General features: G+C 42.2%; 2 protein-coding genes across 6 annotated transcripts; one reads left to right on the top strand and one right to left on the bottom strand.

Moving 5' to 3' along the window:
* Nucleotides 1–18,855: 18,855 nt before the first annotated feature.
* On the bottom strand, nt 18,856–115,208 carry pacsin3 (protein kinase C and casein kinase substrate in neurons 3). Of its 5 annotated transcripts, none has more exons than XM_060940924.1 (12): nt 114,865–115,207; nt 114,598–114,772; nt 85,974–86,040; nt 54,021–54,121; nt 49,289–49,445; nt 48,290–48,525; nt 48,034–48,189; nt 45,491–45,666; nt 44,610–44,730; nt 39,592–39,719; nt 36,078–36,253; nt 18,856–20,096 (listed from the first exon to the last, which is right to left on the bottom strand). In XM_060940924.1, the coding sequence occupies exons 4-12, from the start codon at nt 54,072–54,074 to the stop codon at nt 19,981–19,983; spliced, it is 1,320 nt and encodes a 439-aa protein (XP_060796907.1). In that variant the 5' UTR covers nt 54,075–54,121; nt 85,974–86,040; nt 114,598–114,772; nt 114,865–115,207; the 3' UTR covers nt 18,856–19,980. The 5 variants fall into 5 exon arrangements, with proteins under 5 accessions (XP_060796907.1, XP_060796908.1, XP_060796906.1 ...); XM_060940925.1 differs by having other exon boundaries at nt 114,598–114,712; XM_060940927.1 differs by having other exon boundaries at nt 19,987–20,096; nt 36,151–36,253; nt 114,598–115,208.
* A 4,828-nt stretch (nt 115,209–120,036) lies between these two features.
* On the top strand, nt 120,037–287,975 carry csnk1g1 (casein kinase 1, gamma 1). Its single transcript, XM_060940932.1, has 13 exons — nt 120,037–120,234; nt 160,390–160,720; nt 174,323–174,363; nt 180,305–180,374; nt 249,286–249,437; nt 259,375–259,609; nt 261,373–261,458; nt 261,556–261,640; nt 261,730–261,878; nt 267,667–267,774; nt 270,517–270,624; nt 277,518–277,624; nt 283,261–287,975. The coding sequence occupies exons 2-13, from the start codon at nt 160,540–160,542 to the stop codon at nt 283,313–283,315; spliced, it is 1,377 nt and encodes a 458-aa protein (XP_060796915.1). The 5' UTR covers nt 120,037–120,234; nt 160,390–160,539; the 3' UTR covers nt 283,316–287,975.
* Nucleotides 287,976–288,358: the final 383 nt, after the last annotated feature.

Raw genomic sequence — 288,358 nt, 5'->3', positions numbered from 1 at the left:
ATTGGAATAAAATACGGGTGGCAAAGAAAACATTGACGTTGAGGAACAATTGCTGACGGATCAAGAGACGGAGCATTCGACTGAGCAGTCGACAATACTCCAGATAAAAGAATTACTCTGAACATTTTGCATGAAATTCGCTCATTTGAAATTACCGAAATTTTATTTAATGGTAGTTGTATTTTTATTTATGTGCTAGGAACGTGTATTGTCTGAAAAGATGGCTATTGCTGTACAAACAGATGAACCAGTTAAGAGTTGAGCTCTGTTTCGTCGTAATTTTCTCCACTGGAATCACTCTCATAATCCATTGTTTCATCTTCATGATATTCTGGTTCGAATTGAAACAGTAAAGCCATACTAAAACGCAAACTTAGTAGAGATTTTCTACCAAAAACACACCGAGGCGACTGAAGCTGTTCCAAGTGACCACTACCTGACATCAGAGGTGGGGACTTGAGACTTGGGGACTTGGACTCGAGTCGACTCGAGTCACTGTTTTCATGACTTGTGACTTGACTTGACAAAACAGGAAAATACTTGAGACTTGACTCGGACTTGGAAGTTTAAGACTCGGGACTTGACTTGACTTGACTTGACACACGATGACTTGAGTGACTTGAGTGTTATTTCCATCGTGTTTTTATTGTGAAAATAAAATGTAATATGCACATACTTCAGTAATTTTGATTGCACTGCCGTTGCGTTGTCACCGCCCTGTCCATCAGGCACGCTCTCTGCGTGGGCTATATATACCATGCCCCATGCCACGATGTGTTCACAGATTTCACATCATATCATCATGTCAGCCATCCCAAGAGTCATCACTTTCGGCTTCAAGGGCTACTGCCTAGAAGGTAAACGACGAATGGCGCAGTGCAAGATTTGCAACGTGACGATTTCTGACAGCCAGACCACGACCTCCAATTTCGTCCGGCATTTGAAGATCCATTCTGCCCAGTAAGTTTATTAATGTGTTGTTATTTGGTGATAGCAGCTAAACTCCTCGTTAGCCAATGTTAGCCATGAGAGTGAGCGGTAGGAGGATTTTAGCCGTTGCAGATGTAGCTAGGGATTCAGCTTATTATTGTGAAATTCTTATGTGAATGCTGGTAAGCAATGTAGTTACGTCAAGTTTAATGATATTGTATATCAGTAGTAGTAAGTTGATTGTGCACTTTGCAGTCGTGATGCTGAATAACATAAGCAGCTTCCTACCCTGTTGTTCTGTTTCAGGGTTAAGCTAATGGTCAGCTTGTGAACATGCACACGTTCATGAGCAGTACAAATTCGTGTAAGTGTGTTCGTGTACATTAGCCAGACTGTCCATAGGGCATAGAGGCAGGGGAGTTTATCATAGCCGTTTGAAATAGCAGTGCAGCAACCTGCACATTTTTTTCGTCACACTACCCGATCAAAAAAGAAAAGAAAACTCCGTCCCACTGCCTATCATGCACTATTGAAAAAAGCGCCACGATTTGGATTCCCCGGCATGCCACTCGCTGTTTGAATACAGGCTAGCAGCAATACTAAACTCTGCAAAATAGGCTGACTGTGCGCGGGAGTCTCGGTTCCCGCTGTAACACAGTGTTACGAAAATAAATTGTGCAGTCATCCAAACCATGAATTTACATTTAGTATATCAGGCTACCAGGCCGCCAAAACAATGGTTTGAATGACTACAATTTAGAGAGCACAACTCTGTAACTGAACAGGTGCATTGGATATTTCCCAGTGAGGTAATTTAAAAAGTCTCTGGGTAATTGTTCAAGGAAAGATGAATCCCGCGCACTGTCCTTTCCGTATTGTTCCCAAAACGTTGCACTTGTGGTAAGGAGGACAGTGCGTTAGCCACGACCGAAACGTTGTGAGCAAAGTTCCTGTGGAAGGGAATGCGCGGGATGCATATTTCATTTAACATTTATTTTCGTAACAATCTATTATAGCGGGAACCAAGACTCCCGCGCCAAAGTCGTTCTATATGTCCCCGCTCCGCACAGGCTGAGGCAGCCTCGGAGAGGGAGAGAGCGCTTTAGCACACACCTCTGTAGCTTGTCATATGGGGTAAGATGATGTCACTTTTGCACGGGCGAACAGGTCTTCTTTTTGAGACCTGAATTATGTCTGACACATTTCTCTATCCTTTGGGTTTTTTTTTTTTACTGGCACAAACATACATCGAAGTCACTTCAGGTTTCTCCACGTGTATCTTATTAATAATAATCATCTCATCTGACGTGATTAGAGATTGGAGGAGCTCATGCCCCTGTTAACCCAAGGTGTCGTCCGGTCCTACCCTCTTTTAACTACGCACATAACAGAATGCCAATTCTCTGCATGAGTATAGGCTACCATAATGGGGTGGTTTTTTTTATTAATTTTTGCATTTACTATTTATATGTATTTATTTATATATTGTTTAGTTTTATTTTATTGTGAAAAATGAGACAGACAGCTCCCTGAATTTTTCATCTTCCTTTGCTGTTCTTAAACTTCAGGGTGTACAATTGCATTAAACATAGTGTGTACGGCGTTAGACACGGTGTTCGACTTCAGCCCCAAAATTTCATTTCGGTGCATCCCTAATAATTAATTAGATGGCCTGTTACTGGATCAAGTAAAGGTGTTAGTAGCGGCTGCTGTTATTCCCATCACTGATCAGAAATAAATAAAATATAAAAATTAATGAATGAGGCAGTAGTGTGTAGACCTGCAATTTGTGATGCAAGGCATCATGGAATCTGTTGTGCAGGCGAGAGTGAACTATGAAACATAATACTTATAACAAGTTAAAGCAGTAAAAAAAAGAAAAAAAACAGGAAGGTCAATCAACTAGGCTTAAGTTGTGAATAGGAATACATGGTAGAGTGTTTACACTATGGACCTGGCATCGATACCACTGACTTTATCATAGCAAGCCAAGAAGTTCAAAATACATTACTCCTTCAAAATGACTCCTATCGTAATATGTTTTTATAACACTTTGTCTGTTTATTTTTCTTGTTGGCTGATGACAATGTGAGAAACTTAGTTGGCTTTCAATCTTGCAATCAATTTTGCCATCAATAAATAACTTTGTGACATTATTACTGTTTTGTTTTATTCCATGATGTATTTTACAGAACATGAGTATTTAAAATGCAAATATTTAACAGGTTGGGCACATGTGCCAGGGATGTTTACTGACATTTACTTATGTATTGCCTTTTCAATGTATTAAATTCATATTCTGCTGCTAAAATTACGCCAATACGCCTAAGGTGACTTGACTTGGACTTGACGTATAGGACTTGACTTGACTTGACTTGACTTGACATAGCCTGTGACTTCACTTGACTTGACTTGCCCAAGACAAAAAAGACTTGGGACTTACTTGGGACTTGAAGGTTAAGACTTGAGACTTACTTGAGACTTGCACATGTGTGACTTGGTCCCATCTCTGCCTGACATCATCGCATACGTCATTACCACAGGAAGCCCATCCAGTATTTAAAAAAAAAACATGCATTTTTCTCTAAAACTATTTGGTCTTCGAAAAAAAGTGAAAGTTAGATTTTTGAAATCTGCGACTAATTTTACATAAAATAATTTTGAAAATCGATCTGCTGGAGGATCCCTTTAAATGTTACAGACAAAAAAAGGTTTGTATCTGAGCAGCCTATTACACAAGAGACCAGTTTTCAGATTAAAAAAGAAACCATAATGAAGGCTGCTGGGTTTTGGTGCAAAATGAAGAAGCGAGTGTGACAGTCAAAGTGTCCAGAAGAACTGTGGCTGGTTCTGGAAGATCTCATCTCATCTCATTATCTCTAGCCGCTTTATCCTGTTCTACAGGGTCACAGGCAAGCTGGAGCCTATCCCAGCTGACTACGGGCGAAAGGCAGGGTACACCCTGGACAAGTCGCCAGGTCATCACAGGGCTGACACATAGACACAGACAACCATTCACACCTACGGTCAATTTAGAGTCACCAGTTAACCTAACCTGCATGTCTTTGGACTGTGGGGGAAACCGGAGCACCCGGAGGAAACCCACGCGGACACGGGGAGAACATGCAAACTCCACACAGAAAGGCCCTCGCCGGCCACGGGGCTCGAACCCGGACCTTCTTGCTGTGAGGCGACAGCGCTAACCACTACACCACCGTGCCGCCACAAGTCAAAGTTGTCCAGTCAAATTTTTACTTAAGCTAAAGTACTGAAGCACTTGCTTTTAAAAATACTTAAGTATTAAAAGTACATTTTTCTGTCAACACATTGTTGTATTATTGCCACAACGCTTACAAAACCTAATGGCGTTACCAAAGACAGAAATGTGAATTCACAAAATGAATGCATGCTGTGCCATCATGGTGGTTTAACGTTAAGCTAGCTAGTCAGTGAAACTCCACCTGACATGCTAACAAACTTTTCAAACTCAAAATCATATTGGGTAGCTAATGCTACTAGAAAAGAAAGATTTCTACATTCTGTTTATTTAGCAAGATTATGCTAAAACATATTTCTGAAAGGACTTCAGATACGGGGCGGCATGGTGGTGTAGTGGTTAGCGCTGTCGCCTCACAGCAAGAAGGTCCTGGGTTCGAGCCCTGGGGCCGGCGAGGGCCTTTCTGTGTGGAGTTTGCATGTTCTCCCCGTGTCCACGTGGGTTTCCTCTGGGTGCTCCGGTTTCCCCCACAGTCCAAAGACATGCAGGTTAGGTTAACTGGTGACTCTAAATTGACCGTAGGTGTGAATGTGAGTGTGAATGGTTGTCTGTGTCTATGTGTCAGCCCTGTGATGACCTTGCTACTTGTCCAGGGTGTACCCTGCCTTTCGCCCGTAGTCAGCTGGGATAGGCTCCAGCTTGCCTGCGACCCTGTAGAACAGGATAAAGCGGCTAGAGATAATGAGATGAGACTTCAGATACCGTAAGTTAATGTTATTCATGTTAGCGTAACTCTGTTTTTACATGCTAACTAACAATGTCCAAGTTAACTAGCTATGTGTTAACATTAGCCGTGGACAAGGCTACGGCAACTTGGCGGGCAAATCCATAGAAAGTCATTTGACTAATCAGACTGCATAGCTATTGCAACATTACTGCTAGCTCTAAAAGCACAGACAACTTTGTTGCAAGCTTTCTCTTGGAATAAAAGTCAAGTCAAGTTTATTTGTATAGCGCTTTTAACAATAAACATTATCGCAAAGCAGCTTTACAGAATTTGAACGACTTAAAACATGAGCTAATTTTATCCCTAATCTATCCCCAATGAGCAAGCCTGTGGCGACGGTGGCAAGGAAAAACTCCCTCAGACGACATGAGGAAGAAACCTAGAGAGGAACCAGACTCAAAAGGGAACCCATCCTCATCTGGGCAACAACAGACAACATGACTATAACATTAACGGTTTTAACATGAAGTCGGTTTCGTTGATGTTATAAACTCTTCATTGATGGAAACTTGAGTGCTAAACTGTTCATGACATCTGCAGTCCTAAAGTTAGCAAGTCAACTGTAGTCCTCAGCCATAAAAGCATTACTGTAAGTGTCCAGAGCGTTCTCCAGGTGTGACTTTCAACTGTCCACATGGGGCCGTCCTCCACAGGAGCGATGCGATGAGACTCCAACCAGACACAGGGCACCAGGATGGATCAGGCAGGTCCGAGGAGCAGAAGAGGTGAGCATCTCGATCCCAGGACTGACTTGTAACTCAGAGGGACAGATTTTTTTTTTTTGGGGGGGGGGGGGGAGAACACAGGTTGTTAGGTATGCCCAATGTCACCTGAATAAGTAGGAACAGTATACATATTGCACTGAGTACAAGCAGGGACTCCGGCAACTAACTATGACAGCATAACTAAAAGGGGAGAGCCAGAAGGTAACGCAGGCATGAGGGAGCCCCGGGACATAAAGCAGCAGCCGCTACACTGTCAACAAACTCGAGTGAGCAAGCGAGTGGGGGACTGACAGCATCCATACATCCCAGTTTACCAAAACACTCTATGTCTGAGGACCCTCCAGATATAGACCTTTACCTCATAAACACCATTAACAAAAGGCTTGACTAAACAAATATGTTTTCAGCCTAGACTTAAACACTGAGACTGTGTCTGATTCCTGAACACCACTTGGAGGGCTGTTCCATCACTGTGGGGCTTTGTAAGAAAAGGCTCTGCCCCCTGATGTAGCCTTCACAATATGAGGAACCAGCAGATAGCCTGCACCTTTTGATCTAAGTAGGCGTGGTGGGTCATAGAGGAGCAGAAGTTCGCTCAGGTACTGTGGTGCGAGATCATTCAGTGCTTTAAAGGTCAATAGTAGTATTTTATAATCAATACAAAATTTGATTGGGAGCCAATGCAGTGTGGATAAGACAGGGGTGATGTGGTCATACAGTATTTTCTAGTTCTAGTAAAGACTCTTGCTGCTGCATTTTGAACTAACTGGAGCTTGTTTATGCACTTATTGGAACGTCCAGACAGTAAGTAAGGCATTACAATAATACAACCTGGAGGTAACAAAAACATGAACTAGTTTTTCCGCGTCATGTAATGACATTAAATTTCTTATCTTAGCAATATTTCTGAGATGAAAGAAAGCTTCCAAAGGGCATCCAGACTTTCCCCTACAGAAGCTACACTGACCTTCTCTAAAGCCTGGATACGCGCTTCTAACACTGTAATCTTCTCTGTCAGGGAGCTACTGTAACTAATCTGCACTTATCACAAATAAAGCTATCACTAGCGACGGAGAAAGAATGACTAAACATCCTGCACTCAGCACACTGAACAGGCTGAAGGTGTGCCATGATGAAAGGATTCACATACCTTAATTGAAGATCTGTTGATATTAAAGCAGGTCCGATGTGGATGGCCTCCGCTTATAGTCTTTACGCAGGAGGAGAAAAAAAAAGCTTCCGGTCTCGGCATTCTTCTGAAAAAAGAGGGAAAAAATGGAAAAAGGAAAGCAAAAGTGGAAAGTACAAAAAGGAAAGCGAAAGTACAATAAAAAAAATGAAGAGGATACTGGAAAATTATTTGTAGAAAAAAATTAAAAAGATTAGTAATTAACGCCAACACTCATGGAAAAAAGACTCTGTGAATAAAACATTTATATACCTCAATATGCTTCCACAGGTCAGGCGAAAATTACACATGATGTGGTTCGTTTTCAGCAAACATTTAAAATGAAACGAATCTTTATTCCTTTCAGAAAACTGAAACATGGGTTCGAGGTATGGCCACGGGTGTGTGTGCATTCCCCAGAAGAACCACCTCCTTCCATTCTGCCATCAACTGATTGTGTTCAAATAATGCTGCTGAGAAATCATTGATCTTGATTTTATACAGTCTATGGATGTGACGTGACCCTAGTGATTACTGATCAGCTGTCTCATGCCCCTTTTCCACCAAAGCAGTTCCAGGGCTGGTTCGGGGCCGGTGCTTAGTTTGGAACCGGGTTTTCTGTTTCCACTGACAAAGAACTGGCTCTGGGGCCAGAAAAACCGGTTCCAGGCTAGCACCAACTCTCTGCTGGGCCAGAGGAAAGAACTACTTACGTCAGCGGGGGGGCGGAGTTGTTAAAACCAACAACAATAACAAGACCGCGAAAGATCGCCATTTTTAAGCGACGAGAAGCAGCAGCTGTACAAACACGAAGTCATCCATTATTATTATTGTTGTTGTTGTTGCTGCTGCTTCTTCCGTGTTGTTTTTGCTTCGATATTCGCTTCGATATTTATGCAAACGTAGCAACGTAACTGACGTATACAGCGACGTAATGATGTATACAACGACGTAACTGACGTATACAGCGATGTAATGACGTGGCTTCCCTTAGCACCGCGAGCTATGGAAAAGCAAACTGGTTCTCAGCTGGCTCGCAAGTTGAACGAGTTGTGAACCAGCACCAGCACTGGCTCCGAGCCAGGCCTGGAACTGATTTGGTGGAAAAGGGGTATCAGTGTCACCTGCGAAAAAAACAATCACGTTTTAGAAGAGAAAAGAAAAAAACCATCCACTTTCAAAGGTGCTTCATAGTAATAAGTAACAAGGACCTTGACAGATATGTAGTGGAGTAAAAAGTATGATATTTGCCTTTCAAATGTAGTGAAGTTAAAGTCATAAGTTTCCAAAAAAAAAAAATAAGTAAAGTACAGATACTCAAAAAGTGTACTTAAGTACAGTACTCAAGTAAATGTACTTCGTTACTGTCCACCTCTGTGTAAGCCCAATACTGCCATGACATTCATGTCCATGATGAGTGTATGTAAACTTCTGACACAAACTGACATGTTCCTCAAACTATAAAAGTATGCCAGGCATACAGCTAATACTGTCACGAGGTATATTGTATCTCAACACGAAGGCGTTGCCTGCTGATGCTTAACTGCATTCAAGTGTGAACAAGTTGAATAGATTACAGTAATCTCTGAAGGGCAGAAACGTGGCTGTATTTGAAATGGAGTTTGTGTTGTAATGTAACTGAATTGTCTTGGCCAGGCCTAAGGGTCCCATCTGCATCTCATCATTGCTGAGGAGTGTGCTCCCATCACCCAATCAAGCATCCAGCCAGAGCAGGTCATGATATATTTTTTACCATATTAACATGCCATTGTGCGTCATGCCTGATGTAAAGACTCTCGTCTCTGCGAGCCTACCACACAGATTTAATACTTGTCATTTTTAGGGCATACCTAACAACGTGTTTTCTTTCTCTCCCCCCCCATCTGTCCCTCTGAGTTACATGTTGATCCTGGGATTGAGATGCTGGCCTCTTCTGCCCCTCGGACCTGCTTGATCCATCCTGGTGCCCTGTGTCTGGTCGGAGTTTTATCGCCCCACTCCTGTGAAGGACGGCCCCATGAGGACAGTTGAGGGTTATACCTGTTAAAACTGTTAATATTATAGTCAGGCTGTCTGTTGTTGCCCAAATGAGGATGGGTTCCCTTTTGAGTCTGGTTCCTCTCGAGGTTTCTTCCTCATGTCGTCTGAGGGAGTTTTTCCTTGCCACCGTCGCCACAGGCTTGCTCATTGGGGATAGATTAGGGATAAAATTAGCTCATGTTTTAAGTCGTTCAAATTCTGTAAAGCTGCTTTGCGACAATGTTTATTGTTAAAAGCGCTGTACAAATAAACTTGATTTGATTTGATTTGTCGTCTTGAGTGACGTTTAACAGAGAACAGTGTAATTAGAGTAAATAATAGATGATGTTAAGAAACCGTGGACACAAGTGCTTGCACAACACACACAAAGAGAAGTGCAATTATGAGTATTTACCATTTGTAGTGAATGTTATACATTATGTGTTCGGTCCACAGGCGCACGTGTAGGCATGTACAGACTGATAAGAGTCTGATAGTGGGGATCTCTGTGGGGATTTGTGTTCATTCAGCAACAAGAACGTTAGTGAGGTCAGGCACTGATGTAGGGTGAGGAGGTCTGGGGTGCCATCAATGTTACAGTTGCTTGGTTCCAAAGGTGTTCCTTGAGGTTAAGGTAGGGATGGTCCACTCCATCTTTGGCCAACGATGTCTTCATGGAGCTTGCTTTATGCACAGGGGCATTGCCGTGCTGGAACAGGTTTGAGCTGCTTAGTTCCAGTGAAGGGAAAATGTTATGCTACAAAATACAAAGACATTCTATCCTTGACTTGCAAGTGACATCAAAGCAAAATAGAAAACCGGATGTCGGCCATGTTGGTGGATATACACCAACATGGCAGACCTGCCTGATCCATCCTGGTGCCCTATGTCTGGCTGGAGTTTCATCATATCACTCCTTTGGAGGATGGCCACATATGGATAGTTGAAAGTCACACTTTCACACTGGAGGATGCTCTGGACACTTGCATTAATGCTTTTATGGCTGAGGACTACAGTTGACTTGCTAACTTTAGGACTGCAGTTGTCATGAACAGTTTTGCACTCAAGTTTCCATCAATGAACAGTTTATAACATCAACGAAACAGACTTCACGTTAAAACTGTTAAAAACGTTATAATCACATTGTTATCATCCGAATGAGGATGGGTTCCCTTTTGAGTCTGGTTCCTCTCGAGGTTTCTTCCTCATGTCGTCTGAGGGAGTTTTTCCTTGCCACCGGTGCCACAGGCTTGCTCATTGGGGATAGATTAGGGATAAAATTAGCTCATGTTTAAACTCATTAAAATTCTGTAAAGTTGCTTTGCGACAATGTCGATTGTTAAAAATGCTATAAAAATAGACTTGATATACAAATGCGGGGTCAAGCGACATTCCATACAAAACATAGTCACGCGTGCGCAACTCTTTTTGTTTTTTCACTGCTTTAAGCGTTCTTTTAGCTATGCCATATCGTTGTGCTGTATGTGGTTGTGGTCACAACAGTACTCGTGACTGTGGCACGTTCCAATTTTTTAGAATTCCGTCCGTGATTGGGAAAGAGGGTGAGGAAACTCTGAGGCTTAATATGGAGAGGAGACGAGGGGATCAGGACACTTCATCCAATGAACATTTCGTCCAATAGTTAAGACATTTCATCCAAAGCCTTTTTCACATGCACTGTCAATTATTTTATATTTCAGGTATTCCGGTGTTCGCGAACAAAGCCCCCATGAGAGCACTGCTTAGCGCCTAAAGATTTAATATGATCCAGCCGGCTTTAATAATTAATAACTCGGCCAACAGAGCTCACAGCGAAGGTAAATTTTATAGGCACCTCCCTCTAAGCCTCCCCCTTCAAAAGAGCATGGTCTCGGGTTGGTAGGACTGTACCTTGGCCCAGGATTTACGAACGAAGACCCTGCGAGAGTGCTGCTCCACACCTGAAGATTTAATATGATCCAGACGGAAACATAGACATGCAAGTGAGCAGCCTGCAATGACAAAGGAGTTAACTCATCCCAGGGTCAGCAAGTGGCACAGGCCGACGTGGCCTTACAGTAGTACGCTCCTTAGTGTCGAAGCTGCTTCGGTCAAATTCCATTGAGAATTCCTCCTTTTTTCGAACAAACAAATACTTGAAATATAAAATAATTGATACTACGTATGAAAAAGGCTTTGGATGAAATGGTCATTGGATGAAATGACCTGTATTTGTACTTGATGGTCGGTAGAAGCGTCTTATCTTCAGAAAAGCCTGACTTTTTTTAAATAATATGGGTCAAAACCACACATATCTATCTTCTCTTTGTATTTAATCTTCACTTAATCGTTCAAATCATGGTAATACTGAGAAAATTCAGCATTGTTTACAGACACGCTTTCAGCGGCTGCCATCCTAGTTGCTTTGTATATCCACCATCATGGCGGACGCTCATGACGTAGCACATTTTGATCACGTGGTTGCAAGTCATCTATTTATCCTCTCATGGACCAAAAGCAACTCTAAGGAGAGTCGTTGAGGTCGCATGGATCGTTGACGCTCTCGGTCATCCTGTAGGTGTTAGGGTAGTATCTCACTGGGCTGCGACAGCCTGCGACTCGTTGGAGACACAACAATTGCGATAAAACATGCGAATTAGCGACAATTTTCACTCGGAATCACACTGAATTGATATTCGCATGTTTTATCGCAATTGTTGTCTCCAACTAGTCGCAGGCTGTCGCAGTCCAGTGAGATACTACCCATACACTTGCACTAAAGGTGATGATACACGGGGCAACTTTTTGGGCAATGTTGCTGGCAACGGGCAACTATGTGAGACTCAGGGCAACTAACAATGGGCAACAACAGTTAGCAACGGCAGTTTACAGTTAGCTAAAAAAAAATCGATGTCTTAATTTTTGCTGTGACCATTTAATCAAGCTGTCTGTTGTTTTTTAGAGCTTTGGTGAGGTAAATTCCTCCATATAGAATATTAAAATAACTTACCGGCGTAAAAACAGATGAGGAGTCTCTCCATCTCTTCACTCCACTGACACTGAGCGGCCGCCATATTTGTTTGAAATTTCTGATCCGAACCTCACCGGAGGTCACATGACTCGATACTCGCGTTCTGATTGGCTTATCTCAAAAAGTTGCCAGAGATTATCAAAACCATTCAGAAAGAAACAATGTTGCCCAATCTCAATAGAAAAGAGTCAAAACGCAATTGCCCAGCAACATTGCTCGGCAACATTGCCCAAAAAGTTGCCCCGTGTGTCATCACCATTACTGTACTGTCTCACGGAAACTGACTTGAGAAGGGTTTGTGACGGCTTTGCGACACCAGCGATGCGGCTATTTTGAGAGAAATTTTGTCGCGCGAATTTTTGGAACATGTTCAAAATTTCAGCGACGAAGGAGCGACACTTTGCGACTCATGTGAGGAAATTGAGAAGCCCCGTGAATGTTTCAAGACACTTCTGAAACTCTCTCACGAATGACGTTCGCAATTTGTCGCAAGCTGTCGCAGCCCAGTGAGATACTGGCTTCAGGGTCACTGGAAGCCAGGTGTGAATGGTTTTAGCAGCCTAGAGGGTCGTTAGGGTGATCTGTGGGCCTCTAGGCTGCCAACACTGCTCACTCCTGGCCTCCGGTGACCCTAACAACTTACAGGATGGCTGAGAGCGTCAACGATCCATGTGACCTCAACGAATCTCCTTAGGGTTGCTTTTGGATAAATACCTGAAATGCCTCACTAGTCAGACAGAACTGAAGAAGCCTTTTGGATGAAAGGTGAAACATCTTCAAGGATTTCGAGCAAGTCCAGTTGTCTTCTTTAGCACCTACGGGATACAATTCTGTGCTTCCAACATTGTGGCAATAGTTTGACCCGATAGAGTAGCTTTGCTTTATTACAGCTCCTGGATTCTTCCTTCCCTGCTCACAGGATATAAATTTATGACCGTGTCAGCTCTTTGCCAACAAATTGCTTCTAGAAAACCTAATTTTAATGTTTTGCTTTGACTGACTGTGCTTCTGTTCTCATTACTGTTCTTAGTGCTACAAGGGAGAAAGATGGATGAAGATGTAGAATGCGATCGTTGTTCTCACAGAGTGCTGGGGAAGCATGTTGTTAAAGTAAATCCTGAAATATATAAAATCTATAATGAGCTATGAATAATGAAATGCACGGCCCTGATGCTCTGTGTGATTGTTTAATTCCATTTCCAGAAGTAACAAAACCCTTGTGAGAAAAAAATCTGGCTCTGAATACAACTATTGCATTTGATTATAGGGTTCATTCTCTCTCTCTCTCTCTCTCTCTCTCTCTCTCTATTTGTGTGTGTGTGTGTGTGTGTGTGTGTGTGTGTATAATTAGGATCATTAAAAGTAATTGAAGGCTTGGCTGATATGACTTTAATAAATATAAAATTCTAGTGTTTTCCACTGATACATTTAACAGCAAATTCTCATCTCATCTCATTATCTCAAGCCGCTTTATCCTTCTACAGGGTCGCAGGCAAGCTGGAGCCTATCCCAGCTGACTACGGGCGAAAGGCAGGGTACACCCTGGACAAGTCGCCAGGTCATCACAGGGCTGACACATAGATACAGACAACCATTCACACTCACATTCACACCTACGGTCAATTTAGAGTCGCCAGTTAACCTAACCTGCATGTCTTTTGGACTGTGGGGGAAACCGGAGCACCCGGAGGAAACCCACGCGGACACGGGGAGAACATGCAAACTCCACACAGAAAGGCCCTCGCCGGCCCCGGGGCTCGAACCCAGGACCTTCTTGCTGTGAGGCGACAGCGCTAACCACTACACCACCGTGCCGCCCCCGCAAATTTATAATTAATACTTTAATAATTACTTAATAAATATGCTTACAACACAGTCATATTAATATATAAACAAAAACCACGAATAGTTTTTAAAAAGGTAAAAAAAAAAGTTACATTTGTTGCACTGAAAAAAATGGTCAAATTGCACTTTGCTTCATCGCCACAAGGGGGCGCAAATGAACGTTTATGTTATTTAAAGGGAAGGTTATTACATTTATGTAATCTCATCTCATCTCATTATCTCTAGCCGCTTTATCCTGTTCTACAGGGTCACAGGCAAGCGGGAGCCTATCCCAGCTGACTACGGGCGAAAGGCGGGGTACACCCTGGACAAGTCGCCAGGTCATCACAGGGCTGACACATAGACACAGACAACCATTCACACCTACGGTCAATTTAGAGTCACCAGTTAACCTAACCTGCATGTCTTTGGACTGTGGGGGAAACCGGAGCACCCGGAGGAAACCCACGCGGACACGGGGAGAACATGCAAACTCCGCACAGAAAGGCCCTCGCCGGCCACGGGGCTCGAACCCAGAACCTTCTTGCTGTGAGGCGACAGTGCTAACCACTACACCACCGTGCCACCCACATTTATGTAATGAATTGCTAAATTAAAAGAACATTTTTCTGGTGTTTTATCACCAGTAAAGACCATCATGTACACTACATGGCCAAAAGTTTGTGGACGACTCACCATCACACCTTTTGCTATTATAATAACCTTCACTCTTCTAAGAAGGTTTTCCACTAAATTTTGGAGCGTGGCTATTTGTGTTCATTCAGAAACAAAGGCATGAGTGAGGTCAGGCACTGATGTAGGGTGAGGAGGTCTGGGGTGCAGTCAGTGTTCCAGTATGTCCCAAAGGTATTCAGTGGGGTCGAGCTCTTCTATTCAACCTTGGCAAACCATGTCTTTGTGGACCTCACTTTGTGCACAGGACCACCATCACCAACAAACGTTTAGGGAAGAACTATATATGCTTGTGATGGTCAGGTGTCCATAAATCCTTGATGTAGTATTATAGTGTAGCTATATTATTCCCCGGTCACTGTAGCATAGCTGCCTGCTGCTCTGGGTATGTGTGTGCATGTGTGCGTTCACTGCTTCAGATGGGTTAAATGCAGAGGAGGAATTTTGCCGTGATTGCACGTACATGTGACACAATAAAGGTTTTTCTTTTCTTCTCTAACTCATGGCTCATCTAAGTCAGGAGATCAAAGTCAAATAATAGCGTTGAAATGTTCTGATTTCTAAAATTTATCCAATAAGCAATTCATGAATAGATACAGTGGTGCTCGAAAGTTTGTGAATCCTTTAGAATTTTCTATATTTCTGCATAAATAGGACCTAAAACATCATCAGATTTTCACACGAGTCCTAAAAGTAGATAAAGAGAACCCAGATGAGACAAAAATATTTATACTTGGTCATTTATTTATTGAGGAAAATGATTCAATATTACATATCCATGAGTGGCAAAAGTATGTGAACCTCTAGGATTAGCAGTTAATTTGAAGGTGAAATTAGAATCAGGTGTTTTCAATCAATGGGATGACAATCAGGTGTGAGTGGGCACCCTGTTTTATTTAAAGAACAGGGATCTATCAAAGTCTGAGCTTCACAACACATGTGAAGTCTGATCTTCACTTCACAACTTCTAAGCAACTGAAGGCCTCTCTCACATTGGCTAATGTTCATGAGTCGACCATCAGGAGAACACTGAACAACAATGGTGTGCATGGCAGGGTTGCAAGGAGAAAGCCACGGCTCTCCAAAAAGAACATTGCTGCTCGTCTGCAGTTTGCTAAAGATCACGTGGACAAGCCAGAAGGCTATTGGAAAAATGTTTTGTGGACGGATGAGACCAAAATAGAACATTTTGGTTTAAATGAGAAGTGTTATGTTTGGAGAAAGGAAAACACTGCATTCCAGCATAAGGACCTTATCCCACCTGTGAAACATGGTGATGGTAGTATCATGGTTTGGGCCCGTTTTGCTGCATCTGGGCCAGGACGGCTTGCCATCATTGATGGAACAATGAATTCTGAATTATACCAGCGAATTCTAAAGGAAAATGTCACGACATCTGTCCATGAACTGAATCTCAAGAGAAGGTGGGTCATGCAGCAAAACAACGACCCTAAGCACACAAGTCGTTCTACCAAAGAATGGTTAAAACAGAATAAAGTGAATGTTTTGGAATGGCCAAGTCAAAGTCCTGACCTTAATCCAATCAAAATGTTGTGGAAGGACCTGAAGCGAGCAGTTCATGTGAGGAAACCCACCAACATCCCAGAGTTAAAGCTGTTCTGTACAGAGGAGCGGGCTAAAATTCCTCCAAGCCGGTGTGCAGGACTGATCAACAGTTACCGCAAATGTTTAGTTGCAGTTATTGCTGCACAAGGGGGTCACACCAGATACTGAAAGCAAAGGTTCACATACTTTTGCCACTCACAGATATGTAATATTGGATCGTTTTCTTCAATAAATAAATGACCAAGTATAATATTTTTGTCTCATTTGTTTAATTGGGTTCTCTTTATCTACTTTTAGGACTTGTGTGAAAATCTGATGATGTTTTAGGTCATAGTTATGCAGAAATATAGAAAATTCTAAAGGATTCACAAACTTTCAAGCACCACTGTATGCAGATGAAGCGGTATATTAAGTTTTCCTTATACCATAGCACTGTTGAAGTCTTGACTCTAATATTCAATAATGGCCGCTTACACAGTAGTTCCTGCTACAAGGCAAACGATCACTAGTAATGGTAACAGCTATTTTACAGAGAGCGGTACACACCATAACGGATGCTCCACATAACCTAAGGCTAACCATAAATGTTATTTAACAAACAAAAACATATTGTTGACACGGTGATTACGTTACAGGCAGTTAGGAGATGCTCTTATCCAGAGTGACATACAGCATACCCAGAGAAACTTGGGGAGCAGTTGCCTTGCTCAAAGGCACTTCAGCAATTCCTGCTGGTCCAGGGAATCAAACCATCAACCCTTTAGCCCTAAAGCTGCTTCTCGAACCATTAGGCCATGCTTCCCTATGTGATGCTTGGATACCTTTATTTAAACATTTATGGAAGGGGTCTCCAGTGTAAAAGTCAGTATGTTTACTCAGACGCAGGAAGCTGCGTTTACCACCCCAAACTTCTTCAAGAGAGAAAAGAGAGGCTAGTGAGGGAATGACTGTTTATAGCTGCTATAACATTAGTGATAACAGGAACTAACTTGTCTCACAGACATCCTACAATATTAAATGTAACTATAAACAGTGCAGGTTTTTCTTGAATAAATTAAAAATTGTAATTGTTGGCAAAAAGCGGTAGTACTAGAGGAATAAAACACTTCCAGAAATGCTGTTATAGAAAAATAACTTTGAGGCTTTGAGGTGTTAACAGTAACTCTGTTGGTTCACATCACCCCATACCATTGTTGATCATTTTCCTACAACCGAACTCCCCCAAATGCCTTATTACAGTATTTATTTAGCAGTTGTACCCACATATAGTGGCTTTATTGATATTTGCTTTGATAGAACTCTCTCAAGGGCGGCACGGTGGTGTAGTGGTTAGCGCTGTCGCCTCACAGCAAGAAGGTTCTGGGTTCGAGCCCCGTGGCCGGCGAGGGCCTTTCTGTGTGGAGTTTGCATGTTCTCCCCGTGTCCGCGTGGGTTTCCTCCGGGTGCTCCGGTTTCCCCCACAGTCCAAAGACATGCAGGTTAGGTTAACTGGTGACTCTAAATTGAGCGTAGGTGTGAATGTGAGTGTGAATGGTTGTCTGTGTCTATGTGTCAGCCCTGTGATGACCTGGCGACTTGTCCAGGGTGTACCCCGCCTTTCACCCGTAGTCAGCTGGGATAGGCTCCAGCTTGCCTGCGACCCTGTAGAAGGATAAAGCGGCGAGAGATAATGAGATGAGATGAGAACTCTCTCAGTAGGTAGCTATACAGATATATGGGGATATTATGTTGAGGTTAAATAGTACAGGGTATATATATTATACAGACACGAGTGTTTTACTGGGAAATACGCCAATCGTATTTTTCATACGAGCTCCACCCGGGATATGGAGAACCAAAACCGTGACATGTGTCACTCGTAAAGAAATCAATGAATTCTTTTGATAAATTTGTTTGTGAATGTGTCAATATAATAAAAAGAAAAATCACATGTTGGCTTGACGATATTAAGTTTATCTTCTCGTGTTGAAAAACTCGCATTTTTCATCCAAAATCCATCATGGATCTGAGGGACATATTTAAATAATATTGGCTGGCGTTGAGTGATATATCAGATATATTCCATTCAGCTAGCATGATACTGAATGAATTGGAGATGAGTAGCTGAATGGAATATATCTGATATACCATGAAAAAAAGCCGGCCAATATTATTATTATTATTATTATACATACACATTCCTTTCGGGTGTTCAATGCATCTTTCCCTTTCAAAATTCTCTCAAAATCTTCAAACAAATCTGGCAGCCATGTTTATTTACAAATTGTCATAGCCGCTCGCTAGCGCAGAAAGTTTACATCTCTGATGTGTGACGTAATGTCTTGACAACCGTGCAATATTGTAAACCATATTCAACGCTCATTCTCCATTGGGTAGAGTGACGTAATACATGTAGGATAAGCAATACGCTAACAATATTGCATGCTATCAAACCAAATGAATGAAACCCGCTAGAAGGGAATAGAACACCTTTTTATTCCTCTAAGAAGTGTCCTGTATGTATAATAAGTCCCCATATTTCACTCCGATGATGTCACTCCTAGTGATTTCCTGCTGACTGGATGCACATTGTTAAAATGACGAACCAGTTCAAAATTCTATTGATTAACTTGTGTATTTTTTTTTTTGTGTCCATATAACAAAGAACATTACACGGTGGTGCGAAGATATGAAGTTTATCTTCGTGTTGAAAAAGATATCACGCGTTTGCGTCGCTCACTCGTGATATACACTCAGCACTCGAAGATAAACATATCTTCGCACCACAGTGTAATATCCTCCATGTAGATTATAATATCCAATGATACACATATGAATGGATATTGAATCGATAAAGCTTTGGATCCAAATAGCATAAAATATCCAGTGGTGGGAACGAAATTAAACCATGCACAGTGACGAGACAAACACAAAACCTGAATAACCAGCTCATCTGTTTATTTGGATTTTTTTTTTTTTACACTGATTAGTTTGACACAGTAGTTGAAGGTTTACAGTTATGCATCAGTCATGGATGTGGAAACCAGGTATATAATTCTTATATCTTCTGACACTCATACAGTCTGTACAGACAAGAAAACACACATATGCACACAAATACATGCGCTGCTCAGATAACCTCAACAAAGTCATTGGTCTGAGTCTTCAACGTTGCTTTTAATTAAAAACAGAAAATAAAATTTAAAACATAACTAAAAGAAAACTAGTCGATTTAAGCATCCTCTGCTTCAAAAATATAAATTCCGTGAGGACATTTCAGAATTAAATGGTCTTCTAGAACTCATTTTGATCCTTACATTTCTTGCATTGTACAAATCCAGATTATTCTGCAAAACCAAGCGTTCACACTTAAAGAAAGATTAGAAAATTGCCAATGCTTTGAGGAATCCTATAGCGAGTTATAGCTATGTTCAGCAATAGTTCTGCCTGCGTGTCCTCAAGTACTAAATCTGTTAAAGAAAAAATATATATTTATTACACACACATGTACGGTACACAGCAACATACATTTGTGAGGAAAAACAAGGTCAACTTGATCTGGTTGTTGAAATAAATACTTGGATTGATTTCTGATGATCTATCTGAAATTCACAAGTACAGGACAGAAGTATCAGAGTAAAACCGATCTCCCGCAACTTCCCATAGTGTAGATGCAGCCCTATGATACCTCGGGAAAAGTAAATATATATTTTTTTTATCCCTTTAGAAATGCATAAAGTCTGTAATGAGCATGGTGAGGGTACTGTAACTCTTCAGCTCTGCTTTACATCAGTCGTGTGAATCTTCCAGAAAAGGCACTGTACCTGTAAAAGTCTCTCACTCTCAGCCATGGGTTAGGCCATGGTACCGAGATCCTAAATTCTCTAGTCTGTCAACAAAGTATACAAGATGCGAGATTTTTATTTTTTGGTGGTGGTATAAATGTAGCGATGGCTGGCAGGGCCTCCAGAGCGTCGCGTGATCCCTGCTGGAACAGTTCAGTGTGATCAGTTCAGTGATGGTATGGCCTTCTCGTGGAAGGTGGTGGGCCTTGATGGGACATCAGGAACCAATGACCTGGACATAATTAGCAGGGTAGAGGCCCACCTCACCGCTGTCCAGCTGCCCTTTGCACCAGCCCTGCTCATCCTCTTCTCCCAACTTCATCAACTCTTCACCTGCCAATCAATCACAAACTGCGTTAAACTCATGCATGAGTCATAATCTTGACACTACTAGAGCTATCGTTTTCAATCAGTGAGAGCTAGACAAGTCAACTTGGACTCCATGGAAAAGCTGACACCCAGAATCCACTTTAAAATGTCTAGTGCAGGAGTATTCGACTAAAATTTGTGATATAATATTCTTTCCTGGTGGCACGGTCGTGAAGTAGTTAGCATGGTCACCTCACAGCAAGAAGGTTCTAGGTACAAAACTCTGGCCAACTGGGGCCTTCATGTGTGGAGTCTGCATGTTCTTCCTGTGCCTGGGTGGGTTTCCTCTGGGTTCTCCAGATTCCTCCCAGTCCAAAGACATGCAGATTAGATCAACTGGCTATTTAAAATTTCCCATAGGCATGAATGCGAGTGTGAATGGTTGTTCATCTCTGTGTGTTAGCCCTGTGATAGACTGGAGATCAGCCCATGGTGTACCCTGCCTCTCCAGCTTCCCCTGTGACCCTGACAGGTAAGTGGTATAGATAAGGGATGGATGGATGGAATATTCTTTCCTTATAACAGTCTGCAAAAGTGACTAACGTAACTGAATGGAGACAACGGTTGCTTTTTCGGGATGAATCATTAGGCTTGGTTTACAGCAGAGGGGAACCGTCAGGGCCTTCTCGGCCTTCAGAGAAGGCTCAAACATAGCATTTCGAAGGTTATATTTGATTCCTTTCATACTTTAATTGCTTTCATACTTTCATTATCATGATTCTCTTCTAATTCGGACTCATTTTCTGTCAAATTTGCTTCAGAAATGAAAGGGTTACTGTCCTGAAAACATTAAAATGGTTATCCAATGAGTTTTTCTGTTTGTTGTCTCTAGGCAGAGAAGAGTTTAGAGTTGCTCACATTGGTTAGGACTTCATTGCTGAAACAGAAGGCCATAGCACTGTATATTTATGTAGGAAGTGACCGATGAATTAACCAAATCAGATTTTGATTTACAGTTAGGTTCATATATATTTGGACACTGACACAAATTTTGTTTGTTTTTTTTACCTGTTTACTGAAACACATTCAAGTTATAGTTATATAATGGACAAAGTCCAGACTTTCAGCTTTCATTTGAGGGTATCCACATTAAAATTGGATGAAGGGTTTAGGAGTTTCAGCTCCTTAACATGTGCCACCCTGTTTTTAAAGGGACAAAAAGTAATTGGACAATTGACTCAAAGGCTATTTCATGGGCAGCTGTGGGCAATTCCTTCGTTATGCCATTCTCAATTAAGCAGATAAAAGGCCTGGAGTTGATTTGAGGTGTGGTGCTTGCATTTGGAAGATTTTGCTGCGAAGAAAACATGCGGTCAAAGGAGCTCTCCATGCAGGTGAAACAAGCCATCCTTAAGCTGCGAAAACAGAAAAAAAACCCATCTGAGAAATTGCTACAATATTAGGAGTGGCAAAATCTACAGTTTGGTACATCCTGAGAAAGAAAGAAAGCACTGGTGAACTTATCAATGCAAAAAGACCTGGACGCCCACAGAAGACAACAGTGGTGGATGATCGCAGAATAATTTCCATGGTGAAGAGAAACCCCTTCAGAACGCCAGGAGGTAGGCGTATCAATATCCAAATCTACCATAAAGAGAAGACTGAATGAAGGTAAATACAGAGGGTTCACTGCACGGTGCAAGCCTCAAGAATAAAAAGGCTAGATTGGACTTTGGTAAAAAACATCTAAAAAAGCCAGCACAGTTCTGGAAGAACATTCTTTGGACAGATGAACCCAAGATCAACCTCTACCAGAATGATGGAAAGAAAAAAGTATGGCGAAGGCGTGGTACAGCTCATGATCCAAAGCATACCACATCATCTGTAAAACACGGCGGAGGCAGTGAGATGGCTTGGGCATGCATGGCTGCCAGTGGCACTGGGTCACTAGTGTTTATTGATGATGTGACACAGGACAGAAGCAGCCGGATGAATTCTGAGGTATTCAGAGACATATTGTGTGCTCAAATCCAGCCAAACTGATTGGTCGGCGTTTCATAATACAGATGGCCAATGACCCAAAACATAAAGCCAAAGCAACCCAGGAGTTTATTAAAGCAAAGAAGTGGAATATTCTTGAATGGCCAAGTCAGTCACCTGATCTCAACCCAACTGAGCATGCATTTCACTTGTTAAAGACTAAACTTCAGACAGAAAGGCCCGCAAACAAACAGCAACTGAAAACCGCTGCAGTAAAGGCCTGGCAGAGCATTAAAAAGGAGGAAACACAGCGTCTGGTGATGTCCATGAGTTCAAGACTTCAGGCAGTCATTGCCAACAAAGGGTTTTCAACCAAGTATTAGAAATGAACATTTTATTCACAATTATTTAATTTGTCCAATTACTTTTGAGCCCCTGAAATGAAGGGATTGGGTTTAAAAAATGCTTTAGTTCCTCACATTTGTATGCAATCATTTTGTTCAACCCACTGAATTAAAGCTGAAAGTCTGAACTTCAACTGCATCTGAATTGTTTTGTTCAAAACTCATTGTGGTAATGTACAGAACCAAAATTAGAAAAATGTTGTCTCTGTCCAAATATTTATGGACCCAACTGTACAGTGGGAGGGACCAAACATTTATCGCCCTCAGCCTTCTCAAAGGCCAACGCTAGTTTAACTGCGAGTTGGCGCCGTCAGCGCAGCAGTGAAGTTGCCTTCCAGCCGGTGTATCGTTCATGAGTAGTGTTAGCGAATGCTCATAAAGTGGTCAAGCCAGTGTTATCAAGAGCAAGTAGCACAGGCTAATGACCGAGAAACTAAGATTTCCGTCTCCAGACTCTTGCTGCATGCTCGCTACGGTATTTTTCACTCAGACTTAAGTATTAATTTCCCTGTGTAATTTACTTAGTTACTTTTAAAATCAGCATCGACAACTACACACAATGGAGCAACCTGGCAGCCTGCCGCTAATCCCTTACAAAATTCTTTGCCCTGTTGATTTTTCGTGTGTCTGGCTAAGTTTTGGCTGAGCTCAAGTCCCAGCTCTAATAGTAATGGTTCGCCATTGGTTTATAGCTATAAATAAGCCCATTTGAAGATATTATTTTGTTTGTAGTGGCACATCACGTTACCAAATCTGACTAGTGCTACAGACTTTGAACCGATGAGACACATCTGTTTTGAATTTGATATGTTCAGAATAAATCAAGCCATGCTGTCAGTTTGCTAATCAGACCAGACAGGGTAAATAAAATGCCCAATCTCTGAAAGCTGTGAAGACTCCCCTTTCTGACCGAATGTCTCTAGCCCAGTAGCTAGTCTCTGGTCCGATGAACTGCCTTCAGCGAAATAATGTGACTGGCCATCACAAGAGAATCTTCTACAGAAACAGTGTTGGTTCATGTTTGGAAAACTATAGTCAGTGAATGATGGGAAGGGTTTTTTTTTTTCATATGTTTCAACAGTTCTGCTATAGGGCGACACAGTGGTGTAGTGGTTAACACAGTCGCCTCATAGTAAGAAGGTTCTGGGTTCAAGCCCAGTGGCTGACGGGGGTGGCCTTTCTGTGTGGAGTTTGCATGTTCTCCCAGTGCCTGCGTAGGTGCTCCAATTAATATGACATGTGGATCAATAAGGTCCACATGGACCCCAACCTGGCAACAGTGCTGGAGAAGGGAGAAGAACATGATGATATCGATGTCAGTTTTGCTACAATACCGAGTTCAGTTTACTCAAATCCTTTGCTAGGACCACCTCTCTAGTGCTCTCGAGTCTAGCATCAACCATTTGTATGGTTGTTACAAGCTATAGAACAGAATGTGCTTCAAAGCACTCTTCAGAACTTGACTGATAACAACTGATGGATTCTTCACTCCTGGGCGGTTTTTTGCTTAATAGAAAAATGGTTACAATTACACACACACACTCGTGTGTATATATAAAAATAACTTGACTCAATTTTAATGGCGATAATTTTTTTTATCGCGAGATTAACGCTCTGTGACATGATGCCACGCCCCGCGCAGCCAGAGTCCTCTGCCCTCCCCCGAAGAGCCACGGTGCTCGGCTTAGGTTTCGTTTTCCCATCGGCGGCTCCAGCCCCACTTTGCAGTGGCTGTGACAAGACGTGTTATGCTCTGCAATAAAAAAAAAAAAAAAACATTGGTACAACCAGTGTTCGAACTATGCCGATATTTTTTGGGGGGGGGCCCTTTTTTTCCCTTTGGGGGGTGCTTGCGCTTGTCTCAGAGCGCGGATCTCCATCGCGCGCTCACTTTGGATATGCAAATGCTTCCCGTTACACACGATTGCTGTCAATAAACATCATTTTGCCAATATTTTAGAGACCCCCCAACATTTCCTAAATCATGTTTTCAAGGGATCTCATGTCTGTTTCAGGGGATCTCGGATCCCCCGAGTACCCCCGTAGTTCGAACGGTGAGCAAGCCCATTCACTTTTTTATGCTGATAAGAGAATTACAATGTTTTTTCATGTGACAAAAATGTGCAATTAAATTGCGATTAATCGCGAGTTAACTATGACAGTCGCGACATTAATCGCGATTAAATATTTTAATCGCTTGACAGCACTTATATATATATATATATATATATATATATATATATATATATATATATATATATATATATATATATATGTATGGTCAAGTCAAAGTCTGAACCATTACATCTATGAATATTAAATTGTAATAAACTAAATTCAAAGGGCACTCAGCAAGTGCAGACCTCCACCATGGACAATATTCAACTCCCCTATGATATTTCAAATCTGCAACTCTAACCACTTTATGTCTGGATAGATTTCCAAAAGTATTAGAATTATGCACCTACACGTATATCCCAGAGGATTACTGGTACCCGTGAACATGGACTGTGAAATGAAGTCATTATATTTCTACGTTGGTTGTGTTACTATTGAACTTAACTGCCATCTACTGGATTTTAAGTTGTGTGGCATTGTTCAGCACAGGCCTCCAAAGAGGCCAAACATCATATCCTGCAACCTTCGTGAAAGCGAAACTAGATTTGTGGATCTGCCCCATGATTCTGATCCACTCTAAAATGTAGTGGGTTCTTCCTTGGTCCGTGCCACACCCTTTCACTAAGTTTCATGGAAATTGGGTGGGTCGGTTTTGCGCAATCCTGCTTAGACAAACAAACCGCACGGAAAACATAACCTCCTTGGTGGAGATAATAAAATCAGTTGAAAGTAGAGTTGTGGAAAATATGTTCCCTGATGAACAGTAGGTTTCCTGTTTTTTAATCACTACCTTCGGTATCAGCCAATAACTTATTTTATTTTTATGAACATGTTTGGATTTTCCTCAGCTTTTTCTTAGTCTTGGGCAATTCCCCCGCACCAGCCAGCTCTCTCCAGTCATACAACAGCTTCCAACTCTGGACAGAGAAGGGCAACATGTGTTCCCTCCAAGACACGTCAAGCTGCCAACCTGCTGCTCATACTGCATCATTTGGGAGTGTGGGGGTGGGGAACGGAGTGTAACACACTAGGAGGAAAATACTATCTGCCCCCTTGCACATGTTAAATAAGCTCATAGATTGCCATGACTGGTCAGTGTCACTGCAATTGATGGAGGAGAGCGGGCATGAAAACCTTCCCACCCAGACAGTACAGCCAAATTTGCTGTCTTGGACTTCTTGCCACACATGGCTGTGGTATCATCGGGATATGAACTCAGGTATTTCCAGACCATAGGATGAACACTTTTCTGTTGCACCACCTGGGAGCCTGCTCAGGGCTTCTTTACATGGATTTGTATTTGTTTGCCTCAGCAAATTTACAAAATGAGGTTAACTGAACAGCAAGTGACCAAAGAGTTGGCCTAGTGGTTAGCGTGTCTGCCTCTCAACTGGGAGATCGTGAGTTCTACTTGCGGTCGGGTCACACCAAAGACTATCAAAAAAATAGTATCTATTGCCATTTGGTGAGGTATGCTACAATACAGATGTGAGTAGGGAATCAAACTCTCGCGGTTATCAGAGGACTGGCCCCACACTGTAACCCTAGCTACTGTATGTAATACTGTAGGTGAGGGGCCGAGGGCTATAGAAACGGAGATCGGTGTTGCCCGATGTGCCTTGATGGCATGGGAAAGACTTTTTGAACAGCAAGTGCTAAATGAAATTGGTGGCCGAGTGGGGGACTTTTCACTGCTTTGGCCATTGGTTGATTATTAAATTGATATTAGTTCTTGTTTACAGAAGGTGTCCATATTTGGAAAAATAATACTGCAGTGTATTCCAAATGATAGTTATTTTTGCCCCAATTACAACACCCTTTAAGGCAGACGTGTTCAACCTTTTAACCAATGTGTCCTACTTCCCATGACCAGAAGGTCTGCATTACATTACAGGCATTTAGCAGATGCCACTTCTTATCCAGAGTGACGTACAACATACCCAGAGCAGCCTGGGGAGTAGTTGTGGTTAGGTGCCTTGCTCAAGGGCACTTCAGACATTCCTGCTGGTCCAGGGAATCGAACCAGCGACCTTTTGGTCCCAAAACTGCTTCTCTAACCTTTAGGCCAGGCTTCCCCAGAGGTTCATCAAGAGGTTCTAGAGAACTAGAGGTTCATCAGGGCTGGAATTCCAACATCCCAGACTGGGACCCAAGAAAAATGTTGCAGAAGTTGAAGAATATTGGAGTGTGGTTGGACTAGTTTGATATGCTTATTGTTTCCTGTAGTGTCACTGTTTAATTCTGGTCAGGGTCATCGTGTTTGATACTTTGGGCAAGAGAAGCAAACGAGTTCATTAGAATAATAGCCTGGTCCAAACAAATCCAACTGTCATAGTGGGCTGGATTGGGCAAACCTTCCACAGAAGCATCCAGGTGTGGGTTTACAAATAACTCCTTGATGAATCCCATACGATCCAAGAATACAGCTGAGTAGTTGAAAATTTAGAGCCTCATAATGGTTCTTTGAGAGTACTAGGATTTGAACTAACAATACTTAACACCTGAATTGCTACTGCCCATGCACGTTTAACAGGCCCGAGAAATTCATCTTTGCAATGAACCAGTTATTACGTTTATTTGAATACCAGTTGGGTGGAATCCAATAAGACTGTAAAGCCACCAGCAGATGGCAGAGATGACTTCAGAGTAGAGGTGCTTGCTTATTAATTACATTGTGAATCATGACACTGCAGTGACGTGGCTAAAAGGGGTGATGTCTACACTGGATCCTCTGCAGAATATGACACTCCAAGCCAATCAAAATATTTTAAAATGCTTAGGAATTCCCTGTTATGGTAGGCCAGAAAGAAGAAAGCTTACCAAAAAAATCTCTTTTTTTTGTTAAACCCACAAGGAAAAGATGAACCATCAGAATACATTATATACCAGATTGAAGGCATGCAACTGTTTCATCTTCTCATTCACCTATCAATCTAGTTAACAGACCAGATAAAAATTTTGTAATTTTCCAGTTTCCCTGTCTTATGGCTGCTGAAAAAGAAAAGAAGATCTCACAACAATGCAAGCTGTAATGAATGATACATGTCACAGCAGAGTAGATTCAAGGAAAAAAAAAAATACAAGAAACCTCTCACTTGTTGCCCATCATAACTACACTGTAAAGAGAAACTTACAATCTAAAATCAAAAAGTAATCAGTGTTTTAGGTGTGTGTATACGATGCGTATGATGCACCATCTCTGATAAACTCATCCTTTTGAATGGTACCCTGCCTTTCAGATTTTTCAAGTGTACAGTGGTGCTTGAAAGTTTGTGAACCCTTTAGATTTTTCAATATTTCTGCGTAAATGACCAAAAACATCATCAGATTTTCACACAAGTCCTAAAAGTAGATAAAGAGAACCCAGTTAAACAAATGAGACAAAAATATTATACTTGGTCATTTATTTATTGAGGAAAATGATCCAATATTACATATCTGTGAGTGGCAAAAGTATGTGAACCTTTGCTTTCAGTATCTGGTGTGACCCCCTTGTGCAGCAATAACTGGGTAACTGTTGATCAGTCCTGCACACCGGCTTGGAGGAATTTTAGCCCGTTCCTCCGTACAGAACAGCTCCAACTCTGGGATGTTGGTGGGTTTCCTCACATGAACTGCTCGCTTCAGGTCCTTCCACAACATTTCGATTGGATTAAGGTCAGGACTTTGACTTGGCCATTCCAAAACAGTAACTTTATTCTTCTTTAACCATTCTTTGGTAGAACGACTTGTGTGCTTAGGGTCGTTGTCTTGCTGCATGACCCACCTTCTCTTGAGATTCAGTTCATGGACAGATGTCCAGACATTTTCATTTAGAATTCGCTGGTATAATTCAGAATTCATTGTTCCATCAATGATGGCAAGCCATCCTGGCCCAGATGCAGCAAAACAGGCCCAAACCATGATACTACCACCACCATGTTTCACAGATGGCATAAGGTTCTTATGCTGGAATGCAGTGTTTTCCTTTCTCCAAACATAAACGCTTCTCATTTAAACCAAAAAGTTCTATTTTGGTCTCATCCGTCCACAAAACATTTTTCCAATAGCCTTCTGGTTTGTCCACGTGATCTTTAGCAAACTGCAGACGAGCAGCAATGTTCTTTTTGGAGAGCCGTGGCTTTCTCCTTGCAACCCTGCCATGCACACCATTGATGTTCAGTGTTCTCCTGATGGTGGACTCATGAACATTAACATTAGCCAATGTGAGAAAGGCCTTCAGTTGCTTAGAAGTTGCCCTGGGGTCCTTTGTGACCTTGCTGATTACTACACACCTTGCTCTTGGAGTGATCTTTGTTGGTTGACCACTCCTGGGGAGGGTAACAATGGCCTTGAATTTCCTCCATTTGTACACAATCTGTCTGACTGTGGCTTGGTGGAGTCCAAACTCTTTAGAGATGGTTTTGTAACCTTTTCCAGCCTGATGAACATCAACAACGCTTTTTCTGAGGTCGTCAGAAATCTCCTTTTTTCGTGCCATGATACACTTCCACAAACGTGTTGTGAAGATCAGACTTTGATAGATCCCTGTTCTTTAAATACAACCCCAATTCCAAAAAAGCTGGGACAAAGTACAAATTGTAAATAAAAACGGAATGCAATGATGTGGAAGTTTCAAAATTCCATATTTTATTCAGAATAGAACAGATGACATATCAAATGTTTAAACTGAGAAAATGTATCATTTAAAGAGAAAAATTAGGGGATTTTAAATTTCATGACAACACCACATCTCAAAAAAGTTGGGACAAGGTCATGTTTACCACTGTGAGACATCCCCTTTTCTCTTTACAACAGTCTGTAAACGTCTGGGGACTGAGGAGACAAGTTGCTCAAGTTTAGGGATAGGAATGTTAACCCATTCTTGTCTAATGTAGGATTCTAGTTGCTCAACTGTCTTGGATCTTTTCTGTCGTATCTTCCGTTTTATGATGCGCCAAATGTTTTATATGGGTGAAAGATCTGGACTGCAGGCTGGCCAGTTCAGTACCCGGACCCTTCTTCTACGCAGCCATGATGCTGTAATTGATGCAGTATGTGGTTTGGCATTGTCATGTTGGAAAATGCAAGGTCTTCCCTGAAAGAGACGTCGTCTGGATGGGAGCATATGTTGCTCTAGAACCTGGATATACCTTTCAGCATTGATGGTGTCTTTCCAGATGTGTAAGCTGCCTATGCCACACGTACTAATGCAACCCCATACCATCAGAGATGCAGGCTTCTGAACTGAGCGCTGATAACAACTTGGGTCGTCCTTCTCCTCTTTAGTCCGAATGACACGGCGTCCCTGATTTCCATAAAGAACTTCAAATTTTGATTCGTCTGACCACAGAACAGTTTTCCACTTTGCCACAGTCCATTTTAAATGAGCCTTGGCCCAGAGAAGACGTCTGCGCTTCTGGATCATGTTTAGATATGGCTTCTTCTTTGAACTATAGAGTTTTAGCTGGCAACGGCGGATGGCACGGTGAATTGTGTTCACAGATAATGTTCTCTGGAAATATTCCTGAGCCCATTTTGTGATTTCCAATACAGAAGCACGCCTGTATGTGATGCAGTGCCATCTAAGGGCCCGAAGATCACGGGCACCCGATATGGTTTCCCGGTCTTGACCCTTACGCACAGAGATTCTTCCAGATTCTCTGAATCTTTTGATGATATTATGCACTGTAGATGATGATATGTTCAAACTCTGCAATTTTACACTGTCGAACTCCTTTCTGATATTCATCTCATCTCATTATCTCTAGCCGCTTTATCCTTCTACAGGGTCGCAGGCAAGCTGGAGCCTATCCCAGCTGACTATGGGCGAAAGGCGGGGTACACCCTGGACAAGTCGCCAGGTCATCACAGGGCTGACACATAGACACAGACAACCATTCACACTCACATTCACACCTACGGTCAATTTAGAGTCACCAGTTAACCTAACCTGCATGTCTTTGGACTGTGGGGGAAACCGGAGCACCCAGAGGAAACCCACGCGGACACGGGGAGAAAATGCAAACTCCACACAGAAAGGCCCTCGCCGGCCCCGGGGCTCGAACCCAGGACCTTCTTGCTGTGAGGCGACAGCACTAACCACTACACCACCGTGCCGCCCCTTTCTGATATTGCTCCACTATTTGTCGGCGCAGAATTAGGGGGATTGGTGATCCTCTTCCCATCTTTACTTCTGAGAACTGCTGCCACTCCAAGATGCTCTTTTTATACCCAGTCATGTTAATGACCTATTGCCAGTTGACCTAATGAGTTGCAATTTGGTCCTCCAGCTGTTCCTTTTTTGTACCTTTAACTTTTCCAGCCTCTTATTGCCCCTGTCCCAACTTTTTTGAGATGTGTTGCTGTCATGAAATTTCAAATGAGCCAATATTTGGCATGAAATTTCAAAATGTCTCACTTTCGACATTTGATATGTTGTCTATGTTCTATTGTGAATACAATATCAGTTTTTGAGATTTGTAAATTATTGCATTCCATTTTTATTTATAATTTGTACTTTGTCCCAACTTTTTTGGAATCGGGGTTGTAAAACAGGGTGCCCACTCACACCTGATTGTCATCCCATTGATTGAAAACACCTGATTCTATTTTCACCTTCAAATTAACTGCTAATCCTAGAGGTTCATATACTTTTGCCACTCACAGATATGTAATACTGGATCATTTTCCTCAATAAATAAATGACCAAGTATAATATTTTGGTCTCATTTGTTTAACTGGGTTCTCTTTATCTACTTTTAGGACTTGTGTGAAAATCTGATGATGTTTTAGGTCATATTTATACAGAAATATAGAAAATTCTCAAGAGTTCACACACTTTCAAGCACCACTGTAGGTCATAAAAATAAATTTTCCCTGACACCTAATTATTTTTCATTTAGTGGACCGAAAGCTACTGAATTCGAATTACAGACTTCCAATTTTAGTAGTTTTTTTTTTTAAACAGAAGAATTAATGTATTTAGAGCCACATGGCACTAAATTCTCCACTGGTGGGCTTTCCCCATTCACACAAGGTACTGTAGGATACAAATTTGAAACAGGAGAGAAAAATGGAGGATGCAAATGAAATGTAAAAGACTGATTACAGTAACGGAAAGCGATAAGAAAGGACGTTATGTTGTGAAGGAAAGGACACACAGGACCAAACAAACATAGATATCAGGGGTCAGCGAGCACCTCGGTGTGATCAGTTGTTTGTTTAGCAACAAAATGATGGAACGGTCAGTGCACGGTCAAAGGTAAACCTGCGCATGCGCACACGGACTTCCTCTGTCTGCTTGACTGCGCGACGCAAGCGATTTCATGTACATTATTTGCTCAGGAATCCCCTCAAATGAATAACTTCCCAGCCACAGAATGGCCTGATATTTTGAGATATTACAGGAATAAACATATCACAATGACCAAATTTCAGAGGGAACTAAATTTCACTGATTTTATGAAATCGAAAGGCCGTCTAGCTTTAAAGGTGACACATTATACCCCTTTTCCATAACTGACCCAGTTCCCTGAGGTCTTAATGAAATGTCTGTGATATACGTTGGTTAAAATACCACAAAGATAAAGCACCACAGCTCCCTTCTCATGCTGTCTAAACAGCCCTGTTCAAAACGGCTGATTTGAGGAACAACCTGTTCCTTTAAATGATAATGAGCCACTGCTCACCCCACCCCCCTCTTCTACCAGCCAATGAGGAAGCATGTTCGTCATGAATATTCATTCGCAAAGACAGTTCTCAAACCATGAATGGAGAGCCCAAGATGAGGGGGTGGGATTATTCTAATGAGTTCCGCTTGTGACATAGAAAGAGGAGCCAAATCTGAACAGCTTGTCGAAGCACATGTTTTCCGAAATAGGCAGCACAAAAGAAACTGACGGAGTTGTCTTATTTAAGAGTTTATGGGCTGGCAGGCTCAGAGTTTTTCATAATATGTCCCATTTAAAAGTTGATATTCCTAAATTCGTAAACCATATAACATAGCTTGTATGAGCTAGTGAGAGAAATCTGCCATGCTACTTTCATTGGTCGTAGTCAGAAAGGTAATTATACTGTTTTCAAATTCATTCTGAAAACCAATACATTCAAAATTACACCATGCATAAATAGAGTTGTGCTGTGATTACTCAGTGGGATTACACATCAGCCAATGGTGAGACAATAAAAGGACACACAAGGATTCCCTCATTTATCAACCTTAGGAATCTGGGGTGGGTTTCCCGAAAACCTCTTAAGGCTAAGAGCGTCTTTAACTACCTCTTAAGGTAATGTGGTTTTCCCGAACAATGTCGTAACCAAAGTAGTACTTTAGTTTGTTCTTAACTTCTGATGAACCTAGAGCACTCTTTCACAACAAAGAGCATTTGCTTGCAGCCGAATACACAGACTGCGCATGCGCCTCCGAGGGACTCTCACAGTCAACGGGCGGAGACTGACGTCGAATCTGCTGCTGGTGTTCAATTATTTTTCCTGCACATTGCAAGTACATCGAGTTAATGATTAAATAAATATACGGACAACTTTATGAATATAATTCACCATGTCATGGAATGACGTATGGATATCGTAATGTCAACACTGATATCACCACGTTTTAATCAAATTTAACTCCATTAGGCAAGTGATTATCTAATTTAGTGTCATAAATGAGAAATTTCTTCACCTGTAACATTGTGTTCGTGTTATGTTTTATATATATTTATTATTTTTTTAATTTTTTTTTTTTTACACCACATTACAGTGGGGCAAAAAAGTATTTAGTCAGTCATCAATTGTGCAAGTTCTCCCACTTAAAAAGATGAGAGAGGCCTGTAATTTTCATCATAGGTGCACTTCAACTATGAGAGACAGAATGAGAAAAAAAAAATCCAGAAAATCACATTGTCTGATTTTTAAAGAATTTATTTGCAAATTATGGTGGAAAATAAGTATTTGGTCAATAACAAAAGTTCATCTCAATACTTTGTCATATACCCTTTGTTGGCAATGACAGAGGTCAAACGTTTTCTGTAAGTCTTCACAAAGTTTTCACACACTGTTGCTGGTATTTTGGCCCATTCCTCCATGCAGATCTCCTCTAGAGCAGTGATGTTTTGGGGCTGTCGCTGGGCAACACAGACTTTCAACTCCCTCCAAAGATTTTCTATGGGGTTGAGATCTGGAGACTGGCTAGGCCACTCCAGGACCTTGAAATGCTTCTTACGAAGCCACTCCTTCGTTGCCCGGGCAGTGTGTTTGGGATCATTGTCATGCTGAAAGACCCAGCCACGTTTCATCTTCAATGCCCTTGCTGATGGAAGGAGGTTTTCACTCAAAATCTCACGATACATGGCCCCATTCATTCTTTCCTTTACACGGATCAGTCGTCCTGGTCCCTTTGCAGAAACACAGCCCCAAAGCATGATGTTTCCACCCCCATGCTTCACAGTAGGTATGGTGTTCTTTGGATGCAACTCAGCATTCTTTCTCCTCCAAACATGACAAGTTGAGTTTTTACCAAAAAGTTCTATTTTGGTTTCATCTGACCATATGACATTCTCCCAATCCTCTTCTGGATCATCCAAATGCTCTCTAGCAAACTTCAGATGGGCCTGGACATGTACTGGCTTAAGCAGGGGGACATGTCTGGCATTGCAGGATTTGAGTCCCTGGCGGCGTAGTGTGTTACTGATGGTAGCCTTTGTTACTTTGGTCCCAGCTCTCTGCAGGTCATTCACTAGGTCCCCCCGTGTGGTTCTGGGATTTTTGCTCACCGTTCTTGTGATCATTTTGACCCCACGGGGTGAGATCTTGAGTGGAGCCCCAGATCGAGGGAGATTATCAGTGGTCTCGTATGTCTTCCATTTTCTAATAATTGCTCCCACAGTTGATTTCTTCACACCAAGCTGCTTACCTATTGCAGATTCAGTCTTCCCAGCCTGGTGCAGGCCTACAATTTTGTTTCTGGTGTCCTTTGACAGCTCTTTGGTCTTGGCCATAGTGGAGTTTGGAGTGTGACTGTTTGAGGTTGTGGACAGGTACTGATAACGAGTTCAAACAGGTGCCATTAATACAGGTAACGAGTGGAGGACAGAGGAGCCTCTTAAAGAAGTTGTTACAGGTCTGTGAGAGCCAGAAATCTTGCTTGTTTGTAGGTGACCAAATACTTATTTTACCGAGGAATTTACCAATTAATTCATTAAAAATCCTACAATGTGATTTCCTGGATTCTTTCCCCCCATTCTGTCTCTCATAGTTGAAGTGTACCTATGATGAAAATTACAGGCCTCTCTCATTTTTTCAGTGGGAGAACTTGCACAATTGGTGGCTGACTAAATACTTTTTTGCCCCACTGTATATATGTAATGCTTAACGACAATCCAGTATATTAACACTTTATTAACACATTGTTTTTTCGTAAAAAACGAATGCCATGTGACCTCATTGACTTAGCAACTATAGTACGAATACCTTTAGCAACTACTAATGCCTATACTGAGGACATGCATTGCAAAGACACTCTTCACAAATACCCCTTTTCCACCAAATCAGTTCCAGGGCTGGTTCAGGGCCAGTGCTGGTTCACAACTCTGTCAACTTGCGAACCAGCTGAGAACCAGTTTGCTTTTCCATAGCTCAGGGTGCTAAGGGGAGCCACGTCATTACGTCGCTGTATACGTCAGTTACCTTGCTGCGTTTGCATAAACCTTGGCGCGTTTGCATAAACCTTGGCGCGAACATCGAAGCAACAATAATGGATGACTGCTGCTTTACTGCATCCATGATATCTTGTCACTTATTTAAAAATGGCGCCCTCTCAGGGTCTTGCTATTGTTTTTGGTCTTAACAACTCCGCCCCCCCGCCCCCCCCCCACTGATGTAAGCAGTTCTTTCCTCTAGCCCAGCAAAGAGCTGGTGCTACCCTGGAACCGGTTTTTCTGGCCCAGAGCCAGTTCTTTGTCAGTGGAAACAGAAAACCCGTTTCCAAACTAAGCACTGGCCCTGAACCAGCCCTGGAACTGATTTGGTGGAAAAGGGGTAAAAATTGCTCTTAAGACGCCTTCTTATGAGTGAGTTTGGGAAAACCATGTACAGAAACAACGTCTGTTGCTTAAGAGCGTCTTTAAACTCACTCTTTAGCCCTAAAGTACAACATTGGTCAGGGGTAGGTTTCCCAATAATCAGAGATGCTTTCCTAAACTAATGCAACATTAGCTGTAGGAAAACCTGAATTAAAATATCCTTTTAGGTCATTTTGGTAAGAATCAGAACAAAAGTGCTCATGCTCAGATTAGTCCAGCTCTGTTCCACGTGTCTCTTCAGTCAGAATGATCAACTGATTACAAACAGTAGCTGTTTACTGTTCATTGTTGATCTTCTGGTTTGAGAGAAGGACTAACGTGAAGCCAGGGCATCGAGACGAATCTCACCACTACACACGTTATAATCATGCTCAAACACAGCAGGTCACCATGGTGTGTGGGTGTGTGCACCATTAATAAGCATTAGTAGGGATTAATACCTGCTTTAAAGCTCAACTCATCAGATTCTTGGCCAGTGTAATCATACAGTGTTCTAACGCGCACACCCGCTACCTTCTCCTCCTCCTCCTCTTCTTCAAGCTCAACTCCATTCGCTGCTATGTACTTCTTCGGACTCTCTTCATCAGACCAGTCCGAGGAGTAATCTTTGGCAGCTCTGTGATAGTCAGGAGACAAAAAAAAAGTGGTTATAGAAGTGACATATTTTAATCAGATATTTAAACTGATTCAATATTGTGTTATTTAACAAAGACAACCCTTGGAGATTTTTATTTAACATTTATGGAAGGAGTATCCAGTGTCAGCGCTTTGTAAAATTTTCTATCACTGGATAGTCTTCAGAACAGAGAGCTTTGTATTTTTTTCTACTGAACTTCAGAAGAGGGGGGACAAAAAAAAAAAAAAGAGGCTGGTGAGGGAATGACTGTTTATAGCTGCTATAGTGTAAGTGATAACAGGAATTCACTTGTTTCATAGATGTACCACAACATTACATGTAACTGTAAATGAATAATAATCTAGTATACCATGCACCGAGAGGCTCTGGTTGAAATTATGGATTCTCTGAGGCAACTGGCATAGTACTATTTTGTGACGGGTGTAGCTCCGAAGAAAAGGGTACTATGCCAGTCACAGAAATTCCCGGTGCCTCTCAGTGCAAGGTATATTAGATTTTTATTCTATCCACATTCACTGGATATGAGCAATCGCATGCTCCGATTGGCTACTCTACTACTAGGATATCAGCTCATGTACCATGACTAGAGAAAAACAAAATGGCAGCTTTGTTAGTAAGTATATAAAAGAAACAGAGATAGCTAAAAGAATATAGTTCCCCCCCCCCCAATATCTCCTGTTCCACACTCCAGCCCAGTCGGTGGCGGTAATGCACATTTAAACTGGTTTGCCAACTGCCAAAAAAAGAATAGAAAATGGCAAACCATGTTACTGAACCAACCGAGGACGAAATAAAAACTACTCAAAAACAAAACCCAAGATAAATAAATAAGCAACAAATTATGGAATAAACGTTTTTGATGGTAAGAACACATCTTTTTTTATTTTTCAAGAATTATTATTATCGCATTTTTCACAACTTGCTACTGTCAGTCATTTTACCGGTTTGTTTACATTCTAAGCGGAAATGATTTTGTCAGACGTTTTTGTATAAAGTTCGTATTTATCGAATTTGCAAAAAATAAAAATGCTCTGTTTCTCAAAATCCAGTGAATGTGGATAGAATAATACAGTTATTCCACTCAGCCTCGTCGTACATGGCTTATTAGCTCATGTACAACTCGATTTTGTGGAATAACTTTTTTTTTTTGCGGCCCGGTTTCCATCAAATCCTGCGCTCTGATTGGCTGGCGACCCCGGTTACGGACTTCTGGCAACTCGCTCGTTCACAGCAACAACAAACATAGTAGCAATTTTTGTCAACATTTATTTTCACATTTCTCAGGAGAATAGCATTAATTTTACATCATGGATAGCGATAACGACAGTCTTCACAGCGAAAGCGAGTTTTACTACCCTGAGGAAGAAGGAATAAAAGAAAACATTTCAGGAGAAAGCTAAAAACCTCTAACTGTTGCTAACGCCGAGCAAAAAGATGGTTGAATCCTGAATGACTCAATTTTGTATAAATAGGGGACTACATAGGCGGCAAAATGTAGTTTTTTTCCTGCCATGGAAGTGCACTTGTATACCGAGGAGGAAGCAATTTGCATGACAGCCATGAATGAGGATTCAAAATGGCGGCTCGCCTTGGCTCGGTTTTCCCTTTCGGGCGTTCTCGTTTTCTGTTAGAATTTGGTAAAGAAAAATATAATTATTTACCAGCTTAAGGTCGGTCCGTATGGTGAAATACCGTGACCTTGGCCTTGAATACTGACCTCGGCCCAGAGACCTCGGTCAGTACTTTCAAGACCTCGGTCACAGTATTTCACGATACGGACCTCCCAGCTGGTAAATAACATATATATATATATATATATATATATATATATATATATATATATATATATATATATATCTCCCTCATCAAAAAATTCCAAACTCTTCATAATTCACTTCAACAAGACTGCAGTATTCCTTAAAGATCCATACGTTTGTTTTTGTTTTTTTGTATTCTCACTATCAGCTGATTCTATAAAATCCTCATCATCTATGAGACTGAATCTCGGCATAAACTCATTGGAGCCAGCCATGTTTGTTGTTTACGTCAGAGCAACCTTCGACCTGTGCATGTGCACTATACCATGCTATCACCTGCCTCGCTCAGCACGATCATGATGCGTAGATCTACACACATACAAATGCTCGCGGAGCCACAGCTGAGACTCGAGTCGGCCGTATAGCTTGAAATTCTGACATTAGTTCATGGTATATCCAGGATATACTATGACTGACTCACAACATATCCAATTTTTTTTTTTTTTTAATTTTGGACGTCATGAGATGCGTTGCTTAATCAATGGTGGAACTATTTTGTGTCATGTGAGCCATCCTTGGCCAATCCCTGCACGGTAATTTTCTGATGAGGGATATAAAATGTACTGCACCGTATCTTTGTTGGCAAATAGCTGTGGTATAAGAAGAATAAATTGTCACTTTGTGACATGCTGTTATCGGAAAATAATGAACTTTAGGATAGTGACAGCACCCCAACAAGCCTATCTGTGATAATTTACCTATAACAGCATGTTCCAAAGTGTGTTATTGCTTACTTGTAACATTCGAAGCTTTTCAATAATAACCAAGATGCTAAATAGTTATTAAAAAACCTACCAACAGCAGCACATATGTTTCCCTTTTGTAAACAAACCAGCTGTAGAATGTAGCTGATGTTTTAAAGCTGTTAGATCAAGTCCCAGTATGTACCCTGTTAAATGCTGGAGCAAAAACATCTGTTCTGTTGCCCCCTGATAAACAGATGGCTATAAAGGGCGTGCTGATATACGACCAACTTGACTTGATGTACACTAGAGAGTAGTCCTTTCCTTGGATATTAACTTCATTTAGACGGAGTCAATATACTGCCACACCAATCCACACACACATATTGTGTTGAATAAGCCCAAGTAATGATCTTGCATACAACTACCATCAGGACAAAGTCTCCAGAGGGAACAACTGTTACCAAGATAAGAAAATGGATAGCAAAAAGAGCCAACACCTCTCTAGCTGAAAGGTTAATTCATAATAAATGACTCTAGGATATAAATAAACCTTTCAGGAGTACTACAGGTCAATTTGGTGTCTCTCAAATCCTGCACCAAGAGAGGAAAATGAGGAACACTTGCCGCAACTATCTATTTTCCCATGAGAACAAGCAGCTCAAATAACAAGCCATATTTTCTTTCTATCCAGTTATCCCAGCACTCTCTTGAGCAAGCTACCAAATACATCGAAAACATTCCGAGATGATCGTCAAGGAAAAGGGGTTACATCAAGACAAACAAAAGCAGGAAAACTATAAATTGTGGGTGTTACCGGATGGTATCTTGTGGAGTCTGAGGTACTTCATCAGGAGCAGAGACGATATTGGTCAAAGTGACATCATCAATTTGGCTGTTCCTCTCTTTGCGGCTGATGGTGCGGTTGGCTTCTGGAGACCATTCCTGATAAAGTGTAAAGTACACAAAAAGCAATACTGTGAACATCTCGCATGCATAATTCCACAAATATAAATAACAACTCCAGAAGGTGTCAGTCCATTTAACTCAGCATGAAAGTAGAATCAATCCTAACATGACACATGGCAAACACTGTGTCAGACTTCCTGGCGTGGCACATGCTAGGTCACTCTGGTGCTGCACAAAGAGCTTCAGTGTTCAGGAAAAGAAACGAGGATGCCATGAGGACGAAGTGAGAGTCTACTTTACCTGTAGGTTGCACCATGCTTGCTGTCTGTTCAAGAAGCCCCAATGGCTTGATTAAGCATTAACCAAAGAATAATATTTAGGTCTGTGGTAGTGATGGAAGAGTAAATATGTCCTCGGCAGGGTGGCTTGAGGGTGGTGCAGATAAATCAAAGTTGGAATGGAGTATGGAAAAGGGAGTGCTGGCACAGAGTGAAGGATCCCGCATTCCACAAGTCATCCGTGGGCCATGGAAACAACAGAGCATTCAGCATCAGCCCATTAGGATTCACGAAGCCCAGAGCTCATGGTTCGGATGGCTCAGTGAAGGACAACTTGCATACAGATGCACTGTGGTGCTTCTACAGGAAATGTCACATCAAATCTCTGGGCTAAGAGAATGTGGGTTCTTTGGTTTGCAGATGAAAAAATACTGCACTGAGTTATAGTTGATAAACACTACAAAACAAATGGCTTTTACAGAGTGGAAATGCTAAACTAAAGTTGGTTCATTATTGTAACTCCAAATGGTGCCAGTTGCCACGTTATCTAAAACTGGGGCCGGTTTACTAGTATACCCAAAACTGTCGGAAGAGATCACTCTTGCACATCAGACTTCTGACATTTCAGAACCCATGTCAAACTGAAGTTATTTCAATACTATACCAGGGTTTCCCGCAGCGCTTTATAGTTAGGGCGGCCGCCTTGACAACAACTGCCCCCCGCCTTGACTACGTCCCCCCCCCGGGGAAAAAAAAAAAAAATCTGCCGCATCCATAGACAATTAAAATACGGCCGCATTGCGATGAGGCCGAATAGCAGCATCTGCTGGTTAAATATGTTACTGCACCATCTATCATCTGTTGCTACACCAACATTATTATTTTTTTTAGGCTAATTATCCAGCAACTGGATATCATACAACCTGTCGTCGTCGTGGGAAGGACATGTGGAGGTAAGACAATTATTCATCTAAACTAAACATATGTGTCAGAAAACAGAATCCAGGGACACATGTCGGCCCGGGGGCATTTTGAGTTATTGACAGATTCAGAAAGTACAGTTTCTAAGCTTTCCAATGATGCCTTCCATGTGGAGATCTGACAATATTTGAAGAATGTGTGGCCTTTTGAAAGTGTATACTTCTTAAAACAGAAAAGGGAGAAAATCGCCCTCAAAGTTTTCCATCTCAGCTACTCTGGGTGCAGGGCGGGCACATAATGGTGCTCATTTGCATGACATTAAGGAAAGCCCTACCCCCTACGAGCTAGCACGATACTACTTTCATGTAAACAAAGATCACCACGTCAATTTTCCTTCCATGCAAAGTATGCCCAAAACAATTATGAAGTACAAAAATAAGTCCTAAAGTATACTTTAACGTTTTGTGGTTGAAAAATTACTCACACCGTAAGAAAGAAAGATAGCACGATGATGACACAACTAACACAACACTAGTTTCATGTAAAGCCTTGGTCACAACCGGCCGTACCGTGCTCCTACGGCCGGTCTACACGCAAAAAACGCAAGAAACGCACGGAGAGCACGCATGAAACGCACGAGAGCGCGCGTGTGATGTGCTGATTTTCGAGCTGCAGACCGGCCGCAGAGGTTCTTTGTCATGTCAAACAAACTCTACGGGCGCTTACCTTTTTTTCAGGTTGCAAGACAAACTTACGGCCAATGCGCGTCTTTCTCCGTGAACAAAAAAAAAAAAAACGCAGCAATTTGGGAAACGCCAAAAATCGCACGGCCAAAAAAATCGTACGTTCGGTTGTGACCTAGGCTTAACCAAACCACAACACTCCGTTACATGCAAAAATAAGCACACAGCCTTAGATTAATAAACTTACCCCATCAGAAAGAGAAACGGCACCTTGCACACACCAATGCCTCCGATGGAATGTAATCCTAGAACGGTCCATGTATCATCCGATCATACAAGTATTCCATTCAATCTGGAAAACGAGGTTGCGGGGTTTTTTTGCTAGAAATGGTTATCTCCGATGTAAATACCGTGTGTCTGTTTGCTTCGTGGTGTTTCAGCTCCTCTGCACTCTGTTTAGTAACTCATTCCATAGTGAAACTACATGCCTGTATGCAGTTAAGTAGCCATGCGCTCAACTCGTATCATACAGCTGATTCGCGAAAAAACAAAACAAAAGACTTAAATAATCATGTGAATGGCCCATATGGTAATTTACCCACACCCCCCAGCAGACTACAGTCCTGACAAAAACGAGACAATTTGCAACAAAAAAAATGTATGCTTTTCCAACAAAACAATCTATTATCTGAAATACTGATTGCATTCTTCAAGATCTCAACTTGCACATGATGGAAAAAAACAAAAATCACAAATTTCGAAAAAAAAAAATGCTTCTTTTGCGATTATCTCGGATTTGTTTCGGCCGACATGTGTCCCTGGATTCGGTGAGGGGTCACATATTTAGAGTGTCCCATCAACTGCTTGCCCGTGCATTCTTTTAGATAGGCTCTGCAATTCCTTCGTTTAGTTTCTTATCAGGCTACCGCTGTGTTTACGCGTGGCTTTCTGCCATGTTTGACAATTGCACGTGGTTTTCTCTAGTGTACAGTAATGGATGGGAAAAAGCAGTCAAAAAGATCAGGATACTTTGTTCAGAAAAGCCGGCCGACTTCACCATCTGCGCCGCCTCCTCTAATCTAATGTTCATTCCCTCTATGTGTAGATCAAGACCGATCTCAGAAATAGGCTGCAGGGTGACAGCCTTACAGCCTGCATGAGGATCAGCATAAACGGTCCACTAGTGGGAGTGTTCAATTACCACAGGGCCCTTGAACTTTTCTTTGCCAAACCAAGGAGGATGGCCTGTAGTGACATTACTTGCCGACTGTGCCATAAGTAGTCAGAACGACTACCTGAACACAACTATCTGAAGTTGTGTCAGACAAGAAGTGTTTTTGCACGTTGTGCAATTGTATGCTGTCCCTTGCACTTAGTTACTGCTTTATTTATTTATAAAGAGTAAATAAGATGTTTCCCCTTATGATCCTGTAAACGCCTACCTCCACCCCAATCACAAACAAGACTCAACAGTGCCCCTTCAGAGTTTACAGACAACTATGTGAAGTTGTATCACACTAAAATACTTGCACATGTTGTGTGATTGTATGTTGTTATCTTGTTATTGTTTATCTTGTTATTGCACTTTGTTATTGCACTTTAACTGTTTTGTTTATTTATAAAGAGTTCAGTAAATAAAAGAAGGCTGTTGCCCTTAAAGAAGTTGTTGGCCCTGTGATCCAGATTTCTCGCCAACGTCACCCAAACAGGACACCGCCCGCCCAACACCCCCCCCCCCCCCCGGCTCGACGGTCACCACCGCCACTGCCCCCCGGGCAACGCCCTCTCCCCCCTGATCACCACCTTGACTAACTGATTTTCTGCAGGAAACCCTGCTATACTGTAAAACTGGGGCCAGCTCACAGTTCACCATTTATATCAAACCAGGGTTATTTCTGTACTGTATGTCAACTTGAATATTTATTTTCTCTTGAGTATTTCTATACTGTATATCAATGACTGGGGACCAGTTTACTGTTGTATCTTAATCTGGGGCCACCTCAAACCTGGACCTCAAACTGGGGCCACTTCAAAACCTCAAACTGGGGTCAGTTGACTGTTGTACCTCAAACTGAGGCCACCTTAAAACTATACCTCAAACTGGGGACAGTTGCCTGTTGGACCCCAAACAGGGGTCAGTTTAAAGCTGTACCTCAAACTGGGGCCACATTTCTGTTGTACCTCAAAATTGGCCCAGTTCAATGTTGTACCTCAGATTGGGGCAAGTTCAAAACTATACCTCAAACTGGGGGACAGTTGAATGGTGTACTTCAAGCTGAGGCTACCTCAAAACTATACCTCTAACTGGGGCCAGTTGACTGGTGTACCTCAAAACTGGCCCAGTTCACCGTTGTACCTCAAATTGGGGCAAGTTCAAAACTATACCTCAAATTGGGGGACAGTTAACTGGTGTACCTCAAGCCAAGGCTACCTCAAAATTATACCTCAAACTGGGGCCAGTTGACTGTTGTACCTCAAACTGAGGCCACCTTAAAACTATACCTCAAACTGGGGCCAGTTGACTGTTGTACCTCAAACTGAGACCACCTTAAAACTATACCTCAAACTGGGGCCAGTTGACTGTTGTACCTCAAACTGAGGCCACCTTAAAACTATACCTCAAACTGGGGACAGTTGACTGTTGTACCTCAAACTGAGGCCACCTTAAAACTATACCTCAAACTGGGGGACAGGTAACTGGTGTACTTCAATCAGAGGCCACCTTAAAACTATACCTCAAACTGGGGCCAGTTGACTGGTATACCTCAAACTGGAGTCAGTTGACTGGTGTACCCCAAACTGGACCCACCTTTCTGTTGTACCTCAAAATTGGCCCAGTTCACTGTTGTACCTCAGACTGGGGCAAGTTCAAAACTATACCTCAAACTGGGGCCAGTTCACTATTGTTGTCATCAGATTAGGACCAGTTCAAAACTATACCTCAGATTGAGGAAAGTTTACTGAGGCCAAATTAATATTGTATTTCAAATGTTGCATTTCACGTGTTTAGTTTAATACAACCTGGGGCCAGTTCAAAACTTTACCTCAAACTGGGGCCAGTTCATGCTCATTCCAGGTCCATGTGTGTTCCTCCACCACCGCAGGTCCTCTGTGTCACTGGCTGCATTAATGGTCTGGCTCAAATCTCGGTACAAGTCCTTAAACCTGAGTGAAGAATTTGCACAGTATTTTTTATTTATTTATTTATCAGAACAGTCGGTTACAACAATGAACAGAGAATATCTTTATTAATCTTATTCACCTTCTTCATTCTTAGGAATTTATTGTGAGGGCATATGCATACATGGTGCCTGAGAAAGCATGTAAATTTGGTGGAATGAAGCTAACACACCTTAACCAAACACCCTGGATCAGAAGGGAGATTCCTGAATACAAATTACACAGAACTAACATCTTGGGAGCAGCTAGATAATTATAGGGGGAATGTGAGGAAAAAACAATGGCATTGCTTTAAAAAGCAATGGGAGAATTCGTGGACGTTTTTGTCGATGACAACTTTCAGGAACAATCCAATACTAAACAGGCAAACAACAGCTTAAAGCAAGCATGGTTTCAAATGCTAGCTTTGCCTCAACCTTTGTTCTAAAAGACTCTCTGGTTAATGGACAACATGATGTTTGACATTCTTTCAAAGGTAAACAACGATAACGGAGTTCAGAGTCAAAGAAAACTAGAACTAATAGTTAACATTTTGATGTATTTGCCAATACATGACTGAACTATTAAATAGCCTTGAGTGTTCTAAAGCCTGACTACACAAGTCAGGATTGCGAAAGGCAGATATGGATTTTTATGGATCTGAGGGCAGGGATATTCCGTTTGAGGTTAAATATTGAACACGCATTTCCAAAATTCACTGAACTTTAACCATTAATGACTTCTTTCAACAAGACGGCACACTCGCCTTTCACTGCTGGAGAGGTCCAGGTGCTGATGGATGTCCAGCATCACCTCCTTAAAGAAGCACAGCCGCTTCTTCTCAGCATCTTGGGTTATCTCGAACATCTGCTCCATGTCTTCCATGTACCGTGGGTTACAGCGGTTCAGCTCATCCAGAGCTTTCTCATAGCGCTCCTTTGCCTAAGGCATGACACACAAAAGCAGCCTTTCATCTCAGGACCATGTGACAATAAAAAAAAAAAAAAAACATGGATTATGCCACACCTTTAAACAGAATTCTAATGGAACAAATTAAACAAAAAGATTTATCTTTCTTACATGTCAGAGTGGCGATGGGAAAAGAAAAAATTAGTTTGTGGACATTTGATTCTGTGAATTTAGGCCCGTCAACATTTCTGTCACAGGCCCAAAGGTTTGGCTGCTACGCAAATAATGCCTAGAGCTCATATCCCTCATGAGGTCCTATCCATGAGAAAGATACATGTACACAGAAGCACATAGAAGCTTCTGAAAAAAAATAACAGATGTTTAGAGTTTTGCATTTAGGAAAAAATCCTGTTTCTGAAGAAGTTAGCTCTGCTTTGGCTAAAGGTCTGAAAGTTAATATATGCTTTCAGCAATGCATTAGTGCAATGAGGGGGAATTTTTTTTTTTTTTTATAAATAGTTGGCACTGAACTTATGAGAACTTGTTACTCTGCCAGCTGCTGGCATAGGTGGAGTTTGTTGGTTTGTTAAGACTTAATTTTCTTTCACGTTTAAGTATTCAACTTGGCTTGGGTCCATAGTTGTTGTGAGCGAGTATTTCTTGCCGCATTTCACTCGAACACCTGAACAAACTCTCACCAAGTACTGTGAGCTGTGTTAATGAAGGGATAAACTGGACTTCACGAATGGGTTTTTAGAACCTCAGGATAAAAGCGCGTTCATATTATCATGTCTCTTTACAGGTGTATCTTTGCTTCCAGGAAATACGAGGGTGTTGGTTTGAGTTCTGGCTTGATTTGTTTGTGCGATTCCCTGAAGCAATTCCATTTGCAGCCTAAACTGAGCTCACTATTGAGTCCATCAGCTATTTTTAATATACTGCAGTGAAATGGAATGATACTTTATGTCATAAGGGTAAGCAATAATGCAGCTTTTATATAACTCCATAAGTCTCTCCTAAAAATGGACTATAATTTAGTTTCCTCCAACTCCAAACATGTTCTTTCGAATAAATGGATCAACTATATTTTACTTACAAAACATGCCACTCGCCAAGTGGCTGGATGTTTCTATCTTAACCTACAATAACGACTGTTTGATTGAAACATGTAAGAGCAAGGAATTCAAATCTGAGATTCTGAGAAGTCTCAAGACATCTTACAAAGCTTGTAAAGACATCCTATACCGTATCTTGTTTATTGATCCAAAATGAAAAGGACAGACACGTTATTACCGGACATGTGTCCATAGTGCAGTTACTGACAGAGCAGATCCAAAATAGCACAAAGGCCTTGCACCATCCATCACCAACCAAGCCCGTCTTGTCTTGACGAAACAGAAACTGGCATTTTGATCTCCACCCATTGTGGTTCCCATGAACACAGACACCAGTCATTCATCACACCATAAAGATACATTATGACTAACTCCACTGAGCATTCCTTACTTCATCACATTACAGCATTATCATCCTGGAAGCAGCATGAGAAGTTGGACTGAATAGTCTAAACACGGCGATGCATTCATTCAGTAACTGGTCAGGGTCATGAAGGATCCAATCCAATAACATCCCAGGAATTCTGAGTACAGACATAGTCATCATCATCATCTTTTTACATCTTTTTCCAACCTCTATGTGAAGTCGATGTGGTTAGATTGAGCTGTTAGGGTTAAGGGCCTTGCCCAAGGCCCCAACAAAGGCAGTCGAGGCTCAAGGCCTCTGCATGCTCTTGCGACAAGGCTTTCACAGATAGCTTTTCGCAGACAGTTGTAATTTATCGTTGAGCGGGGAGTAATAGGCGTGCGTGATGTTATTCACCGCCACAACGCAAGGGGGCGCGAAGTCGCGAAATCGCTAGGAGTAGTTGGTGGGTGTGGTTAGTGGAGTGTTTATCCTCCGGTTACTTATAATGACTAGAACTGGAGTCGTATAGATGTACGTACTTCCTCACTTCCTCGATCAACCACTCTTCGTGCTGCTCCATCCTCGCTCGTGTTTTTAAAAATGGCGGTCGTGAAAACAAACCAAACCGGGAAAGTAGGGAAGCGGAAGTGCGTGTACAGCGAATGTAGAGTGGACCAATCAGAGCCCTCTTGTCTGCGACGCTGTCTGCGAGGCTGTCTGCGGTGGTCACAATTTTTGGGAGGTGCGCGCAGAGCGTCTGCGAAGGGGGGGGGCTTCGCAGACGCCATCTGTGACGCCATCTGCGAGGACTGGGTTGTCAGCATAAATTGGCCTTCAAACCCCCAACCCTATCAGTAACCGAGAGCTTTTGTGATCCCTAGATGAGCCAAAGATAAACACAGCAATTTAGGAGCTAACGTTGTTTGGTTTTGTTACCTTTTCTGCCTCCTGGGTGCACTTCTCCACCCGATCGGTGAACTTGCGCACCTCCTCTGGGGACTTGGTGGGGTCAGCCTTGGCATGTGTCTCACGCGTCATTGCTGTCCGTTCCTCCTTACGGGCTTGATGGTAACTCTTTTTAAAGGCCTCTACCTACCAAAATGCAACAGAACACTCATCAGCTCATTTAATCTCTATGCTAAAAATAGAACCGTTTCTGAGCCATGATTTAAGGTAATTTAAGATAACTCACTTCCTTAAGTTTGCGGACCCAGGGTTTTTGGGCCTTTCGGAATCCCTCGTCTGCGTCTTTGGTCTCCTTGAAGCCTCCGATCATCTGCTTATGATAGGCGTCCTTCTGCCAGGAGCGGACCTTCTCGCTGTCATGCGTAACCAGCTTTTCTTTCAGCTCCATGTGGATCTCACTCAGCTTGTCTGCTGCATTCATGAACGCATGCCAAGCCTTCTCTACGGTGCCATACTGTGGACCTAGAAAAGGAAACTCTTGTTCTTTTATTAAACTAAAACAATGAAAATATAAACTTTTGCCAGCCCGTCAACAATGTCTATGTAAAAAGGTTATCTGATTCTGAATAACAATTTCTTTATATATCAAATCACTGGGAAGATCTAAAAGAGACGCCACCATGACATAATTCATGGTTTGTAATAGAGTACTTATAGAACATAGGGTTGCATATTCTGGCATACTAAGTTTTCTTTTTCTAAAGTAGTACACACTCCTCTAAAAGAAATCTACATTGAAATCTCTAAGCAAATGTGTCTGGAATGTGGCATTCTCCATTTAAAAAACAAATATGCGTCAGGGAAGTGATATAGAAGTGGATCCTAGATCCTAGATGAGACTTCTAGATATGGTTCACTGCTCCTAAGAGGCCGCATAGGCAAAATTAGTGTGCTGAAGCTTGCATAGGTAGATAATTCTGTCTTACACTCTCTCTCTCTCTCTCTCACCCCCACAATAGTACCCTTAAAGCACTGTCGGTTAAACACCATCATAAATGCCACATTAACAGATTTATGATGGTCTAAACATTGCTAAAGAAAGACTTGGCCATGTTGAGCAAGCTAGCATGACGCATCTGCATGCCTGGTAACTAAATCTGGGAATCAACAAGTGAAAATAGAGTGGTCATGTCAATCAAGAGAAATCTGTTTGAGCAACAGGTTATTTCAAGAAGACAGGGGAGATCCCCTATGGCCTTGGACTAAATCCCAATGTCCTGATCACCTTTCTCTACAACACCCCTCCACTTTTTGGCCCAGTCGTTCAGTTGCTGGGAATAGGCCTTCTCAATCTTGGCACGCTCCTGGAAACAGCTGACCAGTTCGTTGCAGAGTTTGTGGCCGTCGTCAACCCGCTTCACTGTCCTCTTGTAGTTCCCCGGCTGAGCAACACATAAAACACAACGTAAGGCGGTGTAGAATAAGAACAGGTTTACACAGTATTGCGATACTAAAGAGTCACATTTATTATTAGTTTTATTCTATCCACATTCACTGGATATGAGCAAATCGCACGCTCTGATTGGCTACTCTACTCCTAGGATATCAGCTCATATACTGTGAGTAGTGAAAAACAAAATGGCAGAGCGTGTTGCTGAACCAACTGAGGATGAAGTAAAAACTACTCAAAAACAAAACCCCCAAAAACTGTAATCAAGTATTTTAAAGAAACAGAAATAGCTAAAAGAATATAGTTTCCCCTCCCCAATATCGCCTGTTCCACACTCCAGCCCAGTCAGTGGCGGTAACACACCTTTAAGTTGGTTTGCCAACCGCCCAAAAAAAAAAAAAAATCTGAAGAAGAAAACCCCCAAAATACACACACACACACACACACACACACACACACAAAAAGGCAGCAACAGAATATGGAATAAAAGTATTTGATGGTAAGAATGTTTTTTTTTTCCCCAAGATTTGCTGAACCAACCAAGGATAAAATAAAAACTCTACTTGAAAACAAAACCCCAAAAACTGTAATCAAGTATTTTAAAGAAACAGCTAAAAGAATATAGTTTCCCCTCCCCAATATCGCCTGTTCCATACTCCAGCCAAGTCAGTGATGGTAACGCAACTTTAAGTTGGTTTGCCAACCGCCCAAAAAAAAAAAAAAAAAAGGCAGCAACAAAATATGGAATAAAAGTATTTGATGGTAAGAACGTTTTTTTTTTTTCCAAGAATTGCTGAACCATCTCATCTCATCATCTCTAGCTGCTTTATCCTGTTCTACAGGGTCGCAGGCAAGCTGGAGCCTATCCCAGCTGACTACGGGCGAAAGGCGGGGTACACCCTGGACAAGTCGCCAGGTCATCACAGGGCTGACACATAGACACAGACAACCATTCACACTCACATTCACACTTACACTCAATTTAGAGTCACCAGTTAACCTAACCTGCATGTCTTTGGACTGTGGGGGAAACCGGAGGAAACCCACATGGACACGGGGAGAACATGCAAACTCCGCACAGAAAGGCCCTCGCCGGCCACGGGGCTCGAACCCGGACCTTCTTGCTGTGAGGCGACAGTGCTAACCACTACACCACCGTGCCGCCCATTGCTGAACCAACCAAGGATAGAATAAAAACTACTTGAAAACAAAACCCCAAAAACTGTAATCAAGTATTTTAAAGAAACAGAAACAGCTAAAAGAATATAGTTTCCCCTCCCCAATATCGCCTGTTCCACACTCCAGCCCAGTCAGTGGCGGTAACACACCTTTAAGTTGGTTTGCCAACCGCCCAAAAAAAAAAAAAATCTGAAGAAGAAAACCCCCAAAATACACACACACACACACACACACACACACACAAAAAGGCAGCAACAGAATATGGAATAAAAGTATTTGATGGTAAGAATGTTTTTTTTTTCCCCAAGATTTGCTGAACCAACCAAGGATAAAATAAAAACTCTACTTGAAAACAAAACCCCAAAAACTGTAATCAAGTATTTTAAAGAAACAGCTAAAAGAATATAGTTTCCCCTCCCCAATATTGCCTGTTCCATACTCCAGCCAAGTCAGTGACGGTAACGCAACTTTAAGTTGGTTTGCCAACCGCCCAAAAAAAAAAAAAAGGCAGCAACAAAATATGGAATAAAAGTATTTGATGGTAAGAACGTTTTTTTTTTTTCCAAGAATTGCTGAACCATCTCATCTCATCATCTCTAGCTGCTTTATCCTGTTCTACAGGGTCGCAGGCAAGCTGGAGCCTATCCCAGCTGACTACGGGCGAAAGGCGGGGTACACCCTGGACAAGTCGCCAGGTCATCACAGGGCTGACACATAGACACAGACAAACATTCACACTCACATTCACACTTACGCTCAATTTAGAGTCACCAGTTAACCTAACCTGCATGTCTTTGGACTGTGGGGGAAACCGGAGGACCCGGAGGAAACCCACATGGACACGGGGAGAACATGCAAACTCCACACAGAAAGGCCCTCGCCGGCCACGGGGCTCGAACCCGGACCTTCTTGCTGTGAGGCGACAGTGCTAACCACTACACCACCGTGCCGCCCATTGCTGAACCAACCAAGGATAGAATAAAAACTACTTGAAAACAAAACCCCAAAAACTGTAATCAAGTATTTTAAAGAAACAGAAACAGCTAAAAGAATATAGTTTCCCCTCCCCAATATCGCCTGTTCCACACTCCAGCCCAGTCAGTGGCGGTAACACACCTTTAAGTTGGTTTGCCAACCGCCCAAAAAAAAAAAAAATCTGAAGAAGAAAACCCCCAAAATACACACACACACACAAAAAGGCAGCAACAGAATATGGAATAAAAGTATTTGATGGTAAGAATGTTTTTTTTTTCCCCAAGATTTGCTGAACCAACCAAGGATAAAATAAAAACTCTACTTGAAAACAAAACCCCAAAAACTGTAATCAAGTATTTTAAAGAAACAGCTAAAAGAATATAGTTTCCCCTCCCCAATATTGCCTGTTCCATACTCCAGCCAAGTCAGTGACGGTAACGCAACTTTAAGTTGGTTTGCCAACCGCCCAAAAAAAAAAAAAAGGCAGCAACAAAATATGGAATAAAAGTATTTGATGGTAAGAACGTTTTTTTTTTTTCCAAGAATTGCTGAACCATCTCATCTCATCATCTCTAGCTGCTTTATCCTGTTCTACAGGGTCGCAGGCAAGCTGGAGCCTATCCCAGCTGACTACGGGCGAAAGGCGGGGTACACCCTGGACAAGTCGCCAGGTCATCACAGGGCTGACACATAGACACAGACAACCATTCACACTCACATTCACACTTACGCTCAATTTAGAGTCACCAGTTAACCTAACCTGCATGTCTTTGGACTGTGGGGGAAACCGGAGGACCCGGAGGAAACCCACATGGACACGGGGAGAACATGCAAACTCCGCACAGAAAGGCCCTCGCCGGCCACGGGGCTCGAACCCGGACCTTCTTGCTGTGAGGCGACAGTGCTAACCACTACACCACCGTGCCGCCCATTGCTGAACCAACCAAGGATAGAATAAAAACTACTTGAAAACAAAACCCCAAAAACTGTAATCAAGTATTTTAAAGAAACAGAAACAGCTAAAAGAATATAGTTTCCCCTCCCCAATATCGCCTGTTCCACACTCCAGCCCAGTCAGTGGCGGTAACGCAACTTTAAGTTGGTTTGCCAACTGCCAAAAAATTAAAAAACCCTGAAGAAGAAAACCTCCAAAATACATACATACAAAAAAAAGCAGCAACAAAATATAGAATAAAAGTATTTGATGGTAAGAATGGATATATTTTTATTTTTCAAGAATTATATCATTTTTCACAAATTGCTCCTGTCATTTTGCCGCTTTGTTTACATTCTAAGTGGAAATTATTTTGTCGGATGTTTTGTAGAAGTTTTTATTTATCGAATTTGTAAAAAATAAGTGCTCGGTTTCTCAAAATCCAGTGAATGCGGACAGAATAAAACAGTTATTCCACTCAATCTCGTCGTACATGGTTTATAGCCAACTCAATGCTATGCGCCTCATCAGCTATCAGCTCATATACGACTTGATTTCGTGGAATAACTTAAATATTAATAAATCTATCAGAGTTATATGAGCGGTGTTCGTCATCAACTTGGTAGTGGATCTTTTTGCACTGAGCCAAGCCAAGCAGCTTGTGCAGACACTGAGCTCCTCTCATCTCATCTCATCATCCTGTTCTACAGGGTCGCAGGCAAGCTGGAGCCTATCCCAGCTGATTACGGGCGAAAGGCGGGGTACACCCTGGACAAGTCGCCAGGTCATCACAGGGCTGACACATAGACACAGACAACCATTCACACTCACATTCACACCTACGCTCAATTTAGAGTCACCAGTTAACCTAACCTGCATGTCTTTGGACTGTGGGGGAAACCGGAGCACCCGGAGGAAACCCACGCGGACACGGGGAGAACATGCAAACTCCGCACAGAAAGGCCCTCGCCGGCCACAGGGCTTGAACCCGGACCTTCTTGCTGTGAGGCGACAGCGCTAACCACTACACCACCGTGCCGCCACTGAGCTCCTTATTTCTCATATAAAATGTCCTAGAGCCTTTATTCGGATGCGTTTCCAAACAAGGTACATAATTTTTTATTCCCATCCCCACAAGCGCTTGGGCAGCAGCCACCTCTGCTATGCAGCGACTTTACAGAGCTGAGCCTCGGTGGCAGTTGTTAACTCTCTTCCAGGCGAGTGCAGACTTGACTGAGTGTTCTTATACAGGAGGTGGAGGAGGGGCAGCGGAGCAGATCACCTCTTCGGGAGGCCACGGATTACATTTTTGAGACTGTCTCACACAATCCTTCTCGTTAAACTGTCAAAACAGGCTGGAAGACTAGAAACCTTCAGTGCAGAATAATCCACTACTTTCTATGTTGATTTTACGTAGAATATTATTATATATAAATAAATTGTGTGTTCTGGAAAAGAAAAAAAAAAAAGGCTTCTCACCTCCCAAAAACTGTCAGAGCTCCCGATGGCTTGCAGGTCCCCGTTCGAAGACATTTTAGGGTCTCCCTTGCAGCACGGAATGATTGCGGCTTTCTGTCAAACTGAGAGAGAGCGCGAAGCAGGAAAAACACTTGAACACAGCAGCAATAACATAACACACCACGCATGCTTAACATGAGGAAGGCAGATGAAGTAGCAAAAGATTGAAATAATGTTTATTTGCAACACAAACTCGTTCAACCAGCCACTGCCTTGGCACTTTGCCCCATAACACATGCAACAACAGAGACCTCGGGTTCAACGGTCCCTATATTTGTGATGTATTACACCAGGTTCCCGATCATATATGCCAAAGGCCATTGTGGACGCAGGTTTTAATTCCAACCAAGGGAAAATTAGATTAGACATATCTGCATTACAGCAACAACAACATTTCCCCAATCCCATCATTGACTATTCATGACTCGATACTGCAAATACCGAAAGATTTGCGATAAAGTAAAACAGACGATAAAGAATCGAGCAGACTCACCAATAAGTAGAACTTTGTCTTGTTCTAATGTGACAAGAGCTACAGAGGCTCAGCTTGGGCGCGGCAGTGTGGCTAAAGATAACGGAACCCTGTCTACCAGCTCGTCTCCCCTCCACCCCGCAAGCGCCACTACTCAACACTGCAGTTGTACGAACTGTAATACCCGTTCATATCCCCATCTGACACACTTCCATCACTCACGAAGCCAAAGGAAACTCCCGACTGTGACATCGCTCATGCTCCTGAAATAACCAGTGTTTATTAAAACAACAACAACTGTTGGCAAGAGCACCTTGGGCTCCATCTGTCAATAAAATGCTGGGTTCTGAGCAAACTGAGGTTTTGATTCCACAAACAGAATGAAAACGTTAAGCCTGGTGACCCTTTCCTGTAAATCCTAGTATTTACAGTAGCTCCAGGCCAGGCCTGGGATCTCTAGCTGTTCCCATTGTTCAAGCCAGGGTTATTCTGGCTTGCTTCCTTATAGACAGGCAGAGCAAGTAAGCAGAAAGAAAAGACGAAGATTCATTAAGAGCATCTGCTTCCAATCCATGCCAAACACAAACAGTGCTAATGGAACGTTTACACCCTCGAGGGGTTCGGTGACCTAACCGAGAGTCTTTAAAAGAGTTTGCTGTGGAATTGAAAGACGGAGCACTCTGCCAAACTTGCTTAATGCTTACCAACCCTACCAAACGTTTGACATTTCTTTTTCCAAACCGGTCACGTTTTCACAAACTTGAAAGCTAAAAAAAAAAAATCTGCTTTCAATAAGACCCAACTTAACCTCCTGCAATGGACATGACAAGCTGCAGCACAATTCCTCCAGACCGGTTTGTTTTTTTTGCACCTCGGAATACGAGAGCAGGCCGAGTCCTCGGAGGAGGATAATATTACTGATAAAAGTCTGACGGAGGCAGAAAAATGCAGGCTGTTTTCTTAAAAAGGAGTTCAGATTACTTCCCCTAAACTTCCTGTACACATGGGGCAGAATTTGGGGGGGGGGGGGGGGGACAATGGAAAGGCCACTCCTAATAGAGGCATTTCCCACAGGCATGCTCAAAAAGGAACATGCATGAAAGCCTCACTTGAGTCATGCACGATAATTTAAGACTTAACTAAATAAATAAATATCGCACGGTCGACCTTGCTGAAAACAAGGCTTGGAGATGGTGAACTCCAAGAAGGACTTTCGGTTGAAAGAGCAGCTAAGAGGCACAGGTTATGAAAGAGTGCCTCCATTTTTCAGAGACTTGAAAGAAAGAGCTGGTCCCACCCACGCACATGGAGCATCTCTGACAGGCTGTGAATACTGAGGGCAGCAGCTGTCTCATGCTGGACTCCGGAAATAACCAAAGCCCCTGAGATCCAACAGAACTGGCGAGAGAATACAGCACACACCATTACAAGCTTAATCTCCTTCGGATCCGAGATTGGATTTAAACAGCTGCATGCACATGCAAGTGAAGAACTCCATGAACTCAATGGAAAAACCTTGTGTTTGTGTTTGCGGTGCACTCTGGAATACAAAAGCCTAAAATCTCAGGGCTGTTTTAAATAAGCGTCAGGAAAATAGACCATGTAAGTAGGAAGAATTGGACGAATTCTTTGAGAGACGTGCTGCACAAAAACCCAAGGGACATAAATCTGTTCTCACAGTAATCAGAGGGAACAACAGATCTGGAAGGATGATGATGATGATGATGATGGGTCCCCTTCTATAAAAGCAGAGGTTCTAGCAACTGACGAGATGACAGAGTTGCGCGCGCGCACACAAAAATAACACCGTACAGTGCCAAACCGTTACTATTAGAGCTGGGACTTGAGCTCGGTCAAAATTTAGCCAGACACACCAAAAAAGCAACAGGGCAAAGGATTTTGTAAGGGATTAGCGGCAGGCTGCCAGGTCACTCCGTTTTGTGAAGCTGTCGATGTTGATTTTAAAAGTAACTCAGTAAATTACACAGGGAAATGAATACTTAAGTCTGAGTGAAAAATACTGTAGCGAGCGTGCAGCGTGGAAGAAGAGTCTGGAGACGGAAATCTAATACCCTGTCCACACTAGGGATTTTGTACCGATACGAAACTACTTTCGTACCGCAACACCTGTCCACACTAGCAACTATACCGGTACTGTAGTGGTATAACTGTATCGGTACGAAACCCACAAATGTATGGGTTTCGTACTGGTACAGTATCGGTACTGTAGCGCTTCGCTGTAGTATGGACGGATGAAGCGGCTCTGTATCGATACAAATATAATGCGCATGCGCAAAGTCACACACCTCAATCGATGTCTTCGCTGAATAAAATAGTGAAGAACGGAGATTCGTTTGTTTCTTTCTCAACTGCCTCGCGCGTTTTATACGATTCGACTGAATAAATGACCACCAGAAATACAGACTGTACATTGACAACAAAAAGCACACACACGCTGTTTCATCCGTACGGAAGCCGAGAGAGGCCCTTCATATAATCCTTTTTTTTTTTATTCACCTTGTTATCCCGAGATAACGACATAATTAATTCAGGATCTCGAGAAAACAACACAACTAATTCGAGATCTCGAGAAAACAAAATTATTTCATGATCTCGAGTAAACAGCTGAGAAATGGTTCATTCAGGTACACCAAGAGACTTGTGATATGCTGACTTTGGGGCTATTTCTCATTCTGTATAGACGCAACTTTGGTCATTAGAACGTCTGGAATAATCGATCACCTAATAAGGCAATATTTTGATCAGGGGTTGACACAGGGAGAGATTGCATTAAGTCTTTTAATAAGGGATAATTTCAAAATTAGTCCGCGGCACCTCCTCAGAAGACTGGCCCGGCTTCGTCTCTACCGACGGAGATACGGTGATCCAGCTGAGATCACGAAATAATTGTTTTGTTTTCTCGAGATCTCGAAATAACGGATGCCATATATTCTCGGAAGGAAGTTACTCGGTAACCACGGAAACATTTCGCGCACGCGCATTTCAACTACCGTGAAAGAAAACCGCAAACATTTCTCGCTAGTGTGGACAGATGCACTAACTGTACCGGTATACTTTGTTTCGATACAGTTATACCACTTTCGTACCGGTATAAGTGTGAACACAGCATTAGTTTCTCAGTCGTTAGCCTTTGCTGCTTGCTCTCGATAGCACTGGCTTGACCGCTTTATTAGCATTCGCTAACACTACTGATGAACGACTTGCAGTTAAGCTCGCGCTGGCCTTTGAGGAAGGCTGAGGATGATAAATTTTTGGTTCCTCCCACTATAAATCAAAATCTATTTGGTTAATTCATCCGCCACTTCCTACATAAACATACTCTGCCATGGCCTTCTGTCCCAGCAGTGAAGTCTTAACCAATGAGTGAGTAGCTCGAAAGTCTTCTCAGCCTAGAGACAACAAACAAACAAAAAATCTCATTGGAGAACTCGATTTTAATGTTTTCAGGACAGTAACCCTTTCATTACTGAAGCAACTTTGATAAAAAATGAGGCCAAATTAGAATTGGAGGAGAATAAATTATAATGAGGGGCGGCACGGTGGTGTAGTGGTTAGCGCTGTCGCCTCACAGCAAGAAGGTCCGGGTTCGAGCCCCGTGGCCGGCGAGGGCCTTTCTGTGTGGAGTTTGCATGTTCTCCCCGTGTCCGCGTGGGTTTCCTGCGGGTGCTCCGGTTTCCCCCACAGTCCAAAGACATGCAGGTTAGGTTAACTGGTGACTCTAAATTGAGCGTAGGTGTGAATGTGAGTGTGAATGGTTGTCTGTGTCTATGTGTCAGCCCTGTGATGACCTGGCGACTTGTCCAGGGTGTACCCCGCCTTTCGCCCGTAGTCAGCTGGGATAGGCTCCAGCTTGCCTGCGACCCTGTAGAAGGATAAAGCGGCTAGAGATAATGAGATGAGATAAATTATAATGAAATTATGAAAGAATGAAAAATGAAATATAATATTTGAAATGCTGAAATGTCTGGGCAGTCTCTGAAGGCCTAGAAGGCCCCAACGGTTCCCCTCTGGTACAGTAAACCCACAGAAGAAAAAAATGGGAGAAACAACATCAGGAAACTTGAGCAAATTTTAAACCGACCTAGTGAGAAGGTACAAAACTGGTCTTAAAGTGCATATTCTGGACCAATTTCGTGTTTTTTTTTTTATATGAAAGTATGTCCCTTTACACAGTCATCCAGAAGGGTAATTTTGCACAAGGCCATCTGTCTACAGAAGAAAAAAATTAAATAAAACGCGTCTGGAAAAATCCCAAGGGAGTCTGGAGCCAGATGCGTGACGTTACCAGTGGAAGCGCCAGCAGGCTGCACGAGCTTTGCACGGTTTCAGTGCACAGCCTGTGTACACCAAGCGCTCCCATTTCTCTCTCATTGTCCGGTCTTTTGGGAAACGATGAGTACTAATCCCATCAAGATTGGTGTTGCTACACCCTCCTACGATACATCTGTTAACCATTTTAATAATTACGCGATAACGTTGAAGAAATTTGCAGAAAACCACCAGGTCGTTTTCTCAAACAAACCAGCGCTGGCGTAGGATTCAGAAGGAGGCGTCCCGCACGCGACGTCACGAAAATCAATGTTTGACGGGAAATCCAAACGCCAAGTTTTTTCAGAGACGGACCAATTCACCTCAAAAGACTTGATTTCAACTGAATTTTTCTGGTATTGCGCAAGGTAAAAAAAAAAAAAATTGCACAAAATTCAGAATGTGACAGATATTTGACCAAAGTTAAATATAAAATAGGAGAATCACATTGACCTCGCTCCTGAATTTACCAGTGATACGCACTTTAAACAAAATGTTTATAAATGTACCAAATGTTCAATTCCCAATTACTGATCAAGCAATGATTAAGTGTCTGAAATTACTGAATGGAGTGAGTGAGTCATGACTGCATGTATCGCCTGGCTCAAAATTCATCGGTGACACATTACTCATAGATCAAGTTCAAGTTCATCAAAAACGATTTTCACTCATGAACAGCTTTCAAGTCATTTTTGGCAGAAAAACAGGAACACCTACTAATTATTTAACCAGCCATTATTAACGCTGCTTTCCTTTTAACATTGGGAGGACACGCTGTACTTTTGGCACCTTGATGCATACAATTAATGCGTTGTACTAAACAGCAATTGTTCTTATTCAGGATTCACAGCTGCGTAGTAAATCAAAATGCGGACAGATGATCATTCATAAACAAATCCTTTCGGAAAATGGAGATGCCATGGAATGGAATATTATGATGTAGAAATGTAATAAATACATTGAAAGAGAATCAACTCAATTCGGAGCCAAAAACGATCATGATTCCTACTTCTTCAAGAACGATACAGCAGCCCTACGGCGACATAATGGGCACGAATGCGGAAATTCAAGAGGTGGAACATGAAATCTAAGAAGGGAGCACTGAGGCCTGTTGTATTTCACACATCACTGCCTTTCAGTCTTCCAGTTGATCATACCACAATAAAATGTCTAAGGAAAGGTCAGTAATTCCACGGCTGTGCAAGAGCTATCTGATCAAATGAAAGAACACACCCAACACAAAAATGTTAGGCATTTTCGCTTCAACTCGAAATTAAACAAACAATGTTAATTCTCAAGTTCCTACTTACCAGCACTGTCCAAAATCAGTGTAAGGAAAATAGATACAGTGCTCAGCGTAAATGAGTACACCCCCTTTGAAAAGTAACATTTTAAACAATATCTCAATGAACACAAACAATTTCCAAAATGTTGAAAAAAGACAAAAGTTTAATATAACACCTGTTTAACTTATAACGTGAAGTCAAGTCAAAGAGTCCCATATACATTTTCATACGTACGTTGGGGAGTGCCTGTTCGAGAGCACACTCTGTCTAGGCCGTCGGCATAGTGAGATAGGGTGGCCAGTTCCTTTCCTCGTCGCCCAGTGTTTCCACCAGGTCCCCATTCACTGCTGGGTGGACAGGAGGCGAGCCCCAGATCACCGTCCGAGGCGAGGCTCGAACCGGGGACCGTTCGCTTAGTGGTCAAGCGCTCTAACCACTTGGCCACTTCGCCTCTATAACGTGAAAGTAAGGTTAATAATATAACTTAGATTACACATTTTTCAGTTTTACTCAAATTAGGGTGGTGCAAAAATGAGTACACCCCACAACAAAAACTACTACATCGAGTACATTGTATAGCCTCCATGATTTCTAATGACGGCACCAAGTCTTCTAGGCATGGAATGAACAAGTTGGCGACATCAATCTTTTTTCATTCTTCAACAACGACCTCTTTTAGTGACTGGATGCTGGATGGAGAGTGATGCTCAACTTGTCTCTTCAGAATTCCCCATAGGTGTTCGATTGGGTTCAGATCAGGAGACATACTTGGCCACTGAATCGCTTTCACCTTGGTCTTCTTCAGAAATCCAACAGTGGCCTTAGATGTGTGTTTAGTCATGTTGGAAAAGTGCATGACGACCAAGGGCACGGAGTGATGGTAGCATCTTCTCTTTCAGTATAGAGCAATACGTCTGTGAATTCATGATGCCATCAATGAAATGCAACTCCCTGACACCAGCAGCACTCATGCAGCCCCACATAAGGACACTGCCACCACCATGTTTCACTGTAGGCACCATGCATTTTTCTTTGTATTCCTCACCTTTGTGATGCCATACGGTTTTGAAGCCATCAGTTCCAAAAACATTTATCTTGGTCTCATCACTCCAGAGTATAGAGTCCCAGTAGTCTTCATCTTTGTCAGCATGGGCCCTGGCAAACTCTAGGTGGGCTTTTTTGTGCCTGGGCTTCAGGAGAGGCTTCTTTCGTGGACGGCATCCATGCATGCCATTCCTCTGCAGTGTACGCCGTATTGTGTTACGGGAAATAGTCACCCCAGTTTGGCTTTCTACTTCTTTAGATAACTGCAGTGAACTCGCATGCCGATTTTCTTCAACCCTTCTCATCAGAAGACGCTCCTGTCGAGGTGTTAACTTCCGTGGACGACCTGGACGTCTCTGTGAGATGGTTGCAGTTCCATCTTTCTTAAATTTTTGTACCACTTTTGCTACAGTATTCTGACTGATAAGTAAAGTTTTGCTAATCTTCTTGTAGCCTTCACCTTTGTGGTGTCAAGAAATTATTTTCTTTGGGGAATTCTGAAGAGACAAGTTGAGCATCACTCTCCATCCAGCATCCAGTCACTAAAAGAGGTCATTGTTGAAGAATGGAAAAAGATTGATGTCGCCAACTTGTTCATTCCATGCCTAGAAGACTTGGTGCGGTCATTAAAAATCATGGAGGCCATACAAAGTACTAGATGTAGTAGTTTTTGTTGTGGGGTGTACTCATTTTTGCGCCACTCTAATTTGAGTAAAACTGAAAAATGTGTAATCTAAGTTATATTATTAACCTTACTTTCACGTTATAAGTTAAACAGATGTTATATTAAACTTTGTCTTTTTTCAACATTTTGGAAATTGTGTTCATTGAGATATTGTTTAAAATGTTACTTTTCAAAGGGGGTGCACTCATTTACGCTGAGCACTGTACTAATATATAGGCAGTGCCTGAAAGAGGAGCAAAAATATTTGCAAGGGCACAAACTCTACCTGAATAGAATAATAATATTATAGCACCGTACATCGAATTGTGTTGTGTCGTGTATTTCGCGTCAATAAATCACTGCATTGTCTTGTGACAGTGAGACCATTAATGAGCTACACATCGCAGTTACAAATACATATTTATTCCTTTCTTCGACACGGCATGCCATGTGCCAGAACCAACACCATGACATTTATTATTTTGTGACTCTGCTGGGTGCCTGGTGGACAGCAGTGAACCAGCGCTGTCACTTTATGTCATTACTGTAGAGTTACCATCGCATATCAAACTTGATATGTCAAACAGTTGTCTGGTTACAACCGTCACATCCACACATGCAGCGCCATTAGGACTAATTACCATGCACCTGTTCCTGATTAGAGTGCAATCACAGCGCATACATATAAGGACTCTCAGTAACACACAGATTTTGTGAAGTATACACTCTGTACCCTGCATCTAACATTACCAAGCCTTGTATTTTGTATTGCTTTTCTGGTTTTGACCCTGTTTGCATTTTTGGACTGTAAATATTGTATTCCCTCTGATATCCTGTCCATGCCTCACTCAACCACTGCCTGTTTTTCGACTCTGCCTTTGTCTATGTTTTGGATCTGTTTGCTAGTGTGCCTTCAATAAAACTCTTCCTGCAATTACATTTATTGCCCTTACATGGCAGAAACCATCAATTATCCAACAAGATGGTGGACTAATAAAACTGTTTTAACTAGTTTTATCAGAAACTGTTGTGAATATTTTCCATAAATGTGTTGATAAATAATCTCGTTATTTTTTAAAAAGCACGTTAAAAAGAAGCGCGAGATTAAAACCCATCTATCTTATGTAAATAAAGATACAAATTTCATCGTCCGGTGGTCAAGTATTTATAAGATACGTTGCCTTGCACTTATGATCAGGTTCCCTGTGATGGTACACAGATGTCGTACGGTCACGAAAACCATCAAAAATCAGGTTGATGCGTTACTATGTTCTCTTAAGTCTGGAGCTTTTCTAAAAGTCGAAGGTGTTGTCTGAATGCTTGCCAAACACCTTCCACAGGTTATTTTAATTGACTTGAATAATTGTTTAAAAACAGACATTTTGGCAAGAGTCCATCTCAGATGCAACACATTAGGACGTGCTATCAAAGCTTGAAAAATGTGTAAATCAACAGCTACATCCATCCATTACCTGTAACCGCTTATCCTGTGCAGAGTCACGGGCAAGCTGGAGCCTATCCCAGCTGACTATGGGCGAGAGGCGGGGTACACCCTGGACAAGTCGCCAGGTCATTGCAGGGCTGACACAGAGACAAACCACCATTCACACTCACATTCACACCTAGGGTCAATTTAGAGCCACCAATTAGCCTAACCTGCATGCTTTTGGACTGTGGGGGAAACCGGAGCACCCGGAGGAAACCCACACAGACTTGGGAGACCAGCACAGTAACTCCACACAGAAAGGCCCCTGTCGGCTACTGGACTCGAGCCCAGAACCTTGTTGCTGTGAGGCAACAGTGCTAATCACTACACCACTGTGCCGCCCCATCAACAGCTACATAAACCTGCAGTCAAAAGAAGAATTTTATCAAAATAGATGTTTGGCTGTGGTGGCACGGTGGTGTAGTGGTTAGCACTGTTGCCTCACAGCAAGAAGGTCCTGGGTTTGAGCCCAGTGGCCAGCGAGGAATATTTCTTTCTGTGTGGAGTTTACATGTTCTCCTCATATCTGTGTGGGTTTCCTCCAGGTGCTCCGGTTTCCTCCACAGTCCAAAGACATGCAGGTTAGGCTAATTGGTGGCTCTAAATTGACCGTAGGTGTGAATGCGAGTGTGAATGGTTGTTTGTGTCAGCCCTGCAATGATCTAGTGACCTGTCCAGGGTGTACCCCGCCTCTCTGGGAAAGGCTCCAGCTTGCCTGCAACCCTGTAGAACAGGATAAGCGGCTACAGATAATGGATGGATGTTTGGCTATACAAATATTTAACCTATACTGAACTGCAAAAATGATTAAAACCCTAAAAATATAGAACTGCAAGAAAGTTCAGAAAACACTAACTTCCCATACAGTATATATCCATCAACACTGTGATGGAATCAAGAATTTACCCATGGTTAGCAATCTTAGCTTATATTCTATATTAGCAAAAGGTATAATACTGTACATTTGAGGAATACAAATAGAGTAGACCAATACTGAAATGCTTAACTTAGCAGTCATTCAGATTTCTGACCACATTCTAGATAGATGCTTAGCAGACACCCGTTCTACTCCAGCTGCTAACCAATAGCTAGATCAGCTACGCTAACATCAGGCCAACTATGTATCAGTAAGAACGGCCCCGTAATCAACGGTGAAATCTAATACATCGGCTAAATCCATCAGCTGGCTAATCTACCTAATGTACTGTTCGACTGCCATTTTAAAATGCTGGGTAAAGGTTACACTAATGTTGATTAATGGAACCGGTTAATTTCATTCAAATGTCAGGTTTACTCTGGGGGAAAAAAAAAAAAAAAAAAGTTATCAGCATAGAAAAAGCTGTACGTTATGTCTGTATTTACAACTCCGATTCCAAAAAAGTTGGGACAAAAGTACAAATTGTAAATAAAAATTGAATGCAACGATGTGGAAGTTTCAAAATTCCATATTTTATTCAGAATAGAACATAGATGACATACGGTATCAAAATGTTGAAACTGAGAAAATGTATCATTTAAAGAGAAAAATTAGGTGATTTTAAATTTCATGACAACAACACATCTCAAAAAAGTTGGGACAAGGCCATGTTTACCACTGTGAGACATCCCCTTTTCTCTTTACAACAGTCTGTAAACGTCTGGGGACTGAGGAGACAAGTTGCTCAAGTTTAGGGATAGGAATGTTAACCCATTCTTGTCTAATGTAGGATTCTAGTTGCTCAACTGTCTTAGGTCTTTTTTATCGTATCTTCTGTTTTATGATGCGCCAAATGTTTTCTATGGGTGAAAGATCTGGACTGCAGGCTGGCCAGTTCAGTACCCGGACCCTTCTTCTACGCAGGCATGATGCTGTAATTGATGCAGTACATGGTTTGGCATTGTCATGTTGGAAAATGCAAGGTCTTCCCTGAAAGAGACGTCGTCTGGATGGGAGCATATGTTGCTCTAGAACCTGGATATACCTTTCAGCATTGATGGTGTCTTTCCAGATGTGTAAGCTGCCCATGCCACACGCACTAATGCAACCCCATACCATCAGAGATGCAGGCTTCTGAACTGAGCGCTGATAACAACTTGGGTCGTCCTTCTCCTCTTTAGTCCGAATGACACGGCGTCCCTGATTTCCATAAAGAACTTCAAATTTTGATTCGTCTGACCACAGAACAGTTTTCCACTTTGTCACAGTCCATTTTAAATGAGCCTTGGCCCAGAGAAGACATCTGCGCTTCTGGATCATGTTTAGATACGGCTTCTTTGAACTATAGAGTTTTAGCTGGCAACGGCGAATGGCACGGTGAATTGTGTTCACAGATAATGTTCTCTGGAAATATTCCTGAGCCCATTTTGTGATTTCCAATACAGAAGCATGCCTGTATGTGATGCAGTGCCGTCTAAGGGCCCGAAGATCACGGGCACCCAGTATGGTTTTCCGGCCTTGACCCTTACGCACAGAGATTCTTCCAGATTCTCTGAATCTTTTGATGATATTATGCACTGTAGATGATGATATGTTCAAACTCTTTGCCATTTTACACTGTCGAACTCCTTTCTGATATTGCTGCACTATTTGTCAGTGCAGAATTAGGGGGATTGGTGATCCTCTTCCCATCTTTACTTCTGAGAGCCGCTGCCACTCCAAGATGCTCTTTTTACACCCAGTCATGTTAATGACCTATTGCCAATTGACCTAATGAGTTGCAATTTGGTCCTCCAGCTGTTCCTTTTTTGTACCTTTAACTTTTCCAGCCTCTTATTGCCCCTGTCCCAACTTTTTTGAGATGTGTTGCTGTCATGAAATTTCAAAATGTCTCACTTTCAACATTTGATATGTTGTCTATGTTCTTTTGTGAATACAATATCAGTTTTTGAGATTTGTAAATTATTGCATTCCGTTTTTATTTACAATTTGTACTTTGTCCCAACTTTTTTGGAATCGGGGTTGTATATAATATTTTCAGGTCTTACTAAAAAAGGATCAATATTATATGACTAAATGACTAAAGGAAAGAAGCCCTAAACATTTCGTTAGTACTGTGTATACTGTCTATAATGGTGAGAAAAGATTAACTGGGTTACATTTCTACTGCTGTTAATTCACAACAGATAATATGGGACAATGAGACAACCATTAAGTACACTTTAACAATTATTAAAAGGTGCTCACCGCAAAGCTGAATTCTGGGCGAAATGTTCTGTTTCTAGTGCCGTTGGAGTTTTAGAATGTTTCGCTGCTGCACACACACTGTATATCCTGTGGGTAAATGTTTCGCTGAGATAAAACATGTTCCATGTTTTACGATTTCGGAGATTGCCGAAGCAAGTGAGCAACAATATGACGTGAGCATCGTGGGGCATGTCTGATCTACTTTTAACCAAAACAAGTCGGTGTGGGCAAACACATTGGACTCTGCCCTCCCGCCAGCAGAAAAGAAAAGGAAAGCCTGCCTAGTGAGTGTAACTGCAAGATAGAGCAAGGTTAGACGGCATCATTTTTCTGGACAGATAACTAAACCATTCTAGCTAGCGCTTAGCTATCATCGCCTTAGAATGCATGGGCTCGACTCCATGGTAGTGAGTACGGAGTTATACACCTAATGTTTTGATCTTACAGAAAAAGAAACGTAGCAGGAACAGAGAAAATATAGATTCGTCTTTTGTTTCACAGATCTATTCGCGAACGTCAACCACAAATTACATCCCTGCGACTCGAAACTTTCCAGAGTCACGATGTTTTCCACGCGTCGCCATCTTGGTGTGACGCAGTACCATAGTTCTGCTAATTACTTAAAGCTCCTCGCGTTCAGCTGTTTTCTGTTTCCGTAGGGCCGTACTGTTCACCTCAAGAGGTAGGAAAACGTCCCAAAATGGACAAAAGCGACCCTCAGGGCATCGAAATGATCACATTTCGTCTGCGTGATATTGTTCTTGTGGGACATAGGAAAATGCCATGCACAATAAAATTTTTTTTTTTTGAAAATTTCAGATGACTTCGCAGTCAGCACCTTTAAAACATACAAAGGAAATCCTTGAACTCTTTTGCTGAGTACTTAACACAAAATAGTCATTAATATTGTATGTTGTTACTTATTTCTTAATTCTGCATTTATGTTTTTCTTTTCTTCAGATTAAAAAAAAAAAAAGGGAGACCCTTTGGGCCCAAAAGATCGCTGGTCCGATTCCTGGGACCGGCAGGAAAAAAATGTGAGGGGAGTTTAGCGAATGAGCAGTACTCTCTCCTCCTTCTGTATCATGGCTGAAGTGCCCTTGAGCAAGGCACTTAACCCCCAACTGCTCCCTGAGTGCTGTACCATAGCTGCCCACTGCTCTGGGTGTGTGTGTGTGTGTGCGCGTGTGTGTGTGTGTGTGTGTGTGTGTGTGTGTGTGTGTGTGTGTGTGTGTGTGTTCACTGCTTCAGATGGGTTAAATGCAGAGGAGGAATTTCCCTGTGATTGGGTGTGTGACAAAAAGATTTCTTAAAAAAAAAACCTATACTTCTGTTCATGTTTTCTGCAGGTCTCGATATCTGTAAATACATACAACCCCGATTCCAAAAAAGTTGGGACAAAGTACAAATTGTAAATAAAAACGGAATGCAATAATTTACAAATCTCAAAAACCGATATTGTATTCACAATAGAACATAGACAACATATCAAATGTCGAAAGTGAGACATTTTGAAATTTCATGCCAAATATTGGCTCATTTGAAATGTCATGACAGCAACACATCTCAGAAAAGTTGGGACAGGGGCAATAAGAGTCTGGAAAAGTTAAAGGTACAAAAAAGGAACAGCTGGAGGACCAAATTGCAACTCGTTAGGTCAATTGGCAATAGGTCATTAACATGACTGGGTATAAAAAGAGCATCTTGGAGTGGCAGCGGCTCTCAGAAGTAAAGATGGGAAGAGGATCATCAATCCCCCTAAGGCCAAAAAAAAAAAAAAGTGTGTGTTTCCGGTTACCCGACCGACCCTAATCCGTACCGCCCGACCCTAAACTTTTTTTTTCATTTTTTTCCCCAGTCGCGACTTTTACATATAACCCAACCGCGTGAACCGGAAGTTTTTGTCACTCACTGGGAAAATCAGGGCTTTCCACAAGCGCCGGCTGCCGGCCATACAGCCGACTACACAATTAAGTCCAGCCGGCTACTTTAATGACTATTTTTGTAGCCCACAGGCTCTAAATATTAATTTTCGATTTTAATAAAATTAAATGTTTATCTAACGGACTGACAATAATGTCAAACTGAACCGCACTCATTTAAGTTGTGATTCGCGCTGTTTGTACCGATAATAACCACAAATTCCCCGCAGACTCGTTGATCAGGGGAGAGTAACTCATCCGCGGCCCCGACATGCAGTGTGTGCGCGCGCACTCGGCGGAGGCAGTAGTGTGTCGGAGGGAACAGAAGCAGAGAGAACGCTTATTGTGTCTTTCACCTAGAGACATGATTCAAACTTTAAAACGGAGACAAAATTCTCCTGTGTGGATCTGGCATTCAACTTTTTTGCTAGGTTCTATACTTTTTGATTAGTCACAGATCAAACACCATGAGCACATCTGGAGAAATTCCGGCTTTATAATGGGTGTCTATTGCGTTACACACCAGCGGCGCTCAGGAGTTTAGAGTGTAGGCAGCTTGAAAAAAAAAAAAAGCTCTAACTTTCTCATTTAAACTGTTTTCTCAGCCACAATTTTCACTCTACACACACAATTTTCTCAAAAGTTGTAGTCACACATTGTGTGAATCAAGACAAGTGTCTCCCTGAGCGATAGGATTTACAGTTTCTGAATGAGAAGGCTGAAAGTAAGGAGAGGACAGCCGCGCTGCCCCATAGACTCACATTATAAACGTGGCAGCGCTTTTACTGCAAAATCAGAAAAGTCACTTGTTTTTAACTCACTCTAGTGTCCACATTTTTTACACTAGGGACAAAAAAATTACATTAAATGTATTTATGGGAGCCTTGTAGCACTAAATGTGAAAGAATTTTGTGAATAGCTCCTTTCGTTTCCATGTAAATCAGTGTTGTTCGAGGAGAGGGAACTCTGAGAAAAAGCGCTCTTTGCTTGTTATATTGTGTCTTTTCCCTGCACCGTTACCAAGGCGACGAGCTGCACTCAGGGAGCAGAGAGGGGCGGGGCTGCTCTCTCTCTCTCTCATGGTGTATTGAGCTGTTATATTTACAGAAAAATTCATGTTAAAAGGTGTCTCATGCTGCATCAGATTCATCAGAAGGTGGTAACTCGGGTGACCTGCAAAGAAATTAATTATATTTTGTGAAATTATTCCTGTCTAAATATAGGTTATGGCAGCCATCTTGAAAAAAAAATTTCAAAAAAAAAAAAAAAAAAGCCTGCCTACCGACCCTAGTTTTGAAATCTACGTAACCGGAAACACTTTTTTTTTTTTTTTTGGCCCAATTCTGCACCGACAAATAGTGGAGCAATATCAGAAAGGAGTTCGACAGTGTAAAATTGCAGAGTTTGAACATATCATCATCTACAGTGCATAATATCATCAAAAGATTCAGAGAATCTGGAAGAATCTCTGTGCGTAAGGGTCAAGGCCGGAAAACCATACTGGGTGCCCGTGATCTTCGGGCCCTTAGACGGCACTGCATCACATACAGGCATGCTTCTGTATTGGAAATCACAAAATGGGCTCAGGAATATTTCCAGAGAACATTATCTGTGAACACAATTCACCGTGCCATCCGCCGTTGCCAGCTAAAACTCTATAGCTCAAAGAAGAAGCCGTATCTAAACATGATCTAGAAGCGCAGACGTCTTCTCTGGACCAAGGCTCATTTAAAATGGACTGTGGCAAAGTGGAAAACTGTTCTGTGGTCAGACGAATCAAAATTTGAAGTTCTTTATGGAAATCAGGGACGCCATGTCATTCGGACTAAAGAGGAGATGGACGACCCAAGTTGTTATCAGCGCTCAGTTCAGAAGCCTGCATCTCTGATGGTATGGGGTTGCATTAGTGCGTGTAGCATGGGCAGCTTACACATCTGGAAAGACACCATCAATGCTGAAAGGTATATCCAGGTTCTAGAGCAACATATGCTCCCATCCAGACGATGTCTCTTTCAGGGAAGACCTTGCATTTTCCAACATGACAATGCCAAACCACATACTGCATCAATTACAGCATCATGGCTGCGTAGAAGAAGGGTCCGGGTACTGAACTGGCCAGCCTGCAGTCCAGATCTTTCACCCATAGAAAACATTTGGCGCATCATAAAACGGAAGATACGACAAAAAAGACCTAAGACAGCTGAGCAACTAGAATCCTACATTAGACAAGAACGGGTTAACATTCCTATCCCTAAACTTGAGCAACTTGTCTCCTCAGTCCCCAGACGTTTACAGACTGTTGTAAAGAGAAAGGGGGATGTCTCACAGTGGTAAACATGGCCTTGTCCCAACTTTTTTGAGATGTGTTGTTGTCATGAAATTTAAAATCACCTAATTTTTCTCTTTAAATGATACATTTTCTCAGTTTAAACATTTGATATGTCATCTATGTTCTATTCTGAATAAAATATGGAATTTTGAAACTTCCACATCATTACATTCTGTTTTTATTTACAATTTGTACTTTGTCCCAACTTTTTTGGAATCGGGGCTGTACAAGAGTATCTTACATTAGTTAGTCTGCACTGCCTTGAAAGGTCGCATGACCAGAAACACAAACACACTGTCCCTGGCACTAATCTCCAGACAATTTACACCGGATATGCGACAGTACGCTTCATTTTGTCAACAAAACGAATGGTTTACACACACACACACACACACACACACACACACACACACACACACAAGCAATATCAATGAAACATGGAGGATGGGGACAGACAAGGCTGGGTTCGCTATAATGGTATCACACAGCTTAATGAAAATGTGACAGACAGCAGGATAGTAAACAATAAGTCTCACTGCTGTGCAAACACTTTGCTATGCAACTGCAGGTCACTGCTATAGAGGTTTGAACTTGGAATTTGCACTTCAATTTAAAGTGCACATCACGGGTAAATTCAGGCGCAAGATCAAATATCGGTCACATTTCGCGCAATTTTTTTACCTTGCGCAATACCAGAAAAATTCAGTTGAAATCAAGCCATTTGAGGTGAATTGGTCCGCCTCTAAAAAAAATTGCCGTTTGGATTTCCCAGCAAACATTGATTTTCGTGACATCGCGTGCGGGACGCCTCCCTCTGAATCCTACGTCAGCGCTGGTTTGTTTATGAGAAAACGACCTGGTGGTTTTCTGCAAATTTCTTCAATGTTATCGCGTAATTATTAAAATGGTTAACAGATGTATCGTAGGAGGGTGTAGCAACACCAATCATGATAGGATTAGTACTCATCGTTTCCCAAAAGACCAGACAATGAGAGAGAAATGGGAGCGCTTGGTCTACACAGGCTGTGCACTGAAACCGTGTAAAGCTCGCGCAGCCTGCTGGCGCTTCCGCAGGTGACGTCACGAATCTGGCTCCAGACTCCATTGGGATTTTTCCAGATGCATTTTATTTTATTTTTTTCTGCTGTAGACAGATGGCCTTGTGCAAAATTACCCTTCTGGATGAGTGTGTAAAGGGAAATACTTTCATTTAAAAAAAAATGAAATTGGTCCAGGATATGCACTTTAAGCATGCAAGTCAAAAAATATATTAAAAAAAAAAAAATCATCCATCTGATGGAGTCTGAATTTAAACACTTTAAAACGTTAGCACATAGACCTCTTGCACTGACGTTACATTTGTGTTAGCAACCATCGCTACCCTATACCTGGGGGGCAAGCAAACTTTGTTCACATACTGAAGCCAAGTGAAAATGTCTGCCGTCTGTTGCCGGAAGAAAACTACAGCTAAAAAAAGCTCTACTACCGTATTACTTGGAAAATCTTAGAAAGAAGTGAAGGATAGATATACGCGGAAATTAGAGTTTATTAGCGGTCATGATCTGTACAAAATTCCTCAAAACGACTAGAGTGACGGTGCACATTTGTGGCCTAGCGTTAACATTAGCTACATGTTGGAATATACCTTCTTTTTCTCCCCGAAGAGTCCTGACACGGAAGAACAGTTTAAAAAAAAAAAAAAAACTACAAAAGCAAGAAAACCTGTGTAAAGACTTTTTCCTGACATCAGCTTTTGTGAACAGAGTGCTGCGAAAGCCAAAAGCATTTCCTCTCAAAGGACTGCGACCTGAACTGTGGGCTAGATGGTATTCCCTCCCAGCCCTCCATGACTCAGCAACTCCACGGACATCTAGTTACACAGCTATCTGCACTCTATCATTTATACAGTGATGTTTATTATTGTTAAAACAATATCTCAAGTGTTATTTGTAAAATAAACTAAATATCTTGCTCTAGACTTTCAAACAATGTAAGATTTTATTTTAATTTTATCTAATATTGGATAATTACAAACGCGAACAGAATCAGCACGTTCTAGTTGTAGCTACAGTCATATAGTAACTCTACGGTTAATGTTCAGTTCCCTCTTCATTTATTCTCTATTCAAAAGGCTCAACTGTTACCCCTTCACCACCAAATCAGTTCCAGGGCTGGTTCGGGGCCAGTGCTGGTTCACAACTCGCTCAACTTGCGAGCCAGCTGAGAACCAGTTTGCTTTTCCATAGCTCGCGGTGCCAAGGGAAGCCACGTCATTACGTCACTGTATACGTCAGTTACGTCGCTGTGTGTGTCAGTTACATCGCTACGTTTGCATAAACCTTGGCACGAATATCAAAGCAAAAACACGGAAGCAGCAGCAGCAACAACAATAATAATAATGGATGACTTCGCGTTTGTACAGCTGCTGCTTCTCGTCACTTAAAAGTGGCGATCTTTCGTGGTCTTTTTGTTGTTGGTCTTAACAACTCCGCCCCCCCGCTGATGTAAGCGGTTCTTTCCTCTGGCCCAGCAAAGAGTTGGTGCTAGCCTGGAACCGGTTTTTCTGGCCCCAGAGCCAGTTCTTTGTCAGTGGAAACAGAAAACCCGGTTCCAAACTAAGCACTGGCCCCAAACCAGCCCTGGAACTGCTTTGGTGGAAAAGGGGCATGAGTCACACAGGTTGATCAGTGTGTAACAGACAGTTTTATTCAATAATTTTATTCAAAATAGATTAGTTTTCCTGTCTTAGTCGATTTATTTCCATTTCACATGCATGCAGCTGTTGTAAAGTTCAGTGTGTTTGTGCGCAAAACTCTCTCGAACTGTAGGTTCATTACTACACTCTGGCTCCATGGGGACATTTTGCAAACGACTGGGCTCCTCTGATAATAGAAACAAAGCTTCAGTGCTCTCTGTTCTTAATTGTTTCTGTTCTTTCAGGATATATCGCACATGTCGCTCCTTATTGTTGTTGTTTGTTTTTTGTTTTTTTTACTGAGTTATGTCCGAGTCGTTTGAAATCAATCTGGGTTTTCCGTGTCGAATAAGGAAGCGGCTTCACCTGTAAGAAAATCAAACACTTTCATGAAGGAGCTGACTCTAATGTGAGCAGAAAAAAATTAAACGAGATTCTCAAGCAAACTCTTCCATCCTCACTTCCGACTTTCTTTTTTTTTTTAAATACAATCGCGAATTTCTCGAGAGTTTTCAGGCTTAGCTCCTCTCGTCGTATTCTCTTTAACCACTCATTTCTTCGTTGTTCTTGAAGCAGTCGCTTCTCTTCGTTAACAGTTTTCTTGATAGCAGAGAGACGGTAATATCTTTTATCTATTTCTCAATTTGAACAGCCAAAAACGAACCATATTGAAAACAGATTAAGCTCTGCTTACACAAAAGATGGTGTCCGTTTGACCCCCAGGTGTACTCATCATGTGATGTGTGAAGTCATGCGCAAGGGATCTATAGATTGCGCCAAAAAAAAAAAAAAATGCTTAAACACCCAGCTGGGGGATTTGCTTCAAGCTTATCCAAGCATAAGATCAAATGTCACATTGGTCTTAAAGAAAACCTCAACCTTAAAACGCATTAAATATGTTTATGTTGAATATTTGTGGTGTGGTTGGGAATTGTGGTGCTAATTTGTGGTTGGTGCTGTATTGATGTTATTCCCGTGGGATGTTAGTTAGAGGTTGCGTGCCGTGTAGACATCACAGGGGACGTTGTTATTGCTAGTTACAACACAGTTACAACGGAGTTTAAGAGAAGAAAACATTTTAACAGTCTCAGGCGTATGGGATAGCAGTCAGGTTTTACTGTTCGCCATTAAAAAAAATTAAGTTAAAATAGCTTCTCGTGTCGTATTTTATATATATGAGAAAACTAAACTAAAGTCGAAGTAGTGGAGAGGTTCGTTTCCAAATGTTGGACTCAAAGCAGACTGCATCCGAAGAGCGTGATGGCATCGACAGCGGTATTAGAATGAAAGCTGAAGGACTGCAAGCTGATCCGTTTGAGCAGAGTGTACTGATGAGGTGGTGAGGGATTTGGACAGACTGAAGGATTAAAGTGCCGCTGCACCGCTCTCTAGGTAGAGGGCTAAACCACATGGTCACCACGATTATCCGGCTGTCAGACTGCACTGTGAAACAACCAAAGAAAAGCAAAAATAGTCGAAGATGTCAATGGAAAAAAAAAAAGTTAACTTTATTTTGAATTGGAAGCTGCTGATGGACATGATAACCTAGCCTGGGCCCGCCCATCCTAAGTGTGACGCAACACGAGGGCCTGTTGCGAACTTAGTCTGGCAAGGCAAGTTATCTCCAGCTCTTCCAAGCTCCCGAAAAATCGGGAGCCAATCAACTTTGAGCATCTCCAACGGCCCTGGGTAGAGGCGTGTTCAAGGCACTGACGTAGTAGAACTGCGACCGGAAGCCATAGATTGTTTACAGAATCTATGCCGGAAGCGCTTCATTCACTAGAAACATTACGAACATGGAGCAGCGGCAAGCCTTTGACACAGCGGTAGATGCTGTATTGAAAGCATTCAACAGGAAGTTCTCATTGAAAACGGAGCAAAGAGCAGCCCTGGAGGTATTTATCTTCTTCCTGTTACTCAAGCAGTTTCCGTCGCATCACATACGTCAGAGGAAAGAGTGATGTGATTGGTTTAAGCTTTGTCACAGCCTTTTCTGGCTTCGACCAGTAGCAAACTGAGGCATTTCAGGGAGGCGGGTCAACTACGCGCTTTGGGAAACAGTTGGACTTAATATCTTTGCCAGACCAAATGCTTGCAGAGCTTTGAAGTCGCATTAGCCAGACTAATGATAACCCTGAAAAGGCATTAATACACCGTTAAATATAGCTAAAAATGCACTTTTTCGGATGTTTTCAGTGGCATCCAATAATAAACAGTTAACTGATGTTAAGCGTATACTTGTCTAAATGTTCGCCGAGTTGAACACACAACGATGGAGTACATTTCATATTCATGGACTGAAAAGCAGGCCCCATTTACCTTGTCAGAAACGAAGACGTGTTTCAAGCAGGAAAACTGAGAGGAGACGAGCGTTTACTAATGTGAGATGGAAAGGGGCGGGGCTTCAAAGGTGCCAAATGTCACTGAACTGTCAGTCATTCATTCCAGATTTGTGTGTTCATTCGATTTTTTTTCCCCACATCCGTGAGCCTATTGGCACACAATTGAGATAGAACCAAAATGGCTTTCGCGAAGACAGATCCACTCTGGACCATATCCTTGCTCTGTGCAAGATCTTGGAAGAGGTGAACAGGAACAATCTGTCTGCATTGGTCACCTTCATCAACTTCAAGAAGGCTTTCGATTTCACTAACAACAAAAATGCTTGGAATCTTGAAAGCCTACGACATTCCGCCTCGCTTTCTTTCTTTCTGAAATCAAGGCCATGTACGTAAACACCCGTGCCAAGGTGATAATGCCAGACGGAGATTCTGACAAATATGAAATCGATTCAGGAATATTACATGGTGACACGTTAGCCACGTGGCAATATCTGGGCTTGCAGTAATTTCTTTGAACTGTTCTTTTTCTGTGGCAGAATGATTGTACAGCATACATCTTTAATTAAAAAAAAAAGGTCAAATTTATACATACAGGGTCAAAAATTTACATATGCTCACTTAGATTATTAATTCAGAGGTGTTGAAATTTCCCCCCTCCTTGAACTGCCACCTTATTGTGGTGGAGGGGTTTGTGTGCTTGAATGATCCTAGGAGCTATGTTGTCGGGGGCATTATGCCCCTGTCAGGGTTTCCCAAGGCAGACAGGTCCTAGGTGACAGGCCAGACTAAGAGCAGTTCACCAAAACCCCTATGGAGAGAAATCCGAGGACCGTGACGTCGCCCGGGATGACGCAGCCGGGGCCCCACCCTGGAGCCAGGCCCGGGGTTGGGGCTCGTATGCGAGCGCTTGGTGGCCGGGCCTTTGCCCATGGGGCCCGGCCGGGCTCAGCCCGAAGAGGTGACGTGGGCCCGACCTCCTGTGGGTTCACCACCCACAGAGGTAGCAGTAGGGGACTGGTGCAATGTGGATTGGGTGGCAGTCGAAGGCAGGGGCCTCGACGACCTGATCCCCGGACACAGCGGCTGGCTGTTGGGACATGGAATGTCACTTCGCTGGGGGGGAAAGAGCCTGAGCTTGTGCGGGAGGTTGAGAGGTACCGGCTAGAGATAGTCGGGCTCACCTCCACGCACAGCTTGGGCTCTGGAACCCAGCTCCTCGAGAGGGGCTGGACTCTCCACTTCTCTGGAGTTGCCGGTGGTGAGCGGCGGCGGGCTGGTGTGGGCTTGCTTATAGCTCCCCAGCTCAGCCGCCATGTGTTGGAGTTTACCCCAGTGAACGAGAGGGTCGCCTCGCTGCGCCTTCGGATTGGGGAGAGGGCTCTTGCTGTTGTTTGTGCCTATGGCCCAAATAGCAGTATAGAGTATCCGGCCTTCTTGGAGTCCCTGGGAGAGGTACTGAGGAGTGCTCAGACTGGGGACTCCATTGTGTTACTGGGGGACTTCAATGCTCACGTGGGAGATGACAGTGACACCTGGAGGGGCGTGGTTGGGAGGAACGGCCTCCCCGATCTGAACCCGAGTGGTGTTTTGTTATTGGACTTCTGTGCTAGTCACGGTTTGTCCATAACGAACACCATGTTCGAGCATAGGGGTGTCCATAAGTGCACGTGGCACCAGGACACCTTAGGTCGGAGGTCAATGATAGACTTTGTAGTCGTTTCATCTGATCTCCGGCCCTATGTCTTGGACACTCGGGTGAAGAGAGGGGCTGAGCTGTCAACTGATCACCACCTGGTGGTGAGTTGGATCCGCTGGCGGAGGAGGAAGCTGGACAGACCTGGCAGGCCCAAACGTATGGTGAGGGTCTGCTGGGAACGTCTGGCCGAGCACTCTGTCGGGGAGGTCTTTAACTCCCACCTCCGGGAGAGCTTTTCCCAGCTTCCGAGGGAGGCGGGGGACATTGAGTCTGAGTGGACCATGTTCTCTACCTCCATTGTGGATGCAGCTGTTCGGAGCTGTGGCCGCAAGGTCTCCGGTGCCTGTCGTGGCGGCAATCCCCGAACCCGGTGGTGGACACCAGAAGTAAGGGATGCCATCAAGCTGAAGAAGGAGTCCTATCGGGCCATGTTAACCTCCAGGACTCCCGAGGCAGCTGACGGGTATCGGCAGGCCAGGCGTGCTGCAGCTCGGGCAGTTGCGGAAGCAAAAACTCGGAACTGGGAGGAGTTCGGGGAGGCCATGGAGAAGGACTATCGGTCGGCCTCGAAGAAATTCTGGCAAACCGTCCGGCGCCTCAGGAGGGGGAAGCAGTACTCTGCCAACACTGTTTACAGTGCGGGTGGGGAGCTGTTGACCTCGACTGGGGACATTGTCGGGCGGTGGAAGGAATACTTTGAGGATCTCCTCAATCCCACCGTCATGTCTTCCACTGAGGAGACTGAGGCTGATGACTCAGAGGTGGACTCGTCCATTACCCAAGCCGAAGTCACTGAGGTGGTTTGCAAGCTCCTCGGTGGCAAGGCACCGGGGGTGGATGAGATCCGCCCTGAGTATCTCAAGTCTCTGGATGTTGTGGGGCTGTCTTGGTTGACACGCCTCTGCAACATCGCATGGCGGTCAGGGACAGTGCCTCTGGAGTGGCAGACTGGGGTGGTGGTCCCTCTTTTTAAGAAAGGGGACCGGAGAGTGTGCCCCAATCACACTTCTCAGCCTCCCAGGGAAGGTTTACTCCAGGGTACTGGAGAGGAGAATTCGACCAATAGTCGAACCTCGGATCCAGGAGGAACAATGCGGTTTTCGTCCTGGTCGCGGAACACTGGACCAGCTCTATACCCTTCATAGGGTGCTCGAGGGTTCATGGGAGTTTGCCCAACCAGTCCACATGTGCTTTGTGGATCTGGAGAAGGCATTCGACCGTGTCCCCCGTAGTATTCTGTGGGGGGTGCTTCGGGAGTATGGGGTTCGGGGCTCTTTGCTAAGGGCTGTCCGGTCCCTGTACGAACGGAGCAGGAGTCTGGTTCGCATTGCCGGCAGTAAGTCAGACCTGTTCCCAGTGCATGTTGGACTCCGGCAGGGCTGCCCTTTGTCACCGGTTCTGTTCATAATTTTTATGGACAGAATTTCTAGGCGCAGCCAGGGGCCAGAAGGAATCCTGTTTGGGAACCACAGGATTTCATCTCTGCTTTTTGCGGATGATGTTGTCCTGTTGGCTTCTTCAAACCAGGACCTTCAGCATGCACTGGGGCGGTTTGCAGTCGAGTGTGAAGCGGCTGGGATGAGAATCAGCACCTCCAAGTCCGAGGCCATGGTTCTCGACCGGAAAAGGGTGGCTTGCCCTCTCCAGGTTGGTGGAGAAGTTCTGCCTCAAGTGGAGGAGTTTAAGTATCTCGGGATCTTGTTCACGAGTGAGGGAAGGATGGAGCGTGAGATCGACAGGCGGATCGGTGCAGCCTCCGCAGTGATGCGGTCGCTTTACCGGTCCGTTGTGGTGAAGAAGGAGCTGAGCCAAAAGGCGAAGCTCTCAATTTACCGGTCGATCTACGTTCCGACTCTCACCTATGGTCATGAGCTTTGGGTAATGACCGAAAGGACAAGATCGCGGATACAAGCGGCCGAAATGAGTTTCCTTCGCAGGGTGGCTGGGCGCTCCCTTAGAGATAGGGTGAGAAGCACAGTCACTCGGGAGGAGCTCGGAGTAGAGCCGCTGCTGCTCCACATCGAGAGGAATCAGCTGAGGTGGCTCGGGCATCTTTTTCGGATGCCTCCTGGACGCCTCCCTGGGGAGGTGTTCCAGGCATGTCCCCCCGGGAGGAGGCCCCGGGGAAGACCCAGGACACGCTGGAGGGACTATGTCTCTCGGCTGGCCTGGGAACGCCTCGGTGTTCTTCCCGAGGAGCTGGCCGAGGTGTCTGGGGAAAGGGAAGTTTGGGCTTCCCTGCTTAGACTGCTGCCTCCGCGACCCGGTCCCGGATAAAGCGGAAGAAGACGAGACGAGTGTTGAAATTTCCAAAATGTCTCTTATCTTGCCAAGGCCGAGGTCTCTTAACTTCCTGTTAGTGATCATGATTGACAACAGCTGGTAGTTTCTCTGTGCCTTCATAAAAAGGGTTTGTTTACAGCACTCATTGGATTGACCAACACACAGTAAAATGGGAAAGTCCAAGGAGCTCAGTGCAGATCTGAGAAAGAGGATCGCAGATGTACACAAATCTGGAAGGTCTCTTGGAGCAATTTCTAAACAACTGAAAATTCCAAAATCAGTTCAAACAATTGTATCCAAGTTATTGTGAAGTGTAGTCACTTTCCCAAGCCACTTTGCTTCAAGAAAACCCAAAGTGTCACCCTCAGCTGAAAGGAAATTGGTTTGGATGGTCAGGAACAACCTGGGAACCACCATGGCACAGCCCTGCCATGAACTGGAAGCTGATGGATCACTATTTACAGTTCAGATTACCATGGACCAAGAGGCTGCTATCCAAGAAATAACCTGCTGCTCCAAAATTGACGCCTTCAAGCTTAACTAAAGTTTGAAGCTGACCACACAGACAAAGAAAAAGCCTTCTGGAGGAAAGCTGTATGGTCAGATGAGACAAAGATTGAGTTGTTTGGCCACAATGACCACCATGTATAGAGGGACACTGTACCAGCTGGTGGTGGTGGTAGGCTCATCATGCTCTGGGGCTGTTTTGCTGCCAGTGGAACTGGTTCATTCCACAAAGTGGATGGAATAATGAAGGAGGACTATCTCAGAATTCTTCAGCATAAACCATCAGAAACTTGAACACAACTTGGGACTTACAACAGGACAATGAACCCAAATACGCATTGGAGCTGGTTGTGGAGGATAAAGCAGGCTAACATTAAGCTTAAAACAAGTTCTGACTCCAACCTTGTTGAAAATATATGGACTGTGCTTATAAATTGAGTCCATGCAAAGAAAAAAAAAAATTGAACTCTACCAATTCTACCATGAAGAGTCGTGAAATATCCAACCAGAATTCTGCCAGAAGCTTGTTCATGGTAAACAAAAATGTTTGGTCAAGGTGAATCTTGCAAAGAGACATTTTACCCAAATATTAGGTGTGCTGTATGTATATTTTTGACTCTGGGTTGATTTCAGAAAACCTAAAGAAAATTAAAACTCGTGCACCATAATCTAGTGGGTTTTTTTTAAAAAAGATGTATGCTGTACATTCTGCCACAGAAAAAGAACAGTTCAAAGAAATTACTGAAAGCCCAAATATTGCCATGACATTCATATCCAAGATGACATTCATGTCACTGTATGTAAACTTCTGACCACAACTGTACATGTGCATGCTCCGTAGGGTACTTAACATCAGCTGGAGAGACCATATCACCAATTCGGAGCTGTATGATGACATCCCTCGTATCTCGGACAGGACTGGCTACAGGAGGCTCGGCCTTGTTGGCCATTGCTATCACCACCTTGACATTCCCGAAAGTCAGCTGGTGCTGTGGTACCCAACCCATGGTCATTTGATTAGGGGCCGCCCTCCAGCCACCTATCTAGACACACTAATGAGGGACACTGGGGGTCAAAGTCTCTCTGAACGAACATCATGCATTAACAAATCGTGATGATTGGGCCACCAGGCGTATAGCTTGGCCGAGGCTGCATTGATGATGAGATCTTATTAAAAAAAAAAAAAAAAAAAAAAAAGTGTTAAAATGCAGAGTTCCTGCACAAAAGAAAGAAAACAAACAAAATTTTGTGGGTTTGCTTTGAAGATCACACTGGGGCAGCCATAGCCTGAAGGTTAGAGAAGCAGCCTTGGGCTCAGAGGGTCGCCGGTTCGATTCCCTGGATGAATGAACAGCACCTTTCCCCTCCCTAAAGTACCCTTGGGCAGGGCACCTCACCCCTAAAGGCCAATTTATGCTGACAACCCAGTCCTCGCAGATGGCGTCTGCGAAGCCCCCCCCCTTCGCAGACGCTCTGCGCGCACCTCCCAAAAATTGTGACCACCGCAGACAGCCTCGCAGACAGCGTCGCAGACAAGAGGGCTCCGATTGGTCCATTCTACATCCGCTGTACACGCACTTCCGCTTCCCTACTTTCCCGGTTTGGTTTGTTTTCACGACCGCCATTTTTAAAAACACGAGCGAAGATGGAGCAGCATGAAGAGCGGTTGATCGAGGAAGTACTGTACGTACATCTATACGACTCCAGTTCTAGTCATTATAAGTAACCGGAGGATAAACACTCCACTAACCACACCCACCAACTACTCCTAGCGATTTCGCGACTTCGCGCCCCCTTGCGTCGTAGCGGTGAATAACATCGCGCACGCCTATTACTCCCCGCTCAACGATAAATTACAACCGTCTGCGAAAAGCTATCTGCGAAAGCCTTGTCGCAAGAGCATGCAGAGGCCTTAACTGCTCCCTGGGCACTGTAGCATATCCAGAGCAGTGGGCAGCTACGTGTGTGTGTTCACTGCTTCAGCTGGATTAAATGCAGAGGATGAATTTCGCTGTGCTTGAGTGCACATGTGACAAATAAAGGCTTCTTCTACTTACATGTTAATTATAACAACAATTAATATGGAAGTCATTCAGGGTGGATTTTTCCCAAGATCTGTCCTCGTCCCTGCCCATCCGGTTTCTTTGGCCCATATTAATTTCACAATTCATTTAAACTTAAAGTCACAGCATCAACACTGACCTTAAGAGATACCAAACACTCCCATAACATCCACAATCTGCAACACGTGTTGTTAAAAGGGGCTCTTAGGAACAAACCGGGGGCCACATCCCTGTTCCTGGAGGATGTTTACACTGCATCGGTCATTGACTCTTGTTTGGGCCTTCATGCCAAATGAGTACTCAAAGCTGTCGGGTTCAATCAGAGGAACGTTTGTTGGTGTTGTATGTCGGCAAAAGGGGTGGTGGGGGTAGAGAAGAGGTAGTGAGTGTGAGTATAGAAACTGGACGTTACAAGCTATATATCCTGTCAAACTTTTTATGACATTACTTTGCACACGGTGTTCATTTTAAAAGCACAAGAAAGGTGTGGAGTAGGAGCCGGGGTGAAACTGGAGAGCTAATGGCAGCACATTCGGAATCCATTAGCCAACCTGTCAGATGTGGCTTTGAGAACATGATTTGTGGCATGTGGTACTTGTTTGCATGCCTCGCTTTCTCTCTCACACACACACACACACACACACACACATACCTACACTCACACCCTCAGAGCGAGAAAACACACCGATTAATTCCTGCACGAACTTCAGTATACCTGAAGTAAACAAACGTTTATCCTAGTGCGTAGACCAACTCAGCATATCCGTAACACTCGTACAATGATGTACTCTTGTTTAGGACATGTCCATGCAGTTACCAAAACACTGAGAACAATGGCTTCCATTTCAACATAAGGCCACGGAAACGGAGGGAGGGAGGGGTGAAATATTCACATAAGCCCTGCTGGAAACTTGGAGTCATTAATCTGATTAATGTATACAAGGTGACTGAGTGCTGCAGCGGTTATTGTTTCAAAAACTTGTCTCCATTCACGGGACACGGGAACATTTCAATGAGCGGCTTTCCGCTTTTTGTTGTTGTTGTTGTTTTTCCACTCGTGGAAATAAGAACTTACGAACCTATTGATTATCCATTCAATACCTGGCAATGCTTCTTTGTACAGATCTACCAGAACAACAATTGTAAAATCTGCAGTGACAGTAATCTGTACACAAGCTTATTTAGAACTAGGGATGCACTGATACCATTTTATCATTCACCAATACTGAAAGGTGTAACCTGCTTAGTATTAATCAATCAAATCAAATCAAATCAGGGATGTTGTGGATGTCCACATGCTTATAAAGAATGAAGCCATTAACGTAAAATGATTTTATTTTATTAGCTTCACCAGATAACATCTTTTATTCTATCCACATTCATTGGATATGAGCAATTGTGCACTCTGATTGGCTACTCTACTATTAGGATATATCAGCTCATATACCATGAGTAGACAAAAACAAAATGGCGGAGCGCATCAAGTCATATAGATCACTTTGTCATCAAGTATTTAAAAGAAACAGAAATAGCTAAAAGAACATAGTCCCCTCCCCCCAATTATCTCCTGTTCCACACTCCAGCCCAGTTGGTGGCACCAAACCACCAAAAACCCTAAACAAGAAGAAGAAAATGGCAAACAATGTTACTGAACCAACCGAGGATGAAATAAAACCTCTGTTTGAAAACAAACCCCCCAAAAATACAAAAGCACAACAAAATATGGAATGAAAAGTATATTATATATTACACGTTACTTACCAGCTGGGAGGTCTGTATCGTGAAATACCGTGACTGAGGTCTTGAAAGTACCAGTATTCAAGGCCGAGGTCACGGTATATTACCATAAGGACCGACCTTAAGCTGGTAAATAATATATTTATTTTTTTCTTTATCAAATTCTAACAGAAAACGAGAGCGCCTGAAAGGGAAAACCGAGCCGCTATTTTGAATCCTCATTCACGGCTGTAATGCAAATTGCTTCCTCCTCGGTATACAAGTGCACTTCCATGGCAGGAAAAAAAACTACATTTTGCCGCCTATGTAGTCCCCTATTTATACAAATAGGAGTCATTCAGGATTCAGCCATGTTTTTGCTCGGCGTTAGCAACAGTTAGAGGTTTTTAGCTTTCTCCTGAAATGTTTTCTTTTATTTCTTCTTCCTCAGGGTAGTAAAACTCGCTTTCACTGTGAAGACTGTCGTTATCGCTATCCATGCTGTAAAATTAATGCTATTCTCCTGAGAAATGCTGGCAAAAATGTATAAGATTTTTGATAAAAATCTTATAAATAAATCTTATAAAATAGATAAATGTTGACAAAAATTGCTACTATATTTGTTGGTGTTGTGAATGAGCAAGTCGCCAGAGGTCCGTAACCGGGGTCCATACCGTAGGATACGGACCCGCTCGCCAGCCAATCAGAGCACAGGATTTGATGGAAACCGGACCGCGAAAAAAATAAAATAATTCATGGTAAGAACGTATCTTTATTTTTCAAGAATTATCATTATCGTATTTTTTCACAAATTGCTCCTGTCATTTCGCCAGTTTGTTTACATTCTAAGCGGAAATGATTTTGTCGGACGTTTTGTATAAAAGTTTTTACTTATCAAATTTGTAAAAAAAAAAAATCTGTTTCTCAAAACCCAGTGAATGTGGATAGAATAAAACAGTTATTCCACTGCATCTTGTCGTACATGGATTATAGACAACTCGGTGCTACGTGCCTCATCAGCTATCAGCTCATGTCCGACTCAATTTCATGGAATAACTTAAATATTAGGAAACAATGTAAGGCAGGGTAACCACAACAGCCTTGGTAGGCCAATTACTGCGGGCCTGTAAAATAACAAAGAAAAAAAAATATTTAAATCAATAGCAGCAGATTAAAGGCTACGCAAGGTATTGCACTTGAGGCAAATAGTCTTAAAGGTTCTTGGGTTTTCATGGTCGTAAATAGCTTGCAATGATCTAAAATAGTAACGTAGTTAGCGAATAATGCAAGTGACGCGTGTTCGCTAGCTATGTTAGTTACTTTGGATCAAGTAGAGCTGTGGGTTTTGTTTCACCTCAGAAAAGCATAAATGTAATTTTGTAGTATTTTTGTAACTTCAGAAACCCTCGTTGTGAATCAGAGATAGCAGCTGATTGCCAAGAACATCGTACCGTTATTGTTACAGCATTCTGGTGACATTTGTTCTCATCTAGCCAGCGTTTGCTGATGGCAAGAAACTCCTTGTACCGAGTTGCTGTAGTTCCTCCTTTTGGTATTTTCTCAGAGCACAATGCTTTATTTCGCTTGCCGTTGGATATTAACATTGGACCATTTATTATAAAAAGGAGTACAATATCATACAGACTCCTGATACCAGTATCGGTACTGATGCATCCTTATTTAAGACCATAACCAACAATCTCAGACAGCCACTGAATATTTAAAATGTCAGCCGAATACAGAAAATGTCAACTGGGGGGGGAGCAGATTACAAAATCAATACCGGTCAATGTCCAGCTTGTGAAATTTGTCAGCTCCTAATGAAGAGACGTGAAGCTATACAAAGAACATTCAAATCAAACAACGCAACAAACACATTTGCACATCGTTATCACCCAGCAAGCATTAGAAACTTACCCAAGATGTGATGAAATGTTAGGGGTTAGTAATGCCTCTGTCCAGGTACGCTGCCTGTACAGTGGCCCTGCAAGAGACGGGAGACGTCAGAGCTGTTAGAGAGACCGAACAGGAGAGGCAGGAGCTCGTCATGCTGTGTTAAATGAGGTAGCAAGTTAATATAAGCCCCGACACCCAAAGGTGGCACATTCCAAGCCGGAAAGTCAAATGCCACACTTAGAAAGGTTAGAAAAGCCATCATAGCGCAGTGGAAAACTATGCACCATGACACAGTTACTATTCCACCAAGCATTAGCTGGTCATTTCCTTAATTTAAACCCGTTGAAGCTTATGCTAAAGGCTAATACCATATGACAGGGCTTGGGACTCCTCTTTACCATGTCTGGAAAACCATTAAGTAATTTTGTATCATTACACTATGACTAAACTGCTGATATTGAGAACATTCTGGATATTAATGTAATAAAGGAAACAGAATGAATCAGAGGCACAACAATAAAAATATATTAAAATATCCACCATTTCTGATTTAAAAGTACCATCAGTGTCTGAATATTTGAATATTCTAAGGCAAACATTTTATTATTATATCCACATTCGCTACTCTACTACCAGCTCATATACCATGAGTAGAGGGGGGAAAAAAATGGTGGCGCGTGTTGCTGAACCAACCGAGGACGAAATAAAAACTCTACTCGAAAACAAAACCCCAAAAAATACAGGAAAAAAAGCAACAAAACATGGAATGAAAGTATTTGATCATAAGAGCATTTTTTTTTCAATAATAATTAGTATTATCATCATCGCATTTTTCACAAATCGCTACTGTCATTTTGCCAGTTTGTTTACATTCTAAGCGGAAATTACTTTGTCGGACGTTTTGTATGAAGCTTTTATTTATCGAATTTGCAAAAAATAAAAATGCACCATTTTTCAAAATCCAGTGAATGTGGATAGAATAAAACAGTTATTCCACTCAATCTTGTCGTACATGGCTTATAGACAACTTGGTGCAACGAGCCTCATCAAATATCAGCTCATGTACGACTCGATTTCGTAGAGTAACTTAAATATTACAATAATCGAAGACATTTCTAGGATACACAATGCACGTCATAATATATAGGTTCATTAATACACTACCAGGAAACACACTGACAATTTTTTGCATAAAAAACTGCGGGGGGGGGGGGGGGGGGGGGGTGATGTTTTGAATTTAAAACAAAATTTTAAAATATTTATTAAAATTTAAATATTAAATACAAAACATGAACATTAATTCAGCTGATCATGGTTTGAGAAAAAATATTCTTCAAAATAAAGCAAATTAAAAAAAAAAAAAAAAAACTATTGTAAAAAGATACATCGCAATACCTGGACTATCTCCGAAAAGTGTCCCGTGACATAATTTAATCATATCTATATTATAATCTTATAACCAGACTGGTTTCTGAAACCATTTTAAAGTATATCTGGAGTGGCTACAAATCCATAAACTCTGAAATAAGACACCATTTCAGGAAACATGACTTTCACAAAGCCATTCAGATTTGGCTCCTGTTCCTAGGTCACAAGTGGAGCTCATTAGAATAATCCCGCCCCCTTGTTTGAGTATCTCCACTCACGGTTTGAGAACTGCCTTTTGTAAATGAATAATCACAAGGTCTTGCATCACACTGCACTATTTGTTTTCATCCCCCTCCAAACACATGCCCATAGTTGAAACATAGACTTAAGAGAAATCCACTGGAACCACAGTTTTTATACACACTGAATGTAACTTCCAATTAGTTTTGGTGTATCACAAGACCAAAAAAAAAAAAAACAACAACAAAAAAAACACATACTTGATTTAACCCTTTTGGGTCGAGAACTTCACCAGCGAAGCTCGACAGGTTTAGAATGAGTAGGTCATGTATTTAGATAAATAGCTTCGTGAGTTTTTTTTAATCATACAAGCATGATAAACATACTGACAGAAACTTTATACTTTACACTTTTCTATGTGCCCACTGCCAAATAATATTATAGTTTTTAAAATACCTAAATTAGACTAAACATAAAACTTGTCACCTTCCTCAGTCACACCGGATTCGGAGCACCGAGTGCCCACTTACGCATTCATAAAAGATTATCATGCTGTTACCATGTGAATAATCACTTTCACTCTTTCGGTTTCGATTGATTTCTCTTTCGCAGTGGGATTGCACACCGTAAACAGGATAAAATCTGTCAGACATAGTTTAGGCTATTTGGAGGTAAAACTCATTGTAAGATGGCTCGTGAATTTTATGCGCGTCGGATGATTCAGGACAGCGATTCAAGTCATGATTCAGGACAGCGATTTAATTTCAGGACAGCGATTCAATTCAACCTTGAGAACTGTGACACTGATGAGTGGTGCCATTTTTTTTTTAAACTTCGACTCAGTCCAGCCAAAGATCAACTCGAGTAAGTGTAAATATTTCTTCTATTTATTATGAGCAGATCGGTTGATATGTGTGTGCTGTAGTGCATACACAGGAAAAATGACTGAGCAATTTTTCCAGAGTTAAAAGTATTTTCCTCAAAAATAGTTAGTTTTGCTCCATTTTGAGTTTAAAGAGTAAAATTTGGAGTTGGAGTGGGAGCAAAATTACAGAGTAGCTGTATAATAGAGTAGGTTGTGGCTCTGAACTGAGTAAAATAATACAAGAGTTAATTTCAAGACACACTGAACAGAGTCAAATACCAAAATAAAGTCAAATACCAGATAAATGAAGTTGTTGTGAACAGGATAAAGCGGCTAGAGATAAATGAGATGAAAGAGGGGATGAAGCTGTTGTAAAAAGCAGTTTTAGAACGGTGTTGGAATGTGTGGAAAAAACATGACCTTACCCATTGTTATTTGACCTGATGGGATTAAGAGTTGGCAGTGGGAGGGGTTTTCACTCTTCTCATTGAATGGAATGGAAATTTTTACCCTTCTCATTGAATACCCCTCCCACTACCAACCCTTTATCCCAAAAACAACAGGACATACATTTTTTGATGGCCAGTTAATTGTCCAAATCCATGAAGCAGATTTAAGTTTTTGTGCTTGATAGGTTCTTAAAGGAACAGTCCACCATATTTCCATAATGAAATATGCTCTTATCTGAATTGAGACGAGCTGCTCCGTACCTATCTGAGCTTTGCGCAACCTCCCAGTCAGTCAGACGTGCTGTCACTCCTGTTAGCAATGTAGCTAGGCTCAGTATGGCCAACGGTATTTTTGGGGGCTGTAGTTAGATGCGACCAAACTCTTCCGCGTTTTTCCTGTTTACATAGGTTTATATGACCAGTGATATGAAACAAGTTCAGTTACACAAATTGAAACGTAGCGATTTTCTATGCTATGGAAAGTCCGCACTATGACAGGCGTACTAACACCTTCTGCGCGCTTCGGCAGCGCATTGATATCTGAGCTCCATATCAATGCGCTGCCGAAGCGCGCAGAAGGTGTTAGTACGTCTGTCATTATAGTGCGGACTTTCCATAGCATAGAAAATCGCTACGTTTCAATTTGTGTAACTGAACTTGTTTCATATCACTGGTCATATAAACCTATGTAAACAGGAAAAACGCGGAAGAGTTTGGTCGCATCTAACTACAGCCCCCAAAAATACCGTTGGCCATACTGAGCCTAGCTACATTGCTAACAGGAGCGACAGCGCGTCTGACTGCGTCTGACTGACTGGGAGGTCGCGCAAAGCTCAGACAGGTACGGAGCAGCTCGTCTCAATTAAGATAAGAGCATATTTCATTATGGAAATACGGTGGACTGTTCCTTTAAGACTGAACAGAAGGGGTGTTCACACGGCAACTTTTACTCCGGTGTAGCACCGGGGCTGCCCCGGTAGAGCGTTCACACGGTACAAAGTTATACTGGTGTAGCCCCTGAAAGCTGCTTAAACCGGTGCAAATCTAACCCTGCTCGGGAGGTGGTTTAAGAAATTTACTCCAGAGTAAATGCTAGTTTGCGAGGCAGCACCGATATAAAATGGGACGTCTAAATGCTACAGGAGTAGACTCGCTATGCGTGAGGAGAGTTGATTACATACAGGCATTGCATAATTTGCATCCTGGTATTTTGCGCTTCCAAAATGGCGAATATCAACAAACAACAGAACTGCGTGTCTTCCAGTGTTGCCAGATTGGGCGGTTTTAAGTGCATTTTGGCGGATTTGAACATATTTTGGGCTGGAAAACGTCAGCAGTATCTGGCAACACTGGTGTCTTCATCCACGTTGTTTTCCTGGCACTTGGTGATGCCATGACAACCAGGAAAAGGAAGTACATTTTCACGCATGCGCATATTTCATTTCCGCATTATTACTATCGTATAGCACGGTCGCAAAAACTGCCGTGTGAACACAAGTGGGGCTGCACCGGTGCTAACACGCTTCTCTCTAGTCAGCAGGTTTGTGACGCGTGAACGCTCCACAAAATTTACACCGGTGTAGGATATATCGCAACAAAATACATCGGTGCAGCATCGATGCAAATATGTGCCGTGCAAACACCCCTAGAATCACCTCAAGTGATCAAAACAGTTCGTCACAATGGGTAAGGTCATGTTTTTTCACACATTCCAACACAGTTCTAAAACTGCTTTTTACAACATCTTCATTTATCTGTTATTTTTTAAGTACAATTATGATATGCATACTACATAGATATTATTGTAGCTGAACTTGTGCTGAATACAAAAATAAAAGTCATATGACTTTGAAAATACTGCTTAGATATGTTGAAATTGACAACAAATTCAGAGCATGCCAAAATCATTAGAGTGCCAGAAAATACCCTCAGACCCCAGAGGGTTCATAATGAAGGTACACATGGTAAAAGTGGAAGCTTATGTGAAGAAACTTAACAGGTTGAAACATAGACGTCATAGAAGTAGCGTCCCACTTAAAACACTGCTGAATGCAAATATTATACTAGGGAGTGTATTAGAAACAACAAAAACCATTAGGCAACACTCCATCATCAATACAACAGCTTTATAGCTACTATTTTTAATGGTTATAATATATATGCACTGACTGAAGATTATGGTCGCATTAAAATATATACCAGTTATGTCACTGAACTGTCAGTCATTCATTCAAGATTTGTGTGTTGATTAGATTTTTTTTCCCCCACATCCGTGAGCCTATTGGCACACAATTGAGATAGAACCAAAATGGCTTTCGCGAAGACAGATCCACTCTGGACCATATCCTTGCTCTGTGCAGGATCTTGGAAGAGGTGAACAGGAACAATCTGTCTGCATTGGTCACCTTCATCAACTTCAAGAAGGCTTTCGATTTCACTAACAACAAAAATGCTTGGAATCTTGAAAGCCTACGACATTCCACCTCGCTTTCTTTCTTTCTGAAATTGAGGCCATGTACGTAAACACCCGTGCCAAGGTGATAATGCCAGACGGAGATTCTGACAAATATGAAATCGATTCAGGAATATTACATGGCGACACGTTAGCCACGTGGCAATATTTGGGCTTGCAGTAATTTCTTTGAACTGTTCTTTTTCTGTGGCAGAATGATTGTACAGCATACATCTTTAATTAAAAAAAAGGTCAAAATTATACATACAGAGTCAAAAATTTACATATGCTCACTTAGATTATTAATTCAGAGGTGCTGAAACTTCCAAAATGTCTCTTATCTTGCCAAGGCCGAGGTCTCTTAACTTCCTGTTAGTGATCATGATTGACTATAGCTGGTAGCTTCTCTGTGTCTTCATAAAAAGGGTTTGTTTACAGCACTCATTGGATTGTCCAACACACAGTAAAATGGGAAAGTCCAAGGAGCTCAGTACAGATCTGAGAAAGAGGATCGCAGATATACACAACTCCAGAATGTCTCTTGGAGCCATTTCTAAACAACTGCAAATTCCAAGATCAGTTCAAACAATTGTATCCAAGTTATTGTGAGGTGTAGTCACTTTCCCAAGCCACTTTGCTTCAAGAAAACCCAAACAGTCACCCTCAGCTGAAAGGAAATTCGTTTGGATGGTCTGGAACAACCTGGGAACCACCATGGCACAGCCCTGCCATGAACTGGAAGCTGATGGATCACTGTCTACAGTTCAGATCATCATGGACCAAGAGGCTGCAATCCAAGAAATAACCTGCTGCTCCAAAATTGACACCTTCAAGCTTAACACAAGTTTGAAGCTGACCACACAGACAAAGAAAAAGCCTTCTGGAGGATAGCTGTATGGTCAGATGAGACAAAGATTGAGTTGTTTGGCCACAATGACCACCATGTACAGAGGGACACTGTACCAGGTGGTGGTGGTGGTGGTAGGATCATCATGCTCTGGAGCTGTTTTGCTACCAGTGGAACTGGTTCATTCCACAAAGTGGATGGAATAATGAAGGAGGAGGACTACCTCAGAATTCTTCAGCATAAACCGTCAGAAACGAACCAAAACGCATATCAGAGCTGGTTGTGGAGGATAAAGCAGGCTAACATTAAGCTTAAAACAAGTTCTGACTTCAACCCTGTTGAAAATATATGGGGCGTGCTTATAAGTCGAGTCCATACCAAGAGACATTTTACCCAAATATTAGGTGTGCTGTATGCATATTTTTGACCCAGTATGTATAATTTTGACCCTGTGTTGATTTCAGAAAACCCAAAGAAAATTAAAAACTTGTGCACCAAATGCTAGTCGTTTTTTTTTTTAAATTAAAGATGTATGCTGTACATTCTGCCACAGAAAAGGAACCGTTCAAAGAAATTACCGAAAGCCCAAATATTGCCATACCGTATGACATATCACTGTATATAAACTTCTGACCACAACTGTACATACACACGTATATAAAACAGACGAAAAGGAAAAGAGTAACATGAAGCACTTGTTTCCAATCTGATGCAACAGAGTTCTTGTGACATCATTCATGACATTTCCCACATTCCTGCTCAGGTTCGGACATGCTTCTCTGATTCACAGGCTCTCAGTTTGTCGGAGCAGTAGCATGTTTCTCCTGAGCATACTCGACTTTATAGAGTACACTTTGTACGATTATTCACGTGCATGAGCCGTACAGTGGTAGAACAGCAAAGTTTTTAGTTGAGGGTTGGGCCCAATGAAGTAACACCCATCATATAATTGAGGTTTGACAACCTAAAAGCAAACCTTAGTGCGATAAAGGTATCGAAGGTTTGCAAAAGTTACGCTGAAACAGTTGCTTTCTGAATAATAAAACATTCAGGAGGCGTGCCGTTATAACATAAAACTAACGACGGAGTGGCATGACAAGGCTGAAGGCTAAGCAGCGTTACTGTTACCACCCATAAACAAAGTTGTTTATTTTCTGAGAACAGCACATCCTGAAGTCCATCCTTCATCCTAAAGCTAATAGAGCTATCGCTAGTGACGGAGGAAGAATGACTAAACATCCTGCACTCAGCACACTGAACAGGCTGAAGGTGTGCCATGATGAAAAGATTCACATCCATGCCTGTGTTACCTTCTGGCTCTCTCCTTTTAGTTATGCTGTCATAGATAGTTGCCGGAGTCCCTGCTTGTACTCGGTGCAATATGTATACTGCTCCTACTTATTCAGGTGACATTGGGCATACCTAACCACCTGTGTTTTCTTTCCTTCCCCCCCACCCCAAATCTGTCCCTCTGAGTTACATGCAGTCAACAGGAAATCTTTTGGTGGAGAGGGTGGAGACCTCGACTGGCTATCGTAGCCTGCAGGGAATCGGCCGTCAGACATTCTGTCGCATGTCCCAGACCCGGTGAAATGTAACTGAATTGTCTTGGCCAGCCCTAAGGGTCCCATCTGCATCTCATCATTGCTGAGGAGTGTGCTCCCATCACCCAATCAAGCATCCAGCCAGAGCAGGTCATGATATATTTTACCATATTAACATGCCATTGTTGTGTGTTATGCCTGATGTAAAGACTCTCGTCTCTGCGAGCCTACCACACAGATTTAATACTTGTCATTTTTAGGGCATACCTAACAACCTGTGTTTTCTTTCTCTCTCTCTCTCCCCCCCAATCTGTCCCTCTGAGTTACATGTTGGTCCTGGGATTGAGATGCTGGCCTCTTCTGCCCCTCGGACCTGCTTGATCCATCCTGGTGCCCTGTGTCTGGTCGGAGTTTTATCGCACCGCTCCTGTGAAGGACGGCCCCATGAGGACAGTTGAGGGTTATACCTGTTAAAACTGTTAATATTATAGTCAGGCTGTCTGTTGTTGCCCAAATGAGGATGGGTTCCCTTTTGAGTCTGGTTCCTCTCGAGGTTTCTTCCTCATGTCGTCTGAGGGAGTTTTTCCTTGCCACCGTCGCCACAGGCTTGCTCATTGGGGATAGATTAGGGATAAAATTAGCTCATGTTTTAAGTCGTTCAAATTCTGTAAAGCTGCTTTGCGACAATGTTTATTGTTAAAAGCGCTATACAAATAAACTTGATTTGATTTGAAGTGTTTTATTCCATTTTGACCACAGCAAGGATTTCGAGCTACGTTTAACGTGGTCCATGAAACAAATTACTTCCTGTTATCACTTGCGTTATAACAGCTATAAAACACTTGTTCCCTCAACAGTGTCGTTTTTTTCTCTCTTCATAATAGGAGATTCTCCCATATCAGAAAACTCAGCTGATTCCGAATGTCACAAAACATGGACACTGGAGACTCCTTTCATAAAAATGGCATGAAAATCTCCTTCCAGGAAGTTTCACAATATGAACGATTATATATTTTTCGTTGGTGAATACCAACATATTTTTCTATCGATTACGTTCATTATGTCTTATATTAAATATAGTTAGTTTTTTTTTCTTTTTTATCAGACATCTAGTTCTTCTAGTTCTTTATCAGACATCTAGTTCTTCAGGTAAACAAACCCAAGAACTAGATGTCTGATAAAAAAGAAAAAAAAAAACTAACCAACATATTTTTATTTAACAATTATTTGCTGACGACGAAGTGAACATCGGTGATTATTATACATACGGGCCACTTTTTCCATGGAATAAAAACATGTATTCTATTCCCTTCTAGCGGGTTTACTGATGCCATGCAATAGTAACGACGGTGTAAATACATATCGCTTATCCTCCATGTATTACTGTACGCCACTCTCCCCAATGGAGAATGAGCGTACAATATTGTTATAATATTGCATGTTGTCAAGACAACATGACATCACATGCAAAGATCCAATGACAAAACTTTTCTGTTGCGCATGCGCACAATCATTTCTTTGTCAGCCGGGACAGAGAGAAGAAGGGGTTAATTCAGTGCTCAGTTTAAGCACTAAATAAATAAACCAAAACTAAAGACACACTGAACACCCGAAAGGCTACCAAAACGTCATTATATAGTCTTCACGCATATTTACAAGAGAAAAACATACCAACGGACACCGAAAAGCTGGAAAAGAGACACGTCGGAGATGTAAAACTTCTGCGCTAGTGACTGACCGTGACAGTTTGTTCACAAACATGGCTGCGAGGTTTGCTTCATTAAAAGTTGAAGATTTAAAGAGAAAGATGCGCTGAACACTTGAAAGGCTACCAAAACTTCACTGGATATTCTTCACACGTTTAATCTTCTGCATGAAATATATGGGAAAGACTGGAAAAGAGAGCAATTGCGGAAATCTAAAGTTCTACTTAGAGGTGAGGAAAAGTGATGGAGACTTTTACAAGAGGACTTCACTTGTGGACTTCAAAACAAAAGGGCTTTGCTGAGTGAACAACTGCAATGTAACAATCAACTACGACCAAAAGTAACTTTGAACTTGAACTGTCAGCCTAGATACAAGTTGGGTTGTTGTTCAGGCTTTTTGGACTTGTACCATGCCTCAGTCACAACCGGCCGTATGTGCTCCTACGGCCGGTCTACGTGCAAAAAACGCAAGAAACGCACGGAGGGTGCGCGTGTGACGTGCTGATTTTCGAGCCGTAGACTGGCCGCAGAGGTTCTTTGTCATGTCAAACAAACTCTACGGGCGCTTACGTTTTTTTCAGGTTGCAAGACAAACTTACGGCCAACGTGCGTCTTTTTCCATGAACAAAAAAAAAAAAAAGCAGCGATTTGGGAAACGCCAAAAATCGCACGGCCAAAAAAAATCATACATCCGGTTGTGACCTAGGCTTTTATTGTTAGAACTTTGACTTTGTACAGTACATTGGATTGATGGAACATTGAATTACATTCGATCAGAATCAGCATTCAATATTGGTAAGTTACACCCCTGTTCTTCACTTTTTGTAAAATCTATAATTGTTCCATTAAATGTATAATAATAATAATAATAATAATAATAATAATAATAATATTGACTGCTTTTTTGTTCGTGGTATATCAGATATATTCCATTCAGCCAGCATGATATTGGGCAAGTCGCAGATGAGGAGCTGAATGGAATATATCTAATATACCACGAACAAAAAGGCAGCCATTATTATTACTACTACTACTACTACTACATATACATTCAACGCGTCTTTTTCAAAATTCTCTCAAAATCTTCTGTATTTAATGAAGCAAACCTGGTGGCCATGTTTGTTTACAAATTGTCACATTCGCTCGCTACCACATTAGTTTTACGTCTCTGACGTGTGACATCATGCTGTCTTGGCAACCATGCAATATCGTAAGCCGTATTCAACGCTCACTCCCCATTGGGTAGAGTGATGTAATACAGGTAGGACAAGTGATATGCTAACAATATTGCATGCTATTGAACCAAATGAATGAAACCTGCTAGAAGGGACTAGAATACATGTTTTTATTCCATCGAAAAAGCATCCTGTATGTATAATAATCACCGATATTCACCGAGCCCAAGGTAGATAATTGTTTTAGTATAAATACACAGGTGATTATTTTAAAAAATTGTATTAAAAATAATTCATTTCAGATTTCAAAAGCGGCATGCAAACGTAATAACGGCACGGCGCAGACTTGTCACTTATCTGTTCTCATCTCATCATCTCTAGCCGCTTTATCCTTCTACAGGGTCGCAGGCAAGCTGGAGCCTATCCCAGCTGACTACGGGCGAAAGGCGGGGTACACCCTGGACAAGTCGCCAGGTCATCACAGGGCTGACACATAGACACAGACAACCATTCACACTCACATTCACACCTACGGTCAATTTAGAGTCACCAGTTAACCTAACCTGCATGTCTTTGGACTGTGGGGGAAACCGGAGCACCCGGAGGAAACCCACGCGGACACGGGGAGAACATGCAAACTCCGCACAGAAAGGCTCTCGCCGGCCACGGGGCTCAAACCCAGAACCTTCTTGCTGTGAGGCGACAGCGCTAACCACTACACCACCGTGCCGCCCACTTATCTGTTCTGAGTCACATAAAATACTTTGTTTTGAAATAGATAAAATAAATCACAATCCCACCTTACCTTTGAATAGTTTTAGACCAAACTTTAAAGCATCTTTAGTGCTTTTAGGAAGAGCATTTTCTTTCGTAATTTGTAATTCCTCACTTGACAAGCGATTGGCCGCCATTTTGCCGAGTCGCTCGAGGTGATTATCGAGAAATAGTCGGAATTTCTCGACCAATCAGCGTGCACAATTTTCTATAAATCATCTGTATATTTATACCAAATCTGATTATTATTCAGCTTAGATTATTTGAATAATCTTGGCCATACAAGTCTTTGTGAATGAACTGTTACTATAGCAACAATAGCTTATTAGCATAAGTGCGTTAATATAAACATCAGATACCCCTTTTCCATCAAATCAGTTCCAGGGCTGGTTCGGGGCCAGTGCTGGTGCTGGTTCACAACTCGTTCAACTTGCGAGCCAGCTGAGAACCAGCTTGCTTTTCCATCGCTCGCGGTGCTAAGAGAAGACACGTCATTATGTCGCTGTATGTGTCAGTTACATCGTTGTATACGTCATTATATTGCTGTTTACGTCAGTTACGTCGCTACGTTTGCATAAACCTTGGCGCGAATATCAAAGCAAAAACAACGCGGAAGAAGCAGCAGCAACAACAACAATAATAAATGACTTTGCGTTTGTACAGCTGCTGCTTCTCGTCGCTTAAAAATGGCGATCTTTCACGGTCTTGCTATTGTTGTTGGTCTTAACAACCCCGCCCCCCCTGCTGATGTAAGCGGTTCTTTCCTCTGGCCCAGCAGAGAGTTGGTGCTAGCCTGGAACCGGTTTTTCTGGCCCCAGAACCAGTTCCTTGTCAGTGGAAACAGAAAACCCGGTTCCAAACTAAGCACTGGCCCCGAACCAGCCCTGGAACTGCTTTGGTGGAAAAGGGGCAATAATCGAGAATTCAACTGACATATTTTGACTTTCAATCAACTACTTATTACAAAGCATGACAATAGAGAGTCATGATAATCAGAAATGTGTATTATGATGTAATTTATCAGCATTACGATGTTATATAGTCATATCTCCATTTCCAAGCTGTTGCTAGCAGAAGCCAGAGAGCTCATGCTTGTGTCTCTGGTGTACACTGTGCTGATGGCAGGACATTGGGCGTGGAACAAAAGCCCGTTTGTTTTTGACATGCCTAAAATGGGACTCAAAGGCCACTGAGCTTTCGAGAGAAGGGTATACCGAGTGGTTCCAGAGGCCAAACACTGAGCTCTTTGACATTTGTGGCTGCTCCATGGATAACAAGTAGATACGAAAAAATGGTGGGTATGGAGAATACAGTAGCAAACTCTGCAATTTGTCTTCGAGTTGCACAACAAATGAATCAAAGTCACTCCATAGAATACACATCGAATACTTTAGGGGAAGAGCAGCTCGGGTTGGGCAATACGATATTATTATACATACAGGACACTTTTTCGATGGAATAAAAACATGTGTTCTATTCCCTTCTAGTGGGTTTCATTCATTTGGTTCGATAGCGTGCAATATTATCATATCACTTATCCTACAGTACGTGCATTACGTCACTCTACCCAATGGAGAATGAGCGTTGAATATGGTTTACGATATTGCATGGTTGTCAAGACAACATGACGTCACAGATCGGAGATGTAAACCTTCCGCGCTAGCAAGCGGCTGTGACAATTTGCAAACAAACATGGCCGCCAGGTTTGCTTCATTAAGTACGGAAGATATTGAGAGAATTTTGAAAGAGAAAGATGCATCAAATATCCAAAAGGACTGTACATGTATAATAAAAATAATAATAATAATATTGGCTGGCTTTTTTTCATGGTCTATCAGATATATGCCATTCAGCTACTCATCTCCGACTCGTTCAGTATCATGCTAGCTGAATGGAATATATCTGATATACCACGAAATAAAGCCAGCCAATATTATTTAAATATTGATCCATGTTGTTTTCTGAGATGGCAAACTGAATGAAAGCAGCAGATTTGATGATGTTTGGATTTTGATCTTTAAAATTATGAGTTTTTGTTGATATTTTCCCTCCTTTTCAATGTTAAAATAAGTCAAAGTGGGCATGTTTGTCATTTTAATGGTGTTGGGCGTGGTACTTATAAAATGAAACACTGGCGTAATTTAGAACAATGATAAAATCTAGTATTCTCAAAATAACTATTATTACCAGCATACGTAATGTCGACACGCGTATATTGAAGGTTTTACAACGGCTTCGAACACGGCTCAGCCAATCAGCTTTTAGAACCCCAAAAAAACTTTTATAAAACCTATTTGTGAAGACGTTAAATAAATAACGAGACCGTCAGTGACGGTGTGGCTCACTCCGGCCCCGTCTCGTCCAGAAGGAATGATCTAAAGTGGGCCACCTTGCGCAATAAATGTTGCAAGCTACGGTATATACTCTATACACAAGCTATATACACCCTAGGAATACCTACTTATTTGCTGTAACGAATCCAAAACGGCAAGGAATTGACCGAGAAGAAGCGATTTTTGGTGAACTGCTCATTAAGGCTTAGTCAGTCCATAACCTCATTAACAATTGTAATTAAGCAAATCTGGGTAGAAGTTATATGTACCCTAGGTGCCCCTACATCCATACCAGAAAGAATCAGTGAAGAATTGAGGCAGAAGAAGCGATGTGTGTGGAAACTGCTTGTTGGGGCTTAATTACGCCATATCTTCATTATTAGTTGCAATTATGCAAATTTGAGTAGAAGCTATATGCACCCCAGGCAGACCTACCTTCCTGCCAAAAAGAATAAAAATCGGTGAAGAAGAGCAGGAGAAGAAGCAATTTTCATGAAATGTGGACGACGCCGGACAACACATGATGGGATCGCCTGTTGGCCGGATGAACTAATAACTGAACTTTTTTTTTTTATTGCAACACCATTGTTTGCTGGCAGTTTGTTAGTAAACCTAAAATATTCTGATACATATCATATAGTCCAGAAATGTCTTCAGTTCTCATGATATTTTTTGTCCCATCACCCACCCAATAAGCAGCTATGATCATCTTGAATTAAGCAAAAAAATGTCCCACAGGTTATTGTTTCACTTTGATCAGATGATCTTCATCTCCGTTTAGCAGAACATCATCTGTTTCCTGTTAATCAACTTGGATCTGAATGCTTTAAGCTCTCCACTGAATAATCCCAATCAGCTCCACACCCTTTCTATTACTGGACAAATGGTAATGTGAGCTCGAACCGAAAACTAGGGTTGACTATCGTTTGAATTTTATCGATTCTGATTCTGCTTTTCGACTCCAAAATGGTTAAGAGATCAGATGCTTAGATCATAAAATTATCTAAGCGTTAACTGAACATTCTCACTGTTGTGACGTTAGCCATGCATGCTAGCCTGTATGTAAACGAATCGATACGCTGTAATGTTGATGCGTGACATAGTTACATAGACAGGTCCTTGCAAATAGCTACATAGCCAAAGTTCTTATAGAAATGTAACCTTTGTTTGCAAAAATAAAGGGTTATCATGTTTGGGAACTGATAATCAAAAAATCCTTCCCACGCCATGTGGCGCAAAGGGCGTCATCGATCTCAGTTTCCGTAGCCCTCGGCCTCTCGCCTATTATATAGCTAGGGTTACAGCGGGGGGCTAGTCCTCTTGTAACCGCAAAAGTTTGACTCCCCACTCGCATCTGTATTGCAGCGTGCCTTGCCAGACGGCAGTAGGTACCATTTTTATGATGGTCTTTGGTATGACCCGACCGTGAGTAGAACTCGCGATCTCCCGATCGAGAGGCGGACACGCTACCCACTAGGCCAACTCGTGGTTAGGGAACTGATAAGCAGAACTGAAATTAACTGATTTATTATTATATTATTACTACTACAGGTACCCAGTACTTGGCATTTTTGGATTTGGTTCTAATTTGGGACAGAGTTTCGATTCCCAAACCTTTTCAAACCTAATGGAAAACTGGTAGCTGCTATAATTGTATGTACTGCAGGGTTTCCCCTAAAGCATCATAGCCTAGCTAGCATGCTATGCTTAATTTATTGACCGATACGCTTAGTGACATGCCGCTACCCATTAAACTGCCGCCGTGACGCTTACAATTCAGGCCTACCAGGGATCGCGTTAACGCAGAAATCGTGCATTTTTATGCACAAAAATGCATGTTCAGAATTTTAATGCGTCCCAGGATGCACGGCTCCTACTTGAACTGTTCCCGATTGCGTTGGCAAATCTGTTAGATTATGTTGTTCCACAAACAAAGCAAAATGAAAAGGTCACAGCATCATGGTCGCATTTACGTGACATCATCACAAATGCATATATCTGGATATGGGCTTTGGACATATTTTATTACAGTACACTGCTTGTGAGATGCAAGTGGGTACTGTATTTGGGGTTTTTTTTCTGTTTTTATGGTGGGAATTCAGTAAAATATAGCCTTTTCCCCAACCTGTACTGGTAAAAATCAGCTCGAGATGTCACCAGAAGCCATGAAATTAACCCTTATATTTGGACCCCCCTAGTTTACGCTCTTTGCACCTCACTGCGCTGGGGGGGCGCACTACTCTTTCTGGGGTTTTTTAGGGCAGGGCTTTTCAAAGTGTGGGGCGCGCCTCCCCTAGGGGGCGCCAGAGTTCTTCGGGGGGCACAACATGAGGAAAAATAAACCAGAATAAGTTACAATTGTGGACATTTAGCAAACTTCAGCTAGCCTTTACCACAGACAAAATGGATCGATTTTTAGTACCTAAAGCTACAGTGAGTGAGGAGACAGAGTCTGGGCCAAGCAACAAAAGAAGGAAGTATGACCACGATTATTTAAAGTTTGGATTTTCATGGACTGGATCTGAAGATGCTCCACTGCCACAGTGTGTTGTCCGCCAAGAGGTGCTAGCTAACGATGCTACGAGATGTTTAAAATGTGTAAAACAAGTGGAGGAGTTTAAGTATCTCGGGATCTTGTTCACGAGTGAGGGAAGGATGGAGCGCGAGATCGACAGGCGGATTGGTGCAGCCTCCGCAGTGATGTGGTCGCTTTACCGGTCCATCGTGGTGAAGAAGGAGCTGAGCCAAAAGGCGAAGCTCTCAATTTACCAGTCGATCTACGTTCCGACTCTCACCTATGGTCATGAGCTTTGGGTAATGACCGAAAGAACAAGATCGCGGATACAAGCGGCCAAAATGAGTTTCCTTCGTAGGGTGGCTGGGCGCTCCCTTAGAGATAGGGTGAGACGCACAGTCACTCGGGAGGAGCTCGGAGTAGAGCCGCTGCTCCTCCACATCGAGAGGAATCAGCTGAGATGGCTCGGGCATCTTTTTCGGATGCCTCCTGGATGCCTCCCTGGGGAGGTGTTCCAGGCATGTCCCCCCGGGAGGAGGCCCCGGGGAAGACCCAGGACACGCTGGAGGGACTATGTCTCTCGGCTGGCCTGGGAATGCCTCGGTGTTCTTCCCAAGGAGCTGGCCGAGGTGTCTGGGGAAAGGGAAGTTTGGGCTTCCCTGCTTAGACTGCTGCCTCCGCGACCCGGTCCCGGATAAAGCGGAAGACGACGAGACGAGACAAGATGGTTTTTAAAAAAAAAAAAAAAAGCACAGATGTTTTAAATGTGTAAAAAAAAAGATGTTTTCAAAAAGTGCAGATGTTTAAAATGTGCAAAAGAAAAAAAAATTGTGTACAACACCCTTTTTTTTTTTTAAATACGAATGGAACATCAAGTATAGCAACAACAAAAATTGTAAGGGGGGGGCGCTGTTGTTTATTTGCGCTCTGGGGGGGGCTGACTCTCCCACACTTTGAAAACCCTTGTTTTAGGGGAAACCCTGGACTGTATAACAACGACCTAATGTAGATAACCAACAAGCTTATGGGCTGAAGGAAGAAGTTTACACCATAATCTATATTAGGAGAAGAAATTCTGAAGAATTTCACCAAAGTTGCTCTTCCAGGAAACAACTAAGTGTACATGGAAAACATCAACCGGAACAACAGTAGCAAGAAACGCCTATAAAAGACAAGAACTCGAGCAGGTACAGTCCAAGGGCAGGGTTTGCTTTACCTTGAAAGGTTACACTAGAAAAAAAAAAAAATAGTGTCCAGAATAAACCTGTACTTTATTCGTTAATGCTGAGGAATTTCAGATCACCACTTTCATTTCACACACACACACACACACACGCTAGTAATATGGAATTTGCTATAAAGTGGAATTGAATTTAGCGCTTTTGAATTTTCCAGGAAGAAAAATAGGACAAGATGATGATCGAAAATAACATCCACTCAGTGTGTGCTTCAACATAATTTTCTGATGTACATAGTTCGTTTTTTTTTTTTTCAGTAAATGTTGGAGGTGTTGTGTTTGCTGCGTTAAAAGGAGCCAAATACAAGCTAAAACAGCAGAGTGGAATTTCCTGTTACTCCATTCAACCTGCTATTCTTGAATGCATCTCTCATTAAGAAAGAATTGTACTTGAACTTGACCTACTTCACAGGTCTCAGAAAAATCACCAGGTGCCATCCATGTTATAACACCACAGAATCTTGGGAGTTTGAATCAAGTTTCCTTCAATAATGTCCAAATAGAAAACGCCACCAATATCAAACACATCTGTGGTTTACTATTACTGGCACCCCTGCGTTTAATACTTTCTACAATCTCCCTTTGACAGCAAAACAGCACCGAGTCTCTCCTGTAACATTTTATAAGGTTGGAGATACAGAGCAGGGCATCAGAGACCGTTCCTCTTTATACAACCTCTCCAGATCGTCCAGCGTCCAAGGCCCTCTCGTCTTCAGCTTTTCAATAGGGTTCAGGTCAGGGGACACATGCCCCTTTTCCACCAAAGCAGTTCCAGGGCTGGTTCGGGGCCAGTGCTTAGTTTGGAACCGGGTTTTCTGTTTCCACTGACAAAGAACTGGCTCTGGGGCCAGAAAAACCGGTTCCAGGCTAGCGCCAACTCTCTGCTGGGCCAGAGGAAAGAACCGCTTACGTCAGCGGGGGGACGGAGTTGTTAAGACCAACAACAATAACAAGACCGTGAAAGATCGCCATTTTTAAGCGATGAGAAGCAGCAGCTGTACAAACGTGAAGTCATCCATTATTATTATTTTTTAAAGATTTTTTTGGGCTTTTTTTCACCTTTTTTTTATTGGATAGGACAGTGTAGAGACAGGAAATGAGCAGGAGAGAGAGACGGGGAGGGATTGGGAAATGACCTCGGGCCAGAATCAAACCTGGGTCCCCGGATTTATAGTATGGCACCTTATCCACCTGAGCCACGACACCCCCTATTATTATTGTTGTTGCTGCTGCTTCTTCCATGTTGTTTTTGCTTCGATATTCGCACCAAGGTTTATGCAAACGTAGCGACGTAACTGATGTATACAGCGACGTAACTGACATGTCTCCCCTTAGCACCGTGAGCTATGGAAAAGCAAACTGGTTCTCAGCTGGCTCGCAAGTTGAACGAGTTGTGAACCAGCACCAGCCCCAAACCTAGCCTGGGCCTGCCCATCCTAAGTGTGACGCAACACGAGGGCCTGTTGCGAGCTTAGTCTGGCAAGGCAAGCTATCTCCAGCTCTTCCAAGCTCCCGAAAAATCGGGAGCCAATCAACTTTGAGCATCTCCAACGGCCCTGGGTAGAGGCGTGTTCAAGGCAGTGACATAGTAGAACTGCGACCGGAAACCATAGACTGTTTACAGAATCTATGCTGGAAGCGCTTCATTCACTAGAAACATTACGAACATGGAGCAGTGGCAAGCCTTTGACACAGCGGTAGATGCTGTATTGAAAGCATTCAACAGGAAGTTCTCATTGAAAGTGGAGCAAAGAGCAGCCCTGGAGGTATTTATCTTCTTCCTGTTACTCAAGCAGTTTCTGTCACGTCACATACATCAGAGGAAAGAGTGATGTGATTGGTTTAAGCTTCGTCACAGCCTTTTCTGGCTTCGACCAGTAGCAAACGGAGGCATTTCAGGGAGGCGGGTCAACCATGCGCTTTGGGAAACGGTTGGACTTAATATCTTTGCCAGACCAAATGCTCGCAGAGCTTTGAAGTCACGTTAGCCAGACTACCCCAAACCAGCCCTGGAACTGATTTGGTGGAAAAGGGGTAACAGATGGCCAGGGCAGAAGCTTGATTCTGTGCTCAGTGAACCATTTGTGTGTTCAATTGGACATTGGATCATCGTCCTGCTGGAAGATCCAATGACGAACCAGTTTTAGTTTCCTGGCAGAGGCAGCTAGATTCTGATTTAAAATGTCCTGGTATTTCATGGAGTCCGTGATGCCATGGACCCTAACAAGGTTTCCAGGGCTTCTGGAGGAAAAACAGACCCAAAACATCACAGAATTTCCACCATATTTTACAGTTGGGATCGGGTTCTTTTCATTATAGCCATCCTTCTTTTTACAACAAACCCACCTCGAGTGTTTATTGCCACAAAACCTCCATTTTAGTTTCATCAGACCAGAGAACATGGTTCCAGTCAAAGTTTTAGTAGCGTTTTGGAAACTTCAGGTGATTACATTTGTGCTTAACTGAGAAAAAAAAAAGCCTTTTCTCTCCTGGCAGATCTTCCAAATAATCTGTTGGCATGAAGGTGGAATCTGATTTTGGTTTTGGAGACTTGGAAAGTCTAAGATTTTACTTTTTCTTGTAATTCACCAACACTGATCCTTGGGGGATTTTTTTTTGCCTCTCTTACCCTCCTCCTCACTGTACATGGGGGCAAAATAAACTTGGCTCCTCTTCCAGGCAAGTTTGTAACAGTTCTATTTGATGTCCACTTTTTTTTTTTTAAAGATTATTGTTCTAACAGTAGAAACGGACATTTTCAGGCAAGTAGCCATTTTTAAAATCACCATTCCCTGACTTATGAAGGTCAACACACTTCTCCCTCATTTGGTTTGTGTTCTCTTATCTTTCCCATGTTGATGGATGACTAAGGGACCTTGGCCTCTGTGTCGCCTCATATTTGTTCCCCAGTTAATCAGGAAGTCATGCATTACAGTTTGAAAGTTCCTACACACTCCAATCAAGTCAAAAGTGTATAATTTAAATGGGAACCGTACTTCAGTTACATTACGTTCACTATTATTTCCAGGGGTGCCAATAATAGTGACGTGTTTTTGTTGAAAATATATTTCTTGATGTGGGATTTGGTTCTCTCTGAATATATGATTTCAATTAAAGGTTGGATTTCTCATTTTTTCAGTGCGAGATGAAGCGACTTCACCAAAAGGTGGATTTTTTTTTCTAAACACAACTGTACAAGGGGTGTCAATAATTGTGGAGAACACTGTACATGACTAAATGTTTGATTTGGGTCCTATGAAACTGGAGTATCCAGTTTCAGTGGCACTTTTGAAAATTTCAGTTAACGTGTTTCACCTCAGAAGGTTTGAATTACTTGGGCGGTTGTTACGGCTTTCTTTGTAACATGTTTTGAAAAGAACCTGTTTCCGTGGAAGGTGAGTTTTAAACAAATTATTCTGAGACAGGCGAACAACGACGACGCTTGGATCCTAAGTAGTGACTAAAAACCTGACAAGGAGTGCTGTTATCGGAAAATAATCCACCCTGAAGTTGATTGTCCTATAACAGCCCATCCTAAAGTGTTCGATGCCACTTAAACCACAACCATGACAACGACTGCAATTTTTTAAAAATTAAAACACTATAAACTTTATCCGTTTATAGTTACGTTTAAGGTTGAACATCCATGAAACAAGTTCCTGTTCTCATTTATATTATAGCAAATCTAAAGTAGTCATTCCTTAAGTTCTGTTGAAGCTAATAGGACTCGGCTTGTTGGAAGTCGTCTGTCCTGAAGACTTTCCTATGGTGGAAAAACGCCAAGAGCATCTTTATCTTGGTGCATCTTAAGTCCTGACACTGGAAAACCCTTCCAGAAATAAACGTTTATACATGTATTCTTTGCTACATAACACCATGTGTTTGAGAATATATGGATTGAACAATCAATAAAACAACCATCAGTATCAAGAATTCAGCAGCACTATGGTATACACCAATCAGCAATAACATTATGACCACTGACAGGTGAAGTGAATAACATTGATTATCTCATTACAATAGCACCAGTCAAGGGATGGGATATATTAGGCAGCAAGAGAACAATCAGCTCTTGAAGTTGATGTGGTGGAAGCAGGAAAAATGGGCAAACGTAAGCATCTGAGCAACTTTGACAAGGGCCACCTTTCTGTTTTAGCCAGCATGAACTTTTTCACCAGTTTGTGCTACAGTAGCTCTTCTGTGGGATTGGACCATATGGGCTAGCCTTCGTGACCCATGTTAATCAATGAACCTTCGATACCCATGACCCTGTCGCCGGTTCACTGGCTGTCCTTCCTTGGATCACTTTTGGTAGCTACTAACCACTGCATGCCGGGAACACCCCCACAAGATATGCCATTTTGGAGATGCTCAGACCCAGTCATCTAACCATCACAATGTGGCCCTTGTCAAAAGGTCAAAGTCGCTCAGATCCTTAAGCTTGCCCATTTTTCCCGCTTCCAACACATTAACTTCAAGATTACAGATATACTGCTACCGAATATATCCCACCCCTTGACAGATGCCATTGTGATGAGATAATCAATGTTATTCACTTGACCTGTCAGTGGTTTTAATGTTCTTGCTGATCAGTGTAGAACTTATTCTCTACCCAGCAGTGTTTAGCAGCAGGTTTAGGGGTGTTCTTGCCTCAAACACTTGCCATATGTAAACCAATGACTGGAACTCTTTTGACTAACACTCATGACAGGCCTTCACCATGCCAAAAGATGACTGCCTGATTTATGCTTTTCTCATTTTCATACCCTGGTGAAACAGGAAGTGAATAATAGCCACTGAAGGATTTCAACAGTAGACACTTGTCACATTGGGCCTCGTTTATCAACCTGGGTACAAAGGGAATTATTCATAAATCATTTGTATGAGCATTTGAATAAGACATTTGGTATTCATGAGAATCCTGTAAATTTTGAAAAACGTTCGTATCCTACTCATGCTCCATATATACTTTTATATATGGCATATACTGTCAAAGTTCTAAATAGCTTATTTGGAGTCTTTATAAAAAAAAAAAACAAAACTTCATGTTAGTTCGTTAGGATACCCGATCATGTTTGACCACCAAAGTCCAGTTTATTTGACTAGTGAGGTCACCGTGTACTGCACTTGGGGATAGTTCAGTGTACTGTTCCCTGACCTGCTTTAAAAGGTGGACTCGGGCATGGTTCATCTGGACTCATGTACGGTACGTGTCTGGTGTGATCACCAGCCATGCTGAAGCATGGAACTGGAATGCTACGACGTGCACTTACTTGGGTTAATAATGGGTCAGGTTCTTACTTTATTAATGAACAGGTATTGTAGTCGGTGAGTAAAGCTATGAATTCCTTCAACATCAGCGTTTTATATTCTTGGAATTAGAGAACATTAAAAAGTAAAGAAAACAAGCCAACACAAACCCATAAATTAAGAAGAATAAAAGAAATGCTGCCATACAAAGAAAGGCTGGGATGGTTGATCTGTGCATAGCTACAGTGTCTTGAAAAAGTATTCATCCCCTTGGCGTTTGTCCTGTTTTGTCATATTATAAGCTGGAATTAAAAGGGATTTTGGGGGGGGTTAGCGAGCCTAGTAAACTAGACCCACCCGCCTAGCGGCCAAAAATATTTTTGCCTACGAGTGGGTCTAGCCTCGCACCATATCAACAAAACACCCCGGGCATCAAATCGTGCTCGCCAATCACAACGCAAGGTTTTTGTTTGGATTCTTTGTGCGGGCTTTTGCAGGAGTGATGACAAAGCTGCATGACGCTGGAGAAAGAACAACAGGAAAGATGGCTATGGCTAGTGAACAGCGCACGTTTGACTCGGCTTTGGAATCAGTTTTAGAAGAATTAGACTTGGACTTTTCGTTGAAACATGAACAGGAAGAGGCTCTCCGCTCATTCCTTTTCAAGAAGGACGTTTTCGCTGTTTTGCCGACCGGCTATGGCAAAAGTCTGATCTACCAGCTGGCTCCGCTCGTAGCCAAAAGGAAGTTTGTGCAGTACGAAGAATTAATAAACAGCTTTGAAACATTACTTTTTGTTGTTTCTTATTTTCCCGTTATTTTAAATTTAAGGGAAATTATTTCACCAAACACCACTAAATAAAAATAAAAACTCTCAAAAACAGTTTAAGCAAACCCTTGGAAAAAAAAAGTGTATGTTAAGTATGTGGTACAGACTCCAAACTTGTAGTCATTATCTCCAAACTTCTTAATATCTAGAACCTGTTTATTAATTAATATGCATTTTGAAAAATTATTTATTTCAAGGCCTCCCCCACTGCTTTCTGTCGCTCTGACTATGTCACAGTTGCGCTGATTGGTCAGAGCGTTGGCCTATATGCACAGAGACAGTTTGAAAGACAGCGGGTTGTTCCTACCCACCCTCTTCGGAAATGTCTACGACCGAGGCCAGACTAAATATTCACATTTAGTCTGGCTTGCCAGGCTAGGGGTTAGCACCATTTGATTTACACAACATGTCTACCACTTTAAAGGTGCAAATTTTTTTTTATTGTGACACAATAATTAAAATGAAAAAACAGAAATCTGGAGTGTGCATAGGTATTCACCCCCCCAGTCAATACTTTGTAAAGCCAGCTTTTGCTGCAAGTCTCTTGGGGTATGTCTCTATTAGCTTAGCATATCTAGCCACTGGGATCATTGCCCATTCCTCAAAGCAAAACTGCTCCAACTCAAAGATATGGCCCTTTTCCACTACCCTTTTTCAGCTCACTTCAGCTCACTTCAGCTCACTTCAGCCCGACACGGCTCGCGTTTCGACTACCAAAAACCAGCACGACTCAGCTCGTTTCAGCCCTGCTTAGCCCCTAAAACTCGCACCGTTTTGGAGTGGGGCTGAAGCGAGCCAAACCGTGCCGACTGAGGTTGGGGGCGTGAGCAGACACTCCCCTGTGCACTGATTGGTGAGGAGGCGTGTCCTCACATGCCCACACACGCCCCGCGAGCAGGCTGGGATCTGTAAACACCGCAAACCCGGAAGGAGAATAATTATGAATTACGAGAATTTCTGAAGCCTTATGCGCCTCACCTCATCTATACGCTCTTGCCAGTATCTGTTGGCGTTGTCGGTGACAACAAGCCACAGCACCAAGACCAGCAACACTAACGACTCCATGTCCTCCATGTTTATTGTTTACTATTCGGGTCGTGAGACTACCGCTGAAAAGCTCACTGAATCAGTGACATACAGAGCATCGTGGACGAGTTCGCGGAGCGCAAGGCTTGCCGTATGCCCTTCAAATAATGCGCGCAGTAGGCTATTGATGTTTTATTATGAGCCATGTACAGTATGTCGCCTAATGTTTTTTTGTTTCTGAGTTACATGTTCGTTTGAAGGACTTAATGTACAAAATAACATAGTTGCACCCCGTAGTGTTGAAATTGGTAAACACAGTGCATTCAGTGAGGTTTGCACCGCCCTCCTTTTATTTCTGACTCTTCCTGTCACCACTCTGAGCGCTCATTCGTATGCCCTTCAAATAATGTGCGCAGTATAGGCTATTGATGTTTTATTATGAGCCATGTACAGTATCCTAATGTTTTTTGTTTCTGAGTTACATGTTCGTTTGAAGGACTTGATGTACTAAATAACATAGTTGCACCCGGTAGTGTTGAAATTGGTAAACACCGCAGTTGCGGACATTTTGTAGCCTAAAATGATGTTATGATAAGCTTTAATAAAGGGCCCGGTCATTTGCCCCGCCCCCGGCCCGGCTCTGACTTGTTCCGCCACTGTCACTGATGTCACTGTTTGCGCTGCTTAACGACATCACGTGACGTCCACCCACTTTCGCTAACTCCACCCAATGTGTCCACCCACTTCCAGCCAGCACGGTTCAGCGCGGTTGTAGTCGAAATGCAACTCCAACAGCCCCGCTCGGCTCGACTCAGCTCGACTTGGCACGGCACGGCTCAGCCGCGTTTGTAGTGGAAAAGCGGCATTAGATGGGTTGCGTTGGCCACAGATTCTCAATTGGATTGAGGTCTGGGCTTTGATTAGGCCATTCCAAGACATTTAAATGTTTCCCTTTAAACCACTCCAGCGTAGCTTTAGCAGTATGTTTAGGGTCATTGTCCTGCTGGAACGTGAACCTTCATCCCAGTCTCAAACCTCTGGCCGACTCAGACAGGTTTTCCTCCAGAATTGCCCTGTATTTTGCGCCATCTATCTTTCTTTCAATCCTGACCAGCTTTCCTGTCCCTGCAGATGAAAAATATCCCCACAGCTTGATGCTGCCACCACCATGCTTCACTGTAGGAATGGTGTTCTCAGGGTGTTGGGTTTGCACCACACATGGCATTTCCCATGATGGCCAAAAAATTCAAACTTAGTCTCATCTGAACACAGAATTTTCTTCCATGTGTTTGGGGAATCTGCCACATGCTGTTGGGCAAACTCCAAACGGGTTTTCTTATTTTTTTCTTTAAGCAATGGCTTTTTTCTGGACACTTCCATAAAGCCCCGCTCTGTGGAGAGTATGGCTTGAAGTGGTCCTATGGACAGAGACTCCCATATCTATTGTGGATCTTTGCAGCTCCACAGGCATGTAAGGGAGTCAAAATAACTTCCATTTCAATCCGCATCATTCGTCTCAAGACAAAATAAGGTTCACTTCTGTTTTTCGGGCTTTACCCTGATTTCGTGCTCCCAGCTTTCTGTGCACTTGAACTTTTATGGGGTTTTGTGGGAATCATCTACTTAATTAACAGTAGGAGATATTGTATCTTATTTATTTTTATACCATGCCAGACAAATAAGACTACAATAGTGCTGCACAATGGGTATATCCAGTGACTGTTTAAAAAAAATAAAAAAAATATCATGGACCCCACAACATTAGTAAAAAGTGAAACCACAGGTCTAGTGCCCCTGCTGGCGGGCTGCAGTATAATACTTAGCACCACCCATCCCCATTTGCGTCAGAGTATTTTCTAAATCACTCCCCCCTCTAAACAGTTTTTCCATCTAGTGCCTAATTCGAACAGTTAGTTTTCCTTAAGCTGATATCTGCACAATTTTTTTTATTTTCTGCTAGCAATTAGTTTTTAAAAACATTATTTAAATAATACTGGCTGGCTTTTTTTTCATAGTATATCATATATTCCCTTCAGCTAGCATGATATTGAACTTGTTTTCAACTTGTTCAATATCATGCTAGCTGAATGGAATATATCTGATATACCATGAAAAAACACCAGCCATTATTATTATACTGTACATACACACTCTTTTCCAGTTTTTCAATGTCCATTGGTATGTTTTTCTCTTGTAAACAGGCATGAAGAATATCTAATGAAATTTCAGTAGCCTTTCGGGTGTTCAACACGTCTGTCTCTTTCCCCGCGAACAAAGAAATGCTTTGTGCATGCGCAGCAGAAAACTCTCATCAAATATACGCATCAGCTCCGGCATGTGGCGTCATGTTGTCTTGACAACCGAGCAATATCAAACCATATTCAGCGCTCATTCTCCATTGGGTAGAGTGACACTGTAATACATGCAGGATAAGCGATATGCTAACAATATTGCATGCTATCAAACCAAATGAATGAAACCTGCTAGAAGGGAATAGAACACGTTTTTCATCTCATCTCATCTCATTATCTCTAACCTCTTTATCCTGTTCTACAAGGTCGCAGGCAAGCTGGAGCCTATCCCAGCTGACTACGGGCAAAAGGCGGGGTACACCCTGGACAAGTCGCCAGGTCATCACAGGGCTGACACATAGACACAGACAACCACTCACACTCACATTCACACCTACGGTCAATTTAGAGTCACCAGTTAACCTAACCTGCATTTGGACTGTGGGGGAAACCGGAGCACCCGGAGGAAACCCACACGGACACGGGGAGAACATGCAAACTCCACACAGAAAGGCCCTCACCGGCCACGGGGCTCGAACCCGGACCTTCTTGCTGTGAGGCGACATCGCTAACCACTACACCACCGTGCCGCCCACACATGTTTTTATTCTATCAAAAAAGTGTCCTGTATGTAGAATAATCTACTATATCGTAAGAAGACACGGGTACACTCAGGAATTTAGTGACTGACAACCTTGGTGATGAGCTGGATCTTGGTATTGAGAGAAGGGGGCAGGTCTACTGAATGAGTTAGGTTCTAGGTACACCTATGCTTTGTATAAAACACCTCAATAATAATAATAATAATAATAATAAAAAAAAGGCCCAAACTGATTGAAATTTCAAAACGGGTTAAAAGAAGAAAAAAAAGCGTACCATGCAAACGATTTAACCTGATTAAATGAATTAATTTCAAATGTTAAAATACATGGACATGTAAATATAGGTTTTGATTCTCGTCTCTACTGACAGAGGTTCAGACTCTGGCTCCAACATGGTGGAGGAATTTTGGCTTCGTTTCTATAGAACAGTAGGGGATGGATGGATGGATGGAGCCTCACTGTCCAGTACGTGTGTGGTTGTTTGTTTTTTAAATATATATCATGAGGTAGATCATATTAGGAAGAATGCATTGCTTCACATTACCTCAGCACCCATGTTTGCACACACAGATACATCATCTCAACAAAATTATTAAAAAGTTGCATGCACTGTGATTCAGCAAAAACACCCAATTCTACACATCTGGACCGGCTAGGATTGTAAAGACACCATTTAGTGATTTAGGTAGAAAGATTTGCACATTGCAGCTTTCAGACTCGGTATATTGCACAAGCCTTTAAACGAGTTTATTATGCACGAGTGCTTATTGATGCAGCAGTGAATAAGGGTGAACATGTGCAGCCTGATTGACGTGATGAGGAATTCATAATGCAGAATAATACATGTCAGGAGATTTAAAAAAAACAAAAAACAAAACAGGACTGACTGACACTCTCTCTCTCTCTCTCTGTTTTCTTCATTCTGGTGCAAGCAGAAAAGTGCTGCGCCATTGAATTGAATTGAATTGAAGAGAAGAGAAATGAAGTGTGCATGAAACTGCGACATTGCAGAGGTGGTTATGAGGGAAAGCTGCAGTTCTCATCAATCAATCAATCAATCAATCAATCAATGATCTAAATGGCTGGGAGACCAAGATGAAGATACTGAAAATACTGAATATTAATTCAAACTGACTACTTACTTGGAAGGTCCCAGTCAGGGAAACGCTGAGCTCCAGATCAGATCAGATCAGATCAGATCAGATCAGATCAGATCAGGAAGGAAGGAAAGCCAACCGTGGATTGCTTTATTACAGTCTACAGGAAAGCAATGAATATTTTAAAAAAGAATAATAATCCGTTTCGATTAATCACAATCTGCAAAAGAAAGAAAAAGGGGAAAAAACCCCAGTGAGGATTCTAAGAGCGTTCAGGGGCCTTGCCTTTCTGCCATGGTAACAAAACTCAACTGGAAATGATGAGATCCAGGACACAGAATCATCCACACTGGGAAAACTCCACTCCACTCCACTCCACTCCACTCGTGAGACTCTCTCTCTCTCACACACACACGTAGAGCAAAAGAAATAGTCAGTATAAAGCCTGATCGGACTTGCAGTCTTCTCCGCAGTCTCCTCTGATGTAATTAGACGACGTGGCTCAGCATTATCCCCATTGATCCAATTACACACACACACAGCTTTGTTTCTTTGTTTCTTTTTAATTGACGGCGGCGCTACATCTATCCAGAGAAGCGCATGCTCTGTTTTTCCTCTCCACTATCAACAAACTCGCAGTGAATCAGCAGGCAGACTCACAGATCTTACACAAACAAACACACAATACTGCTCATTAGCAACAGGCAACTCCACCATTAAAGTCTAACAGCGTCCTCTAGAGGTCAACTCAACACTGGGGGGGGGGCGGCACAACCGCACGCTGAGAATATTCGACTCAGCTCTTGAATCAGAGTCGACTCTTTCGGATCCCTAAACGCCTCAACGAAATGACACATCACGAGCACGCACTGGGATTGGGATGTGAGTCATGACTCGTGAGTCATGAGTGATGAGTCATTTAATTGATTCGATTCTTTCGTGTCGAACTTTTGAATCGTTTGATTCACTCAAGATTCATCTCATCTCATTATCTGTAGCCGCTTTATCCTGTTCTACAGGGTCGCAGGCAAGCTGGAGCCTATCCCAGCTGACTACGGGCGAAAGGCGGGGTACACCCTGGACAAGTCGCCAGGTCATCACAGGGCTGACACATAGACACAGACAACCATTCACACTCACACCTACGGTCAATTTAGAGTCACCAGTTAACCTAACCTGCATGTCTTTGGACTGTGGGGGAAACCGGAGCACCCGGAGGAAACCCACGCGGACACGGGGAGAACATGCAAACTCCGCACAGAAAGGCCCTCGCCGGCCACGGGGCTCGAACCCGGACCTTCTTGCTGTGAGGCGACAGCGCTAACCACTACACCACCGTGCCGCCACTCAAGATTCAAAGATTTTTATTGTCACTTCACTGTATATTCAGGACATATGCACTACCGTTCAAAAGTTTGGGGTCACCCAGACAATTTTGTGTTTTCCATGACACTTTTATTTGCCACCATAAGTTGTAAAATGAATAGAAAATATAGTCGAGACATTTTTCTGGCCATTTTGAGCATTTAATCGACCCCACAAATGTGATGCTCCAGAAACTCAATCTGCTCAAAGGAAGGTCAGTTTTATAGCTTCTCTAAAGAGCTCAACTGTTTTCAGCTGTGCTAACATGATTGTACAAGGGTTTTCTAATCATCCATTAGCCTTCTGAGGCAATGAGCAAACACATTGTACCATTAGAACACTGGAGTGAGAGTTGCTGGAAATGGGCCTCTATACACCTATGGAGATATTGCACCAAAAACCAGACATTTGCAGCTAGAATAGTCATTTACCACATTAGCAATGTATGGAGTGGATTTCTGATTAGTTTAAAGTGATCTTCATTGAAAAGAACAGTGCTTTTCTTTCAAAAATAAGGACATTTCAAAGTGACCCCAAACTTTTGAACAGTAGTGTAGGAGAATCGAAATGCCGTTTCTCTCTCACCTTACTTGTTTCTCATCTCATCTCATTATCTGTAGCCGCTTTATCCTGTTCTACAGGGTCGCAGGCAAGCTGGAGCCTATCCCAGCTGACTACAGGCGAAAGGCGGGGTACACCCTGGACAAGTCGCCAGGTCATCACAGGGCTGACACATAGACACAGACAACCATTCACACTCACATTCACACCTACGCTCAATTTAGAGTCACCAGTTAACCTAACCTGCATGTCTTTGGACTGTGGGGGAAACCGGAGCACCCGGAGGAAACCCATGCGGACACGGGGAGAACATGCAAACTCCGCACAGAAAGGCCCTCGCCGGCCACGGGGCTCGAACCCGGACCTTCTTGCTGTGAGGCGACAGCGCTAACCACTACACCACCGTGCCGCCCCCACCTTACTTGTAAAATCAGATAAATATTTATATAAAGAAAAAATATATATATAATATAGGTAAAAATACACTCTAAAATCAAACGATGTACAAAATAGCAGTAGTACAAATACAGTACAATATCTTGTGCTTAGAAGAGGAGCTTATGAGGTGTATATGAGCAGTAGTGCAAATGACCAATAGCAGCAGATACAACAGTAATGCAGATGATTGTAGTGTGATGTGCAAACAGATAACAACAAGGTACTTCCTCTGTTTTGGTACATTTTATTTCTCTTTTATGACTGTCAAATTCTTTGTATTATCTTGATTCTTTGAATTATTTATATGTTTTATATATTTCATTTTGGCGGCATGGTGGTGTAGTGGTTAGCGCTGTCGCCTCACAGCAAGAAGGTCCTGGGTTCGAGCCCCGGGGCCGGCGAGGGCCTTTCTGTGTGGAGTTTGCATGTTGTCCGCGTGGGTTTCCTCCGGGTGCTCCGGTTTCCCCCACAGTCCAAAGACATGCAGGTTAGGTTAACTGGTGACTCTAAATTGAGCGTAGGTGTGAATGTGAGTGTGAATGGTTGTCTGTGTCTATGTGTCAGCCCTGTGATGACCTGGCGACTTGTCCAGGGTGTACCCTGCCTCTCGCCCGTAGTCATCTGGGATAGGCTCCAGCTTGCCTGCGACCCTGTAGAACAGGATAAAGCGGCTAGAGATAATGAGAGGAGATGAGATATATTTCATTTTCTTGTATCTCTGTGCACTTTGAATCTCCTTAATGCTTTTGTACGTATATCTACTTCCTCTGTGTGCTTCACCTTTTATTGTATCCTTGTGCATTTTATTGCATTAGTTTTCATCAGGAAATGTTTTAGCGCTTGATTGTACAGCACTTGTGTTCTCTATAAATAAAACTGTATTATTATTATTATTATTAGTAGTAGTAGTAGTATTGTTTAATCATCCTCATCATCATCACAAGGTATAAGTCTCTACTGTCCTTTAAAGATAAAACAGCATTATATTTGGCATCCAGATCAGATTATTTGCTCTTAACAAATGTTTTAAGGTGGGTTAATTTGGATTTGTTTGTTTGTTTGGTAGAAACAAGTGCAACAGCACCATCAAGAAGTAAAGACATGCTTCTGGGGCTGCTTTCTTTAAAGCCCAGACTGTAGCTTCATCAGTACATTTCAGCCCACCTCGTCTTTAATACATCATCAGTGGTGACTGAGAAGGAATACAGTCACTGTTGTAATAAACACAAACAATGTGCATTATTTACTCCATCCTCCCCCCAGAAAATACCTTTGAAAGAGAAACTAAAAGTATATTGGCTAAGCACGCATTGTCCACTCAAAGTACAAATTACACAGAAGGACAGATGATCAAAACATAATTTCAGTATTTTTTTTTAACATTTTGAACAAAAGGGTGACAAGCTTTGTTTTTCATTTGTTATTTGCAGGAAACGTGACAGGAACAAAGTAGAGCATTGTGGACTTGAAATACGTTAAAAAAAATCATGAGCTCATCTGCCTTTTAAGTGTGTGTGTGTGTGTGTGTGTTTCTCATGATGCCATTGGTATAATGATATAAAGCATTGCTCAAGTTTATTGCCCTCTCATCTATCATCCCTCTGCAGCAGTCTACAGTAGAGTCACATGTTATTACCACCACTTTGTTTTGTTATTATCACCACTTTGTCACCACTTTTTGGTTATGATAGTAGCCTACTGTAGTGAGGATCACATTTATACTCCAGTCTAATCATAGAATAAAACTTTATAACATGGTGTCATTGATAGCTTCATGAGACAAGTACGAATTTCTCATCTCATCTCATTATCTCTAGCCGCTTTATCCTGTTCTACAGGGTCGCAGGCAAGCTGGAGCCTATCCCAGCTGACTACGGGCAAAAGGCGGGGTACACCCTGGACAAGTCGCCAGGTCATCAAAGGGCTGACACATAGACACAGACAACCATTCGCACTCACATTCACACCTACGGTCAATTTAGAGTCACCAGTTAACCTAACCTGCATGTCTTTGGACTGTGGGGGAAACCGGAGCACCCGGAGGAAACCCACGCGGACACGGGGAGAACATGCAAACTCCGCACAGAAAGGCCCTCGCCGGCCACGGGGCTCGAACCCGGACCTTCTTGCTGTGAGGCGACAGCGCTAACCACTACACCACCGTGCTGCCACAAGTACGAATTTGTCAAACATACTTATTTAAACAAATCACTCATGAAGAATCGATTTCTTGACGATTCACCCATCAAACAATGGCAAGTGCTGCTGAGGTCCAGATACATGATTTGACTTTTGGACGTTACAGTTTGAGTTAACAATGTTTAAAATTGAAAGGTAGGTAAAAAAATAATATATTTGATTTTAGGTTTAGGGTTCTAACTTTAGGGTTCTCTCCACGGTAGTCCAAGGAATATACAAATTTCTTTATACTGTATGTCACAAAAACAAACAAACAAACAAACAAACAAACAAACCCAATTGTGGAGGATTAATATATTGACTAGTTCTCCAACAGAGGGCGCTGTTTATTTATTATCAATAACACATTATTATTATTATTATTATTATTATTATTATTATATAAATTATATTACAATGAACAATTATAATAATATAGTTTTATATTTGTTATAATTTATATAATACACTATTAATAAAATGTTAATAATATTAATTATAATACAATAATTTTGTATCAAAATAAAATTTTAATTTCTTAAATAAATATTGTAAAAATATGACTTATTAAAATAATAAGTTATATAACACATTATAATAAATAAATTATATTATATTGTATTTCAATAATAATAATAATAATAATAGGAAGAGGAACGTTGATGATGAAAATATAATTAATAGTAATAGCTTTACTATTATAATTATTAATGTTTTATTATTGTTCTTATTATTATCATTATCATTAACAGCATACATGCAATTAGTATACACCGTTAAATCCTTGCTCGATATTTAAGTATTTATCAGATGTAAATTGTGTCGTGATAAATAAATGAATTTCAGTCGTTAAAGAAGAAGCATGAATTAAATTATGTTCATATTATTATAGCTTGAGACTTTTATTTTGAATTCCGGTGCGGCTCGCTGACCGGAAGTCGGTCTGGTTAGCCCTGGTTCACGTTACTTGGAGAACACTAAAGAAAAGGAGGAAAAGTAGCCGCTACCTAGAAGGATATAAGTTGTTTTTTTTTTAAATTCAGGATATTCCACCTAAAGAAAACCCCGAAACCTGAGAAGGCGATTAAAGGAGTAATTTATCCGTCCGACATCACCAGCTCTAATCCAGAGGCTGTGGAAGTAAGTCATTAGAGCGCCGCTGACTGACGAGCTGCTAGGTTGCTAGCTAGCAAGCTAACAGTTGGCTAGCACTGGCTAGCTTGCTAAAGAGCTCCTGAGTGACAAGTGTGTTATTTATCTGTGTTTATCAGCGGTGAAGAAGTGCGAGTCAGAGGTTAACGAACTGCTGGTTCATCTCCGGACTGGACCTGACGGGACTAATAAGATGTCAGCTAACGTTAACATGAACACTAACAGGAACATTTCTGCGAATGCGTCCGTTACACTTCGACAGCAGGAAGCTGAATTATTTCTGTTGAATTTATTAATATTTATTGTGACGAATATAAAGTCGTGGTATTATTTTCGTGACTCGGTCTTTCTCCGAGTTATATGGGTGGAAAGATTAATATCTCCCGGCTTGTGCGTTTCTTGTATTATAGCTTGTACAAACCGAGTTCCAAATTGCACCGCGCTCCCTAGATAGGCGCACTATAAAGACTACGAGATAATGGTTTAAACGCCCTATGTAGGGGACTCCGTGTTCAGATCCGAGCGGTTTGGAATTCGGCCACTGAGCTGCTCATACAACAGACTGCATTGCCATTCAGAAGGGCTTTTGTCCTGGGGGGACTTGAGCATGATAGTGTGTGTGTGTGTGTGTATTGGACACCTTTTTATTTGATTACAAGAACATTACTGACTGAGTGAGCATTTTTAAGAAAAAAAAATGAATAGAAAGCAAGTGATGAGTGAATTTGACAGGTTGCAAGAAATCCTCTTCATCCTCAAACCTTGGTGAAGAAGAAGCCTTTATTTGTCACATTCACACTTCAAGCACAGTGAAATTCATCCTCTGTATTTAACCCATCTGAAGCAGTGAACACACGCTACAGCGCCCGGGGAGCAGTCAGGGGTTCGGTACCTTGCTCAAGGGCACTTCAGCCCAAGGCCGCCCCACGTTAAAGTGCATGTCACGGGTAAATTCAGGCGCAGGATCAATGTCTCATCTCATCTCATTATCTCTAGCCGCTTTATCCTGTTCTACAGGGTCGCGGGCAAGCTGGAGCCTATCCCAGTTGACTACGGGCGAAAGGCGGGGTACACCCTGGACAAGTCGCCAGGTCATCACAGGGCTGACACATAGACACAGACAACCATTCACACTCACATTCACACCTACGGTCAATTTAGAGTCACCAGTTAACCTAACCTGCATGTCTTTGGACTGTGGGGGAAACCGGAGCACCCGGAGGAAACCCACGCGGACACGGGGAGAACATGCAAACTCCACACAGAAGGGCCCTCGCCGGCCACGGGGCTCGAACCCAGACCTTCTTGCTGTGAGGCGACAGCGCTAACCACTACACCACCGTGCCGCCCCAGGATCAATGTAATCCTCCTATTTTATATTAAACTTTGGTCAAATATCTGTCACATTCTGCATTCTCTGCAATTTTTTTTTTACCTTGCGCAATACCAGAAAAATTCAGTTGAAATCGAGCCATTTGAGGCGAATTGGTCCGCCTCTGAAAAAACTTGGCGTTTGGATTTCCCGGCAAACATTGATTTTCGTGACGTCGCGTGCGGGACGCCGCCCTCTGAATCCTACATCAGTGCTGGTTTGTTTGAGAAAACGACCTGGTGGTTTTCTGCAAATTTCTTCAACGTTATCGCGCAATTATTAAAATGGTTAACAGATGTATCGTAGGAGGGTGTAGCAACACCAATCATTATAGGATTAGTACTCATCGTTTCCCAAAAGACCAGACAATGAGAGAGAAATGGGAGCGCTTGGTCTACACAGGCTGTGCACTGAAACCGTGTAAGCTCACGCAGCCTGCTGGCGCTTCCGCAGGTGACGTCACGAATCTGGCTCCAGACTCCCTTGGGATTTTTCCAGATGCGTTTTGTTATTTAATTTTTTTCTGCTGTAGACAGATGGCCTTGTGCCAAATTGCTCTAATGGATGAGTGTGTAAAGGGACATTCATATAAAAAACCCCCCGAAATTGGTCCAGAATATGCCCTTTAACCTAACTGCATGTCTTTGAACTGTGGGGGAAACCGGAGCACCTGGAGGAAACCCACGCAGACAACATGCAAACTCCGCAGAGAAAGGCCCCCGCTGCCCGCTGGGCTCGAACCCAGAACCTTCTTGCTGCGAGGCGACCGTGCTAACCACTTACACCACCGTGCCGCCCTAATCTGAGGTGTGTTCAGTGTTAAATCAGCCTCCATCATGGCAGATCTTCCTTGCAGAGAGGGTCTCTGTAGGACTCCATCCGGGATGCCGGGCTTCCTCCTGAGATAATCCGTCCTGTAAAGGTTAATGACTTCAGGTCAGCGTTTTAATGGCTGCACTGAGAAGTGCAGGAATTTCTCACGTGTGCATCAGGAAGTATATTTTTGCCCATCCAGAGACATCCCTTATTATATATTTATTATAGAAAGGAAGCCTTAATGGTTAGGGAAGAAATTCTGGGACCGAAAGGTTGTCGGTTCGATTCCCTGGCCCAGCAGGAATGGCTGAAGTGCCCTTAAGCAAGGCACCAAACCCCCAACTGCTCCCCAGGCTGCTCTGGGTATGTTGTACGTCGCTCTGGATAAGAGCGTCTGCTAAATCCCTGTAATGTAATGAAACGTAATGTATCCCTTAACAGTTTCTTTTGTGGACTGTAAAACCCATCCTGTTTCTCAGATGTTACTCGGTAAACCTGGGATAATGAACTTTTTGACCAAACCGGCTCTCGGATTTCATGAGTCAGCACATTCACAGTTTTAACGACGTACTCGAGCCAGCGCTCTTGCTTAGTGCCACTCCTGAGACACTGATAACGTGTTATATCTCATGTGTGAACATGTATAATATAAAAGTCAAGGTTTCATACGGTAACAAAACAAGCTCCGGATTTTGTTGTTTTCATCGCCGGATGAAGCATAACAGGGCGATAAGCATAACTACGCCTGCAACCGTGGATTATTTTTGTTTTCGAACGTTCTGCCAAATAATGGCGCGGACGTTCGGATTTTCTCCAAGCTCAAGAGCGAATTGATTTTAACGGTTTGTTGAATACAAATCATAGGAAAGGTTCTTTTGTGGAACATCGGCGTATTGCGTTTAAAGGCAGGGGAGGTATTTATTTTAAAAAGCATTTGTTATATTTTGAAATTCTGTTTACATCCATTATTTGTGGCAGTCGCAGAGCTGTAAAAAAAAAAAAAAAATAATCATTTTATTCAGTCCGAACAGCGGTCTCAAAAGTAGCCGGTCACCAGCGGCAAATTGCCGGCTATGGCTTGTTATGCCGCCGGCTATTGTCAGTCGAGTCACAAAATTTGATATTAAATATTTCTGACAGCAAAAAAAGTTGTGAACGTAAATTACATCCACTGTCATGTATGTCTGTTGCCGCATCAACTGTGTTTACAACCTCGACACGAGTGCAGCCATTACTGCCACCTGTGTTGCCAGATTGGGCGGTTTCCCGCCCAATTTGGGCGGTTTTAAGTGCATTTTGGCGGGTTTTGAACATATTTTGGGCTGTAAAACGTCAGCAGTATCTGGCAACATATTTTTTTACTTAATACAAGAAGTTAATGGATGCCAACGTTTTTGCCAAAATGGTATTTTATTTTCCATTGTTTAGGCAGCTTCAGCATCATACTGTGAGATTCTGTTCAAATTGTTTTTTTTCTTCTATGAAGCCTGAGCCATTTATTTTATTAGTTTATAATTATTGTTTAATTTAGTCTTCAGGAGAGACTGCCTGCACACAGTACTAGTATTAATAGTTTTTTTTTCTTACATGAAAGCTGAGGCATTTATATTATATTTGAAGGTAACTTCATGTTGTGCTGTGAGGTTCTCTGCACTTTAACTTTTGAACCAACAGGAGCATTTGGATAAGTAAAGCCTATTTTTCTGCATTTTTGTAGTCCTGGTAATCTTTTATATTGGTAAAGTTGTTTATAGGACCATTTCTCAGTGTCTGTTTTTTAATCAGTAGTTTTTCAGTAATAACTTGATATTTAACATATCACTCAATTTTAAACAACCCCTGCGCCTCCCCCATAGTCTCCAAAATTTCTGTGGGAAACACTGTTGTGCGTAACAACGCTAATCAAGCTTAAGCTAGACGACCCGCCTCAAATACCCGTCCCGGGTAAATGTTATCCCAATTTTAGATGGCCTGTTCCAAACCATCCCGCCCCATGAAAAATTCGTACTTGCATGCATATATATCCCTGCACGCTTTGCGTGCATTATGTCTGCCGCTGGCAGACATTTTACCATTTTGCACCCTGCTGTAAATTATTTGTACCCTGCTATTCTCCCAAACTTTGAAGCCCCTGTCCGAATGAAATGATCAGATGGCCAACCTGCCTGTCTACCTGCGTGCACTCTGGAGTCTTCCATAAGGTTAGACAGACATATTCAAAAAGCTCGAGAGCTAGTCGACAGCTTGTTAGCGAGTTCTGACAATAGCCATAATTGTTGTTTATGTTTATTATGCTCACTCGTATGTTGGGTGTTTTTCTGGCATATGTATGAGACACGAGGTTGTTGGATATGACCACGATGTGCTGCACTCCTCCCCGCAACGTGCGCTCTCATAAACTTGTCCTCCAGCAGTAGTCAGGCAATGCGCGTTCATGTGTTTTAGAAAGAGGGCTGAAGGGTAACAGAACAAATCGTCGTAACATTCCTCCATCTCATCCTGTGCTCTGTATCTTTTTCTGTCCCACCAACCGTCCTCATGTCCTCCTTCACCACTTCCAAAAATCTCATCTTTAGTTTTCCTCGTTTCCTTCTACCTGGCAACTCTTCCATCTCCAGCATTCCTTTCCCAGTGTACCCTGGATCTCTCCTCTGTACCTGTCCAAACCGTCTCAATCTCGCCTCTCTGACTTTGTCTCCAAGCCGTCCTACATGCGCCGTCCCTCTAATATACTCGTTTCTAATCCTGTCCAGCTTTGTCACTCCCAATGAAGATCTCAACATCTTCAGCTCCGCTCCCTCCAGGTCTGTCGTTTTGTCAGTGCCACTGTCTCCAAAGCAGACACCATCGCTGCTCTTACTACTGTCTTTGTACACTTTTTCTTTTTTTTCTATTCGCACGTTTCTTTCAAATTTGCCTTTCTCCTCCTTTCACATCAGTATCATAGTTTCCACTGGTACCCTGCTGGGAAATGGTTCCACTGGCGGTCGTTGTTAACCCGGGCCTCGAGCGATCCGGTATGAAAGTCCTCTTCATCATCCGCATAGTTGATTTGCCATGAGTTTCAGGGCCCGGTCCCACCACACCGATAACTATAACTCCGACTCTGACGATACCTCTGCCTGAATTTATTTCCAGTCTGGAACAGTCACACCACAGCTATAATCCCTGACTATAATATCGGTTAGTCCTGACACTCAGGGAAATAAACTCATGCAGTTTAAGCCTCGGTCACAACCGGCCGTACGTGCTCCGACGGCCGGTCTACGTGCAAAAAACGTGAGAAACGCCCGGAGGGTGCGCGTGAAATGCACGGAGGGCGCACGTGTGACGTGCTGATTTTCAAGCCGTAGACTGGCCGCAGAGGTTCTTTGTCATGTCAAACAAACTGTACGGGCGCTTACGTTTTTTTCAGGTTGCAAGACAAACTTACGGCCAACGTGCGTCTTTCTCCACGAACAAAAAAAGCGCAGCGATTTGGGAAACGCCAAAAATCGCACGGCCAAAAAATCGTATGTCCGGTTGTGACCTAGGCTTTAGGAATAGTCATGGAAGTTTTTTCCAAGTAGTAGCACGTTATTCCGGGTCATACTGTACAGCTTGGACTTGCCGATTTCATACGGATGATGCATCACGTATAAAAAAAAAATGAAGAAATCTGAAATAATTAAATGTTTGGACTGCTGAAGTTCATAATTAAGATATCTTATCTGAATTTATATGTTTATTAATTTACTATTGATATTTCACGGAAAACCACATATCCGTGAATAAAAAATCTGTGCTTTGTATTTTTTTTTGTGGGGGGGGGATGGGGAAAACTACGAAGCAGATTCTCTTCAGGGTTGTTTTACAATCAGGGTACAAAGTTTGTGTCAGTTACCCCTTTTCCACCAAATCAGTTCCAGGGCTGGTTCGGGGCCAGTGCTGGTTCACAACTCGTTCAACTTGCGAGCCAGCTGAGAACCAGTTTGCTTTTCCATAGCTCGCGGTGCTAAGGGAAGCCACGTCATTACGTTGCTGTATACGTCATTACATCGCTGTATACGTCAGTTACGTCGCTACGTTTGCATAAACCTTGGCGCGAATATTGAAGCAAAAACAACACGGAAGAAGCAGCAGCAGCAACAACAACAATAATAATAATGGATGACTTCGCGTTTGTACAGCTGCGGCTTCTCGTCGCTTAAAAATGGCGATCTTTCATGGTCTTGCTATTGTTGCTGGTCTTAACAACTCCGCCCCCCCGCTGACGTAAGCGGTTCTTTCCTCTGGCCCAGCAGAGAGTTGGTGCTAGCCTGGAACCGGTTTTTCTGGCCCCAGAGCCAGTTCTTTGTCAGTGGAAACAGAAAACCCGGTTCCAAACTAAGCACTGGCCCCGAACCAGCCCTGGAACTGCTTTGGTGGAAAAGGGGCAACAGGGGTCCAAAATTCAAATTGATTCAAACTGGTTCTTGTACCAGTTTTTAAGTGAAGGACAAGTTAAAGAACAGATTTCAGGTAATTTTTTGACATGTGTATGGTAGTTTTGTGTAATCTACAGGGATGGCAATTTTCCGCTGAACGGCGGAAATCCGCCGTTTTGAATTTCAATTTTATCATTTTTGTGGAACGTCTAAATCCGTAGAGAAAAGTTTTAGGGGGGGTTAGGTACCTAACTTTTATTGCTGCTACCGAGATTAGTGTCAAATCGTATCGAAACCACATGTCTCGCGAACAACGGAAGCTTCTATATTGAGTGTAACAATGAACAAGAGGGCTCTGATTGGTCCACTCTACATCCGCTGTACACGCACTTCCGCTTCCCTACTTTCCCGGTTTGGTTTGTTTTCACGACCGACATTTTTAAAAACACGAGCGAAGATGGAGCAGCATGAAGAGCGGTTGATTTGAGGAAGTACGGACATCTATACGACTCCAGTTCTAGTCATTATAAAAAAAAAAAGTTCTAGTCATTATAAGTAACCGGAGGATAAACACTCCACTAACCACACCCACCAACTACTCCTAGTGACTTCACGCCCCCTTGCGTTGTCTCATCTCATCTCATTATCTCTAGCCGCTTTATCCTTCTACAGGGTCGCAGGCAAGCTGGAGCCTATCCCAGCTGACTACGGGTGAAAGGCGGGGTACACCCTGGACAAGTCGCCAGGTCATCACAGGGCTGACACATAGACACAGACAACCATTCACACTCACACCTACGGTCAATTTAGAGTCACCAGTTAACCTAACCTGCATGTCTTTGGACTGTGGGGGAAACCGGAGCACCCGGAGGAAACCCACGCGGACACGGGGAGAACATGCAAACTCCACACAGAAAGGCCCTCGCCGGCCATGGGGCTCGAACCCAGGACCTTCTTGCTGTGAGGCGACAGCGCTAACCACTACACCACCGTGCCGCCCTCCCTTGCGTTGTGCCGGTGAATAACTTTTTAGATACTTACTTATTTTTATCATGTATTTTTCACACAATATACATGTAAAATGGCTAGAAAATAGGTAGAAGAGGCTAAAAAGGCTCCGCCCCCCTGAAACCCCCGTTCAGAGTTTCAGCTGAAATAAAATTTTCCTGTTGCCATCCTTGGCTATAAGATGGGAGAAACAAATGAAGTGATTCTTGGAGAGGACTTTTTTTTTTTTTAACAATTCAGAATCCACGACTTCCATAGTGCTTTTAAATATAAGGCTGTAAGCTTTGTGTTAGTTGTCTCTAACGCTACGTTCACACTGCAAGGCTTAATGCTCAATTCTGATTTTTTTGTGAAATCCGATTTTTTTGTGAGGTCGTTCACATTAACAAATATATGCGACTTGTATGTGATCCTCAGTATGAACGAAAAGCGACCTAAAAGTGTTCCGCATGCGCATTGCAGGATACGACGACGTCACACGCAGTGAGCGTGGCCAGTGTTTACGGAAGTAAAACCGCCCGGTTGCGGTATGACCCATCCAATCTAGCTTGAATAGCTGTATCCCCCCCAAATGGAAATCAGCTCCCTAACCTCTGCGTCCTTCCATTGAGAAGATTCAGAACCTTCACAGCCCGAAGCGTCCCTCGCATTGATGTCATGCGCAGGGGCGCAGATACGTTTTTTGAACTGGGAGGGACAAAAAACTGGGGGGGGACAAAGCTGCCAGCAAACCAACCCCAACCCCGATATGCCTGTCAAACTTGTTGTTAGTAACCATAGCAACCAAGCTCGAGCTCGCAACCTGCGCAGTCCGCGCAGCTCAACCAACCGAATATCAGTCTTTGTTTTGTTTTATGTGAGTTGCTGCAACTATGTATACACTGCTGTGCACCTCAATAAACCGAATGGTAATTAGTCTTTTGATTTTTCCGTGAGGTTTGCCTTATGCAAAGAAAGACAGCATAGACGTTTTTTCCTCCCTATAAGTGGGGGGGACCGAGCGAGGTGAATTTAAATCTGGGTGGGACGAGTCCCACCCTCTATCTGCGCCCGTGATTATGCGCCATGTTGTTGTAACTTTTTTTGAGAGACCCGCCGCCTACTTCAGCGCAGAATAGTGACGTTTGTGGCTTGTTGATGACGTGTAAGTCAGATGAATGCGACCTGGCGGTTCAGACTGAAGTCGCATATGAAAAGAGCGGATAGGAATCGGAATTAGGACCACATATCCAAACGGCCTGGGTCGGATTTGAAAAAATCGGATCTGTGTCGTTCATATTGTCAATAAAAGATCGGATACAGGTCACATATGGGCGAAAAGATCGGATTTGAGTCACTTGAGCCTGCAGTGTGAACGTAGCTTATGTCCCAATATCTTGACCACATTTTAGGATGAAAATAATCATTTTAGATATGTTATTTTATATTGAAAAATTAGCTGTCTCGGAGAGGACATTTTTTTTGACATAATTCCATACTAATTTGATCAAAATAGTCTGACAACTTACTGGCATTCAACATTAAAACTTAACTATGTTTCCAATGATATGGAACCAAATATGTGTTTTATGGTATAAAGAATGATTTAAGTGCATCCCTTTTGGAGCTACCTGTGGTCAAAAAAGCACTTTTTCTAAATGACATGAGTAATTTTGCTAAATATGACACACATTGCCATACATTCACCAAAAATAACGTTATCACCAAATTTTTTTTTTTGCATGGTAAATAGAGCTATCACAGGGCTACAATAAACAACCAAGTTTATTTAGTCAAGCCTTTTGATATTGAAGATAATAAGTGTTAAATGTGATTTTTAGCTTGCGTACCCTGATTGTAAAACAACCCTTAAAGTACTGCAGGCAGCATTGGATCGGCATCTGAGACGAGAGAAATATCCAGGATCAATCCTGAAAGATGTAAATCCTCGTGTCGTGTCGCCGTGTCATGATGAAAGATGCTTTAGAAACCGATTCAAACGTGCAAGATATACCCTGTCCACACTAGGGATTTTGTACCGATACGATACTACTTTCGTACCGCAACACCTGTCCACACTAGCAACTATACCGGTACTGTAGCGGTATAACTGTATCGGTACGAAACCCACAAATGTATGGGTTTCGTACCGGTACAGTATCGGTACTGTAGCGCTTCGCTGTAGTGTGGACAGATGAAGCGGTTCTGTATCGATACAAATATAATGCGCATGCGCAAAGTCACACACCTCAATCGATGTCTTCGCTGAATAAAATAGTGAAGAACGAAGATTTGTTTTCTTTGTTTCTTTCTCAGTGCGTTTTATATGATTCGACTGAATAAATGACCACCAGAAATACAGACTGTACACTGACGACAAAAAGCACACACACGTTGTTTCATCCGCCATATTCTCGGAAGGAAGTTACTCGGTAACCACGGAAACATTTCGTGCACGCGCATTTTAACTACCGTGAAAGAAAACCACACAGATGCACTAAACTGTACCGGTATACTTTGTATCGATACAGTTATACCACTTTCGTACCGGTATATATGTGAACACAGCAATAGTCTCGCGCCCTGATTGGTTCAGAAAACGTGAATGACAAATGTGAACTTGAATGGCTTCTGAAGTATGAATTTGGCCCTATATATTATAAACAAGTAATCGTATGGTTCCTCGTAAAATTGAAGATCGATTTCACAAGTGATTTCGAAGTTTTGAAATTTTCAAAACTTCGAAATCACTCGTGAAATTGATCTTCAATTTTACTCGGCCCTATACGATTATCTAGACTAAAAACTAGCTACACATAGTTGGTTAATGGGAGCTGCTTGCTGTGGACAGACAGCTCAGTCTCTCTGTTTTGAGCAATTCCAGCGTTATGGACGTGACACTTGAACTCAAAATGGCAACAAATGACCCAGTGCATGTTTTATTGTCTCCCAGTATTTAAACAGGTGTTGCATATTTTAAGGCTGTACCATACTGGAGAAGTGATAGAACAAGAACAATTCCCATAGTACATCTGGGGCATGCCAGAAAACGCCAATAAAAGATGCGTTATGGATGTGACAGAAAAAGTATCACTTTTCTTGGGTGACTGTACATTTTTATCAAACTCTGTGAAATTGTAAACCTAATGTCGAAATGGAGATATCCGTTTGATAGAGGGGTCCAAGGTGAATATTAAAAAATCTTTGTTTAAAATATTTTGTATTTCATGCAGAGTTTCGGAAGGAAAAGTCAGCGTTATGGATGTGACGAAATTCCGTTATGGATGTGACGCGTCTGAAATAGACATGGCGTATGTTTAGAAAATCAGCAATTTAACCACCATAACCCTTTGAAAAACTCTCTAAATATCAGCTAAAACTATCAAAGTTCTTAAATAATATTTAGGATGGCTATTGTTTTGCGGATTTTAGCATACATTTCTGTGGCTTGTGGCAATAATATAGAATTGTACATGATCAAAGTTGATTTTAGCTTGGGTTTTACATTATAAGAAAGAAAGACTTACATATTAAGGCGAAGGGAACAATTCTTGTGACAAACTGGTTCAACTTATTCACATCTGTAAAATACAGGCCTGGGACGAAGGTTCATGTTCCAGCAGGACAATGACCCTAAACATACTGCTAAAGCTCCACTGGAGTGGTTTAAAGGGAAACATTTAAATTTCTTGGAATGGCCTAAGCCAGGGCTTTTCAAAGTGTGGGGCGCGCCCCCCTGGGGGTGCCAGAGTTCTTCGGGGGGGCGCAACGTGAGAGACAAAATGGATCGGTTTTTAGTACCTAAAGCTACAGTGAGTGAGGAGACAAAGTCTGGGCCAAGCAAAAAAACAGAGCCTCCAGGATGTTGCGATTTGCAACTTCAGCGCAAATTCAACCAATCCCCGCGAATTCAGGGCGGTGTTGCAATTATATCCAATCACCGCAACTTTCCCGCAAATTTGACCAATCGTTGGTGTCGTCTTGAGGTGACGTCGACAAACTACCTTCCGCCTTACTTCCGTGTGTTCAAGAGAAGCAGCATGCGCGTCGTGTTGCCAGATTGGACGATTTCAAGTGCATTTTGGCGGGTTTTGAACATATTTTGGACTGGAAAACGTCAGCAGTATCTGGCAACACTGAAAGTGTGTTATGTTTACAGTGAAGGACTGTGTGCACTTTATTTTATTTTTTTTACTTAATACAAGAAATTAATGGATGCCAACATTTTTGCCAAAATGGTATTTTATTTTCCATTGTTTAGGCAGCTTCAGTATCATACTGTGAGATTCTGTTCAAATTGTTTTTATTCTTCTATGAAGCCTGAGCCATTTATTTTATTAGTTTATAATTATTGTTTAATTTAGTCTTCAGGAGAGACTGCCTGCACACAGTACTAGTATTAATAGTTTTTTTTCTTACATGAAAGCTGAGGCATTTATATTATATTTTAAGGTAACTTCATGTTGTGCTGTGAGGTTCTCTGCACTTTAACTTTTGAACCAACAGGAGCATTTGGATAAGTAAAGCCTATTTTTCTGCATTTTTGTAGTCCTGGTAATCTTTTATATTGGTAAAGAGCAATTCCAGCGTTATGGACGTGACACTTGAACTCAAAATGGCAACAAATGACCCAGTGCATGTTTTATTGTCTCCCAGTATTTAAACAGGTGTTGCATATTTTAAGGCTGTACCATACTGGAGAAGTGATAGAACAAGAACAATTCCCATAGTACATCTAGGGCATGCCAGGAAATGCCAATAAAAGATGCGTTATGGATGTGACAGAAAAAGTGTCACTTTTCTTGGGTGACTGTACATTTTTATCAAACTCTGTGAAATTGTAAACCTAATGTCGAAATGGAGATATCCATTTGATAGAGGGGTCCAAGGTGAATATTAAAAAATCTTTGTTTAAAATATTTTGTATTTCATGCAGAGTTTCGGAAGGAAAAGTCAGCGTTATGGATGTGACGAAATTCCGTTATGGATGTGACGCATCTGAAATGGACATGGCATATGTTTAGAAAATCAGCAATTTAACCACCATAACCCTTTGAAAAACTCTCTAAATATCAGCTAAAACTATCAAAGCTCTTAAATAATATTTAGGATGGCTATTGTTTTGCTGTTTTGTGGATTTTAGCATACATTTCTGTGGCTTGTGGCAATAATATAGAATTGTACATGATCAAAGTTGATTTTAGCTTGGGTTTTACATTATAAGAAAGAAAGACTGACAGTGACATATCAGGTGATCAAAATGTGACAAATTGGTTCAACTTATTCACATCTGTAAAATACAGGCCTAGGTGATATCTCTGGGAGTGGTTTTGATGTATTACATGTTGCTTTATTTTTGCATGGTGAGGTTGACATTTACATGGAATTGCCCTATACAGTCAAACTTGGTTTACTAGTCGCTGTGTTAACGTTAGTCACCGAACACTGCGACGTTTCCACTCGTGTAAGCTGCGGTGTTTTGCCAGGCGAATTCGTGCTTGTGTTCACGCCGTTATTTGTGTGAAGTTTTGACGCAGTTTTCTTTATTCGGTTCCGTATTTGCAATTCTATGGAGTTATTTAGCTATCAGGAAATTTGACTGAAACTCGTAACTTGGAATTTTGGAGCCTCCGCGTGGTCGGAGAACACCCCTTCGACTCGGAATTCCGACTTGAAAAGTCAGCGCGGTGTCTTCGATCACGGGTTCAGCAAGTGAAAAGGGTTCAAATCAAAACGGCTGCTCACAGCATCAACGGTAAACAAACGAGTTTGTTCTGTAGGCACGTAACGATTCACTCAGTTCATGATTCGAGTCACAATATCGGGTTCATGATTCGCAACGTTCCCAAGATATTTTAGTCAGTGTATTTATTTTCCTGTTATCAACTTAAATATTTTTGTTAAATGATGGATATTTAAATTTCTTAACAACCAAAAATAATCATTTACCTACGTTTGTGAAGGTTGGAGTAAAATATTAACTCGATTGTAGCAGCGGCTACAATTCTCGACAGTCCATAATTATCGACACCTTTTCAGATTTACCAATAAAAAAACAATTTTACAAAGGCCGGTTTCAGTTACAAGAGTTATTGGTTAATTAATCAACCCGAGGACCCGCCTCACACTTTGATCTTGTCGTCTGATGGCGCAGCTCGTTACCCGAGATGGAATTTTTTTAGCACGATCGCATCTCCTATAACCCGGGACAGAACAGTACCGTCACGTATTTTAATGTGGCGTCTTAGACTTGCCTTCCGGGTTTTTATATGCTGTTCCGTCCCGTGTATAACGAGTGTTCCGTACCGCAGTACCATTTTTGTGACGTTTATTTACATAATGTATAATTTTTTTTTTTGTTCCAGTTTCACAGAGACATCCGTCACGTCCACTATTTTATTCATCGGTACTTACATTAGTCATCCCGCCTTTAGGCCAAGAAAAAATAATTGTTTGTTTCCTATTACATCTTGAAAAAAAATAGGGTAGGTAGGTAGGTCTTTTTATTTTATTTTATTTTTTTATCACACAAAATACCGGGTAGGTAGTTTTTTTTTTTTTTTTTTAAATAAATTTTAGGTGTGGCATTATTTGTCACCTTTGTTGCCTCTACTTTTGCGTCCTCGTGTACTTTTAGTATTTTTGTTTTGATAGCTAACATTTTTTGAAACTCCGGCTTCCGTTTATATTCAAATGTCAATGCCCGCAAGCCAAAATTGCTGAGCAGGCTTTCCAACGTGACTTCCATCGTGATATTGATACCGCCGTTAGCCTGGGCGCTGTGTGTATACTGTTTGCATGACTCGTCCAGCGGAGGATGATAATGTTCGTAGAGTTCTTTTACAGTTGAAAACTTATAAAATGAACTTATTGTCTTACAATCTTCCGTGTGGTCGCAACCGATCACGGTAATCGAGAACACTTCGTTGGCCGCCATGATGCCTAGCGTTGTGTACAACACAAGCCGGAGTTTCCCGGAAAGAGGTCATGACGTCAGATTGAGGCCGTGAGAAATCAATGAGTGTTTCTTGTCCGATATATGCGTTTTAGAATTAGTCACTTGTCAGATCGACAATACTATGCAAATCGTAATGCAGTTTTTTTTTTTCAAAATTTATTGTTGGTCGGCGAAAATACATTTTTTTTAAACATCTAACAAAAAAGTCTAGGGTCGGGGCATTTTTTAAACGGTCGGTCGGGTAACCGGAAACAAACAATTATTTTTTCTTGGCCTTATAGATGAACACGTCCCGTCACGTACGATAAATAAAGTTAGAAGAAAAACAAAACGTATTGTTGAGTTGTTTTGTTGTCAAAAAATATAACTACTATTTATTCATCTATTTTACAACTTCTTGCCTCTTCCTCTACCTTTTCGTTTCTTCAGCTGACATTGTACACATTTCAAGTTCTTATCTTTTTTTGATCTGGGCTTCTGTTTTATGACCCACGTTTTCACAATCAGTATGAAACCACATTTTACTCGACATGGCGCTCGTTCCGCCGCACGGGGTTTCTTTGTGACGTCGCGCCGAGGTATATTCCGTAATTGGAGTTCCGGGCTTTTAGATCAATTTGGATCGAAAATATCGTGAATATGACGTTAATACTGTACAGTGTGACGGGATATAATAATACTGGAGAATCAAAGAATACATGACAGTGATATGTGTGAGTACAAGATGTTAAGTATGAACCCCCTGAATATTTAGAAAACGTAACATTCTTGTAATGTACCGTCCCGTTCCGGTTCATACTTTCCGTACCGGGTTATGGGAGACATCAGCAATTTGAAGAAAACCCGGACGTTATCATTGCAGGTAAGCATGGTGGAAAGATCATGGACATGGTTTTACTGATCAAATTCACCGATATTTCATGATCTCCTTGTCGAAACCTACGTTGTTTCTGGCTCTTTCATTCGACAGTCGCCATTTTATATCTAAACGCAGTGTTTCCCACAGACCAGGTAGCAATTTGTGGTGCTCCACTGTGCCGATGAGGGAATCGTGCGCGGTGGTGTCGTGGCGGTCGGTGGAGTCGGTCATTGGGGCGTATGCAAAGTGTTTACAGCGGGCGGTGTTCAAACACACAGTATTTTTCTTCAGAGTCACCTGCTGGGACTATTTTAAAGCTACAAGAAGCGTTTGAGATTATTCAGTTCAATCTAAATTCTTTTAAGTTCTTTAAGAGAAGACAGCTAAAACAATTTTTACCAGAACCCTGCCTGGTTTCATTCCTCGACCCGACTTTACATTACAGGGCAGGCCATTAGTTTGCTGGGCTTGATGTTGGTGGAAAACCTGTCTTTTTAAATTTATGAAAATTACTCACCAAAATTGAAGTTAAAGTTTAGTTTTTTGCCTTTTTGGTGGCAATCTTTCAATCATTCTTTAGTTGACATTCAAGGAATAAATTGCAAAAAACAAGCTGGAGGTTCAATACTCATCTGGGTTAAAGCAGCAAACATTGAGAGTCAATGAAATTATAATAGTCAAATAAATACGAAGTTATTATTAGCCTATGGGCATCCTACAGTAGCCTATCTCAACTACCGCATTTTATCTTTGTTTACTGCGTTTCCAACGTTATAGGCTGACAACGTTGTGGATGTTCAATATTGATAACGTTATAAGGCTAGCAGTTCATAAGGCTACCTTTTCTGAGTTACATACTGGGCAGCAGGGCTCGACATTAACGGTTGTCCGCTTGTCCGGGACAAGTGATCCTTTATGTCGGACAAGTTCATCGTCTCAGTTACTTGTCCGATCGGACAAGTGCCAAAATACGCCGATATTCGGGTTATATATCAAATTTAGCAGTTTATTCACATGATTTCCGAAGCATCTCACTCGACGTATTGTTTTGATGAATCACCGGATGTTTCTCTTCGGAAAGAGCGATGTACGCATGTGCAATATTCCGCTCGCGAAACCAGCCAATACTGCTTCGTGTATTTGAGGTGAAAAGTAAGCGGTCGTTTACCAGACCCTCCAGGATTTTGCGATGTTGCGATTTGCAACTTCAACCAATCCCCGCGAATTCAGGGCGGTGTTGCAATTATATCCAATCACCGCAACTTTCCCGCAAATTTGACCAATCGTTGGCGTCGTCTTGAGGTGACGTCGACAAACTACCTTCCGCCTTACTTCCGTGTTTCCGTTCAAGAGAAGCAGCGTGCGCAAGTCAGTGTTTATGTAGGCTTAAATTCTGTTACTGAAAGTGTGTTATGTTTACAGCGAAGGACTGCGTGCACTTTCTTTTTTACTTAATACAAGAAATTAATGGATGCCAATGTTTTTGCCAAAATGATATTTTATTTTCCATTGTTTAGGCAGCTTCAGCATCATACTGTGAGATTCTGTTCAAATTGTTTTTTTTTCTTCTATGAAGCCTGAGCCATTTATTTTATTAGTTTATAATTATTGTTTAATTTAGTCTTCAGGAGAGACTGCCTGCACACAGTACTAGTATTAATAGCTTTTTTTCTTACCTGAAAGCTGAGGCATTTATTAGGGTGCATCAGTTGCCCCCTAAAAACGAAAAGTTCCTCCGATCATGATGCATTTTTGTTTTTATGTTCCTTTTGGTAAGAAAACGCACTGGGTGAAATATTTTGACAAAATTCAAAAGTTTAATGGTGGCACCAGGAGCTCAAAGTTATGGAAAAAGCTGCTATTTTATGACTTTTATGACAAAATTTCGATCACTTTTCATGAAACATTATGGCACCTTATAGAGTATACCAAATATCTTAGATACTCATTTTTAGTACATATTCTAAATATATTCTCAAGCACAGTTTGAGTTTTAGCTGTTCATTGAATCATTGTTCAACTATTTTTAAACAATACAAATGTATTATGAATCACATTAATGCTTCTCAATCCCTCGCAAAGGTTCTTAACATGATCTCTGGCTCACAAGAAATCAATAAATGGAGTCCAACATTGTGATTCAAACCTTACGCGAAAACATAAAATAAGCGGTTTTTGGCAAAAAATGAACCTCATGGTGCCACCATTAGACTTTTGAATATGGTCCAAAAATTTTACAGGATGTCTTTATTGGTGAAAAGGAACACCCAAACAAAAATGCATCTGGTTTTATGAAAGTGAGGGCAACCGATGCACCCTAGCATTTATATTATATTTTAAGGTAACTTCATGTTGTGCTGTGAGGTTCTCTGCACTTTAACTTTTGAACCAACAGGTGCATTTGGATAAGTAAAGCCTATTTTTCTGCATTTTTGTCGTCCTGGTAATCTTTTATATTGGTAAAGTTGTTTATAGGACCATTTCTCAGTGTCTTTGTTTTTTTTAATCAATAGTTTTTCAGTAATAACTTAATATTTAACGTATCACTCAGTTTTAATCACAAAAAGAGAAAATCGCAACAATTTCTCGCAACTTTCACTTCCTCCCGCAATGTAATCGCAACAAAAACCTAAACACCGCAACTTTCATCGCAACCATTAAATACCATACAGGAGCCACAATGAATAATTAGACAACAACAATTAATCAGTGGAGGATATATATATATGTTAGTGCTGTCAAAGTTAACGCGATGTTAACGCGATAATAATGCGTTAACGCGATCTCAATTTATCGCGATTAAAAAAATAGTGCCGTTAACGCAAATTCTAATTTGGCCCTGCGAGTCACCCGTAGTTCCTGTTGAGGCTTGTCACGCGCTGCTTCAATAAGAGTACTTGTGAGTGATGGAGAAAGGCATAGACATATAAACATCCTCGCCGCCATATTGGAAGTGGCAAAGTGGAGATTCTTCACCCGTCTCTGGTATAGCGTCTAGACAGTAACCGAGAATAAAGATGCCTCATTCATGTGCTGCGTTTAACTGTACCAACAGGTTTACCGTCCAAACGAGATCACATGGGATTACCTTTCACAGGTGAGACTGGAAAAATACTTTTCATTACTGTTCCTTCAGTTTCCCAGCTCATCTCCACCGGGTAGATGTAGAGTTATAAGCAGTGAGAATTATGGCCCTTTTCCACTACCCTTTTTCAGCTCACTTCAGCCCGACACTGCTCGCGTTTCGACTACCAAAAACCAGCACGACTCAGCTCACTTCAGCCCTGCTTAGCCCCTAAAACTCGCACCGTTTTGAAGTGGGGTTGAAGCGAGCCAAGCCGTGCCGAGTGAGGCTGGGGGCGTGAGCAGACACTCCCCTGTGCACTGATTGGTGAGGAGGAGTGTCCTTACATGCCCACACACGCCCCGCGAGCACGCTGGGATCTGTAAACACCGCAAACCCGGAAGGAGAAGAATTACGAATTACGAGAATTTCTGAAGCCTTATGCGCCTCGCCTCATCTATACGCTCTTGCCAGTATCTGTTGGCGTTGTCGGTGACAACAAGCCACAGCACCAAGACCAGCAACACTAACGACTCCATGTCCTCCATGTTTATTGTTTACTATTCGGGTCGTGAGACTACCGCTTAAAAGGTCACTGATGTCACTGTTTGCGCTGCTTAACGACATCACGTGACGTCCACCCACTTTCGCTAACTCCACCCAATGTGTCCACCCACTTCCAGCCAGCACGGTTCAGCGCGGTTGTAGTCGAAATGCAACTCCAACAGCCCCACTCAGCTCGACTCGGCTCGACTCAGCCGCATTGGTAGTGGAAAAGCGGCATTAGATAATACAGTGGCACACTATGATGAACGTTTTTGAACGTATGATGGATGTTTTTTTTTTGTCATCTGTTTTTTTCTTCTTTTATGGCAAATACTTCTCTTCAAAAGAAACTAATGAAGAGTAAACTAAAACTTTTTTTATTTTCACAGTGATATGCACTTTATTTTTCATCCCTTGGTTTTCTCATCTAATATGGAAGTTATGGATGTCAGTGGCTGTGACAAGACGTGTTATGCTCTGCAATAAAAAAAAAAAAACACATTGGTACAAAGCAAGCCCATTCACTTTTTTATGCTGATAAGAGAATTACAATGGTTTTTCATGTGACAAAAATGTGCGATTAAATTGCGATTAATCGCGAGTTAACTATGACAGTCGCGACATTAATCGCGATTAAATATTTTAATCGCTTGACAGCACTAATATATATTCAAAGTTAATAATTTAAAAATGAAAATATACTGTATAATTTTAATTTTCTGGTTTTCAATTTCTCATAAATAAATTAATGATTGATGGAGTCCAATTTTTTTCTGCAGTGAATAGATTGTGTTAAGGTAATTCTGGTGAAATTAGTTTATTACAAATAGTTTTTTTTTTTTTTTCCTTCTTCTCAAATTTTTCTTCGGACAAGTCAACAAAGCATTCGGACAAGTAAATTTCCTTTCAACTTGCCCGACAGGACAAGTGGTTTCAAAAGTTAATGTAGAGCCCTGCGCAGGTGTGTTTGAGCACAGTACATCATACTAACCTTTGGTAGACTCCAGATATCGTTGACCGTCTTCTCTGTGCTAAATATCACGCAGCGTTGGGTTTTCCTCTTGATAGCCCTCGAGCTGTGTGCGTGGAGAGGAGGAGGAGTGGGCGAATCAGCTACCAGTGTGTGTGCGTATCAGTGATGCAGTGATGGTTTATCTACTTCGCCAATAAAGCTAATAAAGATGTTTCTTAAAATATTCAGATTTTATGCTTCAGATAGCATCAACTAGGCATCCCCGCGAGTATAACATTTTATTTAGGCTAGTGGGAAATCCTTATTTATTGTGAATGTCAAGCCATTATTAATAACTTGCATGAACGCTGAAGCGGGATAAACGGGATAATGCAATAAGGCCGTTTCCTTGCGTCAAGCTGCTGCTGTATGCATCAAAATTGGTTTATAGCCTGACTCAGGGATGTCCGTTTCATGAAGCCAAGAAGGCTATGATAAAGCTCATCACGAGCACGACGTAGGCTACCTTTTAAAATAAGGGGTCGGAAGGCGAATCGGGAAGGCTGCGTTATTTTTAATTAGCCTAGCAGGCCTACTTGCAGTCTGGGTATATGCGCACCGGCAGGCCTGTGTACACGCCTCTCCGTCTCTCTGTCTCTGTGTGCGCGCGTGAACGAGAAGAAAGAGCACTATGAATGAACGGAACGATACGCAACGGAATTTTTTATTTTATTTTTTTCAAAATCGCGAGTCTGTGTGGCGATAGGAATCCATTGTGTGGCGCTGCGCAACACAATGGTCTATGTATGGGAAACCCTGAAACGCGCGTTTGAGAAGTCACGTGAGGTGTCGATAATAGTGATCACTTTCACCGGTGTCCACCATTATCGACACCCTGTGGAATTAAGTGACCTTTACTACGGTTATGGATCGATCTTTGTGTAACATTGTTGAAGTAGATTAAGTGCTTTAAATAAATAAAGTGCTGTGATTTATAATTGTTTTTTCTGATTCATAACAGAACGGAATGTTTATAGAGTATTTGGAGTCCGATTGCAATAAATAGAATTAGACCAGAATTAAATTCCTCGCACATAAAAAAAATGACATGCTTGAAATATTCAGATTTTTCTTTTCCATTCAGAAAATATATATATATATATATATATATATATATATATATATATATATATATATATATATATATATATATTTTTTTTTTTGCAGTTTGTTGTAAATATCTCATCTCATTATCTGTAGCCGCTTTATCCTGTTCTACAGGGTCGCAGGCAAGTTGGAGCCTATCCCAGCTGACTACGGGCGAAAGGCGGGGTACACCCTGGACAAGTCGCCAGGTCATCACAGGGCTGACACATAGACACAGACAACCATTCACACTCACACCTACGGTCAATTTATGGCCCTTTTCCACTACCCTTTTTCAGCTCGCTTCAGCCCGACATGGCTTGCGTTTCAACTACCGAAGAGCAGCACGACTCAGCTCGCTTCAGCCCTGCTCAGCCCCCAAAACTCGCATGGTTTTGAAGTGGGGCTGAAGCGAGCCAAACCAAGCTGAGTGAGGCTAGGGGCGTGAGGAGACACTCCCCTGTGCACTGATTGGTGAGGAGGAGTGTCCTCACACGCCCCGCGAGCACGCTGGGATCTGTAAACACCGTAAACCCGGAAGAAGGAGAATTACGAATTACGAGAATTTCTGAAGCCTTATGCGCCTCGCCTCATCTATACGCTCTTGCCAGTATCTGTTGGCGTTGTCAGTGACAACAAGCCACAGCACCAAGACCAGCAACACTAACGACTCCATGTCCTCCATGTTTATTGTTTACTATCCGGGTTGTGAGACTACCGCTTAAAAGATCACTGATGTCACTGTTTGCGCCGCCTAACGACATCACGTGACGTCCACCCACTTTCGCTAACTCCACCCAATGTGTCCACCCACTTCCAGCCAGCACGGTTCAGCGCGGTTGTAGTCGAAATGCAACTCCAACAGCCCCACTCAGCTCGACTCAGCACGGCACGGCTCAGCCCAACTCAGCCGCTTTGGTAGTGGAAAAGCGGCATTAGAGTCACCAGTTAACCTAACCTGCATGTCTTTGGACTGTGGGGGAAACCGGAGCACCCGGAGGAAACCCACGCGGACACGGGGAGAACATGCAAACTCCACACAGAAAGGCCCTCGCCGGCCACGGGGCTCGAACCCGGACCTTCTTGCTGTGAGGCGACAGCGCTAACCACTACACCACCGTGCCACCCTGTTGTAAATCTCTACCACATATTACAATATTAGGAGACATTTTATATTTTGGTTGGAGGAATGACATGCGACCTTTGACCTGGATTTTCATGTGGTTACGAAGTCAATTGTCTGACGTTTATTGGTAAATTACAAAACTAGAAATTAATACAAACAATGAATGATTAAGAAAATGCGATCTACGAAAATACTTAAAGTGGAACAAAAGGATTTTCAGATGCCGGTTAAACGTTATCAGTTCGTTTGTTTACAGACATTAGAATTACTTCCTCATTTACGTAAAACACCGACATTCATATATTTTTATATAAAATATATTTTGTACTAAATATAAGTCTATGTAAAACAAATTTTAATTCAAAACCATGTTGTAGCGCTTTTGATGTGTGGGTGGAGCACAGAGGACGACAGGACACGCTTCGAGGCAGAGAAGGCTATTTATTTACACAAACTTTTCAGTCTACTGTGGCGTAAGCCCATACACACACACACACACACACACACACACACTCTGCATCTGGTCCCGGGTTGCGCTCCCTCTGCTCTCTCTCTGCCTCCTTAAATAGGGAGCGGTACTGGGAAAACACACACAAAACACAGGTTAACTACCGTCAGGTGTAGCGATTCTGCCACTCACCTTCCCTGGCTCCGCCCTCCTGTCACAGATCAGCGCTTGACCACGCCCCCGCTGCCACACGTTTTGTTAAATTAACACCACATCATAATTTAAAAAAAAAAAAAATAATAATATATATATATATATATATATATATATATATATATATATATATATATATATTAAAAAAAAATCATCTGGATGTCTAATTGTGAAACGGTGTTGGTAACTGCGGACAAAGGTGTCAATACTTGTGGAACGGTGTCACGTGATCTGATACGCTAAGTAATCGGGAATCGACACTCCCCCTAGGACTAGGCTGCCGTCCTAGTCGCTTTGTATATCCACCATCATGGTGGACGCTCGTGACGTAGCACGTTTTGATCACGTGGTTGCAAATCATCTGTCATGGAGAGGCTTAGCTGTGTGTCTGTACAAATATTTGAATTGTGCCAGTTTGGTTGGTATAAACCTATATTAAGTTCACTTTGAGAAGTCGGTAACTAACGGGTTTTTCTAGAAAAATTTAGTATGAGGGCGCTCACCATGGCGAGGGAGCGAAGCGACTGGGGGGGGGGATGGTGCCGGTTGTCCATCCCCCTCCTCCACCGTGCGAAGCCTTTGAAAAATTAAGGCTACAATGGGACGTTCTGAGGCTATCTGAGAGGGAAATTGTAACAAATTGTCAAGATTGAAAAAGAAAGAAGTAATCTTCTTCTGCCCCGGACAGTCTTTGGCTTTCTTCCGTTTTGTGCCGCGGGATGACATCTTTAAATGCCCAAGTGTCAACAAAAACAACTCGCGAACTACTTCTGTCAAAAGCTCCCGCGTCGGTGGGTGAAAGGTCATTCAGTCTCGAGAAATCTCGCTCTACAAGTCAGCTGACCTTGTATGTAACCCATGTCAAATCTCGCGAGGGCAGCCGCGACAAGTAAACAACTAAACAGCATGGCGCCTCAGTCTGGAAAACGCCAATTCGGATCGTTTTTGCACCGTCTGGCGGTGTATCTACTATGATTGGAATATTTTTGGAGCAATTATAACGTATTTGATCATCAGACACATTATCACGTGGCGTTGCTGGGATGTTTTCACGGAGAAAAGATCGTTTTGAGAAAGATTGCATGTTGTGCAGTAGCATATAAGTGCATGGCCTAAGTGTGACTTGGGGTTCAATCGGCATTTCGGTAAGAGGGCGCAGCGCCCCTGTTCCCCGGTTTAGACGAAAGCCTGACTAAGAACAAAAATACAGACTAAGCAGGGATGAGCGTTTTCGGCGGATTTCCGCTTTTTCTGAGTAAAAATCGACCTTTTTATATTATGCCAAATCCGTTGAGAATTTTTTTTTCATTTCCTGAGGGGGGTTGGGGTATGTTCCTTCGTGATACTCAAGCATAATTCATTCCTACGACGATGTTACATATTTACATTTTCGCCATCTTTAGTCTCGCTAAGTCTCACGGTAGAATACGTGTTATCTACAAGGTCAAAAGATCGCTGGCGAGAGCATGATAGCCAATCATAACAGTTCTTACAAAAGTACCCACATCCGTTCTGTTTTATCGAAACTTGCACGTGTTCATCGTCGCTGCTCTTCAAAAATACGTTTCTCTTTCGTATCGGCTTTTTTACTCAAAATGCCGAATACAATTGACAAGCGAGATGAAACGAAGGTACGTGAAATCGATGCCGGTATAAAAAAACAAAGGGAGGACTGACAAGCTTTTGTCTTTGGCCAAAAGGCTGAAGAAGTCGTCGAAATGATCAAATGAAAATGAGAAGTGACTGTGAACTATAAATAATTGTATAAAGTGTACATAGGCATTATCCCATAAACTTAGCATTCGTTTGATTTAATACATTGAACATGTATATGATGGATAGTCAGTAAATCTGAATTAATGCTGACAGTTTTGAAAACTTAAATATTTCAAAAGACGTTTTGAAGAAACCATAAGCAACTAATGAGGACAGGGAGAAAAGGTCAGTCACCCTAAAATGTTATTTAATATATGAACATTTTGATAATTAATAAAACTTAAGTTTAATGTGAATTTAGTTTGTCGTTTTTGTTGATCATGAATTATAACCATACCCTTGAATGTAGAATGTGATTTTATTTTGAATTCAAACAATACTCCTATTGATTTGAAACATATTTTCAACAGACAACAGATTTTTTTTTTTTTATCTACTACAGCTCAGATTGCAGGAAAAGTGGTTTGTAATAGCCTGGGAAATCCCATGCTGCTTTGCACAATCGTTCCGATCTGAAAAGACAGCATGGAAACTATGGTCTAAAGGCTCGCCTGAGTTAGGGAGCCAATCAGAGAGTGAGGAGGGGTGGAAAGACGGTGACACGTACTACTCGACAAACGGAAGCTTGTAGTTTATTTGGGACTGTTTACGGATCACATTTAACATGGCGGCGAGCGATACGAACCAGACTAACCAAACCAGCTTCTCTCATATTTGTCTTGCACAAACGGCAGTAATCGTTCGGTGCCATTGTTTTCCTATTTTTGTTTTGCCTTCTCTTTCTCTTTCCTTCTCTTCTTCGCCTCTTCGTCGCTCTAACTATGTCACCGGGTACAACTGCCATGATTGGCCATGGGCTACGTATACGCCAAATGATAGACATTCGCAATGTCCAATAAACAGCCGTTGACAATCGTAAACCACACCTCCCCTACGAGAAATTCAATAGGCGGATTCCAGACCATATTTCACTTGTGATATGGTCTGGTGTTAACCAGACTAGGTTTGTAAGGCCTTATTTTTCAAAATTTTCCTGGGGGGGTATCCCTCCCAGACTAGGGATGGCGAAAACTAAAAAAAAATCTTGACCGACCACCGAGCCTCATTAGCCGGTTAAAGTCGGTTAACCTATGAGTTTAAACAGGGATGCAAACGGCGTGCCTTTTGGCGGATGCCGCCTTTTTCACGGCTGAATCGTGCAGATCCGATTTTTTTTTTAAGGGGGGGCGTTGGAGTGTCTGAATAATTTCATCAGAGTAAATTCTGTATTAAAATTACTAAATAAGCAAATTCCGTTACAGTCCATGAAACAGAGGAAGTATAAGTATGAGAAGAAAACAGTAAATCAGAAAGCTGCGCATGTTTTTGCGGAAGCTGCGCAAACGTGCGCAGCTTTCTGATTTACTGTTTTCTTCTCATACTTCCTATGTTTCATGGACTGTAACGGCATTTGCTTATTTAGTAATTTTAATACAGAATTTACTCTGATGAAATTATTCAGACACTCCAACGCCCCCCCTAAAAAAAAAAAATCGGATCTGCACGATTCAGCCGTGAAAAAGGCGGCATCCGAAACATACTTTCAGAATGCACTGGCCAAGGCAGGACTAAACTCGATGTGCCTTCTAATAATAATTAAAAAATAAAAACAGAATAGTAATTTGTAAGCTAAAAAGCCTGTGTCTACACTTTTCTCTCGCCGAGTGGCAGCTGTCTTCAACTAGGGCGGGAGGGCGGGACATGACTGAATGGGTGTTTCTGATTTGTCAGCTGTCGTCCTTACACCGCATGGCACGCCCCAAGCGTTTACAACACAGAGTTCCAGGTTCTCCGCTCCAAAATCGGCAGCTTCAAAACGATTGATTTTTTTTTTAACCGACAACCAAAAAAAAATTAACCGGTTGACGTTGATTCGGTCAACCATCGGTCAAATGGTCATCAGTTAACATCCCTATCCCAGCCACCCCTTCTCATCCCTGCTAAGTGAAGGAAAAAGTGAAAAATACTTCTTTGAATTGATTTTTCAGGGAAAAAAAAAGTGGAGAATATTTTTCAGAACCCAGAGGAAACGCTGTTCATTTTGAATATCAGAGTTTCAAACGTGTTAAATATTTGTTGGAAGAAAAAGGGAATATGTGGTTGATCAGATTTTAGGACTTGTATTACGTATAACGAATTTTCTCATGAAAACATGATTTGACTGTTGATACTAGTAAACTCAGTTTAAACATGATTCTGATGAGTAGGCCGAGTTGTGTAGAGCGAGCAGGATCGATTCACGGAGCTTTAACCTTATGAAATCTCATGAGGATGTTGGCACCGATGGGGATTATAACGACAGGATTAAATTATCACGTGGCGTATACGAGCGCAGTGATGATGCTGCAACAGTGACCTCAGTTCCAGCGGTCTCAAAAGTAGCCGGTCACCGGCGGCAAATCGCCGGCTATGGCTTGTTATGCTGCTGGCTATTGTCAGTCGAGTCACAAAATTTAATATTAAATATTTCTGACAGCAAAAAAAGTTGTGAACGTAAATTACATCCACTATGTCATGTATGTCCGTTGCCGCGTCAACTGTGTTTACATCCTCGACATGAGTGCAGCCATTACTGCCGCCTGTGTTGCCAGATTGGGCGGTTTCCCGCCCAATTTGGGCGGTTTTAAGTGCATTTTGGCGGGTTTTGAACATATTTTGGGCTGTAAAACGTCAGCAGTATCTGGCAACATATTTTTTTACTTAATACAAGAAATTAATGGATGCCAACGTTTTTGCCAAAATGGTATTTTATTTTCCATTGTTTCGGCAGCTTCAGCATCATACTGTGAGATTCTGTTCAAATTGTTTTTTTTCTTCTATGAAGCCTGAGCCATTTATTTTATTAGTTTATAATTATTGTTTAATTTAGTCTTCAGGAGAGACTGCCTGCACACAGTACTAGTATTAATAGTTTTTTTTCTTACATGAAAGCTGAGGCATTTATATTATATTTTAAGGGAACTTCATGTTGTGCTGTGAGGTTCTCTGCACTTTAACTTTTGAACCAACAGGAGCATTTGGATAAGTAAAGCCTATTTTTCTGCATTTTTGTAGTCCTGGTAATCTTTTATATTGGTAAAGTTGTTTATAGGACCATTTCTCAGTGTCTGTTTTTTTAATCAATAGTTTTTCAGTAATAACTTAATATTTAACATATCACTCAATTTTAAACAACCCCCGCGCCTCCCCCATGGCTTGCCCCCATAGTCTCCAAAATTTCTGTGGGAAACACTAGCGTGCGTAACAACGCTAATCAAGCTTAAGCTAGACGACCCGCCTCAAACACCCGTCCCGGGTAAATGTTATCCCAATTTTAGATGGCCTGTTCCAAACCATCCCGCCCCATGAAAAATTCGTACTTGCATATCTCTCTCTCTCTCTCTCTCTCTCTCTCTCTCTATATATATATATATATATATATATATATATATATATATATATATATATGAGTGATTCCACGCTTATGGGTACTGAAATGGGGACATGAACTTATTCACCTAAAACCATTTCTTTTTTTACCATCAGGTCACAAAACATGTAATCTTTAATGAATGATGTGTTAAAAGATAACTTTAATTTTCTGAGATGTAATAAAAACATATTTATATGCCAAAGTCAAGCCTATGAGTTCCAAAATGATGTCTGTTCCATTACTTCTGTTACGATTGTCCATCTCGCGTCTGTTACAAATTAATTACAATCTAGCTATATACCATGTTAATCTTATTGAAAGAATGTGTATGTTTATTCTACTACACATGTTTATTAATTATATTTGCTAAAACATCACCTTCCTATGTTTCAAAAAGTAATTCTACATTGTTAAAATTGAGAATATATATGTCCACAACACTTCTGTTACGTTCTGACTTTGGCATAAAAATATGTTTTTATTACATCTCAGAAAATTAAAGTTATCTTTTAACATATCATTCATTAAAGATTATATGTTTTGTGACCTGATGGTAAAAAAAGAAATGGTTTTAGGTGAATCTTTAAAAATAAGTTCATGTCCCCATTTCAGTACCCATAAGCGTGGAATCACTCGTGTGTGTGTGTGTGTGTATATATATATATATATATATATATATATATATATATATATATATATATATATGTGCTGTCAAAAATGTCGCGTTATTAACGTGTTAACTTGACTCAATTTTAACGGCGATAATTTTTTTATCGCGAGATTAACGCTCTGTGACATGATGCCACGCCCCGCACAGTCAGAGTCCTCTGCCCTCCCCCGAAGAGCCACGGTGCTCCGATCGTTTTCCCATCGGCGGCTCCAGCCCCACTTTGCAGTGGCTGTGACAAGACGTGTTATGCTCTGCAATTAAAAAAAAAAAAACATTGGTACAACCAGTGTTCGAACTATGCCGATATTTTCGGGGGGTCCCTTTTTTTTTCCCTTGGGGGGGTGCTTGCGCTTGTCTCGGAGCGCGGATCTCCAATCGCGTGCTCACTTCGGATATGCAAATGCTTCCCGTTACACATGATTGCTATGTCAATAAACATCATTTTGCCAATATTTTAGAGACCCCCCAACATTTCCCAAATCATGTTTTCAAGGGATCTCATGTCTGTTTCAGGGGATCTCGGATCCCCCGTGTACCCCCGTAGTTCGAACGGTGAGCAAGCCCATTCACTTTTTTATGCTGATAAGAGAATTACAATGGTTTTTCATGTGACAAAAATGTGCGATTTAAATTGCGATTAATCGCGAGTTAACTATGACAGTCGCGACATTAATCGCAATTAAATATTTTAATCACTTGACAGCACTAATATATATATCTATCCCTGCACGCTTTGCGTGCATTATGTCTGCCGCTGGTAGACATTTTACCATTTTGCACCCTGCTGTAAATTATTTGTACCCTGCTATTCTCCCAAACTTTGAAGCCCCTGCAGTTCGGGTGAGAGTGCGGAGTCTGGTTTGATTCAGAAAATCCACAATCGAATTGTGTCGGATGTATGAAAACACACCTGAGTCAATCATGTGGAACCTTTGTACACATTTACGTAAATTCAGTGAGATTTTTATTTTCCCCCCCACTCCCAGTGTATGTCCACATGCTGAATTTGGTTACTTTATTTATATATATATTGGGATGTATGGGTAGTGGTTAAACTGGGTCGATTAAACAGGTTTATCTTGATAACACGTGCGTCTGGAGTTCTTTATTTTGCAGTGTGTCGTATAGCCTAACTCATTTCAACGTTATTAGTTTCCTTTGTTTCACTGGCTGCACGTCAATCTCGTTAAAATCTCCGAACTGACAAACCGATGTTGGTAAGCTTTGAAACAAGACCATTCGTTTTATTTATGCCAGGAATTCTGGAGCTGTTCTGTCCAATAGAGCTGGAAAATCGGCTCGGTTCCACCAGCAAAATCTGACTGATCTAGAACCAAGAAACGTTTAAAGCTTGGCGGCGTTGTGGTGACATCGCTGCGCCCGTAAGTCAAACGAGTTCACTGGAGTTGAAAGAAAAACTCCTCATCAGAGAATGTATCAACGGTTTTCCTGACAGTTTAAGCAAATTAAATTAGAGTCACGTTGCAGCTGTAAAGCTTCCTTTAAGCAGCTTTACTCAGAATGAGTGTCTATTAGTCAGTCCCTGCCTGTGTCCGAAATCGCTCCCTACTCACTATACAGTATATAGGGCACTATGTAGTGAGCTCGCCATTTTGTAGTGCTGTCTGAAACCTTAATGAGGATTATTACACCCTGTATAGTGCACTCAAAGTATCCCACAATGCATCACGAAAAGTAGTGGACAACCGATGGCCACTAACTAAAGCAATATGGGTCTGTCTCAGAAACTGGGTGCTGTGGGGGTCCCCCGCTAAATATACTCAGTCAGTAAACTCTACACTTTTGAATGGTGATGTTGGTTTTAATTTGAAATAAAATGATGAAAGAAATAATACAGATAAAACTAAATCTTTGATGTGAATACTCTATTCAGAATTTGGCAAAAATTCTGCAAATTTGTAGAAAAACGGCAGCTTGATCTGGGACATGATAAACGGTTGACTACATCGCATTCCATTAAAAAGGTTGTAGTCCACTGAAAAGTCTACAGTTATCACTGATTGTATTATAAGTTGTAACTTTATACACCTAAGGATCGGTGCGCACACAGAATAATCATAACCGTAATAAAACATCATGCAAAATATTTGATCACCGTCGTAACTCCATTTTCCGCAAACCCAAAACCAATACGATCGTGTGTTTTGATCTAAACGGAAAGCCTCAGGGTCGAGGTCACTACCTCACCAAAAGTAGGAACTTAAAATCACTACGCCGTATAAACATTTAGTTATAAATCTGCGATTTTGTTTTTTAAAGGCGTCGTGTGGTAATTTCAGCAATCAGGCTATATCATGTGTCAAAATGTTGGGTTTGGTGGGTTATTCAAGCCTCTCGGTTTCCCGCGATCCGAGTGTCACGATGCGCCCGCTACAAGCATTTAAAGTTGACGCGCACAGCCAAATTTAGGCAGCCAGCCGTTAACTAGGTCAACTTATGTGTGACGTCATACCAGTAACCTCCCTTGGGTGATGCTGGCCTGTCGCCATGTTTTCTCTATAGCGTGCGTTTACCAGAGTTGTTTACATTGCGGATTTTGTGGATTTATTCAGTTTGTGGATAGTTTTGAACACTCAAAACACTATGAAATGATGTATTAATATTCTGTGATACAAAATGCCTAATCGGTGTAGGGCAATTCCATGTAAATGTCAACCTCACCATGCAAAAATAAAGCAACATGTAATACATCAAAACCACTCCCAGAGATCTCACCTAGGCCTGTATTTTACAGATGTGAATAAGTTGAACCAATTTGTAACCAACCTAATATGTCACTGTCAGTCTTTCTTTCTTATAATGTAAACCCCAAGCTAAAATCAACTTTGATCATGTACAATTCTATATTATTGCCACAAGCCACAGAAATGTATGCTAAAATCCACAAAACAGCAAAACAATAGCCATCCTAAATATTATTTAAGAACTTTGATAGTTTTAGCTGATATTTAGAGAGTTTTTCAAAGGGTTATGGTGGTTAAATTGCTGATTTTCTAAACATACGCCATGTCTATTTCAGACGCGTCACATCCGTAACGGAATTTCGTCACATCCATAACGCTGACTTTTCCTTCCGAAACTCTGCATGAAATACAAAATATTTTAAACAAAGATTTTTTAATATTCACCTTGGACCCCTCTATCAAATGGATATCTCCATTTTGACATTAGGTTTACGATTTCACAGAGTTTGATAAAAATGTACAGTCACCCAAGAAAAGTGATACTTTTTCTGTCACATCCATAACGCATCTTTTATTGGCATTTTCTGGCATGCCCTAGATGTACTATGGGAATTGTTCTTGTTCTATCACTTCTCCAGTATGGTACAGCCTTAAAATATGCACCACCTGTTTAAATACTGGGAGACAATAAAACATGCACTGGGTCATTTGTTGCCATTTTAAGTTCAAGTGTCACGTCCATAACGCTGGAATTGCTCTGTATTGCGTTTGGCTGTAACAACGAACACTGAACACTATTTGTGACTGTTGTTATCAATGGATCTGATTTCAAGGTCATGGCTAGGTATTGACAGAAAAATTTTTTTTTTTTTAAAAACACGTTTTAAGTGTTTCTATGTATCAATCATTAATTGTACAAAATGATTTTCATACATTTGCATTTGTCATATCTTTCTTTGTCATATGAAGTGTTGTCTTGATAACACATGTGGCACATAATTTTAGCAAATGGATGACAGAAGATTAATTGAAAGATTTATGCCACAGAGCTGCCTTTAACTAATAATTATCACTTATTACTGACGATTGTACGTTTACTAAACAATGCAATACAAAGCTCAATACTCCCAGCCTATAACGTACTGAATATCAAGTTAAAATCAACCGCAATAAAAGGAAAATGATGAAAACTGGAATATCAAGGGGTCTACTGTATCAGAAGGCCCACTGCATTTCGCGAGATCGCAAGCTGTCAAGTTGCTAGAATTCAATCTTTCTAGCTCTACTTTCACCCCCTACAGCTATCAGTATTACACATAATCATAGATTAATCACACAGCATTCTAATTCAAGTGAAAATGGTCTTTAAAAATACACACAAGTAGTGATTTAGTCAGAGAAACCAACCAAAACAAGTCTTCAAGTCGCCGGTCTTCTTCATTCTCGTCTTCGTTTCTGTCGTCGTCAGAACTGTCCTCATTTTCTTCTGAAGATGAGCGCTCAGGTTCAAATCTGTAATGCTGGATACCACCAGGACATTCAGCTGTCAAAATCTCTACTTGTGGGCCATTTTCTTCTTCTGTATCGGTAAAATCAAAGCTAATTTCCTCAGCATCGCTCCTATTTTCTGGTGTGTCCGTCATTGCAACTGCACTGAGTGGTTACTGGTATGACGTCACGCAGCTGTTCCATTGACCGAGAGGGGGCGCTGCGAACACGGGAAATTTCAAGTGATGGGCATGACCAAATAAGGACCGATTACAACCGCGGGAAGCTTTTGAAAAATCGACGGTCAATTTATTTCAAATCTCGAAAGCATTCTGGTGCAGAATAATGCGACTTTTATCGCCACTGCGTGACGCCTTTAAAACGAAAGCTGAACGTTAGATATAGAATACGTTTCTTACAGAATATGTTACGATGGTAGCTGGTCTTGTATGAATTTCTGAGCTATAAAATGAGTCGTGGTCTATTTTTTACCGTAGCGTGTTATTTGTGTGCGGGGAAGGACACACATTAACAATTTGCATGTGTAGAATGGAATTTTCCACTCCAACAGTTAGAAGTTGATCGTGCTGCCATTTGCGGTCTTTCTGCTACGCGGGTGATCTGTTCGGACGTTATCACTGAAAAGGGGAGTTTTGACAGTTTTATTTTGTTTTAGTCTTGCAGTATAAGGCAATAGAATGTTTCTTTTTCATCTTACTTTCATATTTCGTAGTGTTTGCGTATTTTTGGCCAATATTTTGCAACCATGGTCAACTTAGATCGAACTTTTGATAGAATCTATGGCCAGACATTTTGCCTCGCGCTCCGTCCGGTGCGGTAGCGATGTCCCGTTGCTCGCGCGCCGCAGCAGAGACCCGCGTGACCTTCAGCCGGTACAGTCGCTGTTCTTTTACCACCGCCGTTATTCTCATCTTTCCGGTGTGTTCTTGATTTTTCCATTGTGTCCTATTTCGCCATATCAAATACCCAAAATGTATCATATTATTCATATTTAAGTGAATAATCAATTCAGTCAACATAACTTGGCATTTTTAACCCAAGCAATCAAAAAGAGGAAACTTATTCAATATTTTCACTCATCTGTGAAGGAGGGGCTTTAATTCTTCATGCTGTAGTTATTTTATATGGAAATCAATTTTACAAAAGCATTTGAATTGTAATCAAAAAAGTTTTCCCACAGTGGAGGCCAGATAAAGCAAGACACTATCTTTATTCTTATTAAACATTACAAAAGAAACATTGAGAGTTCGGTAAATGCAAAAAAAAAAAGTAAAATTAGAAAATTTATTTTTTGACCATAATGTCCCAAATGAGAGACCAGTTTCTGAGACGGACCCATATGTGTTGATTAAGTAATGTTTATGTGCCTTTTTGATGCTAAGAAATGTGAGAAATGTTAATTTTTAGCTCACCTGGTTTAAGCCCAAAGGTCCGGTGGGTTTATGTCATGGGCTGCTGAGGTCAGCGTAAAGAGGTCGGGTTGGTTTCCTGCAGCAGAACTTGAAAAATGTGACACGTAATCTCTTGAAACTTGGTATATAGTTGATATATAGGGCGGGGGATAGAGATGACTCTTGCCCCTTTTCCACCAAAGCAGTTCCAGGGCTGGTTCGGGGCCAGTGCTTAGTTTGGAACCGGGTTTTCTGTTTCCACTGACAAAGAACTGGCTCTGGGGCCAGAAAAACCGGTTCCAGGCTAGCACCAACTCTCTGCTGGGCCAGAGGAAAGAGGGCAATTCCATGTAAATGTCAACCTCACCATGCAAAAATAAAGCAACATGTAATACATCAAAACCACTCCCGGAGATATCACCTAGGCCTGTATTTTACAGATGTGAATAAGTTGAACCAGTTTGTCACAAGAATTGTTCCCTTCGCCTTAATATGTAAGTCTTTCTTTCTTATAATGTAAAACCCAAGCTAAAATCAACTTTGATCATGTACAATTCTATATTATTGCCACAAGCCACAGAAATGTATGCTAAAATCCACAAAACAGCAAAACAATAGCCATCCTAAATATTATTTAAGAACTTTGATAGTTTTAGCTGATATTTAGAGAGTTTTTCAAAGGGTTATGGTGGTTAAATTGCTGATTTTCTAAACATATGTCATGTCTATTTCAGACGCGTCACATCCATAACGGAATTTCGTCACATCCATAACGCTGACTTTTCCTTCCGAAACTCTGCATGAAATACAAAATATTTTAAACAAATATTTTTTAATATTCACCTTGGACCCCTCTATCAAATGGATATCTCCATTTCGACATTAGGTTTACAATTTCACAGAGTTTGATAAAAATGTACAGTCACCCAAGAAAAGTGATACTTTTTCTGTCACATCCATAACGCATCTTTTATTGGCATTTTCTGGCATGCCCTAGATGTACTATGGGAATTGTTCTTGTTCTATCACTTCTCCAGTATGGTACAGCCTTAAAATATGCACCACCTGTTTAAATACTGGGAGACAATAAAACATGCACTCGGTCATTTGTTGCCATTTTGAGTTCAAGTGTCACGTCCATAACGCTGGAATTGCTCATGAACCGCTTACGTCAGCGGGGGGGCGGAGTTGTTAAGACCAACAACAATAACAAGACCGCGAAAGATCGCCATTTTTAAAGGGGAACAGAGGGCAATATATAGAGTAAATATAACAATAAAACACACATTAACGAACCTTATTCAAGACTTACAAAAGTTTTTTGTTCTAAGGTTGGAAAGTTATAGTGTTTTGAAAGTAGCTCGAGCAAACTATTTCCGCAGTTTGAACAGCCCGCCATGATATCAATTTTATCCAATCAGAATGCACGTTCATTTTCTCTGCGTAACACTCATGACGTATGTATGTGCCCAGTTGTGTTGGCTCATTGAGGGTGGGAATAGCACGTGTGAAATACCTGTTTCTGCCTCTTGCGACGATTTCGCAAGTCCACGGGTGGCGCCTATCTCATTGCAGCAAATAAATTCTGCTGGACTCGTGAGCAACTCCACGTTACATTTTCCGCACGAGCACCACGCCGTGTCGCCTGCACGCAGACGCTCTGCCCCACGCTCGCCATGCCCATGGTCAGCATCAGTCTCATCCTCGCCGTCATCCGAGCTTTCTTCTCTTATTTCATCACCGGAGTCGAGAGTACCTCTCCTAGGTTCAAACTGGTACCCTTCTAAGCCATAGCCTGCTTGCAGTGTGTCTTGCGGGATCTCTTCGTATGATTCGACAGAGCTGTCGCTTTCACTTGATGCGCCCGACGCCATGATTACACGCTTCTCTCCTAGTGCAGTGGGTAGCGCTGACATCACGGTCTTTTAAAAATGGCGACTCTTGTGCCGTTTAGCGTATAAAGTATTATATTTACAATTACCAAGATATTTCGTTGTTTTCTAGTATATAAATTTGATAGAATACTTAAGAATACGTTACTTTGTCACATCAGCAACTGTATGTATTATATTTGGTACCCCTTTAAGCGACGAGAAGCAGCAGCTGTACAAACGCGAAGTCATTTATTATTATTGTTGTTGTTGTTGCCACTGCTGTTTCTTCCGTGTTGTTTTTGCTTTGATATTCGCGCCAAGGTTTATATAAACGTAGCGACGTAACTGACGTACACAGCGACGTAATGACGTGGCTCCGCTTAGCACCGCGAGCTATGGAAAAGCAAACTGGTTCTCAGCTGGCTCGCAAGTTGAACGAGTTGTGAACCAGCACCAGCACTGGCCCCGAACCAGCCCTGGAACTGATTTGGTGGGAAAGGGGTATCAGTCTTCTTGTTTTCTTATTAAACTGAGCTCATTGTACTTGAGATGACGGCTTTTTTTTTTTTTAAAGTAAAGGGTCGTCTCATACCAAATATTGACTGTGTTCCATTTATTATGGATTACTGCTTATATAGTATTTCATTTTTTCATGTTGAAACATTTCGCTTCATTATTTTTTTTTTTTTAAGTCATTGCTTTACACGTGCCTAAGGCTTTTGCACAGTACTGTAAACGCAGGCTGGTTCTCTGAAAAAACTCCAGCACCGTCCGTGGAAAAGCGAGCTTTGTGTCCAGTACTCACTTTCTCTCTCTCTCTCTCTCTCTCTCTCTCTCTCTCTCTCTCTCTCTCTCTCTCCGTGTCCCTGTGTACAGTGAGACGCCCTTGTAGCTGTTTTGTAGTCACGCACCACACTGGGTTTTATGTAACCAGAGCTCCGTAACGCTGCCCTCCACAGAACACACTCACACTCTGATTCTCTGTGCCAGCGATGGAATTGAGCATCTTCACCATATAGGCTATACTATGATGAGATCACATCGCACAGCTGCTCAGACAGTTCATCACGGACTCTAAGATTATTATTATTTTTATCTGCAGATGTTGTCGGTAAACGGTTTTATCTCATTATCTGTAGCCGCTTTATCCTGTTCTACAGGGTCACAGGCAAGCTGGAGCCTATCCCAGCTGACTACGGGCGAAAGGCGGGGTACACCCTGGACAAGTCGCCAGGTCATCACAGGGCTGACACATATGCCGCTTTTCCACTACAAACGCGGCTGAGTCGGGCTGAGCCGTGCCGTACTGAGTCGAGCTGAGTGGGGCTGTTGGAGTTGCATTTCGACTACAACCGCGCTGAACCGTGCTGGCTGGAAGTGGGTGGACACATTGGGTGGAGTTAGCGAAAGTGGGTGGACGTCAGGTGATGTCGTTAAGCAGCGCAAACAGTGACATCAGTGAGCTTTTAAGCGGTAGTCTCACGACCCGAATAGTAAACAATAAACATGGAGGACATGGAGTGTTGCTGGTCTTGGTGCTGTGGCTTGTTGTCACCGACAACGCGGACAGATACTGGCAAGAGCGTATAGATGAGGCGAGGCGCATAAGGCTTCAGAAATTCTCGTGATTCGTAATTCTTCTCCTTCCGGGTTTGCGGTGTTTACAGATCCCAGCGTGCTCGCGGGGCGTGTGTGGGCATGTGAGGACACTCCTCCTCACCAATCAGTGCACAGGGGAGTGTCTGCTCACGCCCCCAGCCTCACTTGGCTCGGTTTGGCTCGCTTCAGCCTCACTCCAAAACCGTGCGAGTTTTAGGGGCTAAGCAGGGCTGAAGCGAGCTGAGTCGTGCTGGTTTTTGGTAGTCGAAATGCGAGCCGTGTCGGGCTGAAGTGAGCTGAAGTGAGCTGAAAAAGGGTAGTGGAAAAGGGCCAATAGACACAGACAACCATTCACACTCACATTCACACCTACGCTCAATTTAGAGTCACCAGTTAACCTAACCTGCATGTCTTTGGACTGTGGGGGAAACCGGAGCACCCGGAGGAAACCCACGCGGACACGGGGAGAACATGCAAACTCCACACAGAAAGGCCCTCGCCGGCCACGGGGCTCGAACCCGGACCTTCTTGCTGTGAGGTGACAGCGCTAACCACTACACCACCGTGCCGCACAAAATGGTTTTATATTATGTATAAAATAAATGTTAATGGTTTTTCTTCTCGGTTTGTTTGTATTATACAGTACTGTGCAAAAGTCTTAGGCACCCAGTTTTATGAAGTTTTTATCTGAGCAGCAGTTTCCATAAGAGAGCACTTTTCAGATTAAAAAGAAAACATAATGAAGGCTGCTGGGTTTTGCGGCAAAATGAAGACACGAGTTTGACAGTCAATGTGTCCAGAAGAACTGCAGCTGGTTCTGTGAGATGCTCCGTAAAACCTACAGCTCATTTCCGCATAAAACTGCACTCATTGGACCTGAGACGACTAACACCAAATATTGACTTTGTTTCATTATTATGGCTTACTGATTACTGTTTATCGTATTTTTATCCCCCGCTGGCTGAAAAGCCCGAACGGGGATTATGTTGTTGTGGCGATTTTCGTCCATCCGTCTCGGGAAGGGTGCTTACGTTCTGAAATCAACTCCAAAAAAAAAATCACAATTTGTGGAGGAATTTCACCAAACTTGGCAAAAGGCTTTGTTATATGACGGTTATACACAGATTGAAATTTCGTTTAATTTGGGCAAATTTTCCCAGAGTTATGCCCTTGATTATTAACAAACTTGTATTTTGGCAATTTCATCAAGGCGTGCTTGCTTTCTGAAATCAACTTCCCTCACAATTTTTATCCCCCGCTGGCTGAAAGGCCCGAACGGGGATTATGTTATGGCGATTTTCGTCCATCCGTCCCCGGAAGGGCGCTCACCTTCTGAAATCAACTCCAAAAAAATCACAATTTTTGGAGGAATTTCACAAAACTTGTCAGAAGGCCTTGTTATATGTCGGTAGTACGCATATTGTAATTTCATTCAATTCGGTCGCATTTTACCGGAGTTACAGCCCTTGATTAACAACCTTGTACTTCCACAATTTCATGAAGGTGTGCTCGCCTTCTGACATCAACTCCTGTCACGATTTTTGGACGAATTTCTCGAAGCTCGGTAAAAGGCCTTGTTATATGACAGTAATACGCATATTGCGATTTAATTTCGTTTGTGAAAATTTTCCCAGAGTTTTGACCCTTGATTAAATAACTTGTACTTTGACAATTTCATGAGGGTGTACATTCTTCTGAAATCAACTCCTCTCACAATTTGTGGAGGAATTTCACCAAACTTGGCAAAAGGCTTTGTTATATGACAGTTATACGCAGATTGAAATTTTGTTTAATTTGGGCAAATTTTCCCAGAGTTATGCCCTTGATTATTAACAAACTTGTACTTTGGCAATTTCATCAAGGTGTGCTTGCTTTCTGAAATCAACTTCCCTCACAATTTTTATCTCCCGCTGGCTGAAAGGCTCGAACGGGGATTATGTCGTGGTGACGTCCGTATGTCCGTCCCAGGAAGGGCGCTCACGTTCTGAAATCAACTCCTCCCACAATTTTTGGAGGAATTTCACGAAACTTGACAGGATTCTTTGTTATATGTCGGTACTACGCATATTGCAATTTCGTTCAATTCAGTCGCATTTTACCAGAGTTCTGGCATCGCTGCCAGCGGGGGATATTGTACTCTCAGAGCACTCTTGTTTTTAATGTTGAAACATTTCATTACTTTTTTTTTTTAAACCATTTTTGGTCTACAACATTTCTTTACGTGTGCCTAAGACTTTTGCACAGGACTGTATATTAGTCATAAGGTAATGGCTTACATTTTTAACTGAATCAACTCCACTAGATTTTTACCTTATTTCTTTTGTGTGTGTCCCAGTGTTGTTGTCTACAGGTGCCTTGTTTTCAACCTGGTAGTAGTGACTGCCACGGGGCAGTCGTCGTCCCATGAGCTTTGTGCCAGCCTGACGTGAGTGCTGTGGGCCCGGGCCTGTTTTCTCTGGATCAGTGCGCGTTCAGCACTGCAGTGATGGATCACCCCAGAGATAAAGAAGGCGAGAGGCCGGCGAGGAGCAGCAAAGTGGCCCAGGGACGTAGCGGGCACTCGCGGCCTTCCAGCTCCTCCACATCCTCCGGCGTCCTCATGGTGGGACCAAACTTCCGAGTGGGCAAGAAGATCGGCTGTGGAAATTTCGGGGAACTCAAACTCGGTAAGAGGGCGGAATGTCGAAATCATATGAAATGGGGAAAGGACCCGGTGTGCTTTCTTTTCCTGATCGATAAGTGTTCTGAAATTGTAGCGGACTCGGGTTTGAATGAGTCTTGGGAGTTCAGAAATAAGTAGCCGATATTATTTTAGCTGGAGCTGTTGGTTTTACACGCTAATACAGTTGCTGTCATGAAAGACGTGACATAAATCTCTCTCTGTACATCACTCGTGATGAAACTGATGAATTGTTTGGATAAATTTGAGGACTTTTTTGTTTGTGAATGTGTCGATATAATAAAAAGAAACTCACATGTTGGCTTGAAAATATGAAGTTTATCTTCTCGTGTTGAAAAACTCGCATTTTTCATACGAAATACATCACGGATCTGAAGGACATAAGTAAATAATATTGGCTGGTGTTGAGTGGTATATCAGATATATTCCGTTCAGGTAGCATGATGATGAAGAGTCGAAGATGAGTAGCTGAATGGAATATATCTGATATACCATGAAAAAAGCCAGCCAATAGGGCTGCACAATTAATCGAATTTAATCGAAAATCGCGATTTTGGCTGCCACAATTAAATTAAATGAAAATCGCGATTTATTTCCATTTAAAATGCGAGCTCTGCTGCATATCTGATCAAGCACTTTTTGACCAGTACTCCGCCAACCCATTAGGGGGCGAACCGACGCATGTAAAGGCCCAGTCACACAGCCGATCACGCATAAATCACGTATAAATCACGTATAAAGTTGGTTTGTGTGTGATTGTCAGTGGAGAAATTGACCATTTTTTGGGGGTGTGCGTGGTCGAAAATCACCGATTAATTGCGCATGAACTACGAACAAATCACTTACAATCACTTACAAATCACGCACATCAGCGCATAGGGTCAAAAGAGGGACAATTTCTGGTTTTTATTGACGAACACTCCACGCATAAACTGCGTATGAACCACGTATAAGCACGCATGAACCGCACACTAGCACTGATGAACGACGCATAGAGCGCGCATGGATCACTGGATCAGTGGATATCAGTGAAATGTACGTGTTACTACAGCGAGACATGCGTGATATGTGCGTTATTCGTCAGTGAAAAGTCATCGACGTGCACGGTAGCGGTAAATTTCTTGCGATCAACCACTCAACGGTCCACACATATGTCGCGCATTGTCCGCGTCAGAACTGCGGCAAAGGACGCACGAATTACGTTAAACGGCGCACAATTGCGCATACTTGTGCGTGATCAGTATTTTTGAGCAGCTCAAAACCTGGAATCGCGCACAAACCCGATTCGTCGAACATCCACTGACAACTACTGATGCTCCACGTCAAAAAAACTTATGAATTACGCACAGCACTGATGAATCGCGCACGACTCGAAATTTATGCCCAATTCATGCGTAAATCGTAAGTTTTGGCTGTGTGACTGGGCCTTAAGGTTTCATTACTCCGCCTAAATAAGCAAGCAAGCCAAGTGCGCAGAGCTTCAGTGCAGCGGTATCTTCTTCAAGGGGTGATAGCGTGAGAGTAGGTAACAGATTGAGGTGAGAGAGAAAAGCTAACTATGTCGGAACAACAGAGTCAATCTGTGTCTGAAGAAGCAGGGGGAGGTGAGGAGGAGTTCGTCCCTCGAAAGGGCTCAAGTTCTGTTGTTTGGACGTATTTTGGATTCAGCCTCTGTATAATGCTATGTAATTGTTGCAATTGAGTTTTCAGTTCCTTCATCCTTTGGTCATTTCTTGGATAAATTTTAATTTTTGTCATTTGGAAATCAGAATTTCTCTTTTAAATTTCATTCTGCACTGAAAGCTGTTCATATTGTTTGTTTGAACTAAAATAGTGAAATAAAATTTAAGTGATTTCCCTAACATCAAGAATAATCGTGATTAATAATCGCGATTACAATTTTGATCAAGATAATCGTGATTATCATTTTTTCCATAATCGTGCAGCCCTGCCAGCCAATATCATTATTCATACACATTCCTTTCAGGTGTTCAACGTATCTTTCTTTTTCAAAATTCTCTCAAAATCTTCCGTATTTAATGTAGTAAACCTGGCAGTCATGTCTGTTTACAAATCGTCAAAGTCGCTCGCCAGCGCGGAAGTTTTACGTCTCCAACGTGTTATGTCATGTTGTCTTGACAACCATGCAATATTGTAAACCATATTCAGCGCTCGTTCTCCATTGGCTAGAGTGATGTAATACATGTAGGATAAGCGATATGATGATAATACTGCATGCCATCGATAAACCCACGAGAAGGGAATAGAACGTACGTTTTTGTTCCATCGAAAAAGTGTCCTGTATGTATAATATATACATGTTATTTACCAGCTGGGAGGTCCGTATGGTGAAATACCGTGACCGAGGTCTTGAAAGTACTGACCGAGGTCTCTGGGCCGAGGTCAGTATTCAAGGCCGAGGTCACGGTATTTCACCATACGGACCGACCTTAAGCTGGTAAATAATATATTTATTTTTTTCTTTACCAAATTCTAACAGAAAACGAGAGCGCCCGAAAGGGAAAACCGAGCCGAGCCGCCATTTTGAATCCTCATTCACGGCTGTAATGCAAACTGCTTCCTCCTCAGTATACAAGTGCACTTCCATGGCAGGAAAAAAAATACATTTTGCTGCCTATGTAGTCCCCTATTTATACAAAATTGAGTCATTCAGGATTCAGCCATGTTTTTGCTCAGCGTTAGCAACAGTTAGAGGTTTTTAGCTTTCTCCTGAAATGTTTTCTTTTATTTCTTCTTCCTCAGGGTAGTAAAACTCGCTTTCGCTGTGAAGACTGTCGTTATCTAGTCTGGTTAACACCAGACCATATCACAAGTGAAATATGGTCTGGAATCTGCCTATTGAATTTCTCGTAGGGGAGGTGTGGTTTACGATGGTCAACGGCCGTTTATTGGACGTTGCGAATGTCTATCATTTGGCGTATACGTAGCCCATGGCCAATCATGGCAGTCCTACCCGGTGACGTAGTTAGAGCGACGAAGAGGCGAAGAAGAAAAGGAAAGAGAAAGAGAAGGCAAAACAAAAATAGGAAAACAATGGCACCGAACGATTACTGCCGTTTGTGCAAGACAAATATGAGAGAAGCTGGTTTGGTTAGTCTGGTTCGTATCGCTCGCCGCCATGTTAAATGTGATCCGTAAACAGTCCCAAATAAACTACAAGCTTCCGTTTGTCGAGTAGTACGCGTCACCGTCTTTCCACCCCTCCCCACTCTCTGATTGGCTCCCTAACTCAGGCGAGCCTTTAGACCATAGTTTCCATGCTGTCTTTTCAGATCGGAATGATTGTGCAAAGCAGCATGGGATTTCCCAGGCTAGTCGTTATCGCTATCCATGCTGTAAAATTAATGCTATTCTCCTGAGAAATGCTGGCAAATATTTATAAGATTTTTGATAATCTTATAAATAAATCTTATAAAAAAGATAAATGTTGACAAAAATTGCTACTATGTTTGTTGTTGTTGTGAACAAGCGAGTCGCCAGAGGTCTGTAACCGGGGTCCGTGGGATACGGACCCACTCGCCAGCCAATCAGAGCGCAGGATTTGATGGAAACCGGACTGTGAAAAAAATAAATGAAGTTTTTCTTCTCGTGTTGAAAAAATGTATCACTCGTTCGCTTCACTCAGTCGTGAATGGATCTATTCACCACTCAAAGATAAACTTCATATCTTTGCACCACTGTGTAATAGGGTGCATCAGTTGCTTGCTAAAAATGAAAAGTTCCTCCGATCATGATGCATTTTTGTTTTTATGTTCCTTTTGGTAAGAAAACACACTGGGTGAAATATTTTGACAAAATTCAAAAGTTTAATGGTGGCACCAGGAACTCAAAGTTATGGAAAAAGCTGCGATTTTATGACTTTGATGACAAAATTTGTTTAACTGGGTTCTCTTTATCTACTTTAAGGACTTGTGTGAAAATCTGATGATGTTTTGGGTCATATTTATGCAAAAATTCTAAAGGGTTCACAAACTTTCAAGCACCACTGTAACTTTGTTAATCATCAAGGGCTGTAACTCTGGTAAAATGTGTCCGAATTTAACAAAATTACAATATGCGGACTAGCGACATATATCAAAGAATCCTGCCAAGTTTCATGAAATTCCTCCAAAAAATTGTGAGAGGAGTTGATTTCAGAAGGTGAGCACCCTTCCTGGGACAGACGGACGGACGGAAATCGCCACGACATAATCCCTGTTTCCTTTCCATAATCCGCGTGTCCTTCCTCCAACCAAAATATAAACTGTCTCCTGATATTGTAATATGTGGTAGATATTTACAACAACCTGCAAAAAATATATATTTTCTGAATGGAAAAGAAAAATCTGAATATTTCAAGCATGTCATTTTTTTATATGTGAGGAATTTAATTCTGGTCTAATTCTATTTATTGCAATCGGACTCCAAATACTCTGTAAACATTCCGTTCTGTTATGAATCAGAAAAAACAATTATTATAAATCACAGCACTTTATTTTTTGAAAGCACTTCATCTACTTCAACAATGTTACACAAAGATCGATCCATAACCGTAGTAAAGGTCACTTAATTCCACAGGGTGTCAATAATGGTGGACACCAGTGAAAGTGATCACTATTATCGACACCTCGCGTGACTTCTCAAACGCGCGTTTAGATACAAAATAGCGACTGTCAAATGAAAGAGTCAGAAACGACGTAGGTTTCGACAAGGAGATCATAAAATGTCGGTGAATTTGAGAAGTAAAACCATGTCCATGCTTAGCTGCGATGATAACGTCCGGGTTTTCCTCAAATTGCTGATCGTGCGTAAAAAAAAAAAAAATCCTATCTTAGGCAACGAGCTGTGTCATCAGATGACAAGATCAAAAGGCGAGGGAGGTCTTCCGGTTGATTGATTGATTAATACCAATACCAGTAATAACTGTAGTAACTGAAACTCACCTCTAAAATTGTTTTTTTTTTATTGGTAAATCTGAAAAGGTGTCGGTAATTATGGACTGTCGATAATTGTAGCCACCGCTCTAATGTAAATAAATGCACTTGCTTTTCTGCCAGTTTAATGTATCCTGATCCAGACCATGTATCATAGAAACCTCACTAAGGACCTTATGATATGCTGTGCGTCCTTTCCCCTTCTGTGAATTAGCATTTCTGCCGAGCAGACTTTCGCCGTGTGTGTCGTCCCGTTCACTGCTGTACACTGGGATTTTTGTGTTTTAATTATTATTTTTTTTCTCTGCCTGTCTGATAAGGCCCCGGTCACACTGCCCGAACTTTGCTGGAGCGTTCCTGGAGCGGTGAAAAAAATTCATCACCACTCGTAACCGTTCACCACCGTTTAACAAAAGTTGGCCCCCGTTAAAGCAACGCCGTATACGCTCGGCCACCGCTGATGTTTCTCGAGGGGCCCTCCTACCGCTCCGAACGTTTTGAGATGCACAAAATATTGCGAGCGGTGAGGAGGGGGCAATTTTCCGCCCCGGCAAAGTTCACCCCCGCTCCACCAACGCCCAGTCAAAGTTTGGCACCGCTAGACGCAAGTTTGTGGACGCTTGGGTCCGCTAGGCCAACGCAGAAATCTTGAACGCTGGACCACCGCTGCTTCGCCAGCGTTGCCCGGGCGGCGATTAAACGTTGCACAAACTTCGGTGGAGCGGTTGTAAGCGTTTTACGAGCGGACACGGGGTTGCTGGAACGGTGTCGGGCGTTGAAGCAGCTATCCATGGCGGCGATGAACTTTGGTTTGGCGTTGGTATAGAGGTGTCGGAGCGGGACCAGAATTTGGCTATAAATACGGGGAGAAATGGACCAGGAGCTCATTTGGAATCGAGCTGCCGTTGAGTTCAGACCTCATCTATATCGAATTTGCTCAAAGTTGCAGTAAAACTGTATCACCATGGATGCTGAGAGACTTGCTATGATTGGTGCACTAGTCCAGCAGCAGAATCAGAACCTCCTCAGATTGCAACAAGCTGTTGACAGAAGGAGAAGAGAGAGAAGAAGGACAGACAGAGTTGTGTGGGTCAGACAGTGGATACTGAGAAGGCCTGAACATGGACTGTATGACAAGCTGATGGTGGAGCTTCCATCAAAAATCTATCAGAACTTGTATCAAAATGATCCGTTCAGCTCCGTAGTCACAAGCGGTATGCCGCTAAACCAACTTTATACCCCTGCCGAGCCAAAGCCCGCATGCGCAGAACACCGCTATACCAACGCTCGCGTCACCGCTAAACCAACGCTCGCTACCGCTAAAGCAACGCCGGCTTCAGCGGTGCACCGCTAAGCCAACGCCCGTGTTTTCGATTTTTTTTTCCCCATTTTGTGCGCGGTGACGAGCGTTGTCGAAATTCGGCCCCCCCTCCCTACCGTTCAAGGAACGCTCCAGCAAAGTTCGGGCGGTGTGACCGGGGCCTAAAGATTTTCTCGTTAGCAACATTTATCACCTCTGAACACTGCAGTAGTCGCAGTGTGCACGTAACCGAGCTATGACTCGACATTTTCCAGATTTTTCTACTCCGGTACAAAATTTCACACATTGTAACCGTTTCCTGTCGCTTCAGTATGTTTACTTTATTCATTCGAGCGTTTATCGAGGCACATGTACACCGCTGAAACATTTCGGATGCATGAGAGAATTTAAAGCGATAAAATGATTGTGTATCTCATCCTGTAATTGAATTATGAGCCCTTCTGTTGGAGAAAGGGGCGAGATAACTGAAACCCGTTACCATGAGAACATAATAGACATGATTATGAAGGTCCTCTGTGCAAAATCGTTCCCTGATGGGGGGGGTTTTGGCCACTTCTCCAGTAATAGTGTTTTAACGTATCCAGCGCGAGGTGTATTTCTTAGAGTGCATTTTCAGACCGTTTTAAACTGCCTGCTGGTTTTATTTCTTTAATGGAAAAGTAATAAGAAACACATTCAGTCCAGCATTCCCTGAGTACAGAGCCGAGTTCTTCTCGTGTTCGTTCTCGTCATCACATTCATCATTTATAGTTTAGCGTAACAGTTAAAATGACTCGGTAGTAGTGACGCTAAGATGCTCGTGGCACTCTGTTGAAAAATCGAAGCCGATGTTGCATCCACGTAATGGTGTATAATGGAACTCTGGCACAAGTTAAATGGAAGCAAGATACAATAGAGGGATTGGGAATCAGAGATGAATATATTATATGAGACATGGAAATTGTTTGGCTGGAGTTAAAGGCCATTAACAGGGTTCAATAGCTGGGTGATTATTCCTGATACGGAGGATGACGGAGTCTCAGCTGCTGCCTAACTGTCTGTATGGACCGCATCAGTGAGTGTGTGGGGCTTTCTCAGGGTAAATACTTTTGTCATTTGGACATTTTTGTCCTGATTTAGCTCGACATCATACTAGGGATGTTAACCGATGACCGTTTGACCAGTGGTTGACCGAATCAACGTCAACCGGTTAATTTTTTTTTTTGGTTGTCGGTTAAAAAAAATTCAATCGTTTTGAAGCTGCCGATTTTGCAGCGGAGAACCTGGAATTCTGTGTTGTAAACGCTTGGGGCGTGCCATGCGGTGTAAGGACGACAGCTGACAAATCAGAAACACCCATTCAGTCATGTCCCGCCCTCCCGCCCCAGTTGAAGACAGCTGCCACTCGGCGAAAGAAAAGTGTAGACACGGGCTTTTTAGCGGATGCAAACGGCGCGCCTTTTGGCGGATGCCGCCTTTTTCACGGCTGAATCGCGCAGATCCGTTTTTTTTTTTTTTAGGGGGGCGTTGGAGTGTCTGATTATAATTTCAAAGTAAATTCTGTATTAAAATTACTAAATAAGCAAATGCCGTTACAGTTCATGAAACATAGGAAGTATGAGAAGAAAGCAGTAAATCCAAAAGCTGCGCACATTTGCGCAGCTTCCGCGAAAACGTGCGCAGCTTTCTGATTTACTGTTTTCTTCTCATACTTATACTTCCTATGTTTCATGGACTGTAACGGTATTTGCTTATTTAGGGTGTTTTCACACTTGGTCCCTTTCAGCCATCTAACCGCACTCAGATCGATGACTCAGCATTTTTTGCGCATATGTGAACACTCCAACCGTACCCAGACCCCTTTAAAGCGAACCGAACTGAGACCACCTCAGGAGGTGGTCTCAGTACGGTTCGCTAAAAATCAACGGTACGGTTCGCCTAATCTGCGCATTGTGAACAAAAAGCGCACCGGGTTCACTTCGCCTTTTTCACTGTAGTTTAACCTTCTTCGTTTGCCGTAGTTGGTCACGTGACTGTAGCAGGGAAACTCAACTTCCTTTTGGAACTTACCACAGCCGCTGGAATAAATTTATTTTCCTTAATCCGCACTATTTTGATCAAAGAATACAGCAGGGCAAGCATGGCAGCAGACATTTTGATTCAAGAGAAAATTACCCAGAATTCTGTGCGCTGGGGGTCTGAGGGCTCTAGAGGACCTGGTGTGAACAGAAAGAGGACTGAGGCCCCACCAAAGCTTAACTGGACCAGAAAGAGAACCCAGTCCTCTTTGTAATAAATTCACAGTGTGAACACAAAAAGAACGGAGTTCTTTTTCTGTTGGTCCACTTTTTGGTCCACTTAAAGAGGACTGAGTCTGGTTCCTTTAAAGGGGACCAGGTGTGAAAACACCCTTAGTAATTTTAATACAGAATTTACTCTGATGAAATTATTCAGACACTCCAACGCCCCCCCTAAAAAAAATCGGATCTGCACGATTCAGCCGTGAAAAAGGCGGCATCCGCCAAACGGCGCCGTTTGCATCCCTGTTTAAACTCATAGGCTAACCGACTTTAACCGGCTAATGAGGCTCGGTGGTCGGTCAAGATTTTTTTTAGTTTTCACCATCCCTACATCATACGGGTCAAAGCAAACGTATTTTGGCTCGGGGTTTGAATGCACGGTCCTAGGCGTGCGCCAATATTTATCATGATACCACGTGATACATGCGATAGTATCATGGTTTGGTAGCCTGTTTTAGGATTAGGTCTTGTTTTAAAGAGCAGTGTGGCTAATGTAAGGAATAAAATGTGACATGGTGTGCTGTTACAGGAAAATAAACAATTAGTTTCCGTTAAAACAGAGAGGTTGATAATTTTCGTTATCGCAGTACTTTTCTGAAGTGTTTTATTCCTCTTACACTTCAGCAGCTCGGCGACAATTACAATTTCAAATTTATTAATGAGCGTTGTGTACTTTTTATCCCCCGCTGGCTGAAAGGCCCAAACAGGGATTATGTCGTGGCGATTTCCGTCCGTCCATCCTTCCCAGGAAGGGTGCTCACCTTCTGAAATCAACTCCTCTCACAATTTTTTGGAGGAATTTCATGAAACTTGGCAGGATTCTTTGATATATGTCGCTAGTCCACATATTGTAATTTTGTTAAATTCGGACACATTTTACCAGAGTTACAGCCCTTGATGATTAACAAAGTTACAGTGGTGCTTGAAAGTTTGTGAACCCTTTAGAATTTTCTGTATTTCTGCATAAATATGACCTAAAACAACATCAGATTTTCACACAAGTCCTAAAAGTAGATAAAGAGAACCCAGTTAAACAAATGAGACAAAATATTATACTTGGTCGTTTATTTATTGAGGAAAATGATCCAATATTACATATCTGTGAGTGGCAAAAGTATGTGAACCTCTAGGATTAGCAGTTCATTTGAAAGTGAAATTCGAGTCAGGTGTTTTCAATCAATGGGATGACAATCAGGTGTGAGTGGGCGCCCTGTTTTATTTAAAGAACAGGGATCTATCAAAGTCTGATCTTCACAACACATGTTTGTGGAAGTGTATCATGGCACGAACAAAGGAGATTTCTGAGGACCTCAGAAAAAGCGTTGTTGATGCTCATCAGGCTGGAAAAGGTTACAAAACCATCTCTAAAGAGTTTGGACTCCACCAATCCACAGTCAGACAGATTGTGTAGAAATGGAGGAAATTCAAGACCATTGTTACCCTCCCCAGGAGTGGTCGACCAACAAAGATCACTCCAAGAGCAAGGCGTGTAATAGTCAGCGAGGTCACAAAGGACCCCAGGGTAACTTCTAAGCAACTGAAGGCCTCGCTCACATTGGCTAATGTTCATGAGTCCATCATCAGGAGAACACTGAACAACAATGGTGTGCATGGCAGGGTTGCAAGGAGAAAGCCACTGCTCTCCAAAAAGAACATTGCTGCTCGTCTGCAGTTTGCTAAAGATCACATGGACAAGCCAGAAGGCTATTGGAAAAATGTTTTGTGGACGGATGAGACCAAAATAGAACTTTTTGGTTTAAACGAGAAGCGTTCTGTTTGGAGAAAGGAAAACACCGCATTCCAGCATAAGAACCTTATCCCATCTGTGAAACATGGTGGTGGTAGTATCATGGTTTGGGCCTGTTTTGCTGCATCTGGGCCAGGACAGCTTGCTGTCATTGATGGAGCAATGAATTCTGAATTATACCAGCGAATTCTAAAGGAAAATGTCAGGACATCTGTCCATGAACTGAATCTCAAGAGAAGGTGGGTCATGCAGCAAGACAACAACCCTAAGCACACAAGTCGTTCTACCAAAGAATGGTTAAAGAAGAATAAAGTTACTGTTTTGGAATGGCCAAGTCAAAGTCCTGACCTTAATCCAATCGAAATGTTGTGGAAGGACCTGAAGCGAGCAGTTCATGTGAGGAAACCCACCAACATCCCAGAGTTGAAGCTGTTCTGTACGGAGGAACGGGCTAAAATTCCTCCAAGCTGGTGTGCAGGACTGATCAACAGTTACCGCAAACGTTTAGTTGCAGTTATTGCTGCACAAGGGGGTCACACCAGATACTGAAAGCAAAGCTTCACATACTTTTGCCACTCACAGATATGTAATATTGTATCATTTTCCCCAATAAATAAATGACCAAGTATAATATTTTTGTCTCATTTGTTTGACTGGGTTCTGTTTATCTACTTTTAGGACTTGGGTGAAAATCTGATGATGTTTTGGGTCATATTTATACAGAAATATAGAAAATTCTAAAGGATTCACAAACTTTCAAGCACCACTGTATAATTTGACAATTTCATGAGTGTTTTTTCCTTCTGAAATCAACTCCTCTCACAATTTGTGGAGGAATTTCACCAAACTTGGCAAAAGGCTTTGTTATATGACAGTTATACGCAGATTGAAATTTCATTTAATTTGGGCAAATTTTCCCAGAGTTATGTCCTTGATTATTAACAAACTTGTATTTTGGCAATTTCATCAAGGTGTGCTCGCTTTCTGAAATCAACTTCCCTCGCAATTTTTATCCCCCGCTGGCTGAAAGGCCCGAACGGGGATTTTGTCGTGATGACGTCCGTCTGTCCGTCCCAGGAAGGGCGCTCACGTTCTGAAATCAATTCCTCTCACAATTTTTGGAGGAATTTCACGAAACTTGACAGGATTCTTTGTTATATGTCGGTAGTACGCATATTGCAATTTCATTCAATTCAGTCGCATTTTACCAGAGTTATGGCATCGCTGCCAGCGGGGGATATTGTGCTCTCAGAGCACTCTTGAGTTTTATAGGAACTATAAACAATAAGTACGTAACAATTCATCCAGTTTATGATTCAATTCATGAGATTGGGTTCATGATTCAATTTTCCCCATGATATTTAAAAAAAAAATTTACATGAAAATTTTGTTACCAAAAAATGTAACCCATTTCCCCTGTTCTTTGTCAATTTAAAGGAGAACTGAAGGGAATTTTTTATTATCAAAAGTCTATTTTTCTCATTTTATTAAATATCGGAATGCATTTTTGATAGCTATTGTGTCGCTGCTATAGCAAGTTATGAGTGTTTGAAATATGCTCTGTAATATATCAGTCCATATGTCAAAGCGACGGCCGTAAACGAGATTCGTTGAGACCTGTGCGAGACATCGTAGGACGGAAGTAAAATGTACAGCGGAAATCAAAGCGACCAACATCTGCCAACGTTGTCAAAAGACGTGCGCGCCCTCTTTCGAATGCTGACGTAATCAAGCCGGAAGTTTTCCCTGCGTCAGAAATCGCTCCCTACTCGCTATATAGTAGGGACGCCGTTTTGTAGTGCCGTCCGAAACCTTAGTGAGGATTATGTGGGAAATGCGCTCAGTATAATATGGATTTATCACAAAAATACACGCATGTATTTATTATTTTGAAAACCCACCAGCCGCCTGATCTGGCACGTTTTAATTGTGCGACAGTAATGACGTAAATACCAGCGCGACGGACTCGTCCTTATCCTGTCGTCTTTCCAGCTCTTCTCTACTCCACGTTGGTTCGGAGTCGTATGGAATAATCTCCATCACTGATGAAGCTGGCAAATCTCGAAATTAATCTAAATTGGAATGATATGGCGATCTGGCCGCTGTGTAAACAGTTTTCAAAATGGCGGCGCTGACACTTCACGTTTGAAGTCTCGCACAAGTCTCGTGAAGGTCGCCGCGGATAAGCGACGCCCGCCGTGGACCAAATTAACTACATTCAACATGGCTAAAAACCGAAAAGGCCAATAAGTGTAATATAATATGCCAATATGAGTCACGATATAAGGTTAATAAAACCGAAAACGTAATTGACTAACACGTTAATTAAGAAATAAAGCAAGTTTAAAAATGACTTCAGTTCCCCTTTAAATATTCCTTTTGGCTAAATTTAAAAAAAAACAAAAAAACCTTTTATTTCATTTTCTTAATAACCAACAATAATTTACCCACATGTGTAAATGTTGGACTAAAACATAATAGCCTATTTAACTAAAATGTTCCTTTTATTAAAAATGAAAAGTTAATAACACACAGGCCTTTTCTTAATAAAGTTTTATGAACATGTTTTACTACATCCATTTGCTCCTCTTTTTTTAGCTGTCAGAAGTCTGGAAAAAGAGAGCTCTGATTTCTTTTTGAATGTATTTGTCGGTTATAATCAGTCAATCACACAACAGCTCTTTTTCATTTTAGATCCCTGTGTTTTTTTTCATGGCATTAGAGCTGAGTTACTTCCGCCGTGGGTGAAGTCACGTGTATTACTGTTATTGTACGTTATAAAGACAGCCCTCTGCTGTCTAAACAGTGCAATTACAACTAGGAAAAACTAAGCGATTATGCAGCTTGATGATAATTGCAGTTCATTTTATTTTATAGATTCAAATTGTCAAATTCGTGTCCTGATTTATCGTCATATGATGATAGTTGTTCCCTTAGCCTCGCCTTTTTTGCTTTTTGATTGACATTAATAAGAAAAAAACAAAACCGTTTGAGTGCAAGCTCCTCTGTCCTGATGACTTTCCCATCGTGGAAAACTTGCTATTAATCAGCGCTGACACTGGAGGCTTCTTCCATAAATGTTAAATCAACACTTTCAGACCAGTCAGATTTGAAAATTCAGGACTTTTTTTTTTTTAAACTCAACTTTTGGCATGCAAATATGACCTCATATCAGAACAACAAAGAACGTACCTTTTGAAAATGTTCTGTTTTAAGAGACAGACTTTTGTGTTGGTTGGTGTACAGCTCAGGACTGGTGATGGTATTAAAGTATCCACAATAACTTTTTTTTTTGTTTTTGTTTCAGGAAAGAACCTCTACACAAACGAGTATGTTGCTATCAAATTGGTACGTATAATTTCAGTTCCTAACTTTCCCATCTTGAATCGAAGTTCTGAATAATTTGTGTACGGTGTGACTGTGGCCATGAGAATAAGGCCCACTTTACACGGGGACGGTCTGAAACAAAAACGCAAAAGTCCGTTTTCGTTCTCACTTTTTTCCGCGTCTACACGACCGTTTTCAAGGAGGAAATCTGCGTCTATACGGTGACGCGTAAATGTGTGGAATTCAATTGGATGTGCATGCCAGGTGGTGCTGTGAAAGACCTCCGCTATGTCTGCACGCATGCGCGACGTCTTCCGTCTTGTCTGATCTGCACATCTGCGCCGCGAAAACTTTGACTACTCTGGCTATGGTAAGTAAAAAAGTAAGAGCATACTATACCCGCCTCTGTTCATTAACGGTATACGTGTAGATTCGGTATAGATGTTCGAAGGACTCCTGGACGTTTATTAAAGCTGCCAGAGCAGCTTGAAGGTCCGTTGGATCGATGTAATCAGACATGCTCTTACTTTTTTACTTACTTTCTTACTTCCCGGGCTGGCATGTACAGTATATGACACATGTATCAGGGTTTTTTCTAGAAAAATTTAGTATGAGGGCGCTCACCATGGCGAGGGAGCGAAGCAGGGGGGGATGGTGCCGGTTATCCCCTCCTGCCGTGCAAAGCCTTTGAAAAATGCTCCAATGGGACATTCTGAGGCTATCTGAGAGGGAAATTGTAACAAATTGTCTGTCAACATTGAAAAAGAAAGACGTAATCTTCTTCTGCCCTGGACAGTCTTTGGCTTTCTTCCGCTTCGTGCCGCGGGATGACATCTTTAAATGCCCAAGTGTCAACAAAAACAACTCGCGAACTACTTCTGTCAAAAGCTCCCGCGCCGGTGGGTGAAAGGTCATTCAGTCTCGAGAAATCTCGCTCTACAAGTCAGCTGACCTTGTATGTAACCCATGTCAAATCTCGCGAGAGCAGCCGCGACAAGTAAACAAGTAAACAACATGGCGCCTCAGTCTGGAAAACGCCAATTCGGATTGTTTTTGCACCGTCTGGCGGTGTATCTACTATGATTGGAATATTTTTGGAGCAATTATAACGTATTTGATGATCAGACACATTGTCACGTAGTGTTGCTGGGATGTTTTCACGGAGTCGGTAAGGGGGCGCACGCCGAGAGTAAGAGGGCGCAGCGCCCCTGTTCCCCCATTTAGATGAAAGCCTGTGTATGACGTAAACGCGTACCCGACGTGAGCAGATCCGAGCAGAGTTTCGCGTATTGGGTAGTTTAGACGGATATGCAACGGGGGCTGTTTTTAACTCATCCACTCTGGAAGGCGTTTTCAATTTTTTCCGTTTTTCAGCCTCGGAAACGCCGTCCCCGTGTAGACGAAAGGCACTTCCGATAAAATATTTAGTCGTTTTTACCCGACAGCGTCCTCGTGTAAACGGGCCTTAAGAGAGCCGAGGCTGAGAACGCTCTGCCCAGCTGCGTCGAATTAAATCACTGGATGCTGTTTCTTTCCATTTCCAGCCAAAATCCAGGGCCACGGTGGTGATCTCTGATTCTGGCTCATAAAACCCACTACTGCAGCACTAAATGTTTATACTCTAACCTACGGTGTCTTGCAAAAGTTTTCATCCCCCTTGGTGTTTGTCCTGTTTTGTTGCATTACAAGCTGGAATTAAAATGGATTTACACAACATGCCGACCACTTTAAAGGTACAAATTGTTGTTTTGTTGTGACACAAACAATAATGAAGATGAAAAAACAGAAATCTGGAGTGTGCAAAGGTATTCACCCCCTTTCATATGAAACCCCTAAATAAGAGCCGGTCCAACCAGTTCACTTCATAAGTCACAGATTAAAATCCATCTGTGTGCAATCAAAGTGTCACATGATCTGTCAGGTGATGTCTGTAGAAATCAGCCTGTTCTGGAAGGACCCTGAGTCTGGAACACTACTAAGCAAGCAACATGAAAACCAAGGAGCCTCCAAACAGGTCAGAGACAAAGTTGTGGAGAAGTATAGATCAGGGTTGGGTTATAAAAAATATCCCAAACTTTGAATATCCCACAGAGCGCCATTAAATCCATTATAGCAAAATGGAAAGAATATGGCACCACTACAAACCTGACAAGAGAAGGCTGCCCACCAAAACTCACAGACCGGGCAAGGAGGGCATTAATCAGAGATGCAACAAAGACACCAAAGATAACACTGAAGGAGCTGCAAAGATCCACAGCAGAGATGGAAGTATCTGTCCAGAGGACCACTGTAAGCCGTACACTCCACAGAGCGGGGCTTTATGGAAGTGTGGCCAGAAAAAAGCCACTGCTAAAGAAAACACGATTGGAGTTTGCCCAACAGCACGTGGCAGACTCCCCAAACACATGGAAGAAGATTCTCTGGTCAAATGAGACTAAAATAGATCTTTTTGGCCATCATGGGAAATGCCATGTGTGGTGCAAAGCCAACACCATTCCTACAGTGAAGCATGGTGGTGGCAGCATTATGCTGTGGGGATATTTTTCATCTGCAGGGACAGGAAAGCTGGTCAGGACTGAAAGAAAGATGGATGGCACTAAATACAGGGCAATTCTGGAGTTACCTTTTTGAATCGGCCAGAGGTTTGAGACTGGGACGAAGGTTCACGTTCCAGCAGGACAATGACCCTAAACATACTGCTAAAGCTCCACTGGAGTGGTTTAAAGGGAAACATTTAAATTTCTTGGAATGGCCTAAGCCAGGGCTTTTCAAAGTGTGGGGCGCGCCCCCCTGGGGGGTGCCAGAGTTCTTCGGGGGGGCGCAACGTGAGAGACAAAATGGATCGGTTTTTAGTACCTAAAGCTACAGTGAGTGAGGAGACAAAGTCTGGGCCAAGCAAAAAAACAGAGCCTCCAGGATGTTGCGATTTGCAACTTCAGCGCAAATTCAACCAATCCCCGCGAATTCAGGGCGGTGTTGCAATTATATCCAATCACCGCAACTTTCCCGCAAATTTGACCAATCGTTGGTGACGTCGACAGACTACCTTCCGCCTTACTTCCGTGTGTTCAAGAGAAGCAGCATGCGCGTCGTGTTGCCAGATTGGACGGTTTCAAGTGCATTTTGGCGGGTTTTGAACATAATTTGGACTGGAAAACATCAGCAGTATCTGGCAACACTGAAAGTGTGTTATGTTTACAGTGAAGGACTGTGTGCACTTTATTTATTTTTTTACTTAATACAAGAAGTTAATGGATGCCAACATTTTTGCCAAAATGGTATTTTATTTTCCATTGTTTAGGCAGCTTCAGCATCATACTGTGAGATTCTGTTCAAATTGTTTTTTTCTTCTCTGAAGCCTGAGCCATTTATTTTATTAGTTTATAATTATTGTTTAATTTAGTCTTCAGGAGAGACTGCCTGCACACAGTACTAGTATTAATAGTTTTTTTTTTCTTCCATGAAAGCTGAGGCATTTCTATTATATTTTAAGGTAACTTCATGTTGTGCTGTGAGGTTCTCTGCACTTTAACTTTTGAACCAACAGGTGCATTTGGATAAGTAAAGCCTATTTTTCTGCATTTTTGTAGTCCTGGTAATCTTTTATATTGGTAAAGTTGTTTATAGGACCATTTCTCAGTGTCTGTTTTTTTAATCAATAGTTTTTCAGTAATAACTTAATATTTAACATATCACTCAATTTTAATCACAAAAAGAGAAAATCGCAACAATTTCTCGCAACTTTCACTTCCTCCCGCAATGTAATTGCAACAAAAACCTAAAAAACACCGCAACTTTCATCGCAATTTTTTTGGAAAACCCCCCGCAGCATCAGACATTTTAGCCCGCAACAATCACAAAAAAGGCCCGCGGAATCCTGGGGGACTGGAAAAAGAAGGAAGTATGACCACGATTATTTAAAGTTTGGATTTTCATGGACTGGATCTGAAGATGCTCCACTGCCACAGTGTGTTGTCTGCCAAGAGATGCTAGCTAACGATGCTATGGGATGGTTAAAATGTGTAAAACAAGATGTTTTAACCTTCATCCTACCAAGTGGGGTCCATCTGGACCCCGCACCTATATGTTCGTTTGCCATTTTAAAAATATGTGACATACTGCCTCACCGTTTTATGAATTTGTCGGAATTTATGTCTTAATTAAAACACTAAAGCACCGGAAGATCAGCTTTTTGCATTGTGAAGGTATAATTAATTTGTTCCTGGGGTCCAACCGGACCCCAGAGTAAAGTTTATCTCTCTTTCATTTTATAATTGAATAGCACACTGAAAGTTAACTTCTTTTATTTCTTTTATGGTCCATAATGAAACTACCAAGGCATTCCTTCTTGGGGTCCGTGTGGACCCCACTGCTGCAATAAGCACAGGCTGCAAAACAAAAGCCTGAAATTATTTTACAATTACTTTTTTGTTTTAAATTCTGTAAGAAAAGACCTAAGTTGTAATCCAGAATGTTTTACAGCTGCATGAGCTGCAAAAATCATGTATATAATGCCAATTTTTTTTGTGGCGCTATAATTTGCTACATGTATGCTAGTTATTGCAATATTATTGCAATGTTATTGCATTTATAATACATCACTGATATTCAGCCATAGTGGATTTTGTTCTTCAATAAAGTTATGTCTGTTTGCTGCATTGAATTGGTTCTTACGGCATTGATTTCAAGGTATTCCCTCCTGGGGTCCATACGGACCCCGCCTGGTAGTTTGTGTATGTAAAATTGGCTGGTAGGATGAAGGTTAAGTGTGTTCTTTATGCCTTGGGCCCTTTAGTGTATTGCTGTTATTAATACAAGATGTTCTGAACAAAACTTACCTGGTGATTTTTGTCTTTATAAGCTTTAATTTTAAAGAAAAGTATTGGGGTCCAAACGGACCCCACATGGTAAGATTAAGGTGTAAAATAGCATGGTAGGATGAGGGTTAAAAAGCACAGATGTTTAAAATGTGAAAAAGAAAAAAATAATGTGTACAACAACCATTTTTTTTAAAAATACGAATGGAACATTAAGTATAGCAACAACAAAAATTGTAAGGGGGGGGCGCTGTTGTTTATTTGCTCTCCGAGGGGGGGCTGACTCTCCCACACTTTGAAAACCCCTGGCCTAAGCAAAGCCCAGACCTCAATCCAACTGAGAATCTGTGGCATAACTTGAAGATTACTGTCCACCAACGCAACCCATCTAACTTGAAAGAGTTGGAGCAGTTTTGCCTTGAGGAATGGGTAAAAATCCCAGTGGCTAGCTGTGCTAAGCTAATAGAGACACACCCCAAGAGACTTGCAGCTGTAATTGCAGCAAAAGGTGGCTCTACAAAGTATTGACTTTGATGTGTGTGTGAATACCTATGCACACTCCAGATTTCTGTTTTTTTTTTCATCTTAATTATTGTTTGTGTCACAATTAATGAAAAAAACAACAAAATTTGCACCTTTTCAAGTTGTCGGCATGCTGTGTAAATCAAATGGTGCTAATTCTTCAAAAATCCATTTTAATTCCAGCTTGTAATGAGACAAAACAGGACAAAGACCAAGGGGGGGTGAATATTTTTGCAAGACACTGTGTCTAAGGAATTTCTATACTCTCGGATGATGTTTGTGATGGCTGACGTTTCGTGTTATGTGCAAATCGACCAGGTTTTCTTTTCTTTTGCCATGATGATGAAGGAAAGTGTGAGATCAGCTGATGATATTTGACCTCCTGTGTATTAATATTAAAGTAGGGATTTGTCGTGGATCATGTTAGGCTTTTGTGAACGCAAGACTAAAATCCTTGAAGTTAAACAATAGCTGGTGGAAATGCTGGCGTGCCTGTGCCATCTGTGACCTTGGTTGATAATTCCCAGTAAGGAAATCTCCATGGTGTGGTTCTAACAGCTGAGCTCGGAATTCCACGGACTGTCCGAACACCTTCTAATCATTTTTCCATCTCCACCCTAAAGGAACCTGTGAAATCCAGAGCCCCACAGCTCCATTTGGAATACCGGTTTTACAAAACCTTAGGGAGCACAGGTAAGGTTTTCTTTCTTTCTCTTCTTTCTCCATTCATCATTTTAGACTGTTTGTTTGCCTTGATCTTGTTGCAGGGTGTGTTTTTTTTTTTTTTTTTTTTTTTATAAACCAATAAACGTAGCAGGATTTACTCGGTCATGGGTTCAGCAAAGCCCTAAGGAATCGTCCTGTCAGTGTTGCGGTTTGAACTCGCACAACCGGTTTGTGTTGCGCTCACCTGCAAGCAGGGGTGTAGTGGGCGTGGTACGCGGGGGTACGCCGTCCACCCACTTCTCGCGAGGTGAGATTCAAAAAATGTGAAATGACAATAAATTTAAAGAAATACTCAAGTCTTTAAGAAGGAGTGCATGGTAGGGCTTAACCCAATGCTGCATGTCATGTATTTTGTATACGCAGGTGCCTCAATCGCGCCAGACTAAATGCTTGATTTATTCGATTGGTGCTTTTTATAATAAATTTCAGCCCATTGCTGGTTTGTATGCGATGTGAGTGAGTGACGTGACTTTTTTTGAACTTCTGGACACATGCTGTAGCTGTTGCCACGGCAGTAAGTAGGCTAGTAAAAATATCGAATTCCGAATGCAGCTCGGCTCAAATGAACATGAATCGAACATGAACAAAGGTGTTTGTGTATCATAATTTCCAATATTTTGGCTTCACGCCTGATAGTCCATGTTAAACCTATGCAAGGTTTATGTTGAGTTCCAGCAGCAGAGTGGTGCTGTCTACGACGATGCATTCGGAAGGAGAAGGCGAATTTGTTCCTCTTTAGCCATTTCGGCATATTTATTGGAGACAAAATAAACCGCGGCTTTTCGCCATAACAGTTGGGCTGTACTGACAAACACGAATGAAAATTGCACACATAAAAATGTCTGAAAAAAAGTGTCTTCTTGTGTTGTTAAAAGAACGTAACATTTATACAAATCATTCATACCAAACATAGGCGACCAAACAAAGGCTACCGCTTCTGACATGATATCAAATCGATGACGTCACGAATCGCGTACCCCCACTTTAAAAATCTCCACTACACCACTGCCTGCAAGCCGTTTAACGCCCGAGAACGAACCGCGATCTCACGGGCGCCGAAATCCGCGAGCACAAGACGAGGAGGATGAGAAATATTCAAACGCCTTAGTCATCAGCGAGCACAGGCGTTAGGTCATGTGCTGCACTGCGGTAAGAACAGCAGGCCATAAAACGTTGTGGGGGTTTGCCGGGATGCTGTCAGCCACTCTTGTGATTTCTCACCCAATTTGGAGGCAGGTGCAGAGACGCATTTCCTTCCTGAGAGCGCTGAGAAGATGGCTCCGCCTCCTGCACTAGCGCCGATGGGATTTTGTCAAGCCTGATAAGTGGCCATCGTGTGACGGATGGGCCTTTTGTTTTCGGCGCAAACTTCTGCCAGGCTCAATCCTTTTTTTTTCTTTTTTTTTCTCTCTCTTTACTCTGTACTCTCTAATCCAGGAAGTAGCCGCTCGGGCGTCACGGCACAGCTCACAGTGACACCGTTTCCATGGTGACGTGATGCAAATGCTCTCGCTAGATTTGGAGCGCTGCGGTTTGAGCGCCTTCAGCGTACAGCCCCCTTCGAGCTTGCACGAGCGCGCAATGGTATATAGAAGATAACAGCGCTGATTTAATTTCAAAAAAAAGAATCCAGGAAAGGGAAAAGGGACGTGACGTGTTTAGTTTGTCTCAGCTTCCTTTTCTCAGAGAGCGCTGGTACTTGTTGCCCATCCCGTGGGAGCTTAAAATATCAGAAATGAGCATGTTGTTCCACATTTACGGTGTGGTTAGGAATGTAGATAACGCCTAGGACGGGGATTGCTGGCTTCTTTTAGGGGAGAGCATAGAGGGAAAGGGTAGCAGCATCCATCCGAGCAGCATCTCATCAATAATTCAGAGCACAGCACTGTTTATGCACCACCCTGAAGTCTGTCGTCAGCTCACTCAGCCAGCCTTTTAAGATTCTGGCTCATATACAGTAGTGCATTTTTATTTTGTATGTGAAGAAGAAAAAAAAAACCCCCACAAAACTGCAGCTATGAAGTTATTTGTGGCTACTGTAGTTTTATTTAGGTATCTATTTTCTAGCAGTATGAAGATTTCCAAGCCGTTCCACATTAAATCCAAGTCACGCCCGAGTTCTTTCAGATCGTGGCGATGCGTTATCCGGTTCGCATTTCTGCCCGGCTGTCTCAAGTCCCGCCAGCGAGTCATTTGTGTTGGTGATGAATCAGCACTTCTGGAAAGGTGGCATTCTTGTGAGTGATTCCTGGATACCCTTTCAGAACTGTAGTCATGGGATATCAAGAAAGAATCAACTGGCTTAACTGGAACTAGAAGACTGATCTTCAGAAGGCTTTATTTCAGTACTTTAATTAATAGATATCACCATGACGGCGTGGGAAATAAGGCCGGACCGGCAGATACTTACCAGTAATTTTTGCATTCGTCCGTCTGTATTTCAAAAGCATCAAACCGGATGGCCCATGAAAAATTGTAAAGCTGTCATGGGTCTAATCTACTTGTAATTTTCTTTCAAATGTTACACTGGGCGAATACATTGTGTCGTAACGCAGCCTGTGAAACCGGGGCCAACGCGAGCCTGGCTTTAAAAATTCATAACTTGGCCACCGATGGTCCTAGCTCCGCCAGAATTTACAGGCACGTCTCTCTCCCCGAGCCTTTCGAAACAGCCCAGGCACGGCCCAGTACGATCCTGCCTCGGAGCCCCTGAAAAACTTGAATACGAGGCCTGGGTCGAGCCAGCATTTAAAAATTTATACCTTGGCCACCGATGGTCCTAGCCCTGCCAAAATTTACAGGCACTTCCCTCTCCCTGAGCGCTTTCGAACCAGCCCAGGCACGGTCTGGTATGATCCTGCCTCGGAGCCCCTGAAAAACTTGAATACGAGCCCTGGCTCAAGCCAGCCTTTAAAAATTCAAAACTCAGCCACCCAAAGTCCCAGTCCCGCCACACTTTACAGGTACATCCCTCTCCCTGAGACCTTTCGAACTAGCCAGGCATGGCCCAGTACGATCCTGCCTCGGAGCCCCTGAAAAACTTGGCTCGAGCCAGGGCTCGTATTCAGCCTTTAAAAATTCATAACTTAGCTACCCAAAGTTCCAGCCCCACCACACTTTACAGGCACATCCCTCTCCCCGAGACCTTTTGAACCAGCCCAGACACAGCCCAGTACGATCCTGCCTCGGAGCCCCTGAAAAACTTGGCTCGAGCCAGGGCTCGTATTCAGCCTTTAAAAATTCATAACTCGGCCACCTAAAGTCCCAGCCCCGCCACACTTTACAGGCACATCCCTCTTCCTGAGACCTTTCAAACTAGCCAGGCATGGCTCAGTATGACCCTGCCTCAGAGCCCCTGAAAAACTTGGCTCGACTCAGGGCTCGTATTCAGCCTTTAAAAATTCATAACTTAGCTACCCAAAGTTCCAGCCCCACCACACTTTACAGGCACATCCCTCTCCCCGAGACCTTTTGAACCAGCCCAGACACAGCCCAGTATGACCCTGCCTCAGAGCCCCTGAAAAACTTGGCTCGTATTCAGCCTTTAAAAATTCATAACTCGGCCACCTAAAGTCCCAGCCCCGCCACACTTTACAGGCACATCTCTCTCCCCGAGACCTTTCAAACGAGCCCGGGTCGGCCTGATCCAACGTCGGGAGTGAGCGCGGCTTGTGGAAATCTTTAGCACGAGCCCTTGCTCCAGCAGCTCACACATGCGCGGGGATTTAAAAAATTCATAACTCTCCACCAAAGGTCCTAGCCTTTCGGTGTACAAAATTTACAGGCACCTCCCTCTTCCTAAGTGGCACACTAAATAAGACAATAATAATACATTCAGTATTCATGGTTGTTTTTGTTGTATAATGCAGTTGAACTCGTGTTTAGGGTAAACAGTATCTGATTGATTGATCCAGTTGGTGGATTAAGAGTTCAGTTTACATGAAACTTTGCAGTACAGTATTATGTTAAGTGCCAAACTGCCAATCGATGGTTGTTGTTGTTGTTATTATGTACGTTTTTTTCATTCATAATAAGAATGACTGACAGTCATAGTTGTATGATGTAGATTTATTATTATCTCATCTTATTATCTGTAGCCGCTTTATCCTGTTCTACAGGGTCGCAGGCAAGCTGGAGCCTATCCCAGCTGACTACGGGCGAAAGGCGGGGTACACCCTGGACAAGTCGCCAGGTCATCACAGGGCTGACACATAGACACAGACAACCATTCACACTCACATTCACACCTACGCTCAATTTAGAGTCACCAGTTAACCTAACCTGCATGTCTTTGGACTGTGGGGGAAACCGGAGCACCCGGAGGAAACCCACGCGGACACGGCGAGAACATGCAAACTCCGCACAGAAAGGCCCTCGCCGGCCACGGGGCTCGAACCCGGACCTTCTTGCTGTGAGGCGACAGCGCTAACCACTACACCACCGTGCCGCCCTATTATTATTATTATTATTATTATTATTATTATTATTATTATAATACTACCACCCCTGCTCCGAAGGAAGAGAGTATACTGGTTTACCTCTGTCTGTCCGTATCGCCGTCCATCCAAAACACCCTTTTTCTCCGCAACCACAAATCATAGCCACTTGATACTTGGTACCGAGCTTCAGCTTGGGGTTCTATACCATGCAAACCGTTTTCAGGTCTGTTGCACATTGATTTCCTGTTTACTGACTGTATTTACGAAACATATAGCGTGAATTTACAAAAATTTCATAACACTTTTCTCAGCAACTGCAAATCACAACTGCTTGATATTTGGTACCGAGCTTCAGCTCGGGGTTCTATACCGTGTATACTGTTTTCAGGTCTGTCACACATCAACTTCCTGTTTACCGACTGAATGTATTTACGAAACATAGCATGGATTTTGATGCTATTTCAGAATGACGGTTTACCCGGATGCTGTTTGAAATCCCTGAGGAGAGACGCTGCTCTTTACTTACTTGTTTCAGGGTTCATTATTTGTTGAAGTCAACATTCATTATAAGTGTCCTATTCCTTCGATTTCTTGCATTCAGATATAAGGCCATTATTAAAAAATGTTCTGTTTCCGGTCCACTGGCCGGGTGAGTGCCGTTTGTGCAGTTGAAATTTTTTTTTTTAACGCGGTTTTTCGACATTTTTTTCGGGTTCGTAAATCTAAAATCGAACTTGACATTTACGCATTCCGCGCAGAATATAGAATTGAATCAGCTCTGCGCATGCGCCGTGCGGCACAAAAAAACGGCAGCCACCATGAAGGAAGGAGATCCGGAGTTTTCAAACATTTGCTTAAGTGTGAAATCGCAAAATGGTATTCTAGCGAACAACAAAATAGTAAAGATTCAGAAAAACAAATCATTCAGTGATCATTTTAATAGTGTAATTTCATCCGAACTCGGCCTAACGGTCGATTTAGAACTACAAAAAGTCCGTGTGTCGGACCATCACAAACCGTTACTGGAAAATTCGTTTGATCTTGATCCATCCGAGACGTTACAAACAGCTTTTGAGTTTTGTTATGCGAAATTCATTACCTACTTTGTTAATGACCCTGACAGATCTGTAGGAGAACCTAATAGATCTATTCAAAATGAGAACGGAACTGAACAAAAAAATGCGTTTACGGAACTAATGCAGGTTGGCTGGACAGAATTAAAAACTGTCTGTAGCAAATACAACCCCGATTCCAAAAAAGTTGGGACAAAGTACAAATTGTAAATAAAAACGGAATGCAATAATTTACAAATCTCAAAAACTGATATTGTATTCACAATAGAACATAGACAACATGTCAAATGTCGAAAGTGAGACATTTTGAAATTTCATGCCAAATATTGGCTCATTTGAAATTTCATGACAGCAACACATCTCAAAAAAGTTGGGACAGGGGCAATAAGAGGCTGGAAAAGTTAAAGGTACAAAAAAGGAACAGCTGGAGGACCAAATTGCAACTCATTAGGTCAGTTGGCAATAGGTCATTAACATGACTGGGTATAAAAAGAGCATCTTGGAGTGGCAGCGGCTCTCAGAAGTAAAGATGGGAAGAGGATCACCAATCCCCCTAATTCTGCACCGACAAACAGTGGAGCAATATCAGAAAGGAGTTCGACAGTGTAAAATTGCAAAGAGTTTGAACATATCATCATCTACAGTGCATAATATCATCAAAAGATTCAGAGAATCTGGAAGAATCTCTGTGCGTAAGGGTCAAGGCCGGAAAACCATACTGGGTCCCTGTGATCTTCGGGCCCTTAGACGGCACTGCATCACATACAGGCATGCTTCTGTATTGGAAATCACAAAATGGGCTCAGGAATATTTCCAGAGAACATTATCTGTGAACACAATTCACCGTGCCATCCACCGTTGCCAGCTAAAACTCTATAGTTCAAAGAAGAAGCCGTATCTAAACATGATCCAGAAGCGCAGACGTCTTCTCTGGGCCAAGGCTCATTTAAAATGGACTGTGGCAAAGTGGAAAACTGTTCTGTGGTCAGACGAATCAAAATATGACGTTCTTTATGGAAATCAGGGACGCCGTGTCATTCGGACTAAAGAGGAGAAGGACGACCCAAGTTATCATCAGCGCTCAGTTCAGAAGCCTGCATCTCTGATGGTATGGGGTTGCATTAGTGCGTGTGGCATGGGCAGCTTACACATCTGGAAAGACACCATCAATGCTGAAAGGTATATCCAGGTTCTAGAGCAACATATGCTCCCATCCAGACGACGTCTCTTTCAGGGAAGACCTTGCATTTTCCAACATGACAATGCCAAACCACATACTGCATCAATTACAGCATCATGGCTGCGTAGAAGAAGGGTCCGGGTACTGAACTGGCCAGCCTGCAGTCCAGATCTTTCACCCATAGAAAACATTTGGCGCATCATAAAACGGAAGATACGACAAAAAAGACCTAAGACAGTTGAGCAACTAGAATCCTACATTAGACAAGAATGGGTTAACATTCCTATCCCTAAACTTGAGCAACTTGTCTCCTCAGTCCCCAGACGTTTACAGACTGTTGTAAAGAGAAAAGGGGATGTCTCACAGTGGGAAACATGGCCTTGTCCCAACTTTTTTGAGATGTGGTGTTGTCATGAAATTTAAAATCCCCTAATTTTTCTCTTTAAATGATGCATTTTCTCAGTTTAAACATTTGATATGCCATCTATGTTCTATTCTGAATAAAATATGGAATTTTGAAACTTCCACATCATTGCATTCCGTTTTTATTTACAATTTGTACTTTGTCCCAACTTTTTTGGAATCGGGGTTGTAAAAAGAACGAATTACACAACGAAATTATAAAAGACAGCCAGAGAGAAGGACCTTGTCTATCTAGACATACTGGCCAAACTGAAAGAACAAATGTAGTAATGAACATTACAAACTGCTTGTGGTATTTCGACGGCTGCCAGGACGTAATCAAAGAGGCAGTGAAATGCCGAGGACTGTCTGTGGTGACGCCTGTTCCTGCACGGTAGGTTTTATAATAATATTAAAGTTTTTGTACAAGTTTCAGTTGATTAAACTGTCATATTTTATTAAATGTGTCTGCTTTTGTAATAAAAAAGTACTGAAAGAAAAGGCAAACACAGCATTGCGATTTCTTATCCATCCACATATATATAAAAAAATAAAAATCCCTCCCTCCCTACTGAAAATTTTTTTTGCTCACCCGGTGGACAGGAAACGGATTTTTTTTTTTAAGGATGGCCTAAGCGAGAGTGGCGGGGGGATACGTATGTACATGCCAACCTTTTGGTCAATCAAACCTGTATAACCAACCTCCAAAATCCGTATTTCCCTTATAAAATCCGTATAAGATGCAAATTAAAATAATTTACCTAAAATTTGAATGATAATTAACAATGATATATCCCAGTGACTTTTTATTCAATATTAATAACAATAAACCTTCAGAATGAATACAAAGCTCCAATGTTCGACAAAAACACAAAGTGTTATCAGCGTAGTTACGAAGGAAATACTTCGTTGTTTGGAGACAGGTTTCACCGAGCGGCTGTTATGCGCGAGACTTCATATTAGCCACAAAGTCAGGAAAATCTGTTCGTAAATTTACGTTATAATGACCGAATACAATGAAAAGTATTTTTCCAGTCTCACCTGTGAAAGGTAATCCCATGTGATCCCGTTTGGACGGTAAACCTGTTGGTACAGTTAAACGCAGCACATGAATGAGGCATCTTTATTCTCGGCTACTGTCTAGACGCTATACCAGAGACGGGTGAAGAATCTCCACTTTGCCACATCCAATATGGCGGCGAGGATGACGTATGATTCTACGCAGAAGGCGGCGTCTATGTTTATATGTCTATAACTTCCCGGTTGGCGGGATTCTTGCAATGCGGTGTGCGCATGATCAAAAGTGGAACGAAGTCTCGCTACCACAAGATAACGCGCGATTTCATAAGACTCTTTACTGGCTGTCTGTGGTGTACAGTACGTTTGTAAATGTTATGCGCTCTTTTATCATCGTGGGAATTGATTATAGCTCGAAATAAATATTGAAGTTTTTTTTAAAGAATCCGTATAACTTTATACGCCCGTATACTACGTTTATTGAATCAAATCCGTATAAAATACGGACATTCCGTATAGGTTGACGTGTATGTACGTAAGTGAGCAGGAGCTCACAGTTCATCTTGTTTATTAAACAGAGTTTTTATTTTCTTCCCTTTTCTAAGTTCTAGTCCAGCAGATTTTAGTCTGAACGGGAAGTGATCTCACCGTGTCTAGTTTCGAGTCATTTTGTTCGAAAGTTACTTGGAATCCCGTCCTCAAAATTTTCACTCTGTTATGTAAGACTAGTTGTGGTGTTAATTACGAAATTTCTGATAGACTTATTGTAAACATGGTATAAAACAAGTTATCATTGACATAATGTTTCATGAGTGTTATTATAGTACCTATACAGTTGTGCTTATAAGTTTACATACCCTGGCAAATTTTTGCTTTCTTGGCCTTTTTTCAGAGAATATGAATGATAACACAAAAACATTTTTCCCCACTCATGGTTAGTGGTTGGGTGAAGCCATTTATTGATAAACAACTGTGTTTTTTCTATTTTTAAATCATAATGACAACAAAAAACATCCAAATGACCCTGATCAAAAGTTTACATACCCCAGTTCTTAATACCGTGTATTGCCCCCTCTAACATCAATGACAGCCTGAAGTCTTTTGTGGTAGTTGTGGATGAGGCTCTTCATTTTCTCAGATGGTAAAGCTGCCCATTCTTCTTGGCATAAAGCCTCCAGTTCCTGTAAATTCCTGGGCTGTCTTGCATGAACTGCGCGCTTGAGATCTCCCCAGAGTGGCTCAATGATATTGAGGTCAGGAGACTGAGATGGCCACTCCAGAACCTTCACTTTGTTCTGCTGTCGCCAATGACAGGTCGACTTGGCCTTGTGTTTTGGATTGTTGTCATGTTCAAACGTCCAAGTACGTCCCATGCGCAGCTTCCGGGCTGATGAGTGCAAATTTGCCTCCAGTATTTGTTGATAACATGCTGCATTCATCTTTCCTTCAACTGTGACCAAGTTTCCTGTGCCTTTGTAGCTCACACATCCCCAAAGCATCAGCGATCCACCTCCGTGCTTTACAGTAGGAATGGTGTTCCTTTCATCATAGGCCTTGTTGACACCTCTCCAAATGTAACGTTTATGGTTGTGGCCAAAAAGTTCAATTTTGGTCTCATCACTCCAAATTACCTTGTTCCAGAAGTTTTGAGGCTTGTCTCTGTGCTGTTTGGCATAAATTTTTGTTGGTCTACCTGACCGTGGTTTGGTTTTAACAGAGCCCCTGATTTTCCATTTGTTAATCACAGTTTGAACACTGCTGACTGGCATCATCAATTCCGTGGATATCTTTTTGTATCCCTTTCCTGTTTTATACAGTTCAACTACCTTTTCCCGTAGATCCGTTGACAATTCTTTTGCTTTCCCCATGACTCAGAATCCAGAAACGTCAGTGGTTGGATTAAAGATGCAAGAGTCTGTCTGGATCCTAGAAACTCACTCAGCTTTTATGCGCACACACTGATTACAAGCAAACAGATCACAGGTGAGGACGTTACCTTTAGTAGCCATTCAAACCCATTTGTGTCAACTTCTGTGCATTAGGGCTGTAACGATATGCAAATCGAAATCGCGATACGCAGAGCCACGATACGTGTCGCGATACAAGAAGGCAGAATCGCGGTACACCCTTTCAAACTTCTCCTCAGCCCAAAAACAGAGGTGCTTCCAAACTTCAATTTATGAATACTTTACTTTTTATTTAAATTACATTTTAAACTTACTTAAATTACTTTTATTTTTTATATCTATTAGTAAGTCGTTTTTTCGCCGACCTGCGACAATCTTCTGCGAGTCACGCAACGTCCACACTCGCCACTGGCAGAGCATTCATTTCTTTTAAGCGGTCGCCATTCTGGTTGCGACGCGGGGAGCGAATCTGTAAACAAGCAGCTCATTGGCTGGCTAGGTGTGCCACAAGCCAATCACAATCACTTGACCGGAAAGGCATGCAGTGTTGCCAGATTGGGCGGGTTTAGGTGCTTTTTGGCTGGTTTTGAACATATGTTGGGGTGGAAAACGTTAGCAATATCTGGCAACACTGAAAGCGTGTCTGCTTGGGCGGAAGCCTTCTGCGGCAGTTACATTTTGACACGCGAGCAATGTTTCACCATAAAAATTCCGTAATTTCCATCTGTTTTCCCCGATCACAGAAAATCATTGGCCCTATGAGAGTGAGACAGTGAGAGAGCCACCCCCCCCAAAAAAAAAAATCTTAACGGATTTACACGATTTGGAAAAATGACTTTTTCAGAACCGAAAAAACAGAGCTTCCGGTTCAACAGTATTATTTTGAGAAATAAAACAGTCTTTGGATATACATTTGTTGATTTTTGCATACATATTACTCATTCTCTGTGGTGGTCTGAATTATTTGTTATTAAATAGTTAATGTAAGTAAGTAAATGTTAATAAGTCAAATTTACTACTTTTTAAAAATACATTTAAAAAAATCGTGGGTGTATCGAATCGTGGGTCAAAAATCGTGATACGAATCGAATCGTGAGTTGGGTGTATTGTTACAGCCCTCCTGTGCATGTTATTAGGCCAAAATCACCAGGGTATGTGAACTTTTGATCAGGGTCATTTGGGTAGTTTCTGTTGTCATTATGATTTAAAAAGAGAAAACACAGTCGTTTGACAATAAATGGTTTCACCCAACCACTAAGCATGAGCGGAAAAGATGTTTTTGTGTTATCATTCATATTCTCTGAAAAATGGTCAAAGAATCATAGATTCTGCCAGGGTATGTAAACTTATGAGCACAACTGTATATGAGGACCAGTAAGTTGTAACCAACTGGGAAATCCTTTGCGCCCCCAATACTTTTTTTTTTTCTCTAGATGTGGAACTGACCTGTGTGCGCTACTGTTTTCTTGGGTAGAACTTTAAGCATGTTTTTCTTGAATCTTCTGATATTTTCTTGTAAATTGTATTCAATTTATCGTGTAGTTAGTAACTGATGTCGAGAGTAATTTGGCCTTGGAAGATCACAGTGTGCCTGGAAATAGCTGAGAAGCCATCTCCAGTAGGGCTGTAACGATACACCCAACTCACGATTCGATTCGTATCGCGATTTTTGACCCACGATTCGATACGCCCACGATTTTTTTAAAAATGTATTTTTAAAGTAGTAAATTTGACTTATTAACATTTACTTACTTACATTAACTATTTAATAACAAATAATTCAGACCACTGCAGAGAATGAGTAATATGTATGCAAAAATGAACAAATGTATATCCAAAGATTGTTTTATTTCTCAAAATAATACTGTTGAGCCGGAAGCTCTGTTTTTTTCGGTTCTGAAAAAGTCATTTTTCCAAATCGTGTAAATCCGTTAAGATTTTTTTTGGGGGGGTGGCTCTCTCACTGTCTCACTCTCATAGGGCCAATGATTTTCTGTGATCGCGGAAAACAGATGGAAATTACGGAATTTTTATGGTGAAACATTGCTCGCGTGTCAAAATGTAACTGCTGCAGAAGGCTTCCGCCCAAGCAGACACGCCTTCAGTGTTGCCAGATATTGCTAACGTTTTCCACCCTAAAATATGTTCAAAACCAGCCAAAAAGCACCTAAACCCGCCCAATCTGGCAACACTGCATGCCTTTCCGGTCAAGTGATTGTGATTGGCTTGTGGCACACCTAGCCAGCCAATGAGCTGCTTGTTTACAGATTCGCTCCCCGCGTCGCAACCAGAATGGCGACCGCTTAAAAGAAATGAATGCTCTGCCAGTGGCGAGTGTGGACGTTGTGCGACTCGCAGAAGATTGTCGCAGGTCGGCGAAAAAACGACTTACTAATAGATATAAAAAATAAAAGTAATTTAAGTAAGTTTAAAATGTAATTTAAATAAAAAGTAAAGTATTCATAAATTGAAGTTTGGAAGCTCCTCTGTTTTTGGGCTGAGGAGAAGTCTGAAAGGGTGTACCGCGATTCTGCTTTCTTGTATCGCGATACGGATTGTGGCTCTGCGTATCGCGATTTCGATACGCATATTGTTACAGCCCTAATCTCCAGGTATCCTTCAGCTTCCGGGGACCCTAAGGCAGCTTCCTGGACCTCCGGCAGCATTGTTCCGGGGCTTTGGCCTGTCATTCAGACAGGCTGAAATTTGGACAGACAGACACCATTTCAGACTTGTCGGTCCTGTGACAGTCTGCTTAAAAGTCTTTATCTTCCACACTGCAATGATGTTTATGTTCAGGCTTATTTTATTTGTAACGATTCTGAGATGTCCACTAGCGTTCAAAAGTTTGGGGTCACTTTGAAATGTCCTTATTTTTGAAAGAAAAGCATTGTTCTTTTCTCAAGTCAGCTTTATTGTCAGTTTCTTCATATGCACAGGTCATACAAGGAAATCGAAATTACGTTTCTCTCTATCCCATGTAAAGACATAGACAAACATAGGACTGACATTAACGAGACAAACATTAAAGCGCAAGACAGGACCAGTAACAGTGTAACAAGCAATAAGTAATAATAAAGTAATGATTTAAAAAAAAAAAAAGGGGGGGGAATTGAAACATTTAGAAAAAAATAATCTAGGCTAAAGACAGGAAGATAAGAACAAGACTAGTATACAAGACACACAGTACAGGGCAGTCCAGTTGAGGTTATCACAGTAGCAGCATTTATGTAGAACATGGGTGTCAAACTCTGGCCCGCGGGCCAAATTTGGCCCGCAGTGTAATTGTATTTGGCCCGCGAGGCAATCCCAAATGACTACTCGTCGGATTTGTGTATACAGCGCATTCACCGCTAATACTACAAATCCCATAATGCTCTGCTGTTGTTTTGGCGCGCCAATCAGGACAGGACCCAGAAACACAGTAGGACGTCCAAACGTTCAACAACAAACGGACAGTTGCCATAGCGACTTCACGCTACAACTTTCACCGTGCTACCCCTTCCCAAAAATGGCGAAAAGAAAGGCAGAAAACCGGAGCTTTGTGGACAGGTGGGAGGAAGAATACCTTCGCTCGATACTGAGGATTTCCTCAGCTCAGAGCCTGAGCCCAGACATTGATGAACTAGCATCCAAGAAGAGATGCCGGGTATCTGGCTTGGGCACATCAGATTAGATCAGTGTGTAGCAAACTGAGCAATAATTAACCTTTTTCTTGCTACTCCAAGGCATGGGCTTGAATGGTTGATTGATTTATTATTGTTTTCATCTCATCTCATTATCTCTAGCCGCTTTATCCTGTTCTACAGGGTCGCAGGCAAGCTGGAGCCTATCCCAGCTGACTATGGGCGAAAGGCGGGGTACATCCTGGACAAGTCGCCAGGTCATCACAGGGCTGACACATAGACACAGACAACCATTCACACTCACATTCACACCTACGGTCAATTTAGAGTCACCAGTTAACCTAACCTGCATGTCTTTGGACTGTGGGGGAAACCGGAGCACCCGGAGGAAACCCACGGGGGGAATATGCAAACTCCGCACAGAAAGGCCCTCGCCGGCCCCAGGGCTCGAACCCAGGACCTTCTTGCTGTGAGGCGACAGCGCTAACCACTACACCACCGTGCCGCCCTATTATTGTTTTATTTTTAAAATTATTAGCCTGTGGAAAAAGTGTATTTTGATATTTAAATCAGAAGGCTGCAAATAGAAAAAGAGGCACACAATTTTTATTTAAATTTCATTTAATAAATTAATGCCATTCATGTGTTTTTTTTTTTTTTTTTTTGAAATTCGATTTAGCATGTCTGCGCTGTTGTTATATATTGTATAGTAATAAGCGTTGCTTGTTCCATATTCAGTGTTAAAGCAAAACTTGTTTGGGTCCATATTAAAAGGTTCATTTGTTCAATGTTGGCCCGCGACTTTGTTCAAGTTTAAAATTTTGGCCCACTGTGTATTTGAGTTTGACACCCCTGATGTAGAATAATGTGTGAAATAAGTAATAATGTGTTAATAATAATGTGTAGCAGCATTCAGAAGCAGCATATGGTAAGTTATGTTGCAGGGCCCAAGGCAGTTCTTATGAGAGAGTTCAGGTAAGGTGCAAAGTCACATATGTAGTTCCATAGAGACGTCTTTTCCGTGGAGGGCAGCAGCAACAAGAAACAGTGTATGGTGTTTAAAAAAAAAAAAAAAAAGTGAGGTAGTGCAGGTAAAGGTGCAAAAGTCACATAGTGCAGTTCCATAGTCAGAGTCTTTCCTGAGTTCGAGTCTTTGCGTGTGTGTGTGGGGGGGGGCTTCCTGAGTCAGAGTCTTTCCGTGTGTGTGTGTATTTTTAATGGCTGTAGTTTTTACAAAGGACTTTACATCGCTAGGCACGACCGATTAGTTGACCTGGTCTTTGACAGTATTAAAGAAATTGTAGATGAAAGAACAGACCTGCATAAACACAGTGCAGTGCAAATGGATTGGTTTAATACTGAAAATCATGACAATGTTCAATTGAATGACTTCCCAAATACTCCAGATATCACCATCATAAATGAAAGCAATAGAACAGTAATGATTATTGAAATAGGCTGCTCGTTTGATTTATACATGGTTACTTGTTTTAACACCAAGATGCTAAAGTATCAGACACTTGTGGAGTCAATTATGTGCCTTGGGTATAATTGCAAATTAATTGTTCTTGTATTTGGGAGCCTTGGGCATGTACATAAACTTGTCCTACGTGGGTTGCAACTGTGTGGACTATGCAAAATAAGCGCCAAGAGGCTGGTTAAATATTGCTCAATTTCTGCCATAATAGGTAGTTTGTCCATCTGGAGACGGAGATGTCATATTTAGACATTGTTAGACTCATTTTTTTTTTTTATGATCACACTTGCCAATCTACAGAGTATTTCCAATAATGTTTGGATCTGCAATCCTTCCCTGTGTGATGATCCAAATAAAAGTATTAAACTGTTGTGTATGGGGGGGGGGGTGTTCTTTTCAATGAAGATCACTTTAAACTAATCAGAAATCCACTCTATACATTGCTAATGTGGTAAATGACTATTCTAGCTGCAAATGTCTGGTTTTTGGTGCAATATCTCCATAGGTGTATAGAGGCCCATTTCCAGCAACTCTCACTCCAGTGTTCTAATGGTACAATGTGTTTGCTCATTGCCTCAGAAGGCTAATGGATGATTAGAAAACCCTTGTACAATCATGTTAGCACAGCTGAAAACAGTTGAGCTCTTTAGAGAAGCTATAAAACTGACCTTCCTTTGAGCAGATTGAGTTTCTGGAGCATCACATTTGTGGGGTCGATTAAATGCTCAAAATGGCCAGAAAAATGTCTCGACTATATTTTCTATTCATTTTACAACTTATGGTGGGAAATAAAATTGTGACTTTTCATGGAAAACACAAAATTGCCTGGGTGACCCCAAACTTTTGAACGGTAGTGTGATTCCTGTTTTCTTGCATGACACTCTTTTGGCCTCGTTTGACCTGTAAATCCCCTGCTGAGTACTTAGTGATGGAATTAAGTGAGAAATGCTGATGCCACCCTTATGACGTGTGTGTGTGTGTGTGTGTGTGTGTGTAGGGGGGTGGACTAACACGTTATCAGATCGTGTCAGGATGGCTTGATGTCTCAGCACAAGTGAAAACCCTGCAGCGATGAGAGAAAAAAGCACCATGAAAGTTGATCTAATCCTAGACGCGATGCAACTGACCCCTGGCATTCAGTGCTTTTCCCGATCGCAGTAGGAGGGGCTATAGAGCCAAGTTGATTACTAACCATCATGGAGTGACATCGTCTTCCTGACCACAAGGCTCAAATGAAGTAATGCCATATCAGGGCACTTGTGCAGTGGAGAATGTTGCCATTATTATTTACGATTTCCTCGAATGCCAGTGTCTTGTTCGTAGTATTTATCTTACGAACACTGAGCATCCCAAAGCAGAAGAAAGCACGTTGTGTGTCGAGTTTGGGAATATGATATCCGTCATGCTTTTATAGGAAAATAATCAACAACTCGGTGGTGTGTCGGATGGTGATACGGAGCATGGTAACGGTTACTAACCTGAAGTTTACGGTGACGTTTAATAGTGTGGAATGTTCATGTTCAAGGAACACTGGGGGAGTACGGTTATAGGGAAATAATCAGTGACCGCTTGAAATTTTTGTTTTATTTGTATAGGGCTGTCAATCAATTAAAATATTTAATTGCGCATTCTTTTATCTGTTCTAAATGGACCTTAAAGGGGAGCTGAAGGCAATTTCTCATCTCATCTCATCTCATTATCTCTAGCCGCTTTATCCTTCTACAGGGTCGCAGGCAAGCTGGAGCCTATCCCAGCTGACTACGGGCGAAAGGCGGGGTACACCCTGGACAAGTCGCCAGGTCATCACAGGGCTGACACATAGACACAGACAACCATTCACACCTACGGTCAATTTAGAGTCACCAGTTAATCTAACCTGCATGTCTTTGGACTGTGGGGGAAACCGGAGCACCCGGAGGAAACCCACGCGGACACGGGGAGAACATGCAGACTCCACACAGAAAGGCCCTCGCCGGCCACGGGGCTCGAACCCAGGACCTTCTTGCTGTGAGGCGACAGCGCTAACCACTACACCACCGTGCCGCCCTGAAGGCAATTTAAAAAAAAAAAAATCAAAATTCTATTTTTCATTTTATTAAATATCGGAATGCATTTTTGATCGCTATTTTGTCGCTGCTATAGCAAGTTATGAGTGTTTGAAATACGCTCCGTAATATATCAGTCCATATGTCAAAGCGACGGGCGTAAACGAGATTCGTTGAGACCTGTGCGAGACATCGTAGGACGGAAGTAAAACGTACAGCGGAAATCAAAGCAACTGACATCTGCCAACGTCGTCAAAAGACGCGCGCGCCTTCTTTCGAATGCTGATGGAATCAAGCCGGAAGTTTTCCCTGCGTCCGAAATTGCTCCCTACTCGCTATATAGTGGGGACGGCATTTTCAGGGCTAGACATTAAGCATTTACCACTGGTGGCCCATTGGGCCAGTGGAATTGAAAAGTTACTGGCCCAAATGGAAAATGTGGTGGCCCGAATACGCGCGGTACCTGAACCACGGCTGCCACAGGCAGCCGCTGCAAGCACCGCAGGTGCTTGCACGAACAGGGGGGTCTGGGGGCCCTCCCCCGGAAAATTTTGATTTTTCAATTCATATTCGTGCATTCTGGTGCATTTTAAGGTGAAATTAATGAAAATAAGATTATTCATATTTTGCTAACATTATTATATCTTTATTGTTTGTTCACATTGATATTTTATTGTTTGCATTTCTTGTTCTATCAATTTCTTAGTTACATTTAAAAATTTCCTTTGTTCTTGTTCTCTGTTCGTTTAACACGTGCTGTTGATTACTGTTTTACATTAACAATTGTTTGTATAAATTTTAGAATAAGCTAAGTTTTGCCTCACCGTGCAGTAGAGGTCTGCGCGGGTCAGATTTTTCAGTCCCGCTTCCGCCCGCGCCCGCATTGTGCAGTCCCACTCCCGCCCGCGCCCGCAAAGAATTATGATTTTCAGTCCCGCTCCCGCCCGCGCCCACAAAAAAATTACGATTTTCAGTCCCGCTCCCGCCCGCGCCTGCCATATTTTGTCCCGCTCCCGCCCGCAAATCCCGCATGATGCAGACGTTCGCGTTATTTCTCAGGAAAGTTCTTGTCTTGACACAACGTGATGGTGCCCCGCCCCCTACTTTGAGTGGATTTCAGCATACAGTAAATATCTACAGCTCACGTTGTTATTATTTACCTTGTTTCGGAATTCAGCATGTAGTATCTCTAATAATAATAATAATAAGTGCTGTCAAAGGATTAAAATATTTAATCGCAAATCACACATTTTTATCATATGAGAAACCATTGTAATTCTCTGATCAGCCTAAAAAAGTGAACGGGCTTGCTTCGTACCAATGGTGTTTTTTTTTTTTTTTTTTTTTTTCCTTTATTGCAAAGCAGAGCTAGTAAGAGAAATGAATTGATTTATTGTTTGAGTTAGTCTACAACTTTAGTCAGAGAGACATGTTACACAGTGACGGTAGGCTTGAGTCAATGCTATCCCAGAAATTCTTCCTTTAATATGCAAATTTGGCCGCCTCTGATTGGACAGCCAAATTTGCATATTACAGGAAGGATTTCTGGGATAGCATTGAGTCAAGCCTACCGTCACTGTGTAACCTGTCTCTCTGACTAAAGTTGTAGACTAACGCAAGCAGTAAATCACTTCACTCGTGGTTCTCTTGTTAGCTGGGTGTGAACTGCGAGCCATTAGAGTGATCAGAGGATTTCCCGTTAGGGTGATCAATGGCAAATTTAAGATACCATTCCTAGGGCAATCTAACTCTCTCTGCGAATTTAGGCATCTTAAAATGTTTTTATTAATGCCAAATAAAATATCCAGCACAAATTATATATTATAGACATAAATTATTAATTTATTCATTTTATTTCAAACACATTTTTAGTTAGCGGGACTGCAGCTTATCACCGCTCCCACCCGCGCCACATATGTGCATTCCCGCTCCTGCCCGCGCGCGCATATGTGCACTTCCGGTCCCGCCCACGCCCGCAATGAGCTTTCAAAATTTGTCCCGCGCCGCACTGCTTTGCGGCGGGTCCCGCGAGTCCTGCGGGATTCCCGCGGGAGTGCAGGGCTCTACCGTGCAACTAACTTGTTTATAGAATAAGCTTTGCCTGTAACCCACCCTGTATGATGGAGACATATTTCCCTTTTTTTGTCATGGTTTCAACTTTGGCTCATATATTCTCAACATTGTAGATACTGAATTCTCACCACTGTAGATATTCTTATAGAAATACAATAAGCTTTTTAAATACACCTTTATATAATAGCCACAAGACACACACAGGCCAGTCCCAAGTCTGGATGAAAGGTGAGGGTGGCTGTCACACTCCTGCCGCGGGGCGGAGCGTGACGAAAACAAAGATGGCGGACCTCGTATCGAAAAGGTGCATTTTACGAACAATTTCTTCACAATTCTGGGGAAAATATGAGTAATAAAATTTAATTTGTATCGAAAACGTACTGGCCCACCCGGGCCACTGTTTGGCCAAATTTAGTGGCCCGAACTGGCCCGAAAGACGTAAAAAACACTGCCGGGCCATTGGGCAAGTGCTAATGTCGAGCCCTGGTTTTGTAGTGCCGTCCGAAACCTTAGTGAGGGTTATGTGGGAAATGCACTCAGTATAATATGTATTTGTCACAAAAATACACGCATGTAGGCTACTTATTATTTTGAAAACCCACCAGCCGCCTGATCTGGCACGTTTTAATTGTGCCACAGTAATGACGTAAATACCAGCGCGACGGACTCGTCCTTATCCTGTCGTCTTTCCAGCTCTTCTCTACTCCACGTTGGTTCGGAGTCGTATGGAATAATCTCCATCACTGATGAAGCTGGCAAATCTCGAAATCAATCTAAATTGGAATGATATGGCGATCTGGCCGCTGTGTAAACAGTTTTCAAAATGGCGGCGCCGACACTTCACGTTTGAAGTCTCGCACAAGTCTCATGAAGATCGCGCATAAAAGCGACGCCCGCCGTGGACCAAACGAACTACATTCAGCATGGCTAAAAACCGAAAAGGCCGATAAGTGTAATATAATATGCCAATACGAGTCACGATATAAGGTTACTAAAACCGAAAACGTAATTGACTAACACGTTAATTAAGAAATAAATAAAGTTTAAAAAAATGACTTCAGGGGCGGCACGGTGGTGTAGTGGTTAGCGCTGTCGCCTCACAGCAAGAAGGTCCTGGGTTCGAGCCCCGGGGCCGGCGAGGGCCTTTCTGTGCGGAGTTTGCATGTTCTCCCCGTGTCCGCGTGGGTTTCCTCCGGGCGCTCCGGTTTCCCCCACAGTCCAAAGACATGCAGGTTAGGTTAACTGGTGACTCTAAATTGGCCGTAGGTGTGAATGTGAGTGTGAATGGTTGTCTGTGTCTATGTGTCAGCCCTGTGATGACCTGGCGACTTGTCCAGGGTGTACCCCGCCTTTCACCCGTAGTCAGCTGGGATAGGCTCCAGCTTGCCTGCAACCCTGTAGAAGGATAAAGCGGCTAGAGATAATGTGATGTGATGTGAAAATGACTTCAGTTCCTCTTTAAAGGGATACTTTTCAGTGTTTTTGGGGAGTGGGTTTGGGTTTGAGTCAAATATGTTTACTTTATGTAAATGGATGTGGCCAGGTCACGAAAGCTAAGGCTAGACACAGCAAAAATATATATATATATATTTTTTGTGGGCATTTTATTCCCCCTCTGCATTGAAAAAAATAAAATAAAGCAGTGTTACTTTAAGCCTCGGTCACAACCGGCCGTATGTGCTCCTACGGCCGGTCTACGTGCAAGAAACGCACGGAGGGCACGCGTGAAACGCACGGAGGGCGCACGTGTGACGTGCTGATTTTCGAGCCGTAGACTGGCCGCAGACCGGCCGCAGAGGTTCTTCGTCATGTCAAACTCACTCGACGGGCGCTTACGTTTTTTCAGGTTGCAAGACAAACTTACAGCCAATGTGCGTCTTTCTCCACGAACAATAAAAACGCAGCGATTTGGGAAACGCCAAAAATCGCACGGCCAAAAAATCGTACGTCCGGTTGTGACCTAGGCTTAACTTTTATAATTTTGATGGCTTTGTACAATTCAGCGTGAAAAAAACATTCTAGTGTTTTCTTCTAGTTCTCAGCCTCAAACGATGCACTAAACTAACTCGGTGATGTGGACTCTGGACAACAGTAGTGGCCATCTTTTTAAATAATGAAAATAAAAATACAAAACTCGGATAAATCCATTTGCTAAGCCGCACAGCTCATAAAGATGTTTTCCGGTAAAATGCAAAAACTCACTGGTAAATATACAGAACATTCATGAGCAACAATTGCATTTATAAACACTTTTTACAGAACTCACACGTTTCTCAGAATAAAGCAAACTCTCTCATTCCAGCCTGCGTGCTTCCACACACACACACCCAGTCCTCGAAACGGGCGGTCGCCCACTCGCCAATGTGAGTTGGAAAGGGTACGGGCGACTAGTGACAACATGGACTCGACCAAGTGGGCGACTGGCTCGCCACGCTATATATATATATCAAACTACTCACTGCCTCGATGGTTTCTATCAACGATTCTCGCCGTTTTTTACGATAATTTCAATAGATTTTGTGAGACATTTACCAGTTTGGCATAGACGCGGGCGCCGCTATATCGTTTACGTGCGCAGTATACACCGCTACATGCAGCATGGCTGCACGAAGTTTCGTTTCTTCCCGTTCATTTTCGTTGCTGCCCGTGAAGACAAATGCATAGCTGCCAACTACTACGAATAAATCCGTATTTATTACGATTTGTCGTTTTGATTACGAAAATACGAATTTACTACAATAAAATACGATTTTGCCAATTTTCATGGGTCATTTTCAAAGTCTATCACCAGTGGGATTCGTATTTTGATAAAACACCGCTTCGTTCCAAGCGGCAGATACTACGTCAAATTTCATTGGCTATTGCTTGTTCTCTCAGCCAATCAATGATGCTATTAGATCATCCATGGCACGCTATCGTCTGGCCTTTGCTCACGAAGTTTCTGAACAAAGCATGGCGTTTCAAGCTTTTGTTATGAAGATGTAGCGTAGTACTAATCTCTAAAGAAAGCATGGCTAAGGGGAGGGGCCAGCGCTTTAAGGACTCGTACCGAGAGGAGTTTCCCTTCATTTCGAAGTCAAGTAAGGGCGATCACTACGCGTTTTGTGCTCCATGTCGGTGAGACATTTATGTGGTGCAATAACATCAACTGTTGACTGAATAAGCTCTAGTCTATTTCTCTAATGTGTACTTTGTCAAAAGTTATATGTGTCAATTGCATTGTTTGAAGTTTTTGCCTGATTCACTGTTTTCATACATTGCTGAAAAGAACTTTGCAAATTAATGTAAGATAATAGTTTAGTTTGTAGAATAAATTTTGTCAAACTATTTTGTTTTAGTGTGATTTTTCAGGGTAGTTTTGCTAGAAAGCTTTGGCGGCGGGGGGGCTTCCAACCCGACCCCCCACAAAGACTCAGTACCCAACCTTGTACAACCCCAATTCCAAAAAAGTTGGGACAAAGTACAAATTGTAAATAAAAATGGAATGCAATGATGTGGAAGTTTCAAAATTCCATATTTTATTCAGAATAGAACATAGATGACATATCAAATGTTTAAACTGAGAAAATGTATCATTTAAAGAGAAAAATTAGGTGATTTTAAATTTCATGACAACAACACATCTCAAAAAAGTTGGGACAAGGCCATGTTTACCACTGTGAGACATCCCCTTTTCTCTTTACAACAGTCTGTAAACGTCTGGGGACTGAGGAGACAAGTTGCTCAAGTTTAGGGATAGGAATGTTAACCCATTCTTGTCTAATGTAGGATTCTAGTTGCTCAACTGTCTTAGGTCTTTTTTGTCGTATCTTCCGTTTTATGATGCGCCAAATGTTTTCTATGGGTGAAAGATCTGGACTGCAGGCTGGCCAGTTCAGTACCCGGACCCTTCTTCTACGCAGCCATGATGCTGTAATTGATGCAGTATGTGGTTTGGCATTGTCATGTTGGAAAATGCAAGGTCTTCCCTGAAAGAGACGTCGTCTGAATGGGAGCATATGTTGCTCTAGAACCTGGATATACCTTTCAGCATTGATGGTGTCTTTCCAGATGTGTAAGCTGCCCATGCCACACGCACTAATGCAACCCCATACCATCAGAGATGCAGGCTTCTGAACTGAGCACTGATGACAACTCGGGTTGTCCTTCTCCTCTTTAGTCCGAATGACACGGCGTCCCTGATTTCCATAAAGAACTTCAAATTTTGATTCGTCTGACCACAGAACAGTTTTCCACTTTGCCACAGTCCATTTTAAATGAGCCTTGGCCCAGAGAAGACGTCTGCGCTTCTGGATCATGTTTAGATACGGCTTCTTCTTTGAACTATAGAGTTTTAGCTGGCAACAGCGGATGGCACGGTGAATTGTGTTCACAGATAATGTTCTCTGGAAATATTCCTGAGCCCATTTTGTGATTTCCAATACAGAAACATGCCTGTATGTGATGCAGTGCCGTCTAAGGGCCCGAAGATCACGGGCACCCAGTATGGTTTTCCGGCCTTGACCCTTACGCACAGAGATTCTTCCAGATACTCTGAATCTTTTGATGATATTATGCACTGTAGATGATGATATGTTCAAACTCTTTGCAATTTTACACTGTCGAACTCCTTTCTGATATTGCTCCACTATTTGTCGGCGCAGAATTAGGGGGATTGGTGATCCTCTTCCCATCTTTACTTCTGAGAGCCGCTGCCACTCCAAGATGCTCTTTTTATACCCAGTCATGTTAATGACCTATTGCCAATTGACCTAATGAGTTGCAATTTGGTCCTCCAGCTGTTCCTTTTTTGTACCTTTAACTTTTCCAGCGTCTTATTGCCCCGTCCCAACTTTTTTGAGATGTGTTGCTGTCATGAAATTTCAAATGAGCCAATATTTGGCATGAAATTTCAAAATGTCTCACTTTCGACATTTGATATGTTGTCTATGTTCTATTGTGAATACAATATCAGTTTTTGAGATTTGTAAATTATTGCATTCCATTTTTATTTACAATTTGTACTTTGTCCCAACTTTTTTGGAATCGGGGTTGTATTACTATTTACAATTTTGGAATGTTGGCAGCTATGCAAATGTAACTTGAACCGCTATTGGTCAGATAGATTAGACCCCCGCGAAGTTTAAAAGTCCTCGGCTTGACATTTCTGACAGCTATCAAAGCAAACGGATATCGCTCAATAAATATGTGGCCCTTATTCAAGAGTGTTCACAAGAAGTCATCCACCATTCCATGAGATGTCGAGCCCCAGGAGAGACCGAATGAGGAGGTGGAAGATGAAGATGATGAGGAGGCGCAGCATGATGTGGTGTATGACCCGATTGATGATGATGATCTGGATGAGGGTTTCGAAGATTGTGATGATAATGAGATGACTGAGGAAGAAGTTTATAGACAGTTGAAATTGATCACTCATGTATAATATGGTTGTGTTATATGAATAAATATAGAAAATCGGCTTGAAATTTGTAAATACGGGCCAGTGCTACTCCATTCGGACCAGTACCTCTGAGAGGAAATGGACCAGTGCTCCCAAATTCCCGTTTCGATCGCTGCACACCTGGACCTTAACACGTTATTCTTTTCTCCACTCTGGGCCATCAAAAGCTTATTTTAAAAAAATACATGCATTTTATGTAAGCAGTCAGAATGCAACAGTATAAAGGGGTGTTCACACGGCAACTTTTACTCCGGTGTAGCACCGGGGCTGCCCCGGTAGAGCGTTCACACGGTACAAAGTTATAGCGGTGTCGCCCCTGAAAGCTGCTTAAACCGGTGCAAATCTAACCCTGCTCGGGAGGTGGTTTAAGAAATTTACTCCGGAGTAAATGCTAGTTTGCAGGGCAGCACCGATATAAAATGGGACGTCTGAACGCTACAGGGGTAGACTCGCTACGCGTGAGGAGAGTTGATTACATACGGGCATTGCATAATTTGCATCCTGGTATTTTGCGCTTCCAAAATGGCGAATATCAACAACAACAGAACTGCGTGTCTTCCAGTGTTGCCAGATTGGGCGGTTTTAAGTGCATTTTGACAGATTTGAACATATTTTGGGCTGGAAAACGTTAGCAGTATCTGGCAACACTGGTGTCTTCATCCACGTCGTTTTCCCGGCGCTTGGTGATGCCATGACAACCGGGAAAAGGAAGTACATTTTCACGCATGCGCATATTTCATTTCCGCATCATTACTATCGTATAGCACGGTCGCAAAAACTGCCGTGTGAACGCAAGTGGGGCTGCACCGGTGCTAACACGCTTCTCTCTAGTCAGCAGGTTTGTGACGTGTGAACGCTCCACAAAATTTACACCGGTGTAAGATATATCGCAACAAAATACATCGGTGCAGCATCGATGCAAATATGTGCCGTGTGAACACCCCTTAAGTTGACTCTGTACATAAGTGCACTTTATCATGACTCACGCCGACCAGCTACTTGCTACATCACTCGCTCACTCGCGCCAGGTCACTTCCTGATGTCCCAAACTATGGGGGAGGGGCACAGAACATACATGCGTTAATTGTGCATCAAAAAAAAAAAATTACATTGCATTAACTTCAACAACCCTAATTTATACGTTATTTCTTTGTTTGATATGTTTATACATTACATTACAGTCATTTAGCAGACGCTCTTATCGAGAGCGACATACAGCACACCCGGAGCAGCCTGGGGAGCAGCTGGGGTCCGGTGCCTTGCTCAAGGGCACTTCAGCCATTCCTGCTGGGCCAGGGAGTTGAACCAGTGACCTTTTGGTCACAAAGCTGTTTCTCTAACCATTAGGCCATGGCTTCCCCATATACCACAGAAATTTGCCAGCAATTTATGTCAGTTTTTTTTTTATTAAAGAATAACACCAGACTGAATATCATTTTGAAGATGATAAAACAAAACGGATAACTTGTTTTTGCCTGGTTGCTGCTTTACCTCTGACTGTTACAAAGCGCTAAAACTGGAGACTCCTTCCAAAAATGTTGAATGCTTATCCATATATCCATTTTAGCATATCACTACAGTGACGGGGCCGCTCTGACAGCTTCAGCCATCAGAGTCTCTAGGGAACGTTACAGTAGTGTTTTCCCATTGCCTTCTGCTGGATTATTATAGAGGTTTTCTCCTCTCAACCATTCACACACACACGCACGCACACACTCGCACCTATGGACAATTTAGAGCAGCCAGTTAACCTAACCATATGTCTTTGGACTGTCGGGGAAACGGGAGCACACAGACACGGGAAGAACATGCAAACTCCACACAGAAAGGCCCCCGTCGGCCGCTGGGCTCGAACCCAGAACCTTCTTGCTACGAGGCAGCAGTGCTAACCACTACACCACCGTACCGCCTTGAATGCTTCAGGGCTCGACATTAACTTTTAAACCCACCTGTGGGATTCAATTTCGACTTCCCCCTATTTTGCGAGTACTACTTTTTTTTTTTTAGGAAAACCATAGAATAGTTGTGACTTGCAACATAAAATGAAGATCACACACTGAGCTGAAGTTTGGTTATTGATTAAGTTTAGGTGTAGTAGTTAGCACTGTTGCCTCACAGCAACAAGGTTCTGGGTTCAAGCCTAGCAGCTGGCGAGGGCCTTTCTGTGTGGAGTTTGCATGTTCTCCCCGTGTCTGCGTGGGTTTCCTCTGGGTGCTCAGGTTTCCTCCACAGTCCAAAGACAAAGACGTTAGGTTAACGTGGGGCGGCCTTGGGCTGAGGTGCCCTTGAGCAAGGTACCGAACCCCTGACTGCTCCCTGGGCGCTCTGGTATGGCTGCCCACTGCTCTGGGTGTGTGTGCGTGTGTTCACTGCTTCAGACGGGTTACATGCAGAGGATGAATTTCACTGTGCTTGAAGTGTGCATGTGACAAATAAAGATTTCTTCTTCTTCTGATTTATTATTATTATTATTATTATTATTAAGTTTGTTTATTGGTTACTTTTTACTTGTAACGGACAATAAAAATTTTATCCAAAATAGTTTTTCCTGCCTTAGTCGATTTATTTCCATTTCACATGCATACAGCTGTTGTAAAGTTCAGCGTGTTTGTGTAGAACTCTCTCTCTCTCTCTCTGATTGTAGGTTCATTACTCGATAATGTAGAAATCATTAAAATAGAAATCTATAACAAAGTTTGTATGAAGAAAACAATAGGGTGCCAAGACTTTTGAACAGTCCTGTGTTTGAGAATATTTATATAGCTTTTTATTATTATTTTTTTGTTATATCATCTACCTCTAGGTTTAAAAGAAAAAAAAAAACCCTGTGCTGCATCATGACAGACAGGATAATGCTTGAGTTTAAAATCATTGTTCAGCGTGTAGGTTGTGGGTGTTTTTATACAGACCTGGCAACCTGTAACTGAATCAGTGCAGCCGGTCTGTCATGATGCAGCGCAGGGTTGTGGGTTGTTTTTTTTTTTTTTTTTAAATAAACCTAGAGGTGGATGACATGGCAAAAAAAAGATGTATAAATATTTTGCACAGGAAGGTGTTGGGCAATTCCATGTAAATGTCAACCTCACCATGCAAAAATAAAGCAGCATGTAATACATCAAAACCACTCCCAGAGATCTCACCTAGGCCTGTATTTTACAGATGTGAATAAGTTGAACCAATTTGTAACCAACCTAATGTGTCACTGTCAGTCTTTCTTTCTTATAATGTAAAACCCAAGCTAAAATCAACTTTGATCATGTACAATTCTATATTATTGCCACAAGCCACAGAAATGTATGCTAAAATCCACAAAAGAGCAAAACAATAGCCATCCTAAATATTATTTAAGAACTTTGATAGTTTTAGCTGATATTTAGAGAGTTTTTCAAAGGGTTATGGTGGTTAAATTGCTGATTTTCTAAACATACGCCATGTCTATTTCAGACGCGTCACATCCATAACGGAATTTCGTCACATCCATAACGCTGACTTTTCCTTCCGGAACTCTGCATGAAATACAAAATATTTTAAACAAAGATTTTTTAATATTCACCTTGGACCCCTCTATCAAATGGATATCTCCATTTCGACATTAAGTTTACAATTTCACAGAGTTTGATAAAAATGTACAGTCACCCAAGAAAAGTGATACTTTTTCTGTCACATCCATAACGCATCTTTTATTGGCATTTTCTGGCATGCCCTAGATGTACTATGGGAATTGTTCTTGTTCTATCACTTCTCCAGTATGGTACAGCCTTAAAATATGCACCACCTGTTTAAATACTGGGAGACGATAAAACATGCACTGGGTCATTTGTTGCCATTTTGAGTTCAAGTGTCACGTCCATAACGCTGGAATTGCTCTGTTCCTCTGATAACAGAAACAAAGCTCCAGCTCTCTCTGCTCTTAATCTGTTCTGTTCTTTCAGGATTTATCGCGCATGTCGCTCCTTGTTGAGTTTTTTATGCCCGAGTTGTTTGAAACCAATCTGGGTTTTCTGTGTCGAATAAGGAAGCGGCTTCACCTGGAAGAAAATCAAACACTTTCATGAAGGCGCTGACTGGAATGCGAGCAGAAAAAAAAAACAACCGAGATTCTTAAGCAAGCTCTTCCATCCTCACTTCCGACTTTGTTTTTGTAAAATACATTTAAATACAATCGTGAATTTCTCTGGAGTTTTCAGGCTGAGCTCCTCTCATATTCTTTAACCACTCATTTCCTCGTTGTTCTTGAAGCATTTGCTTCTATTTGTTAGCATTTTTCTTGATAGCGGGGAGACGGTAATGCCTTTTATCCATTTCTCTGTTTGAAGAAGCAAAAACGGCGCAAAAATAAACCATATTGAAGACGGATTAAGCCTTGCCTGCATGAAAGACGGTATCTGTCTGACCCCAGCTGTAATTATCACGTGATGCGTGACGTCATGCACAAGGGGTCTGTAAACAGTACGCGTACCATACTACAACAGCGGGGCGGGGGGGTATAAAATAACTTGCAAAGCAGTAAATGAAACCGAGACTGAGAAAACGGCCAAGATGTAATGGCGGATACGTAGTGAGGGACGCTTTTAGGAACTGAAATAAAAGATCAAAAAGCCTAATTTTTGTGGTGCTAGTTTGCAATATATGTCCATTCCAACTTGCCAGTCGGGCATGTCAGGGACATATCCCACTCGCCCGAATGCATGTTTCACTTGCCCCGGGCAATCGGGCAGTCCTTAATGTCGAGCCCTGTGTTTATACAAGTCCCTGTACAAGTTGTTTATTTGTTGAGCATTTTATGAACATACTTTTTGACCAAGCTTATTTGGGATTTCAGTCAACAGCACTGCTTCTGATGAACTGCTTAAAAATTTTGTTTGTGGTCATTGAGTTATTAATTTTAAATTTTTTATTTTTTAGAGTTCTCTTGCATGAAGCAAAAAGGCTCACAAACGTGTGTTTCATATAGGCTTTACAGCAGCGTATGAAAAATATCATAAGGCTCCCTTTTTTATTCTGACGAGTCGGACGTGTACTACTTAACACGGCTCTGTTGCTTCCCCGAAGAAAACAAACTGTTTGCGAACTCATTCGACATCCTTTTCTCCTTTCCATAGCCTGCGAACAGGACGAAAGCCTGAACCGATAAGCTGAGATCATAGCTACAAATTAGATTCCTGCTGTATTCATCATGTTGCAAGTAGAACAGAGCAGAGATTATTAAGATTAAGCTTAATATTCATTCTCTCGATCGTTTTGTGACCGTGGATTGACTGAAGGCATGAGGAAAATGTAATTGCACGCAAATTATACATTACATAGCTAACTTCCTGTAGTTTGGCGTGACCGTTCTGTCACAGTGTAATTAAATCCGTAAGTCCTATAATCATCCATTTGTGAACTTCTAGTGATATGTCATTTAAACAAATAAACACGTAAGCCACATACTAAATGTGCAATTAGAAAATCGAAGGTAAGCAGCTTCGTAGGAAGTGCTTCTCTGTGATTAGTCAGTCATTGTGTAGAAGTTTGTAGAAATCGCTTTTTTTGGGGGGGGGACTGCTGTCAGAGCCGTTCTACAGATGCTTTGCGCCCTTTATAGCGCCTGTTTTGCAGTCGTTAAACAAGTAGATCGGAAGGAAAAGCAGTCTTTACAGCCGACAAACACACAATTAAGGATTAAAAATAGTTCACTAGTATTGTTACAAAAAAAGAGAGAGATGCAGCTCATTTTAATTGTATTCACATTCATTTGGACAAGTACTGAGGTGACGTGACCTACGACACTGCTAAAAGCCTCTCCGGATTGGGTCAGTTTTTCCTGGGGATTTGGGATGATGTGATTATCTGTGGGTTTGAATGTTTCAGGAACTGATTATGATTTGCTAATCTGTCTGTATGGTTTGCACAGAATGGTGCAAAAACCATGTAGTTCTCCAGACAGAACCACCTCGTGTTTTTGTTTTTTAAGATTTTTTGGGGGGGGGGCTTTTTTCACCTTTATCCGACAGGACAGTGTAGAGACAGGAAACGAGCCGGAGAAAGACGGGGAGGGATCAGGAAACGACCCCGGGCCAGAACCGAACCCGGGTCCCCGGATCCACGGCACGGCGCCCCAGTCGACCGAGCCACGGTGCCCCAGTCGACCGAGCCACGGCGCCCCAGTCGACCGAGCCACGGTGCCCCAGTCGACCGAGCCACGGTGCCCCAGTCGACCGAGCCACGGTGCCCCAGTCGACCGAGCCACGGCGCCCCAGTCGACCGAGCCACAGCGCCCCCAACCACCTCGTTTTTGAGAGTGGACAGAGGAGAACAGCCAGACCGGGTCGAGCTGACGGGAAGGCTACACTACGAGGGTACTTCAGAAAGTTCTTGGCCTCACCCAGAAAAACGTCACAGGAGAAAGCTTGTTCTTGCATTATTTCTCAACACGGTCTCCTTTAACTTGGTCCACCGATGTCCAAGCTTCGCTGTCCTTTTGCAGAAAAAGGCCTCCAGGTAGATCCTCCTCAACAGCACGGATGACTTCATTATCACTCTGAAAATGGTGACCACGCAAGTGGGATTTCAGTTTGGGGGAAAAAGACAGAAGTCAGACGGTGCCAGGTCGGGTGAGTAAGGTGCATGGGGCAAGAGTTCAAAGCCACATCGGGCTGCTTCTGCCCCTTCAACCGGTGCTGTGTGGACGGGCGCATCGTCCTGGAGCCACAGCACACCAGCTCGATAGCCTGGGCCCGCCCATCCTAAGTGTGACGCAACACGGGGGGCTGTTGCGAACTTAGTCTGGCAAGGCAAGCTATCTCCAGCTCTTCCAAGCTCCCGAAAAATCGGGAGCCAATCAGCTTTGAGCATCTCCAACGGCCCTGGGAAGAGGCGTGTTCAAGGCAGTGACGTAGTAGAACTGCGACCGGAAGCCATAGATTGTTTACAGAATCTATGCCGGAAGCGCTTCATTCACTAGAAACATTACGAACATGGAGCAGCGGCAAGCCTTTGACACAGCGGTAGATGCTGTATTGAAAGCATTCAACGGGAAGTTCTCATTGAAAACGGAGCAAAGAGCAGCCCTGGAGGTATTTATTGAAAGGAAGGACGTTTTCGCCTTGCTCCCGACCGGCTTCGGTGAGAGTTTAATCTACCAGTTAGCCCTGTCGCGTCACATACGTCAGAGGAAAGAGTGATGTGATTGGTTTAAGCTTCGTCACAGCCTTTTCTGGCTTCGACCAGTAGCAAACTGAGGCATTTCAGGGAGGCGGGTCAACCACACGCTTTGGGAAATGGTTGGGCTTAATATCCATGCCAGACCAAATGCTCACAGAGCTTTGAAGTCGCGTTAGCCAGACTACCAGCTCGAAGCTTTCTTTCCTCTCCGTTTTTTCTTTGATTTGCTTCTTTCAATTGCGTTTTTTTGTGGACAGTGATAGAAGGCTTTAGAGTATACACTTATGCCCAGTGCTGTAGTCAAGTCACGAAACCTCGAGTCCTCAGTGTTCAAGTCCAAGCCATTAAAGAAAATTTCGAGTCGAGTCCGAGAACAAGACTCCACCCGCACCATTTGACGGTGGCTGTTGCTGCCTTTATGTGAAAACGCGTCTCTGCTACTGTGTTGGACTAACATTACTGCTCGACTGCCCCGTTTTAGTTAACAGGCTACAGATAAAAAGCTTGTTCATCGCTCAGCAAGCCCCACCCACTATCAACAGCGAGAGAGGGTTAACACTGGCTAGTTCATTGCTCAGCAATGAACATAGCGTGTCACTTCCTTCTCTGGGTGGATGGAGTCTCGCTAAATGACGATTGAAGTTCGAGGTTGTCCCCGTCGTCTCCTCGATAGTTCTTCGACATATGGAACACATAGGAATGCATCCCCCCCAGCACGAGAAGTCCGTATAAGCAAAGCGGACAATCCTAGGGGCTTCTCTCCGGGCATTTTAGCGCCATTTAATGTTAGTTTGTTCCTTAACAGGTGAATGTGCATTCTCTTGCACGAAATTAGTATAAAAATGAATGTAGATATAAATATCTTGCGCCAAATTATGGCGTGTTACAAAAAATAAAGAAAAGATCCAAGTCTCCAGTTTACAAGTCCAAATGCAGTGAATGCACGAAAGTCCAAGTCATCAGTTCTCAAGTCCAAGTCAGGTCACGAGTTCTTAAAATTAGGGCACAAGTCGGACTCGAGTCCGAGTCCTGGACTCAAGTACTACAAAGCCTGGGTATGCCCCAAAATGGGAGTTACGCCCCTTGTAAGGCCGAGAACGTTTTAAAGTACCGTCGTAACTCAAATAAGGCCAAACAAAATAATATACGTGTTTCCGGTTACCCGACCGACCCTGTAAAAACACTGCGACCCTTCAACTGTTTATGACCACGATAAACTATTTCTCGCGCCCGACCCTACCTGCTTGGCAGCCACCTGGCGAGTCAAATGAGAACTGCTAGGGCGTGCCATATAAACCACTCTGTATTTGCTGAAAGACACGAGGCCCGTCAGGAGTAAATTGACAACCAACACGCACCTCCCTCTACCCCAGCCCTTTCAAACCAGCACGGGCACGGCCTGGTAGGACGGTGCCTCGGCCAGTCATTCGCCACCGTGCAAGCGCTGCTCAGCGACTTAAGTCTTGATTTGATCCATGGCTCCAGCCCACCTTTAAACGTTTATAACTCGGACACCGAAGGTCGCAGCAGAGCCAAATTTCGTAGGCATTTCTCGACAGGGGTCACCGTTAAATGCAATCGAATACATAGCTGAACAATGCTGCGTATTCTTGCTAGTGTTACAATGATGATTATCTTAGATTTTTAAGTAGAAAAACTGGCCACCCTTGTGTTCATGCCTCGAAGGGTCGGATGTAAATGACTGCTTGCACATGCGCAGTATATTTCTTCGATTCTTCGGGTGCCTATAGATAGTTTTCACATGACGTCACAGAGTCGGGGATTCCCAAGTGGCGGCCATCTTGGGGGTCCAGCTTACCGTACGGGTGACTGAGCACACATTGTAACGCACGAGTACAAAGTCTTCAAAAGAACCCAAGCAGGCTATTTAAAGCTAGCAATGGTGCCCACCTGTTGTATTCACGGCTGTCGTAATAGGTCAGATGATGACGTCAAGCGGAGCTTTTATGGAATTCCCACTGTACGGGAGCACGAAGGCGAGCAAACAAACTCAGCATACAAAGGAGAAATCTATGGCTTGCGAGAATCAACCGCAAGGATTATCAGCCTTCCAAACACAGCAAAGTCTGCTCCGATCATTTTATAAGTGGTAAGTTGTTTAAATAAACAATCAGTTGTGTTTAAGTTTGTTTTTGGAAACCAAAACATCATGTGAACAATCTCTGGAGAATGCCTAACTGGAACCGCTGAGTGTACGTTTACATTGTAATGTACACTTGATATCGCTCGTTTGTCACGTTTCTATTTGAAACTTGTCACTTCACTCACGCAAGGGTCATTTTTGAAAAACATTTTAGGTCTATTCTGTATGATTTGATTTGTGTTTGGGATGCAAACAGCGCGCCTTTTGGCGGATGCCGCCTGAATCGTGCAGGTCCGATTTTTTTTTTTAGGGGGGCGTTGGAGTGTCTGATTATAATTTCAAAGTAAATTCTGTATTAAAATTACTAAATAAGCAAATCTGTTACAGTCCATGAAACAGGAAGTATAAGGATGAGAAAAAAAAAAAAAACAGTTTAAATCGGAAAGCTGTGCACATTTCCGCAGCCCGAGCGGTGTGCAGGACTGCGCAAATGTGCGCAGCTTTCCGATTTAAACTTTTTTTTTCTCATCCTTATACTTCCTGTTTCATGGACTGTAACGGATTTGCTTATTTAGTAATTTTAATACAGAATTTACTTTGAAATTATAATCAGACACTCCAACGCCCCCCCTAAAAAAAAAAAATCGGATCTGCGCGATTCAGGCGGCATCCGCCAAAAGGCGCGCTGTGAATATATAAAGTCGTATATATCAGACAGCCTTTAAAGTTTGATGAAGTCAGTTTCAGGCTTTGGAGCAGGCTTTGGCAGTTTCAGGCTTTGGCAGCCCTGCACAGTCACTTGAAAATGCATCTTTGTCCACTTCGTAGGGGTCAATTCCCCCAATCAAGGCCAGTTTGGCTGCATACCGATGTCGTCTAATGTATCTATATACTTCTGTTTGCTTGATTTTGCTGACATTGATCTTTATTTTAGAAAACTGACTATATAACTTCATAAATTTGTCCGAGATAACGTAGCCGGTAGTGGCGATGGTCTGTTTTGTTTGCCCCCCAAGATGGCGGCTGGGGGGCGTTCCCCGGAATGCCGTGACGTCAGTGAAAACTATCTATAAAATGGAGGTTCGCCTCGGAACAAAAAGCGACACAGTGGACAGAAATGTTTGCTTGTCAGATCAGCCGATTGCAATGCAAAAGATATTCACAACAATTAAAAATATTTCCAAATGAAGAACTATAGAGTAACTACAACATTTTGTTTCCTACAACAAATCACACAGTTCTGACATTCTGGGATCAGTTGCAAACGTTTAACGAGTATTCTGCAAAAAAAGTTTTCAAAGGAACCTTCTCACTTTTTCCTACCTACCCTAGAAAATTTGTCGTAAACTTTTGGGATAAACAAATTTTTTTTCCCAACCTACCTACCCTATTTTGAAAACCCAGGAAACATGTATATTATTTTGTTTGGCCTAAAGCACTCTGCACAACCGTGCTGAGCAGAAAAGCATCTCAGAATGCACGACATATTGAATCTTCAGGCAGATGGGCTACAACAGTAAAATACTAAACTCAACAAAAATAAAAACTTTACACTCGTTTCAAAGTCAATAATTTGAACATTTTGGAAAATAGGTTTGAAATAACGATTGCATTCAATTATCTTGTCATTAAAGATGCGATAGCATACAGATCATGTTTGTCATGGAATCGGTTCCACCGGAAATGCGACGACAACGTCCATGATCAAAAACTGTGAGTCACAACTTAATGAAATCATGTCAATATCGGGTGTGTCCTCCATGGGCGTTCACAACTGCGATACAACGTCTCCTCATGGATTGGATGATGCGTCTGAACACAGCTTGGGGAATGCGCCGCCATATTTGTACCAACATGGCACCAAGCTCCTGCAAGTTCTGTGGAGGGTTCCAGTGGTTCCTGTGGTGCCAGTTTGATGGGGATGTGTCTGGAGATTATGGATGGTCTGTCGACTGCATCCCATAACCCTCGCAACGTCAGTGACGGATGTTCCCGTATTCAGCATGCCAATGGCACGTTCACGCTGAATGTTTGACAGTCGTGGCATTGCAAATTAGCGAATAATTAACCATAAAACCTTGTTTCTCTGAGATGACACTCTACTCTGCTACCGTGAGATCAATTGCACGTGTATCAATAGGTCACGTCACTTGTATCACGTGGAAACGTGATTTTAGCGTGCAGTGCTCTCGCACGTGCTACGTAGGCCCGACCAGTAGAATGAATGTGTGACGTAATGCCCTTGACAATGCATTTAACCATAATCACAACAAGAACTCTTTCTAGAAAAGTTTCTAAACACTATTTGAAAAATAATGAGTGTCAAGATTTTATTTTTGCTGAGTATACATCGGATTCCGCTCCTGTTGGCCGAGGATGGGAATCGGAGGTGACCATGGGCATGGATTCACATATAAACCGGACATTTTGAAGGTTGAGAAACGTTGCCTGGTCTTTTAAGTGAGCCTGAGCCTGTGCCTCAGATTACCGAATACATTTTGGGATGAAAAGCCCTGAAGTATGTTCGCCGACGGTCGGACTTCTCACACTGGACTGTAACCCGGCCCTGTGAAGTCAGTGCTTCTGATGAAACTGTAGCCAATCAAGCCATCTTACAGCGGAGGAAGAGTAGCTCTGGGACAGGTGTAGGAGATGCGATTGTGATCCTAGCGTCCTCAGGATGGACTTCCCGCGACGTCCTCTCCAGCTGTCGACTGTCGAGACGATCCTCGAGTCCACCCCTCCCAGACCGCACTTCTGGTGTTAAACCCAGCGAAGGGAAGTGCTCCTGCTTTTCATCATCCTCTGCTGAGCCGAGCATGGAAATACGAGCACGGTTTCACATGGGCTCTACACACTGCGCCTTGAAGAGTTGGATCTGGTTGCTCATACAGCAGTGGGAAGCTCCGAGGTTAAGCCCACAAGGACTGAAGGGGGTGGGGGGTTGGATCACTGCTGTGAGAATTTGTTTAAGGCTGTTTTCTGGGTCTGCCCCTGGGACTCCCTGCTCATGTGTTATGGATAAAGATGGGGGATGGGGTGAGGAAGGCTTGATCCCATCTCTGTAATCCTCCCTCCTTCTTTTTTTTTTCCCCCCTTCCTTATTCAGCACTTGTAGAACAAAAAGTTTGATGGATCACAGCATCTGCTGTGTAGCATTGAGTCTGTGAAGGGTTTTCGTTCTCAGTGTTGAGTTCTTGCAGCGGTAGAGTGAAGGTAGCATCAGGAAGAACTTTTGCAGAAGTTCGTAAGTTCTGCTCCTCAGATAAGAGTCGGAACTTTTTTTTTTTTTTTTACTAGACAACTAGTTTCCGGCCACTTGTTTTGATGTTAAGGTAAGGTTAATCTCCGCCTCAGACACTCTGCCCTCAGTAGGGCTACAGTATAGAAGAATGCCACCTTGCGGTAGGTAATACCACCCCATACTGCACAAGCTCGTGCATACCGTAGACATATAAACATAGACGCCGCATTGAGCTGGTGGCCCCATTGCTGGGATACGTCAGAGTGTCCGTCATATTGGATGTGGCAAATCTTCCCCGTAAACCAATGCAAGTAAACGGACTGAACTTCATAAAGCCCCTTTCGACAATAACGTTTAACTCGATGCCTTTTATTCACCCATTAAGACACGTACGTATATATTTGGGAAACAAACTAGAGCCCTGCACTCCCGCGGGAGTCCCGCGGGACCCGCCTCAAAGCAGTGCGGCGCGGGACAAATTTTAAAAGCTCATTGCGGGCGCGGGCGGGAGGGGGAGTGCACAATGCGGGCGCGGGCGGGAAAGGTGATAAGCTGCTGTCCTGCTAACTAAAAACGTGTTTAAAATAAAATGTATAAATTATTAATTTATGTCTATCGTATATAATTTGTGCTGGATATTTTATTTGGCATTAATAAAAACATTTTAAGATGCCGCTGGTCTAATCCTCGCGTACGTTTCCGATTCCTTTCCGCTCTTCCGTGTTTGAGATCTCCGATCATGGCAGAAGAGCAGAGCTCCTCTAGTGAAGCTCACAGTGCTTCAGAAGTAAGTGCTGCTTTAAAAAGAGGTACATTTATCGTTAAAAAGTCAAGAGTATTAGTCCTAAGTATAAAAAAGTATTAAAAAGTATTAACTAGTATTAAAAAGGACTGTGTATTGCACAGATTGTTCAATTTAAAGCGAGAAATAGACAGTGTATAATCTGAGGAGCTGGTTGTGGTTGCGCAGCACTTCATATGAGAGGAGAATGGAATCGCGGTTGGAATCATAACGCCACAGACTCGGGAGTGCGAGTGCGCAAAGCGAGAGCTGTCAATCAAAGCGAGAGCTGTCAATCATGAGCGCATGCAGCGCTCAACTTGGAATGTGTCAGCAGAATGTCAGAGTCTAAACAATAAACTTACAATAAATGAAGGATCGGTCAGTGGAGAGCTCAGCTAAGCTCAGCATGTTTAATTCCCCAAGCCAGTGACAAGAACTTTCGTGAGAAATAACGCGAACGTCTGCATCATGCGGGATTTGCGGGCGGGAGCGGGACAAAATATGGCAGGCGCGGGCGGGAGCGGGACTGAAAATCATAATTCTTTGTGGGAGCGGGACTGCACAATGCAGGAGCGGGACTGAAAATTCTGTCCCGCGCAGACCTCTAAAATAAACAGGCATCAAAACAACACGTATAACTTTTAATGTGATGGTTATAAATAGTGTGCGAAATACCCTGTACACTGCAAACTAGCGACAGATAGCTCAGGTAAGCTAATCAGTCAGCATACCGTAGCAAGCTACCAAAACCTGAGGCCACAATAACCAACCTACAAGACTGAATATGATAAATGATGGAAATAGTGGAAAAACTGGAAATAGTGAATGAAAATAAAAATGTACTGTTTTATTTATTGAGTCACCACACAGACCTACTCTCGCTGAATAAAGTGAGCTGAATGACCGCCAAACTGAGTTCGGCCAGGTTCTAACGTCATACCAAAACAAAATACATCACTGATTCCTTCACATTCAGAAAGGTTAAAAACGTTCATCATAGTGTGGCACTGTATTCTCTAATTCTCACTGCTTATAACTCTACACCTACCCGGTGGAGATGAGCTGGGAGACTGAAGGAACAGTATTGAAAAGTATTTTTCCAGTCTCACCTGTGAAAGGTAATCCCATGTGATCTCGTTTGGACGGTAAACCTGTTGGTACAGTTAAACGCAGCACATGAATGAGGCATCTTTATTCTCGGCTACTGTCTAGACGCTATACCAGAGACGGGTGAAGAAACTTTGCCACATCCAATATGGCAGCGAGGATTACGTATGATTCTACGCAGAATGCAGCGTCTGTGTTTATATGTCTATGGTGCATACCCTCTAATACTGGCTGTGGTGCTGTCAGGCACCACTTGCATGCGCAGAGTCGTGCATGGTCCCGCCACACAGCACTCGCACTTTAAAGGAGAGACGCAGAGCCGTGGTCTCACTTTTTGTTTATAAATGCCTTGAGATCTCAAGAATGGCACGGGAATAGTTTTAAGCGTTAACAATAAATCTAATATAGTCATTTTTATGATTAAAATGATTCATATAGGTAGCGGTCCGAGTGAATGACCTTGACATCTGTGGCATCACCGCAGGAAGTCTATCAGTCTCATCGCCATTTCCGCTATACTAAAACACAGTGCTGATTGCAACTCCGATCCTCCATTTTGAGCTAATTTATCGCCATGCCACGTAGACGTGTTGCTGGACGGTGCAGCAACACGACAGAAGGTGGGTTTAAGTTGCATTCATGGCCCAAGAATGTTCAAACTGCAAAGATTTGGATGCGTTTTGCGAGAAGTTCATGGGCACATTGGGTACCTACGGTACAAAATGGTCTCTCCTCTGCTCTGCACATTTTACTGAAGACTCGTACGAGACCTCTGATCTGTTGAGGAGCGTTGGCTATAAGCCCGTATTGAAAGAGGGTGCAGTACCAACGCAAGGAGGAAAGTCAGTTCAGTTGCACCAGTTCTCTTGGAGTGTGAGCCGAGGGTTGTTGCTAAAACCCAGGACAGGACGGGACATATTATCGCTCGGGCAATGACCTCCTCACGGTCGTTGCTAAAACCGGTGACGGCCCGTCCCGGGTTTTAGTAATTGCCTGAGCCGAGCAGTAATGGCGGAGTACTCAGTGTGGAGAACGAGTGGAGCAGCCGTCGGATTTCTCCACTGGATATGCTCGCCTCAGCAGTAGTATCTCGCCCTTACGTGGAAGAAGCGAATGAACGGAGAACTGAACGAACAACTGAAAGTCAGATTGTTTCAAAACAATCGGCCACAAGAAGCGAGAACACAGACGGGTAAGCTCCGACTCTCATTTGGATCCAAAACGACAACACTCGTTGTTTACCTGCATTTAGATTAATACATGTAACTTGTATTGTGTGTTTAAGTTAGCGGTATAAGATTATTTAATTTGCTTCAGAACGTGATTGTCTCAGTTCATCTGATTATTTAATGAGCCTTTTACGTTTTAGCAGTGAAAATGCATGCATGTACATGTATGTTGCATAAGTTATAACACCCATCCTGTTTTAATGAGAGTTGACCCACAATCAATGAAGTCAAATCAGTCTTAGTTGAGCAAGTCGGTAACAGGATTTCTTACTTTCACCATAAATTTTTATTTATATGACGTTGGTCTATAGCTGTCAAAGGCCTCGGCCTGTAAACCGGTTACCGCTGTGACGTCACGCGCTCAGGGCTGGCTGGCTCAGCGGGGCGACTCGAATGCCAACTTTGCGGTCGATTTTAACTCTCAAAATTCCCATTTATGCAGCATACAAGAGTCAAGGATGGAGATACTATCCACTCAGAAATGTATTTAAAAATAAAGGTTCTGCGTATCTGCTTTAAGAACGCAGGTACCACGGAAGAAAGTGTTGACTGACCTGTGAGCTCTGAAGTGGCACATGGAGCCCATGCAGTAATAGCAAAAACATGGCATGACGCTTAAAATTTTAGCTTGTCCATTCTGGGTGTGGTGGTTTTTGTTTTGGGTTTTGTTTTATCCCCCCCACCCCACCCCACCCCACCCCCACTGAGGTGCTGACTATTTTTAGGCCACGGTAGAAGCCACATAGTGAATGTAGTAGCGCTGGAAGCTCCCATCTGATCCACAAGACTCATGAAAGGTGTCGGGGTCACGAATCCATTCTTCTTTCGATATTTCTGATAATGTTAATGTGGGATGTCTCTCTCTCTCTCTCTCTCTCTCTCTCTTTCCCTCCCTCCCCCCATGCCATTCATTTTCTTCTGGTCGGAGTTAGGCTACATCCACACGACAACGGCAACGAGTTTTTTTTTTTTTTTTTAGCGGGTAAAAAAAATATCGCGTCCACATGGGCAACGGATCAGTAAACTATCAGGTACATATGGCAACGCAACGCTTGCTGAAAACGATGCAATACACATGCCACACCTCTACGTACGCTGTAAGACGGTCCCATCGGAGACACCAGAACAATAGAAGAAGTAGACGCATGCGCATAAACCCCTTCTTCTGTTGTTACGAATGATGCGCGCGAGAGTGCTGCTCGTTCTAGTCATGTGGTTGTGACGTCATCGTAAACAAATCCGTTCTACTCATCCAGACGACTTCGCAACGGCTCCGTTGCCAGATTTTTCCACTCTGGAACCCGTTCTCAAAAAATATCATTTTGGGGCACCCAAAACGCCGGTGCCGTGTGACGCCAGGCCGAAACGATGATGAATTTTATCGGATTCACCTGAATCCGTTGCCGTGTGGACAGGGCCTTAGGTGGGGTTTACATTAGACCGTATCAGCGGATCATCAGATTAGCGTTTTTAAAACGATTAGCGTGCACACAGCAACACCAATACACGGATACGCTCGGCTCCGCAGGCATCCTGCGCTCCAAATCACTCCGCCCTGAACAGCGAGTGCCCTCTGGAGGGTGCGCACTCCGGCCCTGCGCAGCTCACAGAGCGCGCGAGTGAAGTGCACGAGCAGTGATTCGGGACTGAGCCGCTGTGTGTGTGATCCCAGCGCACATCACTTACCACTTGCAAGTGGAAGGATGGCAAGCCTAAAGACAATCATAACTACACAATGGGCAGTATTCGCATCAGTATTTGCAGTATTTTCATACTTTTATACTCTTTAATGAAAGGTGATACAAGACGGAAGTCCGCGCCGTTTTTCAGCAGTCGCGTCACATGACCAACGCCAGCGAATCAGGAAGGTGGATGTCACAGTGACGTTGTCCAATGACGATGCCAGCTAGAGCTCAGCACAGCGTATCCGCGTATTCTCAATGTTTACACAGCACCGGACCAGACACGATCTGGATTGAATACGTGGACCCTGGCGGATTCCCGTTTCCCGGCGTTTCCAGGCGGTTTAATGCAAACGGACAGTGCATCCGCGAAGAAAACAAGACAGATACGGTCTAATGTAAACTTGGCCTTAGTCTCTAACGGAGTTAGTGAGCAGTACAAGGAGTAGCACTGGGACGAGTCTGATGGTTTTGTTTTGGTTCGTAGCGACACAATATGGTGTTTCCATCCCATAATGCAGCGTTTCTCAACCACTGAGCCGTGAAACGCCATCTAGTGGGTCGCAAATTTTTTTTCAAGTTTGAAGTAGGGCTGAACGATTTTAAGAAAAAATTGAATTGCGATTTTTCTGGCAGATATTGCGATTTCGATTTCAACCACGATTTTTTTTTCTTTAAATCAAGTTTCAGTGCAAATTAATTAATACAACGAATTCCATAAAGCTAATGCAAGAATGAAAACTGAGGTCAACAGATTTCAAATGTAGGTCTGTTTATTAACACTGAGTGCCTGAGGAACAAGTTATAATAATTTAAAATAAAAATAAAAAGAGAGCCATCTTTCTTAAGTAAACTTTTGCTTCTTTTACTTTTCCCATCTACAACATATCAGACATAAAAAAAAAAAAAAAGGTTGATCAATGGCTCAGCAGCATCAAAATATTGCACTTTTGTAAAAGAATGTACATAAGCATTATAAATTATAACTAGAGCCAAATGTGTCCCAAATCCGGTAGCTGGTTTGCCAAACACCTTTTCAAGTGGAATAAATACATTTGTGGGTAAATTTAAGAGGAACAGGCCTTTTTGTCACATTCCTCCTCTACGTTTAACCCGCCTGCACGCACATGCACACACACACTATGGCGCACACGCTCTGTGCCCCCCTCTCTCTCTCTCACACACACACACACGTACACGTACAGAGTGCACTATAAATAAAGACGTTTGCGGATAAATTATATGGATCTGTGATGCCTGCTGGAAGAGAAGAGCAAAGAGGATTGGGACTTGAGCGCCTGTGGTTTGTTTACACCGGATACCAAAACTTGTAGCGTCCTACCAACCATCGCAAAGACGCGTACAAAAAGCCCGGAAACTCCTATTTACCCGGGCAAAAACGATACAGGATTTATCTTGTAGTGTCCTGAGTCCCAGATCAAAAGTTGTACTCCTCCATGTTCTTCCAGGGTTTCATCGGTGTGTCCGTGTAGAACGATGTCTGCAGCACCAGGTAGTTTGAGATGTCGGGGAACTCAACAGATTGATAATTTTTCAACTCGTAATGAATGAATAACTTTATTTAAACATAAGTTGATCAGCAGAGCTGGTGGGGTCGTGCATGTACAGGTACACATACAAAAGACTAAAAATATACACCATATTTAAAAAAAACCCCTTAAATCTGTTGATTATCTGTTAAAGGAGAACTGAAGTAATTTTTAAACTTGCTTTATTTCTTAATTAACGTGTTATTCTGTTACGTTTTCGGTTTTAGTAACCTTATATCGTGACTCGTATTGGCAATTAATCGCAATTAAATATTACACTTATCGGCCTATTCGGTTTTTAGCCGTGTTGAATTTAGTTCGTTTGGTCCACGGCAGGCGTCGCTTATCCGCGCGATCTTCACGAGACTTGTGCGAGACTTCGAAACGTGAAGCTTCAGCCAGGTGTCAGCGGCGCCATTTTGAAAACTGTTTTCCAAGCAAAAACGAGTCTAAATGACGATTACTGCCGACTTTTTTCAAACTTTCCTGATTGCTGTCAAAACAAACAAAACTTCCGGCTTGATTACGTCAGCATTCGAAAGAGGGCGCGCGCGTCTTTTGACAACGTTGGCAGATGTCGGCCGCTTCGATTTCCGCTGTACGTTTTACTTCCGTCCTACGATGTCTCGCACAGGTCTCAACGCATCTCGTTTACGGCCGTTGCTCTGACATATGGACTGATATATTACGGAGCATATTTCAAACACTCATAACTTGCTATAGCAGTGACACAGTGGCGATCAAAAATACATTCTGATATTTAATAAAATGAGAGAAATGGAATTTTGATAATAATAAAAAATTTGCCTTCAGTTCCACTTTAATTAGGCCAAATAAAAAAAATAGTGTGTTTCCGGTAACCCGACCGATCGAGAATTTCCGCGTCGAAATTGCCGACCGTAAAGTTTTTATTACAAATTTCCCTCGATATTTTAGTGTAAGCAGCGTTGGTTTGTCATAATTTTTTGTTTCAACACATTCAAGTTGTGAAAGAAACGATAAAAAGTAAAATGTTTCGCCACTTCTATCAGCCCTCCTGCATAAACTGAGCCGAGCCGCCATTTTGAATCCTCATTCAAGGCTGTAATGCAAATTGCTTCCTTTTCAGTATACAAGTGCACTTCCATGGCAGGGAAAAACACTACATTTTGCCGCCTATGTAGTCCCCTATTTATACAAATAGGAGTCATTCAGGATTCAGCCATGTTTTTGCTCGACCCAAGTTCTACAGTAGGCTCGGCTAGGCCGTCTGCTTTTAATGGAAGTAGCCTAGCCTAGGACATTATTTTCACGTTATTTCTTGATAAGGTGTTTTCACGTTATTACGTGAAAATATCATGAAATATCGCTTCCGTAGATCATAACTCGAACTCTCGCGATATTTTTTTTTTTATTCGTTTAAAGATTTAAAACACTTATTTTATTATGATGTGTGGTATAAAGGATTCTGTGCCAAAATACTATTTTGTAAGATGTTTACTTGTGTTAATTTTTTCGAACAAAATTAAAAAAAATTAAGAAAAAAAAAAAAACCTTTCCTACCTACCGACCTTATTTTAGTATTTCATGTTACCGGAAACACACTATTTTTTTTTTTTGGCCTTATCTTCACATGAAGTTAATAGTCTACATAACTGTTGCCTTTGGATTTAGTTACAACTACAAGAAGGTCAAATTTAGTGAGTAAATTTTTCTTTCTTGGGAAAAATCCTTCTTTGTTAGCGTGTAAGGATCGAATCCCATTGAGTGGTTTCTTTATCAACTTCTTTTGAGTGTACTTCTTGGTTTTAATAACTTGCTTGGTTGCTGAACACAAATATGGCAATAAATTCTTGTGTTAATGAACCAGACTCCACTTTTGGATCATTAATCCCTTTTGACTGAGAATGTCCTGCATGCAGGGTTTGGCTTCTGGCACATCCAGACAGTTTTAAATACAATACCTACAATCTAAAAATGTGTTTTTATTGCGTTTAATTAATTCCCATCTGTAACAGAGAGAGATGTCGCATCCCATTAATGCACTTTTACAATAGATTATTATTCTAATAGAATAGATGAGCCAAAAATAATTGGGGATCTTTTTTAATGGGCCCCGACTCGGTACAAGTATGAATAGGTGGGCCTCGAGGCAGAAAAGGTTGAGAACCCCTGACGTTGGTTGTGATGCACTTTCTAAATCTTATTTGTATCTTCGGGGCAGAGGTCTGAGCGTTTTTAGAATTGGTTTCTCGGTCTTGTGTGGAGAGAGATTTTTTAAGAAAATCTCTCGTGTTTTATGGACGTGATCCTGTTCGAAATTGGCAGGGAAAAAAAGGTGAGGTTTTGAAAATATACAGATGCGTGTAGACGAGGCCAGAAGCCGGATGAGGATGGCAGCACTCTCAGATAAAGGGAAAAAGCCGTTATGATGGTAATCACAGTGACTGGCTCAACAGTGCGGTACACCTCCTACACCGCAGTTATTGTTGCAGCCCGAGCCCTCGGGCCACGGAGCGTCTGATATCTTTTTGTGCGCTTTTCTGGCCACAAGCTTCAGGATCATAAAGGTTGCAGCACAACTGGTTTTCAGCAGAAAAACAGACTCTTGAGCACAGCACGAAAGTCATCGGAGTGAAAAGTTATCCAAGCCGTTAGCGTAAAAGAGATAAGCTTGGATATTTTGGCATGGCTCCGAGGGGAAAATAAATTTGCGGTTGTTCATACCAGGCTTATTAATGAAACGTCCCTCACTTGGCGAATGTTTGGTTTACTAATTTCATACGAGTTGTCTTGTTAATAAACGAAAAGCATGGATTACAGCGGGGTTGCGTATAATTCATCTGATTATAATCCTGGTCGAGATTTATTTTGCATTTCTTAATGCCAAAAGCATTCTCCTTTTGTGCCTTTCCTGCCCTTTTGCACTCGCTGCCAGCCAGAAGCATTAAATTTGTACTTCCTCTGTATTAAATTCTAGTTGTGGGTTTGAATAGACAGCAGAAAAAAACAATGAATAACTAACAATGAGTGGGTTCAAAATGACTGATGAAAACTTGCTAAATATAGCATCACGATTCGGTTATGAAGAGCTACAGTTTTTGGTGCTGTACTAAAAGTCTTCCTTAACAGGGTTTTAGCTTTATGGAGCTCTTGTATAAACAGAGGGATGATTTTGATGAAGACTACAGCAGTTCTTTATCGGCGTTCAAACAACAGAACTGCAAATTTATAAAACCATGCGAATGAAACAAAACCAGGCGGCACGGTGGTGTAGTGGTTAGCGCTGTCGCCTCACAGCAAGAAGGTCCGGGTTCGAGCCCCGTGGCCGGCGAGGGCCTTTCTGTGTGGAGTTTGCATGTTCTCCCCGTGTCCGCGTGGGTTTCCTCCGGGTGCTCCGGTTTCCCCCACAGTCCAAAGACATGCAGGTTAGGTTAACTGGTGACTCTAAATTGACCGTAGGTGTGAATGTGAGTGTGAATGGTTGTCTGTGTCTATGTGTCAGCCCTGTGATGACCTGGCGACTTGTCCAGGGTGTACCCCGTCTTTCGCCCGTAGTCAGCTGGGATAGGCTCCAGCTTGCCCGCGACCCTGTAGAACAGGATAAAGCGGCTAGAGATAACGAGATGAGATGAAACAAAACCACGGCAAAAAGCAAAAGAGGAAGGCCCAGAAGGTAGGCAAGAACGGGACCTAGAGTCCCATGCAAGGGATACGAAATCCATACTAATATCATACGACTTGAGTAAAATCTGTTGTTGCCAATGGCAACCATAATTACGACAAAGGCTCCATGAGCAAGGCCTGTCAGTACCCAAAACATTAATTAACTAATCCTTGTACTCATTAGTAACAAAAAGGAATCATCAAGGAATCAAGTCGCTCTGTAAGTCCCACAATACTGATAACTATATATAAATCAGTCCCCTGCAGTTTATGTGGTCGGTGCTCACACCAGACCGATAACGATCCCCAAAGCCCAGTCCTGGGTTTATCCGTATCAGTGAGATTGCTTCTGAAGCAAATTTTCCAGGCCTGAACCTGATCCGATAAAACATCTGACCAATCTGGTAATTGTTATTTACGTGACGACATCTGAGCACGTGCTATTTTTCCCTGTACATCATGAAGTCACGGAATACGGATTCACGGGGAAAAAAAAAAATACAAATCGTGGATCTTTTATTCGCAGATATGTGATTTTCCATGAAACATCAATAGCAAATTAATAAACATACAAATGCAGGTAAGACATTTTAATTATGAACTTCGACAGTCCAAACATTTTAATTGTTTCAGACTTTATTTTTTTATCCGTGCTGCATCATCTGTATGAAATCAGTAACCAGTCTTCACACCCCGGTCATTGTCTCTTCCAGCTGTTGCCATCAGGCAGGCGATACAGAGCAATGAAAACCAGGACAAACCGCCTAAAAGCCAGTTTCTATCCCAAAGCAATCATGGCTTTAAACTCAAATGTGCAATAGAACTATTCTTGGCCCTTTCCCCAATGTGCAATTTGTACATGTGTGTGTGTGTGTGTGTATGTATATATATATATATATATATATATATATATATATATATATATATATACATACACACACACACACACACACACACACACACACACACATATACACATATATATTCAGAACCGAAAAAAACAGAGCTTCTGGCTCAACAGTATTATTTTGAGAAATAAAACAATCTTTGGATATACATTTGTTCATTTTTGCATACATATTACTCATTCTCTGCGGTGGTCTGAATTATTTGTTATTAAATAGTTAATGTAAGTAAGTAAATGTTAATAAGTCAAATTTACTACTTTAAAAAAACATTTAAAAAAAAATCGTGGGCGTATCGAATCGTGGGTCAAAAATCGCGATTATGAATCGAATCGTGAGTTGGGTGTATCGTTACAGCCCTAATTCACCAGTGTGTGTACATGGGTCGTTTTGAAGTCCAAGCTGTACAGTATGACCCGGAATAACGTGCTACTACTTGGGGGGGGGGCTTCCATGACTATTCCTAAGTTGCATGTGTTTATTTCCCTGACTGTCAGGACCAAGCGGTATTATAGTCGGGGTTATAGCTGTGGTGTTTCTGCTCCAGACCGGAACTAGATTCAGGCAGAGGGATAATCAGGGTTGTAGTTAGAGGTATAGTAGGGTGCATCAGTTGCCCTCACTTTCATAAAACCTGAGGCATTTTTGTTTGGGTGTTCCTTTTCACCAATAAAGACATCCTGTAAAATTTTTGGACCATATTCAAAAGTCTAATGGTGGCACCATGAGGTTCATTTATTGCCAAAAAAACGCTCATTTTATGTTTTTGCGTAAGGTTTGAATCACAATGTTGGACTCCATTTATTGATTTCTTGTGAGCCAGAGATCATGTTAAGAACCTTTGCGAGGGATTGAGAAGCATTAATTGATTCATAATACATTTGTATTGTTTAAAAGTAGCTGAACGATGATTCAATGAACAGCTAAAACTCAAACTGTGCTTGATAATATATTTAGAATATGTACTAAAAATGTGTATCTAAGATATTTGGTATACTCTATAAGGTGCCATAATGTTTCATGAAAAGTGATCGAAATTTTGTCATCAAAGTCATAAAATCACAGCTTTTTCCATAACTTTGAGCTCCTGGTGCCGCCATTAAACTTTTGAATTTTGTCAAAATATTTCACCCAGTGTGTTTTCTTACCAAAAGGAACATAAAAACAAAAATGCATCATGATTGGAGGAACTTTTCATTTTTAGGGGGCAACTGATGCACTCTAAGGTATAGTTACAGTTATCGGCGTTGTGGGACCGGACCCTAAGCACATCTACCAAATGCTGTAAGTGTAAAAGTGAAATATTTTTAGCATCAACACGAGTCTGCTGTTTGCTAGTGTGCTTTTTAGGGTGTAAACTGTGTGTTTGCATAGATGGCGCTCTTTTAATTGCCAGTTTGTTGCATGAGTTTCACGAGACGAACCTAAGCACTGTTCATGGAAGCAGATTTATTCACATTTTCATTCGTGAAGCGTTTGAATAGAAGGTATGCGAGGGGCGGGAAGAATTGTGGGCAAATAATGCAACAATTTAAAAATAATGTTCCTCGGGCCATTATTAAAAAATGTTCTGTTTCCGGTCCACCGGCCGGGTGAGTGCCGTTTGTGCGGTTGAATTGAATTTTTTTTTTTTTTTTAACGCCGGTTTTTCGACATTTTTTTCGGGTTCGTAAATCTAAAATCGAACTTGACATTTCCGCATTCCCAGGGCTTTCCACTAAGGCTCATACTAGCCAGCCATGACAAATAAGTAGCACCAGCCCGGGGGAGTAAACACAAAATAAACTCCTGTGCATGCAGTTCCCAGGATTAAATGCATTTTCCACAGACCATTTATTTATTCACTTTACTCAAATACAAAGTAAAATGGCAGTAAATCTTCTTTCTTTTCTTGCGTATTGCATCATGAGGCGTTCCTGGCTTGTAAATCTCTTATTTTCAGTGCATGACACATTCACACAGCCGAGCATGCTATGAATTAACAGCGACAACGGTCTGCAGTGGGGCTACACAATTACACACTCAGCCAACATTTCTCCATTTGTGTATGAAAATACACTCCAACCACTCGGTTTGGGTTCATTTACAACCAACGGTGTCTTTTGATGCCAGCACGTAATTGAACGAGAGAAGACTGGTTTACTGGAGACAAAATAAGCGTTATCTCTGCTTCTGTTCCCTCCGACACACTACTGCCTCCGCCGGGTGCGCGCGCACACACCGCATGTCGGGGCCGCGGATGAGTTACTCTCCCTTGATCAACGAAGTCGGCGGGGAATTTGTGGTTATTATCGGTACAAACAGCGCGAATCACAACTTAAAAGTGCGGTTCAGTTTGACATTATTGTCAGTCCGTTAGATAAACATTTAATTTTATTAAAATCGAAAATTAATATTTAGAGCCTGTGGGCTACAAAAATAATAGTCATTAAAGTAGCCGGCTGGAATTAATTGTGTAGTCGGCTGTATGGCCGGCAGCCGGCGCTTGTGGAAAGCCCTGCATTCCGCGCAGAATATAGAACTGAATCAGCTCTGCGCATGCGCCGTGCGGCACAAAAAAACGGCAGCCACCATGAAGGAAGGAGATCCGGAGTTTTCAAACGTTTGCTTAAGTGTGAAATCGCAAAATGGTATTCTAGCGAACAACAAAATAGTAAAGATTCAGAAAAACAGATCATTCAGTGATCATTTTAATAGCGTAATTTCATCTGAACTAGGCCTAACGGCCGATTTAGAACTACAAAAATCCGTGTGTCGGACATTTTAAGTACCTTTGTAAAAGTTTTGCAAATGTTGCAGTCAGCATTTAAAATGCTAACTTAAAGTTTTTGTACAAGTTTCAGTTGATTAAACAGTCATATTTTATTAAATGTGTCTCCTTTTGTAATAAAAAAGTACTGAAAGAAAAAGCAAACACAGCATTGCGATTTCTTATCTATCCATCCATATATATATATATATATATATATATATATATATATATATATATATATATATAAATCCCTCCCTCCCTCCGGACTGAAAAATTTTTTGCTCACCTGGTGGACAGGAAATGGATTTTTTTTAAGGATGGCCTCAGTGTAAAGTTGCAAAGAATTTAGGGGTCACTTCAGCTAGGAAGCCATGGCCTAACGGTTCGAGAAGCAGCAGGCCAAAAGGTCGCCGGTTCCATTCCCCAGACCAGCAGTGCCCTTGAGCAAGGCACCTTAAAGGAACAGTCCACCGTACTTCCATAATGAAATATGCTCTTATCTGAATTGAGACGAGCTGCTCCGTACCTATCCGAGCTTTGCGCGATCTCCCAGTCAGTCAGACGCGCTGTCACTCCTGTTAGCAATGTAGCTAGGCTCAGTATGGCCAATGGTATTTTTTGGGGCTGTAGTTAGATGCGACCAAACTCTTCCGCGTTTTTCCTGTTTACATAGGTTTATATGACCAGTGACATGAAACAAAGTTCAGTTACACAAATTGAAACGTAGCGATTTTCTATGCTATGGAAAGTCCGCACTATAACGACCGGCGTACTAACACCTTCTGCGCGCTTCGGCAGCGCATTGACATCTGAGCTCCGTATCAATGCGCTGCCGAAGCGCGCAGAAGCTGTTAGTACGCTTGTCATTATAGTGCGGACTTTCCATAGCATAGAAAATCGCTACGTTTCAATTTGTGTAACTGAACTTTGTTTCATGTCACTGGTCATATAAACCTATGTAAACAGGAAAAATGCGGAAGAGTTTGGTCGCATCTAACTACAGCCCCAAAAAATACCGTTGGCCATGCTGAGCCTAGCTACATTGCTAACAGGAGTGACAGCGCGTCTGACTGACTGGGAGGTCGCGCAAAGCTCGGACAGGTACGGAGCAGCTCGTCTCAATTCAGATAAGAGCATATTTCATTATGGAAGTACGGTGGACTGTTCCTTTAACCCCCAGCCGCTCTTTTTAGGATAATCTCTGGATTATGATTCTCCCACTGAGCAAGCTCTTACTCAGATGGAGCACTTCCCAGTTAACCAGAGTGTGGACCATGTTTCTAATTTCAGTCCCAATCCCTAGACGGTTTCCAGGGGTTTGCCTGAGCGTGCGAATGGCTTTGCTGAATACAAGCCATACGAACATGTCCAGACATGAACACAGCTTTCTCTTGGAAGGCATCATTTGCTTCTCTTCCTGGCAGTAGCGTTAATCTGCTGGAGAAGCTCGCAGTCTGTTTTGGAGGCATTGTGTTGGATTGGATTGTCCTGCGGGGGGGGGGGAAAGCCTTTTATGAACTTTGCGAGGAGGGAACGTGAATGAGAAACTGTCCAGCCTGACCAATAATACGTCTAGCTTTTAAAGGTCTGATGGAGCTTTCAGAAACTATCCTGTTCTTATAAAGTGGAAGCTTTTATCCGCTGCGCGCTAATGTAAGCACACAGAAAGGCCTACGATCAGGCATGGTATCGGTGATTAGTCATCTTCACCTGCAACCACTCAGTGTGGGAGATGGTGTGATCATCATCTCTCTCTCTCTCTCTCTCTCTCTCTCGCGCTCGCTCTCTCGCGCTCATATTACATGCTTGCTTTTATCAGCACGAGGGGAGGGACACACTACTCATGCAATGGAAACTCCACACACTGACCCAGATTAAACCATTGTTGTTGTTGTTGTTGTTATGTGCCTTGCATTATTTACACTTGAAATAAATAATGCTTGTGAAGACACAGAGACAAACTGAATGTCATGACTCGGATTTTCCCTTTTAGACGACGACAAGATGGTGAGAGATGACCCATTAAACTAGATTAGCATGTAGTGACTCACTGTCTACACTGTGACAGTTTCTGGTTGAGAGTACGTCGTGCGCGTTCTGGCTGCCGCTTCTCACCGGGGCTTTTTATTTTATTTTATTTTCTCTCCTTTTTTTTGTGTGTGTTTTTGTCCGCCGGTTATGGTGTAGCTCCGGACCCAGTTTTGGGCGTCGGTTCCCTCCAGGCCTTGCTTCGCCGTGGGTGATGCCTGTGCTCCTCGCTATGGACTGCAGTGAGCTCGTTGCTCATTTTAAAGTAGGGCATATTCTGGACCAATTTCATTTTTTTTTAATATGAAAGAATGTCCCTTTACACACTCATCCAGAAGGGTAATTTTGCACAAGGCCATCTGTCTACAGCAGAAAAAAATAAAATAAAATAAAACGCGTCTGGAAAAATCCCAAGGGAGTCTGGAGCCAGATTCGTGACGTCACCTGCGGAAGCGCCAGCAGGCTGCGCGAGCTTTGCACGGTTTCAGTGCACAGCCTGTGTAGACCAAGCGCTCCCATTTCTCTCTCATTGTCCGGTCTTTTGGGAAACGATGAGTACTAATCCCATCAAGATTGGTGTTGCTACACCCTCCTACGATACATCTGTTAACCATTTTAATAATTACGCGATAACGTTGAAGAAATTTGCAGAAAACCACCAGGTCGTTTTCTCAAACAAACCAGCGCTGACGTAGGATTCAGAGGGAGGCGTCCCGCACGCGACGTCACGGAAATCAATGTTTGCCGGGAAATCCAAACGGCAAGTTTTTTCAGAGGCGGACCAATTCACCTCAAATGGCTTGATTTCAACTGAATTTTTCTGGTATTGCGCAAGGTCAAAAATTGTGCAAAATGTGAACGATATTTGACCAAAGTTTAATATAAAATAGGAGAATTTACATTGATCTTGCTCCTGAATTTACCCGTGATATGCACTTTAACATCGTGGTTGTCCAGCACTCTGTGCTTTGGTGCTTGACGTGATGTTCCGAGCGACGTTGCTCTGTGGCATCGTGGCAGCTGTGCAGGCGGTTTGGGACATACCAGCGCTCTGCGTGGCGGTGCATCTGTGCTCACTTTGTGGATCCGTGGCGTGGTGTTCCGAGTGATGTTGCGCCGTGGCGGCTGTGCTGGCAGTGTGGGACTTGTTTTCGTGCACCTTTTGGTGGGACTGTGGCTCCTACACCATTGGAATGACATCCTGACCTCTATTTGGTGGATTTTTTTTTTTTCCTCCCTATAATTGTAACGCGACCTTGGGTTTTGAGCAGGGCTTTGAACCGGTTCAAGGAACGAAAACGAAAACCGGGAACTTTTTCTATTTCACATGGAACAGAAACGAAACCAGAAACTTTATTATTTTTTATGTTCCGGAACAGAAACGCTTATTAAAAATAATGGTAACCGGTTAATACCGGTTTTTATTTCGTTCCTCAAAGTTTCTGTAGCCTACAAATAGTCATTCTTCTCCTGCGCAAGTTTCTATGACCCGCTGGGGTTCACTTCCTGTGTGACGTTCGCTGACTGAATGGAGAGAGCGGGAAGGTGGACTGCTAGTGAGTAAATGCTACTGAGTGTCTGAGCAAAGAAGAGCCTGAACGATGCAACCTCCCTATTGGCTGTTTGTAAAAATGTATCAGTTGTTGCCCTTCCCACGGGAATCATCGCGGGCTCGAGAGACGAGACCTGACGAGTTAGTTCGTTGGTAGCAGAACAAAATGTCTGGACACAAATCGGGTTTTCAGAAAAGGAAAGAAAATAAACGGAGGGTCGAAAATACAAAAAAGGAGGCAGAAAATGCAAAACGAGTTTTAAGGTAGGACAAATGGTTAGTTTTCTGAGGCAGCCCGCCGTGGCTGCCTGCAGGCTTATTTATTATAGCCCATTTAGTTAAAATAGTTGATATAAAATGTTTATAGTTATAGTTATGTGATGGTTGTCCTGATTTAGACTGTTTTTTTTGGGGGGGGTGCGCGATGTTGCACCCGGGTCCAGATTAGGGCAGAACCGGCCCTGGCTACATTTCAGCTGTAGTTTATGAATGTATGTACTTGCATAGATGTGTACTTCCAATATGGCGCCTAACAAAATCTCGCGGCGCGGTGACGTCATGCGGTAGCCCTGTATAGGGCCTGACTAGCCTTTGGTAACACACTAAACGAATTCTCTTTCATTTTTGGCACTTTTTCTGTTTGTGTAGATGGGAAGACATACTGAGAATCCAAATCGCCAACATTTGAAATAATAATTGTTTTGAATTATTTCTTGTCTTATTTAATGAAGGTTGTAATAGAATTAGCCTACATTTGGCTTAAGCTGGATGAGACAGAGACATAATTTTATAGCCATTTGTTAAACAGCTGACAGGGAACGTAATTAACCGTTCCGGGAACGAAATGTTTTTGTTCTAACCGGTTCGGGAACGTCTATTTAATGGTGGAACCCAAAACCGGAAACGTTAAAATTCCGTTTCTGTTCGGAACGAACCAATAGGAAAAAAATTCCGGTTCAAAGCCCTGGTTTTGAGAAAGGCGCTATATAAATTGAACTTCTTTTATTATTATTAATTACACTATATGGCCAAAAGTATGTGAACATATGACCGTCACACTCATGTGGTTCTACCCAGGCTGTGTGTTGTCTAGCCTGGGGTTAGCCGTTTGAGTTCTCTGTTTAGTTGTACTTTTTATACGGTTGGTTTGTTTCCTTGGCTGTTTGAGTATTGGTACTTCAACAGCATATTACACTAGGTATTGCTGTCACTTGGTCAGCTGGTGCCAGAACTTTCTTGTCTAGAAGTTCAGTACTTGGCGTACCTGACTTTTGCACTCGTCGTACGTCGCTCTGGATAACAGCGTCTGCTAAATGCCAGGTAATGTAATGTTCCCCAAACTGAAGTTGGAAGCATATAATTGTATCGGATGTCTTGGTGCATCTGTAGCATTACAGTTTCCCTTCAGTGGAACTAAGAAGCCCAAACACGACAAGGCCCCTGTGCACAAAGCAAGCTCCATGAAGACATGGTTTACCAAGGATAGAGTGGAAGAACTCAAGTGTCCTGCACAGAACCCTGACCTCAACCCCAACACCTTTTGGGATGAACTGGAATGCTGCGTGCACACCCCACCCCAGGCTGTGGTGGTGTTGTGTCTCTCAGGATCCCAGGGTGGTGTTCAGGCAAAAAGGAAGAATCCTACACCTCCTATTTATATTTGTATTCCTTCATTCTGAATAATGCATTTGGTTGCATCATTAGTGCCCCTTTTCCACCAAAGCAGTTCCAGGGCTGGTTCGGGGCCAGTGCTTAGTTTGGAACCGGGTTTTCTGTTTCCACTGACAAAGAACTGGCTCTGGGGCCAGAAAAACCGGTTCCAGGCTAGCACCAACTCTCTGCTGGGCCAGAGGAAAGAACCGCTTACATCAGCGGGGGGGCGGAGTTGTTGAGACCAACAACAATAACAAGACCGCGAAAGATCGCCATTTTTAAGCGACGAGAAGCAGCAGCTGTACAAACGTGAAGTCATCCATTATTATTATTGTTGCTGCTGCTTCTGTGTTGTTTTTGCTTCAATATTCGCGCCAAGGTTTATGCAAACGTAGCGACGTAACTGACGTATACAGCGACGTAATGACGTAGCTCTGCGAGCTGTGGAAAAGCAAACTGGTTCTCAGCTGGCTCGCAAGTTGAACGAGTTGTGAACCAGCACCAGCACTGGCTCCGAACCAGCCCTGGAACTGATTTGGTGGAAAAGGGGTATAGTAGAGCGATAGAATAGAATCTGATGGTCCTCTCATACCCCTTTTCGACCAACAGGGAACGGGTTCTGTTCTGGTTGGCGCACCAAATTTTTTTGAACCGTTCAGTGCACTTTGACCAAAAATAAATTGGTTCGGAACCTGAAAAAGCTGGTTCCCAACTGGAACCAAAATATGTTTTTTCTAGCACAGACCATGACATGAATGGGCGTGTCCTTAGTTTGTCGAGAATGGAATAGGATGCTTCTTCAGAAAAACATGGCCCGAAAACAAATCTGCAACAACAGACGAAAGCTCGCAGGTAATCAGTGCGCATCACCATCTTGCGAGTACTGTTCGCTCCCGTTGTGTATTATGCGACGCCCTCCGTTCATGACGCATCCTTGATTACAACGGTTCCGCTCAAAACTGGTCTAAACATGGGCAGGTTCGCTAGCTGGCACCAAGGTTCAAATAATCCTGAATGAAACCAGTTCAAGAACCCGTTCCCTGCTGGTCGAAAAGGGGGCATCAGTGGGAAGTCCAGCATGGACCCACACTCAATTGTGATTTGACGGATTTTGTCTGTGCACCAGCAGGAACTTGCTCCATCCACTCTTTCGTTTAACAGTGGTCTGGAGGTCCTGCGAGGCTTTGAGCCACTGTAGCTTGTATCTCTCTGTACTCCCAGTGAAGTGGGCAGCGAGATAATCCCACTGCTCTGACCACGGAGTTTGCAGCGTAGGAGTGCAACCGTTACTCAGTAAAGCCATGGTTAGCTGGTGGGAGGTGGCTGTTTTTCTCAGTCTCTCAGTGCTTATGCAACCAGCATTCATCCTCTGTCTGTTTGTCTGTCTGTCTCTCTTTTGATCACTAATCAGTCCCATACACACCACGGTTTAGGTTTTTGACCAGATGCAGTTTGTGCGGAAAAGTTTCCAGAGGTTCTGGCTTCACTTCGGTGCGTAGCACACCGTTTCTGTCGCTTGCTGACTTCGCCTGTTCTCCGGGAGCGAGGCCATGTTTGTTTATTTTACTGTCCATGTGACATCAGCATTCCAGTCACCATCCAGTCAAGGACCATATTCATCAAGCATCGTAGGGTTGTGCTCCCTTCCCCCACCTCTCCTTGTGCAAGCAGTAACGTTTTAAAAACTCAGGCTGGTTTTAAGGCACGTGATGATTATCATTGTCGCTGATTTGAAGCCCACGAAGCGACACATTTGATGGTGAGTGAAAACGGTGTAAAATATCATTTGGATTGTGGCAAATCAGTGTTTTTTTTTTTTTTTTTTTTAAATAACACTGGTTTACCTGTCTGTTTGTCCGTATCTCCGTCCATCCGAAACACCGTTTTTCTCAGCAACCACAAATCATAGCCACTTGGTACCAAACTTCAGCTTGGGGTTCTACACTGCAAAAAATGGCCTTTCAAAAATAAGAAATAAAAGATTAAAACAAAGCATATTTGCTTGAATCAGGTGAAAAAAATCTGCCAATGGAACTAGTCAAATTTGACTTGGTAAGATTTCTGAAAGTAAGATGAAAAATCTAACCTGTTTTTAGATGAAATAATTCCAAAATAAGATTGGGGAACTTATTATGCGAGATCTGATTAACTCAAAATAATCAAAATAGTTCTTATAACAAGATCGTACTTCTTACATTTAGCCATTCAAGTCATTTTTATTTATTTCATTTTAAGGATATTTCACTTAAAGTCTTAGCAGTAAAAACTGAATTTAAGATAAATATACTAATATTAGCATTGTTAAATTCTACAACTAAGCATTGCTAGCTTAAAAGATTCTCCTTTTGTGACCTGTAATTAATAAAATACTCTAGATATGAGACCAGAGACTATCTTGAATCAAGTTGACGACACGTGTAGCATTGCAACAAGTTTATTTTTTTCCCCATTTCAACATTCAAACATTAAAACATCTCTTAAAGGAACAGTCCACCGTACTTCCATAATGAAATATGCTCTTATCTGAATTGAGACGAGCTGCTCCGTACCTCTCCGAGCTTTGCGCGACCTCCCAGTCAGTCAGACGCAGTCAGACGCGCTGTCACTCCTGTTAGCAATGTAGCTAGGCTCAGCATGGCCAATGGTATTTTTTGGGGCTGTAGTTAGATGCGACCAAACTCTTCTGCGTTTTTCCTGTTTACATAGGTTTATATGACCAGTGATATGAAACAAGTTCAGTTACACAAATTGAAACGTAGCGATTTTCTATGCTATGGAAAGTCCGCACTATAATGACAGGCGTACTAACACCTTCTGCGCGCTTCGACAGCGCATTGATACCTTCACAGGCCCATGGTAAAACTGCACTTCCAGGAGGGGCTGCCGTCTGCCTCCCGAGCCGGCCGAGAGCGCTCCTCGTCAGGCACGGCCAGGCGGGCGAATGCCCTGGTCCGTCCGCCCTGTCTAAAAAAAAAAAAAAAAAATGGTACAACTCCAAGTGAAGGTATCAATGCGCTGTCGAAGCGCGCAGAAGGTGTTAGTACGCCTGTCATTATAGTGCGGACTTTCCATAGCATAGAAAATCGCCACGTTTCAATTTGTGTAACTGAACTTGTTTCATATCACTGGTCATATAAACCTATGTAAACAGGAAAAACGCGGAAGAGTTTGGTCGCATCTAACTACAGCCCCAAAAAATACCATTGGCCATACTGAGCCTAGCTACATTGCTAACAGGAGTAACAGCGCGTCTGACTGACTGGGAGGTCGTGCAAAGCTCGGAGAGGTACGGAGCAGCTCGTCTCAATTCAGAGAAGAACATATTTCATTATGGAAATACGGTGGACTGTTCCTTTAAGATTCCACTTCCCCAGGACCTCAGGCACCAAAAAAAAAAAAGTCTACGCATTTTGACTTACAGTGCTTACACAACGCCAAAGCAACAGTGCATTTTGGGGGCAAGATTCAAAGATTTTAGTAAAGTTCATTTATTCCCAAAACAAGCATACTTTGTTTTTTTTCTTGAAACAAGATGAACCGCATTTGACAAATGTCCAAAATGTACTTACTTGTTTTAAAAAAAACCTTTGTTTTATTTTCAAAGGTGCTCCAAATAAGACTTTTTCAAGACATTTTGTCTGTACAAGATTTTCAAGATGGACTGTCTAAAAACTAGCCTTTCTAGCTAAATGAGGTTTTGCTTGTTGGGCAATTATGTCTTATAATAAGGGTGGCTAGATGTTTTGACTTGAAAATAGACAAATAAACTTCCTAAGATTTTTTTTTTTTGCAGTGTATAGCTACCGTTTTCAGGTCTGTCCCACATCGACTTCCTGTTTACTGACTGAATGTATTTACGAAACATATATAGCGTGGCTTTACAAAATCTTCCTAACACTTTTCTCAGCAACTACAAATCGCAACTACTTGATATTTGGTACCGAGCTTCAGCTTGGGGTTCTATACCGTGTATATCGTTTTCAGGTCTGTCCCACATCGACTTCCTGTTTACCGACTGGGTGTATTTACGAAACATATAGCGTGGATTTTGACGCCATTTCAAGAAGCAAAATGCTATTTCAGAATGACGGTTTACCCAGATGCTGTTTGAAATCCCTGAGGAGAGACGCTGCTCTTTACTTACTTGTTTCAGGGTTCATGATTTGTTGAAGTCAACATTCATAATAAGTGTCCTATTCCTTCGATTGCTTGCATTCGGATATAAGCAGGGCTTTGAACCGGTTCAAGGAACGAAAACCGGGAACTTTTTCTATTTCACGTGGAACAGAAACGAAACCAGAAACTTTATTATTTTTTATGTTCCGGAACAGAAACGCTTATTAAAAATAATGGTAACCGGTTAATACCGGTTTTTATTTAATTCCTCAAAGTTTCCGTAGCCTACAAATAAAAAAAGTCATTCTTCTCCTGCGCAAGTTTCTATGACCCGCTGGGGTTCACTTCCTGTGTGACGTTCGCTGACTGAATGTAGAGAGCGGGAGGGTGGACTACTATCACGTCTCCACATCTTAAATAAGAGGTAAATATTGCAGTCTATCGTTATTCGAAAACATCAATTTCAAACACGATATCAATATATTTGTCCACGTTAATGAGAGGCTCGCGAACATTAAATGACGTTAACCTCTGTTAGCCTATCAGTGCATAGGGCCTGACTAGCCTTTGGTAACACACTCAACGAATTCTCTTTCATTTTTGGCACTTTTTCTGTTTGTGTAGATGGGAAGACATACTGAGAATCCAAATCGCCAACATTTGAAATAATAATTGTTTTGAATTATTTCTTGTCTTATTTAATGAAGGTTGTAATAGAATTAGCCTACATTTGGCTTAAGCTGGATGAGACAGAGACATAATTTTATAGCCATTTGTTAAACAGCTGACAGGGAACGTAATTAACCGTTCCGGGAACGAAATGTTTTTGTTCTAACTGGTTCGGGAACGTCTATTTAATGGTGGAACCCAAAACCGGAAACGTTAAAATTCCGTTTCTGTTCGGAACGAACCAATAGGAAAAAAATTCCGGTTCAAAGCCCTGGATATAAGCGAGAGCGGCGGGGGGATACGTACGTGAGCAGGAGCTCACAGTTCATCTTGTTTTTTAAGTTTGTAAGACTCCAGTAATGTATTTATTTAGTCTTTTTAATTGTCATTTATAAGATCATTAGATTTCCATAAAATGTGAATACCACGATAGAATATTTTGGACAGTAATAGTATTATATAAAAATGTAGCTAGCTATACTGTCCAACTGTGTCCCACGGGACATGTGACTGGTTTCCTTCATGATTAAGCATTCATTAGATTTCTATCGAGGCGATAATTAGCCACCTATCCAACCATGTGTGTCATTCTGGCCAAGCAGCTCAGTGTGTGCTGAAGCCCAGCCATGTGAAAATCCCCCACTCGCATCGTGCCTACTCCTCCAGGAAGAAAGCCCATCCCTGAGGCCCAGTACAGTTCTTCTTTTGTTTCTGGTTAATGTGTAGCTAGTATTGTGCTGAACTCTGATACTCCTCCTGGCTAGAAGCCCTGGCATCGGGGCTTTACCGAGTGCTTCTGGCTGGGCTTTAGCTTGGCCACTGATCAACCATCTCCACACACCAGAGCAGCTGAGGCCTCGCCGTTCTTTAAGATTCATATACGTGTGTGTGTGTGTTGGGATGGTGGTGTGGCCTCAGGGTAGTCTGATGCGCTGTATATAAACTAAAGGATCACACGGTGTTGTGTTCCAGTCATGTATCTCTGATTCAGCAGGCGTAGGTGGGTGGCCTGAAACGGGCCTGTTGGCAGATGGTGCTTTGTTGGAGCCGAGAGGCCGAGTGGAGCTGACGAGAAGGGGGATGTACAGTTTGACAGACCTGGGTTCTTGTTCTTGAATATATTCATAAGGCCAAAAAAAAAAAAAAATAGTGTGTTTCCGGTAACATGAAATACTAAAATAAGGTCGGTAGGTAGGAAAGTTTTTTTGTTTTTTTTTTCTTAATTTTTTTTTATTTTGTTCGAAAAAATTAACACAAGTAAACATCTTACAAAATAGTATTTTGGCACAGAATCCTTTATACCACACATCATAATAAAATCAGCGTTTTAAATCTTTAAACGAATAAAAAAAAATCGTGAGAGTTCGAGTTATGATCTACGGAAGCGATATTTCATGATGTTTTCGTGTAATAACGTGAAAACACCTTATCAAGAACTAACGTGAAAATAACGTCCTAGGCTCGGCTACTTCCATTAAAAGCAGACGGCCTAGCCGAGCCTACTGTAGAACTTGGGTCGAGCAAAAACACCGAGCAAAAACATGGCTGAATCCTGAATGACTCCTGTTTGTATAAATAGGGGACTACATAGGCGGCAAAACGTAGTGTTTTTCCCTGCCATGGAAGTGCACTTGTATACCGAGGAGGAAGCAATTTTCATTACAGCCTTGAATGAGGATTCAAAATGGCGGCTCGGCTCGGTTTTCCCTTCCTGCTTCAGTATGAGGGCTGATAGAAGTGGCGAAACATTTTACTTTTTATCGTTTCTTTCACAACTTGAACGCGTTGAAACAAAAAATTATGACAAACCAACGCCGCTTACACTAAAATATCGAGGGAAATTTGTAATAAAAACTTTACGGTCGGCAATTTCGACGCGGAAATTCTCAATCGGCCGGGTTACCGGAAACGCACTTTTTTTTTTTTTTTTTTTTACTTGGCCTAAGTCGTGTTCTCGTATAATTTAAATATTTGGTTTGGTAATTAACAACAATTTGAGTTTAAGGTCCAGTCAAAGTTGCTTCAGCGTCGTAACGCAAACCATGACGAGACTATATTTATAAATCTATATCTGCTTTTAAATATATGTAAAATGCAGCTTGAAGTACTTTTAGAGAGATTAAACGTGACACTTTTTTTTTTTTTTGTTAGCTGGACAAAATGGTAAAATAGGCTAAATAGCAGATGTTTTATTTTATTGTACTTTATTTCTAATTTTACGGTGGCCACAAGTTACATAATCTGTCGAGCATAATTTCAGAACCAGTATTTTTCAGGCAGATACTTTAAATTTTAAACAGATGCTCCACTGTTGAGCTCTAAAACGACTGCGTTTTCTGCAGTGTCGTGGTTTTTTTTGTTTGTTTGCTTTTAAAGTCCTGTGAAACATGCATTACACCGTAATTACTCAGTAATTTGTTAAAAAAAAAACCAAAACACAATACTGTATCATGACGCCGCTTGAAGGGTGAGTGATCTTGCCAGAACAGAAGGGTGAGCGAGCGATGTTCCTAAGCGATGATGATACTGCTGAAATGAGAGACAGTACGCATAACGTTTAACAAAGCATAATGAAAGACTTGTCTTTATTTATAGAGCATTGCCAGAAAGACTTTTTTTTTTTTTTTTTTCCTAATCTACTAGATTTTAAAAGTAAATTCAGGCCTATAGGTTCATAAAATCTGATCTGTCGGATGCAGCTCTTTTCTCGGTCGTTGCTGAATAGAGGCCGTTCATTCGCAGAGCGATTTTTTTATTTATTTTTTTTATTTTGTTTTTTTTTTTTAGTCGTGCCCCGTTTCTGTTCCTGTTGCATGTCGGTTCAGCGTGTACCAGCGGGTGTAATCAGAGAGCAGCTAGCGAAAGTGTTAATCACCACGGAGACACTCTGCCGAGAATGCGCTGTGTGCAGCCTGAACGCGGATGAGTCATCGTCAGACCAGCGTGCGTTCCATTCTCAGGGGTGTTACAAACATAACCACACAATGCTGCGTGTAGGCCCACGCCACAGCTACCCACTACAGCTCGCTGGATTCACGGAGATGATGGTGGTGATTATATGAGCCGAGCTGTATATTCAGCACTCGCTTGGAGACGGGTTTCGTACGATATAGAGACGTGTGAAATACTTGTAGTGATGCCTTCATGTGCGAAGCTCGTTATGTTTTACACCCAGAGGTGGATGTGATTTCTGACCGATAAGGTCATGCATAAAACTGTAGGTGCTGGATGCATGGCGTACCAGCTCCGAGCCTGTCAGGGTGTGTGTGTGTGTGTGGGGGGGGGGTTCGTTCTCGCTGCTCTGCCACCTAGTGACAGGATGAATAGTTAATTGGTTGGCTTCGACTGGAGCGCAACCTGCCAGATAATTAAGTTTTCATAACCTCATTTGTTTTCCATCAGTGATACGAACTAACTTTTTTTTTTTTTTTTTACTGCTCTGCTATTTTTGCCTGTAATGACAACGCTGGCCTTCTGGAAAGCATGCATTAAAAGCTTTTAAGATGTAAAGAATATCGTTACATCTTAAAAGCTTTTAATACGTGCGTGCGTGCGTCCGTCCCGAAACCTTGTGAACACGATATCTCAAAGGCTAATAAAAGGAATTTCACCAAACTTTCACCATTTGTGCATTTGGGGACAAAGATGAACTGCTTCGATTTTGAGATCAAAAGGTCTAAGGTCAAGGTCACTGTGAGGTCAAATGTCTGTCCGAAAACCTTGTGAACACGATATCTCCAAGGCTAATGCAAGTAATTTCACCAGGTCAAGATTACTGTGAGGTCAAGTGTCCATCCCCAAATCACAACTTAATAAGGCGTGTGGTCTACCGGGCGGAGCCATCCCCATCGACGCAGTTGGCGTCGAGTTCTATCTAGTGTTTTTTATTTAACTCGATCAGGTGAGAAGACGGTGATGCTCTCGGACCAGGATGGAGAAACGCTGGTCTACAACAATAAAACTAAACGTTATCAGGGTTTTTTCTAGAAAAATTTAGTATGAGGGCACTCACCATGGCGAGGGAGCGAAGTGGGGGGGGGGGGGGGATGGTGCCGGTTGTCCCTCCCCCGCCGTGCAAAGCCTTTGAAAAATGCTCCAATGGGACATTCTGAGGCTATCTATGAGGGAAATTGTAACAAATTGTCTGTCAACATTGAAAAAGAAAGAAGTAATCTTCTTCTGCCCCGGACAGTCTTTGGCTTTCTTCCGCTTCGTGCCGCGGGATGACATCTTTAAATGCCCAAGTGTCAACAAAAACAACTCGCGAACTACTTCTGTCAAAAGCTCCCGCGCCGGTGTGTGAAGGGTCATTCAGTCTCGAGAAATCTCGCTCTACAAGTCAGCTGACCTTGTATGTAACCCATGTCAAATCTCGCGAGAGCAGCCACGACAAGTAAACAAGTAAACAACATGGCGCCTCAGTCTGGAAAACGCCAATTCGGATCGTTTTTGCACCGTCTGGCGGTGTATCTACTATGATTGGAATATTTTTGGAGCAATTATAACGTATTTGATGATCAGACACATTGTCACGTAGTGTTGCTGGGATGTTTTCACGGAGTCAGTAAGGGGGCGCACGCCGAGAGTAAGAGGGCGCAGCGCCCCTGTTCCCCCGTTTAGACGAAAGCCTGGTTATTCTGAATAAAACCGTAGCCAGTAGCGATGTCAAAATGAGCGCAGTATACTTATTTCTTTGCCTCCGACTCTCACCACGTTTCTGTACAGTTGCATTTTCATATCCAGGAACTTGAGGCCCGTTTTCTGTCCGTCTACAATTTTCGCTGTCCGTCCATCAGAGATCCTCGTTGGCTCGATATCTCAAGAACGAGTGGCTGAATGTTTGTAGAATTGATATGGAATTATCATTGTGGGCAGCAAATGAACTAATTAGATTTTGGATTTGAGCCAAACAGGGTCAAGGTCAAATATGTGAAATAGTTTTTCTTCAGTATCTTCCGTCCTGTTTTGAAGTGTATGTAAGGGTATTTCAGGCAGGCAAATTTTATAATAAAGAGGACTAGACTTATTGGGTGGAACAATACACTCCGGTCATGATTCATTTTTATTCATGATGCTGGCGTAAAAGTTTAGATTGGATTCCAAAATATTTTGAACAAAATTTGAATATAGAAAAATTCTGACTGAAAATGCAAAAAAGAAAAAATTCTGAAATGAGTGATTCCACGCTTATGGGTACTGAAATGGGGACATGAACTTATTTTTAAAAATTCACCTAAAACCATTTCTTTTTTTTACCATCAGGTCACAAAACATGTAATCTTTAATGAATGATATGTTAAAAGATAACTTTAATTTTCTGAGATGTAATAAAAACATATTTATATGCCAAAGTCAGAACGTAACAGAAGTGTTGTGGACATATAGATTCTCAATTTTAACAATGTAGAATTACTTTTTGAAACATAGGAAGGTGATGTTTTAGCAAATATAATTAATAAACATGTGTAGTAGAATAAACATACACATTCTTTCAATAAGATTAACATGGTATATAGCTAGATTGTAGTTAATTTGTAACAGACGCGAGATGGACAATCGTAACAGAAGTAATGTAACAGACATCATTTTGGAACTCATAGGCTTGACTTTGGCATATAAATATGTTTTTATTACATCTCAGAAAATTAAAGTTATCTTTTAACATATCATTCATTAAAGATTACATGTTTTGTGACCTGATGGTAAAAAAATAAATGGTTTTAGGTGAATTTTTAAAAATAAGTTCATGTCCCCATTTCAGTACCCATAAGCGTGGAATCACTCATATATATATATATATATATATATATATATATATATATATATATATATATATTTTTTTTTTTTTTTTTTAATGTTACGCTGCCACTTTTAATGCTAAAATTTGACACAGTTTCTATCTGTGATGCATTTTTTTTTTCTAAATGAGACCGAGATGAGATTAAACTAGAATTACGGCTCTGCAGTTGAACGCCTCCATGAACCAGTTGGGTTTCAGATTCCTTCGAGGCATTCCTGATGCGTCGCGTTCACAAGAACGGGACGTACATGAGGTCACGGTTAGGGATCGACCGATATGTTTTTTTTCAGGGCCGATACCGATTATTATGGAATTGGGATGCCGATAACCGATATGTGCAACCGATAAATGTAAACATTATAATTCACATGAAATTAAACATAGCACACACTGACACAGACCTTCATATCCATGAAATGTATGTTTAATTATAAAATTGAACATGAAATTTTGTGCAGGGAGATGCCAGCAGCATTTGTACAATAAAGTCAAACATTAGTTAGAATAAAATGAGAAATAAAATAATAATAAAATAAATATTCACCAATAAAAAAATAAATCACTCCCTACTATATTACAGCTCACCATTTTCAGTGGAAAATAAATGAAAATACACTCTGGATTCTTTTACACGAAGAACTAAGTAATACTTACCAACTTCAAGTAGTTTTTAAATAACAAATCAAGTGTCGGGAGCTGCCTGCAGCATTTTTTAAAAAGTAAAATCAAACATAAAGTCGGCTATCGCTCCCTATTATGTAACAACTTAACAAGTAACCATCTACATTCTAATGCTTTTAATGCCCAAGCCTAATATTCCCAATTTAGGAGGATTATATTGTAGTGAAGGAAGCATTACATGTAGTTTCAGCGAGACTAGTTGGTTGTAGGCTAATTCACGTGCTTCCTTCCGTAAGCTAAGTTTGCCTGGCTACACAGATGCAAATGGACAATTTTAATGAGTAGTAGATGAAGAATGTAAACATATAATGTTGTGCTTTTGCAACTTGTGTGTTTGTGACTTATTGCGGCAAAAGCAGCGTGTCCTTACCTTGAAGTGGGATCTGCTTCTGCCCGAGTGCCCGTACGGCCGCCTTGAAACAGTTCACAGCGTTTAGCTACGCGTGCTGATTGGCTGTATCGCTTGTGCCGCTTCTGCCCGAGTGCCTGTACGGCCGCCTTGAAACAGTTCACAGCGTTTAGCTACGTGTGTCGATTGGCTATATCTCTTGTGCCAGACAAATCAGATGTTGTGGTGGGCGGGACCATGTTCTTGAACTCAGAGAGGCGAGTGCAGGAAAGGACGTGCAGTGACAGTCGCGTTAGGAACGAAATGGCTGCAAAAAGGCATGTTATCGGCATATCGGTGGAAATTATGGCCGATACCGATAACCCTAAAAATGCAGAATATCGGCCCGATATATCGGCCAGGCCGATTATAGGTCGACCCCTAGTCACGGTGACCTTTTGACCACCAAGATCTAATCAGATTATCCTGGAGTCCAACTGACCACTGGGACCCATTTATACCAAACTGGAAGAAATTCCCTCAAGGCGTTCTTGATTTATCACGTTCACAATGACTGGCAGATGGACGGATAATACAAAAAAAAAAAGCCTCCGGCCTTGGCTGTCGCTGGCACAGAGGCTTAAAAACGCATTCGCAGAATTTTTTTTTTTTCTTTTCCTTTTTATAGACACACCCGTCCACATCATCCTGCTCTCACTCGGGGGGGATAACATTACTGCTGTTCTTAAACATGTATTGAAATGAGAGAGAGAATATAATATAAATATTTCTAGGTGTAAATTGCTTGGGTTAACTGAGACTTGGTTGTTTGTGAGCACGTTCACTAATATAGCTGCAAAAAAAAAAATCGACATGGTTTACAAATTCCTTATGGGCGTAATCTGTGGCTTTATCAGACTGTTGTGGGTTTTTTTTTTTAAGAAGAGGCTAAATGCTAGTTTTGAAAAGTGAAAAGCCCATTTTATATAATTTATCTTTTATTGTTATTTTTGTAGCTTTTTATTATTTTTATTTTGCGTTTTAAATATATGCCCACCGACTCGCATTGCTCTAGACTTTGAACTACATTCTCATTCGTTTAATTATAAATGTGTATGTGAGCTTGTATTCATTTAAAAAAAACCCACACCATATATGTGTTCTGTGTGATTAAGGCAGCAGCGCTGCTTTGTGTTTATTAAACGTTTTCGTGCTTCCCTGCAGCGGAAGGCCTGCCCCAGGTGTACTATTTTGGGCCGTGCGGGAAATACAATGCCATGGTGCTGGAGCTGCTCGGCCCCAGTCTGGAGGACCTCTTCGACCTCTGTGACCGCACCTTCTCCCTCAAGACGGTCTTAATGATTGCCATTCAGCTGGTGAGTTCACTCGGCTGCCCTGCTCTCATTTCACTACACCCTTTATGTGGAGGACTTTGAGAGACGGTACGTCGCTTGTGGGTTTCCTAATAATAATTTAGCTTTGCTGTTGTGTCCTGTAAGTAATGAAAAAGCAAGAAATATTCAGGAGAAAAACTGATTGCTGAAATGGTGTGCAAAATACAATTTATAATTTAATAAAAGTATCAGTTGCAGGATCCAGGGGGTACAAGGTGTATCCTGTTTATATATTGTTAAAATATGCAACAACGAAGAGGGCAATAAAATCGGTCCTGCTCACACAGGTTACTGGAACGGAAAACTACTTCCACACCAAAAGCATGGGTGCAAGTTTTCTGGCATGTGCCGGAAGCTCCATTTTTTTCAGTTCTGAAAAAGTCATTTTTCCAAATCGTGTAAATCCGTTAAGCTTTTTTTTGGGGAGGGTATAGAGGATGTGCAGTCACGTGACCCGTCCGTGTTTACTCCGCCTACTCCGCCATATTGGACGGCTTCAGGATTGTTTACCTTGCGCGAGCGTAATGGATCCAGGGAGTAATCCCCAAGAAAATTTGGAAAATACCCCATCTGCATCACGCGATTACTTGTCTAAGTTTGTTCAGCATCTTGAAGGTGACGTGAGGCAGCGTTACATGGAAAAGTGTTCCAGGTTGGGGATTGCAGATCCGTACAACTTGCCGCAATCCTTGTTCAGGGAAATTCGGAGCTGCGGTGCTGGCGATTTGCCCGATCTGGCCTACCACGACATTTACAATTTTCTCGTTAATCGTGAATCGTGTTACACTGGCAAAGCCCTCAAAGCTTACAAGAGCCTGGAAGCTTATAAATATTTTGTTGCGGGATGCGTATCTCAGCTATACCTCTGGAAGGTCCCAAAGAAGGAAGTCTACTTGATAACCTCACGGGCAAGTGGCATTAAAAGCCAATTTATGCTAACAACCCAGTCCTCGCAGATAGCGTCGCAGACAGTGTCTGCGTAGCCCCCCCACCTTCGCAGACGCTCTGCGCGCACCTCCCAAAAATTGTGACCACCGCAGAAGCCTCGCAGACAGCGTCGCAGACAAGAGGGCTCTGATTGGTCCACTCTACATCCGCTGTACACGCACTTCCGCTTCCCTACTTTCCCGGTTTGGTTTGTTTTCACGACCGGCATTTTTAAAAACACGAGCGAAGATGGAGCAGCACGAAGAGCAGTTGATTGAGGAAGTACGGACATCTATACGACTCCAGTTCTAGTCATTATTAAAAAAAAAAAAAAAGTTCTAGTCATTATAAGTAACCGGAGGATAAACACTCCATTAACCACACCCACCAACTACTCCTAGCGACTTCGCGCCCCCTTGCGTTGTGCCGGTGAATGACATCGCGCACGCCTATACTCCCCGCTCAACGATAAATTACAACTGTCTGTGAAAAGCTATCTGCGAAAGCCTTGTCGCAAGAGCATGCAGAGGCCTTAAGACGTTTATCATAAAGAGACTATGCAGGATGTTTTATCGCTTATTTAGTAATTTTAATACAGAATTTACTCTGATGAAATTATTCAGACACTCCAACGCCCCCCCTAAAAAAAAATCGGATCTGCACTATTCAGCCGTGAAAAAGGCGGCATCCGCCGTTTGCATCCCTGTTTAAACTCATAAGTTAACCGACTTTAACCGGCTAATGAGGCTCGGTGGTCGGTCAAGATTTTTTTTTAGTTTTCGCCATCCCTACTATGGATTGGCCTTTCAAAGGCATATATGAGCCAAAAAGATAAAAGATTGTCATAGACTAGGCCAGGGTAGTAGGGCTAGGCATAGCCATTTTAAACGTTAGAGACTGTCTAGTTTCTAAGCATGCAGCTATCATTCAATCCGAAAATCAACTTAACAGATGTACTAGGAGTATTGAATTAGAAGATTACACCTACCTGATATGAAGTGTTCACTACAAATTCGGCTGGTAGAACCGGGGTACCGGTTTTCTCTTCGCACAGCGGACACCCGTTTTGCGCGTCTCTCCTCGTCTGCGGGGAATCTATAAAATGACAGGCCCTCCTTTTGGCCCTGTCTATTGGTACAACCAAATGCTGAACAAGATATAACCATTCTCGAAAGATCTACTCCCACACACTTGATAATTAGAACGGGTTCGTCTAAAGCTAGCCGCACACTACGCCGATCCACGCGGTACCGAACGGACCCATTTCAGAGCCGACTCCCGACAGGGCACGCACATATCCCCGACTAACTCACGACTGTTGACGAGCGCAGTCGCGATTGAAGCGACACCAAACGAGATTATGCGAACTAAGCATCATAACAACCATTCCGCTAAATATCACATGACAACTTAATAGCTTTGTGATTGGCTATTGGATATAGTTACTGTTAAATCCAACACTTGAAGATGCTACAGGCTGAATTACAAATGACACAACATGGAATATGTAGCGCACTATCTAGGCTGCATGAGCTATTATTTCCAACCTTAAATAGTGCACTTATATAGGGGAGTTAAAGCGATTTGGAATTCAGCCACACAACTTGAGCAGAGTGGCTTTCCAGCCCACTGTGTCTATGGATAAAGCTTCAGTCTATGGAATTACAGTATATACCTGCATTAGGTGCTACCAACACGTATTTCTCGCGCTAGAAATAGTGTTTAATGATGTCACGTGTTATATGCGAAAGATATGATTGGCTATTGCTAGCGACTCTCGCCGATCAGTCTGGCTCCCGATTAGTTTTTCGAATCGGCTGTGAGATGAGTCGGTACCATCGAAAACTAGTCTTTACGCCTGACTCGCGACTTCAGTTGGCTTGGTACGCTGAAAATCGGCGTAGTGTGCGGCTAGCTTAAGTCTACACCTTTACCTCATAAACACCATTAACACAAGGCTTGACTAAACGGATATGTTTTCAGCCTAGACTTAAAAGCTTAGTCTTTGATTCAAGTCTAGCAAGGCCATATTTGTTGATCGATTCTCGTGCTCTGATCGGCTGAGCCGGACCACGTGACCACGCCATAGCGCATGTAGTTATGTTACAGAGCCAGGCAGTATACTACAGAGGGTAACTGAGAAAGCCAAGCAAGCGCATGTGCACACATCTGGAGGGAAATTTCATCTCATCTCATCATCTCTAGCCGCTTTATCCTGTTCTACAGGGTCGCAGGCGAGCTGGAGCCTATCCCAGCTGACTACGGGCGAAAGGCGGGGTACACCCTGGACAAGTCGCCAGGTCATCACAGGGCTGACACATAGACACAGACAACCATTCACACTCACATTCACACCTACGGTCAATTTAGAGTCACCAGTTAACCTAACCTGCATGTCTTTGGACTGTGGGGGAAACCGGAGCACCCGGAGGAAACCCACGCGGACACGGGGAGAACATGCAAACTCCACACAGAAAGGCCCTCGCCGGCCACGGGGCTCGAACCCGGACCTTCTTGCTGTGAGGCGACAGCGCTAACCACTACACCACCGTGCCGCCCCATCTGGAGGGAAATTTCATACATATTTTGTTAATGTATTAGCTGAGAATGCACCAGAAGGCATGTAAATTTCAAAATTTTCTTGGGGGTGGGGCATGCCCCCTGACTCCAGTGTTCCCGAAAAACTTTCCTTCACATCAGTCATATTGTCTGACGTTGGGCAGATCTACCGTATGTCAGACATTTTCAGACCTCGTCAGACAATTTTAGCTTTGTGTAAAATGAATGAAAACAAGCAAGAAAATCAAGGACTATTATTTATTCCACAACGTCCTATTCGACAATGTCCTTTCCAGCACATTGAAACGGTCAGTTACTGATGATATTTTTTTTTTTGTATCAGTTTATCATTGAACACATCAAAGCTCATTTCTGAATTCCTCAAGCAGACGGTTGTTCGTTTCCTCATCCTGCTCGTCAAAGCTCTCATAGCCTGCATCAAGATCAGAACCAGAATCCTGCTCATAACACTCATCCAAGGTCAACAAATATGGCGCGAATGCATTCGGACAGCATATCGATCGATAACGCATCTTCTCAATGAACTAAGTAGGTGGCTGCAAGAAAACTCTGCACCATTGACGTGTATTTAAGGTATGTGAAACCGCGTAGAGACATCGATGCATGGAGTATTAGAACTTTGTTTATTAAGTTGCGATAAATACGATATTTGTGAATTTTTTTTTTCTCACGTTAAATTCAGGCATGTTTTAGATTTGGATGTTTATATTAGTAATTACAATAGCTGTCGGTCAGGTTGACTGACGTTTATGTTAATTACGTAGGACAACTGAATTTTTCGTCTGTCATGACCGGTGTCCGACGATATTTCGGGAACACTGTGACTCCCCTAGCATTAGCACGCCAGAGCCACCTAGTCCTTTTTTTTTTTTTTTTTTTTAGCAGGCTACTTCAGATTTTCTGGAGAACCCTGGTTAGAGAAGCAGCTTTGGGCCCAAAGGGTCGCTGGTTCGATTCCCTGGACTGGCAGGAAAATCTGTGGCTGAAGTGCCCTTGAGCAAAGCACCCAGAGGCGCCACCAGAAATTTTGGGCCCCATGAAAGATTAGAATTTTGGGCCCCCCAACTTTGCCCACCCTCGTCACAATTGCACTATTGTCATTATTTGACTTTTGATAGCCCATGGACCTTGAGTTTGTGACTTTATTACATTTTATATATTAAAGTGCCATTCCACCATTGGATGTATTCTTTGGCATAAAATACAATATATTTTATGACAACATGACTAGACAGAGAAATCTTTTAGCTTCAAAATGATACATCAAGCATAAGTTTTTGACAATGACAAGTATATTAATTTTGCGACCAAGGTCACCTACCCTTTTAATTTCCGCGCGATAGTGAAACGTGATGTCATTGGCAGGTTCCCCTTCTTGTGTACCACGTGTCGGTCTATTTTTAGACCAGGAAACCCCCGAAGTGAGAGAGTCATTTCTCCTCGTATATGGGGGCCAAAAAAATTGCGAAAAATTTTGAGTTAATCTTTCAGTTAGCTAGATTTATTGGTATTAGCTAGATTTATTGGTATTATTTTTATCGCGTTCTATCCGCCATTGCTGATAATATGTGCCACGTCACGTGGTACACAAGAAGGGGAACCTGCCGATGACATCATGCGCGGAAATTAAAAGGGTAGGTGACTTTGGTCGCAAAATTAATATACTTGTCGTTGTCAAAAAATTATGTTTGATATATCATTTTGAAGCTAAAAGATTTCTCTGTCTAGTGATACCATTTATATATGATGTCAAAATATATTGTATTTTATGCCAAAGAATACATCCAGTGGTGGAATGGCACTTTAACCTACCAGGGACTAGACCAGGGGTGGCCAACCAGTTGGAGACCAAGAGCCACATTTTTTACTGTATTACCGCAAAGAGCCACATCATACACATGGGCACACGAACATCACCCATCCCTTCCTCTCTCTCTCTCTCTCTCTCTCTCTCTCACACACACACACACACACACACACACACACACACACACACACACACACACCTCTGCTCAGCCAGATTAATAGTAAATGTCACACGCCAACATGAGAGAAATTTACTCCTTCAGTCAGTACTAATACCACAGGCCAGTCATTTACAGCAATCAATATTGTGTGCACTTACTATGCATGTTGCTTAGTGGGACTTCTGACATTCCTTGCCTTGAACAATCCTCTTCAAATCTGCCTTGTATTCCGTCGTTGCCACTCGAAGCAGTTCTTTCACATGGGTTTCAGTCAGAACAGAACGATGCTTTGACTTCACGTGTTTCATGGTAGAGAACACAGACTCGCAGACGTATGTTGACCCAAACATTGACAGTATCTTAAGCGCAGCCCGTTTCACATTCGGGTATTTTTCCAATGGCACACTTTTCCAAAACTCAGTGGTGCCTTCCCTCAAAACAGGTTTCAGTTGGTCTTCCTCACGAAGATCCATCATCTCCAACTCAGCCGCAGCCTCATCTGTGACAAGCGGGGCTTTCAAACAGTCCATCTCCGCATTGAATGGGTCGACGAGGAACGTAACCTGTGGCCTTTTCAGTTGTATATCACGGAACCGGGTTACAAAGCTTTCGTGCAGGTTTTCAATTAGTGTTGCATATCTGGCTCCTTGTTTATTCAGGGAGGCGGGAAGCTTTGAAATGAGCTAATAACGACTGACATATAAGGCAGAATGGCTTGCCATTACGTTCAACAAAAAAGTATAAACTCTCCCACTCTGTTAAAAATGTCCTATGTTCGTCTTCATATTTTCGTTTTGCTGTGCATTTTTTCATTGCCATTTTGAGAGGCTACTTGACACAAGATACACCTTGCCCAAAAACTTAGCGATTATCTCACGCACATGCGCATTTGACATGACCTGAAAATACTGTAATGTACCCAAGCAAAGCGAAGATGCATTTGACGAAAATACCATACTGAACTCAAGCAAAGCGCACACGCACATAAAAAAAACACACAAACACAAACTTCGATATGAACGTAAGAGCCGCATGACACCGGGCAAAGAGCCGCATGCGGCTCGCGAGCCGCGGGTTGGCCACCCAAGGACTAGATGAAAACTGGTCAGTGACTAATTCTGGTGCATTTACAATCACAAATGAAAATTCAAGATTTTGCCACATGCCTTCTTGTGCTAGGACAATTGGTAGTGAAATGTGTGATGTGACTGCTAAGCAACACTTTAATTTAGCAAACTGTAGATGGCGCTCGCTCATTAAAAACTTCAATCCTAAAGCATTTATGGGTTGTATTGCTGCTTACTTCCTTCTCTAAAGTGGGGTTCAGTGGTTTGGTAGGGCGGAGGTCCCCCTGAGGCTGAATCTGTGCTTATTTAGGGCGCCCCATTAGTTATGAAACTGGTTATTAGCACTAGTTATTAGCACCAGCATAACATAATATTTCATCCTGTTTATCACACAAGTCAGTTCAGTTATTAAAATGGAAAAAATGTCACTGTACAAACTGTAAAAGTGTTCTCTTGATAGGCTAATCCAACCACGTTCATACTGTTCATTTACCATTCGCTAATATTTTGAACACACATGTGAGTGATAGCTACCTTTCTTTGGGAAAAACGGAGTGGCCAGTTGCCTGTCTCTCCGGTCCCTCTCAGCTTTCAGCTGCCTTTCTTTACGTTTTTGACAGCCACTCTTCATATTTAGCGATCATAGACTGGACGCACTCCACTGCTGGCTGCTGCACCGCGACACAGCAGCAAGTAGCGTTGCACTGATCAGCACACAGAGTTAACGCATCGCGCTTCTACCAGAACTGGACCGTACCATTTCGCAAAAGGGGGAGGGTTAAAGTGCTGATGACACGAAGATGACTCTATGCAATTTCTTAAATAAACTATACAACATGGCAAACATGTTAGATTTCTGTTATAATCACGTGAAAAGAAGCTGTTGTTACGCGAATATCCAACTTTTAATTGCACAGCGCAAGAAAACTGGGTCCGTGGCTCGCAGCCATGTTGTGACGTCAGCGGAAGAACACGCTGCGGTTCACTGGCTACTCAATGGAAATGGCGCATGAAAACGCCGGTGAACTCTCTAGTGCTAGCTCTTCCTCTTCTGGGAGTCTAGAATTGTGTTGATCTCTTCCGAATAGAATCTATGATAGCCTACCCTCTTTACCCTTTGCCTCTCGTTGCTAGGCGGCAGTTACATGAAAGCCGCAAGCTTTCACAAGCAAATACATGACTGATATCACGCCGACTTTATGATTACATTTATGATTATCATGTAGAATCTATAGCTCTACGTACCTTTATCTTATGTCGTTTCACAACACATGTTCTGACAGGAGGACTGTCTTTGGATCCGGCATAGGTACTAGTAGACCCCCTCCGGAATACTGGCAGTGTTGCCAGATTGGGAGGTTTCCCGCCCAGTTGGGCGGTTTCAAGTGCATTTTGGTGGGTTTTGTTGGGCTGGAAAACTTCAGCAGCATCTGGCAACAGATACTGCTGACATTTTCCAGCCCAAAATATGTTCAAAACCCACCAAAATGCACTTGAAACTGCCCAACTGGGCGGGAAACGTCCCAATCTGGCAACACTGTGTAGGCACTGCTGATGGTAGTAACACACGTTTGTGATGAACTGAACACCCAAGAGATTCTTTTAAGCTGGGAAGGGTGTCAAAACAATCCAAATCGAAGTGTTCAGAGCACAGGATGGATGTTGGTGAGGGCTCCCACTTGTCACGAGTGCGCCTGACTTGCCTCACCCACTTCGCATGCAGCTCGGGATCTCTGGGAAACTTGAATAAACTTACCCCATCCTTGTGGGTTTTGGAGCAAAAGCCGGCAACACAACGCGAAGGCATAATAAATATATATATATATATATATATATATATATATATATATATATATATATATATATATATGTGTGTGTGTGTATAATAATGTATAATAAAAATACTAATAATGATAAACTGAACACTTGCCGCATCAACAACAAACTGGTAAGTTAGGAGGAAGGTTCTTTCGCTGACGTCATATAGCTCCTCCTCCTCTTTCGTCTCCTGGGTGCTGCAGCCCCGTCAAATTTGCCCAGATAGCCGCGTTTTTTATCATAACTTGTAAAATAGGCGCCTTTGTGAATTAATATATGGATCATCGGGAATTACTTTTTATGTTATAAAACATCGCCAAAGATGTCAAAAACGTGTCAGCACTTTAAATGACAATATGTTGAAAAACTCAAGAAATAGACAACCTTGTTCAATTAGCTCATTTTACCAGATGGAATATTGTTGTTATTTCAAAAGTCTTATTAAAATCATTAAAAGCATATTATCAGCCCCTTAAAGGGCCCCATGGCAGTGCTGGGCCCCTAGAATTGTTCTAACCTTCCCCCCCCCCCCGGCGGCGCCCATGAAAGCACCTAACCCCCAACTGCTCCCCAGGCGCTGGGCGTATGTGTGTGCTTGTTGTGCCTCGCTCTGGATAAGAGTGCATGCTAAATGCCTGTAATTTGATTCTCAGAATATTTTGAACAAAATTTTAATAAAATAAAATTATAACCGGAAAGACTCCTTTGTTATTTCTGAATCATAAACATTGCATTTTTGTCAGTAAAACAAAATGACTTAAAATTGCTATAGAGGTTTAATACTGTCGACAAATTGTACATGCTCACCATATCTTAAAAAGAAATAAATTGTAAATTCTTCTAAAAATTCGATTGCCTAAACTCAGGGAAAAGGATCGATTGAAACATAATGAGCTCTGTAGCAGCACCCGAGGCATCATTTGAACCAGAGATAGAGCTCCAAAGACGGCTAAACTGCCCACCTTCTGTGGCCTTGTTCTCAGGTCCTGTAGATCACAGCAGCACGGTGCTGGTGTTGTTCGAAAGCTAACGAAGAGATCGTTTTAAAGGTTATGACGGGATCATGTAACCATACGAGCTATAATCCGTGTCAGTTGCTGTGTTCTGGAGCTTTTGGTCACTTCACAAGTGAAGATGAATGCATGAAATTTGCACTGACTCTTCATGAAAGAATGCGATCATGTGACCAGCGTGCTCTCTATACATTTTAACTCAGTGGGTTGTGCAGATCGGGACCTCTGGTGTTCAAATAGTACGGCTGCATTGGATGCATAATGAATAGATTTATTTCCATAATTTCAATCTCACATTTCCACAATGCATATCACTATTAAATTTTTGCATTATATTGTATCGTTACACCCCTGTCTGCTACCTAATTTTTGTATGGTATGATAAGGCCTTGTATAGGACACATTAAAACATGTATGTCTTTTGATAGCGGGCCGTGGATGAGACGGACGAGACTTACTGAAGTTGTTTGAACTGATTTTCGCTGACTTTCAGTCTCTAGAGCAGTGCTGTAAAAGTCCTGTGCCTTTTCTTTTTTTTTCCTGACAGATCTCCCGCATGGAGTACGTGCACTCCAAGAACCTCATCTACAGGGATGTGAAGCCAGAGAACTTTCTTATCGGACGGCAAGGGAACAAAAAGGAGCACATAATTCACATCATTGACTTTGGCTTGGCCAAAGAATACATCGATCCTGAAACCAAAAAACACATTCCTTACCGGGAGCACAAAAGCCTCACTGGCACAGCACGATACATGTCCATAAATACGCACTTGGGGAAGGGTAAGCTCGCACTCATCTTTCTTTTCTACCATACACTTACAAAGAGTGCTGCGTGCACAGTCAGTAACCTGGAAAATACGACCTCATTTCCAAAAAAGTTTGGACACTGTGTAAAGCATATATATACCGTATAAATAAAAACAGAATGTGAAGATTTGTGAATCATGGAAAGCCTATATTTCACTGAAAATAGTACAAAGACAACAAATCAAATGTTGAAACTGAGAAATGTTCATTGTTTTTTGAAAAATATATGCTCATTTTGAATTTAATGTTGAACACGTTTCAAAAAAAGTTGGGACAGGGTCAACAAAGACTGAAAAAGTTGTGTAATGCTTTTAAAAAAAAATTACTTTAGTTAATTGGCAACAGGTCAGTAACCTGATTGGGTATAAAAAGAGCATCCCAGAGAGGCGGAGTCTCTCAGAAGTAAAGATGGGGAGGGGTTCACCGCTCTGTGAAAGACTGCGTGGGCAAACAGTGCAACAATTTAAGAATAACGTTCCTCAATGTAAAATTGCAAAGAATTTGGGGATCACATCATCTATGGTACATAATATCATTAAAAGATTCAGAGAATCTGGGGAAATCTCTGTATGCAAGAGACAAGGCTGAAAACTGACATTGGATGCCTGTGATCTTCAGGCCCTCAGGTGACACTGCATTAAAAACTGACACGTGTCTGTAGTGGAAATCCTTGTACGGGCTCAGGGACACTTCAGAAAATCATCGTCTGTGAAAAACAGTTCATTACTGCATCCACAAAAGCAAGTTAAAACCAGATATAAACAATATCCAGAAACATCACCACCTTCTCTGGGCCTGAGCTCTTTTACGATGGACTGAGGCGAAGTGGAAAACTGTCCCGAGGTCTGAAGAATCAAAAGTAGAAATTCTTTTTAGAAATCATGGACCCCACGTCCTCCAGGCTAAAGAGAAGAGGGACCATCCGGCTTATCAGTGCACGGTTCAAAAGCCAGCATCTGTGATGGTATGAGGATGCATTAGTGCACATGACATGGGGAGCTTGTACATCTGGGAAGGCATCATTAATGCTGAATGATGTATGCATGTTTCAGAGCAACATGCTGCCATCCAGGCACAATCTTTTTCAGGGAAGGCCTTCTTTCTTTCAGCAAGATAATGACAAACCGCTTTCTGCACATATTAAAACTGCATGGCTCTGTAGTAGAAGAGACCAGGTGCTAAACTGGCCTGCCAACAGTCCAGACCTGTCTCATATTTAAAACCATTTGCCATATTATGAAGCGTAAAATACGACAGAGGAGACCCTGAACTGTTGAGCAACTGAAATTGTATATCAGGCAAGAACGGGACAACATTTCCCTTTCAAAACTACAGCAATTGGTCTGTTCAGTTCCCAAACGTTTACAGTGTTGTTAAAAGTAGAGGTGATGCAACACAGTAGTAAACACACCCCTGTCCCAGCTTTTTTGAAACGTGTTGCTGACATCAAATTCAAAATGAGCCTTTATTTTTCAAAAAAACAATAACATTTCTCAGTTTCAACATTTGATATGTTGTCTTTGTACTCTTTTCAATGAAATGTAGGGTTTCCATGATTTGCAAATTATTGCATTTTTGTTTTTATTTACAGTTTACACAGCGTCCCAGCTTTTTTGGAATTGGGGTTGTGTGTGTACAGTATATATAATTGGCCATAATGCGCTGTAGTGGTTCTTGTTGGGCCAGGCTTTGCACATTGGGGCTTTACAAGTTTTTGCTTTGCCTGTTTGTTGCAGAGCAAAGTCGACGGGATGACCTTGAAGCCTTAGGTCACATGTTCATGTACTTCCTCCGTGGCAGCCTTCCATGGCAGGGACTAAAGGTGCGTCACTCAAGCCGTGCCACATTTCGGCAGAGTGCTAAAATATTTATTCCGCTCCATACACAAACACACAATACTGTTTGAATTCACTTTTCAGGCTGACACGTTAAAAGAGAGATATCAAAAAATCGGAGATACAAAACGGAACACGCCCATTGAAGTTCTCTGTGAGAACTTTCCAGGTACATTGTTGTTCTTTAGTATGTGATATTGCTTAGATTAAAGGGGGAAACGAGGCATTTAACTTTACTCTTGTGCTCTGCTCTTTCAGAGGAGATGGCTACGTATCTGCGCTACGTACGGCGGTTGGATTTCTTCGAAAAGCCTGACTATGAATACTTGAGGACCCTGTTCACTGAGCTGTTTGAACGCAAAGGATATACGTTTGATTACACATACGACTGGGTCGGCAGGCAGATTGTAAGTTCATCTAATATTTGTCCTGTAACGTGTGTTGTTTCAAAAAAAAAAAAAAGTCTTGTACTGCAGCACTGTTGAACTGACCGCAGCGGTCTCAAAAGTAGCCGGTCACCGGCGGCAAATCGCCGGCTGTGGCTTGTTATGCTGCCGGCTATTGTCAGTCGAGTCACAAAATTTAATATTAAATATTTCTGACAGCAAAAAAAGTTGTGAACGTAAATTACATCCACTATGTCATGTATGTCAGTTGCCGCGTCAACTGTGCTTACATCCTCGACACGAGTGCAACCATTACTGCCGCCTGTGTTGTCAGATTGTGTTTATATCCTCGACACGAGTGCAGCCATTACTGCTGCCTGTGTTGCCAGATTGCGCGTTTTCCCGCCCAATTTGGGCGGTTTTAAGTGCATTTTGGCGGGTTTTGAACATATTTTGGGCTGTAAAACGTCAGCAGTATCTGGCAACATATTTTTTTTACTTAATACAAGAAATTACTGGATGCCAACGTTTTTGCCAAAATGGTATTTTATTTTCCATTGTTTAGGCAGCTTCAGCATCATACTGTGAGATTCTGTTCAAATTGTTTTTTTTCTTCTATGAAGCCTGAGCCATTTATTTTATTAGTTTATAATTATTGTTTAATTTAGTCTTCAGGAGAGACTGCCTGCACACAGTACTAGTATTAATAGTTTTTTTTCTTCCATGAAAGCTGAGGCATTTCTATTATATTTTAAGGTAACTTCATGTTGTGCTGTGAGGTTCTCTGCACTTTAACTTTTGAACCAACAGGTGCATTTGGATAAGTAAAGCCTATTTTTCTGCATGTTTGTCGTCTTGGTAATCTTTTATATTGGTAAAGTTGTTTATAGGACCATTTCTCAGTGTCTGTTTTTTTAATCAATAGTTTTTCAGTAATAACTTAATATTTAACATATCACTCAATTTTAAACAACCCCTGCGCCTCCCCCATAGTCTCCAAAATTTCTGTGGGAAACACTGGCGTGCGTAACAACGCTAATCAAGCTTAAGCTAGACGACCCGCCTCAAATACCCGTCCCAGGTAAATGTTATCCCAATTTTAGATGGCCTGTTCCAAACCATCCTGCCCCATGAAAAATTCGTACTTGCATATCTATCTATCTATCTATCTATCTATCTATCTATCTATCTATCTATCTATCTATCTATCTATCTATCTATCTATCTATCTATCTCTCTCTCTCTCTCTCTCTCTCTCTCTCTCTCTCTCTCTCTCATATATATATATCCCTGCACGCTTTGCGTGCATTATGTCTGCCGCTGGCAGACATTTTACCATTTTGCACCCTGCTGTAAATTATTTGTACCCTGCTATTCTCCCAAACTTTGAAGCCCCTGTGACAGTGGTGTGGGCTCCAAACAAATCACATATTTATATTAATATCGTTTCTATAGTAACAGCTCATTCACAGGAATATATATGGCAGACGTGTTGCATAATCTAAGACTGATGATAAGCAGGTGAAAAATGAGTTCTTTAACAAAACCACTTATTCATTGATGTGGTGAAACTTTGTCTAAGGAGATGTTTAGGGAAGGAGTCTCCAGTGTCTCCAGTGCCTTTTAAACAGTTAGTAATTTTCCACTACGGAAAATGTTCAGAATTTATGGCTTTGCACTTGGTAACAAGACAAGTCGTGGTTTTTAGCTCACCGGCCAATGAGCTATTGCCATCACGTAGCATCCGTCATCCATCCGCAGTTCACAAGAAGTGTTGCCAGGCAAAACAAACCTCGCCCGGTAGCACTTGTGATGAATATGAAGGAAGATATCTTGAAAAAAATAGGTACATGCGGCTACTGCTTATAAACAGGGATGAGAATTTTCCGCGGATCTGCGGAATTCCGAGTTTTTCCCGCTGAAAATGTGTTTTTTGTGAAACGTGTAAATCCGTTGAGAAAATTTCGGGGGGGTCGGCGTGAGGCAAGGCTCGTGGTGGCACAAGCAGGCAGGACCGACCGACCGCCCGCCAGCATCTTTCAGCAGCGCTCATCGCAAAATTAGTTGCAGCTGTGATAACTGAAATCGTCATTGCTTTCTTCAATATTTATGCTAACGACAACTCACGACAATTTCCGGCAACGTTTTGGCGCTAGTTTCATCTCACTTCTACAGTTCGCGGAGAAACAAGCTATACGTACACGGTTTTGATCACTTCTTAAGTTCTAGTTATTTTGGTTAGTTTTCAAAGTTACTTCGCCAATATGGTGAATGTTTTGTACCGCAAAAATGAGGATCGTGCCAGGGAAATCGATAAATCGAACGGGATAAAGAACTGTTTCCGATGGGCATGGCTCGATAGTAGCGTTACCGTGCAGATAGGGACACAAACTGTGACGACGTGCCTGACAGAACATATCCGAAAATTGGACGTGCCGGGAAAGGTTCTGTGTATTCTGTGCTCAGATATGATCAATTATGGAAAAAGAGGAGCTAGAAACATCCAGGAGCACATCAAAACAAAAAAGCACGAAGGTACGTTTTGACAATTTAAGTAAAGATAGAGTCAGGAGGAATCTAATATATCGTTACGGTTACCTCCATTATCGCTCACGATATATATATATATATATATATATATATATATATAAAATTATATCTGTAGGGATTTGTTATCTTAAAGTTTATAAACGTTTTAAACCATCATTGAATTTGAAAACATTCATTCATATACAGTGGTGCTTGAAAGTTTGCGAACCCTTTAGAATTTTCTATATTTCTGTATAAATATGACCTAAAACATCATCAGATTTTCACACAAGTCCTAAAAGTAGATAAAGAGAACCCAGTTAACAAATGAGACAAAAATATTATACTTGGTCATTTATTTATTGAGGAAAATGATCCAATATTACATATCTGTGAGTGGCAAAAGTATGTGAACCTTTGCTTTCAGTATCTGGTGTGACCCCCTTGTGCAGCAATAACTGCAACTACGTGTTTCCGGTAACTGTTGATCAGTCCTGCACACCGGCTTGGAGGAATTTTAGCCCGTTCCTCCGTACAGAACAGCTTCACCTCTGGGATGTTGGTGGGTTTCCTCACATGAACTGCTCGCTTCAGGTCCTTCCACAACATTTCCATTGGATTAAGGTCAGGACTTTGACTTGGCCATTCCAAAACATTATTCTTCTTTAACCATTCTTTGGTAGAACGACTTGTGTGCTTGGGGTCATTGTCTTGCTGCATGACCCACCTTCTCTTGAGATTCAGTTCATGGACAGATGTCCTGACATTTTCCTTTAGAATTCGCTGGTATAATTCAGAATTCATTGTTCCATCAATGACGGCAAGCCGTCCTGGCCCAGATGCAGCAAAACAAGCCCAAACCATGATACTACCACCACCATGTTTCACAGATGGGATAAGGTTCTTATGCTGGAATGCAGTATTTTCCTTTCTCCAAACACAACGCTTCTCATTTAAACCAAAAAGTTCTATTTTGGTCTCATCCATCCACAAAACATTTTTCCAATAGCCTTCTGGCTTGTCCACATGATCTTTAGCAAATTGCAGACGAGCAGCAATGTTCTTTTTGGAGAACAGTGGCTTTCTCCTTGCAACCCTGCCATGCACACCATTGTTGTTCAGTGTTCTCCTGATGGTGGACTCATGAACATTAACATTAGCCAATGCGAGAGCAGCCTTCAGTTGCTTAGAAGTTACCCTGGGGTCCTTTGTGACCTCGCCGACTATTACACGCCTTGCTCTTGGAGTGATCTTTGTTGGTGGACCACTCCTGGGGAGGGTAACAATGGTGTTGAATTTCCTCCATTTGTACACAATCTGTCTGACTGTGGATTGGTGGAGTCCAAACTCTTTAGAGATGGTTTTGGAACCTTTTCCAGCCTGATGAGCATCAACAACACTTTTTCTGAGGTCCTCAGAAATCTCCTTTGTTCGTGCCATGATACACTTCCACAAACATGTTGTGAAGATCAGATTTTGATAGATCCCTGTTCTTTAAATAAAACAGGGTGCCCACTCACACCTGATTGTCATCCCATTGATTGAAATCACCTGACTCTAATTTCACCTTCAAATTAACTGCTAATCCTAGAGGTTCACATATTTTTGCCACTCACAGATATGTAATATTGGATCATTTTCCTCAGTAAATAAATGACCAAGTATAATATTTTTGTTTCATTTGTTTAACTGGGTTCTCTTTATCTACTTTAAGGACTTGTGTGAAAAATCTGATGTTTTAGGTCATATTTATGCAGAAATATAGAAAATTCTAAAGGGTTCACAAACTTTCAAGCACCACTGTGTGTGTGTGTGTGTGTATATATATATATATATATATATATATATATATATATATATATACATGTGGGAAAGTTGGCAGACATTTCAGAGTTTTTTTAAATGTCCCATTCTCATCCCTGTATAAATAAAATTGTTTGTTTTCTGATCCCATGTCCATACACTAACTATAGCTTATATATATATATATATATATATATATATATATATATATATATATATATATATATATATTTTTTTTTTACTCTATGAGTCAGTAGGCACAAAAATGAAGCGTAATCCAAAAATGAACAATTTAAAAATCACAGAAGTAAAATACACCAAGTGTCTGTACTTTTATATTATTCTACTCTTACCTCTTACAGTTTTCGAAACCGAAACCTCCGAACCGAGACGGACATACACACGCTGTCTCCATGACCCAAACTCTTATTTCCCGGAAATGGCCCGGCGCTAGAGCTCAGTGGAACGCACTTTCGCTCTGTAATAAGCATAAACATTTAGTCTAGTCCATTTATTTCGAATGGTGAACCGAATTGTATACACTCACCAGCCGTTTTAATCAGAACACGTGTATGCGCATGCGCAGTGTACGACTGTTACACTCTTACAGCATGATGACGTAGTGGCTAGCGCGTCGATGAGGCAAACGATTTTGACCTTTTGGGTGGTGATGACTCTCAAAATGTTGGAGGTTGTATTTGAGACCAATGTCCATCTATCCTGAAAGTTTCATGAAGATCGATCCAGCCATTTTCCCGTGATATTATTAACAAAGAAACCCGACCGAAAACGATACCTCGCCCCCTGGTGGACGCCGTCCCGGGCGAGGTGGTCATCGCTACTCCTCACTGAGTTTTCAGTGGATTTTGATTGATTGTTCGTTTTGTTTGGAAGATCTAATCAGTCTGCACAAAAGTTACTCCCTGGTTTTGTGATTTTCTCGTTAACGAGTTGCTACAGTAATTAAGACGATTAATGAACTTTGAGGAAAATCGCTACTCCTCCTCCCTGAGTTTTCAATGGATTTTGATTCTGTTTTGTTTGGAAGATCAAATTGTTCTCATGAAGAGCAACTTGGCTAATTGTACACGAGTCTGGTTTCTCATGGTACGGCTGTGTGAGCTACTGCGTCGCTGACGCTCTGATTTTTGTTTGTTTTTGCCATTGCTTTCAATGGAGGGATAAAACAGAACGGTGGTGGTGGGGGGGACTCTTAATAGCTGCTTTAACATAAGTGACAACAGGAAGTAACTTTTTTTTTTTCATGGCGATGCTGCAACATTAAATACGACTATAAATGTTTAAACGGTACAAGATGTTCTTTTATGGAAAATGATCAGCTTTGTGGTTGATTATTTTCCAATAATCGCACACCCTGTTGCGTTTTATTCCATACGTTATAATAATGCTATTGTTCTAAAATGATGCTTTGTTTGTTTGTTTGTTTGTTTGTTTTTTAACCATGTTGCATGCGAAGCCCACACCGGTTGGGTCCGTGCACGTTGACTCCGGCGCGTCAGCCGTGACACGTGAGAGCCACACACACAGAGACAGACCTTCTCAGCACCAACCTCTAAGGAACCAGGTAAGATTTGTACTTGCTTCACTAAAGAGATCAGCTTGCAGCTTTGGCGCAGCTCTGCATTCCAGTGAAGACTTGAGCCTTTTCCCTAAACCACAGTGAGCTCAGCCTGGGTGTGTGCAAAAGTTGGCACAATCGCTGTCACTAATAATAATTATACATGATTAACGTAATGTGGAGAGCTGAACCTGAATATGGAATCCCCACTCTGAGACCTCTGAGCACACGGAGTACCAGGGCTGAAGCTGTTAAAGCACCATGCAGAGCACATTCAGAGCATATCCTATGCTTTCGAATGTATGCAGGGCACCGACGAGTCAAGTATGCTTGTTACATGCATACAGTGGTGCTTGAAAGTTTGTGAACCCTTTAGAATTTTCTATATTTCTGCATAAATATGACCGAAAACATCATCAGATTTTCACCCAAGTCCTAAAAGTAGATAAAGAGAACCCAGTTAAACAAATGAGACCAAAATATTATACTTGGTCATTTATTTATTGCGGAAAATGATCCAATATTACATATCTGTGAGTGGCAAAAGTATGTGAACCTCTAGGATTAGCAGTTAATTTGAAGGTGAAATTAGACTCAGGTGTTTTCAATCAATGGGATGACAATCAGGTGTGAGTGGGCACCCTGTTTTATTTAAAGAACAGGGATCTATCAAAGTCTGATCTTCACAACACATGTTTGTGGAAGTGTATCATGGCACGAACAAAGGAGATTTCTGAGGACCTCAGAAAAAGTGTTGTTGATGCTCATCAGGCTGGAAAAGGTTACAAAACCATCTCTGAAGAGTTTGGACTCCACCAATCCACAGTCAGACAGATTGTGTACAAATGGAGGAAATTCAAGACCATTGTTACCCTCCCCAGGAGTGGTCGACCAACAAAGATCACTCCAAAAGCAAGGCGTGTAATAGTCTGTGAGGTCACAAAGGACCCCAGGGTAACTTCTAAGCAACTGAAGGCCTTGCTCACATTGGCTAATGTTAATGTTCATGAGTCCACCATCAGGAGAACACTGAACAACAATGGTGTGCATGGCAGGGTTGCAAGGAGAAAGCCACTGCTCTCCAAAAAGAACGTTGCTGCTTGTCTGCAGTTTGCTAAAGATCATGTGGACAAGCCAGAAGGCTATTGGAAAAATGTTTTATGGATGGATGAGACCAAAACAGAACTTTTTGGTTTAAATGATAAGCGTTATGTTTGGAGAAAGGAAAACACTGCATTTCCAGCATAAGAACCTTATCCCACCTGTGAAACATGGTGGTGGTAGTATCATGGTTTGGGCCTGTTTTGCTGCATCTGGGCCAGGACGGCTTGCCGTCATCGATGGAACAATGAATTCTGAATTATACCAGTGAATTCTAAAGGAAAATGTCAGGACATCTGTCCATGAACTGAATCTCAAGAGAAGGTGGGTCATGCAGCAAGACAATGACCCTAAGTACACAAGTCGTTCTACCAAAGAATGGTTAAAGAAGAATAAAGTTAATGTTTTGGAATGGCCAACTCAAAGTCCTGACCTTAATCCAATCGAAATGTTGTGGAAGGACCTGAAGCGAGCAGTTCATGTGAGGAAACCCACCAACATCCCAGAGTTGAAGCTGTTCTGTACGGAGGAACGGGCTAAAATTCCTCCAAGCCGGTGTGCAGGACTGATCAACAGTTACCGCAAACGTTTAGTTGCAGTTATTGCTGCACAAGGGGGTCACACCAGATACTGAAAGCAAAGGTTCACATACTTTTGCCACTCACAGATATGTAATATTGGATCATTTTCCTCAATAAATAAATGACCAAGTATAATATTTTTGTCTCATTTGTTTAACTGGGTTCTCTTTATCCACTTTTAGGACTTGTGTGAAAATCTGATGTTGTTTTCGGTCATATTTATGCAGAAATATAGAAAATTCTAAAAGGTTCACAGACTTTCAAGCACCACTGTACGTAATTTATTGTTTATTTTCTATTTGCCCATTTTGGTTGCTCTGGTTTTATTTTAAGTATAAAGCAGCTTTGCTTGTACTTCCCCCACAAAGCCATGTTTCATTTTATCTCGCAGATGGGACAACAGATAAAATGACCGTTGTGTTGTTTTCTTTTTTTGGAAATGGTTTCATCCTAGAAGACCAATAACCAAAGATGATGTCGCTTCCCTCAGCAGCTTATTGGACACCACACTTGTATACACATGCTTCTTATTACTGTGTTATTAACTAGTGTTTTGTTAACTTACGATCAGACATTAATCTTTGTGATTTTTTTTCAAGCATTTATCTTTTTTTAAATTTCTGTTTATTCCTTTCGTGTTTTAGTTTATTTGCTGTTGATGTTTGTTTATCTCACTAATAGCTGGTCTTTATTTATCAGAGTAGGAGGAAGGAAAGCTGGGGGTCATTTAACATAACAGATCCTACTTATCAAGAATCACACGACTCCCTGCTGTCAGAAATATCCACATATAAGGGGATATATATATATATATATATATATATATATATATATATATATATATATATATATATATATATATATTTTTTATTCTTTTGCCGTTGTTGGACCAACTGAATGCACATTTTGTATCTAATGCTGATTTATGGCTTTGCCTTGGCTCTTATTTTTAATTTTTTCATTTTTTTGGTTCCCTGTTGGTTTCCATTGCCCTGCATGCCACCTGCTCACGCTCCCACGCCTCCTCCCTTCACTCCTGCGCCTCCTCCTCCTCCGGCCCGACCAGACGGCCTCCTCCGACCGCAGAGGGGCATGGGAGGTGCAGCCCAACCGGCAGGCCAACTCCTACCTGACCTCCCACCTGGCGTCGGACAGGCATGGAGGCTCAGTGCAGGTATCGCTCCTCCACCTCCTCCATCCCTCAATTCCCCAGTCCCACTCTCCCTTTGTAATCATTTTATGCCAAAACAAACAGTGTGATCATTTCTCCGTGGACCAGCAGGAGCCTGTTCTTCTTCATCAGGATCCGCAAGCTGGAAAAAGGGTCAAAGGTTACCTGTTCTCATAACGCGCTCCCCTTTCTTTCTCTTCTCTTCTCTGGAAAGAAAGTGGGCCTGCAGTTAGAGAGCAGTGCAGTGAGATGATGAGCAGCCTCTAGGGACATGAAATGCGTAGTATTAACACCTGACTCCTGACGACGGAAAAAGAGCAAGAACCAAAAGTCCAGGAGGTTTAGTTGGACCTGATCCAGCATCTCCTTCCTGGGTGGAGCAGAACCAATAGTCCAGTGGGTGGAGACACTTTAGTGTGTTTCAGTTTAGATTAGGTCATTAGGCCAGGGATTAGAGTTAAAGTGCATATTCTGGACCAGTTTCTTTTTTTTTTTATTATATGAAAGTATGTCCCTTTACACACTCATCCAGAAGGGTAATTTTGCACAAGGCCGTCTGTCTACAGCAGAAAAAAATAAAATAAAACGCGTCTGGAAAAATCCCAAGGGAGTCTGGAGCCAGATTCGTGACGTCACCTGTGGAAGCGCCAGCAGGCTGCGCGAGCTTTGCACGGTTTCAGTGCACAGCCTGTGTAGACCAAGCGCTCCCATTTCTCTCTCATTGTCCGGTCTTTTGGGAAACGATGAGTACTAATCCCATCAAGATTGGTGTTGCTACACCCTCCTACGATACATCTGTTAACCATTTTAATAATTGCGCGATAACGTTGAAGAAATTTGCAGAAAACCACCAGGTCGTTTTCTCATAAACAAACCAGCGCTGACGTAGGATTCAGAAGGAGGCGTCCCGCACGCGACGTCACGAAAATCAATGTTTGCCGGGAAATCCAAACGCCAAGTTTTTTCAGAGGCGGACCAATTCACCTCAAATGGCTTGATTTCAACTGAATTTTTCTGGTATTGCGCAAGGTCAAAAAAATGGCAGGGAATGCCGAATGTGACAGATATTTGACCAAAGTTTAATATAAAATAGGAGAATTACATTGATCTTGCTCCTGAATTTACCCATGATATGCACTTTGAAGGTCAGGGTTATAGGACTATGGTCCAGCTCCACCCCCTGGACTTTGGGTTTTGCACTTGGGCTACCTCAAAAAGTGAGCAAACAGTAGTGAGCGACAATAGGAAGGAAGAAGCAGAAGAATTCGCACCGAGGATTTGTTTAACCAGTTAATGAAAGCAAGTTTTTTTTTTTTTTTGTTTTTTTTTTAAATGCCATGGTAAAGAATCCTCACATGTAGTTAAAGGAATAATCAAGTGATTTGAGCTGGTCTCTCGCTAACGTACCAGTTGCACATGTGCAATTACCACAGACAGGATTTATTTATTTATTTATTTATTTATTTTAAACGCAAAGCTCTGTACTGAGGAAAAGAACAGAAAACCTGTTTATTTTCAAAACTCGCTTATGATGAAAGTCTAAGGGCATCTGTTGAATTGTCAATAATTATCAACCGTATAGGGCAAATACAAAACTATAACCGTATTTACCCACCAACTATAGAGGTCTTAAAGGAGAATTTACACCGCAAGCGAGATCTGTGCGTGAATGTATGCGTTTTGCCAGTTTACACCGCCTCAGTTCCTGAAGCGCAATTTTCAAGATCCAAGCGTGAAACTGCACACTCGTGCCTCATAAAACTGCTGACGTGACTAAAGTGACTAATCTGGGCTCTGTCTCAGCAGCCACTGTGGCATAATCGCCAAGGTAACGGGGTATAAACGGTTAAGAAATCTTCAGGAGAGTCAAAACGTCAGCCTGAAAAGGCGTGTTGGGAATGACTGTGCCAAGGACATTTCAAGAGGGGCTTAAACGTGCTCACATAGGCTTGTAATAATATTTTATTTCACTTTTCATGTCATCACAACTTCCTGGCATAAACAATGACGCGGAAAGACGGTCATGTCACACTTCAAGAGTCCTTGAATACACTTTTGTAAGGAGATAAAATAGGAGCCAGGGTTTTTTTGTGGGGGTTTTTATTATGTTTCACTTACAAGCAAAAAAAAAAAACCTGAAGTATATTTAAAAAAAAACAACAGCTCCCAATGTGTTTATACAGATGTAATACCGGTGATACCGGTCTAAACTGCTGCATCGATTCCGGTGGAGTTCTATTTGTACAAAAGACGGATGTCAGACAGACAGCTGAAAAATGCCTCACAAACAGTTCTGGTATAAATTAGTTCTTGGAATAAGAGGAGCTTTAAACATCGTAGAAATAAAGGTGGTTTTTTTTTTTTTTTTTTTGTTACTGGTTGCTCCTAAAGCTGCGATCACGCTACAGCTCGTGATGGGTTTTCGATGAAAACGAGGCGGTGGCTATGCATAGCGATATACAGGCGAAGCGAGCTAAAAGTTGTGGTCGCACAGCAGGCAAACACTTGACCGTCACGCCTTCGCTCGCTCACAGGACCCAGTCGTTATGGGAAACACCCGATGCGGATTTGAGTGCAATCAGCACGCGTATATAAGGAAACGCAGTCTTTGTGAAGTATTATCATCATCATGGTCATGTTTCTTTCTAGCCATGTTTATGACTCTGCTTTCGGTTTCATTTTCATCTCATCTCATCTCTAGCCGCTTTATCCTTCTACAGGGTCGCAGGCAAGCTGGAGCCTATCCCAGCTGACTACGGGCGAAAGGCGGGGTACACCCTGGACAAGTCACCAGGTCATCACAGGGCTGACACATAGACACAGACAACCATTCACACTCACATTCACACCTACGGTCAATTTAGAGTCACCAGTTAACCTAACCTGCATGTCTGTGGACTGTGGGGGAAACCGGAGCACCCGGAGGAAACCCACGCGGACACGGGGAGAACATGCAAACTCCACACAGAAAGGCCCTCGCCGGCCCCGGGGCTCGAACCCAGGACCTTCTTGCTGTGAGGCGACAGCGCTAACCACTACACCACCGTGCCGCCTCGGTTTCATTTTGTTTTTATAAATATCATGCCTGCTAATAAACACTCTTCCTGCACTTAGATCCGTCTACCGCTGCATACCTGATAGAATACCTGCAAAGTCTTTGTGAAAAGTGTCCTTATATGCACGTGCTGATTGCGTTCAAATCAGTATCCGGTGTTTCCCATAACGACTGGGTCCCACAACGCGCTCCGAAGGATCCCCGAATGTAAATGCACTTTTTAAGTCTCGGCGAAGGTTAGGCGATGCTGAGCCGCTGTGTTGACGAGGCTCCTGTGAGCATCAGGAACATGGATTTGAGACAAATGCATCTCGAGAGGCTTGTAATGGAAACTTCTAATAAACACTTCAGACCGTTTAGCAGTTGTCTTTTCAGTTATTTATTATAGTAGATCTTATAAAGCAGAACAGAAAAGACGACGCCACCTCAGGTGATGCCGAGAGTGCGCGCTCCGAGTTGTGTCTTAGTGGCTGTTAGACTACCGTTCAAAAGTTTGGGGTCACTTTGAAATGCCCTTATTTTTGAAAGAAAAGCACTGTTCTTTTCAATGAAGATGACTTTAAACTAATCAGAAATCCACTCTATACATTGCTAATGTGGTAAATGACTATTCTAGCTGCAAATGTCTGGTTTTTGGTGCAATATCTCCATAGGTGTATAGAGGCCCATTTCCAGCAACTCTCACTCCAGTGTTCTAATGGTACAATGTGTTTGCTCATTGCCTCAGAAGGCTAATGGATGATTAGAAAACCCTTGTACAATCATGTTAGCACAGCTGAAAACAGTTGAGCTCTTTAGAGAAGCTATAAAACTGACCTTCCTTTGAGCAGATTGAGTTTCTGGAGCATCACATTTGTGGGGTCGATTAAATGCTCAAAATGGCCAGAAAAATGTCTTGACTATATCATACATGTCAACCTATACGGAATGTCCGTATTTTATACGGATTTGATTCAATAAACATAGTATATGGGCATACAAATAAAGTTATACGTATTCTTTAAAAAACTTCAATATTTATTTAGAGCTATAATCAATTCCCACGATGATAAGAGCGCATAACATTTACAAACGTACTGTACACCACAGACAGCCAGTAAAGAGTCTTATGAAATTGCACATTATCTTGTGGTAGCGAGACTTCATTCCACTTTTGATCATGCGCACACCGCATTGCGAGAATCCCGCCAACCGGGAAGTAACATTTTGTTTGAAATGCGTATTTCCACCTGAGCGACTTTCACTAGCGACTGAAAAGATTCTGAATGGGCACTCCGGCAAGATCAACACAGACACTTGCTGCGACATGCAGCCTCGTGAGGTATTGGTGCAGACTGCTAAAAAAAGCTGTCATGGAGTACAATTCAGAACATTAGAGTGACGCTTTGTGTTTTTGTCGAACATTGGAGCTTTGTATTCATTCTGAAGGTTTATTGTTATTAATATTAAATAAAAAGTAACTGGGATACATCATTGTTAATTATCATTCAAATTTTAGGTAAATTATTTTAATTTGCATCTTACACGGATTTTATAAGGGAAATACGGATTTTGGAGGTTGGTTATACAGGTTTGATTGACCAAAGGTTGATATGTATGCTATATTTTCTATTCATTTTACAACTTATGGTGGTAAATAAAAGTGTGACTTTTCATGGAAAACACAAAATTGTCTGGGTGACCCCAAACTTTTGAACGGTAGTGTATCTATTATACTCTAAAGGCATTCGCTTACTGCTCGCGTCTGCACATGATTGGCTCGAGGCTTGCCCTTGAAGCTATACATCGGTTCTTTGTTGGGGCATGCACCTGGTGTGCTCTGAGATGCGCAGCGGATGCGTGGTTAGGCATAATATGACATGAAACATAAACAAGGCAGCCTGTTCATCACCAGCCGTTGAGCCAAGGACACAGAAACACAGAGAATAGGAATATTCATCTACTAAATTTCCTTCGCAGGCTCGAAGAAGATTCCCCGAGCTTTGGGAAGTATTTCCAAATCCGTCTGTGAGGATTCACGGACGAAAACATTGCCATCGAATTTCAGTGCGTGCACTGACATTTTTCACGACGTTTTTGGCCACTCACGAAGCAGAGGCGCGCCAAAAAACAACTCGCGAAGGTCAAAGAACATTCGGTGTGTATTGCGGCGATGCTACCAATTTTTCATCGCCAAGTATTCGCAAACCCATCGCGAGCTGGACTGTGACCAGGGCCTAAAGCGTCTCCGTTTTTGGGGAACTGAAATAGACTTGATTGGGATTATCTACACAAACGTTGGAGTTGGGGGGAAACGTCAGTGTAGTTAGCAAAATTATTTTCAAATGGAAGAAAGTAAAAGAGAAAGAACAACTTTATTCATCACACGCTTGTGAAATTCCTCTCTGCAGCGAACACACACATGAGCAATGAGCGCACACGCATACCCAGAGCAGTGGGCAGCCATGCTAACAGTGTGCGGGGAGCAGTTGGGAGTTATGTGCCTCGCTCAAGGGCACCTCAGCCCAAGGCCGTCCCATATTAACCTAACCGCATGTCTTTGGACTGTCGGGGAAACCCACGCAGACACGGGGAGAACGTGCAAACTCCACACAGAAAGGTCCCCGCCGGCCACTGGGCTCGAACCCAGAACCTAGGGCTGCGTACCGGTACTGTACCATGAAAATCAATTTGGTACAGGTCCAAAATACCGGATCATGAAGTACCGGTACTGTACCGATATAAATTTACACCTAGTATCTGCTTATTTTGTGACTGAAGATGCGTAAATCCTACCACAAAGACGAAAATTTAGCACTGGAAAAGACGTAAAATGCCGCGCTGAAACTTGAAATCGGAGCCATCTTTGATTTGAGATCCTCTTGCCACAGTCTCACGAGACATTGCGAGAGCTTGGCTGATCCAGCGTTCTGATTGGTCAAAAAGACTCAAAAGCAGGTCAGCCGCTTTTCCTTTGCTGGCATTGGCAGCCTTTGTTGCTTTGTGCAATTTTGCCGCACAAGTTAAAGGCCGCGGACTGCACGTAGTCTGTGACTTCTCGCTGTGAGACAACTTATGACTTTTTGTCCCAAGTTAACTATAGGGTGACTGAGAAGTGAGGTAGGAAACCTAGTTATGTTCGTTTTTCTTTGAATAAAGATACTGACAAGTTGTCAACAGTTTATTAATGTTTCTGTCATTATTGAAGAAGTTCAGAAGAATTTGTCAAATTGTTCAGGTACAGGTCCGGACCCGTACCTAAACCTCTGTACCGGTACCTGTACCTGATGTTACGTTTAGGTACGCAGCCCTACCAGAACCTTCTTGCTCTGAAGCGACCGTGCTGATCATTTACACCACCGTGCCGCCCTAAAACTACAAAAAGTGCGATTGTGTAAGCATTTGCCTCCGTTTCTGTGAAGCCCCTAAATTTGTTCTGGTAACTAATCGCCATCAGATGTCACACGCAGGTGAATCGAGTTGATGCGTGTGAAATGATTGCATCATGTAATCTCAATATGCATGCGTGTGCTTCTGACTGGATAAATTCTACAGATTTATAACCTTTCAAGAATTCCGAATAGAATTTCCACTTAAGTGTGTTTTTTTTTTCTTCTTCTCATAAACATTAATCAACTGCCTATAGACTTTCTTTATAATTGAAACATTGTGGGTTTTTTTTTTCCCCTTTCTCAGTACAGAGCAAATGATATCTATCCTTTTCACACCATGCCAAGGCTGCAAAAAGGGCTAGAAATTAAGGGTTAGGTTTTAAAAATGAAACTGCTCAAGTGTCCGTTTTAGTGGCAGCCTGAATAATGAACGCGGCTTCCGTTCTGACTCTTCGTCCCTTGTGCTACAGGTGGTGAGCTCGACTAACGGCGAACTGAACGCAGACGACCCGCTGGCGGTCCAATCCAACGCTCCGATCACAGTGCAGGCGGAGGTGGAAGTGGTGGACGAGGCTAAGTACGTGATTGGAGCAGAGTTCTTCTACAACACCTCTGCGTATTAGCTTAGTAGATTTGATTATTGTATTAATACCGACCTACTAACCTTAGCTTTACCTTTAATTGTAAAAAGTGGCTTGGAAGGCGCTAACTGTTGCTTTGTTTTTGATTTGATTGTGAATGAAGTTTCAGTATTATATGAATGCGTCCTTGAATCAGGCTGTGGGGCAAACTCGGGTCTTTTCTTATGATCTAAATGACACTTTTCGGTTCTCTTAGCGCTTTGATGTCTTCGTTAAAGGTTCTGACTGCAAAGTTGAATTCTGGGCGAAACGTTCTATTGCTGTTGGAGTTTCGAGATGTTTCGCTGCTGCACACACCGTGTATCCTACATGGAAATGTTTCACCACGATAAAAAGCATCCCGCCTTTTACGATTCCGGAGATTGCCGAAGCAAGCGAGCAACAATATCGCGTGTTTGACCCACTTTTAACCAAAATAAGTTTGCACTGGCAAACCTGGCGGACTCTGCTCTCCCGCCAGCTAAAAGCCGGCGGAAAAGAAAGAAAAGGAAAGCCTGCCTAGTGAGTGCAACTGCGAGATAGAGCAAGGTTAGATCAGTGATTCCCAACCACTGTGCCGTGGCACATTAGTGTGCCGTGAGAGATCATCAGGTGTACCATGGGAAATTATCCAATTTCACTTAATTTTTCCGAAAATTATTTATTTACTGCAAATAAGTTGTCTTCGTTCGTCTATGCCAGCGACCTATAGTAACAGGCAAAACAATTAAATACTCTTCCACTAGATGGCAACAGGTAGCTAATTAACCTGTGTATCTACCTGTTGCCATTCAAACAATAGAATTAGTAATGCTTCAGGTGTGACGGCGATGGATAAATATTTGAAAAGAAAAAGTGCACAATCCAAACTGGGCCCTGGAGAAAATTCTGACCCAGATGAAGGCCCTAGTATGAGTAGAGGTCAGAAGAAAGCAAAAAAGGTGATTTTCCACAACCTGTCTATGCGAGCTGGGCTTTTCAAGCATGACTGCTATAAAAACTAAAAAAAGGAGAGTGACTCAGAGCTGTTGAGGAAGATCTTTGTGTGTGTCTTTCTTCAATTCCTGCAAGTATATCAGCTTTGTGTTCAACTAAACAGGCCCAGGTTTCACACGGAGTAAGTAAATTGAGATGAGATGGTCATTTTTATATATATATATATATATATATATATATATATATATATATATATATATATATCAATCACACACGCGCTTTTTTGTGACAATTTGCTTGGTGGTGTGCCGTGGGATTTTTCGAATGTAAAATATATGCTGTGGCTCAAGAAAGGTTGGGAAACACTGGGTTAGATGATGTGATTTTTCTGGACAGATAACTAAATCATCCTAGCTAGCACGTAGCTATTTTAGCCTTAGAATGCACAGACTTCACGCCACAGGAGCGAGCCTGGAGTTATACACCTAATGTTTCAATCTCACAGAGAAAGAAACAATAACAGAGAAAAGATACAGTATATTCGTCTTTTTTTTTTTTTTCCGCTGATCTATTCGCGAACGTCAGCCACAAGTTACATCCCCGTAACTCAAAACTCTCCAGAGTCACGATGTTTTCAGCACGTCGCCATCTTGGTATGATGCAGTGCCATGATTATGCTAATTAGTTAAAGTTCCTCGTGTTCAGCTGTTTCCTGTTTGTGTAGGGTCACACTGTTTACCTCAGGAGGGAGGAAAATGGTTCCAAAACGGAGAAAAGCGACCCTCAGGACATCAAAATGATCACATCTTATCTCATCTCATCTGCATGATATTGTTCTTGTGAGACAGAGGAAAATTGCCATGCATAATTAAAAAAAACCCAACAACTTTGCAGTCAGCACCTTTAAATAGATGCCCATCTTTGATTACTGATGCAGAATTGAAAGTAATCAACAGCGCAGGCCGTGTCCAGTTAAAAGCCTGAAATAAACATGCTAGGGTTTGTGTGGTGTCGCAGCATTTAACCTCATTAAACCCTTTCCTGTGAGCCATTCTCACTTCTGTTTAATTTATTAAAAAGGTCAACTTTCCGTTTATCCCTCTTTTTAGCCTTTCTCCTTATTCACCGTTAGGCAGTTAGGCGTCTTCTCTACTTTCTCCTTGTTTAAAGTGTATGTAATGCCTTATTGTAATGCTTTAAAATGAATATATATATAGTTAGGAGCAACCAAAATGAATTAATAAAGCGGGGGGGAGGAATAATATTTATTTATTTTATTATCAAGGACAAAACTCTTGATAAATCGCAGCGTCTGGATCCCGGAAAAAGGCAGCCTTGCCCCAGGTCTAATCTCGCATGACACCCCGGTTATCTGGGCCATTTCGGTTCATCTGACTCCGTGCTTGTTTACTCGCTGAAATTGGATATCGTTGTTGGAATCTTACAAAAATAACGATGTGAAAGCGCTGTGTTGTGCTTGGATGTTCAAATTCATATACAGCAGGCCATTCAGTTCACGAATTTTTGAGAAATGACACTCATCTGAAGCGACACTGGGTGAGGTTTGTCGCCGACTAACAATAAATCTGATTCATCGAGTGTTCATCACCACCAGAACAACCACATGGGAATTATTGGAGCAAAAAAAAGAAACCCATTTATTTAAAGGAGAACTGAAGGCAGATTTTTTTATCATCACAATTCTATTGATTAAATATTGGAATGCAGTTTTGATCGCTATTTTGTCGCTGCTATAGCAAGTTATGAGTGTTTGAAATATGCTCTGTAATATATCAGTCCGTATGTCAAAGCGACGGGCGTAAATGAGATTCGTTGAGACCTGTGCGAGACATCGTAGGACGGAAGTAAAACGTACAGCGGAAATCAAAGCGACCGACATCTGCCAACGTCGTCAAAAGACGCGCGCGCCCTCTTTCGAATGCTGACGGAATCAAGCCGGAAGTTTTGTTTGTTTTTGATAGCAATCAGGAAAGTTTGAAAAAAGTCGGCAGTAATCGTCATTTAAACTTGTTTTTGTGCAATACTTCGTTTGGAAAACAGTTTTCAAAATGGCGGCACCGACACCTGGCGGACACTTCACGATTCAAAGTCTCGCACAAGTCTTGTGAAGATCACGCGGATAAGTGACGCCTGCCGTGGATCAAACGGACTAAATTCAACACGGCTAAAAACCGAATAGGCCGATAAGTATAATATTTAATTGCAATTAGTTGCCAATACAAGTCACGATATAAGGTTACTAAAACCGAAAAAGTAATTAAGAAATAAAGCAAGTTTAAAAATGACTTCAGTTCTGCTTTAATAAATGATATTTGAGCTGACGTTTGGACAGTTTGTCGATTCCCCTTTAATTATCGCCCAGTTCATACTTTCTTTCAGTAATTACACTGCATAAGTGTACGTTTTAAAGATATTTCTGCATTTATTGAGGTACGTGTAAATATTCTCCATATATTACGCAGCGGCCAGCTTAGAATAAAAATCCACAAACCAGTCTGTGTTTCCAGTTCTCTCTGGCTGGTGGTGCGCTATCGGCCGTGAGAGGGACTGTCATGGCCTGGCAGTTTCTTGTCTTGGGGGCTCGAAAAGATAAGCCTTTACTCCGGAATATCCTTGATAATCATCTGCCTCTTCATCCGGCATATAAGAATCCCAGTCACTATCGGAATTCCCTCCAAAACGTGATTCCATATCGAGACCGGTCTAACCACTGCTGCGCACAGGAACGAAATTGATACCTGAATTGTTACATATGTGACATCACGCACCCCTTCGAGGTCTTCCGGTTCGGACTCGGCGGATTCCGTGAAAATCGGCTGATCTTATTAGGGGTGTTCACACGGCACATATTTGCATCGATGCTGCACCGATGTATTTTGTTGCGATATATCTTACACCGGTGTAAATTTTGTGGCGCGTTCACACGTCACAAACCTGCTTACTAGAGAGAAGCGTGTTAGCACCGGTGCAGCCCCACTTGCGTTCACGCGGCAGTTTTTGCGACCGTGCTATACAATAGTAATAATGCGGAAATGAAATACGCGCATGCGTGAAAATGTACTTCCTTTTCCCGGTTGCCATGGCATCACCAAGCGCCGGGAAAACGACGTGGATGAAGACACCAGTGTTGCCAGATACTGCTGATGTTTTCCAGCCCAAAATATGTTCAAATCCGCCAAAATGCGCTTAAAACCGCCCAATCTGGCAACACTGGAAGACACGCAGTTCTGTTGTTGTTGATATTCGCCAATTTGGAAGCGCAAAATACCAGGATGCAAATTATGCAATGCCCGTATGTAATCAACTCTCCTGACGCGTAGCGAGTCTACCCCTGTAGCGTTCAGACGTCCCATTTTATATCGGTGCTGCCCCGCAAACTAGCGTTTACGCCGGAGTAAATTTCTTAAACCACCTCCCGAGCAGGGTTAGATTTGCACCGGTTTAAGCAGCTTTCAGGGGCTACACCGGGATAACTTTGTACCGTGTGAACGCTCTACCGGGGCAGCCCCGGTGCTACACCGGAGTAAAAGTTGCCGTGTGAACACCCCTATTGATTTTCCATTAATTCCATGGTTCAAAAACACGTGGTCAGTAAGTCGACGTAATGATTGTTGCTTTGTACAAGGAAAAAAAGTGTCGTTTAGGGACATTTAAATTCACTTTAAACGGGACACCTGATCACAGCAGATAATGTTTAGATCGAAATTCTGAGACTCTCTGCTTCTCAGAGCCTTTTTTTGTCCTCTGTGTGTCCCTTTGTTCCTCTTGTGTGCCTGGCATGAAGTTTGTCTCATTGTCTCACCGCTGTGTAATAATCTCTCTCTGTCTTTTCTCTTTTCACACTCTCTCTCTCTCTCTCTCTCTCTCTCTTTTTATTTTATTTTGTAGCTGCGTGAAAATGCTCAACTTGTGGTGAGTCCCTCTCTCCAGTCCACGTCGAAAACCCAAGGGGAGTGGACCAGCCTAGACTGTGGGCGAATAGGCCTAGATTATATGAAAGCGCAAAGCCCAAAACAGTTGCAGGCTTTCTTGAAATGTGCGCTGATTAGTCTCAGTTTAATCGAGGGAGGCCTCTCACTCACCATTATGGGGTTTAAATTAAAAAAAAAAAAAAAAGAGGGAAAGAGTTGACGTTGCCTGAAAAGTGGTAATGCCGCAGATCTAGATTTTCAAAGAAATTTGCATTTGGGACGACAGCATACCTCATAATGGCGGATTCTAAACTTGACAGGCCATGCAGGGACGTCACTACAGCCGTAGTGATCTGCATCACTTTTCTGTGTGTCAGTCTGGAGCTGTTCTCGTTCCTCTGCATGCTCCTCCAGCCATTCCCATGGGTTCATCCTGTCGTGTTGTTGCTGTCTAAGCATAAGCGTGTGTGTTTGTTTGTGTTTACATGTACTTTTGTGAATAACGCTGCCTGTGTGCTTCCTGTATCTGGAAAAAAAAGCCGTAATCAAGCAGCTTGAAGAGATTTGTATAGAATAACAGAAGGCATTTTGCACTAAAGCCTGCTGCTGTACATTAAATCTGATTTTTAATGTTGCGACCCCCCCCCCTCCTCCCCCTCCCCGACGCCTAATTAGCACCTTTGCGGCGCGTCCTTCTGACTGTAATCTATCTCTGTGTCCTTCAGGTGCTGCTGCTTCTTCAAGAGGAAGAGGAAAAAGAACACCGCTCGGCACAAATGATCCGTCACCCGCTCCACCCGGCCCGTTTTAAGAACGCTCAGTAAAGAAATTTTATTCAAAAAGACGACAGCAATGCCCTCAAAACGAATCGCCTCAAAGGGAGGGACCCGCCTGTGTGAGAAAACAGAGACGCGCACGTAATAGAGTGCAGCACGGATGCAGGGCTGACGGACGGTTTCCTTGTATCGGAATACACACACAAACACAAACACACTCATTTGGATCTCTAAGCACTGGAACATCATTGCACTCCTTTTGTTTTTGTCTGTCTTTTCGTTCTTTCTTTCTTTCTTTCTTTTGGGGCCCCCTCTCCATCCGTCTGCTGAGAGAGACGGCTCTGTGAGGGAGCCATCCCGCGTTCTGCAGCTCGAGAGAGGGTTTGGAGGGAGTTTCACTTCACTCAAACAGAGGGACTTCATCCACACTGGAGTTCATCTACGTACCGATCTGATCCTTTGCACCGCCTGCTAGCTTTCACTTCTTCTTCTTCTTCTGTATTCCTTCGTATTTTCTGCTCCTCCTGACTGTGCGGTCGAAGCCTTAGAAATTTTGCTCGCGGAGTTCTTGTATCACTTGGACCGAATCGGCGTAAAAACGAAAGAAACAAAAAAGCTAACTGTCTTAACGTAACGTAAAGCTAACAGGCGTTTCCGTGTGGACTCTGTAAATGTGTGAAATAAGCAGCCAAGTGTAAAGTGACAGCGTTGTATTCATGGCCTTCGACCCTCGTGCTGATGCGACGCGACGCGACGCGATGCGATACCCGGCTCTGGACGAAGAGAGCGTCGAGCTCTGACGACCGAGAGCCTCAGCACACTCCCCAGTTCTACTGAATGCTATCTAAGCTGCTTGTTCTAAAGCACTCCACTCACTCCGACCTGCCAGTCAGCCAGCCAGCCAGCCAACCATGCTGCTTTCTCCTCTTGTGATGATATAGTATCGCTTTAACGTGAAACTGACTTTTCTATTAGCTGGGATTGTGAACTTGAACTCGCCAGTGAGACGCTCCGTGGTTCTCTTTGTATCAAACCTGATCACTGCGTTTATTTTATTTTTTTTTTATTTTCCCACGTAATCATCTTATTTTTCCAGAACTCAGTCCCTGGTTTGAATGTGGCATTTCTTGGTTTCTTGTAAGGTTTTTTTTTTTAACAACTATGATGATGATGATGATTATTATTATTATTATTATTATAATTTATTATTATTATTATTACGCCATATAAATGGAAATGATTGCCGAAGAGAATAATTATTTAATGTGCCAGGGTGGAATCTAGTCAGTCTGTGTGTGACTGAACATACTTTTTACGTCCCTATAGTATGTATTTCTTCGCACCACGCGTTTATATGTTTATCTGAACAGAGTGTCAGAATGGTGTAACGGTTAATAGGAAGCTTGCTAACATTCGTGACGTGTAATAATGGCTGTTTATGAAGTGTTTCCTTGCCTCGTAGCAGTTTCAGTGGGTATTCACGATCAGTGTCCGATCCGGTTGTTTATTATAATTATTATTATTATTATTATTAATTTTTTTTTTTTTGAAGGGAACATGCAAACTGATGATGGTAACTCGAGTGCTGTCTTCGAAAGACACTCAAACTGCCACTGCTAAATCTCTCCTCTTAATGCCTTAACTAACACTACACAGCGGACAGAGCCGTTTCACGCGCTTCTGCGTCAAAACACTACACAACTCTTCTCTTGCCTTCGGTTAGCGTAGTACTGTCAGGCCTCTTGCGCTAAAACTCCCTAAACAGCCGGATCCAAAAGAAACCGACTCGAAAACCGAACCCTATCAAGATTTCGTGACTGTTGTAAATTGCTTGGTGTCATGTCGTCTTTTTTTTTTTTTTTTTTCCTCCTCCTGTTCGCTCACGAAGCAGTCCGAAAGCGGCTCCGTCCCAGGTAGGCCCGTGATCTCCGAGATATAAGATGAGGTCCATTTAAAATCGTGATTTTAGTATCTAGCTTCGGTTCTGGAGAGCTTGAACACACCTGGTTTAACGTGTGTAAGTATGTCGTGTTGCTCTGAATCAGGTTTGTAAGACAGTGAGGTGCTCCAGAAATGGAGTTAGACAATCATGCCATCGATTAAATGTTCCTAAGGTGGTGGCGGTTTTTGGTTGCAGAAAGTTGGTCTTGAAGGAACTGCAGTTTGATCTTAGTGATGCTGTTTCCTTTTTTTTTTTTCCCCCTCCACTGATCGCCTGTGTCCACAGGAAAATCCACTGGTTTTGTGATTTTTTTTTTTTTTAATTGTATGTTAAATGTGAATTGAAAAGTATAAGAAATGATATAACTTATATATATTATATATTTGTTGTTTTTGGTTTTTCATTACCTGGCCATAAAGAATTTGAGGAGACAGACAGACTGATGGACAGAGAGACACGGACGGATGGATAGACAGAGGTAGAGGGACAGATGGACGGACAGGCAGAGGGAGAGAGACAGACGGATAGACCGAGAGAGGGACGGAGAGTTGGGCAGAGAGAGATGGATGGACGGCGAGAGGGAAAGAGACAGACGGATAGATAGATCAAGAGGGAGAGAGACAGACAGATGGCTAGACAGACAGAAGCCATGGAAAAAATGCGACTGCACTAGACTTTCACTCCCTTCCTCTTCTGTTGCTGTTTTAACGTTTCTTTAGCCAGTGTGAGAAATTATGAAAAGCTCACTCGTGAGCTTTGACCCGACCACTATTGTTTCTCGAAAGTTCTGGTCAAGTAGCAGAAAAAGAAATCCAGAGATGGGAAGCCCGCCAGGCACGATGAGGTGAAGGTGACCGGTTTTAAATGATCCAAACGAACAGTTCGGACCAAAAGAACAATAAGGATGACCTCGAACTAGATCGTCTGATTCCGTTGCTTGCTTGCTTGATGATTACTTGATGATTAACTTCATGATTAAGGCTATGTATAGTTCAGAAATAATTCGCACGAAAGCATTCATCATTCATATCCTCTGGTTTCTCGAATAATGCCGTGATGATGAGTGAAATTCCTGCCGGGTGAACCCGACGTCCTTGCGGCTGAGAAACGGCTGTCACTCGGTGTTTGTGGGAACAGTGGATCACGGACGGGCGGCTCGCCGCTGAACCAGCGTGGATGCAACATGCTATGTTATGAGCAATATTTCAGAAGCTTTGCTTTATCAAGACTTTTTTTTTTTTTTTTAAATCTCACTCATCCTGTGTCTCTCCAGTCACTTCAGTTCTAAGTTATTTTGTGGAAAGTACTTGAATCCCGTTCACTCTCGGAAATCCAGTTGCCGAATCTCTCCTGGTGTCTGAGGAGAGGTTTCTTGCGAGCTTTTTTTTTTTCAGTTAAACTTTTTGCATATTGCATGCCTCCAGACGAATGTTTGGTGGGAGTGGGGTTTTTGTTTGTATTTTTTGGACGGGTGCTGCTTGCTGCTGTCAGGTGTTCCCGTGTGCTCGCTTAAGGGAGAACGACTTGCACAAGAAGACAAGTCTGTACACTTATTCTCCTTCTATCCCACGCTCTTTCATTCCCTTTTGCCAGGTTTCAGAATTTCTGGTAGTAGTGACGTGTCTGTAGGCTGCACATGCTACATTGCTAGTTTTGCCCAGATGTGGGGTCAGTGTTATTAAATGTGAAGTTTAGATTTGGGTTAAAAGATCCAGGCGAGCAGATTTGAAGCTTGGTTTCTATGGTGATCGTGGTTTTTTTTGGTAAAAATCAAGATGGGTGGAATTGAGGCAGGGCCAATGGAAAATGTTTGAGTAGGCAAAGGGAGCCATCTGCTGACCATTTTTACCAAAAAGCATTCGCTCTTTCTTTCGTTCAACACTAAACACTGAAATCCTTGACGTTTTGCGTACGTTGTTCCTTTTCACCGGAGTCTTGGTTGAAGCCGGCGTAAAGACGACGACGACGACGATGACTAGCCGATTTCAAAACATCTTTCCAAGTTTGGAAAGCAGCCGGTTTTCGTACTAATCATATTTTCCAAAATAAAGGTGGTGAATACGGTTTCTTTATCCTAACAATACGGTCAATAATAACAACCCTGTGCTCTATGGATGTCTTAATAGCTGTTACTTTTACATCAATCAAGTAGAAACATCCCTTATAGGGTTCAAATGACGGGTTTTAAAGACAAAAAGTCGCCTCGTTAGGTCGAGGGTTCAGCATTTCTGCAGTTTCTCCAACGCATGGCTTCGAATAAGACCGCAATGGTCAATACTTCGAGATGGGACTTTATCTGATGTACAGTCCGGGCATGAACTTTCTCCACTTTCTGTTCAATCGCAATCATAAAGCTTTGTAACATCTGCACTCAGCTTTGGTGCTGCAAGTATTTTCTAGTTCAGCGTTCTTTTATTCGGATCGCCATTGCTGTCAGTCATCAGTGTGAAGATTTAATGTGAACAAATTCATAGATCTGCTTCCGGCACATTCGTTGGTTTAACAAAGTTCAGATTGAACAGAACAGCGCTACGATATTCCAGTTATCGTCCATATTTTATCACTACAATTTTTTTTCCCCTCTCAGTGTTTCGTAAACGATTCTTCGCAACACAAGTGATTTTTTTCTTTCTTTTTCTTTCCAAGTAATGAAAATTTGACTTGTACAGTACTGTAATTCCCTTTCTGCTTCTGGTCATTAAAAAAAAAAAATCCTCACGCATCGAATCTGAAGTCATAAGTCTGTGCCGAAATCTGAATGTTAATGCATTTGTAAGAGTGGTTTCCTTTAGTCAAGGGCTTTCGATTGTGAGGGACCCATCCTCGTTTTTTTTTTTTTTTTCCAGGTGTGTTTTTCTTTTCTTCTTTTTTTTTGCAGAAAGATAAATGTCTTAAAGGCTATTTTTCCTGAGGAGTCATATGAAGTACCACATTTAACCTTTCAAGTACAATTTTTATTCCCTCCACTCTTAAAGGGAAACTCAAGTTTGCACCCTTTTTTATGTAAAATAAAGGAAATTGTCTCAACTTGTGTGTCTGTGTCGCCTTGAGAGGTTTATGGAGTGTTTACTGATCGCGTCTGAAGATTTCTTTATAAATAAGGCT

This window comes from Neoarius graeffei, chromosome 15 (assembly GCF_027579695.1).
Source record: "Neoarius graeffei isolate fNeoGra1 chromosome 15, fNeoGra1.pri, whole genome shotgun sequence".
NCBI classification, from domain to species: domain Eukaryota; kingdom Metazoa; phylum Chordata; class Actinopteri; order Siluriformes; family Ariidae; genus Neoarius; species Neoarius graeffei.
Note: the sequence above shows the minus strand (reverse complement) of the source record. Positions and strands in the feature narration are given on the sequence as shown.

Bases quoted from the DNA above. Each gene is read 5' to 3' on its own strand.
- pacsin3 (XM_060940923.1), bottom strand. From the start codon at position 54,074: ATGTCTTCGAACGGGGACCTGCAAGCCATCGGGAGCTCTGACAGTTTT. The intron at 45,667-48,033 runs GTAACAAAACCA...GTCATGCCTTAG, and splicing joins GCACCCAGGAGGCAGAAAAG to GCAAAGGAGCGCTATGAGAA. The intron at 36,254-39,591 runs GTAACACCCACA...TGACTATCACAG, and splicing joins ACTCCACAAGATACCATCCG to AGCTGCCAAAGATTACTCCT.
- csnk1g1 (XM_060940932.1), top strand. From the start codon at position 160,540: ATGGATCACCCCAGAGATAAAGAAGGCGAGAGGCCGGCGAGGAGCAGC. The intron at 180,375-249,285 runs GTAAGGTTTTCT...GCTTCCCTGCAG, and splicing joins CAAAACCTTAGGGAGCACAG to CGGAAGGCCTGCCCCAGGTG. The intron at 259,610-261,372 runs GTAAGCTCGCAC...TGTTTGTTGCAG, and splicing joins AAATACGCACTTGGGGAAGG to AGCAAAGTCGACGGGATGAC.